Here is a 239,206-nt window from a genome sequence, read left to right as displayed (position 1 = left end):
CATATACTTTCATTGCCAATCTTAACATACAGTAGCCCTGAAGTGTATGGACACTGGATAGCCCTCTGTGTCCACGAAAGAAACAAATGTACAGGTATATCTTTTTTTCTCATTTCAAATCAAACTGCATTGTTAGTTGAGAGTTTTAACTGCAGATCTTTATTGACTTCATAAGACAAGCTGAAGTTTATAAGGAGATTTATTTCACTCTCGATTTCTCAATCTCAAACAGCACAATGGCAAGCAGAGCCAAAATGAATTTCACACTCAGATTTGAAACTATGAATGATGAAATAAGAACATTCCCTGACTAAAAAGCCTTGTATTGTTCCATACATTTCCCCTATACACCCATCCCTCAAACTTCACTGAGGTTCACTTCATGTTCAGAGAGAGTGTGACACAGAAAAGAGAATGTGCTTTCCCTTTATTCATAAGCACTCATTAAATCATCCCTTATGGCTACGCAGTCAAAACCATATCCACACCAATCGGATATTTATTGCTTTCCGAGATGCAACTATTGATCCATCGGCTAGTGGGCGCCTCACTCACCGTCTCTCTCTTTCTCTCTCTAAGGTCTTATATGTTTAATATTTCACAGGGTGGTGAACGGGAGCAGATTTATCCATGACTACGGTATTTAAAGTAGGGCAGCGAGCGGCAGGTTCATTTGAGATATAATAATGGAAGTGGAAAGCTACCAATCAAACCCTCCAGACAACAGAGCAATGAAGAAATGTCAGGAGAGCGCCTTTCAGTGTTTAGTGAGGAAGACGGGGCAGAATGCGATGAGATCAAAAACATCCCTCCTGAGGATGGATGAGAAGACAGGACAGGAGTGAGACGAGCAAAGGAGAATAAGTGATGTATTATTTCATTAATGGACAATCACGGTTTCACTGAGTAAAGTGCTTTTTAATGTGTCTTTGCTGCACCTGTGGTTAAGCGAAAATAAATCATTTTCACTCTTTTAGGGTTATAGTTCTTTGGAGAATAAAAAAACTGTTCCTTCTTTGACAGTTTTTGCAGACAGATTTTTTGAGGAACTTGAAAATAAAGGTTCCACTTATAACCAAACAATGTAGTGTGTTTGTGGTTCTTATTTACATTTTTTTTCATCAGATACAAGCCCAACCGCCCATCTTTCCACTGTGTTGAACCCACATCAATCATCGACTGTCGATGCATATAAAGGTGTAAATCTATCAGTCACAGCATGGACTGATAACTCTCTCCTCCCATCTGTGTGTCTGCAATCACTGAGTGATTCGGTCAATAAAACGCTGTAAGAAATGTTGGTATGCTTGTTTATTCTTATTAGCCCCCAGTAATAAATGAAGCAGCTCACACTAACAATTGGTCCTGTATCGGTCATAATAAATGTACCTAGTGTTGTTAGAACATGAGTAATGTTGAATATAAGATGGGTGTGATTATACTTCAGAGCCCCGGAGATGAAGAAATACATTCAGAATTATTTGCATTTGTCTCAATGGCATTCCTGATAGATTAAACAATAGATACAGACAGTAAACATCAGGGATTTTTCTGGAAGACAATCTTTTTGTTTCTTTTTTGTAATTTTTCATTTCGTTGTTGCCTGGAGATGATGTCAACAGGGAGATGTATGCAGACATCTTTACTATACTGCATTCATCTACTACACAACGCTCGCTTTCTCCCTTTCCCAATGGATTAATAAAGTTTAAGACATGGTAGCTTTCATTGATATTTTGACAATAATCTTGATTTGGTTCATTAGTTCTACCTATTTTTCCTATTGTTTTTCCTGTTTTTCTTTTTAATAAGAATCTGGTGGGTGTCAATGCTGAACCCATAATTTGAGTTATGAGCGGCTAAACCTTTTCAATTATCTGAATCCTTTAAGTGATTCACATTCATGGTTGTAAACTTCCAATAAATTGCACTTTTATTGCTAGACAAGGCACATTCCCTAAAGTTTATTGTTTAACGACTTTGCTTTGTAAATTAGAAAAGTGATATATTGTCGTACAGCTTTCCAGACCCCAGTGCTGATCAGTACAATCAATGTTTCTCTTGCAATAATTAATCACAAATCACTTGAATTTCTCAACTGTCACTTCAAGAGAGCAATGATATTAAATCGAGGGCAAACAAAGACTTTCGCTTAAAAGGATAGCTCACCCAAAAATGAAAATTCTGTGATCATTTACTCACCCTCAGATTGTTCCATACCTGCATAAATTACTTTGTTCTGCTGAACACAAAGGAAGATATTTGGAAGAAAGTCAGTAGCCAAACAGATCTCATCCCCCATTTACTGCCATAGTATGGAAAATAAATACTATGGGAATCAATAGGGGATGAGATCTGTTTGGTTACTGACATTCTTCTAAATATCTTACTTTGTGTTCAGCAGAACAAAGAAATGTATACAGGTTTGGAACAACTTGAGTAAATGAAGACAGAATTTTAAATTTTGGGTGAACTATCCCTTCAAGTGTTTTGCTTCTTTAAATTTTTCACCTAAAAATAGACCCCAGTCAAACAAATCTCCAGACCTGAAAAACATTGTCTTCTACCTTCATTGAAATTCTACTTTGATCTTTTCCACTGAGCAATGAATTAAAATGTGCAAACTGCACATTACATGTTTTATTGCAGAATCAAACTGTATGCATGACCAACAAATAACACTTATACTTATCATGGAAATAAGTGCAATGAATTTAAATAAACAAACTCAAAACAGTAAACACAGCAATAATTTATTTTGTAATAAATTCTACAATAAATGAAGCCATTTTAAAGCATTTAGTATTTCCAGTACACTTTAACACATTTTCCATTGTAGGTGCAAATTGTTTTTGCTACTATCACCATCGATTTTTCAGCAAACACACATTACTCTTATCAGCAAAAATGTGCACCCGTCACACTATCTCAGCTGTGTGCTATCAGAAGAAAATAAACAGTACCATAAATGTTGCAGTTATGTCTACAAGCAACAAAAGCTATAATTTAGCATGGCAATTGTTTAAAATGATATGTTTAACAGTATTATATCAAGCTCGGGGTTTAACCTGTATGGTTTCACAATGATTGCTACTTAATGATCTGTATATCACAGTTTCTAACAGGGGTATTCAATTAAAGTACCAAGAGGCCCAGTCTTTATATTTTCTTCTAAACGGAGGTCCAGACAGTATGATTTTTGAAAATAAATAAATATTTAATCAATTTAGCCCAGTTGGATACAAGATATGATCTTTTATCAAGCACTTTATTTTATATTTTGATATCCAGTATGTATGTATTGTAGGCTCTGTGGCTTTAGGGGAATGCCCTCTTAATGGAAGTCTAATAATTCCTATTTGTAAATAAAAAAAACTACAGACAACATGCAAACAGCAAATGTAATGTAACAATTAAAATGCTCTCATCATAAACAGAAAACAAATGTACTTACTATATTAGCCTTTCCATGCCATTCATACCAGAATTACTTCTATCTTTAAATAATTCCCCAATTAGAACGTTGTTTATTATAAAATGTGACCCTGCTTGTGAAAACCAAGCAAAAGTCTTTTAACTGTTTTCTACATAAAATCATCCTACAGAATATTCTGTTTTAATATAACAACAATATATTAAATATTGACGGAATAATGCCATTTCAAAGTTTGAATCTTAGTGAAATTAATGCTTGAAATTAATCTTTGATGCTTGTTACAGTATCTAATAATTAATTAGATTATGAGTCTATAGCTTGGTTTTTCACAGGGTCACAAATGTTGTTAGCCTACATGCTTATCAATAATGCTAATGCTAAATGTAGATAAAAACGTTATGCAGGGCTTGACATTAAGCATTGTCATGTGGTTGTCCTTCGGACAAGTAAATTTGACATTCACTTGTCCGAGTACAAAAATTACTTGTCCAAAGATAAAAAAATATTTCATTTGAATTATAATATGATCGATATAATTGTTTTGGATTTCGATTGGTCAAGTTTGCTTCTAAGCATTTTAACTAGTGTCGTCTTTGACTGCGGTCAAGCCAGCCGCGGTTTGAAAATACACGGTCAAGCCAGCCGCTGTTTAGGTTCAGATGCGCGCTTATTGAGTGGTTTACGGTACATTACGGGAACACCGCTTGTAAAGCTTTATTTAAATGTAGATGATCCGCGTCTCTTGTCAATAACATATTTCTTGTTTTACGTTTAGAATATCTCGTTTTTGTCGTAATTTATGCAGGTTTTTTTCTCCGAATGTTTGCATTATGATTGCTGTAACGTTATATTGTGAAACCAATGTCTCTGTCTGTATCTTAAATATGTATTATTTTAATGCCTTCTAGACCTTTGTCCTGCTAATAAAACTGTTTATGCAGTTTGCAATTACAGTACCCATGGATTTGAACAGATTTAATTACAGTATGTTTTTTGAAAGCATTTTGTTTGAAAAATATTATTCCAATATAATTGACTATACAAACATTATTTCTCATAAGTAGAAAAATAGATGGTGGGTTTCTAGTAGGGGCCATACCCACACTATATGCACACAATATGGATTTATTTTACTGTAGACGTTTTGGAGAAATACAATTTTTCTACTTAAAATGCCTATAGAAACTTATTTCTAATAAGTAGAAAAAAACTGATGGTGGGTTTCTATAGGGGCCATCCCACCTATATGCACACCATATATGGACTTATTTTACTGTACGTTTTGGAGAAATACACATTTTTCCACTTCAAATGCCTATAGAAACATATATTTCTAATAAGTAGAAAAAACTGATGGTGGGTTTCTTAAGGGGCCATCCACACTATATGCACACCATATATGGACTTATTTTACTGTAGCGTTTTTGGAGAAATACCACAGTTTCCACCTCAATTGCCTATATGAAACATTATTTCTAATAAGTAGAAAAAACTGATGGTGGGATTTCTGTAGGGGCCATCCCACACTATATGCACACCATATATGGACTTATTTTACTGTAGCTTTTGGAGAAATACACATTTTTCCACTTCAAATGCCTATAGAAACATTATTTCTAATAAGTAGAAAAAACTGATGATGGATTTCTGTAGGGGCCATCCCACACTATATGCACACCATAATGGACTTATTTTACTGTAGCGTTTTGGAGAAATACACATTTTTCCACTTCAAATGCCTATAGAAACATTATTTCTAATAAGTAGAAAAAACTGATGATGGATTTCTGTAGGGGCCATCCCACACTATATGCACACCATATATGGACTTATTTTACTGTAGCGTTTTGGAGAAATACACATTTTTCCACTTCAAATGCCTATAGAAACATTATTTCTAATAAGTAGAAAAAACTGATGATGGATTTCTGTAGGGGCCATCCCACACTATATGCACACCATATATGGACTTATTTTACTGTAGCGTTTTGGAGAAATACACATTTTTCCACTTCAAATGCCTATAGAAACATTATTTCTAATAAGTAGAAAAAACTGATGTGGATTTCTGTAGGGGCCATCCCACACTATATGCACACCATATATGGACTTATTTTACTGTAGCGTTTTGGAGAAATACACATTTCTCCACTTCAAATGCCTATAGAAACATTATTTCTAATAAGTAGAAAAAACTGATGGTGGATTTCTGTAGGGGCCATCCCACACTATATGCACACCATATATGGACTTATTTTACTGTAGCGTTTTGGAGAAATACACATTTTTCAATCTTTGAAAGCCTATAGAAACATTATTTCTAATAAGTAGAAAAAACTGATGGTGGAGTTTCTGATAGGGGCCATCCTACACTATATGCACACCATATATGGACTTATTTTACTGTAGGCAGTTTTGGAGAAATACAATATTTTCTACTTCAAATGCCTATATGAAACTATATTTCTCAATAAGTACTATAAAATATGATGGTGGGTTTTAGATAGGAGTCCATACACTATATGCACACAATATGGATATATTTCACTGTAACATTTTGGAGAAATACAATATTTTCCACTTCAAATGCCTATTGAAAACTATATTTCTAATAAGTAGAAAAAACTGATGATGATTTTTGATAGGGGCCATCCCACTCTATATGCACACCATATATGGACTTATTTTACTGTAGCGTTTTTGGAGAAATACACATTTTTTCCACTTCAAATGCCTATAGAAACATTATTTCTAATAAGTAGAAAAAACTGATGATGGGATTTCTGTAGGGGCCATCCCACACTATATGCACACCATATATGGACTTATTTTACTGTAGCGTTTTGGAGAAATACACATTTTTCCACTTCAAATGCCTATAGAAACATTATTTCTAATAAGTAGAAAAAACTGATGATGGATTTCTGTAGGGGCCATCCCACACTATATGCACACCATATATGGACTTATTTTACTGTAGCGTTTTGGAGAAATACACATTTTTCCACTTCAAATGCCTATAGAAACATTATTTCTAATAAGTAGAAAAAACTGATGATGGATTTCTGTAGGGGCCATTCCCACACTATATGCACACCATATAATGGAATTATTTTACTGTAGCGTTTTGGAGAAATACACATTTCTCCACTTCAAATGCCTATAGAAACATTATTTCTAATAAGTAGAAAAAACTGATGATGGATTTCTGTGGGGGCCATCCCACACTATATGCACACCATATATGGACTTATTTTACTGTAGCGTTTTGGAGAAATACACATTTTTTCCACTTCAAATGCCTATAGAAACATTATTTCTAATAAGTAGAAAAAACGGATGTGGTTTCTGTAGGGGCCATCCCACACTATATGCACACCATATATGGACTTATTTTACTGTAGCATTTTGGAGAAATACACATTTCTCCACTTCAAATGCCTATAGAAACATTATTTCTAATAAGTAGAAAAACTGATGGTGGATTTCTGTAGGGGCCATCCCACACTATATGCACACCATATATGGACTTATTTTACTGTAGCGTTTTGGAGAAATACACATTTTCACTTCAATTTGATATAGAAACATTATTTCTAATAAGTAGAAAAAACTGATGGTGGGATTTCTGTAGGGGCCATCCCACACTATATGCACACCATATATGGACTTATTTTACTGTAGCATTTTGGAGAAATACACATTTCTCCACTTCAAATGCCTATAGAAATTATTTCTCATAAGTAGAAAAAACTGATGATGGAATGGGTTTAAGTAGGAGACCATACCCACACTATATGCACACGAGATATGAGATATATTTCGACTGTAACGTTTTGGAGAAATACAATATTTTCTACTTCCAAATGCCTATTGAAAGACTATATTTCTAATAAGTAGAAAAAACTGATGGTGGGTTTCTATAGGGGCCATCCCACTCTATATGCACACCATATATGGACTTATTTTACTGTAGCATTTTGGAGAAATACACATTTTTCCACTTCAAATGCCTATAGAAACATTATTTCTAATAAGTAGAAAAAACTGATGATGGATTTCTGTAGGGGCCATCCCACACTATATGCACACCATATATGGACTTATTTTACTGTAGCGTTTTGGAGAAATACACATTTTTCCACTTCAAATGCCTATAGAAACATTATTTCTAATAAGTAGAAAAAACTGATGATGGATTTCTGTAGGGGCCATCCCACACTATATGCACACCATATATGGACTTATTTTACTGTAGCGTTTTGGAGAAATACACATTTTTCCACTTCAAATGCCTATAGAAACATTATTTCTAATAAGTAGAAAAAACTGATGATGGATTTCTGTAGGGGCCATCCCACACTATATGCACACCATATATGGACTTATTTTACTGTAGCGTTTTGGAGAAATACACATTTTTCCACTTCAAATGCCTATAGAAACATTATTTCTAATAAGTAGAAAAAACTGATGATGGATTTCTGTAGGGGCCATCCCACACTATATGCACACCATATATGGACTTATTTTACTGTAGCGTTTTGGAGAAATACACATTTTTCCACTTCAAATGCCTATAGAAACATTATTTCTAATAAGTAGAAAAAACTGATGATGGATTTCTGTAGGGGCCATCCCACACTATATGCACACCATATATGGACTTATTTTACTGTAGCGTTTTGGAGAAATACACATTTTTCCACTTCAAATGCCTATAGAAACATTATTTCTAATAAGTAGAAAAAACTGATGTATGGATTTCTGTAGGGGCCATCCCACACTATATGCACACCATATATGGACTTATTTTACTGTAGCCGTTTTGGAGAAATACACATTTTCCACTTCAAATGCCTATAGAAACATTATTTCTAATAAGTAGAAAAAACTGATGGTGGATTTCTGTAGGGGCCATCCCACACTATATGCACACCATATATGGACTTATTTTACTGTAGCGTTTTGGAGAAATACACATTTTCATTTGAAATGCCTGTAGAAACATTATTTCTAATAAGTAGAAAAAACTGATGTCGGATTTCTGTAGGGACAATGCACCCATAAGACCCTTACATTTGGAAACCATATATCTACAAGCGTATACTAATTCTATAGAAGCGATGATTATGGGGACCATTATTGCACACCTATATGACTTATTCGTAGCATTTTGGAGAAATACACATTTCTTCCACTTCAAATGCCTATAGAAACATTATTTCTAATAAGTAGAAAAAACTGATGGTGGGATTTCATGTAGGGGCCATCCCACACTATATGCACACCATATATGGACTTATTTTACTGTAGCATTTTGGAGAAATACACATTTTTCCACTTCAAATGCCTATAGAAACTTTATTTCTAATAAGTAGAAAAAAGCTGATGATGGATTTCTGTAGGGGCCATCCCACACTATATGCACACCATATATGGACTTATTTTACTGTAGCGTTTTGGAGAAATACACATTTTTCCACTTCAAATGCCTATAGAAACATTATTTCTAATAAGTAGAAAAAACTGATGGTGGGTTTCTATAGGGGCCATCCCACACTATATGCACACCATATATGGACTTATTTTACTGTAGCGTTTTGGAGAAATACACATTTCTTCCACTTCAAATGCCTATAGAAACATTATTTCTAATAAGTAGAAAAAACTGATGATGGATTTCTGTGAGGGGCCATCCCACACTATATGCACACCATATATGGACTTATTTTACTGTAGCGTTTTGGAGAAATACACATTTCTTCCACTTCAAATGCCTATAGAAACATTATTTCTAATAAGTAGAAAAAACTGATGATGGATTTCTGTAGGGGCGGATCATCTACATTTAAATAAAGCTTTACAAGCGGTGTTCCCGTAATGTACCGTAAACCACTCAATAAGCGCGCATCTGAACCTAAACAGCGGCTGGCTTGACCGTGTATTTTCAAACCGCGGCTGGCTTGACCGCAGTCAAACACTGTCTAAGAAAAAATGCAGAGACAGACAAATGTCTATAAATCACGTTCTTTATAGACCTACCGTCAATATATCACAAACTAAATAAAACATATAAGTTTTATGGTTCACTATATTAATATTGTTTCCTCACAACATAAACACACAAGTGTTGGTAAACAAGGGTTGTGATCTTTGTCCCGAGTTTATCTCAATCGCCGTTTGTTTATCTGGCGCGAGCCGCTTTGACTAAAGACAAAGGTCAACAAAGAACAACACCGTTATGTAAAGCGTTATGTAAACGAAATCATGACGATATTAATGAACTTACCAAATGTTAAATGCTGATATTTGGTGATGAATTTTGCCACGTACCAGACACACCGCTCACAGTTTCCATGTTAAAGCGGAAACAGCTGAAGCGACTAAGCGGAAGCGGAACTAATGCACTCGGAACTCGTGTTCAGCGCTCGTTTCCAAGGGACTGGTTATGTGTTCGGACGCGCATCAGCTCTAAGAACAGTGAGATATTATAAAATATTTTCTTTTTAAACCATGTTCTTACTCTTAAATGTATCACATTTACGACACATCATTAAAACCATTCATATTTAGACGTTTCGCTGAACTTTAATCGTTAGTTCTAATCAATTTTATTGTTGTATTTTCCTGCGTGTTTTTGCAGCAACACTCGGATAGCCTAAATATGTATGCGATTCATATAGCTAGGCAGATGCATAGATTGATCCCCAGTATTTCTTCTAAATGTGAGTTTGTGTTTATGTGTTGATCTCAGGTCTGTGAGCAGGTGTAATGGGAGTTCATGGACTGTGGAAGCTCGTGGAGACCACTGGAAAACCCATCAACCCTGAAACCCTGGAGGGGAAGATTTTAGCTGTCGGTATCCTGACCTGTACACCATCTGCCGTTTCATCTCACTTAGCTGAATAAAAAAAAACATTTTTCATGAGACCTGGGGTAAATACCATGGTATTTGCCTAAATATGGTATGGTGTATGTAAGTGTGGCCAGTGGTCATGAAAGATTATATTTGTATGAATTGTTTTAGTTGTATTCAGTCGTGTCTGGTCTGTTTAGATCCATAACTGAGCCATCACAGATATCAGTATCTGGCTGAATCAGGCCATCAAAGGTGTTCGGGATCGAGATGGAAACAGCGTTCAGAACGCTCATCTCCTCACACTCTTCCATCGCCTCTGTAAGCTGCTGTTCTTCCGGATCAAACCAATCTTCGTGTATGATGGAGATGCTCCGCTGCTTAAGAAACAGACGCTGGTGAGTTCAGAAACAGAGAGCTGTGATAGTTGATATGTGCGTGACGTCAAACATGAGATCGGAGAATGTGGCTTCTGAGAGATTTTTTAATGTGTTCTTTAGGCGCTGAGGAGACAGCGGAGGGAGGACATGACACGTGAGTCCAGGCAGACCAATGAAAAACTGTTCAGGACGTTTTTGAAGAGACAGGCCATCAAAGCTGCTTTAGGGGATTCAAGGTAAAACGCACATGCATAATATTTCGTCAAACAGAATGATGTGAGCATCACGATTCATCTGGATTATTATGCTTCAACATTTTGGTTGTGTGTTTTATAACTGCAGTCAAGAGGCGATACCCAGCCTCTCCTCGGTGAGACGGGATGAGGCAGATGACATGTATGTCCTGCCTGCTCTTCCCGTCCATGAGGAGAAAGAACAGAGCAGGTGAGAATAAGAAAAGCATGTAATAATGATGATGACAGAAACAAATTTTCATTCGTATTTTCATAATTTTCTTGACCATTTCTTGGACCTCACAAACTGCTGCTTTAGTTCAGAAGAGGAGATGGAGAGAGATGAAGATGAATCCGTGCAGCCCAACAGCAGATTTCAGGTTGGTCACCAGTCACATCGGAGCTCACAGAATGAGTTACAAATCACACGAGCCGCACGTATTAACTTTGTTTGTATTCAACAGGAGATCTATGAAAACCCTGACGCTGTCGACATCAATTCAGAGGAGTTTTCACTCATGCCGCCGGAGGTGAAACATGAAATCTTGAAAGAAATGAAGGAGTTCAGCAAGAGACGACGCACGCTGTATCACAAACCTCCAGAAGTACGGCTGCTTAAACGGAGAGAAAACATAACTGTATATTTGCTGATGTTATTTTTTACTCTCTTCTCTCTGGTCTGCAGTGCTCAAGTGAGTTCTCGCAGTATCAGCTGGCCGGCCTCCTGCATAGAAACAATCTCAACCAACGTTTGGAGGGCGTAGAGCAGGAAATGAGTCATCACAGCTCTGGGGGGGTGGAGCAGCAGTACGGAAAGGGGAAACAGCAGGACGTGGAAGTGCGACGTCTCGTCTCGGAGGATTCTTCTCATTACATCCTGATTAAAGGTCTTAATAAAGCCATTTTATGTGTTGTAGGACATGTTTGATGCATAAAACAATGATATTGTTCTGATGTTCTTCAGGTTCTCAGAAGCGCGCCGATGCCGCAGACAGCCAGCCGACTCCTGCACTATGGTCCAGTACTCCGTGGGCGAGGAAGGAGAGACCGAAAGGCAAGCCTGAGCCACTTTGGAAACCCATCGCAGATGATGAGAACAATCCTTCCTCATCATCAGAACAGACTGAGAGTCAGCAGCCGTCAGAAGGAGCTCCGCCATCTCCACGCACCCTACAGGCCATCCAGAGTGCCATGATGGACTCCAGCTCTGATGATGATGATAGTGAAGCAGTCACAGTGAGATCTCATGACAGACACGAAACAACAGGAACGGAAGATAAGGATGGAAGTGCTTCACCTCGAACTTTACACGCCATCCAGAGCGCCATGATGGACGACGCGGAACGTCACAAAAACAGGAAATATATGATGTTGAGCAGCTCGGAGGATGAGGAGAAGCGGATTGTTGCTGACGATAGACGGATCGCTGGAGATGGAGGTGTATCACCCAGGACTTTGTTGGGCATTCGGGAAGCTTTAGGAGATCGTGGAAATGAGGAACAGAAAAGCATCTCTGAGAGAGAGACAACCGAAATCGAGAGCGCGGCTCTCCAAAGCAACGATCACAGGAAAGATATCTCCTTTCTAACTCCAGATGTTTCCTCGCGGACAGTGTCAAGCACACCTCATGTTCTCGCTTCACGCTCTCAGCCCAAAAGCCCAGCAGAGCCAGAAGGGGTTTCAGAAGATGAAAAAAAACAAAGTGCCTCCTCTGATCAAAAACCTGTAAATGTTAATGAAGAGGTTAAAGAGAACAGAGAAATTGTCGCGAAGACTGAAGAAGAATCCAGCAGCTCAGAAGGTACAAACGCACAACACAACCACCCAAAACACCCTAGCAACACTTGAGTCTCATACATCTTGTGTGTTTGTTTGGTGTTTGACAGAGAGTTTTATCGAGGTGTATGATGTAGAAGAACCTCACGCCAAAGCAGAAGAGCAATCAGCCAATCAGAGCACGTCAGATGACGTGGATGTGAAGGAGGCAGAGGAAGAAAAAGAGGAAGATCTCAGTGCTGGAAACATCAGTCAGATGAAGGCGTCAGAAAATGAACCTGCTGTTGAAGAATGGAATCAGATTGATGTGGTAAATATGCACGTGAGCTGAAGCTGTTAGTGCTGGAGTGTAGAGTTGAGATGAATGCTTGATTTCCTGCAGGAGGAGCTTGAGCAGTTAGAGAGAGATCTAGAGGAAGAACAGACCAGCCTGAAGCAACAACAGCAGCAGCAGGAGAGAACCAGCTCCACGGTGACGGGACAGATGTGTCAGGAGAGTCAGGTGAGCACGCTTATGTTAACGCAACACAAATCATTCATGTAGACTCAACTTGAATGGATTAAGTTAGAGTACTGAACATGAGAAAATTGTGTTGCATTAACTTGTTAAAATGAAGTAAATTGGACAAGTAACACATTTTCTTTTCATTGTGTGAGCGTGCACATGTGTACAAGTTTATGCTTTTGAGAGTGCACGTGTGATCAATGTACAGCGTGCTGTGTGTATACTGTAAATGTCCCCTTACGAAACAAAAATGTGTGAAATAATAGAAAATTAAGAGACAAAATTATTTTCCATTTTTCTGAAGTTACTATTTTTGGCATAAGGGTAGGTCGTCTGCAGAGTCTGAGGACACCGAAAGTTGACACCTTGCTTAGTATACATCCTACAGAAATAGTCTAAGTAGTATGGTAGAATGCTTCCCGCCCGAGCCTGTGCCTTATAAAGAACGTGCATTTATCTGATATTTAATCAAAGCTGCTCTCTGAATGGCTCTCAGGAGCTGTTGCGATTATTCGGTGTGCCCTTCATTGTCGCACCCACGGAGGCCGAAGCCCAATGTGCCACGCTAGACCACCTGGACCAAACGCACGGCACCATCACAGACGACAGCGACATCTGGCTCTTCGGCGGCCGCCAAGTCTACAAGAACTTTTTCAACCAGAACAAGTATGTGGAGCATTACCAGTGCACAGACATGCAGAATCAACTGGGTGAGAATCTTCGACGCTCAAGGCCGAGTTTAAAGTCCGAACTCATATGAAGGAGAAAGTAACGCAAGCGATGTTTTAATGTAGGTTTGGATCGGACCAAGCTGATAAATCTGGCCTATCTGCTGGGCAGTGACTACACGGAGGGCATCTCAGGTGTGGGTTACGTCACAGGAATGGAGATACTGAATGAATTTCCTGGTACCGGCCTACAGCCTCTCTACGATTTCAGGTAAGAAAAACTTCAACGTTGTTTCAAATAAAACACATCTGGTACAGACGACAGATTTCTGATCTTCTGATGTAGTAACTGGTGGTCTGAGGCTCAGGAGAAGAAGAAAGTGACTGCCAATCCCAAAGACACAAAAGTCAAGAAGAAGCTCCGAGATCTTCAGCTTCATCCTGGTTTTCCGAACCCTGTTGTGGCTCAGGCGTACCTCCATCCCACTGTGGACCAATCAGACGCCTCCTTCAGCTGGGGCCGCCCACAGCTGGACCTCCTTCAAGAATATCCTTGTGTTTTACTTGCATGTCAGTATCTTTTCACAGTGCTATATTTTATTTGACTATTTTTCTTAACGCATCTTAAGTTCTGTGCAAGCCGATTTGGTTGGAACAGCAAAAAAACGGACGAGATTTTACAGCCGGTGTTAAAACAATTTAACGCTCAACAGGTGAAATACATTCATTCATTTACTAGATGGCATACGGACATTTATTCAATTCAACATGGACATATATTTATCGAGCTGTTCGTACTAAACGTAAATGGATTAAAATCGTACAAATTTATATGAATTAGCCTCCTGTGTTTGCACATAACAGTTGGACTTTTTTTATCTTCATTTTTTTAATCCTAATGTCTTGCAGACTCAGCTGCGCATCGATTCCTTCTTCCGCCTGGAGCAGCAGGAGAGGCAGTGCATACGCAGTCAGCGTCTGCGCAGAGCCGTCACCTGCCTCAAGAGAAAAGAAAGAGAGGAGGAAGACGATGAAGAGCCGTCTCCATCTAAAGCGGGCAAGGATGAGAGTGGCATACAGCGAGCCCCCTTATCAGGAGGGTTTATGGGCTCATCTACTGACGTGCCGGAGGAGACAACGTGGGACGGGAAAGCCAGTGGAGTTACTCGGGACAGGAAGCAGGTGATGATGCGAGCGGCGTGCAGCAGCTCCAGCTCAGAGGATGAGGCGGAGCGCGGGAGGGGTGTCGCTATGGTTATAGCGCGCTCTGTGTTCTTCGAGGGCAAGACGAGAGGAAGAGGAAAGCGCACTGGAGGGAGAGGAAGGGGCAAAAATAAGTCATGACAGCGTATTTGAGATTGACTGAATATGAAGCGTAATCATGAAGTGTTTTGAGTTTCAATTAGCATGTTGTGTAAATTATTAAATGCGTATTTGAATATGTATTGTGATGTAATTGAGGTCTGATCATTTATGCTTGTTTCAGTATAAAAGCATCTTACAGTTTATCAGGATCTAAAATGAAAAAAAGAGATGAGATGAAAATGCCAACACAATCTCATCGCACTGTTTTACTAAATTGCTCATTCGTATAATTTTGTACGGTCTGTTTTTTCGCCCAGTGACATTAGATTTAGTGGTGGGGGAATGATACGTTTTTGTCCTATTCACATTGTACGAATTTATATGAAATTGACACTTCCTAAAAAAAAGTCTGTGATCCGAATTGTAATTAAAGCATTTTTTACAATAATGGCCATATCGTGTAAAGTCATCAAAATGTTACTTCCCAGGCATAAAATGTTGATGTTTTTGGTAAATAACCATTTAAAATACTATAAAATAAATAATTCTTCTGCAGAACACAAATGAAGAAATTTTAAAGAACGCCGGTAACCGAAGAAAAATGGACCCCATTGACTTTCATTGTATGAACACAAAACCACTGAGACATTTCTCAAAATATCTTCTTTTGTGGTCCACAGAAGGTTTTAGCTGACATCAGAGTAAATAAATTAAGAATTTTTATTTTGGGGTGAACTATCCCTTTAAATGATGGCATGCAAAAGAACAAAAAGTTCTTTATGGAACCACACACCAAAAAATAAAAAATCTTAGTTTTAACATTGTAGCCTTCAGAATTTAGGTACAAGTTTTCATTTTGGTCCCCTTCTACAAAACATTGGCATTTTATTATTTAAGTATATCTGTTCTTCACAGGAAGAGTGATCGAAATCAGTATTTTTAGCCGAGGGCCTCTGGATGACCCCAAGCCTTAATAGATGAGTGAAACGCAACGGCTTCAAAGATTTGGATACCTTGAAATCTACTGGAAAACACCACAACAGTTCACTGTAAAGGTCAAAGGAGCTCAGCTGTTACAGGTTGAAGAGTTATAATAAGCTTCTCCAAAACACAATCTGCATTCCTGTTTCCAAGCCAAAGCATGACTTGATCATCCCTCAGTTATGATAACTCGTGATCGTGCCAATATGTGTGTTTACTGCTACTCTATGCTGTATTATGCTGCAAAAGGGTTCCCTTTCTCCCCCTCTGACCTCCATTCACAGCACCTGCTTCTGTCAGTCAAACGTCATTGAGAGTAACCTACAGAGACCAATGAGAGGGAGCCGGACGCCTCGACTTCAGATCAACTTATAAGGAATTATCGAAGAGAAGAAGAGAGAAATGGAGCAGAATGGAACCAGTGTCGAGGGTGGGTGTAAATATATTGTTTTCTATACATGACAGATAAATAAACATTCTCTGCCAGTGTGAATGTATGCGCTGAAGTTGTCTTAACACAGCAGACATAAGTAAAACTTTTCTATCTGGTTTACTGTCAGACCCTGTCTAGACTGGACGATAAATGACTAAAGAACACACATGTGGTGTTAAATCATACACCTGCTCATAATGAATCATAAAACAGCACCTGTGTGTCTCTTATATAACATTACTTCCGTCTGATGAACACCTGCGCAAAACAAATCACTGGAGACTCGATGTGTTTACAATCATAGTTACGTTCATTCTCTTTTCTCATGCAGTTTTCTGTTTCATGAGGTTACAGGATCTGTTATCTTAACAAAAGGTCTGTGAAAAGGGTCGCAAAGGGGAGGAAAATTTCCAGTCAATTTTTGGAAACTTTTTTATATCGTTTATCAGGATTTTGCTAAAAGATGTTTTTTTCAACTACGTTTAGGTTCCATAGACTAACCTGCAATTTTGCTAATTCCCAGTGATTTCCTATACATTTTCCCTATATATTCCCCTTTAATCCAACGAACTTTAAAAACTCTTTGAAAATGTTGTTTAAAATCCACTTGAGGAAGTCAAACTGGCGGTTTCTGACAGAAGTCTTAAACTAAAATTGATTGATTTTGATTTCTAAAAATGAATATTTTGTATAACAGCAATGTACTATACAGTAAATATCACTTTAAAGTGTATACAATTTGACAAAACAGAATGAGAATATTTAACATTTTTCTCAACTGCTGTCAACAGGATTCAGATGATGTCACTTCCTGTGAGTCACAATGTAACAGAATGTTCAATGTGTTTTAAGGAGATAATTCAGACAGCAACGGGGTCGCATGCAGAATTTGAGACAGAAATATTGTTTTCTTCAATAAATGATCAATTTAACAGAAACAACGACTTCCGTATGATAAAATAACATTTTTTTTACTGACAAAAATTAAAATATGCCCCTACTGTTCTTGTCAACCCAGATAAGTTAAGATAACTCAAAATATTTGTGGAAACTTATTACCTCAAAACTTAAACTCAATTCTTTTGAGTAAAGAGCACTAAACACATTAGAACAGCAAACTCAAAATGATTAATTTGGAATACAATTCTTTTTTCATTACTCCATTTTACATTTACTTGAGTTTCACTTTGAACAAAATGATCAGTGTTATCATGAAGGAACAATAGCCATTACCAATGTAATGCCTTCAGATCAAACAGGTAAGATTTGAAACGAGTCTGTTTTCCTCATAAGCAAACGCTCTACTCGTCTGCACAATGGTAACCTCTTAAAATCACTAATGTTACAAAACTCTTTAAATAACAGAATACTAAACATTTAGAAGCCTCCTCCGTTGTAATCTTGATATAAATACACTCTAAAAATATATATAAAAAATAGGGTACAATATACTGTATTAATATGAAGGAATTTTCCGTATTCATTTTTACAGTTGTTTTACCTGTATTTTACATTTTGCACTGCATTAACTTACATTTTAGCATTAACGGAAATGTCCGTAAAATAAAGGAAAATGTACTGGTAATTTTCTGCGAGTAGCCTACTTTATGCGTTTTTTAACGGGATTTTTTTACAGTGTACATAAAAGAACGCTTTATTTTAAGATTTACCTCCATTATCCAGTCCACACAAAGCATGCTGGGAATCGCTCTGACGTCAATGGAAGATTAAATTAAGATTTTTCAGTTAAGTGACAGTGACTTCCTATTTGTTTTAACTCAAAATATCGAAAACGTTAAACACACTTAAAAGTCTTAAGATAAATGAACCTTTTCACAGTTTTGAGTATATTTCGCTCATTTTTAATACTGTTCGTGAATACATTATATTTCAAAAGTACACTGTAAAAAAATGCTGTTTCTTCATAAAATGACATGTTTTTCCTGTTTAAAATTGCAGTCTTCTTCTGTAATTTGATAGTTTTTGATAGTACAGTAAAATGACAGTTTTTGGACATTATACGTGAAAAAATCTGTAAAAAAAACCAACAGTAAAATAAGTAAGTTTTCTTTTTTATAAGGTTACACTATACATTAAACTATGGTTACTATAGCAAAACCATGTTGAATAAGTGGTTACCTTGGTTAACTGTAGTAGTCATATTTTGGGGTTTATTTGTAGAAAAGCATGCAAATCAAGGTTAAGGTTTTTCCTGTGGCTCAGTGGTTGGAGGCGAGGTCATGGGTTCGATCCCAGGTGATTTCACGTAGTCAGAAACAAAATGTATAATACAATGCAATGTAAGTCGCACTGGATAAAAGCGTCTGCTAAATGTAAATGTTATTTTTACGAGTAACATTCTACCATTATGCAGCAGGTGTTTTCTTTTTGTCACTTCAGAAGCGTCGGCGGACGTCGAGCTGGCCGCAGAAATAATGAAGAGACATTTCCGTCCATCGCTGATCAAAATACAAGCGTGGGAAGGTTACATCTTCGCAGACATGGAGATTAAAATCTCAGAGTCTACAGACTGCTACGGGGCTGTGCTCTGGCCTTCTGTACGTATCACTGCAGTGTGCTTATCAGTCAGCATTCATGTTAACTACGAAGGGAAAAGTGGTTAAGATAACACCTGTGACGTCCTCTTTTAAGGCCATGGTGTTGTGCCATTTCCTCGACACTCACCGTGACGAATACAACCTCATGGATAAGAACATCATTGAACTGGGAGCCGGGACGGGACTGGTTACCATAGTAACCAGCCTTTTAGGTAAGAGACCAGATATGGTCCGTATGGTGTTGTTAATAAACACAATAATACCGTTCTTTCTGTCCAGGTGCAAAGGTGACCTCTACGGACCTGCCGGATGTTCTGGGTAACCTGAGGCACAACATTCTACACAACACCCGAGGACGCTGTCGCCACGAGCCGCACGTGACCGAGCTCAGCTGGGGCCAACAGCTGGAAGAACGCTTCCCACGGGCGTCGGCTCAATACGACTACATCATGGCTGCAGATGTGGTTTATTCACATCCATACCTGGACGAGCTGATGGAGACCTTCATGCACCTGTGTTCTGATAACACCGTCATCTTATGGGCCATGAGGTTTCGTCTGGATCCAGAGAACAGCTTCGTGGACAGATTTGAGAAACTCTTTCACCTCCAGGAGCTCTACGATCTGCCCAGTCTTAGTATAAAGTTGTACAGCGCACGGAAAAGACACGGAGACGCGGCGTAGACTGGAGTTAAACAAATCACAGCATTGGATTGATGTATGACTTTCTTTGTTTACTTTCTAAAGTTAACATGAAATCAAAATTGATTCGGTTTACTTTCTTCATACACGTTCCTAGCACATCATGCCATGACATTGACACAAAGTTTGTCATCAGAATTATTATTTCTTATAAAAGTAAAATGATTAGCTGTTTATGTCGACTTTAAGAGCCAGAAACTCTACAGTCCGTGTAAACGTGTTTGTTTATTAGGTTGAAATATGTGGTGACACTAGTTAATAGATCATTCTTGATAATAAATGGTTAATTTTTAAACTAAAACTATTTTTTTATAAAATTTTGTTTAAAAAAATGAGAAACGTTAGATTAGAAATAAGGTTTAAGTTGAGGCATTACATGAAATAAAATTATTAATAAATAAATAATAATTAAAAAATCTGAAATTTATATATACTGTATATATATATGTATATATATATATAATATTAAATCATTTAGCAATAAAAAGCAATTTAATAACAATTAAAAATATCAAGTGAAATAAATACAAATACAAAAAAATAACATTACAAAATTGGCATGAAAATTAACACAAATATTATATTAAACATTACCTTTTATATTTTATTTGGATGTGGACCATATTTTCATCACATCACAAAGATCTTTAAGGCTTTTATAAAAAATGGAGTATTTGGCGAAAAACATTTTGATAAAAATATATCAGTCCCGATGAATATCTTCACATGTTTTTCCAGCGGTGTAAGATTTCATCAAACCGCTAAACTTCAATTAAACCACAATCACTTCTGTTCTCACAGCTTCTCTTTACTTCATCTCATAGAAACAAAAACATTATGCACACTTGAGCTAAAAAAATCTCTCTGGCATCAGATGTCTGTCTTAGGAATGTACGGACCAGATGTTTGTGTGATGACTAGCGGCACATAGAGACGAACGATTAAAAACAGGGTTCCCACGGGTCACCAAATTTCTGGAATATCCTGGAATTTTAAAAGATCTATTCCAGACATTGAAAGTCATGGAATTTTATATATTTTTTTGTCGAAGTCATGGAATATAATAAATTTTAGTTTCCATTTATCAAAATGTAATTTTTCTATACTGTATTTTTTAATTGTGTTTTTTCACACATTTGTGCGTATTGTTATGGTTATCTTCAGTACCGTTTATTCCCTTCCTGCTTGTCACTTGGCAATCACTTAAGTCAAATGCAGTCACCTGTAGCTCTTAACTAAGGCAAAATGCCAGGAAAAATGTACATTTTAAGAGCTTTGGCTAAAAAACTATCACTTCAAAGACTGAGTTTCATTCACTATAGTTCTTGGAAATTTTACTTTTTAGTCAGTGAAAGTCAGGGAAAAGTCAGGGAATTTGACATTTGGCTTAGAGCGTAAAAACATCTGGCCAGAAGCCCATCTGGACACATCCACCGGTGATTTACTGAGATATCTGATATCTCCATCATGCGCTTTCAGCCTGGCAGCATCATAACATGAAGCAAACTTGTTTATTGAAACAAAATCACCCCCGGAGGGAAATTTTATTGCATCGTCTCAGATGTTTCTTCTAAAATTGCTTAGGAGAAATAATTGAAATCGAAAAAAGAGTGTTGAAATCCATGAAGAGCATGGAGGTGTAAAATGAATGAATGTAGATTGTAGAGGTAAAATATTTTGGATTTGGATTGAGTTCATAGTGTGGTCTTCAATAATATTTACTTTTGAAAATCTGAGCTCGAGGCATTGTTGACATCTCTTCTAAAACTCTTACTTTGTGACATTTGTGTGATTTCTGGCTCATTTTATGCAAAGCAATATCTGAGATGCAGATGAGACTTAAGCAAGTTTCCATCCAGTCCATCCAACATCTGAGATATTACCAAGATCTGATATGTGATTTTTCTTTATTTGTACCTCTACATCTTTGGATTACTAATAAAATCTGTTTATTCCACTCCCACAAGAGCCAAATCTACTACCAGCACCATGATGTGCCGAATGGTGTAAATGTGTCCGAATGATGTCACAGTGCCCGCGCGGCAGCATATCGAGCCCTACAAGGGGAGAATCTGATGGCCCCTAAATTTCCAGGGGGTTTGACAATCACACATGAAACAGGAGAAGATCCAGAGAGAATTTAGAGCAGGTTGGATATGGTTAACCAGCTCCGGTGAAGTCATGCACACTCGAGAGACGTGTGTTGGGTTTCCCTTCTGCAGAATCCATTTAGCACATACCAGCCGCCTGGACTCGTTCAGAAGAATGTGGGATGGAAATGAAGAACAAACAGTTAAAGGGAATTCGACATGTCTAGATCGTGTTTCACTCCAGGAATAAAAGCTATAAAGAATGTAAATGGTGCATAAACAAATGAAACCTAATTTAAGCATCATTTCAATGTTTTGCACGGTGACATTATTTTTGGTTATACGTTGAAGGTAAACCTGTGTGATTTTCTCTTTTGTCCTGCAGAACACAAAAGAAGATATTTTGAAGAATGCAAGTAACCAACATTGAACCCCATTGACTTCCATTGTATAAACACAAAACCACAAACACATTTCTCCAAATATTTTCTTTTGTGTTCCACAGAAAAAAAGGCTCATATACAGATTTTAAACAATATAAGGGTAAATGAACGATGACGATATTTTTGGGTGAACTATTTCATTAATGTTATCAACCCATGGTTAGGTAAAAGTATGAACAAATCCAAATTAACCTTGAAAACGTCCATATTTGTAGTTTTAGTGTAGTTTTTGGGTTTTAAACAACAAAATGAGTCTGACATGACTGGTTTCTTACTTCGCATTAAAATTAGGGCTGTCAAACGATTAATCGCGATTAATCACATCCAGAATAAAAGTTTGTGTTTACATAATATATGTCTGTGTACTGTGCATAATTTTTTTTATTTATAAACGCATTTACATACATGTATATATTTTAGAAAAATATTAAGTAAAAAAATGATAAACATTTAGATACAATTTAATTATTGGTAAATATAAATAAATATATGTTAATAATTCCTAATACGTGTTTGGGTATGCGTTTCTAAATACAAAATTATTATGCACAGTACACAGACATACAGTATATTATGTAAACACAAACTTTTATTCTGGATGCGATTAATCGCGATTAATCGTTTGACAGCCCTAATTAAAATAAAATGAATTTAATAAAGTCTCGGTTGGAAATGTTACCTTGTATTATGATCATTAAACATTATGCATAATCCGTTGAAAGTAGTTACAGATGATTTCACCACAAATGTGAGACATAACATGAGACAGAGAGAGCTCCCATCAATCAAACTAACTACAGTAAATACCCTTTACATACCACATAACTGTTTACTGCATAACAGAAGTCAACATGATCGCCAGCATTCTGATTATCTTCTATCATGGCTTCATCGTTCATCTCATTGTGCCAACAAAAGCTTTACAGCGCTTCCTTAAATAGCTGCTCATCTTCCGGATCGAGGGGTTTGTGAGGATGTCTATAAGAGTTTCTCCGGCTTTTTTTAGACTCATGTCAGCAGGACACTACGGCGGGATGCTAGATGCAGTTTCTCAGCGGATCTCTCTGCAGAAAACACAGTAACTCATCAGGTTGAATCTTCTGTGCTGCCATCTGAGAGGACAGAGACTACTACAGTAAAGAAAAAAGACGTGGAGCAACTGGGCGACAAAAGTAATATCTTAAAGTCCTGATGTATTGTTGTCCTATTTTCAAAATATCATTACCATGTTTTTATAGTTTTTCTATTTTGTTCATTGTTTTATTAAGATGCATAATAAGAGAACACGTTAAGAAAATGTGATTAAATCAGTTTTTTGTGTTGTTTTGATGGGCAGATATTTGCATGGATTGTGAACAATGTGAAAGTGTCACAGTGGTCACAGAAGAGACCCTGAAAACAAAAGACAACGAAAAACAAGATGGTTAGTAACAGTTTTGTTGAATAATGTCATAAAAGAGAAGCTTCCCAGAGATAAATGTCATTGCTCCGAGGTTGCTGAGTTTTTAGTTGGGATTTATTTTAAATAAAATTGCTTATAAAAAAATGAGACTTTCATTTTTCAAATCCATGAAGATTATGGAGGTGAAAAATGAACGTAGATTTTAGAGGTAAAATAATCTGGATTTGGGTCCATTTGACAAGAAATGTTTGAGTTCATGTTGAGATCTTCGATGATATTGACTTTTCATTGCAGACTTGCCAAATCTGAGCTCAGGTTGTCACATTTTTGAGATCTCTTGGAAGCTCTGATGGAGACATTTGTGAGATTTCTGTCTCTTATTCTCACTAGAAATATGTAAGAAACAGACGAGACTCAAGTGTCCATTTGCTCTCCATTTAAGCATCTCACTGAGGTCTAGAAGCTAGAATCATTGAGCTCTCATCTGAGGTTTGAGCGATGACTACATTGATTTTCATTTGTAATATCCAACAGAAACTGAAGTCATCCAGTGTAAGACAGTCTGGACGCCCAGTGTGCTGTCCAGCATTGGAAAGGACATTTACTATTTCGCCGGTCATGAGATCAACATCTGGGAATCTCTCGATTCGTTCGGTTCCATCATCTGGCCGGCAGTAAGATTGCACACAAATTCAATATCTGAAAATCTGATGCGTGTCATTTTTCCAATGTTATACTTCAAAAATATCTGCTTGACCTAACTTCTGACCTAGAGTATTAATTTGGGGCACAAGAGACAGACGAAGTATTTTGGGAAACTCTCTTAATTGTTTGTGCGCTATTATTTGATGACTTGATCTGTGCAAACACTTCAAGAATTTGTACGCTTACAGATGTCGCTAACAGATGTCAATCGTCATGACCGATGATTTTTTAAAATGGTTCTTCAGGCTCTGGCTCTGTGTCGCTACCTCGAGTCTAATCGAGAGACCGTGGATCTTCATGACAAGGCGGTGCTGGAGATCGGCGCTGGAACTGGTCTTGTGTCCATTGTGTCCAGTCTATTGGGTCAGTACCAACGTTTTCTCCCCTGAGTATCAGATCTGGTCATATCGTGTTTTTTCATACGTGTTCATCAACACCAGGTGCATGGGTGACAGCGACTGACCTGCCCGAGGTCCTCGGGAACTTGAGAAGCAACTTGTCTCGGAACACAAGAGGCCGTTCCAGATACACGCCACAAGCGGCCGAGCTCTCTTGGGGTTGTAAGCTCGACAAGACCTTTCCTCACTCAGTCTACAAGTACGATTATGTCCTGGCAGCCGATGTGGTTTATCATCACGACTTCCTGGCAGAATTACTGGTCACCATGAGGCACTTCTGCCAGCCGGGCACGACCCTCATCTGGGCCAATAAGGTGCGCTTCCAATCCGACCTGGTGTTTACGGAGAACTTCAGGAACACATTCAACACCAGCCTGCTGGAGGATAATGGAGAGGTAAAGATTTATTCTGCCACTGTGAAAGAAGAACGTGGAGAAGTGATGGAGGAGGGTGTGAAGATGGAGAATGAGACGGGCGCAGAAGAGTCAAAGAATATAAAAGAATTGAAATGGGAATCAAACGTTGTGGAATTACAGCAGCGGAAATTATTGACGGATGCAGCGCTTGTTGAAGAGATGAAAGAGGTGGAAAGAAAAGCAGAACTTCAGGATGAAAATCAAGAGGATACAGAAGACGATGAGACGGAGAGACTTGAAGATGTAAATAAGGAAACCTTTGAAATGGAGGAACAACCTGTGGAAATTGGAGATGAAGATGCTGAAAGAAACTCAGAATCCGATTCAACAGGTAAAGCGTTAACATGGTGCAAATCTTGTTAGATGACTTCATAAGAGCTAAAGTCTGATTAATCTGATCTCTTTTAGAGAATGACAAACAGCAGGACTATCTGAGACCATGGGCACCCACTATTTACTACATACCGGGGAAAGAAATTTACCATTTCTTAGGACAGAAAATCATAATCCAGGAGTCCCTTGATTATTTTGGAGCTACAATCTGGCCAGCGGTGAGTTCAAGGGGTCATATGGCGCGAACACGTGTTTTTCTGTGTCTTTGGTGTGTTATAAGTTGCACATGCATGTATTAGACACGTACGATTTCAAAAATGAAAGTGTGGGAACATAAGCTGCATTCTATCTAAAAGCGAATGCTCACCCAGACCTGCCTGAAACGCCTCGTGTAACCACACCCCCACAAATCTACGTCAGTTGGTGGTCTGATTTGACTAAGACCACCGAAATCTATACGCAAGTAAGGCGGGCGTTCTTGTAAATCTCATTGTATCGTCGCACCACAGCCATGTCGTGGAGACGCTGTGTGTTTCGTTGCGAAAAGAAAGCCTCTTTGTTTGCTCTTCCAAAAGATGAGACAACTAAAAAGGAATGGTTACATTTTAGTTACAACACTGTTCCAGAACAGTACAATCCGAATATTCAAGTGTGTGCAGCGCGTTTCACAGATGATGTCAATGATTGCTTCATGAACCTGGGAAAGATCAAGGCCGGCTGTGCACGAAAGCTTTTGTTAAAAAGTGGGGCAATTCCAACCATTACAACTTCACAAGGACAGTCTGGTGCTTCAGATTCGCAGCCTGTAAGTATATTTCCATTGTAAAAGACTTTGTTACGGACCAACGCGAGTTGAGTTTGTCGTGTGTTTGTAGTGCATGTTGTTTCTTTGTGTGATCTGCAAATGCAGACGCGCGCAATGTGAAAAAGACAACATAAGTCCTAATAATCATTAATTATGTTCCAACTAGAGGCAACAAATGTCGTGTTTACAATGGGGTTTATTGTCTTTGTTGAGTCGCGACGAGACATGGCGTAATACTGGTTGATCACTAACGGCAAATCTTTATAACGTCGTATATGAAAGGTAAAACAGTTAGCTATAGTTTTTAACTATTTAACATAATATTAAAAAAAACGTACCAATCCTTTACATCCTGCTCAAGTCGCGCTGGCAAAGTTGATGCATTGGCTTGATCAACTTCATTTTCCGGATCAGATTCGGGCTCGAATTGACATAAGGAAGTACCGATGACATTTTATCACCTGTCAGTACAATTGCTTTGGAACCTGATGTTCCGAATATGGTAAGAGGCGTTACATTTCCGTCACACGCTTGCAGTATTCCACCAATCACTACGCACTGGTTAACTCGCCAATCATAGCACACCTCGCTTTTCAGAGCCATGAGCTTTGTAAAAAATCCACGCGTTTCAGAGAGGCGGGGCAAAGAGGAGATACAAACATGCACGGTATGTGGAAAATACAGCCTTTTAAAACCTTAAATCGTGTAAACACATTGCATTACATCTAAAACAAATAATAAAATTCGTTTTAGCCGTGTCATATGACCCCTTTAAGAGTAGAAATGCTTAAAAATGTTGTTCTCAATAAGTAACGTCAAAAGTTACCTAAAACGTAATTTTTTTTACCTAAGCATTTTTAAAGTGCAAAAATCAATACGATTTTACACATAATTATCCTACATAAAGCTGATCCGGTTGTCATAGATACATATACATAGATGCCACATTTTTGCCATATCATGTGGTCCTTCTGATGTCTTAAATCAAGAAATGACTCCAAAAAATGAAACTGTTTATATAATTGTAATGTGTCTGTTTATACAGGCACTTGCACTCTGTAACCTCTTAGACACGGCGGAGGGTCAACAACAAATACATTTATGTGACAAATCTGTTCTTGAGCTTGGAGCTGGAACTGGTCTTCTGTCAGCCGTAGTCACGCTGTTGGGTGAGTCATGTGTTTCATCCAAAGATTACATCTTTACATGACACAATTTTAAACTAAAAATGGAAAACGTTTTGGCTTTTTATTTAAACAGCAATGACGTTTTGGAAACAAAAAATGCAAAGTGCAAGTTTATGAAAGCAATACTGTTTGACATACAAATGTGTGAATTGGTGAAAACGTTGTCACGTGCATGCAACAAAACTTTTCAAAAAATGTTATTCCATTTTTAGTACATTGCTGTGTAAACATACCCTTAGGCTGGATCTGTCAGTCTTCCCAAATGGCGAAAAAAGAAATAATAATATAAAAACTAGGGCTGTCAAACGATTAATCCCATCCAGAATAAAGGTTGGTGTTTACATTATATTAGTCTGTGTACTGTGCGTAATAATTTTGTATTGATAAACACGTTCATGTACATGCATATATTTAATAAAAATAAAATTTTAAAATCAATAAACATGTATATATAAATTAAATTGTTGGTAAATATAAATAAATACATGTAAATCTTTCCTTAATATACTGTATATATACACATGTATGTGTATGAGTATTATAACACCAACTTTAATTCTGGATGCGATTAATTACGATTAATCGTTTGACAGCTCTAATAAAACATCAATATAGATACAAACTATCAATACAAACATCTTCTGAAAAGTAGTAACTATGGGATTGATTACCATTTGTATAACATTAGTAGTTACTACTTTTCTACTGTAATAAAACCATGGTTAATTTTCGCTAAGGGTAATCCTATGTGTTTATTTTATATCACACAAGAAAATCACTGAAAACTCCTCCATAGGTGCCAAACTCACAGCCACGGATTTACCCGAGATTCTGGGTAACCTGACATGCAACCTCAACCGGAACACCAGAGGCCGTCGGCGACATGAGCCCCTGGTAGCTGAACTATTTTGGGGTCACAAGCTAGAAGAGACCTTCCCCAGATCCACACATCATTACGATTACGTGCTGGCCACTGATGTGGTGTATCACCATGACTACCTGCCCGAGCTACTGCTCACCATGCGTCACTTCTGCCAGCCGGGAACCACGCTGGTCTGGGCCAATAAGGTTCGGTACGCCAGAGATCTGGGCTTCATAGACGACTTCCAGAAATGTTTTAACAGCACACTGCTGGCAGAGAGGGATGAGGTGAGGATTTACGTGGCCACCAGCAGGGAGACGGAAGATGCGCGTGAGGAGAAGGCGGCGGACACAGAGGAGAGTCATAATGGTGACGTCTGGGAGGATGTTCAGGATTATGACCATCCTGATTTAAGAATGAGAGACTCAGAGAAAAACAGCAAGAACGACGAGGTTGAAAGCTCACAAAGCAGTTTAGAGGAGAAATGTGAAGAGCTACAAGACTGTAAAGCATCCCAAGATGATAAGGAAGAGTCAGGTTGGCATTTCAAACATGAACGTTTAATATCTTAAAGGCGTATCACCCCAACATAAAATTCTCTTATCGTTTATTCACAACTCATGTTGTTTGAAACCTGTTTATGACTCTTTCTTCTGTGGAACACAAAAGAAGATATTTTGAGAAATGTCTCATCGGTTTCGTGTTCATATAATGGAAGTCAATGGGGTCAAAGTTGTTTGGTTTTCTTCAGAATATCTTCACTGTAAAAAAATCTGTAAAAAAGGGAAATTTTCTGTAAACTGGTAAAACAAAAATAACAGAAATATACCGTAAAATATGTTTTCCCTGTAAAACGATAGGATATAAGAATATATATTAAATTGTTTTCCCCATTTTTCTTGTAAATTTGTTGTCTTTTTCTGTAATTTTATTGTTTTTGACCGTATTTCAAAAATAAACTGTAAAAAAAGAAATCTTGTTAAAAAACGGAGCTGGCGCCAGAAATAAACTGTAAAATAACATTTTTTTCACTGTAAAATTTCATTTCCCCCTGTTTTTCTTGTAAATTTGCTGTCTTTTTCTGTCATTTTACGTTTTTTTACTGTATTAAAAAAATTACATAAAAATCTGTAAAAATTCTGTTTTTTTATTTCACGTGGAAATCTGTAAAAAAAAAACAATAACAGAAAAAATCTTTTTTACAGTGTTCTTTTGTGTTCTGCAGAAGTTGTTTTTGTCTTATCATCAGAACCAGACGAGACCCATCAGAAGTTTTGGGCTCCCACTGTTTACTACAAACCTGGCAAAGAGATTTACAATTTTCTGGGTCATGAAATCCGAATCCAAGAATCCATTGATTCTTATGGTGGCATGATATGGCCGGCAGTGAGTATTGAAAAAACATTTGCATGTGCATGTTCTCACAGAATATACGAGTCTACCAACACTTTCTGGGTTTGGGTGTTGTAGGCTTTGGCCCTCTGCCGATTCCTGGACACCCCGGCAGGCCGACAGCAGATCGATCTACTGGATAAATCTACCCTGGAGCTCGGAGCAGGAACGGGTCTCGTCTCAATAGTCGCTACTCTGTTGGGTAAAAAAACTGATATTCAACACGAAAAATCAAAAAAAGAATTTGTCTAATCATCTTTCCCATCTGTAGGTTCTAAACTCGCTCAGACAGATCTTCCAGAGATTCTGGGTAATTTGAGGTGTAACTTAAAACAAAAACACCAGGTCCTACCGGAGACACGAGCCGAAGGTTTTCGCGTTATCTTGGGGACACGAACTGGAGATGTTTCCGCGCTCGGCTCACCGCTACGACTACGTTTTGGCAGCCGACATCATCTATCACCATGATTTCCTACCCGAGCTTCTCGCCACCATGCGTCACTTCTGTCAAAGAGGAACAACTCTGATTTGGGCGAACAAGATCCGCTATCAGTCTGACTTGGTGTTTATCGAGAACTTTCAGAAAGCTTTTAACAGTACGTTATTGACGGAGATGGACGAGGTACGGATTTACTAGGCCACCGCCAGAGGATGTGATGAACATGAAGATAGATGAGCGAGAGTAGAGCATCGAGGATACAGACAAGAGGGGATTCAATGAGGATCAATGACGTACAGGGACGAGGGTGACGGACCACTGAAAAGGAAATATGGGTCATTCTCAAAAAACAGTGACTTTCTGACTTCAAAAAATGTAATTCAGTTTTCATGCCTAAAATTTGATGATTAGTATTCACCGGCATGATTACATTGTTACCAATAATACAGGGCAACTTGAAACTTGTTCCTTATTTATTTTATTTGACTTATTATTTGCAAAGAGTTTTCTGTCATTGTTGGTGAAACACCAGTGACAATTTCCCATGAAAGGCTAATTTTCCAAAATGATGGCTAAGTCACCTCAAAACTAGCATGAGGAGGCACACTAAAATCTATACATTGTACCAATAAACATGTTTTTCATACCGACACAAACCAAAGCAACACCAATGACGCTTTTAAAGAACCACACCAAAACCCGACATTTTAAATAAAATGTCTAACTTATATTAAGGCAAGGGACACTCACCATGCGTGTGCTTGAACAGAGTGTCTTCTTTGTTGACCTTTGACCTTGCAAGTACTTGCATATTTTTATTCTTTCAAAATAATAGTTTGTGTCACCAATGACACAAAATCAAAGGACAGATTTTTTTTAATTATTTGTATTAATAATTATTTTGGTTTGCATTTTTATGCATTTATTAGGCCCTATACTTGTGTTTAATTGGTTAACTTAATTTAAAAAATAAATGAAAAGGAAATGTTTGTACGCCATACAAAAGAGTTAAACATAGGGAGAGGGACATGTGTTTTTTAAAAGTACAAATGAAATTCAAATTAATTTATTAAAAAAAAAATGTACAAAACTATAAAGACTTAAATAACAATCATCATTATAAAACGGCGCAGAGTTGCATGTTAATGGCTAAATCAGGTGGATTTTTTTCATTTGGAAGCTTTTTACATGCCTGTAAAGTGTAGAGACCGGTTTGTGACCATATTTTGAAAATGACCCTTATGATGGAGGAAGAAATGAAAAAGGTAGAGACGAGGAAGACATCAAAAGCAGAAAGAAAAGAGGGAAAAAATAGACTTGTGATAGAAATTGTGTTGGCTAATGAAGACACCAGAGAACCAAAAGCAGGCCAACAAAGGTACGGTATAACATCCCAATTGAATCTAATCTAGCGGGACACATTCAAATGAAAAGTTTTTCTTTAGGAACCTGAAAATTTCTGTCTCCATCTGTTCTAAGAAAGTGATGTTGTCACGTTCCTCCATGATGTCGTACTGGTGGCTTATCTTGTAGCAAAAAATTGCTTTACAAATGCTCTTCAAACTGCGTACAACACCAAAAAACTGGGAGCGTTATACAGTTATACAGACAGAAACAATTACCATTACGTATCAAACAAATGTCATGGGAAACCATAAACCTAAAACAAGTGACGTTTGCTACAGTGTTTTTTTACTTTGCTATAAAAAAGTAATTTCTGTTGTTGTCAATAAATCTCTCAAAATGAGAAAAAACATTTATCGGTTCCAGATCATTTTATTCATCATCTTCGTCAATGAACATTATTCAGGTCATTTACAGTGATACCAAAATAACCAGCTGTGACTTCTGAAATGAGGAGTAATGGATATAAAACAACAACATATTCTCTCAATGAAATTAAAATGACTTTAAAATGATAGCATTGGCTAGTTTTCAGTTTATACTTTATAAACACGAGACATTCATAAATATATCTAAAGATATGTTAGATACAGAATGTGGTACGCAGCTTCCTGAAGAAACTCAGTTTGGGACGGGATTAAAGATTTAAGGCAATTATTGAAGAACGTGTCGCTGGAAAAGCCCTGAACATCAAACCGGAACAGAAGGTGAAAATCAACACATTCAAAAAACAAAGCAAAAGTCCACTGCTGAGAAACAGGATGTGACATCACGTCAGGAGGTATTTGTTCCTTTGACACGGTGTGTATTATTAAACATAAAATGAGTTGCTGGCTTTCCTCGCTTAAAAACGCCACCCATGAGGCGAGATGATATTACAAACCTTCAAACTTTCACCAGAAGTGTAAAGGATGTGTCGGGACACGCAAGATAAGCGCACAATTGAACACGCCAACGTGATCTTTCCGTCACAAACGCACACCAAAATAATACAATTAAAAATGAATCTTGTCTGAACTCGCACAAAAAAGCAAAACCCTACTTTAAGCAGATCACAAGACTTACGGCTATGAAACATAACCCTCGTCTTCAAAAAACATGCATACATTTGATTGATATAAAACTCTAGAGCAATGTCAATGTCTGTACATTTCACCTCAAAATTAAAAGAAAAAAGGTGTTAAAAAATAAAAAATAAAGCCTGTTTTGATGACCATGAAAGATTACAAATATTGTGAACAAAGAAACTGTGAAGTCTATTTGTAATGTTGAATGGCAAGAGAGCTGTACTATAATATTACAGCAATATGTTTTGGCATTAATGAAAACATCTTAAATAAAATCTTAAACAAACTTCGTCTTTCTTTTGATTTTACGGTCAAATATGAGCCGGGTGTGAGATTTGACCACAGAAAAAGCTACAACGTTTACATCATATTGCCTTTAAGTTATAATCGTGTTTTACAATGAAGCATTTATTTGTACACGTGTCCTTTTCAAAGAACAATATATGTGATTATAGAAGAGGAAAGTTTATCCCTTGATGAGAAAACAAACACTGAAACTTATGAAACTGAGAGATGTGCGTTAGGAAAAATCTCATTAAACTTGATGTGAGCTGAACATCCGAGATCAGCACAAAGCGTGGCATTATGGGATTGGTGAAAAGCTGTGTCATACAACGGTTTCCAAAAGGCGTCTTCCTGGTTAAAAACATACAAACGTCTGCATTCGAAGGCTTTTGTCCTGTGTTGAGGGTGTCTGGGTGGTATAAAGGATTATTACCACAGTACAGATTTAAAATGGGATGTAGTCAGACGGGTACATGATGGGAAGCCCGTTCTCGGCGTATGAGGCCCAGTGGGTCCAGCCCAGAGACTTCATCAACTGTAGGTAGAAGACGGACAAACATTAAACCGTCTGTACTAAGAACTGGACTACACTGAATGTGTGGATAAAAAGAGTAAAATGGTTTAAACATTTTATGCTTGTATTAAAAAGCATAATATTCCAGTATTATAACAACAAACAAGCAAAGAATAATATAAATAATTGTTGAAGTCCAACCTGTATTTGTAAATATTTCACGAGGTGGATCATTCGTATGAATTCGTACAATGTGAATCATACAAAAAAATTATAATTAGAAAGAGATGAACGATAAAGCCCCGCCCGTAACGTGCACAAAAGCAGATTGTTCTTGAAATTGTACGAATTCAGGATTTGGCCACCTCCAAAAATGGTTACGATTTGGCATGAGATTGTGTTGTGTTGTCTTACCTGCATGCAATTTCTCCAGTTTTCTTTGCTGGGTTTGTCCTCCACGATTTTTGTTGCATATTTCAAGGCTCTTCCGTACATTTTATTTGCTAGCGCGTGTTTGTAAGAAAATGTTAAAACCTAAAAAGAAAAAGCAAGTGTTCCGCTAAATATAAAAGGTTAAATTATTATCTGTAAACATTGACTGGTAAAGTACTGTACCTTGGAGTCTGTGAGCTCCGCCCACTTCTGCACCTCCCAGAAGGTGTCCGTCAGAGCTTTGGCCACGCACTGGGGGTCTTCTTCCGAGCTGCCCACCTCGCTGGAGCTAGCGCCGTCCAGCGCTGCAGACTGCATGAGCTGATCGGACAGTGCGCAGCCTTTTCGGCAGAGAGCGTCTAACAGCGCCGACTTCTGCTTCTCCATATCACTGCACAAACAAGCAACACATTCACATGTGCAAGCTTGTATCTGTAAACTCTGTTTTAGGTGTGTGACGATATCAAATTTTCACAACAATTGCTGGACCTTTGGCTCTATATGGTGAATTATCATGGTTTTACTTTTATTTAAACAGAGTTGCTTTTAATAACTATTAATAAAGATTTTCAATTATTTAATCAATCAGCATGCTGCAGTGCATTCTGGGATTGTTGAACACACATGACGTGCTCTGCACCTCTTAATGGAGGCTGCGTCCGGCCTGGGGTCCGTCTTCATGGTGAGATAGACCGCCAACGCCGTCTGGTCAATGTGTGACATCACAACATCAGCAGCCGCTATGATGTCACCCAATCGTTTCAAACGTTCCTGTAAGAAAAACGCCACATTACTACAACTCATTTCATCACAAACTTGGAAGAATAAACTAAACCAAGCCTGTAATCTGTGAAACCAGTGAATTGCATTTACTAAGCATGCGTACATTGCTTGTGTAAAAGCTCTTACATAAAGGTCACACAAATCTTGAATTACCAAAAACGTTTGTACTAAAATGTATTCTTACACCGTGTCCACACCGGATGTGGCGCAGCGCGATGTGACGCGACAAAAGAAAATAGAACACCTTATAATTTAGAATTTTGTCTACACTGGATGCGGTGTGGCTCGACAATCCCATTAAAACAAGCCGTGTGTCGTGTCGCGTCCAGTGTAGACACTGTGTCAACGTACACAAGAACAAATGTAAGAAACTTAAATGCAAAAACATATACATAATCTATACATAAAACGTCACAATGCAAATGCAAAAACATACATAATCTATACATAAAACGTCACAATGCAAATGCAAAAACATACATAATCTATACATAAAACGTCACAATGCAAACGCAAAAACATACATAATCTATACCTAAAACGTCACAATGCAAACGCAAGAACATACATAATCTATACCTAAAACGTCACAATGCAAACGCAAGAACATACATAATCTATACATAAAACGTCACCATGCAAACGCAAAAACATACATAATCTATACATAAAACGTCACCATGCAAACGCAAAAACATACATAATCTATACATAAAACGTCACAATGCAAACGCAAAAACATACATAATCTATACATAAAACGTCACAATGCAAACGCAAAAACATACATAATCTATACATAAAACGTCACAATGCAAACGCAAAAACATACATAATCTATACATAAAACGTCACAATGCAAACGCAAAAACATACATAATCTATACATAAAACGTCACAATGCAAACGCAAAAACATACATAATCTATACATAAAACGTCACAATGCAAACGCAAAAACATACATAATCTATACATAAAACGTCACAATGCAAACGCAAAAACATACATAATCTATACATAAAACGTCACAATGCAAACGCAAAAACATACATAATCTATACATAAAACGTCACAATGCAAACGCAAAAACATACATAATCTATACATAAAACGTCACAATGCAAACGCAAAAACATACATAATCTATACATAAAACGTCACAATGCAAACGCAAAAACATACATAATCTATACATAAAACGTCACAACTCAAATGCAAAAACATACATAATCTATACATAAAACGTCACAATGCAAAAACAAAGACTTAATTGACTTCGTGAGAAAATGCATGTCTTGAGTTTTGGGGTGAAATATAATGTAATGCAGATGGTGTGCCGTGCATGACACAAACCTTCTCTGAGTCCAGTTGATGAAGTCTCTGAACATGCAGCGGCAGGTGTGTGGGAAACGTCTCCTTCAGCTCCTCATACAGGGAACCGCTATCCAACCTGAAGACGACAACAACACGATCATTCGCAACCGTTCATTCTATACCGCCAAAGAAAAGAAGCCGTCAGCGATTCCCAGACAGCGAGACTCACTTGGTCATCCACTGGATCTTCAGATCTCTGAGAGCCTCTGAGAACTCGTCCTTCACGTCACGCTCCTTCTCTTTCTCCCCCTCTTTCTCCTTCTCCTTTCCGTTCTTGGCTTTGTTGGGGGCGGGAATCAGGTGATAAACGATTGGCACGATATCCTGGAAGAAACAAAACAGAGTCAGAAGCACTTTCTCCAAGAAGCACATGAACCTCCAGACCCTGACATCCATCCGAATAAAGCTGTCTCTATAATAACACACCTGATGTTTGACATTAGAAACATGACTGATCTGTGTGCAGAGTGAATGATTAGTCTGTGGTGTGTGTGTGTGTGTGTGTGTGTGTACACTGTGTTCATATTGATTTATTCACAGATATGACTTTCACACATCATTTATTGGACCTCTGCTGTTACATTTCTCCTTCTCATGTCTTTGTAACTCCAGATGTAGCATTACGATCTAGCAGACAGTGATTCTGTTCTTATGGATCTACCCGTTCAGTACCTTTTTAAATTTTCCTTGTCGTTTGGCTGTCGCTTGACCCTGCCGATCAAAACAACACACATGAGAGAGCTACACACACACACACACAACCTGTCCTCTGCTCTCTTTACCTGCTGACTGTTTTATTGTATTACAATCATAAGAACAGGAAAGTTAGCTCATATGAGGACAAGTAAATGAAAGAATTTTCATTTTGGGGTCAAGCATCCCTTTAAACAGAATGTGAAACGGTGGAGACCAGAGTACACGGTGAGAATAAGTCAACAAGCAGTGATGGATGTGCAAGCCGCCAGCAGACAGAGAATCAGATGATATTTTTATAAACACACAAACTGTCCGAGTAATGAAACGGCGCCGCCATGAGGCCCGTCGCAGGACACCAGTGAAGCTAAACACAACACAGCAAGTACGCAAGCGTGTGTGTAAAGAGTACGGGACACTCACCGCTTTTTTGCCGAACTCACTCTTGGGCAGAACCAGAGAGCCGGTCATATATCCACCCGGACCAGCCCCTTTAGGAACCCTAAAAAACACAGACACAATTTATGTCCTCGTGTTGTGTACAGAAGATGACAAAGATGCCAGGCAGGTGTGTACTAACTTGTCGTCGGGAAGGGAGGTGATGTAAAAGGAGTGTGAAGATCCAGGGCTCAGCGTGATGGAGTTGGCTTTCTTCTTGGCCAGCAAGGCGGCGCGGTGCGTCTCGTAGACGTCCAGCGAGAGCGTGTTGGAGAGACGATGCGACACGACGAAGGGCAGATCTTTCAGACGCTCTAATTCGCTCTGTTGCTCGTGACGCACCTGCAGGCGTACAGTGTAGTCGCCCTTCTCCAGCTTCTGCGAGTACTGTGGAATACAACAATCATTTCACATCAACACATGAGACTTTGTGTCTATATGAACTATTCAATTCACATCACAGCAATCTTTTTATTTCATCAACATGTTTTAATTCTAATATGTGCTTGTGTGTACATGGTGTGGGCGTGTAGGTGTATGTTGTGTTCGTGTTGGTGTGTGTTGTGTACCTGGTGTGGGTGTATGCAGTGTGTGTTTGTGTGTAAATGTTGTGTACCTGGCGTGTGTGTTGTGTATGTGGTCCGTGTGTGTGTGTATCAAGCAACAGTTAATTGTGTTGTGTATTATCTTGTTTACCCGAGTGTGTGCTTATCGGATGTGTGTATGCTGTGTACCTGGTGCGTGTATTGTGTTGTTTACCTGATGTGTGAGTGTTGCTTACCTGATGTGTGTATGTTGTGTACCTGGTGCGTGTATTGTGTTGTTTACCTGATGTGTGAGTGTTGTGTGTGTTGCTTACCTGATGTGTGTATGTTGTGTACCTGGTGAGTGTATTGTGTTCTTTACCTGATGTATGTGTGCGTGTTGTGTACTTGATATGTGTGTATTACCTTGTTTACTTGATGTGTGTGTGCACTGTGTTGCTTACCTGATGTGTGTATGTTGTGTACCTGGTGTGTGTATTGTGTTCTTTCCCTGATGTGTGTGTGTGTGCACGTGTATTATCTTGTATACCTGATGTGTGTGTGAGTATTGTGTTGCTTACCTGGGTTGCTTTTGGGAAACGCATCCCTGATAGGTGTGTATTATCTTGTTTACCTGAAGTGTGTGTGTGTGTATATCGTGTTGCTTACCTGATGTGTGTGTGTTGCGTACCAGGTTTGTTTATTGTGTTGTTTACCTGATAAGTGTGTATTGCATTGTTTACCAGAGTGTGTGTGTATTGTCTTGTGTACCTGATGTGGATAGGCGTCTCCAGATCCCATGAGTCTCTTGTTCTGGTCAAACAGGAGCCAGAGTTGACTGTCAAACTCAGACTCGTACAGTAACTCACAGAGCAGAGGACAGCTCGGCGTCACCTCTCCACTCTTAGGCTGAACAACAAAAAATCCCAGAGATGAATCCATCATCAAGAATCAACATTCAAAACTATTCAGTCTGTACTGTATACAGTAGTGCCATTATAAAACTGACCTGCAGCTAGTGTGTGTGTAAAAACTCACCTGGTGGAAACTGTAAGTAAGGATGATCTCATAAAGCTGTCTGTTGTTGGGTAGAACGTCTCTTACACCGAGAGGTTTGATTTTAGCACTTACAGGCCTGCAGAAAACACACACACATCAGAGAGAGTAACGGTAAGTGGATTACAAAGACATAAATATGTAAATGTATGCCACCTGAAGAAGCCAATGGAATAATTCATGTATTAAAGAGTACATTCCTCAATATTTTTAAGGGCTTATTTTGGTTTATGGAGTGTCCGACAACAAGTTTATGTACATACATGATGTAAAAATACTATTATTTCGTAATAATAAGCAGTTTTTATTACCTTACTTCTTGACTGACTCTCAAATGATTCGTTCCGCGATTCATCTGTGTAATCTCCGCCTTTCCGCCAGCGTAGTCTGATCTGATTGGTCAGATAGTGTAGTCTGCTGTGATTGGTCAGATGGTCTAGTCTGCTGTGATTGGTCAAATGGTCTAGTCTGCTGTGATTGGTCAAACGCGTTCAGCATGTGTCGCAAATGGACCGCCTATCATTACTGCTGTATTACGGTTTGCAGGTGGTTGGATATTAACAGTGTATAGAGAGAGATGGCGTCGATTTTACCTTACCAGTTCGAGCCCGAGTCTGACGAATCATTCTTTAATCCTTATACAGATGCCAGTAAGAAAAAGGACTGTTTTAGACACTTCTCTTGTAACAGTTAGTTATCACGGCATACAGTGTACGGTGTTCGTATCTTCAGATGTTATTATAACTATAGTACACCACGCAGTTCTTGAAATAAAGACTTTGCGAGTTAATATGGTTGAACACTTACATTAGCGCAACGAGTTTATAGCTAACGTTAGGTAAACAAACAGTAACAACCCCAAAAATAACGGTAACGTTAGCTAAACACAGACATGAGATAACGTCACACAAATTTAATTTTAAGTAAAGACAAAAATAAAGAGTCACACTTACAGGTTGTGATTCGGTGGAGCTTACAGGTCCAAATAAAGTTGGTATTGCAACATCTTTTAAGGAAAGACGTTTAATGTATCCTGCAGTAAAGGCGCCAAGATTGATGAAGCAATCTTCGGTAAAATGACGCGCGCAAAGTAAAACGTTCGGTTTATACTCCTTTGGTGTCGTTTGAAAAATAAATAGTAACCATTTTTTCCTCAGAAGTTCTTCCTTTGGTAGTGAAAATAAGACTGACTTAGTTTCACTACATAGAACACAGCTTCTCTTAGACATGATGCACACGTCACGAACGAGCTAGTACAGTGTTTGGGGAGGAGAGAGTTAAGTTTTCGCAGTCAGTAGGCGGGGATTTTTCTAGTGACGTAGGTACATTGTGGTTAAAGATTCGGACAGGTCATGGCTTGTTCGCGTGATTCAGAGTCGATTACCTTTTTTATAAGCTAATAACTTTGTTATTCGTTCACCTTCGGATTTACAACTTGGCAGATTGCTTACATTCAAACACGGCAAAATTAAACACTTCATGAAATGTATTTTTTATGATCTCGAGGAATGTACTCTTTAAAGTTCTTGTGCCAGTTGTATATCAGTATAAAGGTGGCCAGTTATTTAATATTGTCAATTATACTCTTCCCTATATGTTTGCTTTTATTAAAGAGTACATTCCTCGAGATCATAAAAAATACATTTCATGAAGTGTTTAATTTTGCCGTGTTTGAATGTAAGCAATCTGCCAAGTTGTAAATCCGAAGGTGAACGAATAACAAAGTTATTAGCTTATAAAAAAGGTAATCGACTCTGAATCACGCGAACAAGCCATGACCTGTCCGAATCTTTAACCACAATGTACCTACGTCACTAGAAAAATCCCCGCCTACTGACTGCGAAAACTTAACTCTCTCCTCCCCAAACACTGTACTAGCTCGTTCGTGACGTGTGCATCATGTCTAAGAGAAGCTGTGTTCTATGTAGTGAAACTAAGTCAGTCTTATTTTCACTACCAAAGGAAGAACTTCTGAGGAAAAAATGGTTACTATTTATTTTTCAAACGACACCAAAGGAGTATAAACCGAACGTTTTACTTTGCGCGCGTCATTTTACCGAAGATTGCTTCATCAATCTTGGCGCCTTTACTGCAGGATACATTAAACGTCTTTCCTTAAAAGATGTTGCAATACCAACTTTATTTGGACCTGTAAGCTCCACCGAATCACAACCTGTAAGTGTGACTCTTTATTTTTGTCTTTACTTAAAATTAAATTTGTGTGACGTTATCTCATGTCTGTGTTTAGCTAACGTTACCGTTATTTTTGGGGTTGTTACTGTTTGTTTACCTAACGTTAGCTATAAACTCGTTGCGCTAATGTAAGTGTTCAACCATATTAACTCGCAAAGTCTTTATTTCAAGAACTGCGTGGTGTACTATAGTTATAATAACATCTGAAGATACGAACACCGTACACTGTATGCCGTGATAACTAACTGTTACAAGAGAAGTGTCTAAAACAGTCCTTTTTCTTACTGGCATCTGTATAAGGATTAAAGAATGATTCGTCAGACTCGGGCTCGAACTGGTAAGGTAAAATCGACGCCATCTCTCTCTATACACTGTTAATATCCAACCACCTGCAAACCGTAATACAGCAGTAATGATAGGCGGTCCATTTGCGACACATGCTGAACGCGTTTGACCAATCACAGCAGACTAGACCATTTGACCAATCACAGCAGACTAGACCATCTGACCAATCACAGCAGACTACACTATCTGACCAATCAGATCAGACTACGCTGGCGGAAAGGCGGAGATTACACAGATGAATCGCGGAACGAATCATTTGAGAGTCAGTCGAGAAGTAAGGTAATAAAAACTGCTTATTATTACGAAATAATAGTATTTTTACATCATGTATGTACATAAACTTGTTGTCGGACACTCCATAAACCAAAATAAGCCCTTAAAAATATTGAGGAATGTACTCTTTAAGATCTTCTGATCTGCTGAATTCCCATTAACGACATGATGATAGATTAGATGTCATATCGAGTGCGAGGCGTTCGTCCTCACCTGAGTGGCTGAACCCAGTTCTTAAGTGTGATGGTTGGGGAAACGTCTTCATATCTCAGCGGAGACGAAACCTCAAAACTCGAGATGCCTTCAGAAGCATGCTAGACACAGAAAACACAACCGATCAATACATACTGCTGACGGTTCATTACAGAAACTGCAAAGGTGATCTCTATACATCTTAATAGTGGAAAACTTGCTTATAACGAAGAACTGAACGGCTTTACTCACAATATGAAGAGGGGAGGGTGATGTCACCAAACCGTGGAAGGAAATGACATAGTCAATGGTGACATCACCAAGACTCGCCCACCACCGAGCAACACACAGTTCTAAAGTCCGTCCTGGCTGAAAACGCACAAACAAACAAACATATGATTAACACGGCAAAACAAATATATTCATATTAAAGGGGTCATATGACGCGAATACGGGTCTGAAATGTTAAAGATGGAGGAATCGCTCCCGCATATTTTCGCAGCACCGTCCGAACGAATTTCGCATGCTCAAAGACTAGTCTGACCGTGCCTCAGACACGTAAAATTGCAAAAATGAAAGTGGCGTCACATTTCCGTCACACGCTTGCAGTATTCGACCAATCAATATGCACTGGTTATCTGGCCAATCATAGCACACCTCGCTTTGCAGAGCGATGAGCTTTGTAAAAAAAATCAGCGCATTTCAGAGAGGCGGGGCAAAGAGGAGATACAAACATGCACGGTATGTGGAAAATACAGCGTTTTTGAACCTTAAATCGTGTAGACGCATTGCATTACATCTCAAACAAACCATAATATTCGGTTTAGCCGTGTCATATCACCCCTTTAAAAAAAAATTTTTTTTCAATTGAGACATTTAAAGGGATAGTTTACCTAAAATTCGTTACTCTCTTTCTTCTGCAGAACACAAAAGATATTTTGAAAAATGTTGACCCCAATTGGCTCCCATTTTATGGACACACCGAGACATGTCACAAAATATATTCTTTTGTGTTCCACAGACAAAAGAGTTAAACAGGTTTTGAACATGAGGGTGAATAAATGATAACAGAATTACATTTTTTTGGGTGAACTATCCCTTTAACAGTTCGTGTGCATCTGCTGACCCAGAATATTATCGCCAGATGGTACTCTCTGATTTGATCTATAAATAAAATAAAATAACGTGATGTACCAGCACAGGAAAAGCCTCGGTCAGAGAGCCCTTCTCCAGCAGTGAGGCGAACTTATAAAACTCATTGGCTCGATATGCTCGCTGCTTCACCAGATGAACCGTGTGCAGGACGAACTTAGACGACACGTCTCCGGTGTGAGACGTCAGTGTGATCTCTGAAAGAGACATAGAGGGAATAATGAACTATAGAAGACGACGGGAGCTAAATATTCATTGCCATTTATCTACACGTTACCTGCCCATGAAGCACCCTGAGGGACAGTAATAAAATGTCGACGAATCTGTCCCGGTCTGAAATGCACATCTGAAAACGTGACCTCCTGACTGCGGCTGTCAGACACTCTAGAAGACACAAACACACACGGTGAGGTAAGGTCATACCTGAGAGAAGCTCAGATGAACGTACCGAGTAGGGATTATAACTGTCACAGGGACTCTGAAGAGAGGACCGGTGTTGGGGGCAGTTGTGTCGTATCCGCAGACCTGAATCACAAAACCAACAGTCAATCACATGATTAAACCTCTTGATTTTGTCAGCTTCAGTGGTGTCACGATGAGTCGACATGCCTCGGTGTAGTGAAGCCCTTCTCTGAGGCCCTGAGGGTCCACGCGGACATTTACGTGCCTACACTGGTTCATCAGTTCCAGGTGCGAGGGGCAGTGAACCCATGTGGCGTTGCAGGCGAGGGCCAGATGCAGCTGCAGGGAGATGCGGGACGAGTTTTCTGCGGAGAAAAATCAGGTCGGTCAGCCACACACAAACACACGTGTCCTGAATATGATAAATGTGTGTAGCGCAAACCTGCGTTTTCAGGAAAGACAGGCTCGATGCCCACTCCGTGATCAGAGGGGGCGGCGACTTGAATGGGGTCCCTGAGGTAGATGCCTCGATGAGTTCCTACGGTGACCGTGAAGCCGAGGCTACTGGTGGGCAGCGAGGCATGCTGCATGAGGTAGTCAAAAGCACGCTCCACCTACAGCATTAGCGAGAGACGAACACTTAATACAACCTGAATTCATCTCAAAACCTGTTTGTGAATCTGTGATTCAGTACCTGAATGATGCCGTGGCCCTGTGCAAACACTTCAATGTCTTCCACTTTGAGAGCCGTGTTCTCTAGAGCTCTGCGCACAGCTGGCACCACGGGCTGCACTCCATTCTGCTTCAAACCTAATAAACATAAAACACATGGATCCTTTTTAATATTATAGTCCCACACAAGCCTTGGAACAAAACCGTGACTGGGTTTTGAACTTTTTATCAGGACAGACCCCAGGTAGTGACAGTAGGCCAGTCTACCACCAACCTCATTTCCCCGAGTACAGGAGACCCACAAGGTTGTGTTTTAAGTCCCCCACTTTATTCCCACTACACACACACCTGTGTGTCTCCGCCCACATCTCCACTTCAGAAATAAACAGGCTTTGTCAAAGATAAAACAAATGAATGTGTCTGCACCTGAGAGTACAAGAGCGATCCCTCCACAGGCGTTCGGTGAGGACATAGAGGTTCCGTTCATCAGCTGTGTGCCACGCAGCGTCCAGTTGGGCACAGAGGCGATGGCGCCTCCTGGAGCACTGATACTGACGCCCAGAGCTCCATCTGTGCTGGGCCCACGTGACGACCACGTATACTGGTTTGGGGGTAGTTTCTCTCTTAGAGAGTATTCGGCCACCATCATGTCAGGGGTGACGTAAGCACCCACACCTGCACAGAAATCAGCACAACAGACACAGTCTCGATTGAAGATGTAGCTACTGAGTATTGCCAAATACTTGATTGACAGCTGTCACTGACCAATCACACTGCTGGTAGTTCCTCCAGGGCAGCCCACAGTGGACAGACACGGCCCGTTATTCCCAGCGCTTGATACAAACAAAACATTATGCTTCTGTACAGCCTCAGTGATGACCTCACAGATTCTCCTGTAACACAAACGCACATTTAAGTTACGCTTTGATAAAAGTTAACAGCAGAACCTGCGCTGGAGGTACGACTCTCACCCTGAGTTGGGCCAGTGTGTGGCTTCCCCATAACTGTAGTTCACCAGATCACACTTATAGTTGATCACCTCGATCATCTGCAGGAAAACGCACACAAAGACTGAATTTTTATTTTTGAGTGAATTTAAGTATGCACTAACATCACAAAACTACATTTTCAATAGGGCTGTGCAATATATAGAAATTAACGAAATATCGCAAATGTGCAAATCGCAATATGCATATCTCAAAATTTTGCATTGAAAACGTGGATATACTGATATTTCTTAATGTAAGTCCTAGTTTATTTTTGTGTTATTCATATTTTATTTGATTTGGAATTTGTTTTAAAATTTCAGTTTAGTTTTGTTATTTGACATAAAAGATATGTTTGTTTTACAAAGAAATGTGCAGCATTTGAGAAATAATACAAGGGCAGTTGATCATTTCTCATTTGTCTCGACTCATTTTGTAAAAATAAACCGTGAATGAATCGCATCGGATCGTTAGCGGAGTGAATCGTTACTTCCCTAGCAAGTAACAGGACATTTTTAACCGAATCAAAATGTTAAACAAATATTTTAAATTTTCAATTATATATGATATATAGATTTAAAAATATAAAACTGAAACCGGAAGTGCTTCTGGACCCGTGTTTACATCTTGCGAAGTGGTCTATAGTCTATAAATTGATGCAGATTGCAGAGAGACTTGTGTGGAAGAAGATCAACAATCAGAAATAATGTAAAATATGTATGGTGGTTATAAAATGTTCAGTTTTTAATATATTTCACAAACTTGCAACAATATTCTATCGCACATAGCATTATTTAGCAAATTATTGATGATCACATTTCTCTTTAATATCGTGCAGCCCCAAGGTTACATAATTTTTTCAATCTACATTTTTTTAAATCAATTAAAAATGATTTTAGAAAAATAAATACCATATTGCATTATTTAGCATGCTACCGCATATCGCATTTTTCTTTAATATCGCACAGCCCTAATTTTCAACACTATATCTTTATGTTTGTCAATTAAAACAATATACACAGTGAAGTCATAATGACAGCGTTTCTCTCGTACAGCTCGTATGAGGCCGGTGCCTGTCTCCATGGTGCTGAGGCGAGTGTCTCCGATCTTTATGGCCAGGATCTGCGCTCCTGGGGCCACTCCGTTCCTCTCTGGCTCGTCCGGGAAATGACCCGCTGCGATGCTGGCCACATGTGTCCCATGAGCACCTGCACATACAAACATGCTAATAAACCGAAGTGTATTTAAAATCGTTTAGTTCGGTCTTTTACACTACTATGGGGTTTTCAATGATTGAGTGGCATATTTGGAGAGCAGGACAGCACACATAAATACAACCATTCATAATGTTTATAATTTATTGACGAAGTTGTTTTTAGAGAGGCAGGAGCGATATCAGTCCATCAAAACTGTAACTAAACAGCTGCAGGAATCACAAAAACACACAGATGCTCAACACTTCTCACCTCCACTGGTGACGATACACAGCGTGTTCCCTTCATCATAGATGTTTATGGAGTAATTGAGCATTTCGGCGTATCCCAGCGTGGAGTATTCCTGTCTCTCTCTGTAAGAGCTCAGGACAGTGCAGGATGACAAGTCTCCCGTTTCAGAGGTGTCCACCACAGCCCTAAGAAAAAAATCTTCTTACAACTAGCTCCAAAACCAGAGCTATAATTTACATCCTGGTAAACCCCAGTAAGCGGTTTAACAAACAAAAGTTCTGACCTCCACGTGACGCCATCGTGCCATGACACACAGTCATACACCGGCCCCAGGTCACTGTACTTCTTCTCCAGAGCTCCCAACAGCTCAACGTGACTCTGTAGCTCCTCCCTCTGGAGTTTCTCTGTCTGTTACACACACGATTTCATTCCATTATTATATTCGGGACATTATAGTTTGTGTCTGACTGTAGAGTTGTTTTAGTGAAATCAACGCCACTGGACGCATTACTCCATATCCCAAAATATCTCAGTAGAATGTAAGAAGAGATGAGTGTTGTGACCTGTGAAGGGTTTGAGTGGGTCTGATCGAACTCTTCTAATCTGCGACTGGCATCGGCGAGCGCCGCTCTGTGTGCTGGATCCCACTGCTTCTCCTTGCGCTCTTTCTGTTACAGCCATTATTAAACACCACACAAGTTAACTTGTGTTTCCACAAACACACAATTTATTTCAGCAGATTAGAAGTGCTACCTGTATTCTTTCTTTAAGAGCTTTAGGGAAAAAGTCATAGCCGTTCTTTATTCCAATGTGATACTTTCCAGACGGACTGACCCAGGTGGGAGGAATCTGAGAACAGAAAGAACAAATTCCATAATGTTAGCTTGTCAACATTAGAAGTATATAGTCGGCTCACCAAAGTTCCAAAAATATCAATCATTTAATAATAGATTCAAATATTAGAGATATTGATATTACAACTTTGGTGTGCCAAATAAAAAACAAAGATTGGTCCAGCACCCACTCCGACCTGATGTGCATGCTTTTGTTTTGTTTTTACACTTTGTCGACATAAAATCAGAAAATTTGTTCAATGGTGTCCCAGAACTGTGTTTTATTACAGACATTCTTCCTAATATCTTTCTTTCTGTATAGCAGAACAACAAAGTGTATAGAGGTTTAAAACACTAAATGATGACAGATTTTTTTGTTGGTGAACTATCCGTGTAATCTCGATTATGACTGGGGTCTCACCGTGAGCGTACGTCCGGATAGTCCCGTCAACGTCTCGTCATTGACTTCAACCACTGTGGACATGTTCACATCTCCGCTGCCCGTTGTGTCAATGATGTCCACGATCTTTGCTTTCCCGTCTGTTGTGATCTACATGAAATATCATACGAGCATGAGACATTTTAATACAAGCGTGGCGTCTGCCTTACATATCAGTTTACAAGAACACACGTATAGATGATACACTTAGATACATTGATATATCTGTTACAGCTCTTTTGTGCAGCTGTAAAAAAACGAAGTCCTGACAAGACCCTGTACATCACGAACCGGCAGAAGAACAGCTGACAGCCCGGTGAAGGCTCTGAACAGCTGTGTGATGGTCTTGAAGTTAAACTTCTTAACCATCATCTGTTTCTCATAGAGAATAATTCATATTGTACAGTCAGACCAGCTGGGGCTCAAGAAAAATACTCTCTAGGCTGGAAGCTCATGGGGTTTGAAAACAGAGCCAATGTCACCTCTCCTGGCCATGATCAAGTTATAGGATCATATTGTAAAATCATGGTATTCTGTTAAAAAAATTGCTATGATACTGAATTATTACTATAATTATTATGTATATTTTTATTGTTATGCCACATGCCCCCCAAAACAGGCAAGCTGGCACAGTTAAAAACTGGGATTAATATCGTACACTTCTGTCAGTCAGTCATTCATTCATGACAATGACAATGACACAGCTCATCTTTCTAACGCAGCATTTATATTGATATTTTACAGATTTATACACTCCAGATATGCTGGTGTGTTACCGTTTAAATATGACACCCGTGTTCCGGTTGGGTCCGGTGTTTCTCCCCGTTAAACCGGGAGTAAAAATCAACGCGGCCTACTCTGAGCCACCGCCGCGGGCTCGATTTACCTGCATCCCCGGCGCCCCCGGGTCCACCCCGGTGTCGAGGATCGCGATGAGCACCCCCCGGCCATCGTACTCTGGAAAGCGGGTGAGGAAGGAGGCCGCGCCGGTCTCTTTCTTGGGAAGCAGCCCGTGAAACGGGAACGGATCTTCGGAGGAATGAGCAGCCATGGCCGAACACAGACGGAATGAAAACACAAGCGAGAGCGCGACAGACGGTCCGGTACAAGCGTGCGCGAGACTAGCGGCGTTCTTAAAGGAGACGCGACACTCAAATTTACAACAAATAACCAATGGTTTACTTTTATTTACAATACTTGTACACAATAATTATACACGCAATTAAATTATTCATAATTTTACATGGCAGTACTGAATCATGTCTTTGCAGTTCTGCACTTACACTTATTATATGTATATAAAACATACGTACATTAAGTCACCAGCTAACTTACTACGGACGCTCCGTATTTTTGGTCATTTGTTTATTATAACTGTAGTATTATTTATAATATGTGACCCTGGACAACAAAACCAGTGTTATGGGTCAATTTTTTGAAATTGAGATTTTTACATAATCTGAAAGCTGAATAAATAAACTTTCTATAGATATATGAGTTGTTAGAATAGGACAATATCTGGCTGAGATACAACCGTTTAAAACTCTGGAATCTGAGAGTGCAAAAAAAACAAAATATTGAGAAAATTGCCTTTGAAGTTGTTAATCAGGGGCACTGTGGCAGACCATCCACTCACAAAAATAAAGTTTTTATATATTTAATGTAAGAAATTTACAAAATATCTTCATGGAACATGATCTTTACTTAATATCCAAATGATTTTTGGCATAAAAGAAAAATCGATAATTTTGACCCACACAATGTATTTTTGTCTTTTACTAAAAATGTTCCCGTGCTACTTAAGACTGGTTTAGTGATCCAGGGTCACATATAATATTAATTCTATTAAAACATTATCTCAGTTGTCTGGTTTAAATGTGTTCAACCACTAGACGGCGATATAGTTCCAAATATGAAACAGGAGCCCACAGGGACAGTTCACCCAAAATTAAACATTCTGTCATCTTTTATTCACCCTCATGTTGTTCAAAGACTCTTTATTCTGTAAAACACCAAATAAGATATTTAGAGAAATGTCTCGGTGGTTTTGGATCCGTACAATGGAAGTCAATTGGGAGCAATGTTGTTTGGTCACCCTTCAAAATATATTCTTGTGTGTTCTGCATAAGATAAAAAGTCGTACTCTAATTGACTGTTTATGAGGATATTATCTGTTTAATTTTTTTTTTTTAAATGTAAGTAGAATTTTCTCTTCATATCTATTGAATTTTATAGAAATCTTTATAAAATCTCTTTAAAATCAATATCTAATAACAAATAACTGGAAGTCCCAGAGATCCATGACTTAAAGGTGTGGAAACAATAAATCAAGAGTTCCCACAAGGTTCCTAATTCAGCAGATTTTTTTTTCAAGACCTTTTTTTCTGTGCTTGCAGCTGGTAGATTGAGAAAGCAAAGGTTACTGAGATAATGTCATGTGTGAGGAGATGTGAAGGGAACTGGAAACAGAGAACACCATTCAGCTGGCATCTGTATTCCACACCAGCAGCCGATTAAGAGCGCCAGGCATCTTATATCATAAAATAAAAAAATACTGAGGAAAATGTGCAGTATTGTCATTTTTTACATTACATTTGTTTTGTTTTTTGTATTTGTTTTTATATTCAAAGTTAATTTGCAAATGAATATAGTTGCACAGGAAATACTGTGACATAGACTCGTGCATCATAAAGACAAAATAAATAGCCGTAGTCATACAGGGTATATAAATCGTGCAAAATATCATTTACACAGGAAAGCACAATTACAACAATTAATTTTTATTATAAAAGGGAATTAAATAATTTATGGAATTATAATAATATTATGGTAATGATTTCTGTACAGTAATGTGGGAAAATAAATCAAAGACGTTTATACAAACATATTAAAGCAGTAGCATAGAGGCTTTATGAAAATTAATTTTGCTGCTGTGTTTTCATTTGAGTTTGTAGTATTGAGGTCTTATTCATATTCATCATTAGTCATTTCTTATGTTTGTACCCAAATGGATATATTTCTAAATCTGCATTGAATATCTGCAACATCATTTTGTTCGCTGTTTGCTACAAGACTTTACCAGCCCTGCATCAAGATGTGCCTGCTCTATAATTTTGTGCACGCACATGTGTGCATGCATGCGCTGGTGTCCAAGGCTATTTTTAGAATCTCATCTCTGTTGTCTCTTTGACTTGTGAGTGAAACTAATTCACTGGTGCACATCTCTCCATTAATCAGCGTAAAGATGGAACATGATGTGTCCACCTGTTTTTATACACAACATCAATTAAACAAACACACAAATATAGGCCTACATACTGAATGACACGTACTGTGGGTCATATAAAACAGTTATTGTCCTGAACACTGATTTGTATATATAAACATATACATGTGAGACATACAGTACATCTTTACAGTGTTCCAACTGTGTACACAATATACAGTAACAGCTATGACTTGAAACACCTGTTTCTGTTTCCAACGGCTGTACAGCACCAACAGACACCAGAAATCAAACAATTTACATGTCAAGATGCCACTATTTTTTAACGCCACTCTTTATTCAACAAACACTACGTACGTATATATAAAGCCTAATGAATTCCAAGGAATTACATGCAAATATCTGGAACTGATTCTAGTCAGTAAATTCAGCAGTCAAATATTTCTAAATTATGACAGTTTCCCATAGAAAACCTATATAATTCTATATTTTTAACAGCGTTTCTATGGGGTCTGTATTTCTATATGATGGAGTCTGTGTGGAGTTTGTATTTCTATAGAGTGAAACCAGGTCCTGTCAAGGGAATGGTCGTCATGTCTGCAAGCCCAAAGAGAGAAAACCTGCTGATGAATTCAACGTAAGGTATGATCAAATACAGTATAGCCTTACATATACCTTATGTAAAAGCACTTTTTGTTATACTCTTAATTTACAAAAGAGCTATGAGATCAGCCATGATGATAGACTTCAACCCAATATCAGTGTCAAAGAGTAACTTTTTTATGTTCAGGCTTCTGAGAGTATGTTGAGAGAAGTGAACGTTTCATCACAGATGCACCTTGGCTTAGACACACACTATACATACAATATACACGCCCCATGGTCTACCACAGGGTGTAGTCACTGCTTTTCTTACTAAAAAAACTTCAAATAGACTTTATATTGGCCACATTATACCCTAGCTGGCCCTGTGTTTCTATAAACATCCCATCAAGTCACAGTCTATGCTTTGAATTTGCATGTGGCTGGTACCTGTCAGAAAGCATTGTTTCGCTCATTCTGTTTTGTATATGCGTCATTATAACGTTTCAGAAAGTATCAAATGTAGCCATGCAGATTGTTTTAAAGGCCTCACAGTGACTTTGATGCTGACGTGTAGGATTCCTGCAGTGTAATTAGCTTTGGTGCTATTTTAAAAGAGTTAGGCACCAATTCCTGCCAGCATGGCTAATGGTAACAATAGTCTGATCTCAAGACCTTCCTCACAACTGCTGACAAACACCACCGGTAGTCCTGGGCGAATGAAGTACGCAGCACAAATTAAGGAAACGGTTCAGTGAGTTGAGTTGAACAATTTTTCACATGATAGAGCCACCGTTGAAGGTTCAGGGTCATTAAAACATCACTTTGTGTTTTGTTTCCTTTTAATATTAGCCCCAGGAAACGGTGAAGGACAAAAGTGCAGTTTGCAACTTAAATGGATGTATGTATGGCAAGATGTCTGTTTTCACAGGTTAATATTTCCCTCTCTTTACAATGCAGATGACATGTCAATGATTGTTTACAACCCAGTGAATTGAAAAGTCTTGTTTGTATTTAATGGTTTATTTTATGGTGAATGTTTCTTTATTCTGATCCATAAAACACTTTGAATGCTGTTGTTAAAAGTTAAAAGTGTTTTTTTATTATTATCAATCATGTGGCCAAAAACCTCAAAGTAATTTGTAGTATGTAATTCTATGAATAATTTATGAATAACAATGAATAATATAGTAAAAACGGTATCCTTTTGTGTAGCGTTTATCTTCTAGACGTGAACGTAATATGTGAGTGACAGTCCCCGCCTCTTCGCCATGCTATCCAATCATCACGCGAGAGGATCCGTTATGCCCCTCCCCTTCGAAAAGCGTTCACATCTGAGCAGTGCGCTCTTGCTCAGTCCGGTGAGTCACCGAGCGCGCGCGGTACTGTGGAGAGCGAGACCGCTTACGGCGGTGGAGAGTGAGCTAAAACACCGGAGAGCTCGAGCATGGCGGTCGAGGAGGAAGGACTGCGGGTTTTCCAGAGCGTCAAAATTAAAATCGGTGAGTACTGGGGCTACGCGCGAGGACGAGTGCTTACTGCGCACGAGCGCTTCTCGCATTCTGACTGGAATCGCACGCGCTCGCTCCATTGTGAGAATTTGTGCATTTAATGCCACCGTAAACGCCTGAATGTGTTAATGTGCAGCTTATTATTAATATTAGATGTGTGCAGAAATGCAATAAGCCTTTTGCGCGTTCACATAAAACAAAAAAATATTAAGATATATTTGATGAATGACACCGCAGCAGCAGCAGCTGTGTTGCGTTAGTTTGAAGTCATGATTGAAATAGCGGCACATCCAGATGTAAGAAAACACTTTCACTCGAGCTGTGTGTGAATGTATATCTACGTTTAAATACTAAACGGTGTTTTTTTCCATCCATATGCACGTATAGCGAATATAAAGTGAAGTGACGGTTTGACAGATGTGTGTTTGACTCCAGCTGCTAATGTTTTCAGACCCGGACTCATAAATGATGTTGTTGTTATTTCTGGCTGTTCAGCATCTGAAATCATTTATACAGGCAACAAATGACCTTAAATCATTTCTACAAATAAAACATGCTCATGGAATCATACTTTCCAACTGAAAAGCGGTGCCTGTGCTTTACCAAGTGAGTGTCATTGCTATTGTGGTTGACAAATGCAAACATTACTGATGCTCGATTGCAGTGTTTCATTGGCATGGCATTGATGACATTGTATTGTCAAATCATTTCTACTTCTCAGAACCAATGGTACAATAATGATATCAGACAGAACTAGTAAAGATTAACCGTATTCACATATGGTGGTGTTTGCATGGTACACCAAGGTATTGGATAATATTGCATGTGTCCATAAACCGATGCTTATACCATGCTACATTTCCCAAAATAATCACATGCCATGATGCTTACGTAATACTCCAAGGCACATTACAGAATAGCATGACTTTGTCTTCGTACATGTCCATAAGAAACCATGAAAATGCAATGACATTTCTGTGAGTTTATTTAAAATAATATGTGTTTATGTGATGTTAATTTGTTCTCTTGTATTATTCCAAATATCTATTCGGGATTATAACATGAAATCACTCCATTTGTGTGTGTCAGTTTGTTTGGGTATAAGTGTTTGTGTAGTGTGTCAGTTGTTGTCATTGAGGACTCAGATTAGAGAAGAACACACATGCAGCTCTCCACTTTTAATCTAATCTTTATACACCACAGAGTAAACATGCTACCGATGCAGGAGCGTATGTTGCCAAGCCATGTTTTTTTTAGAAGAGTAAAGCCATGTTTACTAGAGTAAAGTAAAATGTGAACCGAACTAAAATAAATTGCAATATTGTAGCGATTTACCCCCCGGTTTCGGAACAAAGCAATTGATCCACATGTGTGAAAACGCCCTTAATGTAATTGAATAAAATTAATATACAATAAAGTATTAAAATAAAATCATATGAATATAAATTAGATATGAAATAAATTGTTATATTATAACCAATCACTGACTGAAAGTTAACTTTGGGCAATTTAGGGTGACTGTAGATTATTTCTGATAACAATTAAAAGAAACCGAGAAGAACCGTTACTTGGCTAAACTTGTCTCTCCAATATTTTGAATTTAGACTCCAATACCAATCTCAACGGCTAGATGTCAATGTCCCATACGGTTTCTTTAAAGGGTACAGAACTAGGGATTTTTAAGGTCCTACTTTGGTTTATGGAGTGTCCAACAACAAGTTTATGTACATAGAAGGTGTAAAAACACTATTATTTGGTAATAATAGGCAGTTATTCTTACCTTACTTCTTGACTTACTCTCAAATGATTCGCTCCGCGATTCTTCCGCTAGCCTAGTCTGATGTGATTGGTCAGATGGTCTAGTCTGCTGTGATTGGTCTACCGCGAATGAGGCTCACGAGCTACAGTGTTTGGGGGAGAAGAGTGAAGTTTTTGCGGGCAGTCCTAGCAAAACGTAGGCGGGGACTATATGTAGTGATGTAAATTCGTGGCGGTTCACGAATCAGACTAGGGACGACTCGTTTGCGTGATTCAGAGTCAACTCTCTTTTTTCCAAGCCAATAACTTTGCTATTCATTCACCTTCGGATTTACAACTTGGCAGACTGCTTACTTTCAAACACGGCAACATCACACACTGCATGAAATGTCATAGTAATGTAATAATCTCATGTTATGTACTCTTTAAATGCGACCAAACTGCAGGACCCATTCAACAAATCGTATATTTAATACAATTATTATACAATGAAATAATAATATAAATTCATATCAACATAAATAAAATATAAATAGTTATTAGACACTAGTATTAGTATTAGACACTAGCCAAACACAAACCGGAAGTTAACTGGGGGTCAGGCGTGCGCGCATCCTATGAAACGGGTGTAAAGTTGGCATGGTAAATGTTTGGTGTAAACAGAGTTGTTGTTTGTTTTTATGTTAGTATGTAACATAGTAATGTGGTACTGAACGATTTCCACATTTCAAGAAAATTGCTGATCCTGAGTCCTGATTATAAGTTTGTTTCCTAACATCATATAAAGTCCCTCTGTGGCTGGTTTGTATATTTATCCCTGATTGCTCCACCAGCATGTCACAGAATTGCATGTTTTGGAGAAGTAATTGTTGCTGTATCTTCTTCTGGTCAATGGCTCATCAGACAGCGAGAGGAAATAAACATGATCTTTGAGTAAATTCTTTCTGTTATGGGTATCATCACACATGTAGAGAAAGACTTCTGTCCAGCTGGTTGGACAAATATAGTGAAAGTCAACTGATCTGTGCTTATAAAATGACAGCTTTGCATTTTGATCTACTCGCTGGGATACTAGTCTGGGTGGGTACAGTGAGTGAAACTGTTCTGTGGAACACAAAGGAAGATATTACGAGAAATGTCTCTCTCTTCGTATCTATACAGTTTAATTTATTGGGGGCCAGTGTTGTTTGGTTACCAATATTTTTCAAAATATCTTTTGTGTTCTGCAAAAGAAAGTCAGGTTTGGAATACAGGTTTGAAATGACAGTATGGTTAGTAAATGATGATTTGATTTTTGGGTGAACTATCCCTTAAAATCTTTTGCTATCTTTTTAAAAAGCTTCCCACTATCATGGAAAATGGCCTAAAGACGTGCTACATGAACAACATCATAAGTCATTAAAAATTCATGTAAGACTTTCTGTAGTAAAAATAGTAAATGTTTCTAGTTTTTCCATCAGCTCTGAAATATTTATTTGGATAGATATTGCTCTGTGTGTTGTGTGGGTTGAAACCTAAAATCGTTTGAGTAATTAGCATTATTTAAGTAATGGTTTTAATGCAAAAAGCTCACATGGTTCACAATGGTATTTTAATGGAAACCATTCATTTCTGTGATGGTTTCTTTTGTTTTTATCAGCAGGGTTGTTACATTTGATCTCTTGAGATCAATCCATCATATACAGCAATTTTTTGCTTCTTTATATATAATTTATATATAAATAAATATATATAAACTATATCTAACATATTTTACACATTATCTTATCTATCCATTCCTCAATGTACAGTATGGGGCGCCAGTTCTTTAAATGGGTTTACAGGGGGGCGCGACCATAAAAAGGTTGAGAACCACTGATTTAAGTCATTTGTACTAATAAGTACATGTTGACGGTCAGTAGACCAATATCAGGCTCATGTGTCGTCCTTTCCGCAAGGAAGTGGAGGCTTCCAGCTTGTTCGGCTACATAAATGGAGTTTTCTCCCGAGCTTCCTGTCGGAGCACATGTCTAGAGGAAACTGTGTCGGGCTTTTAAAAGTCAGGAGCTTCTGATAGGGGGAGCGAAGAGGAAACAGGAAGTTGCTCCAAATCACTTCCTGATTTGACTGATCTGCAAAGCTGCTTGTGTTTTCCATATTCCTGGGAAGCAGCAGGCTGAATGCAGACCGGATTGAAGCCAACTTTAAGTGCCACGACCAGACTGGCGTGACCATTCTTGTTTCAGTCACCTTGGAAAGTCAACATGACATCAGAATGGCGTCTTTTTACTTCGGTCTTACTGTAAAACGATTTGTCATGTCACACTATTGTAAAGCAGAAAATGGTTGTCTTCATAATCTTTAATCATAATTAAAAACTCTTTCCTCTAAAGAAACTTTCCTTTCCAGCTCGCATTTGTCAAGCCACACAGGCTATTGCTTATTGTTAACTTAATGAAATACATTATAAATAATACATATATAGAAATAAAGATGCAAATACAGGTATTTAAGCGTTATTTTAGGCTAGTGTACTTTAGGGATGTGGCTGTGAGGAACTTTTGCCACAATTTAGAATAACTAGTTTTGTAAACTGTTATTCAATGATACTCAGCATCTGTAGCGCATATTTTGATCTTTCGATTTGTTTTGTATGTGAGCGAGAGAAGGTGTAAGTGGGTGTTCGCGTGAGTGGATGTGAGAAAGTGTGTATTGGAGAGAGAGAGAAAGAGAGAGAGAGAATGGTTTGTGTAGTATTGAGCAGAAGTACGGTCGTGTGTCAAGCAGAGGGTCTGCGAGAAAGAAACAAGCTGAGGTGGGCTCTGTGGTTTTTCAGGACGTTCTACCATTGAGTCTCAGTGCTTTGTTTGAAGAAGGTCAAGGGTTATATTTTGAGGTTTCTTTTTCCACTTCTGACAGCGTGCCGAAAGTTTCTAACTTCTACTGAGGGTGTGACATGACCTCTCATGACACAGACGTCTTCCTCTCTAATGCTTATCTCATAGAGGAAGTAATGTCACAGACAGTATTTATCCCAAATGATGACTAAGTTGCCAGTGCAGTTTTCCAGGAAAATCCTCCTTGGAATTAACCGGGTGGTAGTTGATGGTGGATGCTTAGGAAGTACAATTCTACCTGGCATTGTGTATTGGCATTCAGTGTGATGAAGTGTCCTGTCCTAGAACAGATGCTGTAATATTGGTTCAAATGAGGGTAAAATGAAAGACCAACTTTCTTTTTTTGAGAAATGCAGCTGAATTCATATATAACAAACTATATTGTGTGTTTATTTCTTATCCAGCATACGTAACTCAAGCATGTTTATATTAAGCGTCATTTTAGTAACGAAACTGTAATCTATCATCTGTTGCGAAATGATTGTAAACGGCTCGAAATGACTCCTGCACAGTCATTTTGTGAAGTTGAGCTGAGAGGGGAAGCTTCGGTATGCCCACTGTCTGCAGTCTGTGGTCTGATGAACTGATTTGGTCTTCGCACATCTCTCTAAACCGTCTGTCTCTAAAGACACAATGTGAGCGCATTACTACTATTATCTATCCAAGAATATATTTTTACTGACTTAATGATATTAACAAGTAACAACATACACATTGCTAGTCATACATCTATTGTTTTCTAGCACATAGATTTCGGATATATAAAATAAGTACTGTAAATCCCACCATGTCCTCCCATATATTTTACCCCATTAAATGGTTAATAAGGACACTTGACTGGAATAGCATTGGCGCCAACAAATAGAGGGTATGGACGTGTCGTCACTTTACCACGTGAGCACGCCGGAGCGCGCCCCCTGGGTGGCAAAACACTCAGCAAAATGACTGCTTACAATATCACGAAACACAATTCCGTGCAACATTTCAGTGACCAGGAACACCAGATTCCTTTGTAAGTCATAGGGAAGTCGTAAGTATCACCGTCGACTCCCGCTGCTTGTCATTTCAGCAAATAATTGCGTGTTTTAGTCCCTTTTTTTTCTCCTATTCTCCTCAGCCATTTTGCTGGGTGTTTTGCCACCCAGGGTAGCGTGTCCCAGGGCGTATCCTGACGTGTTCACGTGGGAAAGTGACGTCAATGCATACCTTCTATTAACACGCAAACAGGGACGTTTATTTTAATGTGACCTTTAACTTAACCTATGCTACAACATTCATAATGCAACCGCTAACAGAATTTGAAACTTACCGCTTGTACTCTTTCAAATATATCTGGATGTTTTCTCTTTTCACCAGAAAACTCGTTTTCTCTGTGATATGGCTTAAATCTGAAGTTTTTCTGTGCGCAGCACTGCGCATCTCTTGTGGATCGGAGCTGCGCTTATCCGCTTATCCCGTGTTATTGAAAAGTTTCCGACTGACAACATGTCATACAGCGCATCAGTATCCGGTTGACCCTGTACGTTGGTGGTAGCGTACCGCCAATTATTGTATTTTTTTTTGGTACCGACTTGGACCCGAAGTACCGGGACTTTTGACAAAACTATAACCAGGCGTTCCTTGTGTCTGCTACCGGCGTCGTGATTAGGGATGCACCGAATGTTCGGCCACCGAATATATTCGGCCGAAAATAGCAAAAAACACATGTTCGGTATTCGGCCGAATATGTGAAATGGCCGAATAAATTTTACCGAACATGACTCGAGAAACGATCAACTAGCAACCAGCGCAGAGAGAGAGAGAGAGAGAGAGAGAGAGAGACGTGCGCTTTATTACTGCCGAAAACATTTTGGCAGTGTGTGTGTGGAGCATTTTAAGGTGTCAGAGAAAGACACAGCACGGGACTTGCCGCACGGAAGTAAATTTCCAAAAGAAAGCGTCTTTACCGGTCGGTAACTTTACTTCAGACGGGAGCGGGCTGTCTGACAGTAGCCCCGCCGCTCGCGACATCCTTTGACATCATACAGTGGTCGCGCGCACACAGTTCCGTGTACTAAACAACTTGTCAAAGTATGTTCTGTGCATCCCGGCCACGAGTGCACCAGAGAACAGTCAGCTTCTGTGGGCGGAGTTTGGAGGAGAGACGTGAACTGATGGTTGTCAGTCAGCATCAGTCAGAATTGCTTGCATTGGATGTTTTTTTTTCTCAAATCATTTTGCAATGTAGCCTATAATAATCCAACAGTTTTAGTTTATTCGTATTTTTAGTTTATAGGCCTAATGTGGAATGACAGTTTTTAATGAACTGTTTTGTTGTAGGGGTACAGAGTAACTTACATTACATTCTTTTACCAGTCAGTTATAGGCCTAATTAATATAGGCTATTACATTTTTTGTTTTAATGTATTTTGTTTTGCTCAATTTTATATTAAGTTGTATTGTATTTTATTGAAAAGCAAGACAAATTTTTAAAAGCAAATTTTGACTATTCAGTTTGTGCAATAGTGAAAAAAATAGCTTAATAAATAGAAGAAATGCAAAAACCATATTCGGTGTTCGGTATTATTCGGCCTTCGGCCAAGTGTTTCACATCATGTTCGGCTTCGGCCAAGAATGTTAGATTCGGTGCATCCCTAGTCGTGATCATACTCTTTTGGTTTGGTTTTGCACGGTGTGCGAAGGAAATGCCATTTGAAACTTGAGACCCACTTCCTGTTTTGTTCTGCTGGTTTGTTGACAGTAGTTCAGTGTGGCATCTCATTGGCGTGAATGTCAAGCTTTCTCTTGACATCCAGACATGAGAATTTGGCCTTCGGGGAAAATTGACAGATAGACATCTGCTGTTGGCATAAACACTCGGTCGATCAGGTGCATATTACACCTGAGCACCCGAGATGAGTCTTGAGTGCCTGTGAACCATAGACTGTATAAAATATGGACGTAGTGTCCGTGACGTCACCCGTAGGTTTTCTGATGAGCTGTTTTGAAGCTTAAATTGGGCGGAGCCGGCCGTCGCCATCTTAGTAGCGCATCACTCCTGGATAATCGAAAATGGGCATAGAGGCGGGATGTGGTTGGAGCTGAGGCGCCTGATTGGCTGAAACCACTTGTCACTCAAGTGGCCACGCACCTAATTTGCAGAATTTTAAGGCTTAATATAAGTTAAATGGGTGAGTTATAAAAAAATCCTCCTCACAGGTGTCATGAATGAATTGCATTGTCATGAATTGCAGTTTAAGTCACTTCCGTGTTGGCTTCACGTTATTTTTTTGCTTATTTATGCAAGTAGCTTTGGATCATAACATCTGCTTTATGCCTAAATATAAAATGTTTAGACAAATCCAGCAGTCCTAGTGCAACAGACTGGGACAAAGTGCCTCTTGTGTCCATCCCTGTTTGTTATGGTCGCATTAACGTCAGCATTTAATTTGCCTTTTACTTAGACTCTATTAAACTTGCCAGAGCAGTTAGCATCATCGAATTTACGGTTCTGTATCTGTCCAGCATGCTGTCATGTGTGCAAGGGCCTCTTTCTCTCCCTGCCTCTTTTTCTCTCTCTCATGTTTAGCCTTTAAACTAATTCTTGGATGCAGCCAGAATTCCATTTGTATTATGTCATTTCCTGTGGCAGCTCTCTCATGTCGCCTCTCTTTCGCTGGTTTGGGTCACTGTCTGCCCGTCAGACCAGATCAGTGTGTGTGTCTTTTCTACTTTCTGTCTGTCTCTGCGTCTGTATTAGTTGGGGTTTGTTTGCTGATGTTTTGTTCGATAGCTGTACAGGGTCAAAAGGAAGCACACAACACCCTGCATGCGTGTGTAAATGTGCAGGGTACAGTAATATCATTTACTTCTCACATTTCCTGAAAATGTAAATGTGGTTTTGTAAGTTGGTGTATGTTGCTAGGGTATTGTGGTTGGTTGCTGGTTCATTGCTGTCTTGTTGCTTTACCTAGTTGCCTAATCTAAAATGTTCTGGGTGGTTGCTAGGGTGTTGATTGTTATCTTCTCTTCCCATCATCCCCTCGCGTGTCTCTTTTTATCTGTCTGTAGCACATCACCTCACTTTCTCATCTGTTTATTTGTTCATTCTCGCTCGCTCTCTTGGGGTGCTCTGACCTCATTTCCTGTGGCTGGGATTTGCTCTTCTTAGTGTGTTTGTCAGGCGTTTGATGTGTGTTTGGCTATAATTGTGTGTTTGTGTTTAATGCACATCACTATATTTTATGCGTTTACAGTTTTTAGCATATCAGTAACCCAGCTAGCGCAGCGCACGTACATCTGTAATACGTCTGCTAGAGATCTGGAAAACAAGTGCTGTGTAAAAACATCTGCTAAACATCTTGGAGCAGTGTTACATTGATTCTAAATCATTAACATCTTACAGATGTCTATGTGACATCTGAAAGCAGACGTCTCCAAGACGTATTGCAGATGAGCAAACTATGTATTGCAGATGTCTTCCAGATGTAAATTCAGACGTCAAATAGACGTCTGCCAGATGTAGTGTGTCAACGCAAATTCAAATGTAGTTTCACTCTTTTGACTGGAACGGTGAACAGCTATCCACTTTTCCCTAGCAACCACCTAACAATGCCCTAGCAACCAGCCTCAACACTTTATCAACTACGTAGCATAGTGGCGTTGAGTTTGGCATGAGGACATTTTCTTTGATTTCTTCAGAAAGTCTATAGCTAAAAACGAGTTTTCACTTTCGTTTTCACTGTCTGCTGAGACCCTCTAAACAGGAAGAAGTTCCTGAGCGAGTCAAACCAGAGTCGCACGTGACCTCTGCGGCCGTCAGGTTGAAGCGAGCGTGTTTGAGATGATGAGCGCCCACATGTCATGTACCACCACAATGCCCTATTTGCCACCGAATTTACTTTTTGGTTTGTGTTGTCAAAGAATAACAGTAAAAAAAGCTAATTTGTATCACAATTATGCATGAAATATCAAACTGTCGACATGATACAATGCTACAAAGCCTCCTCATGTGTGCTGGGAAATGACGAGATAAAAGAATACCAAGCTGCTCAACACCTCATACACAACTTCCCAGAAAAACATTGTGTAAACTGAAACATTACACACAATGATATACACAATGACTACAGCTACTACCAGCAATAATATTACTGACAAACAATAACACAAACATGTTGTGAGTCAGTAGGAAAAACATTGTAAAGTATGACTTGCAAATGAGATGCTGGTTATTATCTTTCTGTCATATGGGGAAACAGATGCTGGCAACACTTCCTGTTTTCCTGTGGCATGAGGACTTGTTGTGTCTGGCTATAGTGGTGTGTGTGTATGTGTTTGGTCTTTCTGATTTTCTGAAGGAAATGTAAAGTGTTAGCCTGTTCAAACCCAGTAAGTCTGATCTTTTTTGATCCGAGGACCATTCGTGTGTGTGAGGAACCGTGCAGTTGCACACTGAGGGTTTAAGTTTGTTTAGCAGTACTGTTAAAGGGATACTTCACCCAAAAAAGAAAATTCAGTCATCATTTACTCACCTTCGAGTTGTTCCAAATCTGTATAAATGTCTTTGTTCTGATGAACACAGAGAAAGATATTTGGAAGAATGCTTATAACCAGACAGATTTTGCCCCCCATTTTCCTACTATGGGAGTCAATGGGGGGCACAATCTGTCCGGTTATAAGCATTCTTCCAAATATCTTTCTCTGTGTTCATCAGAACAAAGAAACTCGAAGGTGAGTAAACAATAACCAGATTTTAAATTTGGGGTGAAGTATCCCTTTAATAGTGATGCTTGACTTAAATGTCACAAATGAATCATTGCGAGGTCACTGGTCATTCCCATGAGCACTTCCTCCGGGGCTGGACTGTGACAACACACACACACAGCTCCTGTAATCCCACAATGCCGTGATCTCCAGAGTGACATGCAAACTGTGATCCAGTTAGACAGGAAATTGAGATTCCTCCAGATCTGGAATGTCATTCATGGATCGTTCACATCAACACCTGACCACATCAGATGCAGGCCGTACCTCAACACTTGTCAATCACACCATCCTCATCACCCTCGCAATATTGCATGCATGTGCAGGTGCATTGTGTTATTTTGTTGGATCTCATGTTCGTGTTTGTTGTGTGGTCATATCTATCAGTATTCTGTGGCTTCTATTAGTCATTCAACACTAAACACTTATTTCAATTGCGCAGGAACAATAGGGTTTTGTATGACACGTGCACTCGAAATCTGCGCGTTGTGCCGAGTTTTGTGGCCTGAGGTTGAACGCCTGTCGAAATGTAAGTTGGGGTGTGAGATGGGTGTGTTTGGCGGTTAGAATCGCTTCTGGGTGTGTAACCGGACACCCGTTCATTTTGAGGAAACGGACACACCACAACACACCCTAACTTCCTGCTGCAGGGCTACAGCTGTGTGTCTGCTCGAGCGTGTGCGTGCGTTAACAGATTCTTCTTCTCTGTGCTGTGTGTTGTCACACATGCGTGTAATGTGTGTGTCAGGGCTGCAGATCCCACACACAGATTTTTGAGCTGAACCCACCCTGCCCCTCCACGGCTGGAGAATATTGCTCTCTATTGTTCTGTTCTCAGCGAGCGTGTCTGAGCATACACTTCACTGAATCCAGACCAGCCCTTTAGGCCAAAAATCTATTTATATCAGCTGGTTTTATGTGTGTGTAAGCATTTAAAGGAATACCTGCCATTGCAGCACTGAAATTCATTTCAAATTGTCTATATAAAAGAATTCAGTACACGTACAGTAATTTACACTAATCTTTAAAAAGACTTATCCTGGCATGATCTTGGTTTTTATTATCGAGTATTAAAAAGAAATAACGTTTATTAATGTTATTTATCTTTCACTGTTATTTTTTTTTACATTGATATAAATATTGTTGAATTGTACAATGATCTTAGTTTTTGACATTTTTGATGCTATTATGGTGTAAAGTTGTGATATCGTGTTTGTCATGAACAGCCTTTAGTGCTGATGGTGTTAAAAATGAATCAATAAATAACACTAATGTATATAGTAATGCACAGTATGTTGTTAGTACATTTGTTAAATGGTCTAAATCTTCCTTTTGACATGGCTCTACTCGTCTTGTTGGATGATATTGTGATTATAGACAGTTTCAGCAGCAACAACATAAACGTTATATGGTCCAAACTGAACTTCCAGTAGACCTCCGCAAAGAATCAATAACTGTTATGTAGTTTTAATTTAATTTAATACAATTAATATACAATGAAATATTAATATGAATATAAATTAGTTATATTATAACCAAACACAGACCAGAAGCTAACTTGGGGCCAGCGCTTGCGTCCAATGAAACAGTCTATATCCCAACGTAAAATCTTTACTATACTTTACTGTAGTAAACTGTTGTCAATTGTAGTTTGGGGTGTAAATCGGACTGTTGATCATGATACAATACTATATAGATATTTCTCTGCCAGCGATACTTTATTTACAGATGCCTCTGAAATTTCTGCGATACTGTTACGATTCGGTTAATTTAACACTATTTTGATATTTCTTGCATAGTTTACACTTGAAGTTACATTTTTAATAATTCACAAAGGTTTAATTAAACTTAATTGGGACATTTACAACAACAAACTAACACAAAAAAAACCTTCCATACCATATCGATATATTGTTATACCCCTAAATTTTAGTACTGCATTTAAGTGTATTACTGTATGTTCTACCTATTATATTAGATCAATACCATTTATGAATGCAAACAATTGTTATGTAGTATTAGCTAGAGTGAATTGATAAACTGTAGTAAAATACTGTAGTATACTTACATAAAGCTTTATGGACATTATGCACTTCAGACATCCCTGTGTGAAGACCAAGTGACAATACCCGGGGTTTTATTTGGAAGATTAAAGAGTGGATATTGATAAGTGATCAGGGCAGTCTCATGCTAACATGTGATGTTCAAGTGTTGTGATATTGACAACGTGCGTTGAGATGATTTATGATTACCCACAAGGCTCACTTTGTGTGTTCAAGCGCTTTTATTCCTGTACACACAAACGTGAAACCTGACAAAGCACACATACGAATCATCGGCTTTATAAACAATCATGTCTGTAATGGAATTTCTCTCTGTGCAGGTGAAGCCAAGAACATTCCTCCCTATCTGGGTCCCAATAAAATGCGGGATTGTTACTGCACAGTGAACTTGGACCAGGAGGAAGTTTTCAGAACCAAAACCATAGAGAAGTCTTTATGGTAAGACAACTTATACACAAGCAAACACGCATACACACACTTTTGACCCGATTACAACAAAAGTAAACAACCCAAAATCATAACAAAACTTTGACATATCCTCATCGGCGTAATTTGCGGGTGGGATGGGTGGGACATGTCCCCACCACTTTTTGGAAGAAATTAAGAAATGCTTGCGGAAGGTTTGTATTGTTTAGGGGCCATTAATATCTAAAACGCGTGGAAAACGTAGGATGCGCCGCTTTCTCACCATCTCCCGTTGCTCACACTCGTTAGTTATATTTGCCGAAGACAGAGAGCCGCGACTTCAGAAACGCGGCCAGTATAAAAATGCGTGCATCATCCGCACTCACGGTGCTTGCTTGTGCATCCAGTGTCCAAGCACAAAAACGCGTAAACCAATCAACAAGTGACTTTTAGTCGAAGGAATAAACTGTTTTTAAGTGTAATGCACCGCAACAGCCAAGTGACCTTCCCCAAGTGACAGTTTGGGAACCACATACTGTGAAAGCTGGGGCACGTTCAAGCTCAAACCGGTGCGCAACGTTTTGCTAACGGTGTGCAACCGTGTGAAATGGGGTTTGAGATACGTTTTCTCTTGTTTGGTGTGTGTGTCAAAAATGTCAGCCCAATCAGCAGCAACATGTATATACAGTGTTGCCAACTATTTTCAATGGAAAATAGCTAAAGCCTGCCCGAAAAGTCGCTAAATGTCGCCAGATGATTTCATGAGCTAATGCGCATATCATTGACGTCATCAAGTAGTATCCGACAAGGGCTGCGTTCAGCCCCGACAAAACGTATCTCATCCACGTGTCAGTGCGGTCTGAACTGAATGTGCTGTTTCCACACTGAACAGAGTAGACACAGACTAGCTGTGTCTCGTTTCGTAAGGCTGCGTCCTTGTGTCCTCCAGAGGTATCATCCTCTAAAGGATGCGGTATACGGAGGATTCTCAACTTAGAATTAAACAAGACGTCCTTCGTAGGACATACTGGCAGAAAAGGAAACAGGAAGTACCACGTTGCTATGACAACACGTTGCACTCGCACATCTGTCAAATTAATTAAAATGATTTCTACATGATTTTAAGAGGTAAAAAGTTGGTTACGTTCTACCCTAAACAATGCCAAAAGAGTTAAACAAATGTAAAATGTATTGCCTTACTGTTTCAAAACGTTTAAAAATCACTAAACACTTGTAAACCTATTTACTACATTCAAAAAACGTGACACAAATTGTAAACTGTTCACATTTAAACACCACATATTTGATTGAATGTGCAGCTGCTGCCGTTTATTCAACACACAGACGTTGGCCGACGCAAAGAATTGTGGGTTATCTCTAACAACTAAGGATACACCTCATGTGTCCTCCGATTTCTCGTGAAAGTAGGTCGCATTTGAAGGGTGCCTCTGGAGTCCTGGTTTTATGAAACGAGAAAGCCTCGATGACGTAACAGGCTTCAAATGAGACCTCCGGAGGACGCAGCCTTCCGAAACGAGACACAGCCAGAGAGAGGCTGTGCTGCGCTGGGAAAGCAAAAACTCGCTCTCGCGGGGCAGTAGAAGTGAAGCAGAATGTTCCGCTAAGTCGCCAAGGCTTATTCAGAGAGTAGCTAGATTTGAACAGACCGCCCACTATATATGATAAATATTCCCAACCGGTTATTACAGAAACGGTTTAACAAAGTATCGTTTTTGTCATCTCTGTCCCCACCACTTTTCAAAACAAAGTTACGCCACTGCATATCCTTGAATCAGGTCAAAGACATATTGAGCAACAGTAACACAACCTCACACCCAAATCACTTTTGATTGTGATATCCGGTGCGTGTTTGAAGGTGAAAGTTTCTCTTTGATTGTAACAGCCCGTTCTACGGCGAAGACTTCTATTGTGAAATCCCGCGCAGTTTCCGACATCTGTCTTTCTACATCTTTGACAGAGATGTGTTCAGGAGGGACTCCAGTATCGGTGAGCAACACCCCTTTTTTAATATTTTGTTTTATAGTATCCATGTCACAAGTTGTCACAGGATGTTACATGATTCTGACATGTTGCGAGATGTTAGCATTTCCTGTCATATCTTTTCCCAGTAGTCACAGTTCATTGCACTGGCTGTTGATCAGATTAGCTCGGGAGCCAGCCCTTTAATTGGCTGTCACTCATGTAGAATGGAAGCTGATTGGCTGTGCCGCTTAGGGGTGGGCAGATCTCGGTTAATTTTATAGCCAAAAGAAACAGAACTGATCAGACGGTCTCAATGTGTTGAGCAGATGTGTCTGTAGCTCTCTCACTACGCAGTTGGCTAGTCCGACACTGCTTACCACATTGGAGCATATTCTCCTGTTTATGATGCAAAGTTTCACACAACAACAATTTCCCACTAAAATAATGAGCTCGTAATGTAATGACAGGACTGCTTACAGATGAAAGAGCGCCTGTGGTTGTTTTGAGAAACAATTTGAGATGCTGTGGGTTACTACATTCATGAAAGGATTTTTGTAGCAATCCTTCAGATTATTATGCCGCTGTAAACAACAGTAATAGATGCTCAGTAATGCCGAGTCACATGTCGAGATTATTTATGATGATGTCTCTTTCTTTAGGTAAAGTAGCAGTGAAGAAGGAAGACCTGCAAAAATACCACGGTAAAGACCACTGGTTCCCGCTGCACTCCGTCAGTGCTGATTCAGAAGTCCAGGTACATATTTTATGTTTGTCTCTGTGTGTTGTATACAGCCGTGGAAAAAGTTAAGAGAGCATTGCAAATTTTAATTTAATCAGCATTTCTAGATGTATTGTGGCCATTCCTGTCTAGTGTCTGTTGAAGTTCAACCAAATCAAACCTCAGGAGTGACATAAAGTCATCCAACAGCAATGTGAACGACTGACAACATCGCTGCGTCCGAAATCGCATACTATGACAGTACGTACTGATTTAAATGATCCTTAAAAATAGGGTACAGTACGCTGTATTAATATAAAGGAATTTACCGTATTCATTTTTTACAGTTGTTTTACCTGTATTTTACATTTTGGACTACATTAAATGACATTTTAGCATTAACGGAAATGTCCGTAAAATAAAGGAAAATGTACTGGTAATTTTCTGCCAGTACTTTATCCGTTTTTTACGGGATTTTTTGTGGGGGTGGGATGAATACATTTCGGACGTACTGCATCCGCCATGTTTTATTGTCATGTGACCCGTACGCTCTTTGACCTATGACGTAGTAACATCAAACTGCACCGTCGGTACAAACATAATTTATTCACGAGAAATTCATTAATCTGTACTTACATTTAAAAAAATGGACACTTGCTTTAAAGTTTTCCCCTATTTTTATTTGATTCACTTTTGAAAATTGACCGTTGCTCAGCTCCCGTGGCATCATGGGATAGAGAAGTGTCCATCTGATGCGAATGATAAAAATCCACGTTATCACATAAAAAATAACTGTTGAACTTTTCATAAATACATGTACGAATATCGCTTGTTGTATCGTTGTATCGCTTAAAAGTGAATATGAACTTGTTTTCTTTGCCGTATTTGAAGTCTGAAAAAATACAGAGCATCTTTTCTGTTAGTTTGACCTGTTTCTACAGTTTTCGTTTTCTGCAAATAAATGCAAATAGAAACAATATTTTATTTGAAATCTGGGAATAATTTTGTTAGTAGTTCACAGAATAAACCCATTTTACCTAAACACACACCAATGAATAGTAAATTGAGAAAAACCGTAAGTGGCCTTTGAAATGGTCTCTTAATTTTTTTCTGCGGCTGTGTATGGTTTGAAAGTAAAACACACAACAGCATCTGTATCTCTCAATCTGTGCGTGTGAGGAACCGTTTTGGCGCAGCGCATTTCACAACAAACATCGTGCATTGACCACAAACAGGGAGCGTGTCCGTTTCACCTTGAGCTCCTGAACGGTTTCATGACAGAATGTTACCTACAAGTGTAGTGTAACGCACATCGTTGCCACTATCTCACATCTAAGTGTACATTTACCATTTAATCGTTTACATTAATTGCAGCTGATTTGCTTCACATTTTCGTGATCGAGGCGTTTAGCTAGTTTCGTTGACCATGCCGCATAACCAACAAAGTTTAAACCTTTTAACAATTTAAAGACCGAGAACTCCGGATCCTTCGCTGCTGTCTGCGATAAATCGGGACAAATGACCAGATGTAACAAATCCGTCGTAGTAACGTATCAGATCCACAATTTCACACACACACAATCACACACTCTGTGATCAACATCTGTATGCATGTGGAGCAGATATCTTCCCTCGCAAACACAGAGGCATTCATCGAGCCGGTGAAGAGAGGAAGGATGTGTGTGATGAAGAGAGCATAGTGTCCATCCATAGAGAGCTCATTGTTGTGCTGTGTGCCAGTAAGAACAGCCCATGCTCTTTATAAGGGACATTTGCATATTGATGATGTCAGCTGAAGTTAAACAGAGCAACTTTGTTTCTTCCCACAGGATTTTATTGCTCAGAAGTTTCTCTTTCATGAGTTCATGAGACTAAATAAAGATCTCATTTACGTTTTCTTTAATACTAACTGCGTCTTAGATGTTTCTTAGGTTGTCTGAATATAATAGACATGTTCATATGAAAGATATTGGTCATATTTCAATCATTTCTCCTAGATTCCAGTGAGATTAAAGGGATCCTTCACCCAAAAATGAAAATTCTGTCATCATTTACTCACCTTCGAGTTGTTCCAAATCTGTATAAATGTCTTTGTTCTGATGAACACAGAGAAAGATATTTGGAAGAATGCTTATAACCAGACAGATTTTTCCCCCCATTGACTCCCATAGTAGGAAAATTACTTTATCGTTTTTTTGTTCAGACGAACACAGAGAAAGATATTTGGAAGAATGCTTATAAACAGACAGAGTTTGACACCCATTGACTCACATAGTAGGACAAATTACGTGATCATTTTTTTGTTCTGTTGAACACAAAAGAAGATATTTTGAAGAATGTAGGACAGCAAACAGTTCTGGGGCACTTTTGACGACCATTGTATTTTCTCCTACTATGGGAGTCAATGGGGGGCAAATTCTGTCTGGTTATAAGCATTCTTCCAAATATCTTTCTCTGTTCATCAGAACAAAGAAATTTATACAGATTTGGAACAACCTTCAACAAAATTTTCATTTTTGGGTGAAGTATCCCTTTAAATGGAGAGTTAATGGAAAATTTGCAGTTTTGAAATATTGCTGCGATCTTATGAACTTTAGAGGAGATTATACTGAGATTTCAGACGGATGCTTTGGTCATGTTCAGGTTTTAAATTGGCATCACGTCAGTGCGAATCCGCATGGTGCGAAACACACGGGTGCCTGTGACTCACCAGCAGTTCGAACACAATGCAGACCTCACGAGACCTCGCATCTATTTTCACTTGTTTCTCACGTTTTGCTCCTTTGTCTCGCTATCTTTTCGAGTGGCGGGTGTAACCATGGTAACACTGTTCTTTCCTCCGCAGGGAAAAGTTCACCTGGAACTGCGTCTCAGTGAGGTCATCACCGACAGCGGAGTCATCTGCCACAAACTGGCAACACGGTGAGGCGGCCAATCGCAGTTTTGCGGAATCACCTCAATATCGATTAAACGTATCGAGCGGAATAAGATGAGGATTTATTGATCGTTGAGATAAAATTGATCAGGAGTTTGTGCTGTTTTTTGTGGCGTTTAAGGTCAATATATTTTCAAAAACTCCATGTTAATGTTCAACTGTCATTGATAAGTCACTTCAGATTGTAAACACACTGTGCCTGTGGTACATTCAGAACATTTGTAGGGTTGTTGATCTGTAGATCATGTCCGCTTTCTAACACACATGAGCAGAATAAAGCGCGATTAACATCATCCTCAGGACTGAAAGAAGCCACGATGAACAGAAGGAAAATATTCTCAGTTGAATACATTTTCTCCTGTCTTGATTCGTGTCGGTGTCAAGCAGAGCTCAGCATCTCATCTGTCCAGACAGCAGTCACGCTGGAGAAGTAGGTCTAGTTGAGCAGATTGCATTGTGGGATACGGTAAATTGTGCGTTGCGCAGTAGATTAGTGTTTCATGCCTACATAAAATTGACACTGTTGTGTGTTTGTATGGTATTCTGAATACAGCAGTCAGGACCCTCCCACTGCACGGGAGTGTGGTAAACCGTTCCGCTCAGAGTCATGTGATCAGTGATGTCGGAGGAGTGCACAATACCAGCAACCTCTCTGTTGTTGATCGTTAGTGTTGTGTGTGAATGTTGCTGTGTTGTGGTTTGTTGTGGCACGTGACTAAACGTGTGTTAATGTGTTTTGATTGGCGCCTGAGGCTTTATTTAAAGAGACAGTGTGACTCGACGCTCAAACCAACGGTGAATAAGCAAACTGACATCTGCTGTGTCCGTGTGACCGTCAGGGTTGCAGGATGATATCAAAATTCATATCGAAATGTAAGGAAGTAGAATAGAATAACATGGCCCCGAATACTTTCATTCATATCAAATTCTTCTAAATACAGAACGTGTTCAATATTTAATTAACAATTTGTTTTGATGCAACACTTCTAAACTACATTGCAATTCAGCACATTCAAGAAATTTTAAATTCAACATCCCGTGGAGCGTGTCCTCTGATATATGTGCATACGATAAGATTTGCATGTCATGTGCAATCACGTCAAGTGCTGTCTCTGCATCAGTGGCTCTACGTCTCTGGACAGCTTCCCACACTGAAGCACTCTGGGTAATGACGGCGCTCTCATTCACAGAATCTTTCGTTTTGAGACGACAACAACAGAACATTTTTGCAATCGTTGCACAACGATTCATTCACTGCCACTCCAAAATCGATTCACTTCAGGTTTCAGACATTCTTCAGAATATCTTCTTTTGTTGACTTTCAGAAGAAAGAAATTTATGGAGATTTTAAATGACAAAAGGGTGAATAACTGCCATGGCTCTGATTGTTGAGTTTTATTTGAGAGCCCGAAAGCTTCATTTGGCACTCGCAGCAGGTTTGTCTGTTATAGTCCTGCGACGCACGTCACTGGTGCTGTTTTTATGGACGGCTGAATGACCGGGCCAAGCAGGATTAGGCTTAACACACAGGAAGTGCTCTGATGGGATCTGGTATTAGTGATGATGCTATAAACCCCCTTCATTCATTAAACGAGCAGCACACATCCACAACACTCATTCGTTTACGTATGACATTATATATCTGGTACACAAATGAGAATAAGAATCTGCTGTGAATGTGTGCGAGTTCACGTGTTCTGCTCTGGATTGAACATGTGAACTCAGCCCCCGGGAGGATGTTCTTGTAATTCCCTGCTGATGTCATTTTATGTCAGGACACGACCTGAGATGGATTCTGATTGGCCGAAAATGACATCATATAGGATGGTGTTTACTTGGAAGCTGTTTGTGGTGTGTTTGCTGTTTTGCATAGTGATAAATGTTCCAAATATATTGACTGTAAATCATGTTGTTTTATTATTATAGATATCATATAGATCTGTCCAGGGCCACCGGTGTAGTTTTAATGTGAAATGTGCTAAAATAACACCATCAATTTGAGGAATTTACTGAGGAACGTTTGATTTTTGCATGCTAACAACATCTGGTTGGTGGTGGCCAGGGTGGTCATAAATGTTTTGATTTTTACCGGTCATAAATGTGTCATTCCATATTTATGATAAATGATGATGAGTTGATGAGTCTTTTGATTTCTAGCGTTGTTTGAAGATAGTTTTCTGACATTGTCTTATGTTGATGATGATGTTTTTCTTTCACAGGGTTTTGGAGTGTCAGGATCTGCCCATAGTGAACGGTCAGTGCGACCCGTATGCTGCAGTGTCGTTACTCGGCCCTTCCAGGTAACATCAGAGCTCACGCAGAAACATCTCCGCTAATCCAATTTACACATGCCAGTTAAGCACGACTCCCACGATGCTCTGGGACATTGAGATGAAGGATTAGTGTGTGAGTCAGTTACGTTTAATGCATCGCCGTGGAAACACAATACACGTGGAAGTATCTCAGAGTACTGCTGGTTTTGAGTGGACATCATAACTGTTTGATGCATCGTCGTGCAGAGAACTTTAAAGGGGCCGGTGCTCAAAACGTAAAAGGGGCACATGAAACAAGGCTTCTTATAATACTATTTATAATAATATTATTTAAAGGGACAGTTCACCCAAAAATGAAAATTTTGTCATCATTTACACACACTCGTGTAATTTCATACCTGTGTAAATGACTTTGTTACGATGAACACAAAGAAAGATATTTGGAAGAATGTTAGTCATTTTCAGTTCCGGGACATCGTTGACTACATTAGTAGGAAGAATTAAATGGGGTGCCCGAGAACTCTTTGTTTTCCTAAATTCTTCGTATTTTTATATTTTACTTCGTACATAGTATTTTGTCCCAGAACTGAAAATTGCTAACATTCTTCCAAATATCCTTCTCTGTGTTCATTGGAACGAAAATAAATGTACACAGGTTTGAAACAACCTGAGGGCGAGTAAATGATGACAGATTTTTCATTTTTGGAACTATCCCTTTAATATTAATTAATGCTACTTATAATAATATTAATTACATCAATAAGTAAACAAGCACAGCGCTCTGCTGAAAACACCACTTACCGGCAGCCGTGAAGGGTATGTATCCTGGAAATGCGCTACACTACTACTGAAGGCGTCTGAACGTGAGGGGTCGTCCCAGATGCAGTCGTTGGGTGAAAGGTCATAACGTGGGTCATTTTATTTAGGGCTAAATGATTATTAATTAATTTTACTAATAGTTGAACAGGCCTTAACAAAAGGGCCTTTAATTACAAAAAAATATATTAAAAAATAAGTTTTTTTTGCCTTTACAAAAGGGCACTTTTGGCATTAAAGGGCTTTTTCACCGGCAAATCTAAATGTCCCCATGTTTTACTCACCCTCAAGGCATCCTGACTGATTATGGTTTTCTTCTTGAAGAATAATGCAGTCAGAGTTATAATACCACGTATTGTTTTGCTTCCAAGCGGTAGAATGAGAGTGAATGGGCGCCGACTTTTTGAAGCTCCAAAAAGTGCATCCATCGATGAAAGAACTGCTCGACACGGCTCCGTGGCCTTAAAAAAAGGACTTCTGAAGCGAATCGATGCGTTTGTTTAAGAGAAACATCCATATTGACAACGCTATCAATGTTGATCTCTAGCTTCCGGCTGCACGTGAACCTGAGGCTTGTTTTTCCGGCAAATGACAGCGAGGAAAGCCGCCGCGCAGAGATGATGGTATCCTATTAGATCAAAACGAAAAATGCTGCGTTCGTCACCGGAACTTACCGGTGGTCTGATGTCTAAAGCTAAAGTGTTTCTCTTGCTGTCTCAGATCATCAGCTCTCAATAAAAAACTCTAGAATCATTGATGTAGAATTTTTGAGACCATAATTTTACAGTTAGATATATAATGTACAAATAATATGCTTTATGACTTATACACGGTTCTAACATGTACATATTTCAATAAGGCAGCTTTGTGATGATGCAAATGAAGAACTAAAGCATTGTCACTTTGATACCCCCGTCAATTCAGACTCTAAACAGACTCTAAAGTTTTAATGCACCATTCAGATATTTTCCTCATTTCTGCATCTCTTGATGGTCGACTTCTCTCGCCTTTCGCAGGTCAGAGGCCAAGAAGACCAAAGTCAAACGTAAAAACAACAATCCTCAGTTTGATGAAACCTTCTTCTTTGAGGTAGGAACTTCAGCGAGACTCTTTACTTTGAGAAGTGAATGTTAACATGAAGCAGGAAGTGTGGTCTTTATCTTCAGCTCCTCAGTCTAATATGAAACTGTAAATCATCTTGTCTGAGGTTTCAGGTGTTTCTAGTGTCATATTATACTGATGTCTTGCGGTTTCTCACTTTCCACACCCTCCAACCATCCCACACACAAGCACACAACTGAAATGTACTTTTAACACAACAGACATTCATGGAGAACAATGCTCATGTTTGTTATATACACAGAAGTGGTAGCGGTAGCCAACACTAACTTTATTGCTAAAGAACTGACCATCAGGAGTCTGTTTGAGGTTGTAGAATTGCATCAGTATCTTGTGGTCTACCACAGTAAAGGAGAAACCTTGTGTGTGTGTGTAAATGGCTTCAGCTCAGTGAACCGTTTATTTCCCAGTAGTGCTCATTTTGTCAGTTATTTTTTATTTTAGTCTTAGTTTTAGTCCCACGACACATACTTTTTAGTTTTATCTTATTTAGTCATCCATGTCCTGTTTTTGTTTAGTCTATGCATTTTCATCTCGTTTTAGTCAATACGAACTTAGTCATATTTTCGTCATGCTGTATAATAGTTAAAATGATAAAAATAGTTATTTTGCTAAAACTTATAACCACAGTGATTGTTGTCGTTTGACAAATTTGTTTTTATATTTCATTAAAAGCTTACCAATAAGCACAAATCAATAGAATGTCAAATCATGTGCATAGTTTATTCAACTTCATCTAGCTTCATCTAAGAAGCAATCTCATATTAATCTTGAGCGCCTATACAGTAGTATTGCATACGTTGTATCTTTGAAGAGTATTTAGTTTGATCACATTTATAAAAGAGAGATACAGCTGTACCATTATTTCTGGAAAAACACGAGCGGGACTAGTGGGGAGAGTGGGATGGATCTGCAGCACGAGCAAGCAACACATCATCACATTAATCCCTTCGTGTTGTTTACATTATGCACGTACACGCCGATTGCCAACAAAACCCAGACGTATGACTTAGTTTGACTTTCCGCGTGCAGTTCATGTCTGGCATATTTTAGCGCTGGGACCGCGCCATCTATCAGTTTCAAACCATCTCCAAACCCAGCGTTATATCCACCGTTTATATAACATCCATCACTGAAATGCCGTGATCAAACAAACACACCTCAACTTCTCTCACTATCGCAAGAGTAACAAGCTGCAGCGCAGCCCATCTTGACGCAGCGCAGATAACGTTGATGGTAAGCGGGTCTCGCTCGGCGGTTGGCTCGTGGGCGGGCTATTTCTTTCACCTTGCCTTGCTTTTCCGGGAGAATGGCCAATAAAAGGAATAGGATCCCTTTGACGACACGGGGATCCAGAATTAGAAAAAACTTTCCGAAACAAGTTTGAGTGCTGGGGGAGGCTATCAAGTACAGAAATACTACGTCATACGTCCAACTCGTTTTTTAACAAGTTGACCATGTTAAGCATGAGAAGCCAGCATGTTTAACAGTGTAAAGAAGTCAGAATGCATGACATAGCATGATAGCTGATCTTTAAGTTCTCCCGCAAATTTCTAGCGTACGGACTCACGGTGGGATGTCTTTATTCAGTAACCACAATCGCAAACAAACAATGTAGTGGAGATCAACGCGGCTCAAGCAGCTCATGAGAGAACACAGACCGGCTGGAGATCGCAGAACTCTTGTTTATTAACTTAAGATCCTCAACGGCGCTTCCACAGTGAGAGCATTGGCGTATGGTTGCCAGATTGCATCAAATAAGTCACCCACTGTCAGAAAACGTATACTTTTTTAACCCTTTATCTCTGTTTGGGATCCCTGTTTTTCGTCATTATTTTCGTTAACGAAATGATCACTATTTCCCAGAAGCCCCCACAGTGGCTGTTCTAACGTTTGAAGAGACTGTTGCGCTACTCACGAGACGATAACAGTGAACGTTATTTGACTGGACAGCTGTGTTTCTATTTCCTCTATCACTCACAGTCCTGCATGTGTTTTCTAGACGGGATCGGTCTCGCTCTCAGACACGCTTTAACACGTCTCGGGGGGGCGACAGGAGACAAGTGCTTGATCGATTGCAAGACACAATCTGCTCTCTTTATGTGGCAGACTTCACAGTCTTACCCACATACAGCTTCATCATCATCATTTACAAGCCTCAGCTTGTTGTAAAACATCATTATTTTAATATAAAACTATTATTAGTGATTTATTGATGCTCCTTCATGACATATTCTGATCAAACACTCCAGTGTTATCAGACCAGCCTTGTGTCTCCATGAGCACTCATCATAATCTCACTTCTGTTTTCTCTGAAGTACAAACGCTTTCTCGCGTCTGACGTGCATGTCTGTCACCAGCTTTAAATAACGCATCACGCAAGGCTGCTGTTTATTCTGTTATTACATTATTTAAATAATATGTGAAGAAACTACATCATTCATTCTTTAAAGGGATGGAGACTCTCTCATCGTTTATTCACTCTCATGTGGTTCGAAACGTGTATGACTGTTTCTTCGGTGCAAAACACAGAAGAATATATTTTGAGAAATGTCTCAGTGGTTTTGTGTCCATACCATGTCAATGGGGTCCAATGTTGTTTGGTTACCAACATTCTTCAAAATATCTTCTTTTGCGTTCTGCAGAGGAGAGAATGTCATTGACCTCTTAGTCTTAAGATTGCTTGGGATTTACTTGAAGTTGATAGAAGTGTGTCTGATGTACTAAACTGTTTTTATAATCACTTTATTTGCCTGTAACTTCATCTTTTCCCATTTTATCTCACAGGTGACCAAACCGCTGAGCTACACAAAACGCCAGTTTGATGTGGAAGAAGATGATGTGGACAAACTGGCTCTCAAGTGAGTCTGGGTGAATGTTCTAGAAATTCAGTGTTAAGAAACATCCTGGAAACAACATTGATTTACATCGAAAGATATTGAAAGTGAAATACAGTAGTGCTAAAAGTAATGACCTTTCACGTTTGATTAAATAAAATCTCAAAACTAGGGCTGTCAAACAATTAATCGTGATTAATCGCATCCAGAATAAAAGTTTGTGTCTACACAATAGATGTACTGTGTAGTGTGCATAAAAACAGTGTATCAGGGATCATGGGTTTTATTTAAATATACTTAAAATAAAGCGAGCAGTTTAATCAATTATTAATATTTTGTTGATGCTCTCTTGACTTAAAGGGATACGTCACCCAAAAATGAAAATTTTGTCATCATTTATTCACCTTCGAGTTTGTTCTGAACACAGAGAAAGATATTTGGAAGAATGCTTGTAACCAAGCAGATTTTGCCCCCCATTGACTCCCACAGTAGAAAAAATTACTTTATCATGTTTTTTGTTCTGTTGAACACAAAAGAAGATATTTTGAAGAATGTAGGACAGCAAACAGTTCTGGGGCACTTTTGACGACCATTGTATTTTTTCCTACTATGGGAGTCAATGGGGGGCAAAATCTGTCTGGTTATAAGCATTCTTCCAAATATCTTTCTCTGTGTTCATCAGAACAAACAAATGTACAACTCGAAGGTGAGTAAAGGATGCCAGAATTTTGGGTGAAGTATCCCTTTAAATAGCTTTGCGCTTGTGCTGTGCTATTTATAATCATTTATTTAAATAGAGTAAAAATGCCCATTTTCCAAAGTTAAACATTTCGTGGGATGTTTCATTGATAATGTATCACTACACACGTACAATTGTTTAGTGAGTGTGCCGTAACCTTCGATCATTAACTTCCCCTCAGGGTGGACCTGTGGAACGCCAGCAACCTGAAGTTCGGAGATGAATTTCTGGGAGAGGTACGGGTGCCCCTGAGGGTGCTGGGACAGTTGGGCATTCACGACGCATGGTATGACCCTCACATCTCACGTTCTGTGTTTGTAATAAATTGGTGTCATGATAAGCTGACAGGGTGTTCTGCCGTCCCCAGGTACTTCCTTCAGCCCAGAGACAACAGCAACAAGTCTGTTAAAGCTGATGAGCTGGGCTCACTAAGACTCAACATCGTTTACACCGAGGACCACGTGTTCCCTACGGAGCATTATAACCCGCTCCGAGACCTGCTGCTGCACTCTGCGCACTTCGAGGTGTGTGTGTTTCTTTATACGAGTCTGTGAGGGCTTTCATGTTATTAGCTCGGTTTGACTGTGTAAACATGTGAGCGTGTGTTTGCGTCACAGCCCGTCTCCGCGTCTACCGCGCACATCTTGGGCGAGGTGTGCCGAGAGAAACAGGAAGCCGCCGTCCCTCTGGTCCGACTCTTCCTGCACTACGGGAAAATCGTGCCTTTCCTCAGTGCCATTGCCCACGCCGAGATCAACCGCACACAGTGAGCACACACACACAATGTTTATCAAACCAGCAAGTTTGTGTGTGTTTTTGAGCTAAAGTTGCTCTGTCGCTTCAGGGATCCCAACACCATTTTCAGAGGAAACTCCCTCACGTCAAAATGCATCGATGAGACCATGAAACTAGCTGGGATGCATTACCTGCAGGTCGCGCTGAAGCCCATCATAGATGAAGTGAGTCTGTTTATGGTTCTCTCACTGAACTGTTTGTTAGTGTTTACATGACGCGCCACAGTTATTTTGGGTCATATCAGACACCCTGAACCTTCAGTATTAAACCTCAGCGTGTAACTCGTCCTGCACACATGTCACGTAGAGATGTGATGTTATCTGACTTATGATTTGCATGGTTGAAACATTAGAGTCATTGGAGGAGGGTCAGAGCAATCTAGAGTCAGACTGTTAAAGAGACTCACAAGTAAAACTCTTAAAGGGACAGTTGACCCAAAAATGAAAACTCAGCATTTACTCACATTCGTGTCATTCTTAACCCATATGACATTCTTCTGCAGAACACACACAAAAAATGTTGAACGTTGGTAAGCAAACATTGGCCACACAGACATTTCTCAAAATATCTTTTGTTCCATAGAAGAAAGGGTTATAAAAATGGTTTCAAAGGACTAGTTCACCTTCAAAATCATTTACTCACCCTCTTGTCATTTCAAACCTGTATGACTTTCTTTCTTCCGCAGAACACAAAAGAAGATATTTTGAAGAATGTTGTTAACAGCCCCCCATTCACTCGCATTCTTTACAATAGAAGTGAACGGGGGGGTTGTTGGGGGGTCTGTGCTGTTCTGTTACCAACATTTTTCAAAATATCTTCTTTTGTGTTCTGCAGAAGAGAGTCATGCAGGTTTCAAATGACAAGAGGGCGTGTAAACGATGACAGAATTTTCATTTTGAAAAATTCTTTGTTTAAACAACATAAAGGTGAAAAAGTTCTGACAACATTTTATTTTTGGGTGAACACTTTCTTTAAGACATCTAAAACAATTGTGTCCAGCATTGTGGTGGTGAGTTTCTCACGGGTTAACTTAACTTCGCCGTTTCATGTCTCTGTAGATTTGCACTGACCACAAACCATGTGAGATCGACCCCGTCAAGCTAAAAGAGTCTGAGAATCTGGATACAAACAGGGTGAGTCACATTTGTGTGTTGACACAGATCTGTAAGATTGTGCAGTTTAAAGTCAAACTCAACACTTGCTTCCTAAGAAACACAAACTGCTACATGAAACTACAGAACTGCAACTTTACTGTAAACACCTGTTTTTTGCATGTCGGGTCACCTCTGCCTGATGTTTATTCTGCATGTGTCCTCCCTTAGGAAAACTTGCGGCATTACGTCGACCGCATCTTCAATGTCATCACCAGCTCGGGCGTCAGCTGCCCGACGGTCATGTGCGATATTTTCTTCTCGCTACGAGAGTCTGCAGCGACACGTTTTCAGGGTAACTGCTTACGTCACAGCATGTGCACCAACGCAGAGACATCATGAAAGACATACTCGCATTCTCACTGTTTTTATTCTTCCCTTTTCATCCAAAAAGTTTCTGTTTATTTTTCCTGGCCTGTTAAAAAGTCAGTTCACATCGCCTCCTTCAGGTCAAAGATAAGCATTGCAGCGAGGATCATTGATTTCTTACACTTGATTTTTACAGACAAAGAGATTAATAAAGATGTGTCGGTTCTCTTGCAGTTGATCCAGACGTGCGGTACACAGCTGTCAGTAGTTTCATCTTCCTCCGGTTCTTTGCACCTGCGATCTTGTCACCCAATCTTTTTCACCTGCGGCCGCATCACCCGGTGCGTATTGCATCTCTTAATTCAGAAGGGGGTTCTTGAGTATTGTTTTGAAGCAGGTTACTAAAACACCTTTCTGTCGTAGTCTGTGTGCCATTTCAGATGGGCTGACCTTTTTTTAAAGATTCCCTTTGATCAGTCAGAAACGATCAAATGAAAATGATCTACTCTTTCCTACTGTTGTCTTTAAATAGGATCCGTGCACGTCACGAACCCTCACTCTCATCTCCAAAACCATCCAGACTCTGGGGAGTCTCGCCAAGTCCAAATCTGTGAGTCTGGATATCTATAAATAGCTCCTTTGTGCTGTTTAAAGAATGACAACAAACATGTTTTTCTTCGTCTCTGACAGGCCAATTTCAAAGAGTCCTACATGGCTGCATTTTACGATTACTTCAATGAGCAAAAGTACACTGATGCTGTGAAAAACGTAAGTGAACCGTTCAAAACTTTATCACTGACTTATACCGTTTCATTGATGTATTTATAGATTTTCTTTAATCAAAGAATGGGACACGTTTGACACATAAAAATGTCTCAATGTTCTTAAAGGAGCAGTTCACTTGAAAATAAGCCCCCATTGACTTTCCATAGTAGGAATAAAAATGACTGGGGGCTTACGTATTTTGAATTGAACTACTTGAAAAGTGACTTTATATGCACTAAAAATCATTGGGTTCATGTGTTCTGTGTCTCAGTTTCTAGATCTGATATCATCGTCCGGTCACTGGGACCAGAAGAGCATTGAGACGCCCATCATGCTAAAGGAAGGGTGAGTAGCACATGTTGCATGATAACACATCAGGTGTATTTGTGTGACACTTCAGCACGTGTGTGTGTGTTTGTGTTCCTCTGCTGGACGCAGGAGCGTTCAACTCGGTATTAAGAGATTTGATGCGAAGGGCTCTGGCAGGTAAGACGCGTCTGCGCTTAGATGCCATTGTGACCTTTGACCCTAAATATGACCCTCACAGTATATGTGATCAGTTCAGATTGAAGTAAGAAACCACATAGAATAAAAGCATCCCGTAATAGAAACAGCCTGTGTCATTGTTGTGCTGTGTGTGCACAACACGGAGGAGTCACTCTTGGGGAAATTAGAAATATGGTTCATGTTGTCCTTTATGCACGAAAAGAACTGCGAATAACCACTAGTTTGTCCAGGAAAATGTTAAAACAGTCTTGAAGAATGTGCTGTTGGTTCTATGATGACATGAGGACAAGTTTGTTCATATTAGTTGTCATTGGTGTATGAATCAGATTTGACTTTCTAACCTTCGCCGGCCTCCATCTCTCCAGATTCATGATCAAACGCGCTCAGGGGCGAAACCGCTTCGGTCTGAAGAACTTCAAGAAGAGATGGTTCCGCCTCACTAACCACGAGTTCACGTACCATAAAACCAAAGGTAACTCGGCGGGTTTGTCCTTCACTCTCACTACGAGGAGCGTATCCGTCACGTTTCATGTGGAGGTCTGCGCACATACCGATATTATGAAATCAACAAAAATAAAGACGCAAACTACAATCTGAATGTTTTGTGTTGCATTTTAGTGTTTAACTGCTATGAAAAAAGAATTTAAATCACAATCAAAAGGAATGTGACTGTTGTTGTGTATGTCCAGGAGAGGGCGCTCTGTGCAGTATACCTATAGAGAACATTCTGGCTGTGGAGAGACTGGAGGAAGAATCCTTCAAAATGAAAAACGTAAGAAATACACACCTAACAGTGATAAATGAACCTTTGTTTTATTTGTTCTTTTATGGGTTTCTAATTGAATAAATGTAATAAAACAAGCTGAGACAATAAGTGTAGTGATGTTAACCGTGGTATCTTAGAATACAGGAGTGACAAGTATGTGGTTTCTCTATCTGCTGATAAACTGCAGTGGTTTTATTTCTTTATGTTTTGTGGCCGTGACTCTTTCTCTTGCACCAGATGTTCCAGGTCATCCAGCCAGAGCGGGCACTCTACATCCAGGCCAATAACTGTGTGGAGGCACGTGACTGGATCGATATCCTGACAAAAGTCAGTCAATGTAACCGGAAGAGACTGAGTACGTACCACCCGTCCGCATACCTCAACGGCCACTGGCTCTGCTGCAAGATGTCTGCAGACGCGGCGCCCGGCTGCACGCCCTGCACGGGGTGAGTCGCCTGCATGTGTTTCTGAACTTTTAGCAGAATCACATTTGCGCTGAACAAAGTAAAGTAAAAATACAGCTGTTAATCCTGTGTTAAAGATGAATGTGTAAGTAAATCTCTATATCAGTTCGGCGTTGTGTCAGTGGATAAGGATATAGATTGTGAATCTGTAAGTGAATGCGCGAATCAGTTTGGCATTGTGTCAGTGGATGAGGGTTCATATTGTGAATCTTTGAGTGAATCTGTGAATCAATTCTGTATCATGTCAGTGGATGAAGGTTCTGATTTTGAATCTGTAAGTGAATCAGCGAATCAGTTTTGTGTTGTGTCAGTGGATGAGGGTTCAAATTGTGAATCTGTAAGTGAATCTGTGAATCAGTTTAGCGTTGTGTCAGTGGATGAGGGTTCCTATTGTGAATCTCTGAGTGAATCTGTGAGTCATTTAGGCCCGATTCACATTTCGCATCTTTTCCGCGCGCATATTTGTTATTTTAAATGTAGACGCGCGGCAGGCCCGCGGAAATAGGGGGCGACACGGTCGCGACGCGCATGGGGTGCGACGCACTCTTTTTTTCAGGCGCATTGGCGCCGCATCGAGATGAAAAAATCTCAACTTTTCAGAAAGCCGCAAGCACACCGCAGGTCATGTGACAAGAACCAACCAGCCAATATAGATCACAGCATAACTAAATCTAGTAGCAGAGTTATTGCAAGGTATTTTCAGTGCATATAATCCATATATCCTTTGTTTATACCTCCTCGTCTCAACGGCTATCTTGGCCAATGGTTGCTTAGCGACGACAGACGCCAGGAGAGCGCAAAGCGCTTTGGAAAAAAAGGAGAAGGCAGTGCAGCTCGTGTTTTCCGCGCGGTTTTAGACGTGAAATGTGAATGGGGCTTTAGGTGTTGTCTGTGAACAAGGGTTCAGATTGTGAATCAGTTAGGCGTTGTGTCACTGGATGAGGGTTCATATTGCGAATCTCTGAGTGAATCTGTGAATCAATTTTGTTCTGTCAGTGTATGAGGGTTCAGATTGTGTGATTTTTGTCCCACAGTGGACTTCCTGCAAACATTCAGCTGGATGTGGATGGTGACCGAGAGACTGAGAGAATCTACTCGCTCTACAACACATACATGTCTAAACTAGTGAAGATGCAGGGTGAGTGATGGTTCTTAACTCACTCACACAATACACAAACTAAACACAACAAACACAAACATTACATGATTTATTTACCTCTATAAAAACCACGGCAGTGCTATAATACAATTATGTCATAACAAAACAGATTTCCAAAATGTCAAGATTTTATTTACAACATGCGCAGTTATTTAAATATACAGAGAAAAATGTAAATCTGGCCTTAAAGAGTACAGAACTAGGGATTTTTAAGTCGATTAAGATTCAGAGTCGACTCCCTTTTTCCAAGCCAACAACTTTGCTATTCATTCACCTTCGGATTCATTCACATTCGACATTACACGCTGCATGAAATGTCATTTTCATGATCTCATGTTATGTACTCTTTAAAAGTCTGTAAGATATGTTTTTTTATAAAATATGAAAAATGGCACACAGTAAACATGTTTAAGTGATGACATAAACAAATCATTGAATCAGACTTTTCAATCGATTCATTCTGATGAAGACTTTGAACTGAAAATGAGAAATTAAATGATTTTGTCTGTTTCTCTTTCTCGGTTTCTCTTCATGTTTTTGTCCGTCTCTCTTTCAGAGGCGTGTGGCAGTAAGTCAGTGTACGACGGGCCTGAGCAGGAGGAATACTCAACGTTTGTGATCGATGACCCGCAGGAGACGTACAAAACTTTGAGACTCATTATTTCAGCTGTTCAGACGCTGGAGCAGCAGCACATGCAATACAAACGAGACAAATTCAGGAAAACCAAGTATGGCAGCCAGTGAGTATCACCACTAAACCAGTGTCACTGAATGCTAAATGCTTGGGCTAAGCGCTGTAGAAACAAAACGAAACAAAATTCAATTCCGTTTTGTTGCCGTTCTGTCTCACTTTTTCTTAAAGGACGTTCCAACTATTTTTGTTAAGTGAAACACAACTCAACACATCATGTCTTTGTGTTTTAAGGGAGCATCCAATCGGTGACCAGAGCTTCCAGTGCTACATACGGCAGCAGTCAGAAAGCTCCACCTACTCCATCTGACGACGCATGGAGATCTCACACACGGGACAAGTTATGATTGACAGAAAGGAGCAAGAGATGTGCCTCTGCTGTTTTTAAGAAAACAAATCAACAGCTTTCCCTGTGGCAGTGGCCAAGCATGTCAAACATCACATGATCCTGTGGACGATGAAGCTCTGTCGCACGGCACATTTGAACCTTTTATGATTTTTTAAGTATAGATGTTTTTATAAACTGAGGACTGTAAGTTGTCAAGACCAAACAACAGTTCCCAGGATGCTTTGCTGTCACAGGAATTCTGTCAGCATCTCATTGGTGCACGCGCGAGACCTTTGGTGACTGATGGAGATATCAGACTTTGAGGACCTGAGATTTAATACAATATTAACTGTAACTTTTGTTATAACTCATACAGTGAGAGTGATTAATATCGTCACCTGTTCATTTTGTGAAATCTAAAGTTTTGTGTTCGTCTGCACGCTGCCCTCCGTTCAGACAGTTCAGTATTGTCCTTTTGCAAGCCCCCCATGGTTTTACATGTCAGCCAATCATCACGCCAGCTGAAGTAATGCTGCATTATGGGAAATGTAGTTTTGTGTGTTTTAAAGCTTCCGGCTTGACACGAGTTTATTTGAATGTTCTTGTTAAACAGAATCATGATTTTATTGTTATTTACCCCAGTGTAAACCCAACCTAACTACCTTTGTACAAACAAATGATCCGTACAGCTTTGTGTTTGTGTGTTTTATACGTTCTGTTGCGTGTTGCTTTCTGTAGGTTGTGCTTTTCTCTGCGTTTTTACAACATTTCTGTTCTCACGGCATGCAACATACAACGTGTGCAAAAACCTGTCAAGATGACCTTAGATCATATTTCACCCCAAAATCAAAAGAAAGAAAAAAAGAAATTTTGCATATAGAAAAAGCCACTTTAGGTTTTTGGGCATTATTGTCAAGACACTTTTATCCCATTATTCTAGTGCAAAAAAAACCCTACTTGTCATAACTGTAATGCAAAATAATATAAATATGTTATTTATGTGTTCCCAAACTAACTCTATTGGTAAAGCATAGTGCTTGCCATGACAGAATTGTGGGTTCCATTCACAGTGAACAAACTGAAAAACTAAAGTATTTATATATCATAGTAGTGTTATACTTTTTATATTGATTTTGATTTAATATTACACTATTTTTATTGTAATACAGTATTTTTACACCATGTTTTTGTTGATGTAATGAGAATTCCAAAAATATAAAGATTTCTATTGCAGGGAAAAACCTCAGAGGTAAAAAGGTCTGGACACTTGTCATCTGTAAATAATTGTCCAAATGTGGTACAGGCTTCGTTTTCTTTATGCAAATTATTGATCTTCTTACATTTATTTTTGAGTGAAATATGACCCGAATATGTTTTTAGTAGATTTTCAGCTCTTGAGTCTATACACATCTTTGATGTATTACTGTACATGTATATTAACACACAGGGATTAATTCCCTTTATGTCCTTGTTTCAGTGGTTCTCAACAGGGGGGGGCCGTGGGCCCCAGCTGACTTCCAAGGGGGCCTCAATATGACCAATATTTTTTAATTAGACAAAATTAGCATTTCAAACTGAAAAAAACTAGATATTTCTTATTATTTGGCCATTTTTATCATTTTTTTCCAGTTAATAATAAGCTCTAAAATATTTTATTGGGTAGAGATTTTGAGAGTGGGAGGGGGGCTTTGAATATTGACTACAATGGGGGGCCTTGGAGTCAAAAAGGTTGAGAACCCCTGCCTTGTTTGATGCATGTTTTATTGGTAATATGTTGTTTTAAAACAGCCCATAGTTTCTTCCTAAATTGAATAGCTATTTATTTTTATATCACAAAACGATGCTTTTGTGGAAACAACTCTGATTTCAAAACCCAAATTTAACCAGACGCACAGTATAAATGAATAATGCAATAATGTCAGTTATGAAAAACTGTTTTGTTGATTCCACTTTCATGAGGGAACTCTGATCACAGACACCTTCAGAAGGGAAACATTGTGTTTAAAGAGTATTTCTGTAGATCTGTGTACAGATTTGAAGGATTAACCCGTTGATGCAAATGAAGGCAATAGGAAATGTACATGACTGTGTTTGTTTTTTTAAAGGACACCGGAGAAGATGCATCTTCAGGATATTTTATAGAAAAAAGTTACCGAGATCAAAAATGAGTCAAGGAGAGAAAAAAACAATATATCCCAAATAAAAATATATTTGTTGTTGATTGTGTCTGTCATTTGGTCATATTGATCAACTGATGAATGAGTTTCGGTAAGTATTCATTTAGTCTCATGAAATGGCAATAAAAACAGTTAGGTGGCGATATTTTGAAGTTTTGGGGTCTTTGATTCAGAAGAAATTTATGAGAAGGAAATGACAGCAAAAGTTTGCTTTTCTTTTAGTAGTTTTGCTCTTTAGGAAAAATAAGACATTTCTCATGATGAGAGATCTCATACGTTATAAAACTCAAATTTGCTTTAGCTACTTAAAATGCATTTTATTATCCAAAGAGTAAAAGTAAACTCGCTGGAAAAATGTGTGAATAAATGTTATTAGTTATGAGTCTCACCTGTGTCATTCACGGTTTTACCTACAGTTGTCAACAGAGGGCTACTAGTTAGCCGTAGTTAACCCATGACCTGCGGTATTGTGTGTTTTCTGAAGTGGCAACAACTCAACATCAGTCCAGATCTGATTCAGCACTTCTGTCCCGATCACACGACACGCTTTCAGCAGGAGCAAAGTTTCTCAGCGCGGATCTGAAGCGGAAACTGTCCGGATCGAGTGAATCAAACAGCGGGATGATGTGTGGACGCGTCGCGGCGCTGAGCGGCTCTCTGCTCGGCCTCATCTTGCTGCTGCTGCCCGCTGAACTCTGTGCCTCTTATAGCTGTGAGTAAATTCAGCGGAAACATCGCGAGCACGGAATAATGTTTCCCTTTTGTAGACCGATATTATGTAACTATGGCATGTAATGTCCTGCTGAACAAGGTGACAAGTTTTAACGTGATCAAGATCAAACTGTTATTTCAGTTATTGGTGCTAGAGTAAAAGTGTTTTGATCATGATTTACGACGGCATTCTGGAGGAAACTAGCGTAGTTAACTTACCGTTATATACGACGTGACACGAAATATCTATATCTCAGTCATTTAAACTGAGACTTTAAAAATACATTCTGAAGTGTAAACAGCAATGTTCAGATATGTGAGTATTTCGCATTATTTACAATAATAAAATAATTGTTAAATAACAAAACGCGCTTGTTACGTTATAATGTTTACAACCGTTACACGGCGTGACGTCATCGCCAAACTATCGAACTGGTGCGTGCGGAACATTAAAGTCCCCGTGAACCGAAAGTTGCGATCGCTTTTACTTCCGTATTTTGACGCATTTCCGAGTGAAATTGAATTTCAAATGAGACAAATAATGTGCGTGGGTTTCGTCTTTCTCTGTGATTTGATTGGATGTATAAAAACAGGAACTGGAAGTTGAACTGGCAGCAGACTGACAGTTGAAGGGGAGGAGTTAACGGATGCTCCCGCCCAAGCCGTCTAACATACGTCATTTAAATTGGATAGTCATTACAGGACGGAAGTGCATTTTTAGATTTTAACTAAACGATTATAAGGGCACACAAATTTTAAAAAGAGCATCACCCACAATGATAAACTATTTACAATAAACGCTGCAATATTTCATGAAAAAATAAGCATTGTAATTTTAAATTTCACTGGGACTTTAACGCAAAAAAACCCACAATCTTCAACATACACAGACACTTCAGTGTATTGCAGAGATGTTCACAACAAAAAATAAACTCTAATAATGTATGTATGTACAGTACAATGCAATGTAAGTCGCTTTGGATAAAAAAAAATGTAAATGTAAATGTAATAAAACAACAACAAAAACAAAAAACTTTTCACTGCAAACAAACTTTAGCAGCACCACGTGGGGCAGAAAATCTGAACTGCAAAAGGAACAAGTATATTATATTATATTATATTATATTAAAGGGATAATCCACGGCTAGCGTTTTAATGCATGAGGTGGAGCCCAAGAACCACCCGACGCAAAGCGATGTTTACAGTGTAATTTTTGATCAGACGGGTGAAAATGTTATTGTCATCAGTTATTTCAAATGTTGATCAAACGGACCTGTGCATTAAATGGTTTCAATGCACACCTTCCAGCCAATCAGAATCGAGTATTTAAACAGACCATGGTATAATATATTATATTATATTTGTGTTTGGGTAAACCCCCTAAAATATAATAATATTTTTGACATTTTTTGACCTTGTAGAGAATGTTTTTAGGTCACACAAAACATCTTATAATTTAAAGTAATTGATGTTTGTAAAAAAGTCGGGATTTTTTGTGTCGAATTTAGGGGATTGAATGTCCAGTATGTACGGTACAGTATAGAAGTCCCAATGTCTATGAAAAGTTCTCATAAAACATGGAAACGTAACGTCTGCGTGTGTTTAGTTCTTTCGCAGAATAAAGCGCATCAGTTCCTTGCGCGACACAGACGTGCAAACACACTGTTTGAAGAGAGCAAGAAAGGGAATTTGGAGCGAGAGTGTATCGAGGAGCTGTGCAATAAAGAAGAGGCGCGAGAAATCTTTGAGAACGTCCCAGAAACGGTGAGTTCTCACCCATGTCTCATTAGATCAACAATCTGTGACCGGCTTCTATATACACTTGATAATAAAGTTTTATAAATCCTTATGATTTGAGGCAGGTGTGCATTGTTGCCAGTGTTGGGTGTAACTAGTAGTAATTAGTTACTGTAATTTAATTACTTTTCCCTTGGAAAAAGTAAAGTAAGGGATTACTCTTGTTTTTCTGTCATTTAATTACAGTTACTTCTGATGTAATTAAACTAAATACTTTGTGTAATATATGTGTGTGCAATAGTGGAATTGACATCAAAATTCAAAGTCTAACTTTAAAATCTGTGCTTTAATGTATAATTCTCACATTTGTAATACTTTGGTCAGTTAATAAGAGAACTTTATGTAGTTTAATATTATTTATTTGAATGTATTAAGTAAGCCGTTTCATGTCTATCCTTCAATCACTTAACTAATCAAGGTTGATATAGGATATAGAAAGTAATTAGTAATAAGTAACTAAATACTTTTTGGAGAGAGTAATTTGTACAGTAATCTAATTACACTATTGAATATGTAATTAGTAACTAGTAATTGATTACTTTTTCAGAGTAACTTACCCAACACTGATTGTTGCTCAACGAATGATCTGATAATGATTGTTATTTATTTTCCAGGAATATTTCTATCCCAAGTATGTCGGTAAGTCGTTGTCATTATTTTTGTTACAGTAACAACAGAAACTGTGCAGAAATCTGAATTTTTCTGGGTAATGTTGTTATGTCATTGCGCTGCTCATACGGGGAGGGTACGGTTGCGTCAGATGGTCTCTGGGAAAACATGCATGAGTTTGTGCTTTAGTGCCCGTCAGGCTTTAATCTGATTGTGAAACTTTCTGTGACTGAAGCCTGTTTGGGCTCAAAGCCAACCATTAGCCAGCCAAGCCAACAACAGGCACTTCTCACAAACAGCACATGCTGCCTTTATAGGAAGAAAACAATCTCATTCTCATTTCTTTTGACACACATTGCTCAAACTTTAAGGTGGCTTGACAACGCCTGACCTAAACGTTTTAAAAAAGTTAGGAATGCTTTAGGTTTGACATTTTCATGTCAATATGTTTGATTATCTTGTATGATGTTAAAGTCCCCGTGAACCGGAAGTTGCGATCATTTTTACTTTCGTATTTTGACGCATTTCCGAGTGAAATGGAATTTCTAATGAGAAAAATAGTGGGCGTGGCTTTCGTCTTTTTCTGCGATTTGATTGGATGTATAAAAACAGCCGTTGCATTTTGAAATGGAACTGGCAGCAGACTCATAGCTATTGAGGGAGAGAGTTGCGTCAACTCCGCTGACTTCAATGGAACAGTTTTTTTCACATCAATGGCGGTTCATGGAGGCTCTCAATAGTTCCCGGAAGTTACTAGTAATGCACGAAGCTGCGGCTAAACAGACCAACTGAGGTAAACTCTTATGCCATTTAAAAACGTAAGTCATTTAAGGAATAAATAAATGAAGGAAATAAATCATTAAAAGAGAATGACTTCCTGGAACTATCAGAAGGCTCCATGAATTATGTGACACGCGAATATTTTGAACATCCGTTGGCGCAACTCTCTCTCTCAATGGCTCTGAGCAGACTGACTAACAGACATACGTCAGTTAATATGGATAGTCATTACAGGAAGGAAGTGCATTTTCAGATTTTAACTAAAGATTATGAGGGCACACAAATTTTAAAAAGAGAATGACCCACATTGATTTTCATTAAATATTTCATGAAAAAATGGTCATTGTAATTTTTATTTTCACTGGGACTTTAACATGCAAGATTTTTACATATTTAAAAGATAAGTTTAAAAGATCTAACATGCAGTTTCAAAATGGTAACACGTTTAAACATAAAGCTAGCATGTTTTAACACAATGTTCCCATGTTTTAACATGAAGCTAGCACGTTTTAGCATGAATTTGGCATGTAGCTAGCACATTTTACCTCAATGCTAGCATGTTTAGCTCGAAACTAGCATGTACGTATAGCTTGAAAGCTAGAAGTGAAGTTGTAGGCGAAAAAGTGATGTCTCTGAATACAAAATAATAATAACAATAAGCTTAACTACAGTAATAAAAACAAATACGATCGTGATGGTCAAAGCAAAAAAAATTTAAGGGGAAATATTTGTATTTACGAAAATTAACCACGGTTTAAACCCTGGTTTTACTACAGTCGAAACCGGAAAAAAACATAATGTAGTAAAACTGTGGCTACCTCAAAATAACCATGGTTTAGCAAATAGTAGGCTAATGCACCAAAAAACCATGGTTGCTACACTTTTACCTAAAGAAACATGGTTCATTTTCGTGATATTCAGTCGAATCACTTCATCACAGTCCTGATGTTCTCCACATTAAAATCCTGAGTGTGTTGTTTGTAGTGTGTCTGGGGTCTCATCGAGTGGGGATCAATAATCCAAACTCAGGAATCCCTCAGAACCTGCGGATCTGCGTTCGAGGTGATCCAACAAACTCCGCACAAAATGATATTCAGTAGTATTGATATTTTGTTAGGTTGATGGGCTTGTTTGTAATGTTCTGTTTTGTTTTCAGAGATCAGTAACCAGTGTCTACCTCTGCCGTGTTATAAGGAGGGTTACGTGCGCTGCGTGGATGGTCAGGGCGTTTACACCTGCCTGTGTAAACCCGGCTGGACGGGTCCGCGCTGTGAGCAGGGTGAGTCAATGACACAAACACACGCTGTATGTGAGGTCAGTGTTACACATCGCTTGAAATGTGTCCAGCTGTAAGTTGGCCTTAAATTGTCCAGAAATGTTTAAAGAGTAACTATTACAATGTCGTTAAAATTAAATTTCATGCCATGTGTAATGTTGCTGTGTGTGAAAGTAAGCAGTCGGCCAAGTTGTAACGCCGAAAGTGAACGAATAACAAAGTTATTGGCTTGGGGAAAAAAGGAGTCGACTCTGAATCGCGCGAACGAGTCGTCTGTCGTTCTAATTTCAGTTCGGGTCAGATTCGCGTCACTCCGTGTAATGCCCGCCTACGTTCTAACACTGCACGCGGTAGACCAATCACAGCAGACTAGACCATCTGACCAATCAGATCAGAGTGGGCTGACAGAAAGGAGGGGATTAGACAGATGAATCGCCGAATTGGGAGTCAGTTAAGAAGTGAGGTAATAATAACTGCCTATTATTAGAAAATGAAAGTGTTTTTACACCGTGTATGCACGTAAACTTGTTGTTGGACACTCCATAAACCAAAGTAGGACCTTAAAAATCACAAAATATTTACTCTTTAAAACTTCGATGAAATGAAAATGGTGTAAAAGACGTGACCGTTAGACTTAGCAGCGTATAGACCCAAACGGTAGATGTTGTGAAAGTTGGCACACTGATTGATGTTATTTTTGTTTGGGCTTTGAGTTTGTGTTTCGAGTTCAGTCACCCCGTTATGTTGAAATGAAACTTTGCTTTGAGGTTACTGGCACCAAGTTTGATGACGTCGCCACTAACTGGCCATGAGCCATCATACATTTGCAATAACTTTAAACATTAGACTAATTGTAAATGCATGCATGTCCTGCGAAATGCTTTTTCTTTGTTCATTTTCTCCTATTAAATAGTTTAATAACTGCATGTCTTCACCCTGTTTCTTTACAGATATTAATGAATGCGAGGATGCAAATTTCCCTGCGGGTTGCAGACAGACCTGCAACAATCTCCCAGGCAGCTTCACCTGCAGCTGCGAGAAAGGCTTTTACATGCACGACAAAACCAACTGCATCGGTGAGCAGAGACGCGCATTCCCGCGAGACGTGAACCGCCACCGGTGTTGTGCTGGAGCGTTTGGTTGCGATCCAACTTCAGTAGATTTTCCTCTTCTGCCAGATGAGTTTGAGCTCCAACAGCTGTTCCAGGAATTCTGTGATTTTCCTGTAAAAGGGAAACATGATTCCCGTTCATCTGTGTGGTCCCGTGTAAAACTGAGACCGCAGAAATCTTGTGCTGAGGAAAACACGAACATCTTTTTCATATTAATTCACACGCACTCGGACACACACAACATGGTAACATTGACAGTCAGGAGGTTTGTTGTGTAACATTGTTTTCAAATTCGTGGCCACTTGTTTCCAGGCGTCTCATCCTCTCAGAACTTCTAGATTCAGTCGGTTTTTAAAAAGGCTTTACATTGCGGCTTTAAATATACACACATGCACGTTCACACATGCATGTTCAGACATGGTTAGCTTATGTGTCCCATGTTGTGTGTTTCATTGCAGACATCAATGAGTGTATCCTGTATCCCAGTATATGTGCAGAACCTTCCAGATGCATGAACGCACCGGGCACGTTTGAGTGTCGCTGCCCGACAGGATTCAAGTACAACTCGACAACACGCGAGTGTTTGGGTGAGAAAACATCACACACACACACACACACACACACAGTACGGGTAATAAAATTGCTTGGGAGAAATGAAAACAGAAACAAATGCGACAACTGTTTAAAAACAAAGTGTATGACAGGTGTAAAATGAATGTAGATTGTAGAGGTAAAATAATCTGGAGAATTTCAATAATATTGACATTTGATTGCAGACTTGACGAATCTGAGCTTTCTAGTTTACTCAAATTAAAACTTGGAAAACGTTCCTGTTCATTGAAATCAAATCAAATATCAACCTAAAAATTATTGGAAAAACTTAACTCAAGGAAAAATTGAAATGTTGCCTCAAAAATAAACTGAAGTAAGTTTAAAGCAGTAAAATTATAACAATAAACAATTACTAAAGTTATTATAGTTTTGATTTTACTTTTATTTCGTTTTATTAATATTTTAAATTAGCTTTTATTTTTAGATTTTTGTGTTCGTTTTAATTCAAGCTTTAGCAATTTTGGTATATGCTTTTGTCATTTTATGATTTATAGGTTTTTGTCATTTTATGATTTATAGGTTTATTTTTAATGTTGCTATATAAGATTAAAAATGAATTAATCTTATATAGCAACATTAAAAATAAACCTATAAATCATAAAATGACAAAAGCATTTACCAAAATTGCTAAAGCTTGAATTAAAATGAACACAAAAATCTAAAAATAAAAGCTAATTTAAAATATTAATAAAACGAAATAAAAGTAAAATCAAAACTATAATGACTCTCTGAATGATCTCTTCTGAAACTCTAATGAAGACATTTGTCAGATTTCGGACTCTTTTTCTTTAGGAGAACTACCTGAGACACAGAAGAGCAAAAAGTTCATTTAATCTCATTGATGTCTAGGAGAAACAACTGAAATAAAAAATCAATCTAATCTGTGATTGCAAACCATCTGGTCACTTTTTCTTTCTAGCCCTGAGATGCTTGACATAATGGAAACACAAATGATCCATTTCAACCTTCAGATTTATAGTATGTCTAATACTTGACCCATAACATGCTGTGTGTGTTTCGCGCAGATGTAGATGAGTGTCAGCAGGACGTGTGTTACGGCGAGTGTGTAAACTCAATCGGGAGTTTCTCGTGTTACTGTGACGGACGGAAGGGTGTCAAGTTGGCAGAAGACGGACGCGTCTGTGAAAAGATTCCCCAGTGTTTGGATCTACATGAATATAAACATGGGGAAATGCTTTATCTGGGAGAACAGTTCTCCGGTTTACCTGTTATATACCTGCGCTTCCGTCTGCAGCCAGACGCCAGGTATACAAACTGCGATTGTTATTAGAAATGTTGTTTACCTGTAACCAAACTGATCTTAGAAGTTTTACCATGTCGAGTCTTGTTTTTAGCTCAAGTGTCCATAAAGTTTACACTGATGTTAGAATCTTCATTCATTTCTTTTTTAATAAGCTGATCTTTGTTTCTCACCCTCATGTCATCTCAAACCGGTGTGACTTTCTTTCTTCTGAAGAACAAAAAAAGAAGATATTTTGAAAAATGTTGGTAACCAAACGACTTTGTCTACCCATTGACTTGCATTGTATAAACAGAAAAAAACAAGGACATTTTTCAAAATATTTTCTTTTGTGTTCTACAGAATAATGGTTATAAATAGATGGTTTTAAAGCAACAACATAACCATTACAAACGTTTCTGCGCATGCGTGCTTTTGTGGCCCGAACATAACTTCGCTACCATCTGCATAGAATTGAGTTCCTACGGATTATTTCCGATAACAAGCAAAAGAAACCGAGAAAAAACCTTACTTGGTTAAACTTGCCTGGCCAATATTTAGAATTTAGACTGCGATACCAAGTTCAACCACTAGATGTCAATGTCCCATACGGTTTCTTTAAATGCGACCAAACTACAGGACCCACTCAACAAATTGTTTATTTAATAAGATGAACATACAACAAAATTCTACAAATCTTTTATTTAATACAATTATTATACAATAAAATAATAATACAAATTAATATGAACATAAATTATATAATTATAAATGGTTATATTATTAGCCACTAGCCAATAAACAAACACAGACCGGAAGTTAACTTCGGGCCAGGCGCGTACGTCCGATGAAACCATAGGTTGTGAATGACATGAGGGTAAATAAATAATGACCGATTTTTATTTTTGGGCGAACTATCCCTTTAAGCATAGAAATAAAGAAAATTTTCATTTATAAAAATATTACAAATCGTTATTAAAATGTGAATGTTTCTTTCCTTTTCCAGCATTAATAACTATATTATTGCATATCCTGATTTGATATCATGGTCTGTATTTGTGACTGTGGACGCAGGTTTGCAGCTGAATTTGATTTCCGCACATTCGATCCAGAAGGCGTGATACTGTACGCCGAGTCTGGACCGGACTCGTGGTTTATGTTGGGTTTACGGAGCGGCCGTATCGAGGTCCAGTTTAAGAACGAATACTCTGTCAAAGTGACTAGCGGTGGCAAAGCTATCAATGACGGCCAATGGCACGTGGTGAGTTCAGGACAATGTTTAAAAGACATTATCTCTGATGATATCAGTTTGTTCCTGTTATATTTATGTGCCGTTGATGTGTTTGCTGTAGATCTCAGTGGAGGAGCTGTCGGGCAGCATTAGTGTGAAGATCAGTAAAGAAGCCATCATGAGTATCAACAGTCCTGAGCGGCTCTTTACTCCGCTCAATGACAAACTGGAAGCTAAAGTGTACATCGCTGGACTGCCCAGTCGCAACCAGAGTCTCGTCAAACCCGTAAATCACGTTTATAAGCAAACACGTATTACATCTAGGGCTGTGAAACGATTTAATCTAATTAATTACATGATTAATCGCAACTTAATCGCACATCACATTTGGGGCCAAAATATCATTTAAAGCCACGATAAGACAATACAGAAAGTAGCTTCAGATGTTCAGAAGCTAAAACGGTCATAATTTTGTTTTTATTATTATTATAATTAAAGACCAAAACAGTTTGGTTACGAACATTCTTAAGAAATGTCTTTTTGAATAATTACATATTCAATAGTGTAATTAGAATATTGTACAAATTACTCTCTCTAAAAAGTATTTTTTTTTATTACTTACTATATCCCATATCAACCTTGATTAGTTAAGTGATTCAAGGATAGACATGAAACGACTCTTAATTCATTCAAATAAATAATATAAAACTTAAGTTTTATTTATGTGAGAAAGATACATTAAGATTACATTAACATTAATGTCAATTCCACTATTGTATACATTACACACTATTTAGTGAAATTACATCCGAAGTAACTAATTAAATTACAGAAAAAACAAGAGTAATCCCTTACTTTACTTTTTTAAGGGAAAAGTAATTCAATTACAGTAACTAATTACTTAGTCACTAGTTACACCCAACACCGATTATATCACGCAGTAAGTTGTTGCCAGCATCATATTTGTCACCAGTCAACTGTACGAAATGTAAGATGACCTACTTATTTCTGGGGCGGGGCGGGTGCGTTAAAATGTTTAATTGTGTTAATATTCCATAACAGCCCTAATTACATCACATATATTCGCCATGACATCACACTCCCTAAAGTCTCATGACGGTCAGGAATCTTTATTTTGGTTGTGTGTTTGTGATCAGATCAACGCGAGGCTGGACGGCTGCATTCGGGGCTGGAACCTCATGAATCAGGGTGCGTCTGGAGTGAAGGAGGTGATTCAAGAGAAGGAGAGCAAGCATTGCTACGTGTACGTTGAGAAGGGCTCGTTCTTCACAGGTGGAGGTCTCGCTCAATTCCACATAGACTACAGTAAGTTTACAGCTTCTGTCTGACTAATCAAGCATTTCAGATGAAAAGAAGAACAGCATGCTGTTTATTATTACTAATACAAATCATTCTTTACAAGAAAAATCAGGTTTGCAAGTGTATCAGAAGGTTTAAAACCAAAGATATTTTCTGATGAAAAACATTCATAATTTCACTAGGCAGATCAGACAGCTGGTTAGTGGATGTTGCGATGACCATTCGCCCTTCAAGCAGTACCGGTGTTATATTTGCTCTGGTTACCAACGACACCGTCCCTCTATCTGTTGCCGTGGTGACAAAAGGACCAGAGGATGCGGTAAACTTCACACTGTAGGAACACTGTTGATGAACTCAGACAGAAGTCTGATCCGAGGCTCTTGTGTTTCTCGTCTCAGGAGCTGCAGGTGTTTCTGGCTGGCGTCTCTGTGGCCGTGCTTCAGTCGCTCATGCTGTGTTATCCAGAACGCCTGCTCGTAGAAATGAGAGTGTCGCCGGAGCGGATTCAGCTGACGGCAAACTCTTCTACGGTGTCATACAGCGATTCGGAGACTTTGAGTGCGGCCGTATCTAAACTCAACAACACCCTGCAGAACCCTGTGCAAACGTATATAGGAGGACTTCCAGGTACGGTTACTTGATCTCTTCTTTGCCGAAGGAGATAACGTATTTAAGAAAGGCATTCTGTAGAGCAGTTTGTCCGTTTAGGGCTACTGTAGAATCAACACGGTGAAGTCCATGTAAGGGGACAGTTTACTATAGTAAATACCAAAGTATACTACAGTGTTTTTCATGTGGGGAAAAATGGGAAATCATGCCGAAATCTCATTTGGTGTTTGTTAAAGGGGTCATATGACAGGGCTAAAACGAATATTATGGTTTGTTTTAGATGTAATGCAATGTGTTTAAACGATTTAAGGTTCAAAAACACTGTATTTTCCACATACCGTGCATGTTTGTGTCTCCTCTTTGCCCCGCCTCTCTGAAACGCGCAATTTTTTACAAAGCTCATGGCTCTGAAAAGTGAGGTGTGCTATGATTGGCCAGTTAACCTGTGCGTGGTGATTGGTCGAATACTGTAAGCGTGTGGCGGAAATGTGACGCCTCTTACCATATTTGGAACATCAGGTTCCTCTTCAATTGTACTGACAGGTACGCCCACCTTACTTGCGTATACATTTGGGCGGTCTTAGTCAATCATACCACCAACTGATGTAGATTTGTGGGGGTGTGGCTACACGAGGCGTTTCAGGCAGGTCTGGGTGAGCATTCGCCTTTAGATAGAATGCATCGTTTTGTTCCCACACTTTCATTTTTGCAATTTTACGTGGCTAATACATGCATGGGCAACTTATAACACACCAAAGACACAGAAAAACACGTGTTCGTGCCATATGACCCCTTTAAACTAGACAGAAAAATAGAAACATGAGCTGCCTTTCCATTTCTGTTTATTCCCTTTTTATTTGGTATATCAAATAGATAAAACTTGCATGGAACTTCACAGACACTCAAAAACTTGTGTACACAAGTTGAAACCTGATGTGATATTTGATCATATCCACCACTCACATCCATATAAATACAAAGTTGCATTGAAACGACTTTACACCCAGTGTTTTGTAAATGTGACCGAGAATAAGTGTGTATTCACTCTAGTTTTGTTATTTCACTGACTGCTGCCGTCAAGTTCAGTTTAGTTGTTGGCAGCTAAATCCACTTACCAGGGACATGAGATCAATAAATCTGTCAATGATGTGCCCTAGATCTCTCGATCTAACATCTAAACCAGCAGATTGTGTGCTTTTCATCCAGGATGAGTTTCATGCGCTAGTTCAGGTGAAGGTGATGCTATCCCTTTAAACTTCTCTCACCTGTGCCATGTTGTTTATCTGGATTCAATCAATCATTAAAATCCCTTTAATGCAGAAATAAGCTTCAAATGTCCTATTAAAGATTATTTTTTTAAAGTCGAAAATGAAATTTTGTTCAAATAAAATCAATTAAAGATATAATGATGGAGTAAATAACTTCCCGTGTCATCTGGCCAAAAGTGTGTAGAGTGCTGTATTATTGATCACTAATTGTTGAAGTGTTTTCTGGAAGAAACGAAAAATACGTTTTGAACTTTGAGGTCCATTACTGTCGCTCAAATATCCGAGAAATTTCCCCTGAAACCATGACGGTGTAAGACAGAACCAAAGAGAAAGAAAGTTCGATTTTAAGCAGTAAAGTGCGATTTAATTATTATTATTTTTGTATTAATTTATTTTATACGTTCATTATAGGCTTTGTTTATTATTTAATTTGCATTATATGCCATTTTTATTTCAGTTTTGTTTCTTTATTATTTATGTCCAGTTATTAATTTTACTGCCTCATCTAATACTCATTTCAGTTTTTTTAAATAATCTCAAATATAAACCTATATTTTATCTGGTTTTATTAACATATAAAAACGTAAAAGGATTTGAATCATTTTTGTTAGCAATAATAACTCTGAACTCAAAGAAACGCTGTCGGTTTTTCTTTGCAGATCTTCCGCTGTCCAACACTCCCATCTCAGCGTATTATCACGGCTGTTTGGAGATCAAAGTAAACGGACTGAAGCTGGACTTCGACGAGGCTGTCAGTAAACACAACAGTATTAAATCTCACTCCTGCCCTCCTGTGACATCCCCTGAACCCCCGTCTGCCCAACCCCACCCGCACTAGCCAAGAAATGACATCACGGCCAATCGCAGGGATCCGTTGCTGCAGTCGTTGTCTTCATGTGCCTTTTGTGAGTCTGATTTGAATTCCTGTGAATCATAATAGTCCTGTTTCTCCTAACCAGTGCTCTGTATGACGGATAAAGAGGGATTCTGGAATCACAGACGGACTTTATCGTGATAGTTTGACGTCTGTTTTTTTTCTCTCTCTCTCTCTCTCTCTCTCTCTTTTAAATGAATGTTTTTATTCCTTCACGTGTTAATGCACTAGTTTTTTGACTAACCTGTGAAGAATTGACCGAGCTTGAAGAACTTTTAAACATTTAAGCATTTTACACGTTCCCTCTATTTAAAGATACAGCCGATATGTGAGTTCGTATTGAAATAGAAATAAAAATGTTATAGAAATGTTTATGCTGAGTTGAAAACAGGAGAGGTTTTCTCAGACTGCAGTGTGAAGTCTCCAGTATTTGATCAGTATTGACCCTGTTGTGTGAGTGTTTTGTTTGAAGTTTTTTTGCTCTTAAACTTTACTAAGTGATCGACACACTGTATTTTTTCTTTTGCGTTTGATCATTTTAATGTGACTGTTTTAGGTGGTTTTTGACCACAAGTACAGCATTTAATTGTTATAATAAAACATGTAAAATGCAGGATGTTCTTGTCCTTGCGTGTTTTAACTATGTATCAAATTAATTGAATTTATTACAAGTAACTTACAAATGAGACAGACACAGAGCGCACTGACCGCTCAGACATGTCCAGCACCTACACATCACGTCATCCAGATAATATCCAGCTCTGGAAAATCTTGAAACATTTTGTTTTTTTATAACTTTCCAGTTGAAACTGATGGAGTTTCGCAGGAGGACAGTGGGGATGTGTGCAGGGATTCAGGAATGCGATGTTTGTGTTGAAGCTGTGCTGTGATCCGTTGTGTTTACAGATGGACACCAGTGACCTCAAATCAGATTAAGAGGAACAGAAAATGAAAACACCGGGTCAGAAAAACAAGAGAGGGAGAGAGAGAGAGAGCGAGAGAGATGGAGGTAAACATGAGGAAACAGCTGCAGGGTGAATTTAACCTCACATGTACTCTTACTTTCATTAGAAAAGTGAAGAGAGCATTAGAAGAAACAAGCTCGTTGAAAGATGTTTTAATGCACAAAAATGTTAGAAACAGACCTCTTTTAAAACACACCCAGATTTACACAATGCATATAATCTTACTCTTTACATACTTCTCTTTCCCCCATTTACTTTCATTGTATAGAAAATAAGTCAATCACATGTGTTAACCAAATTCCAAACTGACAAAACACACTATTGTATTTACTATAGTAAATTGTAGCCTAGCGTGTAGTATATTATAGTCATTACTACACATTGTTAATGTATTCTGTAGTATTAATTATATTAAATTGATAACCCAGTGAATACTGTAGTATACTTTAATACGTTTTGTTAATGTATGCTATATGTAGTATTAACTATAGTAAATTTACTGAAGTTTGCGAACAGTTTAGCATTCTTCGATATTTACTATAGTAAGGCTCAAGTATGTTCTAGTAATTAATATCCTGTAGTATTAATTATAATAAATTATTTGACTATTATTTCTGTGTTTTTCAAAACACTATAGTATCTAGCCATTTTACTTTGGTAAATAGTATACTAGAGTTATTTGTTACAGTCATTACTACTGTACACTTTGTTAATGCATACTATATAGTACTGTACAGTATTGACTTATAAAAACTGAACTGTAGTAGCCTATATGTTAATATTTATTATAGTTCGTTTAAAAACACTATCCAGGTATTTTACGGCAATGCGTACTGTAAATTGTAGTACACTACTTTATATTACTGTTTGTTTGTTTGTTAATTAGTCTTAATGTATCCTGTAGTATTAGCTATGGTAAGTAGTATGTACTTCACAACATTTTATTCGCTATAGTAAGTGAACAACAGTTTTACTGTAGTAAATACTCAAGTATACAATGTTTTCATGTGGGTTATTATGTCAAACGGATTGTAAGGGCGTGTGGCTGAGTAACGCAGTGGGTTTAAACTGCTCGTGTACCGCAGTGAGAATCCGAGTCCGATCTTAACCTGCACCTCCCTGCGCGAGCGTGCTGCAACTTTCCTCCAATGAAAGCGTCGAATCTGCCGCTCGCGTTGAGTGAGCGAGAGAGAGAGAGAGCTTGAGTTCGCTGCAGAAACGACGGAGTTCGGGTTCGGCTTTGAATGTGGAAGATTCCGGTCCGGAAAGCTCGGGTTTGACGCAGAATTGAACATGAGAGAGTTCGTGCGGAGCTGCTGCTGGATCCTGCTGCTCGTCTGCGGCTCCTCACAGTGTAAGTACGCAAGTAAACACCCGCGCAGTGCACTACAAAGTCACGGAACGACACCGATTCAGGTCGGTCGAACCGCAGTGTCTCGCGCAGGCAGAAGTCCGCACGAGGAGCTCGTCTCTCACGCCCCCTCTCCGCTTGTTTGCAGTGTCTCTGTCGCCGGAGGAGGCGAACGACTTTCTCCGCAGACACCGCAGAGCTTACCAGGTGTTTGAGGAGACCAAACAGGGTCATCTGGAGCGGGAGTGTGTGGAGGAGAGATGCTCCAAAGAGGAGGCGAGGGAGGTGTTTGAGAACGACCCCGAGACGGTGAGCAGATCCTTGTCAGTGATGCATTTATATCTACTACAAAGTGTCCGTACTGCTTTCTAACCGATACACTTATAATCGATTACCGAACGCGGGGGACAGTAATCGCGTTGTCATCCACTTGATAGTGTGCACGCGACAATACTCACGGAGTATCTGAGGTAAATCGAGTCGATTATTTCCGGCAGGGACACAAGTGTCACATGACAGCTTTTTCTCAGGTCATTTACAACTATAAAATATATGAAAATAAATCTATAGCAAAAATAATCAATATGGTTTAGTTTCTGTCTTTAGAGGTCATTGCCTATTTACATCAAGCTACTCACAAATGATCCACTTTAGTTATATTTTTATGCATATAGTCCAGAATGTGCGTGAATTTATCAACACGCCAATATTGTAACCAATAATGTGTTAATATAAATATAGTTAGGCCTATGTGTAACAAATATGCTTAATATATATGTTTAATATATGCCATTAGAAAGTACACCAGAATTAGTGTGAACTCACAGGAAGTAATTCTGTAGTGTAGTTCAGTGTTTTGTATAGTAAGTGTAGTATACAGTAGTATATTTAAGTAACGTCTACACCTTAATATATACTATACTATCTTACACTATTGACTAACTATAGTGAATTAAGTAATGTGTAGTAGATTAATATTTGCTATGTCAAAATGCGAAATCACTATAGTATATAGGAATTTTACTGTAGTAAATACAAATGCAGTATTTTGTAGGTAAATGGGTATTTTAGTCTGTTAAAGTGTGTCACATTAGTGGTTGCATTAATGGAGTACATGTAGACCTGGATAGTTAAAAATGCAAATTAATTGTAATGAAAATGTACAACTTAACATATGGATCAACCTACTGCCAAATTTATCTATGCCCTGATCGACATGGCAGGGTGATATGCAAATGAAACTGTCTGTGGCGTTTCTGATTGGCCCCTGTGGGACTGTGTCACATTGACTGACAGCCCAGCACTGGAATGTGTTTTTGATACAGAATAATGTAAACGCCACACGTCTGATGTTTTGTTTTCTGGTCTCGTGTGAAACGGTAACACGCAAATGCGCATGATCTTAAAACCTCATGAACGTGCAGATTAGATGTAAGCCTATTTGATGCGTAACGATTGGGCGTGTTTTTAATACAGCTCTCTGTGTGTGTTCACTACGAAGAAAGGTTATGACATCAGCGCTGTAATACTTACTATTATTAGCATGAACTCGAGAAGCGTGCAAGAGCACATGGCCATGCTTTTGGTCAAGTTGAAATGCATGAGATGAGAGTGAAGGTGAGGCAAGGTGATGTTGAAAGTTGTATGTCCATGAAGTTTATCAACCTGTGACTGTTTGTAGCCTTGAAGTTTGCGTGCCGCCCGTGAGGTTTGCGTGTCGCCCGTGAGGTTTGCGTGCAGCCGCCTCCTCCCCAGAGTGACAGTAACATTGGATTTCCAGTCTGGCATGCATTATTCACTGGTAGCGCGTGCGATCCGCATCTCTGACTCTGCACTTTTTTGACTGCAGTGTGTGAGTGAGTCAGCATGCCAGTTACCGGGTTACCTGCAGCCTCTGCATGCGGGAAGAATGTATGCGGCCCCGTCCACTTGGGATTATGTAATATGAATCGGGTTCTGTGGTGTCCTTAATGCAATAGTGGCCAGGTGCATTTTTATCTACAGAGGTAGATGAGTTTGACGTTGATCAGTTTATGACGGACAGCAGAACACAGAGGGCATGAGAGGTTACTGGAATTATAAAACTCATCATTTAGATTTATTAATCCTGGTTCTTCATATACTGCAGGGATACTCAAGGGGAATGTTGAGAGTCAACTGTGGAGTTTTTTTTAGCACATTCTTTAGACTGCTTAGAGGGAAAGTTATCAAAAAATCTGAAGCAATATTATCCACCCCAGTGTGAGACGCACAACTATGAGCTGAGCAAGCTGGAACACGACGCATTACAGACACGCTGCATGTGAAACATTCTCCGTTCTGGGCTTAGCAGTTCAAATGTGTTGTGTTTGTTTTAATATCTGCTTTAATTCAACATTTGAATCGGATTGATTGACGAAGGTTGATAATATAAATCTATCTTTTATATTTTACAGGAATTTTTCTACCCAAAGTATGTGGGTGAGTTTTTTTAAGCTTCTTATTTCTCTTGTGGTTTTATATAAAAGATTGTAATAAGAGGTGCGGTCATATTCTACATATCAGTTCCATCAAATTCCGTTTCCTTCAGTTTGTTTGGAGAAGTTTGGAGACTCAGAAAAGAAGAAACAAGATCTGATTACTTGTGTCCACAGTAAGTGACTATATCTGTCTGTCTCTTTGGGCCTGTCTGTCTGCATCTGTCACTCTTTGCCTGTCCGCCTGTCTGTCTGTATCTGTCTATCTGCACGTCTGACTGCACATGTCTGTCTGCGCCTGTCTATCTGTACGTCTGACTGCACCTGTCTGTCTGCGCCTTGTCTATCTGCACATGTCTGTCTGCGCTTGTCTATCTGCACCTGTCTGTCTGTATCTGTCTATCTGCACCTGTCTGTCTATTCCTTTCTGTCTGTCTGCATCTATATGTGTCTGTCTAAGCCTATTCGTGTTTCGGTCTGTCTGTCTGACTGTCTTTGCCTGTCTGCATGCCTGCATCTGTCTGTCTGTATTTATCTGCCTATGTCTGTGAATACTGCAGTGTATCTGACACGGAGATATTGTATTATCCAGGAGAGTTATTTATAACTTCATAAAGCTCACATGGAGCAAGAATCTAAACATCTTGATTCATTCTGTATCTTCCATTCACTCAGCAGCTTTGAATTAATGAGATGTATTAATGTGTGTGTGTGAGACCCTCTGTATGAATGAAGCCCCTCTGGTGTGTGACGTGACGTTGTGCTGACGTCTGCCGGAGGCTCGTCCTCTGCTGCACACTTTTGCTGAATCAGAAGGCAGGGTCGTGCCGGCTCCTCGTGCTGCGCTGTGATTGGTCGGTTTGTGTCCAGCCAGAATCCCCGAGTCAGAGAGAGCTAAGCTGTGTGTCTCTCTCCTCTAAGGCTGGACGTGCACCATCAGCAAACGCACCATAGGCCGATCGTCGCCAAACTACAGATGAGAAAGAGTCCGAAGAGCTTTTAAAGCAGACGTTCAGCTGTGAGAACAGACTCTGGAGAATAAACCTCTTATACCACCAGCCACAGTGGCTGTTGAACGCTCAGATTCACCAGACATTTTTATACTAGTCCGTTTAATAACATAAGATATCCAGCCTGATCGTGTGGGATTTTTAACGATTTTGCAAGGTGGCTAATTCGAATGAATTACAATGTGAATCATACAATTATTCGAAAAAAGCCGACACTGGTGCACAAGCAGATTTAACACATCATCCCACTATCCAATCACTTCTCATGGATAAGGCCTTCCCATTTGTTTTATTTATTGAATATCTTATTTTTCTTTGCCATGTTGTCACGTTACAGGTATAATAGGCTTCATGTTTTTGTTTTTCAGACATCCCGGATCAGTGCTCGTCCAACCCTTGTAATCCTCACGGCACGGTGCGATGCGAGGATAAGAAAGGAGAATTTCATTGTCATTGTTTCACAGGATGGGACGGTGTCAGGTGTGATGAAGGTACAGCCACACATTCACACGGTCAGGTCAATGACAAAAGCAACTGGACTCTTTCTGAATGTGTCACATAATATATCTTAATATGATTCGCATGACATGCTTTATGATGTTTAGTGCATCAGGATGATCAAAAGTAATGTTATTTTTTACTAATTGTTAAAAAACATGAATCCAGATTATATCTTTAAGAATATTGGCACGTGTCCTCTTCTGGTAACAAAGTCATCATTGATTTATTGACACGGTCAGTAACCCGCTGTGAACAAAAAGCATATTTAGATTCGGGATGTTCTTGTGGTTGGAACAGAGAGTATCTCCCATCGTCAGGACCAGACTGGAGCACGCAGAGAAAGCTGCGGTGATTTACAGTTTTCTGTCCGCTGTGTGACCCACTATTTGGCTTGTGTTACTGTAGATGATGCATTCTGGGATTGAGCTCAGCACAGGTTGTACTTATAGATCTTAGAGTTTTAACTGTGGTGAAACTCTGCAGATACGCCCATTCAACAGTGGAGGGGCTGAATCAGCAAATTCTGCAGCAAGATGACTTTACCACACGGACAGAGAGAGAAACACAATATAATATTTGCTGATGTTGTTAAGCCTACCTCAGAGGTTTCTCCTTAATAGCCCTTTGATGGAGTTCTCAGTTGTGTTTCATTTAAGTGTCAATTTAAGGGCCGGGTATACTTGACTTTCCGCGTCCGTGTCCGTCTCGCGCACAAACGCGTCCGCACAGCTTCTTGAAGCCGCAAGTATGGTCCGGCCGTCTGCGCGCCGCCCGCATAACGTAATTTTTGTCATCGGCAGGGTCCACGGTCATCCGCACACCCCATCCGTGCGCAGCACATTTTTTGAGACCGTGCGGACGTGACGTGTACAACTGTTTGGTTGTTGTTCTTGTTATCTTGCTGTTTGCTCGAATTATTTGCAATGGCGAATGACTTCCTCTATCATTAATTTTGCAGTGGGTCTGTGAATGACGCGACTCAGCGCTGCCCTCTGGCGGTCTGGTAGAGCACACATACTCGTTCGTATTGTGCATGTGTCGAACTCGGACGTTTGTGCGCGAGACGGACACGGAAAGTCGAGTATACCCGTGGCTTGAGCATACTCAATCGGGGATAAGCGAGGATAGACGACTTCGACACATGCGCAGTATGTCACCGAGTGGACTCGGCCTATTCAACCTTTTCCTGCGCAAGCGCTGTCGTACGCGCTTCATCCGCGCAGTCTCAAAAATTGGGCTGCATGCGGCGTGTGCGGATGACTGCGGACCCCCCGATGACGAAAATGACGTCATGTGGACGGCCGGACTATACTGACCCCTAGGTGCCATCCACACGGAGACACGTTTAGCTGTATACGTAAAGATTTTGTATTTTGTAACGATTGCTTCGTCCACACGGATCTGTCGTTTTGGGAGCCGAAACCGCTGTTTTTTGAAACCGGGTCCCATAGTCACTGGATAGCCCTGAAAACGCCACCCTTGCGTTTTCGTGTGTACAGCCTATCCGTATAATCCCTATATATTTTGAAATGATGATGTCATCACCCCAGCGCGTAAAGTTTATGCGCATGCTCCAAATCTCCTTCTCCGTTTTTAGTGCATCTCTGTGGCAGAATACTGATTTGGCATGTATACTACATCATTTTGAGTCGGTTTACCGGGTTAGTGTGTACACATATTTCAACGCCGTGAAAAGGAAAAAAAGAGATCGGATAGGGAAAGCTCTGGCTTCGTGTGGATGTGACAAATAAAAACAGAAACAGATGAGAATTGTAGAGGTAAAATAATCTGGATTTGGGTAAATTTGAGGAGAAAGGTTTGAGTTCATATTGACTTTTGATTGCAGACATGACAAATCTGAGCTCAGTTTGACACATTGTTGACATCTCGCACATAAGCTCACATTTGCTCTCCATGTAATGTCACTGAGGTCTATGAGAAATAACTGAGATATTAAAGAGATCAGCGATCTTTCTTTCATATTGGTATGAAAGAACATACTGTGCATACTGATTAAAACAAACCTTAAACCCGAGCAGCGAAAACATCATTCACTGTTTATGCTACAGACATTTGAATGTAAAAATGAAGTTTTATTCATCTGCACACGAACTGTGAGTCATTGAAGCAGCTCGGAGTCCAAAAGCGACCCAGCAAACACAGACTGAAGAGGCTTTGAAGAGCGGCCGAGCTCAGATGAGTCATTAATAATAGCGTTTCAACACTGAGCTTCTGTGTTGCTGCATGGCCCCGCCCACAAACGCAGCACCGTCCAATCAGAAAGCAGACATTGAATTCAGTAAGTTTTGGGATTGGTTAACAGTGTGTGTTTTTGATTGTGTTCAGATGTGAACGAGTGCAACAGAAGTAGCGGAGGATGTGAGCACGAGTGTAACAACACCAGGGGTAGTTACCACTGCTGGTGTCGCCATGGTTACAGGCTCTCGGGTCACCACGCGTGTGTGGGTAAGTGCTTTAGCACTGTATGAGAGAATGAAACTGAGATTTCTTTTTTCAGGAGACTTCAGGAAAGTTTTCATGTGCTCTGCTTTTAATCTCATTGACGTTTATGAGAAGTACAGTAAAAGAGATCTGTGATTTTTTTTTCTGATGGGAGTAAAGAAACATTAACATTACACAAACACATTTCAGGGTCACCACTGACCAATCAGAATCGAGTATTCCAGAGCGCTTCACGTGTCGATTTACAGACAAATAACAAATTTTAGTTTCCAGAATTGCTTTGGCATTTCTCAATCTGCACTTTTTCACCAAAAGCAGCTTGTGAATGTGTTGTCGTGGCAACCAGATACACTGCCAGCTGATTTGCAAAAACACGCTTTACGATGAAAGGATCTGCAGAGAAACGCAAGCAGTAAGCAGCAGGGGAGTCCGTGAGAGGCTTGGATCGTCTAGACACTGGAATTGAGTGAAACCTTCTTCATCAGCTCTTTTCTCAAACATCTCTGCTCATGTCGTCCTAATGCATCACTTATAAGCCTCAGTGGTGTCAGAAGAGGTCTTCAGCAGTCGGACTGTCTGACTGTGCTTAATTCTCTTATAAACTCAGTTTCTACTCATGATGGGACCGACCGAATACAAACTCTTGTTTTCCAGACGTCTTGAGCAAGATGTTACAGTAAATAAATGTGCACAGGTTTATTACATAATGCAAGACGTGAGATGTAATTGACAAGAGTGTGTAAACAAACTAAGACTTTGTGCTTTTCCTAACTTTTACTTTTTTCATAAATATCCGCATATCCACGTTTGCAGAAAAACAGCGGCCCCTGCTGTTCAAAACATGTACTGCGCTTTTTATAACGTCTCAACCGACTTGAATCGTTGCATATTATAATCGATTTTCAACTGGCTCACGGTGAATCGTTACATCCCTACAAATTAGCACCTTGCAACTGCTAATAATTGTTCGTTTTGTTTGTACGTTGCACTGGATATACAAGCAGTTTCCTCCAGAATGTTCATTTTTAGCATCAGTGATGTTCCAAAACGTTGTTCGGAGCTTTCTGAGTGTGTCATCTTTTTTTCCACAGACGTGGACGAGTGCGAGGAAACTCCTGGTGTTTGCGGAACAGCACGCTGTTGGAACCTCATCGGAAGCTTCGAATGCTTGTGTGAGGAGGGATACGTCTATGACAACCTCACCAAGAGCTGTGTGGGTGAGTGCAGACAGGAAGTCTGTGAGGAGATCACAGTTGTCCTACAATCACGCTCACGGGCCCTGAGAGGTATTAAAACTGATCTCAGAACAGAGGTTGAGCCTTCATATCCGTCATATGCTCCGTCTGAGCTGTTTCTGGTGTGTAGACAGCTACAGTTTTTGAACATTCTCATTGTAGTCTCAGTACAGTCCTCAGAAGTCTCAGAAAACTTTTTGTGCAGTCTTTTGTAGACATCTACAGTTTTTGAACATTCTCAGATAGGGCTGTCAAACGATTAATCGCGATTAATCGCATCCAGAATAAAAGTCTGTGTTTACATAATGTATGTCTGTGTACTGTGCATATTAATTTAGTATTTATAAACACATACATGTACACAAACGTGTATATATTTAGAAAATGTTTAAATTGATTTGTTTATGTTTTCCAATCATTTAAATTATATGTAAATGTTTATTAATATTAACATTTTATTTTTTCTTAAATAAATGTGTCTGTTTTTATAAATACAAAATTAAAATGCACAGTACACAGACATACATTATGTAAACCCAAACTTTTATTCTGGATGCGATTAATCGCGATTAATCGTTTGACAGCCCTAGGAACAATGCAGTCTTAACTCTTTCCCCGCCAGCTTTTTTTTTTACGTTGCCTTCTGAAATGAATATGGACAAACAATACATCAAATGAAAGAACAGAGTCTCTGCTTTTAAACAACATCAACCGTATTCTTCTATCTTCATGTGTTCTTTTTTATCACCTCTTAAACGTGGGTAGGTTTCTTCGGCTGAGATAATGAGCATTTTTTGTCAAAGACTCCGCCCAGATTAGACTCAACGATCAATGATTAAAAACAGATCAAATATTTACCCCCCAAAAAATATATGTTCAAGGTTCAGAGATTCTATACTTTTTCCAAAGGTGCGTAACAGCGCCACCTGCTGTACAGCAGTACAAACACCGATTGCCATAATAACTGTCTTTGGCAGGGAACTGTTGGTTTTAAAATGACGGGAAAGAGTTCAAACAGTCCTCAGAAGAGCATTCCCACCCACTTTGAAGCGGTACTAAAAAGCAAACTGAGCCGAAGTGAAGTGAGCCGTTCCGAGCCGAGTCGTACTAAACCTGATGGCACCATGCAGTGCAAAAGTGAAATTAGTACAGTCTCAGTACAGTTCGCAGTTGAAGTGTCCTTTAGCGTGTGGTAATTCTGGTGTCTCCACATGGTTTTTGGAAACATTTGTCCACCGTCTGAAGTGTTCGGGGAAAAAGTGTGTAGCTTGCATAACAGCAGTGTGCACTGTTTCTGTCTGAACAAACCCACCCCACCCAAGTTCCTGAATAACTGTTTCTTACAGCCAAAGTTCATGCATTTAATAAAAGAACAACATTAACCTTCAGCAAAGAATGTTTGCAATCTCATCTTTGCTGTAAACGATGCGCTTTCTCATCCAAAACAAGAGAATGATGATGATGTGTGTGTGTCTCGGTTTAAAATCATTTCCTGTTGACTTCAGCAGGCCACAGATCAGATCCTGAGAGGAACACGCTGTCACTCTTTATTTGTCTTAATGCTTTATAAATGCTGCATGTGAAGCGTGGTCATGAGGTCACATGTTTATAATGTTTGTAATTATTTGCTCTTTTAGAAGTGAGCAGCATTAAGAGTGAATGATGTTCGTCCTGATGGAAGTCATGAGCAAACACACACTCGTGTCTGTCTGCATGAGGGATAAAGTCCAGCATTCTCTCTTGTTTGTTTGTTTGTTTTTTTTAGATGTGGACGAGTGTGAATCGCGCGTGTGTGAGGAGGAGTGTGTGAACACGCCTGGAAGTTTCCGTTGTCACTGTGATGGGCGGCAAGGCAAGAGACTCGCGCAGGATATGATGAGCTGCGAGGTAAAACTCTCCTTTACATCACCGACTCCTAAAACACATTCTTTGTGTGCCATGTTTTTTCTAGATTTCAAGCTTATACACGCAAAAATACAAATACTTTCCTTATTTATTCATCCTCATGTCGTTCCAAACCTGTACGACTCACAAAAGAAGATATTATATTAGACAGAAAACCACCGAGACATTTCTCAAAATATTTTCTTTTGCGTTCCACCGAAGAAAGAGTCAACCTGTATGATCAGATTTGTTTTGGGGGGTGATCTTTAATTTTAGGCGTTAGAAAAGAATATTTTGTCCGGGTCGTTCGTTTCTGTGAATAATAATGTTGTGTGTTTAGGTCATTGAGGACCGGCTGCCTCTGGACATGAGGAGAAACTCTCGCTCGCTGTATCTGGGTCGCATGTTCAGCGGGATTCCCGTCGTCAGGCTGCGCTTCCGTCGCCGGGTTCAGACCGGGTGAGAAACGCTGCGTTATATTACTTGAGAACGCTTCGTTTGATATGAGCCACGCGTGTAGTGGGGCTGTCACAATAGCTTAGTGTTTCATCGTGGGTAAAATGATCAGATTGCAGCTTCCTGTTTCCTGCAGCTTCACAGCAGAGTTTGACCTCAGGACCTATGACCCGGAGGGCGTGATCTTCTTCGCCGGCGGTCACTTAAGCAGCTCTTGGATTGTTTTGGTGATGCATCGTGGGAAACTGGAGCTGCAGCTGAAATACGGAGCAGTGAGTCGGGTGACGAGCAGCGGACCGGCGGTCAACGACGGCCAGTGGCACAAGGTCAGAGGTCACTACTGACACGAAAGATTTATTGAAATAAAAGTTTCAATTCAGAAATGAAAAACATGTTTTTTTAACACGATCATCGAAGAAGAAAGTGCGTTACATCATGTCTGTATAATTTAAATGACATCATATTCAAAAGATCTCAGTGGAGGAGCAGGGGCGGAGTCTCGTCATAAAGATCGACAGGGAGGCGGTGATGAAGATTGCAGTCACTGGCGATCTGTTCACGATGAATAAAGGCATGCATGAGCTCAACCTGACCGTGGGCGGAGTTCCTTTCAAAGAGGAGGGGCTTGTCAGCAAGGTGAGAAACATCTTTAAATCAGAGTCTTTTAGATGTGCTGTGTATAGCGGCGACTCGTGATTTTGACACGGAAAGAGTAAAGCGCTGTGGGTGATTATGATGGGATCTGAGCGGGTGTTAAAGTGTGTGGTGTGTGTGTGTGAGCAGGTGAATCCTCGGTTAGACGCGTGCATGAAGGACTGGCGCTGGTTAACAGGTGAAGACACATCCATTCAGGAAACTATCCGCCACAACGAGCGCATGCAGTGCTACGCCATAGAGGACCACAGCGCCTTCTACCCCGGCCACGGGTTTGCCTTCTTCAATCACAGCCACGGTGAGTGTGTCTGACTAAGTGTGTGTGTGTAAGAAAGAGTGTGTGTGTGTGTGTGTGTGCGATTGTGTGTGTGTGTGTGCGTGTGTGTGTGTGTGTGTGTGTTCGTGTGCTTGTGTGTTTGTGTTAGGAGCGTGTAATAAAGAACAGGATGATTTTAATGGTGAAGTATTTACACATGATAATACATTTTAAAAATGTTTTTCCTGCAGGAGACAATCAGACCCTCAGGATCCAGCTGACCCTGCGTCCTGCCTCCAGTATGGGCGTCCTGTTTGCACTGGTCCACCAGGACAGAGTCCCGTTCTCCATCTCGCTCTCTGACTATCATCCTGCAACGCTCGAGTGGAAAGAGGTGTGTGTTTAATGCAACGTGTTAAAACAGTGGAAAGTTGTTTCCTAAGTTAAAGGTGCAGTGTATGAGATTTAGCGGCACCTAGCGGTGAGGTTGCAAATTGCAACCAATGGCTCACTCCACCCCTCCCCTTCGAAGCACTACGGTGGCTGACACAAAACTAAGACGTTTGCGCTTCTTTGCCGAAAGCGATAACGTATTTACGAAGCGCACTCTGTAGAGCAGTTTGTCCATTCAGGGCTACTGTAGAAACAACATGGCGAATTCCATGTAAGGGGACCCGCGGTGTATGTAGATAGAAATCGCTCATAAAAACACAACGTTCATTATGTAAGGTCTTTACACACCTCAAAACACATAGTTATGTATATTGTATTGCAATTCTGTCAATAGTTCCTTCAAAAAATGACACACTGGACCTTTAATCGTGTTGATGTTGCAGCATGTGCTGGTGGCGTTTGGTGATGTCATTGTGGCCAGCGCCGCAGTCGATCTCTGTGACTCTGAGACTCACACACTGAACGTCACTGTGACGGGAAACAGCTCCGTACTGGAGGTGGACGACCAACCCGGCCGTATGGAGTTGGTGGAGAATCTAGAAGCGATCGACCTGTCGTCATACAGCACATTTATCGGAGGAATTCCAGGTGAGATATAATCCTCAACACTTGCTCTGGTAAAAACAGACCCGCACGCTAAACGTTTTCTTTCTTCTGCAGATGTTTCTCTGGTGTCCACACCCGTCTCGGCCTTCTACACGGGCTGTATGGATGTGCGAGTTAACGGTCGACTGCTGGACGTGGACGAAGCTCAACACAAACACAACGACATTCGGTCTCACTCCTGCCCCCTAGTGAGCACTCCGCAATAACAGCTCGAACCCACTGCCGGCCGCCCCCACATCCCATTCAAGAGTGCTTCTAAACGAGGGATGTTTCATCCGGGTCCAGTAATCGTCTCCATTAAGGCCTTACAAAGCAATTTCCCTTCAACACCTCCTAGACCTAAAGCACACGCACATCACGCACACATCACGCCATGTAGACACACTGTAACGCCATAGATTATGTATTATTATTCACTGACACGTAGAGGACGCTTACGTTAGACACAACACGAGCTACTGAGATTGCGATCGCTGTAATATACTGTACGTGTAAATATGTGACTGTAAACATCCAACAACCTTAATGTCCAAAGGCCTCCAGACAGCCAAAGGCCTCGATGTAGGTGCTCAAAATCATAGCGATATCCTGTTTTTTTTTTTTTTTTTTTAAGTATTTTAGTTTGTTTTTAAGTCTCTTGTTTGTTTTGAGTTTGTGTTTTTAATCAATGTACACTGAAACGTTTTGTATTTCGTTCGTTTGTGCTCAGTTTCTAGGTAGATACAGAGACGCTCATTGTAAACAAATAAAGGCAGATGTTGGTTTTCCTCAAGTCTGGAGAGTCCATCACACATGATTAGTTACATCATCAACAAGACCGCATGATTCGATAGAACAGACAGAGCCAGGAAGTGATGTCATCACATGAGTTAACATGTATGTTGTTTATGTACTTTGTCTTTTAATTCCACATAAACTTCCGCTATGTGACTGTCAAGACCATATCGCTGATTTTTATGCATCTACACTAAATTCAGAACACTTAACATACAAAACAGAAACATACAGTTTAACACTAAATAACATCTCGTAAAAGATCCAACATCATTCAAGAATAACTGCGATCACATTTGCCACCAGATGGATCACACAATCACAGACACGAAGAATCTTAGCGGTCGGAATGAAAGGGCAGCAGGGTCACAAACCCTCAACATTCATTATCAGAGAGGTGAGTCCGAGGTTTTAACAGGCGTAGGGTGGAGGCTTCTCGAAGGGCCCTAAAGAGTGCGGGTAGAGGGTGGGTGCGTTTGGAGTCAGCATGTAGCCGCCGGTGTCCTGAGATGTGGATTGGGACGGTACCGCTGGGTTTCCGGTCTGGGCGGAAGGTTGAGGCTCGTCTGAGGATGCGGTGGAGGTCTCGGGGTTCGGCTGAGCTGGGGTCAGTGCTGGATAGTTATTCATGTGCTGAGAACGCAATCCAGAGAAAGAAAAACAAGGCACATTCTTCAGATCTGCACAGGACGGTGTCACAGTGAAATAAAGCCGCAGAAAAAGTTACAAGACCATCTCAAAATTATTTTCTGTTTTTCCTGGATTTACTACGTATGGGTGTGTGTTTAGGTGAAATGATCGTTTTTGTTTCATTGTGTGAACTGCTAACAATATTTCTGCCAAATTTCAAATATAAATATTTTTTCTGTTGGCAGAAAATGAAAACTGGAGAAACAGGTGAAAATAACAGAAAAGATGCTCGGTATCTTTTCAGAACTCAAATACGGCAAAAGAAAACAAGTTCATATTCACTTTAAGGCAATGCAACAGCAGTGTTGGGTAAGTTACTCTGGAAAAGTAATGAATTACTAGTTAGTAATTACATATTCAATAGTGTAATTAGATTATTGTACAAATTACTCTCTCCAAAAAGTATTTAATTACTTATTACTAATTACTTTCTATATCCTATATCAACCTTGATTAGTTAAGTGATTCAAGGATAGACATGAAAGGGCTGATTGAAGTATTACAAATGTGAGAAAGATACATTAACGCATGCATTTTAAAGTTAGACTTTGAATTTTAATGTCAATTCCACTATTGTATACATTACACAGTATTTAGTTCAATTACATCCGAAGTAACTAATTAAATTACAGAAAAAATAAGAGTAATCCCTTACTTTACTTTTTAAGGGAAAAGTAATTAAATTACAGTAACTAATTACTTAGTAACTAATTACACCCAACACTGTACAACAGTAATATTTCTACATGTATTCAGAAAAAGCAAAATATATTAATTTTTATGTGATGACATCAATTTCTATCCTTTTTTCATGTGTCTTGTCATGTTGTCAGTCTTTCACTTCACTGTCGGATGACTTTATGACAGACAGACACCGGACAGGAATGGTCACAATACATCTAGAAATGCTGATTTAATGAAAATTTGGAATGGTCTCTTTATATTCATGTACGAAATGAAATTGTACATATCGAACACACAGAAAGAGGGACTTAAATGTTTGAAGTTAATAAGACGCTCTCACCTGCATGGGCAGGCTGTAACTGGGGTATCCCGGTAGAGTTTGTCCAGAGGGGCAGAAGCCGCTGTATGCGATCATGTGTTGGTTGGGGTTATACATTATGTGAGGGGGTGGAGGAGGACTGGATGACATTTGACTGTGAGCGGCAGGAGTCTGAAGACAGACATACACAATCGGTTCATTTGACTAAACCGAATCACTTCCGAGGAAATCTTCAGCTGCTCACTTACCAGGCCCTTGAAGGCTCCAAGGATGGCTGCGGTGATTATGCCCAGAAACACACCTAGAACGTTGAGTGTCACACACGCCCACAGCAGCCGGTACAGATACACCACATCCCAGCAGCTCCTCACACCCATGAACTCATAATAGTGCACTTGATAATCGGAACTGAGCACACACACAAAATAACACAGTGATACACACAGTCACACAAGAAGCATCAATCAAACATCCGAACAGCTGTGAAAGTTCTGACATCATCAATGACCAATCGTCATCTTATAAATTCACCTGTCGCAGGTGAGTAAGTCACAGCAGTAACAGGTGTTGCTCCTCACTTTGAGTTTACAATGATTACCATACGACTGACAGTTTACCTGGGGAGAGAGAGAGAGAGAGAGAGAGAGAGAGAGAGAGAGAGAGAGAGAGAGAGAGAGAGAGAGAGAGAGAGAGAGAGAGAGAGAGAGAGAGAGAGAGAGAGAGAGAGAGAGAGAGAGAGAGAGAGAGAGCGAGAGAGAGAGAGAGAGAGAGAGCGAGGGAGAGAGAGAGAGAGAGAGAGGGGGGAATAAATTATTTTAAAAAAATGTAAAGACCATGTTTTTTATTGTAGATTCCAATTAATATAAATCAAACAACAGTTGGGTTGTTTTGATTAAGCACAAACAATAAAAATATGATAACATAATAGAAAATATGATTTTTGACATTTTCTTTGAAAATTTGTTTTTGCAAATAAACTCAAACAATTTTTATTTATATTTTTATTGTATTATCAAATTAATTTCACATATCATACTGGTATTTTATAAACAGTGTTAGGTGTAATGAAGTACTGAGAAACAACTGTAATTAAATTACTTTATTCCTAAAAAAGGGATTACTTTTCATTTGAAGTAATTTAATAACATAATCCATTATGCACTTGCATAATACAGTATATACTTTCAACAAATTGTATAAAACATTTAACATTTTTGGTGCGATTGCATAAAAATGAGTTAAAATGCACGGCACATCCGTTCGTTTTGTTAAAAGGCAAATGTCGAAAAGTGAAAAAATAAAATTCTGCCTGTAATATATCTTTTCAATAAAGTTAACCTTGTTAACCTCAATTCCAATTAAGTTAAATTCTATAGATTTCAAAATATTTTTTAAATGACAAGAAGTAATTAATAAATAATGCCAATTTTCAACAGAGTAATTAGTGAGTAATTTCAATACAACATCATTTGACAACAATAAGTTGAAAACATAATTAGTTATGCATTGCTGTATATTTTGATTTTGATATTGAAGTAACTTGAACTGCTTTTAATTTATAATTATGTAATTTATCCATTGGATGTGATGTTTATAATTAACCAGTAGATGGCGTCCTATAACCAGACACATGAGCCTGCGGCACTCATTCAAACACTAGTAACCTTTCTCTGTCTGCACTAAAAGAGACCATCAGAGCCCAAACAGCCTCCTGACCGAAACTAAAAGATGCCTGTCACTTATTTATAAAGCCAAAGTGTGTCATTAAGTTAAGAAAACATGTTGAAGGTGGCCAGTCAACTTGCTCTCAAAAATCGGCTTCGACTGTTAAAGTATGGAAGACGACTTACAAACAGCGACCCATAGAAACAGTTGGTAAAGTGGCATCTACAGTATATATATATATCTGAGTATAACTACAGAAAATAAACTGCTGATGGTAACGCTTCCTCTGATCCTGAAATAATGTGACACTCACCTCTGTGTAATAGTTCTCGTATCCATAACCCGAAACACTGGAGAAAAACTCACAACGGCCCTCCATGAGGGGTCTCCTGTCCTGGAACATAAACAAGACAGACGGAGTTAGTGATACGTGTTTAAAAAAGTCAAGTTTTAATATCAGTATTACACTATTGATGAGGATTGTGATGTACGTTCAGCTCCGGCCTTCAAGATGCTGAACAGCAATAATCCACACAACACTACGAGTTAAACCTCCAAAGCCGCACAAGTGATGTACAAGTGTGTTTCAAAGTAAAGAGCAATCTTATAAAGTTATTACAACTTCATTTACAACATCCAGCCCTATAAATCCTTCATCAAGGACGGCTGAGATGTCTAAAGGTTGTTTGGATTGTTATCATCACATGAATGGATGGATGTACGCAACGGCTCATTCCGAGCGTCTGATAATAAACCAAAACCTTTAAAATCTCTCAGGTATGTCTAAAATCTCGATTATGTTCTTCATTTATATTTGTGGTCTGGAAATAACAATCGTAGTTGGAAAAAACGGTTTACTGGCACAACGTGAGATTTTATAATGTTGTTAAACTGCAAGTCTCAGAACTTCTCTCTCGTACTTGTAGATTTAATAATGAAATATCTTCTGAAAGTAAAAACATAAAAATGAATGCATCATCCGTCAATAAAAGCTGAATGTAAGAGTGACAGACTCATTCATCCGCTGTGAGATAAACCTGTGCAGTCCCGTGTGTCTCACAGGAGAAGAAGATATCATCATTACCGCCGTCGTCCTCATTCGCAGCGGACACGTAAATCACGCCATTCACCTTTAACTTCACTTCTCACTGTCCTTACACAAGAACAAGAAACCTTGTCTTTATCCTCATCTGCTCTAAAAATTCTTAAAATGTAATTAACAAATCATATTAACCAGTCAGAGACATATTATTATCCAATCAAAACTCCAGTAGATCAAAATCAAGAGCTGACCTCTTAATATTTGAAACATCGTTGAGATGCAAACAACACGAGAACAGAAAATTCAGAAGCAGAACCACCAGACAGTGTGTTTGTGTGTGAGTTTAGCAAATAAAAACAAGAATGACTGCGTGTGTGTGTGTGTGTGTGTGTGTGTGTGTGTGTGTGTGTGTGTGTGTGTGTGTGTGTGTGTGTGTGTGTGTGTGTGTGTTTGTGTGCTGGAGATGATGACACTTGATTTTATGAATGCATAATTTCACCGTTGAGCAATAAAATTTAATTTTTAAATTTACATTTTTTGAGAAACCTCTGAAATAAATTTAGTTCTGAATTATTATACTTCTTGCAGAATCTGCAAAATGTTAGTAGGCTATTTAAGACTAAATAAAAGGATCATGCAAATTGCAGTTTGTTTTGTTTGAATAACCTATTTCACATAGCAGACGCTTGCATGACATCTGAATTTTAACCGAATTTACAAAAATGTTTAAGTTCTTAAAGGAGTAGTTCGCTATAAAATTTAAATTTCCATCAAGTTTGCATACACCTGACCCTTAAATGTATCGTGTTACCTTCTTGAGACAGTATTAAAGGAGTAGTTCACTGTCAAATTAAAATTTCATGATAATTACTTTTTACAAATTGAGGCTTATGAGGAAAGCTTTCCAGTGTTCTTATTCATATAATGGACTTCAACGGGGGGCTGTTGGTTAAGGTCCAATTTCAGTTTCATCGCAGCATCATAAAGGCTCTACACGACACCAGCCGACGAATAAGAGTGTCGTCTAGCGAAACGATTAGTCAATTTCCAAGAAAACTAAAAAATGATATACGTTTTAAACATAAATGTATGGCTTGCACTGCCTCACAGTGTCTCCATGTAGCGCGTCCATGACTTCACGTACTCTGTAATCACGTTGGAAAGGTCACGCAGAAGTTCCGACCCAGTGTTCACGAGTGTGGGCAAAGAAGACCATCAAAAGTTCTTGGATGTTGAATGACACGTCACATGTCTTTGTGCAAGATTATCGTTTAAAATGGTCAGTTCGTGTGCATATCAGGGATGTTGAAATCTTTTGAAATCTACGTCACGTGTGACCTTTCCAACATGATTGCGTCATACGAAAGTCGTGGACGCGCATCGCAGTGGCATTGCAAGCCGTGTATTTATGTATAAAAAGTATATCATTTTTTGAGTTTTCTTGGAAAATAACAAATCGTTTTGCTAGACAACACTCTTATTCATCGGCTGGTGTCGTGTAGAGCCTTTTGAAGCTGCGATGAAACTTGGACCTTAACCGACCTTAACCCCCCGTTTAGGTGCATTATATGTTACAATTATTTACATGTTGCCTGAAAGACACAATAATAATGAACACCTTAAAACAATATATTTTTTCAGGTTTTTTTTATTTTTAATGTATTTTTGAAATACGGTCAAAAACTGTAAAATGACAGAAAAAGACAGCAAATTTACAAGAAAATGGGGGAAACAATTTATTATACAGTATATCCTTATATCCTGTAATTTTACAGGAAAAAACGTATTTTTAATTATTTTACGGTATATAAAATTCTGGGGTTTTTTACAGAAAATGTTTTTGAGTTTGTAAATTCAGCTACTATTTTGTTGTGAATCTATCATGTGAAATAGCTTGTTCAGGGCAGTACTCTTTTCAGCTCTTTTCTTTTCTTTGCAAATATGCATAATGCAAACATGAGCAAAACTGGTAATATGCTCCTAACTGGAAGAGAGAAACAACATTCTCTCTGAAAGTGTTAGCGGGATACTCACGATGAACTCGGCCGCAATGATGCCATCGATGATCGCACAGAGAAAAGACGATATGACGCCAAGACTGATGAAAATTATTGACGCCACCAACTGTGAGAGAAAACAACAAACACGGTGTTTGAATAATTCACTTGCAGAAATGTCATATTTAAAGAAAATGAAGGCAGCGTTTAGGACCAGTCAAGAAATACCATGTTGTATAGCTGAAGTTAGGGTTTGAGATTCACAAATATTGTGCAATTTAACATTGCATTGTTTTTTAATGTACAGCAAAATATCTGCAGATACTGTAAACTCACAGCGAAAATTGGAAATATATAAATAATACTTTTCTTTCTAGTATTTAATAAATGGCAATGTCTCTCTCTCGTGATACTTCGGTGTCTGTATGCGACTGCAGTAATAAAGTAAATGTACAGCTGTAACGGCCGAGCCCGCTGGCACAATGCTTTATGGGTAATTGATTGTCCTGTGGACCACATGAAGGTTAAAGAAGCACTGTAGTGTACACACTCGGTCATTCTCATCTGATAACACACACACATTCACACAAATATATGTGTGTATATGCAGGATATATAGTGGCTCTCCATCACAGTCACGGTAAATCCTCCCACTTCCTCAAAGTGTATTAAAATGAGATTTTGACTTTGTTACTCCAATAAAAATCACGTCATGTGACCTGCAGAGCTATGAATATTCCAATAAAACTGTGAAATATTTGTCTGTGGTTGAAAAACACGTCGCTTTCTGTTACACAAATTCAACTTATTTACTCTTTAACTTTACGTGCCTTTGTGGTAGCATGAGTCTTTATGATTCAGGCTTAAAATTTGCAAAAAAAATCGAAATCCGAAAGATTATGAAAAAAATCCTATTGGCTTTTTGTTGAGGGAACCAGTGTCATGTGAACTTCCAGAAAACATCATCACTGCAGACCTCAATATTTACAATACATGTGTTTTATTCTTATGTGTGTATTACTAAAAGAAGAGCTTTCACACACAAATGACGGCAGATTCAATCTCATTTGCTCTGTGAGACGTTCAAGATGTTCCAAACAACACGACACGTTAAACATGTATGTGTATCCTCCATCTCAGGGTTCAGTAACTGAACACCGTCTCTCTGTTCACCAAACTCCACTGACGATCTGCACCCGTGAGCCAAAAGACTTCATTAACTATTAAACACACGCGCGCGCACGATATGACATCACACAAACAATGATCGCGCACATTGTTGATGATCAGACCAACAGGTTCATGTTTGTAGCTCTTGTTCTCCCGCAGTCTGAAGGTGACTAATATATTTTCTGAAACATCCCTATCTACGCGTTTCATTGACCTCTAAACTCCCTGGCGACAATGTTCCGCTCACTTCCTCTCATCCGCGAGGGGGTCAGAGGTCACTGCACTGTGTCTTGGGCGATCTGATCTCGCTGAGGCGGCAGTGATACGCGCTGGTGCACAGTAATACCTTCACCTGAGCAGAGAGATTGGGTTTACAGCGCTGTGTGTGTTGTGTGCGTGTTGTGTATGTACGTAACTACCGTGTCTACACCGGACGCTGAGCGTTTAATTTTAAAGCGTTAAAATGTAATTATTACATTTTAATTTAATAATTAAATTAAAATGACCATGGTTTTGTAGTAAATAACTAAAACAGTAAGAACGATATTTGTTTTTGTTTCCACATCCCATAGCCTCGATTATGTACGATTATATGAAGCATTTAGTGAAAAAGACAATAATGGTCATTTGAATAAAGTACTAGCGGCGACAAACATCGTAATGTAATTTTGTAAGAATTGCAATCAGGCGCTAAAAAGAGTTCCCGTTAGAAGTTGTTTTAGGCAACAGAATCACGCGGGGTCCTAAAGGGGACCGATTTTGAAAAGGGGACTCGATTTGTCACCGGCTCCTGTTTCCCCCTCTCTCTCAATCCATAATTTCCTGTCTCACTCTGTCCTAAATATAAAAAAACGTGTGTGTGTGTGTAGGGGGGTTCAGAGAGAACACACACACCTCAGACACGTTCATGAAATTTTAAAGCTGTACTGGGATCAGAGCCTAGAACACGACACAACAGAACCCTAAATTACACGCAGACGCCTCGACGGATCCGTTGCCATGGTTACAACGTGCCCCAAAAACTGCCCTCAGCCAGAATAACACTGGTGTCGCCCTTCTGTGTGACCACAAAGACTGTGAACGCGGTCCAAAAACAAGACATGACGGTAGAAGTAAATAAACCTTTAAAGTCCCAGTGAAATAAAAAATTACAATGCCTGTTTTTTCATGAAATATTGCAGCGTTTATTGTAAATAGTTTATCAATGTGGGCTATTCTCTTTTTAAAATTTGTGTGCACTCATAATATTGATCTAAAATCTGAAAATGCACTTCCTTCCTGTAATGACTATCCGTCTTAAATGTTCTGTTAACTCCTCCCCTTCAACTGTCAGTCTGCTACCAGTTCCATTTAAAAACGCAATGGCTGTTTTAATACATCCAATCAAATAGCAGAGAAAGACGAAAGCCACGCCCGTTATTTTTTCTCGTTAGAAATTCCATTTCACTCGGAATTGCGTCAAAATACGGAGGTAAAAATGATCGCAACTTCCGGTTCACGGGGACTTTCAAGTTTTCATAAATGGAAATGACACATTATGAGTTATGATATACTTATTAATAAACATGACATGAGCATCTTCATTTTTTTTAGACAGATAAAGTTTTTAAAATAAGAATAACTAAATAAACAATAACTAAATAAAGCTGCACTTATAAGGAGTAAATATAAAGTCACAATCTCTAACATTTTTGGGATAAAAAATGAACAGAAAAATGTTATTGAGCAAGTGTCCATTTCACAACAATAATCTTACAAAAATGATTTATACGTTTAGCTGTTGGGTATGATTCTGTGGAAAATTTTGATGATGTGACACGTAATGACAAGTATGCAAAATAACTCGAGGTATTGTTTAAAACAGATTGCAGCATTTTAACATAATAAAAAAAATAAAGAATGCGACAAACAATGTCAAGGCCAATAATGATGAAAATATGGTGGATTTTTATCTACTATGGGGAAAAGTTCTTATGGGGCCCTGCTTGTGTCTACAAAGGAATAGCAGATGATACGGTGATCTGTTAAATCAAGTTACATCATTATTAATACATGATCTATGGAAACATGTCAATTCTACCCTCTGCCTTTTCTCGGATTAAAAATGCGCTTACTAAATATAAGTATACTTCAAATTCATCAGATTAAGTAAACTATATTTAAGCACAAGTATTATTCAAGTATACTTTATGTTGTAGTTCTAAGTGTACTATTTCACTACTATTTGGGACCAAACCAGCACTTTTAGGTTTATAAAAGTGTACTTTTAAGCATACTTTAAGTGCAACAGTACTAAACGTTGAGTACACACTAGTATTTTTACATTAGTATTTATTCAGAGAAGTACATAAAGTAGTACACTTTTTTGTAATGGTGAACATCTCTGAACTGGATCTGAGGAACACTTAAACTTCTAAAGGAGAAAAAAACATGAAATCTCAGACCGATGGTTTAAAAGAAACTTTCCCTTCCGTTACAACGGGGGAGAAAATATTTGTAAAGAGTTGATCGTGAGAGCCGCCCGATCCATCTGCAGCCCAATAATCTTCCATCATCCAATCATCAATGGTAATCTAATTCATACCAGACTCCACCTGAGCTCTCAGCCAATCATATACGGCATTACTGACAACATGCCCAATCATATCCATCGATCTGACAGTGAAAAGGTAAACACGGGTAAGATGATCTGAAATGTATTTTATGGGGACAAAAATAAGCAGCAACTGAAATACACGCGCTATAACTCTATTGACATGTGCCAGTAAAGAGATGCTCAAAATATCCCATAGAAATGATTTTCAAGCACTACTCACCATCGGCCTGCGATTCTCCACCAGGTTCAGACCGACGACACCCAGAAACGCTCCAAAACTCAGCTGTTGTTGACAAAAAGTGTGTGATATCAACATCTGTAACGTGTCCACATTTCCACTTAATAATGAACAAATATGGATTCAGTTTTAAGCAGTGCTGTAATTTGCGATGTCATGTAAGGTGAAAGGCATGTTTTGGAGTGTAAGTGGGACGTCACTCACTATAATGCCAGGATAGTATCCAGACACGGCCACATTATCAGTCTGAGTGGCGGACAGCAGTCCGATCACAAGAGCCAGAACAGAGAGTCCAAACAGAGAAACTGAACACCACAGAGCTGTACGACGTCTCTTTAAATACTGATCTGAAGAAACACACATAAATCAAGAAAAAAACAAAAATGATGATGCAGATCTCGACACCGGACATCCCACATTTGAAATCAATATGAAACATGACGTATGTCGACGGGACAAAAATGAGACACAGCCATCAAAACACGTTGAATTAAATATCTTTCATAAAGTGATGGGAATGAATTGTACTTTAATGTTTATTTAAAGTTACTTTCCCGTATGAAGACATTGAAAAGAATACATTCATGAACAGCATCTCTAAAGAAAAATAACACATCATTCACATGGAAAAAAAAGCACATTTACACAAAAAAACCCTGTGGATTATCTCGCATAAATATAGTGTTGTACACTTTAGTATTTACTATAGTCACCTGTGGTAAAATGTAGTATAGTGTATTAAGTTATAATAATATAATATAGCTACTGTGACATCACCTACTGTATAGTAAATTGATAAACTGTAGTATATTTTAATAACTTTTACTATATTAAGGTTAAAAACGCTAGTATAATTTACTTTAGTAATTCCTATATTACCTATTCACGTGGATTATTTTAAACATAATAGTTAATACAAATAATAAACAAACAGGTGAGAAAACTTCATTCTTGTATTATGTGTTCAAGCCACAAGCTATTTGCATGAATAAACTTTCAGAAATCATAAAAGTGATAGTAGACTATCAAGTAAGAGTAGAGTAAGTTTTACAATATTTTTTTGCATTATTTAATTGTATATCATATATGAAGAGTTTGGTTCCAATATGAGATCACTACGTTTTAAAAAAAATAAAAAAAATGTTTTTTATTGTGCATTCTAATTAATATCAATCAAACTGCATTTAGTTTGTTTTGATATAATAACTAAAAAAAATACAGCAAACGAACACAATAAAAACACGATAACATAATAAAAAACATGATTTTAGAAAAATTTTAAAAACATAACGTGTTAGTTCTCATTTTGGAAGCAAACTCTTCATATGGTAACAGAGCAATATGGACTGTAAACGCACCTGCTGGATCCGCGGTGTCCGCGTGCGTCTGCGGCGCGGGCGTCTGCTGCATCGCGTCTGATGTTTAATCCGATCACTGGTAAAGTTTATTATCAAGACTTTGGGTCTGATAAACCCCGCGCAGCTTCGCTCGTCCGCGCGCGTTCACGTGAAGTGCGGAGCTGCGTGAGCGAGAACGACGCTCGACTTCATCACAAAAACTCGCGGCTGCTATTATAATGACGCATCAGCGGAGGAGCTGCGAGCGTTATAATGAACGCGTCTGTTTCTAGAGAGGCACCCACTACAGTTAAACACATCAGACTGGAGAAAAAAGCCTCAACTGGACTAGTACAGAAAAACTCATTCAGACCAAAGATCTTGATACACCGCTGTTAAATTAAAAGTCCCAGTGAAATTAAAAATGACAATTCTTATTTTTCATGAAATATTGCAGCGTTTATAGTAAATAGCTTGTCAATGTGGGTCATTTTCTTTTTAAAATCCACGTACCCTCATAATCTTCTGTTAAAATCTGAAATTGCACTTCCGCCCTGAAATGACTATCCATCTCAAATGACGTAAATTAGACGGCTTGGGCGGAGCATCCGTTAACTCCTCCCCTTACACTGTCAGTCTGCTAACCCTAACCCTAACAGCTGTTTTTACACATCCAATCAATTCGCAGTGAAAAACGCAAGTCACGCCCACTAATTTTCTCCTTTGAAATTCCTTTTCACTCGGAAATGTGTCAGAATACAGAAGTAAAAACGATCGCAACTTCCAGTTCACGGGGACTTTAAAGTGATCTGTAAAATAATTATATATTAAACTAGCTGCTGGGGTGTTTTGGGGGTAGTAGTAGGGCAGGTAACAGACATTACAATTGTTGGTTCTTAAACTGCTCGGATCAAACGAGTAAACAGCACCTTTTATGAAATTAGACATCCCAAGTTATTACCACCAACTCACCGCCATAGAAAATCATGGATGCCTCAATAAAATTAAACGTGTATTATTTCTAATAATCATTTTATTGTTCTGTGAATGTATTACTTTTATTACTTATGTAGTGAAGTTTTAGAAAATGGAATATAATCCCGCGAGTAGCCTTTTCCCGCTCGTATGTAATGCAGCAATATACACCAATTCTAGCCTAACTGTGCGTTTCACGGCTCTCACTAAATCCTTGGTGTTTCGAGTCTGACGTCATCAGATCCGTGGGCGTGGCTTGTTGGTTTTGACTAAATCCTTGGTGTTTTAAGTCTTACGAAACCTTTACCCTAACCCTAACCTTACTCTAACCATCTAAACTACATTTGATTGTTAGAATCGCCTAAAAAACAATGTTGCGCACTGTTGCGTGATGACGTCAGACTCACACCGCCAGCGACACTCACAACGAAGCGAGGCGATGTCACTGTGCGTTCAGACCACTAGCCTCTTGCTACGAGGTCATTAGAAGGCATTCCTAGCTTTGGTTGCTCTAGTAACATTTATAAACAAACTGACTGCAGTAACTGACGAGAGACGGATGACGTGAGCTCCGCTGCTTTACTTCTATTGGTAGTCACTTCCGAAAGTCGCTCAACTTTATGCAAATGATGAGCGACTTTCGGGAGCGACTACCAATAGGAGTCTATTAACAACCTTATAGCAAGAGACAAGCGACGCCTAGTAACAGAGTCACTGGCGGTGTGAACGCACAGTACCACCGTGTCTACACCGGACACGACCGGCGCGACACGATATACGGCTTGTTCTAATGGAATTGTCTTTTGTCACTTCACACCACGTCCGGTGTAGACACTGTGTAAACGATTATGCATAAACATTCCGCATTTAATAAATATTTAAAACGTCACTGTAAATATATGCATTTATATGGAATATTGCATTTGTAAATTATAATCATGTATAATTTTTGCATTTCTTGTCACGTACCAGGAGGGGGAGCTAAGCAAACCACTCTTTTAAACGCAGGGTTGCCAGGTCCATGGTTTTCTCACTGAATTAGGCTAGTTTTAAAAATAGATGTATTTTTCTTATCAGCTGTAATTCTTTAGGCAAAACAAAATTTGTATGTTTTTATAATTACTGCTATACATTTACTTAAAAGAATGTGTATCATTTAGAAGTGACCGTAAAATAGTTTAAATATGGGAGTTAGGTAGGTACATGGACTGGTTTCGTCACGCAGATCTGGCAACCGTAGATGTATCCAATAATTTGACACAGTACAACATAACAGACTTATCTCTGCCTAGTATCAATGCAACTTTGAATTTTAAGGTTTCTTTCACACAATTCTTAAAATTAACTTAATTACCACTATCTGTATCTAAAGCATTCAACACAAACCACCACAAAATGGAGTTAATACGGTTTAAAATAATGCGTTTATTTACATAAAAACCTTGACATAAAACACATCACAAAGAAAGTAAATCCAACATAAGATAAAACTGAGCACGTTTAGTTTGGCAGTGTATTCACATCGAGTTATGTTGAGCACATATGTGTACAGGAAGTGTTCACTGTGTCGGGCATCCGTTAGCGTTGCCGCTAGCACTGGGCTTGGCAGGAGAAGCGTTAGGAATTTGCCACCAGTCAGCTCCTTGAGCTCCACCTGAAGCAGCGGCCGTGCTGGAGCTACAGTCTGAAACCAAAACAGACAAACATAAAAATCCAAATATCCAACAATAAAATAAATTCCTACATTTGCAAATAAAATTTCAGACCGACCAGAGGAGCAGAACGCAGCATGAAACCTAGTGAACATATCCAGTGTAACCACGGTGCAAACACACCCAAAGAAACCTTAAAAACACCATGACCCTCTAAAAGCAATGTGAACCGTTCTGCTGTACTCGAGTGTGTCAAACACCAGAACACACAAACGTTACCCTCTTCCTTGCTGTCTGTAAACTCCTCGACAGGCTCAGTTGGCAAATACGACACCTCTAATATAAACACATTAATTATGACTGACGTCAGAGACACATGAAGTCCAAATATTCAGACTCGACGTACCTGGTACAGTCCCGAGGGCGGAGTTGTCAAAGAAGCGCGTGGGGCAGTTGAGCGAGACAGGAGTAGTAGAGCGCACTTCAAAGAGCGTTCTCTTTGGAGAGTCTTCAAACATCTTGTTTGGAGAGTTAACTTCGGTTTCCGTGAGGGGCGCCTGGCGTTTGGTCGGCGTGCACGGACCGTCTCTCTTACTCCCCTTCATTTTATAAGCTCTGCGCTTCCATTTCATGATCTCGTCCTGTTGTTTACTCACAATACTGCGGGTGAAGAGCAACAGTTAGATGTCAGGAAATTGAAGGGAAGCCACAATAATATATAAACAGATCCGTTTACCTCTCGAAATGAGCGGTTTTCTTCTGCATCTCATCAAGCATCTTTTCTTTGAGAGACGTGATGGCTCGCGTGTTATTGGCCAAATGAAGATCCGGCTCATCTCCGACCAAGACTGTAGAAGACAAGCAAGCAGTTATCGTGATGTTCGGAAGATGCCTGTGAAGACGCTCTCGCCTCTAATACTCACATGACTGCTCGTCGTCCTGTTGGATTTTCCTGAGCGTCTCTTTCAGCTTGCGAATGACCTCTGCTCGGTGCTCCAGCATGGAGCTCATTTGTCCCAGTCTAAAAACATCACAAATTCACACTCGCACATGCTCAGAAGTGTATATACAGTGTGTGTTCATGTAGACTGAACTCACTCCTTATCACGGGATGTGGTGACGGCGATGTGATCCAGCTCCATTTTAACGAGTTTGTCCTTCAAGGACTCCAGTTGGACAGCAGCAGGTGTCATGTCTTTCTTAGCGAGCGCCTGCAGGACAGAATTGGAGAGTCTTACTGCTAACACCTGACCTATAAGAAACAAACTAGGGTGGAGAATGCCGCCGCCTGTTAACAAACCTCTGCCTCTTTAAGTTTGGCTTTTAATTTCTGGATGAGGACTTCCTTCTCTTTGAGCTCGCCACTTAGTTCCTGAAGGCGTTTCTGGTTTGAGGCATCAGCCTGGCTCTTGAAATCCTTCATCTGCCTTTGAATCACCTGCCACACATATCATTTCAATAAAATGAAACGCTCAAACACACATTCGCACTCTTCAGAGATCAGGAGCTCTTACCTCCATCTCTCTCTTCGTCTGCTGCAGCTGTAGAGTCAGACGCTGATTGTCCTGCAGAAGTTCCGCCTCAGTTTTAGGCTGGATCTCATCTGGGGTTCGAAGTAGAGTTAGTGTTTCTCTCCTTTGCTCTTTCAAGCGCCGCTCAGACTCGGCCGAGTTGGATTTGAGGAGAGAGATCTCAGCGTGACATTGATCAAGCAGATCCTGTTAGAGAGAGCTGGTTAGAAAGAGCTGTAGAACTGAATGAATAGAACAGTCGCGATTTTCGCTCACCGCACGATGAGATCTCAGATGCTCGGTCGCTTTTGTGCGGAGAACAGCCCGTCTCTCGAGCAGCTGTATGATGGTGCTGGTGTCTGGAGATCCGAGGAGGCGGTTGAGCTCCTCGACACCTTGAGATCTCTCCTGGCGTTCCTCTGACACAGCCGCTATGTGTTGGGCCAAACCGTCCTCCAGAAGCTTAACAACGCTCTCCACTTTCTGAGGAAGAGCAACAGAAAAACGTCAGCAGCAGACAGAGGATCTAAAAAAACTCTAGAGCCACCTGAACCTACAGAAAAGCCGCATCATTGATCATACCTGCAGATACTGTCCACGCCTTTCCAACAGATGCGACAATCTCTGATCCCAGACCTGCTGGAAATCCCTCTGGAGCATTCTGAAAGACTGCGACGGATCCCGAGTCGTGATTACGAGCAGGTCCTGCATTCTGCCCTCCTCAAATGATGCCACATCACGCTGCATCTCCGTCTCAAAGTGAGTCTTGTAGCGCTCCGCAAGTCTCTTGAACGTCTCCTGTAAAGTTTCTCCCTCAGTTAGCAACTCTCAGATTCTCAACGATGAGCTGAAAATCAGAGCATCAAGACTTACCGCCGTCTTGAGAAGAACGTGGTTCAGTTGTGTTGTTCGCAAAGTGAGCTCGCCGTGGACGCTTCTCTGAGACTTCGGGATAAAGGCTAGCAGCTGGTAGATGACGGTCCATTCAGCACGGTTGACATCAGCTAAAGAATCAGACGGGTGGTCAACAATGTCCTGGAGCTTTCTGAAGGCCACCTTTATAGGAGGAAAAGAACGAATCTCTCGTGAGAATCAAACAATCTCGTGAGAAAGTCACAAATGTGAACATCAGCGCTCACCTGCAGCTTCTCATGAGACGCATCGATCTCAGCGATCATTTCTGCAGATCTCTGCTGGGACTGCAGGGTACTGTGATCCGTTCCGGAAGATACGCTGCAGTTCACCTCTGTGAGAGACTGAAGGAAACATGTTTTCGCTTTATAAACTTCGTAGTAAACATTCTATAAACGTAATAAGCACTGTTATAGCCACAGATGAAAGGAACAATAGCCTCTCGAACCCCTTACATCACAAATGAGAGGAGCGCACACACCTGACTCAGAGAATGAACCTCAGACTCCAGAAGAATCTTCTGTTTTTCTAGTTCTCCTGCTCGTGACTCAATGTGTGTCAGCTGTGGTAAGAACACAACATCAATTTGGCTGTCAGACCGATCCAGGATCAAACTTCTTTGACAAGGAGTGATGTTTACTACACTACAGTTTTCCTGTTACATTTTGTACCTGTTCCATCTTCTGCTCCATCTCTCGTTTCAGTTGATCTCTGTCCTCTTTGATTTCTCTCAAAGACTCGAGGGTCTGCTCGGCACGAGTCTTCTCGTTCTCCAGCTGCTCCTTCAGGTCTCCACGAGACTCCAGCTCATCAGACAGTTGTGTTCTCTGAAACAACAAACATCTTTAGCTTAAAGATGTTCTGCTGCCAGTGTGACACGCCTCGAACATTTGGAGAGGTCTAAAGCCTGTGGCATACTTCATTTTATTTATTTTTTTAAGCGTACGCATACAGCCGAACGCACAGCCTTGCAAAGAATACTACCTTCGACTCATAAACGTACACAGGTTTTGACGCATATGCATTGCAACATATTGCAAAACCCCTCCAGGCCTACAGGGGTCAAGTTTTCTTCTGCTACCTTGAATCGATGCTCCCAGGAGACTGTTGCCACCTGATGGTACTGCGTTCGCGAGGTAACAAAATTCCGGTGGTGCACGTACTATTCTGATGACGAAATTTGCGTCACATTTGCGTTCGCTGTCCCTCGCATACGCGTAACAGGGGAACTATACTTCAGCCTTAAGGTTCCTACCATCAGCTCACTCTGCTGAAGATCGCGTCTCAGCTGCTCGCTCTCCTCTCGCGCTCTCTCCAGTGTTTCCTGGAGCTCGTCCTTGTGTTTCGTGAGCGAGGTAAGCTGTGACTGGAGGTTCTGGATGTCTGTTTTGTGTTGGTCTCTTACGGTCCTCAAAGCCACAAGATCTTCATCCATCTGACTCAACTGACAGCAAACAAAAAACAGAGTTAGATTCTTAACGGTGACCTTTTAAATAAGTTGTTGAGCAAAAATAATCTTTAACCGCACTCACCTGTTGCTGGAGTCGAGACTCTTCCTCAGCGCTCCGCGCGATGACATCAGCATTCTCTTTCTGCTGTTGCTTCAATTCCTCTTTAGTAACATGAAGTAACTCCTGATATGTTTTGGACTGCAAGTAAAAACAAACAGTAGGTCAAATGAGTTCTGTGGATCTCAAATCACAGAGTGACAGCAAGAACGCTTACGATCTCGGCAGACTCCTGAAGGTCTCTCCGGAGAACCACCCTCTCGTTTCTCAAGGCCTCCATCTCTTCACTGAGAGCTTGAATCTGAGGATTCATAAGAAAACATACGTCAACATGACTTAAATGCTGTTAAATAAAATCTAATTTGTAAGTCGTGTTGGATGAATGGGAAGGAGTCTTGCACACCTGCTGGATCTGAGCTGGATTCTGTTTGTCTGCAGGACTCGACTGATCTGACACCAGATGTTTCTTCTGTTTCAGCTCCCCTTGACCCTGGATAAGCTGAGGAGATATGTCCTCGGTAAGACATACAGTGTTTTGTAAGGTCGTGTGATTTTAGTCCTTCACTGTGGTTCTTTACCTCTCGCACACCCTGCAGAATCTCCTGGAGGTCTCCTCCCTCGGATGATGACATCATACTTGAGCATGCGCTGGATGGGTCCCACTTCCGTTTCTCGGCTAGAAGTTGGTCTCTCTCAGCACACGTGGACATCACCTCCTGTCTCAGCTTCAACATCTGTGAAGGGAGTGGAGAAACATTCAGCTGACAGACCTAAACGATGATCCGAGCGATGAGCATGAACCCTCGCTTACAGTCTCGCTCTTTTCCAGTCGCTCTCTCTTCAGCTGGTCTCTCTCCTCTCGAACCCCCTGCAGCACCCGCATGAGCTGGCCTTTCTCCTCGGTAAGAGCGGAGACGTTGTCTTCGGCTGCTTTGATCTCAGATGTTTTATACTGAAGTTCTCTGCTCCTCTCGGAGAGCAGCTGCTCTTTCTCAGCACAGGTGGACTGAAGCTCCGCCACCTGAAGGCGATGATGAAAAAACATTAGTGTCTGACTGCTCCAAAGATCCTGAAACAAGAACCTGCACGAAAACTTACAAGCTCATCCTTCTCCTCCAGGTCTTTTCTCAGCAGGTTCTTCTCCTCTCTGTTGCTCTGCAGGATCTCCATGAGCTGTTCTTTCTCCTCGGTGACCGAGGCAAGACCTGTCTGCATCTCTTTTAGAGTCGTTCTCTCCAGAACGCTGTTGGTCTTCTCTGACAGGAGATGGTCTCTCTCAACAGAAGCCGCCTGGAGCTGCTCTCTTAACTCGACCAGCTGTAAAACATGTATTGTTATGTTTAACTTTGCATTTATTTAGACAGAAAACCGTACTGAAGTGAAGTCTCACCATCTGGTCTTGTTGCTGTTGGTCTCTCTTGAGCTGATCTCGTTCTTCAGTAAGTGTCTGTAGAGTCTCCAGGAGCTGATCTCTCGCCACGGTTACGGATCTCAATCGCTCCATCTCTTCCTCGTGTCTGGTCCTCTCAGATGAGAGCTCGTCTCTTTCAGCAGCAGCAGACTGAAGCTTCTCTGAGAACTGTAACATCTGTTAGGGGTCAGAGAATGAACAAAATAGTCTAGAATTGGGGGTACATTTTGTGAAAAAATAATTTTTCAAATCTGTTATTGTGAAATTGCTCTCATTTGGTTAAAAAAAAGAGAAAATTATGAAAATAAATCCATAAAATTCTGTATTTAGACATGTCATGTGCTACCTGGTGTGAGGTTAGCATACAGAGTTGCAACACAAAATAAAAAAGGTCAACTCCGTTATTGTCAACTTGTTAATTGTAAGCTTTTTTATTTTCATAGATTATTACTGTGCCTTCACAACGCCAGCAACACCTAGCGACAAAGCGACTTGATGTCATTCATTTCAATGGAGAGCCGGCGACTTCCAGGGACACGAGCGACAGTGACCGTTGGCGCCAGGAAGTGGGCGTGTCTAGCGGCGCAACAATGTTGAGAATTGCTCAACTTTATGCAAATGATGAGCGACTTTCAGGAGCGACTTCCAATAGGAGTAAAGCAGCGGCGCTCACGTCATTTGCTTGACTTTTATTTATATGATGGACATAGCCGCAGACAGACATCAGGCTGGAAATAATCTTGAATATTCAAGTAGTTCACAGTTCAACACAGCTGGACGCGGAGTAAAAAAAGTCTCTTACCATCTCTTGTTTCTCCTGCTGGTCTCTCTTCAGCTCTTCCATCTCCTCCCTGAGACCTTTCAGTATCTCCTGCAGCTGGTCTCTCTCCTCCGTTAGAGAGTTGATGTTACTCTTCATCTTCTCCACCATCTCAGACTCATCGAGTGAGCGCATATTCCTCGCGGACAGCAGATGCTCCCGCTCCGAACAAACTCTCTCCAGCTCGTCTCTCAGCTGCAACATCTGTGCCGATCCGAATCATTTCTCACAGTTACGTTTACAACACTACCTCTGAATCCAGATCAAACCACGCAACGAGCGAAACGCTGACACACTTCATGAACAACTCATGCCAATAATGTGTCAATAATGTAGCGGTGCGATACCTGCTCCTGAGGCTCATGGATCTGCTGTCCTGATGCCTGTTCAGACGTCTGGAGTTTGGACTCCAGTTCCAAGACGGTCTTCTCCAGATCCTTCACTTTCTCCAGAGCGCCTCTCAACTCATCTTGATTCTCAATCATCTGTGTTTGAATAATATTAATAAATGTATGTGCACAGATGTTGGTCTCTTCATAAAAGAAACATTTAAGGCAATCTCACCATTTCCACATTCTCCTGTATATCAGCCTTCAGCTGGTTCTTCTCCTCGATGGCAGCATCCAGCTCCTCCTTCAGCTGGTGAGAGATGAATGTCATATATGAAAACACATCTGTTTTAGGTAAGCTTAGACGCAGGTGAACATTAGATCAGACGTACCTTCATGAGTTCTTCATGTTGTGTGATGTCGGTTTGTAGCTGTGGACCTGCGTTCTCCTGCTGTACCTGCAGAAGCTGATGAATCACATCTTTTATACACACATCCTACGGTTTATTCACATCTACAAAGTCTGAATTCAGGACTTACCAGGCCATTGCTCTCCTCCACGTCACTCTTCAGCTGGTCTCTCTCTTCTCTCAAAACCTGTACTATCTCCTGCAGCTGGTCTCTCTCTTCAGTAATCGAACCGATTGCGAGACGCAGATTCTCAATCTCATCTGGATTCGTCTGAACATCCTCCGTCGTGTTAGACTGAAGGTGGTCTCTTTCAGCACAAACACCTTCGAGTTCTTCACCCAACTGGAGCGACTGAAATATGATCAAATTCGGTTGAACAAAATCTTCATACTCAAGGTTGAGATGTGGTGTGTAAACACGTAAACATACCTTCTGTGTGACTTCCTCTAGAGATCGGAGGAGCGAGCTGTTCTCCTGCTGAAGATTAGTCTGGATCGTCTGGAGCTGCTGTGACGTCTCTGTGAGCTCTTGAGTGAGCTCGTGTTCCTTCAGCTGAGCGTCCGCCAGATCGCTCTCCATCTTCAGCAGCTGCTCTTGAGCGTCCTTCAGTTTCTCATCATCTTCATTTGATCTGGACTGAAAAGACATCAAAGCTTCTTTCTCCCGTTTCAGCTCCTCTGTCAGAGCACACACCTGAACCAGAACAACAGAAAACTATTATAAGACGAGTCTCAGCGATACTAGAAGACGGACCCCAGACAGATCACAAAAGCATAAAATCCAGGTTCATTTTCCATCTGTGCTCCACCTGTTGAGATGTTTCCTGAAGGTTTAACGTCAGCTGATTTCTCTCCTCTGTCAACGTCTCAATCTCGCTCTTTAGTGTCTCGATCTGAAGAGAAAACAACATCAGGGAGATGAAACATACAAACACACAAAATCACACACAAGAGAAATAATGAAGTCATGATCACAAACCTGTTGAAGTTCAGCGACGTTCTCCTCACTGGATCCGTGCTGATGTTCCTGCGATTCATTTCAAATAGAAACTGCATTATTACTGTGAACACATTTCATGTTTATGCAGACTGACGTCAGATAAGTAAATTACCCAGAATATTCTTGTTTCATTAAAGGGATACTTCAAAAAATGACATTTCTGTCATCATTTACTCACCTACGAGTTGTGCCAAATCTGTATAAATGTCTTTGTTCTGATGAACACAGAGAAAGATATTTGGAAGAATGCTTATAACCAGACAGATTTTGCCCCCCATTGACTCCCATAGTAGGAAAAATTACTTTATTGTTTTTTTGTTCTGGTGAACACAAAAGACGACATTCGAATAATGTAGGACAGCAAACAGTTCTGGGGCACTTTTGACTACCATTGTTTTTTTTCCTACGATGGGAGTCAATGGGGGGCAAAATCTGTCTGGTTACAAGCATTCTTCCAAATACCTTTCTCTGTGTTCATCAAAACAAAGACAATTGTACAGATTTGGAACAACTCGAAAGTGAGTAAATGATGACAGAATTTTCATTTTGGGGTGAAGTATCCCTTTAAACACATGAAACATGGCTTCACTTTCACACAATGGACCAGACAGTTATAGCTTAAATTTCGAAGACTGGTAGCATCAACATTTTTGACAAGCTGCGGTGTGCATTTTATTTTTAAATACCTTGTCATATCTCAGTTTAACATTCAGAGTAACTATCAGAGTCAGTCATCTGTTGATTGACTCCATGTAAACATTTTCAATGGAAGACAAGAGAAAGGACATTGGGACTTTGGGATTTCTTACTCTCTCAGCATTCTCCTCCAGATGTTTCTTCAGCTGGATGTTGTCGTTCTCAAGCTCCTCTACTCTCTTCTGAAGCTGATCTCTCTCCTCCGTTAAAGACGTGATGTTCACCTGGATCTTTTCTAAAGCTTCATGACATTCAGACCTGTCAGACATCAGACGGTCCTCCTCACCAGCAACAGCGCTGAACCTCTCCTCCAGCTGTCTGATCTGCAGTTAAACAAACATTATCTTCAGAAAACTGTGCATCTCAACCTTACACTGGAAACATCTGATTATAATGCAGAACGTTTTTTGTTTCATTTACCAAAGATTGTTTCTATAACTTTGACTACACATACCAGCCCTACCTGATCATCATCCAGCTGTCCATCCTCACAGTTGTCCTGCTCACGTTGGTCATCCATCTGTCCGCTGGATGATTCCAGGTCGAGTATTTTCCCTTGAAGTTCTTTCACCTTCTCTTGAGTGTCTCTGAGTTCTGCTTGAGACTCGATCATCTGTAGGGAGTAAATCATAAAACGGTGTTTGTAACCGGCCACTGCGGCGTTCATGACAAACGTGGTGACGGGAATGAGCTCTCACCATCTCAACGTTCTCCTCCACGTCACTCTTCAGCTGGTCTCTCTCTTCTCTCAAAACCTGTACTATCTCCTGCAGCTGGTCTCTCTCTTCAGTAATCGAACCGATGGCCAGACGCAGATTCTCAATCTCATCTGGATTCGTCTGAACATCCTCCGTCGTGTTAGACTGAAGGTGGTCTCTTTCAGCACAAACACCTTCGAGTTCTTCACCCAACTGGAGCGACTGAAATATGATCAAATTCGGTTGAACAAAATCTTCATACTCAAGGTTGAGATGTGCTGTGTAAACACGTAAACATACCTTCTGTGTGACTTCCTCTAGAGATCGGAGGAGCGAGCTGTTCTCCTGCGTGATGTTCTGAAGATTAGTCTGGATCGTCTGGAGCTGCTGTGACGTCTCTGTGAGCTCTTGAGTGAGCTCGTGTTCCTTCAGCTGAGCGTCCACCAGATCGCTCTCCATCTTCAGCAGCTGCTCTTGAGCGTCCTTCAGTTTCTCGTCATCTTCATCTAAGTTGGATTGAACGGCTTCTTTCTCCCGTTTCACAGAGCTCAGCTCCTCTGTCAGAACACATACCTGAAACAGAACATCAGAACATCACTTAAAAGACGTCTCGGGGTCAATGTGACGCGAAGTCATGATTCGGTTTCTCTGACCTGTTTTAGTAACTCATCCACTTTAACAGGAAGTGTCTCTAACTCGTCCATCTTGGTCTGTAGACTTTTCTCCAGCTCGTGGCTCTGATCAAGCTGTAAACGCAGCTCAGAAACCGTTTTCTCTAACACAATATTATCTGTCAGATCTGTGGTGAGAAAAAACAGTAACATAACATTTACTTTCTTAACTTTCTTTAACCTTCTTGTTAAAGGGATAGTTCATCCAAAAATGAAAAATCTGTCATCATTTACTCACCCTCGGGTTGTTTCAAACCTGTATAAATGTCTTTGTTCCAATGAACACAGGGAAAGATATTTGGAAGAATGTTAGCAATTTTCAGTTCTCGGACATCATTGACTACCATGGAACAAGATAATACAATATTTCTTTTCCTACTGATGAACACATACTGAGATATTTTGAAGAATTTAGGAAAACAAAGAGTTCTCAGGCACCGTTGACTACCATTTAATTCTTCCTACTATGGTAGTCAACGATGTCCCAGGAACTGAAAATGACTAACGTTCTTCCAAATATCTTTCGTTGTGTTCATCGGAACAAAGTAATTTATACAGGTATGAAATTACATGAGCGTGAGTAAATGATGACAGCATTTTCATTTTTGGATGAACTGCCCCTTTGATGTAAAAATGTATTTCCTCAACATAAAATTGCCATTTGCCAACAGTGCAGGACCTACTTTTTGGGACCTTTCCATCCAGCACCGCCGTCAGTTTGGTGTTCTCATCGAACGCACCCATCAGTTCTTTCTGAAGATCGGTTTGCATTTTTCTGAAGCGAGCCGTCTCATGCTCCAGCTTTTCTTGCAGACTCTTCACATCCGTCTCCATCTTCTCTTGGTCTGCGGTCAGCATTGCCTGAGGTAAGCACACAGTCAGATGACACAATCTGCACGTGCATATTCTTTGCGAGATGCAGAACTATACTCACATCTCTTTCTTTAAGGGAGATGTTCTCGCTGCGCAGGAACGCCCACTCTTTCTTGGTCTCCAAACTGAGACACTCAGCATCGTCCAATGAGCGCCGCAGCTGTGTCACTTCCTTCACAAGATCCTTGTCGTTCTACAGAATCAAGCAGCAAATGAGACGCTTTAGCATTGAAATCCAATAGAAATCAAGCTAATTGAAAATCTTCTCTTTAGTTAGCATCAAACCGCAAATGTTTGTCATTAGCGGTGTATTGACATACCAAAGTCTGCAGTTCAGACGTGAGGTCTGATTTATTCTTGAGCTCTGAGGACATTTTAAGCAGATCAGCCTGAGGAAAAAGAGAGACGTTAAGGGGACAGTTCACCCAAAAATGAAAATTCTGTCATTTACTCACTCTCTAGTTGTCCCAAATCTGTATAAATTTCTTTGTTCTGATGAACAGAGAAAGATATTTGGAAGAATGCTTATAACCAGACAGCTTTTGACCCCCATTGACTCCCATAGTAGGAGAAAATCCAATGGAAGTCAAAAGTGCCCCAGAACTGTTTGCTGTCCTACATTCTTCAAAATATCTTCTTTTGTGTTCAACAGAACAAAAAACATGATAAAGTCATTTTCCTACTATGGGAGTCAATGGGGGGCAAGATCGGTTTGGTTATAAGCATTCTTCCAAATATCTTTCTCTGTGTTCATCAAAACAAAGACATTTATACAGATTTGGAACAACTCGAAGGCGAGTAAATGATGACAGAATTTCCATTTTTGGGTGAAGTATCCCTTTAAATCTTCTCCACATGCAGGACGAAGTGAATCCACATTAGAAAGTGAATGTAAACTGACCTGAAGCTTTTGGATGATGTCTTCCGATTGTTTTGAAGCTTCCTGCAGTCGGCTGATTTCTGCCTCCAACTCTCTCTGTGTGTATAGAAATAAAAATGTGAGATCACATCACCTCTGTGTACGTAAACAAGTCGCATCAGTGCGTCGTTCTCTCATCACCTCGTATTCTTTCTTGCTCTCCTGTTCCAGTTTCTCAAACTCCTCAGCGTCCCGCCTCTCCTCAATGTCCTTCTGTAGAGCGTCTTTATCTTTCTGCAGCGATTCCTTCTCTGCCTTCAGACTTTCCAGGTCTTTAGTCACGATCTCCAGCATGTGTTTTGCGAGATCGCGCTCGGCGATGACGCCATCCTTTAAAATCAACGATCATTACATGAACAGCTTTTAAAACACAACTCTGCTTGACAAGTTAAAGGTGTCATGAATTAAGACCTCACTTTTAACCCGAGCTTTTGTTTTATAAGAGGGAATCGTATTCAAGCGTACATCCTGTAAGTGTCAGAGCTGAAAACGCCCTTGTTACTGAAATTACATCTGTTATTGACACCAGGCTCAGCGAACGCCAGGTCTTGGAATGCACCTATGATAGGTTGAACACCGCCTCCACAGAAGAATATCAACGACTACTTCTCTAGCCCCGCCCACTGGATCGCGCATGACAGTACTGAAGTAACGCAAGTTGCGTGGAACCAGATAGAGCGAGCAAGCAATAAACATGCCGTTAAAGATCGCTAAATATTGTGCAGTGCCTGGTTGTGGAAGAACACAGTCGCTGCATAACCTTCCTTCGGATTCCCACATTAGTAATGCGTGGTTAAAGTTTATTTTTAAAGAGGTTCCAGCTCACGTGGGTAAAACATTACCGCGGATTCCTTTGTGAACAAGACACAGGTCGACGATGGATTTGCGGTGAGACTAAAATTAAAAAGCTGTGCTGTGCCGTCAATATTGGATCCGATAGGAATGGTGCAGCAATCTTATGTGAGTACAACATTTTTGTACTATGCGTCACTATTGCTTTGTTAGAGATCGCTTGATATGCCCCGAGTATTATTTCGGGTGCTGGGTCATATCCATAAGGGAAATAAGTCAGTAAATTTGAGTAAAATCACAGGCTTCACTTATCCCGTGCGAATGTGCCACATGAAATACAGATGCGGCGAGGTAATTTATAAATCACATGACGTCCCCAGATAATACTAATCCTGTGCGAATAGGGCGAATGTGTAACCTAACATTATGTCTCAAACCAAATTCACAGAAGGCTCCAACTAAGTTTACTACGCAAACTGCTATCCAAACATAGCAGTGGGCATTTACTTCCAAGTCTTCATGGCGGAACGCCCATTCAAACCGAGCGTTTGTCGAGCCGGCCTCAAAACCCAGGTAGAAAATAGCCTATTACTCTTTGATGTTTTTGAATGTAAAAACCACGCGAATGCCATAATTAGACCTCATACAACAGTATAAAACAATAAACAAGCCCAGTTCATCGCACCTTTAAAAGACGTTTGTTTGTCACTCACCTTTTCAAACCCTAAAGTCTCACAGAATTGAATGGCTTCCTCCAGATCTCTCTTCATCTGCACATACACAACAAACAACTCACAAACTGCTAAATTATACACAAAACCTAAAAAAGTCAAGAAAGTCGAATACCATTTGAAGCTGAAATGTACCTCAGTGCATGTCAAGGCTTCAGAAGGTTTCTCCTGCTCGGACACCTTCAGCTCCAGCGAGCAGATCTTTTCCTCGGCCGTCTGTCTCTGCTCAACCTCTGTCTGCAGGCGATGCTGCAGCTCCATCATCTGTTCCTCCAGCTCTGAGATCTTGCCTTCTGATGGCTCGGCTTGAGTTTCCAGACGGTTCTCCAGCTCGGAGATCTTGTCTCCTGATGGCTCGGCTTGAGTTTCCAGACGGTTCTCCAGCTCGGAGATCTTCAACTGAAGTTCAGCGCTTCTCTCCTCAGCTGTCAGTTTGCTCTGAGTCTCCGCCTCCAACTGACGCTCTAGTGACGCCACCTTTAACATCAATTCATTTGCTTGGGGCGAGTCAAAGAAATGACCCCTGAACAGAGGAAATGAACAATGAACAAAAAACAAAATGAACAAAAAAATATTTTTGATAAATTCCATGACAATTAAGCATATTTGAACCCTAAAAGTCTTTTTCTAGCTCCAACAACCGGAGCATAATGTGCTCTCAGTTCTCACCCCTCTGAGGAGCTGCGGACATTGATGTTGTTCGTCTCCATGTCCATGTTGTGCTCCTCCAAAGCCGTGAATTCAAACTCATCCAGATCTAAACACAAGACAATAAACTCACTGAGCGATTGCTTCTAGAAGCTTCTCGTGACTGAAGATATGTTGTGAAGATCACAGACCGTCTCCATCCTCGGGCAGAGTGCAGTCGGCTCGTCTCTTCTTGATGTACGGCTCGGCAAAGCTCATATTGCTAGATCCGTGGTCTTCTTTCACGAGATGAGCGGATCTCAGCAGTTTCCCGCCCCATGTCACTCTTCGTTTAGGGACCTTCTTACAAGTGTAAGGAAAAGCAATGAGATCCACACACCTTACCTTACCAGCCGTGAGCGCTACAGTTTAAGATTGGTGGGATCCGTTACCTTTGGGACTAGAGCAACGTTTGAAGTAACTAGCAGCTTGGTTAAGTTCCTAATCCTGTCTTCCTGCTCTCTCTGGAGCTGATCTTTCTCCTGGAGCAGCTGACACAGCGACTGGCGCTCAGTTGCTGTTGTTTGAGTGACAGAGGAAACCTGCCAGGAAGAAAACCATCATCAGAGGTGGGTCGTAACTATCACACACAATACACAGCAAGCTGTTTTTTTAAACCAACACGCATTTATGTGGCCACCGACAACTGTGACTGTGACTATGTTACAAATGATGATTTGAAGTTTTGCCTATTATGTGGATGTCAAAACCGCATTTACCTCTTGAAGGCGTCGTTTCAGGTCGACGATCTCATTGCGGTATCGTCTCAGGAGAGCTCCTTCATCAGAGACCTCCGTGACATGAGGGTCGTTCTTCATGCGTTTTGCTGCACTAGCAAACTTGAATTGTGGAAAAATCAGTTACCATCTATAAATATCATGAGACGAACTATAAACGTGCAGGAAATCTCTTTTGTTTTACCTGTAAAGTGCTTACGGTCTCATCAACAGTGACAGGGGTGATCGTGCAAATGATGACCGTTTTTGCATTTCCACCCAAAGAGTTCTGCAGGATTCGGGTGAGTTTGCTGTCTCTGTAATTCAAGAAGCCCCTTTGGGACAGAATAAAAAAAAAAAATTAATTACATTACAATATTGATACTAATCTAAGAATCAATCTAATATGTATAAGCACATGACTCACTTTTGACTCTCATCTGACAATTTCTTGATGACTTGACCCAGCGTGAACAAACTGCGGTTAATGTTACAGCCTTCTTTAAAGCGCGCTCCTAGAATCACAACACAATGAGGTTCTAAAAACAATCTCCAGTCATTTGTGTTTGAGTACCTACAATATATATCATTCTTGATGAAGTACAGCTGCACATGTCAACTTGGCCTTAATGTTTAAATTAAATAAATGAGAGGAAGTCTCACCTTCTGCTCCAGTCTGACTTGCCCGCTCCGCACCTGCCAGATCCACCAAATTCTACAAACACAAGAAAGGGAGACGTGACCACCCAATAATCTTGCTCACGTGACTATGAATCAGGCAGCACAGGTTTTTTCAACATCAACACAATGTGTATTACCAGGTGCGAGACAATGATGGCTCCATCAGCGTTTTCACCTGATGCCAGATCGCTGCTCTCTCTGCTCTCCAAGATCTAATACGGACAAAACAATAAGACGTTACGAGAGTCGAGATAATAAGATCAGATCAAAATTAAACACTCCAGCTCATCACGCTTCTTACCATGCGAAAAATTGTATGAGATCGGCTGCTGCGCTGGTTCATTTTGGTTTTTCCATAATGGCGGTTTTCTGTTTAGGTAAAGAGATCAGTATGTATAGAAAAATATAACGCTGAAGCATCAGCCAAATAATGAATGAGAATATAAGAATAGCTTTACTTTCTCCTTTGGTGATCCAGGACAGTGCCTGTTCTGGTGACGTCACTAGCTCCTCTGTGAGATCGGCTACGTACACGTTTTTCTGTTGACACATCAGCAAGTTAATGGCTGACACTTCAAACATCCACACACTTACATCCATAGACAGAAACCTTGATGAAATAGATCAACTAACATAGTTTCCTTCACGGATTTCCAGAGGTTTCCTCTTCCAGCTGTCACAGAGTAAATCAGTGACTGTTTCATTGTATATTTCCATGTAGCTCACACGCAGAAGAAACTCCTTCTTCGGACACTATACAGATGCAAAAATTGAAACTTTGCTTCATTACTTTGCTTCATTTGCAACATAGCTAACACAACTGAACTCAAGACAGAATTATTTACACAAATAGAACGTCATCATTCCAGGTAGACGCGTCATCACTTACATGTTTGATCGTTTTGAAGACGTCGGCCATGGCCAGAGGTATGACGCCAGGATTATGTTCACTGCCCATCATGGTGAAGGTCTTTCCAGAAGATGTTTGTCCATAAGCAAATATTGTACCTGAAAGAAAACGGTGCAATTAGGATTCAACTGTAGATTCATAAGGTAAGGGTTTATAATGCTTTTAGTGTAACTATGACGGTCAGACATCTAGATTAACATGTAGCAAATATCACACAACTCCAATGGATACACCACAAGCAGCTTTGAAGTAATACACTTTTATTACAACATCAAAAGCTGCATAGACACAATGTGACCACCAGCAGGTGTGACGTCATCACTGGCTCACCATTGTAACCCTGAACCGCAGAGACTACCAGAGGCTTGGCGATGTCCTGATACAGCTGAGCTGTGGATTCTTCTGCACTGAACACACGGTCTGAAAACACACGTCACGATGTTATAACGCTATACAAAACTTCTTAACACTCCGTATATGATAAACTGAAGCAGAACTGACCAAAGCTGAAGCTCTTGACTTGACTTCCGTCATCGTCCAGCTGATGGATGATCTGTTTGTCTGCTCTCCAGAACAGCTGCACGGGCTCTGAACTCTCACATTCCTCCCTGAAACCATCATTACATTATTACTCGGTCTTAAAACAGAAACGGGTCGTCGATTTTACAGGAACATAACTTAAATAAACGAGTTGGTATGGTGGCACAGCCCTATCAGACATCGAGCAACTTACATCGACACCGATTTTTAAATATTTATTTATTAAAGAAACCATATCTAGAAGTTAACTAAATATATAACATTTAACAAAAAGAAAAACTTTTGTTGTCGTGACGTCACCGGCAGTATTACCATCTAACGATATATCTGATCATTAATTCGCTTAACGTGACCCTCAGAGCTGTACATTTAAATCTTCGCTTACCTTTTAATAAGGGGTCTGACCCTAACACACACTTTTACAGCGGATTCTTCCATCATGATAGCTCCATTAAAGGCTGAACTGTCTTCCAACGAACTGACTGACTGAGCGCTCGTGAGATTTCAAATTCGAACCGACTTTCTATTGGACGAACCGTCAAGCGCATGCTCAGGGCGACGGCCGCTGTGATTGGTCGCCGTTAAAATAACAAACGCTGCTTTGAAAAGCTCCATGCACTTTATTTAATTAGCTTTATGAATATTGTACTAACGCACTACTAAAATTGCAACTATTTAGTATAATACAATAAAAGTGGATTTCACCGAATAAACCCCGTTGGTATGGTACCCGAAATATCCTGAATTTATTCCTAAACATTATTTTGTAACGTACAAACCTTTTAAAACCATATGAACATTCGTTTCAAAAAGAAGCTTATATTGTAATTCGTTGAAAAGAAACATTTTATAGTGTGCTTAAATTAGTTTGCATTTTTCATAAATGTCCTAATGGAGGCAAGTTGTCACGTTTTTAAATGATTTCATTTTAAATAAAGAACTGAAGACAAACAACAATTTTACATTTAAATATTATATACTCCACAACTCACTGTTAGGTTGACTAAACTTATATAACCTTATAAACCTATAATAAATGTTTATACACACTTTTAAAAAACTAGATGTTCTTTATTTTCTCTAGGCCTATAGTTAAAAAAGAAAAAGAGATTCACTACGGGGGCATTTATGGCAAAACGTTTATTTAAAACCATTATTGATCTATCACATCATTCAAAATGTTTTATACTCAAATTACTGCAATCTAGGCACGTACAGCTTTTTACATGAAAGAAATGTTTTTCTTCACTATAGGTCACTTTTGAAAGTGATGCACTGAAGCATGATTCTGAATGGCAACAATAGCAAGACTAGTCAAACACTCAGATTTCAATTCGGTAACATTCTGTTCATTCTACAGACCATTAGACTCCCCAAATATCTGCGAGACAATAATATTACTGGACAACCCAGTGAGGGTCACAAAACAGTATCTCAATCAATAAAGGCATTATTTAAAGCAATTAAAACAATGTACTAGTTCAGTTCAGGAAGGAATGTGTCAAAACATAAACCTCAGTTTGTGTAACGAATAAAAATGAGAAATTATCTTTTCAATGCACAGCATACTTTGAAAACTATTTCTATATTCTCTAGTATATTGAAGTCCATAGGCAATTACAAATTACATTTCTCTTTGAACTGGATCATCCTGTCATAATTTGATGTGCATTCAGAAGCAACATTATATACACATACATAGATAATACATACACGAACACTGTGACTGACATCAGGAAATAACACCAGCTCTACTTACAAATCATATTTTATATTTACTCATAATAACTCTTGACATTATTTTGTTACACAGATGGATCTTGTGTGTTGTAAACTTAGTGTTTAATAACTCACTTTACAGTTTAAAAGTTTTGTTAAAATACAAATACTGACAGCAATGCACTTCAACTCTCATATACTCTCATATAAAGGGATCCTTCACCCAAAAATGAACATTCTGTCATCGTTTACTCTCCTTCGAGTTGTTCCAAATCTGTATGAATTTCTTTGTTCTGATGAACACAGAGAAAGATATTTGGAAGAATGCTTATAACCAGACAGATTTTGCCCCCCATTGACTCCCTTGATACAGATTTGGAACAACTCGAAGGTGAGTAAACGATGACAGAATTTTCATTTTTGGGAGAAGTATCCCTTTAACTCTGAGTATAAATCAATGCAATTATTGATCTATAAACCTATCTGATGCGGATAGCCGATCGTGACCAATGATGATGATGGGAAAGTTCTGTTGTCATGTGATTATGATATGCTACACGTGGAGGACTTGGGCGGCTGCTCCAGAATGGATTCCCGTCTGAGGTCATTGGGAACGCTGCCCCCCGGACCCCATACGTTCAGCTCGCCGTAAATGCCCGTCTCGATCATCTCCTCCTGCCATGGGATGGAGATGTTTCCTGAGGCGAACTCATCGAAGAAGTTCTTGTCATTATCCTCTAGCCCGACACCCTTCACAGTGGAGAACGCTCCGACATCATCCAAATCTTTGGCATAAACAGTCTTGGAATCGGGTACAAAAGGAGGCGGTAGAATTCCTGCAGAGAAAGAGTAACAACATGATGTAAGTGCACAAAGACGAGGAAAACCAGCCTGAAGTGAAACTAGAAATAATAGATAACAAACTAAACTAAAACCTGTGAAGAAATCAAATACTGTGACACCTGCGTCAAGTTTCCTCCAGTTGATCTCGCTGAAGAACGGATGCGATTTCAGCTCGTCACACGTGCCGTTCTTGAAGCCCAACCTCTTGTTCACGTCTTTAGCCAGAAGACCTTCACAAATGGACTTGGCGTTTTCACTGAAGCTCTCCGGGTAGGTTACAGGGTCATTGAGGATTCGTTTCTTCACCTCTTTGTTCTCCACCTGCCCAGAGGAGCATTTTTATATGAAATATCAAAGCACATAAACAGTAGATACACTGTGCCTTAACTATTACAATGTCGTTAAAATGACATTTCATGCAGTGTGTGATGTCGCTGTGTGTGAAAGTAAGCAGTCTGCCAAGTTGTATAGCCGAAAGTGAACGAATAAAGTTCTTGGCTTGGGAAAAAAGGAGTCGACTCTGAATCACGCGAACGAGTCGTCTGTCGTTCTAACTTCAGTTCCGCGTCAGATTTGCGTCACTCGGTGTAATGCCCGCCTACGTTCCATTTGCGACACTGCACGCCGTAGACCAATCACAGCAGACTAGACCATCTGACCAATCAGATCAGAGTAGGCTGACAGAAAGGAGGGGATTAGACAGATGAATCATTTGAGAGTCAGTCAAGAAGTGAGGTAATAATAACTGCCTATTATTAGAAAATAAAAAAGTGCTTTTACACCGTGTATGCATGTAAACTTGTTGTCGGACACGTCATAAACCAAAGTAGGCCCTTAAAAATCACAAAACATTTACTCTTTAAAGGGAATGTTCGCTCCGAAATGAAAATTCTTCCATCATTTACTCCCAAACGTGTATGACTTTCTTTTTTCTGCAGAACACAAAAGAAGATATTTTGAAGAATGCTGACCTCGACTGAGACATCTCAAAATGTCTTCTTTTGTGTTCGGCAGAAGAAAAGTTCATACAGGTTTAATTTTTGGGTGAACTATCCCTCCTTTAAGTCTGATCCAAAGTACCGGAGCTTAACACAACTGCCATGTGAGTCAAAGTTCATTTACTCCATTTATTCAAGTAATCACCTTCTCTCCTCGAGTTCTGAAAGGTCCTTTAGCGGCGATGAACTCGTACAGCGTGACTCCCAGTGTGAAATAATCTACAGAACAATCATATTCCTCACTCCTCAGCAGTTCTGGGGCCATAAAGCCTGAATGAAAAACAAAATCACAGATATTAACCGCATGTTAAAGAAGATAAGAGAACGTTCTCTTGAACTGTAATCCAGCCCAAATTAATCGTTGTCTACGCAGATGAAACTTTTAAAAGTTTGACTACTGTAATCGAAGAAGAATTTCACCTGGAGTCCCAGCGTAACCTTTCGTTTTGTCCTGGCCGTCTGTTAGTTCAACAGCTAAACCAAGGTCAGAGATACGCACATTACCTGTGAACAAACACCGGCCGTCAAACAAACGTCACTGACCGCGTGCCTGTCCGGAGACAATAACCTCTACAGAGTTCATACATTTACAGCAAACACGCGTGATTGCCTGACATGTAATGTCACACATGTGTTCGTCACCTTCATTATCCAGCAGAACGTTCTCGGGCTTCAGGTCTCTGTAGATGATTCGTTTCTGGTGAAGATGTTCCATTCCCTGGATGATCTGAGCAGCGTAATAACAGGCTCTCGTTTCGGAGAATCCTGGATTATTCTCATCTACGTTATAGATATGATACCTGTGCAAAAACCATCATCTCATGAGATTCCCGTGCAGTTCAAATGGCTTTAAAAACAATCGGTAAAGCGTAAAATGAACATTTTTTGGTTCGCATCAGGATAACAGCCTTTAATTATACTAAGGGGCGGTTTCCCGGACAAGGCTTGAGACTAGGCCTAGAACCAAATAAATGTTAGAGCTGTCTAAACTGAAAACAGTTAGGAGTGACGTATCTTAAAATATATCAGTGGCACTGTTTTGTCTCAAAATGCACGAAAGTAAAGTTTTTTGTAATCAGAATCAGAAGAGCTTTATTGCCAAGTGTGCTTGCACACACAAGGAATTTTCTTTGGTGTTGGAAGCTTCTAGTACAGACATTCAACACAATGACAATACAATATAATACGATTCACAGTCTAAAAGATTCTAAAATATGCATATATAAAATAAAGACTATTTTACACAAAATGGGGGATAATAACATATAAGAGACATTGTACAGGGTAGTATATAGTAGAATATACATATTAACAGATTGTATGTTTGTAAAAACGACTTTAATGTCCTAATTTAACTAAGGCCTAGTCCTGGCTTAAACTAATCCCGTCTGGGAAAGTGCCCCTGAATGTTTGAAGGTTGCATTTAGGGGATAAAATATCAAGTTTAGAGAGTATAAAAGTAATTATGTCCATGAGTTTCTCCATAAAACATGTCTGTGTGTGAAGTTAACCTGAGATCTCCTCCATTCATGATAGTCATGACCAGGCAGAGCTCAGTCTTGGTCTGGAAGGCGTAAGCCAACGACACGATGAATCTACTGTGAACGCGTGCCAGAATGCGTTTCTCCACCATGGCACCCTGTGAAAACATCACATCATCGGTTTACATTTCTGTGTGGATCTTCACGTCAACTTCATGAAAGCACACACTGTCTACACCAAACATTGGCTTTCCATTGATGTGTGGTTTGTTAGGATAGGACAATATCTGGCCGAGACACAACCATTTAAAACTCTGGAATCTGAGGGTGCAAAACATCGAAATATTGATGAATAATAAATAATGACGTTGTGGAGAGTAGACGAACCCGAAAGCGGAAATTCTTAACTTTACGTAGATACCAATCTTGAGTGGGTTATTCTCAAAGAGCGAGCGAAGTTTGTACACGTGTGTCCTGCCATTTTGTTAGCAGTTTGCTGCATCCACTCACAAGATTTACTAAATATCTTCATGGAACTATCCTTATGATTTTTGGAATAAAAGAAAAATGTATAATTCTGACCATTCCATGTTTTGTTGGCTTTTGCCACGAATATTCCCGTGCTACTTATGACCGGTTTTGTGGTCCAGGGTCTTTTATTCCACTCTTTTATTGGCATCACTTTTATTGGAGTTTTACACAAAGCCTTTTCCATACTTGGATGGAGCTGACTGTATGTATGATAATTATTACATGTGATCCCATATGCTTTTGGAACATTTTTGTAAACCCATGGGAAGACGGGGGAAGATGGGATTCACCCCAAAATTCTTTTCTGTAAGAGAAGGGTTGTTAGTTAACCATCTGTAAACCATCAAACATAGTTCATCTTCAAATTTAACACACATTTGCAATATTTTCTGCATCTTCTAACATTTTTCATAGCGAGGACACGTGGATCTTAATATCGTCTTATACCGTTCATATCTGCAGGGTTCCTAGTATTCCGGATTTCAGTGCTGTAGTACTCGAGACATTTTTCTGTAGTCTCGCACTTCGTTGGACTTGGTCATTGGTCTCGCCAAATGCTCTAGTTGGTCTCGACCGAGTCTGATGATTTTTTTTCTCCTTTCAAACAAAACCATTGATGAAGCATGCTTGTTGTGATCTGAAAACGGGTGATCCGAAAACTGTTGCAACCGATTCTCGACTCGAGAACGAGAGCTGCTCGTGCTCATCAGTTTCCTCCAAATGAAACCAAAAGTTTTCCTGACACACTTAGACATCAACACTCATCATACAAACCTCATCAACAGTGAGCATCATCAAACAAATTCAGATTAACAGATCAACGGCAGTGCATGCTGGGAATCACGAACGAGTTTTGATGTTATGATGTATGAATTGCAGCATGAAGCTTTATTTTGTTGATCGTAACCACTGTTGAGTCCCATACACTGATTCTTGATGTCTGATTGATTCAGCAATTGAAAGTTTTTTTGTGTGCGCTTTTTGATCATTACAAATAAAGCATGTGATCTTGAAGAGGATTCTTTTCACTGTCTCGGTCTTGACCGTCTCATTTGGACTCGGCCTTGACTCTGTCTCGACTAGTCCTGGTCTTGGACTTGACTACAGCCCTGCCAGATTTCCAGATCAAATCTGTTCCATATTTAAACGTGTCGAGGCTGCAATACAAGCTGAGCTGCTCTGCCAAAGCACTAAAGCTTCTAACCTCTAATACGGCTGGATAATAAATATACTGTACGTACACGGTACAATAAGAGGATGCTCCGAGGAAAATGCTATTGCTCAAAGCTCAGGAGATTTGATGGAGTTCTCAGTTGTGTTTCGTATAAGTATAAACATAGGATGTTCTCTTAAATTTGCTTATACTGTAGGAGAAATAAAGACAGAAACAAATGAAACAATTGTTAAATTCCATAAGGAGTATGGAGGTGTACTATGAATCAGAGTTACTTAGTTTTGATTAGCTTTTATTTTAAGATTTTTAGATTTTGTGTTCATTTTAGTTAAAGTTTTAGCAATTTTGGTATATGCTTTTGTCATTTTAATGTTGCTATATAAGATTAATTCGTTTTATTTTAGTTTTTGTTTATTGTTATAATTTTACTGCTTTATTTTTAAGGCAACATTTCGATATTTCCCCGAGTTAAGTTTTTCCAATCATTTTTAGGTCAATATTTGATTTGATTTCAATGAACAGGAACATTTTCAAAGTTTTAATTTTAGTAAACCAAAATAACCTTGCTATGCACGTAGATTGTAGACGTAAAACACTGTAAATTTGATGAGAAATGTTTGAGTTCCTATTGAATAATATTGACTTTTGATTGCACAGTTTGTGACATTGTAGAGATCTCTACTGAAACTCTAATGACAGAGACATTTGTGAGATTTCTGACTCTTTTGTTTTCATGAGAAACATCTGAGAAGATGTAAGCAAAGGTTTTCATTTGCACTCCATTTGATCTCATAGATGTCTAGGAAAATAACTCCGATAATAGATCTCCTCTGTCATTAAAATCATTACACTTTTCATTTTTAGAAACTATCATCTGGACCTGGAGCTGCTTTTAGGAACAATAAACCAACAGCTGAAGCATGTAAACCCCAAATAAATCCCTCACCTTTATCTTCAATGTCACATCTGAGCGGCTTAATGCCATAAGACCAGATATCCTGTTATCAAAGTGTTATCTCTCCTCACTCTTTTATAAAATATCAGTTATTAAACCTGTCCACCATTCCAACACATACCATTGTAATTTGTAAATGTTTTATGAGGTGGCTAATTCACCAGAATTCGTATGATCTCATTCGTATGTTTTAATATGATCTGCTTTAGTACCTGTGACGATGAGGTTCAGGGATGAAGTTAGAACTTTGATTCATTTCAGATTTGAATATCTCTTCTGAAAATCCTCCCTCCCATTATCAGACATTCAATCAACACAACTCAACATTGATGTCTAAACAGCAAATTTGTAAAAGGTGCAGAATCGCATGACGTTTCTTTATCAAGACCAGTGATGGACCGTCCAGGGTGTTTCCCCGACATAGCTGGATAGACTCCAGCACACCCTGTGACCCCAATATTGATCGGCGGTAGAGAACGGACGGACGGATGGATGGACTGAGGTCTCTATCAAATCATATTTGTGCCCACCTGTGACATTGAACAATATTTCTGGTTGTAACATTATAAGGTCAATAAGATAATATAACAACAATCACAATCAATATTATTTGCAATCAATGCATATTAGTGTAATAAAACTCTGACACAGGCTGTTCGTGTTCTCAGATATGATTTCAGAGAGATCCGAGCATTTGTAAAGGGGTAAAAGGGCCACACAAAAACTGATTTTTTTTAGAAAATGCTTAAAGGGATGGCTCACCCAAAAATTCTGTCATCATTTACTCACCAAACCTGTATAAATGACTTTGTTCTGCTGAACGCAAAGAAAGATATTTGGAAGAATGTTAGCCATTTTCAGTTTGGTATTTCATTGACTACCATAGAAGGAAAGATTAAAATGGAAGTCAAAGGTGCCCTACAGCGGTTTGCTTTCCTAAATTCTTCAAAATATTTCATTTTGTGTTCAATAAAACTGAATAGATATTTTTTCTACTATGGTAACGAATGATGTCCCAGAACAGAAAATTGCTAACATTTTTCCTAATATCTTTCTTTGTGGTCAACAGAACAGAGTAATTTATACAGGTTTTGGCGGTGTTTGATTTAACCCATGTTTAAATTAAACATCGAAAAAAAATCTAACTATACAGCTATTGGACAAAATTATTTAAGATTTTGTGTTTCTCCTGTTTTGGCCAAAGACTAGCGCTTAAAACCCAAGGAAGCCGGAGAGAGCAACTGTAATCATTACGGCTCTTAAGGCAAAATGTTAAACGGGTGAAATACTATTTACGATATTATCGCAATTATTGTCGTACCGGTTTATTGTGGCACCCCTACGATAAACCAAATTAAGAGTCGGATTGGATGAAGTTGGCCGGTAACAAGCGCATCACAAACCAACCGTCCTACCTCATAGCCTTTCCTCTTCTTCAACCTCTTCTTGTTGAGCTTCTTACAGGCGTACAGCTTTCCCGTGCCCTTCATCTGACAGGCGGACACCTCTCCAAATCCACCTTTTCCCAAAACGCGAAAGTCCAGGAACCAGTCCTCCCCCACCGGCTGCATCTCCAGCCACTTCCACTGCAGAAAGCGTTTGAAGTACATGTTCTCCAGATAGAACGTGAAGGGAACCTCCTTGAGGAAGTCGAACACGCTGCTCAGGATCTCGTCAAACAGGTTGTCCGCCGCCTCCTGGTGCCGCTCCTTCACCTTGGTAATGTCATTCTCGGGTAGAAACGGACAGAAGAGCTTTGCCGAGGGCTCCATGTATCGCTGGAGGATTTTACCGGCCTTGTGGGTGCGATCTTTATCCTCGGCGGTGTCGTACTCCTCGATGTCCTTCCAGAGGCGACACGGCCCCTTGTACTCATTGGTGGTCTCCAGGAACTCCTGAAACAGGCGTTTGCCGATGGGCTGCTCCACACAGATGCTCTTGAACTGCAGATCTAGAGTCTCGCTCAGACCTTCGCACACCGTTATGTGGGGCAGTTTCAGTTTGGCACGGTATTTCTTGTCTCGGTTGGCCGCCGGGTTGCCCGTGCCGTCGAAACTGCCGCAGGCCGAGATGTACGCCGAATTGGCCACCACGGTGGTGAGGCCGCCAATGTCCATGGCGAGGAGAACGTGGATCTAGGGATTGCGAGACAGGAGAAGCCTAAAGGAGTCAGAGCAAGAACATCGAAGCTCTTCTCTCTAAAGACATGAGATACGGACTGAGAAAAAAGAGAATGACCAAATCACACAACTTGTGTGGGGTTACTCTGCATGAGAGTAGGGGTCCTGGAAAACTTTAGGGGTCTGGATGTCCCTGGGAAGTGCTCAGACGGATGCTTGTGGCTGATGGGAAAGTGAAGATTAAACCCCGTACACACACATACACACACAGAACTACCTGACTCAACATCTTTCAGAAGGCTTTATCTCCCTAACTCCATAATACCTTAACCCTTTGACACACCACACACTTCTGCAGCTCAGAGTTTATCAACTTGTTGAAAAGGAGTTGTCATTTTCTATAAAACACTTTCAGGAAGATGCTTTGGTCAAGCTTGGACACTAAAACGTTTTATTCATTACAACCTGATTATTTGCGAAGGCTTACTGCTGGCTTACATCACTTACTGAAGGCTTGACGGGTTTACGTGACTTATTTTAATCGACCCAGGTAAAAAAGTACACTCCAAAGTCCCAGCGAAATAAAAAATTACAATGCCTATTTTTTCATGAAATATTGCAGCGTTTATTGTAAATAGTTGATCAATGTGGGTCATTCTCTTTTTAAAAACCGTGTGCCCTTATAATCTTTAGTTAAAATCTGAAAATGTACTTCCTTCCTGTAATGACTATCCATCTTAGATGACATATGTTAGACGGCTTGGGCGGAGCATCCTTTAACTCCTCCCCTTTAACTGTCAGTCTGCTGCCAGTTCCATTTCAAAATGCAACAGCTGTTTTTATACAGCCAATCAAATCGCAGAAAAAGACGAAAGCAACGCCCACTGTTTTTCACATTCAAAATCACTCGGAAATGCGTCAAAATACAGAAGTAAAAACGATCGCGACTTCCGGTTCACGGGGACTTTAAGTACACTTCCATAATGTACTGACAGTGCTTTATTGTCGCACATTTTGTACTTAACATACTAAAAATATACTTTTTTGTACTTCTATTAATAGCGTTTCAAAATAGCAAAACATTGAGTACACAGAGATCTTCCTAAGTTTATCGTTTTTAGTTTTTAGAACAAAATTAGTGTGTGAAAATAGAGCACTTTAAGTACATTTGGGTAGTTGACGAATAAATCATACATGTGTGTGACAGCGAAATTTAGAAAACAAACTGTTAATATTATATCGTTTTATACTATTTATATTTGTCATATAAAATAGCAAAGGAGAGATTTGTCTTCATTGTTAGTTTTTTAGTCATTTTTTTTGCCGTCAAACCATAGGACAAATTTGCATGTTAGTCTGTCAACTTAAGTGTATTATTTATAGTGCACTTTTCATCTGTTTTAATTCAACCATATCGGTTGGATTCAATTGAATGTGAATAACAGGTACCGGTAGACCGGTATCAAAAAATACATTTTGATGCGTTCAAAAGGTCAAGGTTGGTGAATTCTGTCTGGCGAATTCATGTCATCATCAGATTATCTATACGCCACAGTGTGACCTTTTTAATTGGAGGAAATGCTAGTAATAACCAAATCTGGGTACCATACAGCTTTAAAATAACGTAAACAACACCAAAAACCAAGCAAATACAGCAGAATTCAATGTTTTTTTACTTTTTATGTTTCCTGCAAAATCGCACCCAGTATTATAAATCAATATAAGTTTACTGCTGTTGAGTTAAAGGGATACTTCACTCAAAAATTAAATTCTGTCATCATTTACTCAACTTCGGGTTGTTTCAAATCTGTATACATGTCTTTGTTCTGATGAACACAGAGAAAGATATTTGGAAGAATGCTTATAACCAGACAGATTTTGCCCCCCATTGACCCCCAAAGTAGGAAAAAATACAATGGTTGTCAAAAGTGCCCCAGAACCGTTTGCTGTCCTACATTCTTCAAAATATCTTCTTTTGTGTTCACAGAACAAAAAAATGATCAAGTAATTTTCCTACTATGGGAGTCAATGGGGGGCAAGATCTGTCTGGTTATAAGCATTCTTCCAAATATCTTTCTCTGTGTTCATCAGAAAAAAGAAATGTAAACAGATTTGGAACAATTCGAAGGCGAGTAAACGATGACAGAATTTTCATTTTTGGGTGAAGTGTCACTTTAATTAGGCAGCTTTATGTACTGTTTATTTTAAAACAAAGTCATGATTTGCTGCTTTAATATCAGCTATTAACTTAAATCGCAATATAATAGATCTACAGCTGATTTAATCTGTCATTTATTTATATTCATAACATCATTTACATTAAAATCAGCCAATATGTATTCAATGAAATACAAAGTGTATCATAACAGGGTGAAAGACAGCATCCGAATTTGCACATAACTACCTTAACCAACACAGCCCTTACTATTTGTAATATGAAAAAAAAGCTTTTCTCTGTGGTCTGAATGTGAAAGTGACTTAAGTCTTTCTCTCACCTCGGCTGGATGTTGATTTTTCTTCAAGGTCACAGCAGGAGTCCCGTCACACCTGTACCTGTGTGCTGGAGCGACTGTACACACAGAGCCTTATCATGCCAAATAAAAAGGACACACACACATAATACAGCAACACAGATCAGGATTTTCTCTTCTCAATACATCGGACATGGCAACTCTAAAGGAAAAGAGAACTTGTGCTCAACGGTGTGAAGATTTCGGTCACTTTGTGTGGAACTCTGACAACGGGACATTATTCGGCAGGACGCTGATCAAATGGGGTGTGTAGGAACATCACTTCTTTTTGGATCCATCCATTTACGGCAAGAACGTTTATTGCTGTGATGCGGTAAAAGTTCTGTTTGGTTGATGATCTTCTACTCAAGCAGGTGTAGTTAAAGGGACAGTTCACCCAAAAATGAAAATTCGGTCATCATTTACTCGCCCTCTTGTCATTTCAAACTTCTATGACTTTCTTTCTTCGGCAGAACACAAAAGAAGATATTTTGAAGAAAGTTGGTAACTGAGTAAATGATGACAGAATTTTCATTTTTGGGTGAACTGTCACTTTAAGAAGGAAATCTGCAGATTATGGGTTAATACCAGGAAAGCATACAAGCCTTCAGTCATCATTATGCAGCAAAAGTGTGTTTGCGTCAGAAGCGTCGTCTCTTATTACTGCAAATGGCAATTGTGATTTTATGATCTGCTTAATGGCAAAAAACAATCATTCTAGCTAACAGGGAACATTCCCAGAACTTCTCTCAAAACATCTCGCAGTAAAGTTTTAGTAAGATCGTTTTACATCTCATTGCTAAACATTGGAAAGGTTTTGCCATTAAAACAACACGAATGTAGTTCGAACATATTTTTGGGACAGGACCAAACAATTTTGCACTCACATTTGTGAGGCTGTTCTGAGCACAACTGAACGCAACTCAAGAAATTGATGAAAAAATACACCACGGAATGAAACTGAATTACGCACATTTAACCAGAACTTACTTTCGTAAAACAAACTAAACACACCTATAAAGTCAGGGTTTAGTACTAGGATAGTAGACATCTGTATGTTTGATATGACATTGTCTTTGACATTGTCGTTGTTCGAGTGTTTAAGCATTCATTGTGTTTAGATAACACCACTTTATAGATAACACACGTCCTGTCTACTTTTCTCAATGACATAATCCTTTAAACGACATTGAAAAATCAACGTGGCATTGTTCGTAAAAATCATTCTTATGTCAATAATCAAACTTAAAGGGATAGTTCACCGCATAATGAAAATTCTGTCATCATTTATGTACCCTCATGTCATTCCAAATCAGTATGACTTTATTTCTTCTGCAGAACACAAAAGAAGATATTTTGAAGAACGTTGGTAACCAAACAACATTGACGCCTTTGACTTCCATTGTATGGACACGAAAGCACTCAGACATTTCTCGAAATATCTTCTGCTGTGCTCCACAGAAGAAACACTCTTCAATGTCATAATAAATGCATATTTTTTCTTTCAGTAGTTTAATAATCACACTGTCTCCATCTATCCCCAGTGTACATCAGTCTGTATTATGTGGTGTTCTACATAGTGATGTCGGCTCTGTTCTCTCTCGCCATCTATGTGCTCATGTACACGTTGGATCCGTATGCGCCTGACTATCAGGACCGATTATCATCGCCGGGTAAGAAAACTGTAACCGACTCTGAAACACGAGTGAAACCGCAGTCACTTATGACTTGATGTTGATGTTTTAGGGGTGATGGTTTGGCCGGACACGTATGACGACGAGAAGGTCGTGATCGCTTATAACACATCAAACAAGATGAGCTGGATGAAGATGGTCAACAGTATCCGCACACTTATTCATCGTACGTGTCTAAAACTCGAGCCGATAAAGATGGCTGATAAATTTTATTATATGTATTTATACGATCCTCTCTTGTGATTGTTTTTCAGCCTATAATGACACTCTACAGGAGCACCATAATCCGCACAACTGCACCGCTGAAAGGTATTTTCTTCAAAACAGTTTCAACGGACCCAACCACACAAAGTGGGCGTGTGCGTTCTACCAAAGCACGCTGGGTGATTGCTCAGGAATTGATGACCCCACTTTCGGCTACACAACTTCACAACCATGTGTGATCATTAAAATGAACAGGGTACGTTTGACAATCAATGGAACGTGTACTGTACGTGCCCTAAATACTATTGTGAGTTTTTGTTTGTTAGATGTTAGAGGATCATGTCTGTAGTGAAAGTGATACGTCACCCAAAAATGAAAATTCTGTCATCGTTTACTCACCCTCTTGTCATTTCAAACCTTTATGACTTTCTTTCTTCAGCAGAACACAAGAGAAGATATTTTGAAGAACAGCACCGGCCCCCATTCGCTTCTATTGTATGGACACAAAACCAATGCAAGTGAATGGGGGCCAGCTAACAACGTTCTTCAAAATATCTTCTTTTGTGTTCTGCGGAAGAAAGAAAGCCATACAGGTTTGAAACGACAAGAGGGAGAGTAAATGATGACCAAATTTTCCTTTTTGGGTGAACTGTCACTTTAAATCTGCAACCTGTAACTTTTGCCTCTATATCGCCATCTCTGTTTGAACATAAAACTGCAGGTTGCTCTACACACGTTTCTTTAGCATTTGTAAGCACACATTTGTTTTGACATTTGACATCTGTCTCTTTTCAGATTATCGGCTTCTTACCAAACAACGGAACCGGATTGGCTCCACGTCTGAACTGCACCGTCCTGGTAAAAAGACCAAGTGTGTAAGATGCGTTCACTGTATCAATGCTGTTTAAAACGCTCATCAGTGTTTGATGTCTCAACAGGAAGGTGGTGAGAATGTGAGTGGTTATGAATACCACCCATATAATGGAACATTCGACCTCTCCTACTTTCCTTACTATGGTAAACTCGCTCAGGTAAGACAAAATATCCCATTATCATTATTCATATTAAATTGAATTCATTACAAGTAACTTTCATGTCATCTTGTGTTTTAAAGCCAAATTATGTGAATCCTCTGGTCGCTGTCAAATTCAACCTCATCAAGCAGAAAACGGCAAAGATCGAGTGTAGGGTGGTGGCAAAAAACATTGCTTATGAGAACTACTACGACCCCTTTGAGGGCAAAGTCATCTTCAATCTCACGACCATGAGCTAATAACCAGACAAACTGAAATTTCGAGAGCAAAGGCAGACAAAATGAGAGTTAAAAGATCACAAAGACTATCACAATAGTCTTAACAGTTTCTTTATAAATGTCTCCACTGATCTGATGGGTTTGATATGTTGTTGTTTTCATCGGCTCTTGAATATCTTGAACGTTGTTTGACAGCATTATGAAACAAGTTCTAAAAATTCCAATACATGCACTTCATAGATATTACATTAATGGGCCAATTTATAGACCATGTTTAAATACTTTTTTAATATCTGATTTTTTGTGTAATTATATTTTTGCCGTGATATATCTCATGTGACGCGTGTCGTAGTTATGCATCTGACATCTGTTAAATTCTATTGGTTGAACTGCCAATATGTGACCTGCATCAACATAATTATGTTTAGAGATGCACCGATATATCGGCCAATAATCGGTATCGGTCGATAAAAGCAATTTTTCACACTATCGGCCAAAGTTTCAATATTTTATTTTGTGCTTTTACCAATTAAAAAAATTCTCTCGTACTTTACTAATTCTTCATTTTAAGTTCAAATTAATTTTTATTTTATAGTGGCAGACCTATTAAATGTTTAATAATTTTCATAAATAAATTTCAATTAAACATTTAATTAAATAAAACAAGTTGTATTCATGACAAAAATATTATTGGAAATTGTAAAATTGTAAAGCTGTTTCAGTTTTTTATTTGCGTTTAAAATATTGTGATACTATGGTATCATTGACCCAATATCATGCATCGTTTCAGATTGTGAGCTGACTGGGGGTATCAATACACCCACAGCATTTTATCTAAAAGACATATTATTGTAGATGGACTTTATGATCTTTAAAGACTTAAACACCTTTGATGGCGTGTATTTATAAATGACACAAGATAATTATTTACATAAGCAATAAAACATCTAATGACACTTTGATCACACAAACACACAATGAATCACACGACCATATAAAACCCTTTTAGTTTAATTTCTTTACATGGATAAGAAAAGTAGATTTTCTTTAGTATTTGTTACAAGTTGCAAAAAAGGCTGCAAATGTGTAATTTGTTTGTGTTGATTTTACTAGCGCTCAGTGTTTGTCTGTGAATAAAGTTTGAAACAGGACAGAGCTTCATCTCATATGCCAAGGGTCCGGTATATCAAAAATATCTGCCTGTGAGAGCAAATCACAGCAGAATAAGATACAAAATTCAGCTCGTATTAAAAATCCTCCTTTATCAAACAACAAACATTAAGACGTCATCATTTCTCAGCACGAAGAAGGCACCATTCTTCAGAAGAAGCCCTGAAGTGACGCTACACAACAGCAGAGTAGGAAGAATTACGGGAAGAATTTGTGGAAATCCAATGACAGCAGGACAGGAATATATTTCATACAAAAGAAAAACAGTACGTGCATATCATCCCAGCGACACCTTGTCCTTCAAAACACTGCCGATCCTTCTCAAGTAAGCTCGAGGATCGCAAGAGCTGCCGCTTACACAAACCTTCTGGAGGTCAAAACCTGCACCTGAACATCACCCGAGGCAGGGCTGGCTAATCTTCATCATCATTCTCATCAAAGTCCTCCTCCTCCTCCTCTTCATCCTCCACGTAGGACGAAGGAGTTTCCACCCTGGAGCTGCTGATGTGAGATCCGTTCGAGCTCGACGCGGCGCGGTCGCTAAACGATCAGAGATCAACGTGTTATAAAACGTAAAACAAACACAACGGCTCTCATCCGATAAAGATCATGCGATACTCACACTGCCACAAATGAAAGTCCTCCCGTCGGCTGGTTTATTGCTCCTTGTGCCATTTCTACAACACAAGACGAATGAGTCACAGAAATATAAACGTGAGCAGAGAGAAAATGAACGTTTAAGGAATCTGACCGGTCACATATGGCTGCAGGGCTTTAGGCACGAAAGACCTGGCAATCTTCAGCTGCTCTGGAGTGCAGCGGCCCGACTCCAGGCCGAATGCCAGACCCATGCGCTTCAGAACCTCCACATCATCGTGGATCTCAAACAAGTTGTCGAAATTAAAGAGATACTCGAACCTGCAGAGAATGAGAAAGGCGGATGAGCGGCTAAGGCTTTTTTTGAAAAGACAAAGACAGTGTAACGGAATTCTATTTGAATTATAAACAGAGAGCGTCAGAGAGCGTTCTCACTAGAAATGCAATTCGGGAGTTTCGGCCGCAATTTAATTTTTTCGAGCTTGAGCCTTCTCAACTAATCGCATTCCTCGCATGTTATGGAAAAGACAGGTCTCTGTCATTGGATAGCTGTGAAAAAGGTGCTTGACGTGGGGCGTTTTTTTTTTTCAGAAAAGTTGAACTATTTTCAACCTCAAAAGACGCTCTGAGCTGCAGAAAAGACGCAGTGTGAACATGGCCTAAGACAGGTAAAGGATGAGACTGCTAAAAAAACGCTCCCGTACTTGTCGTTGGAGATGCTGCAGTCGATGATGGTTTTCTTGCTGGTGTTCACTATGATGAAGGGCAGGTGGATGACGGTGTTCGGAGGTGGGGGTCTGTTGTTCTTCTCCTCCAGTTGTCGGTTTCTCTGCACTAAATTCTTAAAGGCTATTTGCTGTGAAGCAGGAGACGTGTTTGAGATTTACGAACCTAATAACTAATTCTGTAACCTCTAAAAGACGTGATTTACCTGCAGTATAAGCTCCTGCAGCTGAGCCTGTTTCTGCTTAATTCTCTCCAGTCGTCTCAGACGCTCCGTCTATCAGGAGACACAAATCAATTCACATTAATGAATGAAGAACAAACCACACATGAGAATAAATCGCAAGTCAGCTGACCTCCAGGTCCCGGCATTCCTGCGCCGAGTTGGTGGGGAACCCGATCCATTTGATCTCTTTCTTATCTTTGGAGATTATGTTCATGGCCATCAGAACGTTCAGAGCGTCGTAAACCCGCCGCCTGATGTTCTTCTGATCGTACACTTGCTACAGAGAAGAGACATGTGAGAAAAGATCTGATGCATCTGTGCTGCGTAACAGGAAAAGTGACTGACCGCGTCGTTCGGTGAGATGCCCACATCTGCCGAACTGAATTCTGTCACCAGCTCATCTGCCACTTCATTATACGACGTGACCCCCTTCTTCTGCACCTTCTCGCACACTTTCATGGAGAAATGCCTCAGGCCCTTGCCGTTCTTATCGCCCTTTCTGCCGCGCCTGCAGTGGTCAGAATAAAAGAAATGTTGGGTGCAAAAGAAATGTATGAAATCCATGTATAAAGTCGATGAAGCTTTTACTAAGACAGATTTACACGGTTTCTTATAGTAACACTGAAAACAGAATGTTTGAGTTTTGCTGAATATAGTCAATGCAACAAAATTTATAAAAACGAGGAAATAGATGAGATTATGTTCTTGTCCTCCAGCCGGCTGTTGACTGGATCAAAATGTCACGATATTTTTTTATTTCATACAAATTATTAAAATATACTTGATAGAATTATGTTCCTGTTTTTAACAAAAAATTTGTTCAAATAATTTTGGGAATAAAATCTACTAATTTTGGTTGTTAAGATTTTAATGAATTGTTTGAGTAATTTTAATTGAACAAATTATTAAGTAAATCCAACTCAACTTTCTTATGTTAAACCCATTTAAATTGGTAAATTAAGTTTACCAATTTATTTTGTGTTGAGACTACATAAATCATTTTTGTAGATATAACTACATTGGCAGTTGATCTGTAGTTCCCAGCATGCTTTGCATCTGACTGCATTAGGATAATAATTTTCCAGATTAGCATCATTTTAAGTGTTTTTCAGTAAAAAGAAAGACTTGTTCGTGTTTTGTGTTGATTTATCTTTGAGATTTAAGAGAGTTTTGGTATTATTTTAAGTGGTTACCGTTGTTCACCGTTGTGCTTGTGCCTAGGCTGAGAGAGGCACAATATTAGTCATTAAGTCTCTTCTCACTTGACCATCTTATGTTGTAAAAAAATTGTACATTTCAATATGAAAGTGAACCGTGAAATTGAGTTAGACACATGTTTTTGTTCAACGTTTACTTTATTCTGCTTACTAAATTGCACTTCAATTATAGCAGCACAATTTACTTAATAAAATCCTCGTAACAATTTGCACAGATATTTTTTAAGTAAATTCTACCAGTTATTTTTTTGGGTGTAGCAGGAAAAACGATGGGAATCCAGACACTGTATAAATCTCATTCAAGTCCATGATCCACAGAGTAAAAAGCTTTACTGAAGAGTCATGTGAAATACAAAAGTGCACAAACAAAAAAGTGTGTGTGCACAAAACAAGACAAGTAACAAGTTAAGTTACAAGTAAATAATACAGTAAATGTTTCAGACCATCTTAAACTATCTTCAGGACAATTTATATGATTATTTATATGATTGACGTCGTTTTTCATGAATGAGTTTCTTTGATATGACAGGAATCTACACACCTCTGAAAATATATAAAGTACACAGTTCGGCACAGGCCATCCTTCACATTTTAAATAAATAGTAACAAGGTTTTATGCAAATGTAGGACACAACTCCATTGTGTTTTTATAACGGGAAGAGGTGCAGGTGTTTAATGGGTTTTAAATGACTCAAATATTCATTTCAATTTCACATTAGCTGACAGTGTATCTAACGTTACTCGAAGTCAGATGAAAATGTCTATTTGTGCCTTTATTGGTCTATTTTAAAAAAGTGCCAGATATAGTGACAAGTGTGGCCTTCCGCTTAATACCCAATGAGTAGCATCGTTGAACCTAATGGAGATCTGTCGAGGGTCAGTAATGTGAAAAAGACATTTAGTTTTTATTCCTCTGATACGGATGTGCTATTGTTAGAAGCGGGCATTTTGTGCTGATTCAGGACGTCTGGGCTTTAAGGAACACTGTGACATCTGAAGGCAGATGTGGGACACTGATTTATGATCCAGACAGACGCATGTGGCTCAACTAACCCAGTGGACCATGGTGAAGAGTCCTGCGGCTGGGTCTGTGGGGTCTGGAACTGTGCAGTGGGCGTGCATGGACTAGTTAACAGGTTACCGGGTGGGGCGCTGGCCCTTTGAGGAGTGCTGATGACCTGCAGGCAGAGAGAGAGAGAGAGAGAGAGAGAGAGAGAGAGAGAGAGAGAGAGAGAGAGAGAGAGAATCATTAGAACACTCAACCACATGCATCGCTCTTCTTTCAAGTGGACTGGTCACTTCGTCTGTATCCACACCTGATCACATCTACCTGTCTCTCTCCTTACACTGTTTGTGTTATAATAGGATGATAATAAAGGATCTAATACCGCTGACGACATGGTTCTCTGATCCGATTAGACAGACTCTCCCAGGTCACCTCACACAATGTTAATGGGCGGCTTTATTGCCATGGAGACCTCCACACCTGAGATGGAGGAGTCTGATATCGGGTTCTGTGCCAGTCTGGGCCGTCTGTCAACTTAAGTCGTTAAAACGAAACCGTTTAAACAGTATACAGCTGCCCTGAACTCAATGAACTTTGCTGTATGTGTAAGCGTGAAACATACGTGAGACTCTTACCACATGAGGCACGACAGCATGGCCTGTAGCAGAGAGTGTTTTGGGCAGAATCTGTTTGACTGCAGCGACAGACGCGGGGTGAAACGTCAGGAGGGAATACACACCTCCGGCTACGGCACAAAACAAGACACACATCACCGTCATAAACAGCATTCATCACATTTCTAATGTTATCTGTCAGTCTGGAGTCTTGCAGCGTCCAGTGGATCTGAATGTGTGTGAGTTACACTGCCCCCTGGAGGTGAGACGGTAACAATCACCAGACATCAATACTAAACCATGACATCTCCATTATTCTTCTAAAAAGCTTATGAAATCAATAAGAATGCCATTCCACGAGCTCTGTTTAAAGCTGGATTGAATCACAATAGACGGTTTCATCTTAACAACATAAACAAGCGTTACTGCGCATGCGCACTTTTGTGACCCCAACTGAACTTGCGGTACACATTCACAAACAATAGAGCACCTGTAGATTATTTCTGATAACAAGCAAAAAAACGAGAAGAACTGTTACTTGGCTAAACTTGTCTCTCCAATATTTTGAATTTAGACTGCGATACCAAGCTCAACCACTATATGTCAACGTAGCATACGGTTTCTTTAAATGCGACCAAACTACAGGACCCATTCAACAAATTGTTTATTTAATAAAATGAACATACAACAAAATTCAACAAATAATGTATTTAATACAATTATTATACAGTAAAATAATAATACAAATTAATTACCATAAATTAAATTACATATAGTTATATTATTAGACACTAGCCTAACACAAACCGGAAGTTAACTGGGGGTCAGGCGTGCGTCCCATGAAACGGTCTATACACATGTATAATATCAACACAGAAGATAAAGATGATTCATCACTTACGTTTGCCAGGACTTAAGTTTTGGTTGACAAACACCTTAATCTCACTACTGGCTTCTTTCAGACCACCCTAAAGATCAGGACGAGAGAAAGAGAGAGAAAAACAGAAAAAGACAGAGTATGAATGGACATGTACAGACTTCGACTACACAACACTAACAAAGGCAAAGTAGATATGCAAAATATCTGCGATGTCTACACAAGGCCTACAATAAGTAGGCCCAACAGGTGATATTTAAGTGAAGCCCATCACACTTACATCTTTAGCCATGATATCTGTGCAGATGACCCGAGTGTGTATTCAGGACAGAGTCTTTGGTCTGTGAATGCAGTTCACCTGAAAGTAAAGGTCAGAGAACCGAATCAGGCCTGAAACTCGGCTTCTGTACTCTGTATGCATAAGATGTTATTTACCTCCTGTTATACCAAAACCTATTTAAACACATAAAGGAGTTGGGTTATGTCAGTGCTGTCATTTAATAACATGAAAATCATTGTCTCATCTGAAGTCTACAAGTTGTGATTTGAACACACAGACAACACTAAACACGGCTGGACAACCTGAACACAGAGTGACCTGTAAAATTCATCAGCCTGCAATTTTCTTTCCGACAGACACAGAAAATCAGGAGGACAGGCGTTTCAAAGCACTTTTTAACAAAATATCACCAAGTCTTTGGAGCACACAGAGGCAGGTCTATGGACTGATTTTGAAGTTTTGTTAGGGCTGGACGATAATGTGTAAAATGATAATCATTTATATATATATATTATTGATTTTTTTACAGTCAATTAAAACATGTTACAATCTGCTGCTGTCAAACTTCTGTGACACCTTAGTGTCAAACTATGCTATTATCTGTACAATCCGGCTCACAAAAAATACGATTTGTGGCTTAGAGTACATAATCATGTAGAGAAATCCAAATTTGGCGATATCTAGTGGTGAGGTTCTGAACTGCAACCAACGGCTCACTCCACCGCTCATTTGCGAAGCACCACGGTGGCTGCCACAGGACTAAGATGTCGTCACGTTCTTGCTTCTTTGCCGAAGGAGATAACGTATTTACGAAATGCGCTCTGTAGAGCAGTTGGTCTGTTTACGGCTACTGTAGAAACAACATGGTGAATTCCATGTAAGCGGACCCGCGGTTTATGTACTGTAGAAATTATGGCTGCACGATAATTTATCGCGATACCACTAAATCCTATTGAAATCAAGCTGGCTGCGATATGCAATGTGTCGATATTTTTTTTAATGAGTAGCTTGTCTGTGAAGCACGTCTCTGGGATCAGTAGGAAATGCTGCTCGATCTAAAAGCAGTGCGAGTTTGAGTCGCTTATAATGTGCATTCGAAAAAGCAACACCCGTCAAACACGATCATTATAAATATACTTTATTATCATAAAAATACCTGATGAGGCTTGAGTAAAAGTGATAAAACAATGTCCATAGGCATTTCCTAGATTCTAGAACATGTTATTGTCTTCTTCTGCAGTGCGTATTTGGAGTTTCCACACGAGAGCGCCCTCTGGCTTTCGGATGCAGCAGAATTTTCCCATACTTCACTCAAAAGCTGTGCATAAATCACGTGATATTTATAGTCTGTTTATCGCGACAGCCCTAATAGTTATAGCTCTAAGGTCATAAAAACATAACGCTTCATTATGTAAGGTCTTTTTATACACCTCTGAACACATAGTTATGTATATTATATTGCATTTCTGTCAATAGATCCTCCAAAAAATTACACACTGGACCTTTAAAGAAATAGTTCACCCAAATATGAAAAGTATTTGCTCACATACATCCACCATTAAAATAATCCAAATGATTGCAGTGGGTCAATAAGTATCTCCTGAAGTAAAACAATATGTTTGTGAAAGAATATGATTATTGTTTTAATATTTAGCGATAGATATGTTGTGTATCCATGGAAACATGCATTAGCGTGGCGAGTTCAGCTATGGCGGTACATTTTTAACATCGAATCTCATAGACCAATTTGTGACGTAACCGTCACGGTTGCGTCACTGCCAGCTGCGCGCGCATACTGATTGCAGAAAAACAGAAACAAAGCAGTAATGAGTGAAACGGAGGAGACAATTCCTTCAAAAACGTGTTTTTGTATTGTTGAATGTCAGAATAGGAATGGCAAAAATTATGGTATTATTTCCTATGGAATACCGTCGTTGAATATACCATTTTAAGCTAAACAAGTCATTAAACGAACAGGCTGGACTAACGAAATCATCCGGATCTGTGTTTATTTTATTTCAGGTAAGGTTTTCTATAATCTTTCTAAGTCTAACTATTTTGTATACCGTATCCGTGTAATTCTCTAGTCGTTATAAAGGCTATCTCTTCCGGGTTTTTCTGCAACCAAGATGCGCGCGCGCGCATCCCGAACGTTTACAAACTTATAATTAGCCAATTGGTTCTTGTACGTTTCGTGACGAATCACGCATATGACAAGTAGTCACAAAACATGCGAGATTTGACAGTATTGACAGCACTGATCTTTAATGTTTCCATGGATGTGTGACATCATAGAATCAATATTTTATGTTATTTTTTTATTTGATATTTTTTCTCTCACAAATATATGGTTTTGCTACAAAAGACATTTATTACCAACTGTAATTTGGATTACTTTAATGATGGAAAAAAATCTTTTTGGAACATAAAAGACAACATTAAGAGTATTTCAATATAAAATGATTCATTTGTGTTCAACTAAAGAAAGTAAGCCATATAAATCTGGGATGACGTGAGGTTGAGTCAATTTTAAGTGAATGTTCCTATTTGGCTGAACTGTCCCTTTAAATGCCGCAAGAATTATCAAAGTTTTATTTTCAGACATTAGTGTGACTCTGAACACATCTGACAGATGCCCCTACAACAACCCAAACACTAAACAAAAATTACTGATCAATAATATCACGAACAAATTGTAAAAAAAAACCTAAACGTGCGATATGCATTTAAGCTTCCATTTCAAACGTATAAAGTTAACTCATAAACTTTAATCTATAACAGGCACGAACACATTTATGCAATATCAATATGAGCCTTGACCCTAGCGTGAATTTACATTTAGAAGAATAAATGAAGATTAAAGCGAGTTTATACTAAACGAGGAATGCACCGCGACGCGACCACAACGGTTTTGCATAACGCGACGCGCTAGAACAACTCACCCAGCTTTGTTGCTGTAAAGGGAGCGTTGTAGTTTTGTCGCGCAGAGTACCTCGCAGCGTCGACACGTAGTTAGTAATTCATTAAGTGAGATAATCGCGTTAGCCCGACGCTGCTACAGCTAAGCTAAGCTAGCGAGCTAACACTTTTACTTACATTACACTCGTATACGACACAAAAACTGTATAAGTGTCCCACCTACCGTAACCATCGGCTCACATCCACGGCATTACTGCTGATGATATTTACACAGAGTGAAATACTGGTCTGTATTTTTCGCATCAGATTGTGAGCGTCTGTCGCGAGCTGCGCCTGCTGCTACAGCAGTCAAACTGAGCTTGGCGGTGTCCTGTGAACACGCGCTCTGATTGGATGCGCGCTGAATGTCGTCATCGCGCATTCAGACCTCGTCAACACGCGCTGCCTCGGAACCATGTCATTCAAAACCGACTATTATGATACTTTCCCCTATGTATGATCTGTTTTTAATCATTTGGATGCTTAAAAATATTGAAGTGTTTTATTTAGTGTATTTATTTTTGTTTGTATTTTTTTTTACTTATTATTATCTTTCTAAGCCCCGTTTAAAAGTGATATTTTTCAATGTAAATTGTATGCCAACTTGTTTTATGTTTTTTTAAATCTTTTGTTATATTTAAAAAAGCAATCAAACCGACACTTTATAAGACACTTTCTTCTGTGGAACACAAAATGAGAAAAAATCGCTGTGATTTTGTGTCCAGTTTCTGTCGTTTGGTTATCAATGTTCTTTACGAAAAAAATATAATAATAACATGACATGAGTAAAAGTTTAGAATTTTCATTTTTTTTTTCATTTTCATTAAATAATATGCATGTTAAAGTGCGTCAGCAACAGTGAGGTCATGGGTTTATTCCCAGAGAACACATATACTGATAACATTTTATCAGCATCAACATTTAATTAAAACCCCGAAGGTACAGTAGACTTTCGACCTGATTTTTTTATCACAATTTTACACACACAATCCAGAGAAATTATTAGTTACATTTAAAAATAATTCGATTTTGTTCTAAATAATGTAAAAGCTGTCCTGTTCATTAATCAAGTCATTGCTTACTGCCTTACATTTTAACAGCTACATTATTTGGTTTGTATGTTGACAGCTCAAGGCACATACAGTATAATATAGTAATAAATAACATTTTGGTCATATATTATACCTAAACATTATAAAAGTCCTTTCTGCGCACCATGCACTTTATCATTATTCAGAAATATTTGCATCGATTGAACTTCGGGAAGTTCTTTCGGATTCTGTGATTATCATCAATATGATGCATTAAAGAGAGACACGAGGGAGAACATTAACCCCAAAGGGTTTGACGTGAACATCTCCTGTCCATCAGTCTTTCTGTTCTCTAGGAAAGAAAGCAAACCACGAGCCTCTGGTTCTGACAGCTCATCGGTCAGGTGAACAGTTTTCTCTCCATGCGGGGAATGTACTTCAGCGTGGCGGCTCTCCACAACACGGGCGCGAGGAGAAGACTTAACGTGGTGACGCTGAGAACCAACAGGTACACCTGCATGAGGAAGAAGAGAAGAAGATCGGCCATTGCTTTGTGTGTAATAATCATGAATATGTCTATAAATGAAATCCTGATAGTGATAATTATGGCAGAAGTTTAACAGGATGTTCACTGACCTCTCGAGAGATGATACCCGTCCGTCGGGCTCGACTGCCCAGAACGAAGGAAAACTCGCTGACCTGCGCCAGTCCGGCAGACACCACCCAGCGTATGTGTTGCGAGCTCGAGGGGAGAATGCTGGACAACACAAGCACAGCCATTATGAACTGAAAGAGAAGATTGATTTTTATGTTTAACATTTGAAATAAATAAAAAATGAGTGAGATGGAATTAAAACTGAATTACCTTCATAATCACCACAGTGAAGGTGAGGACTAACAGGATGGTTAACTCATACAGGACAAAGGTTGGGAAAACATGCAATCCTGCGAACATCAACGTTTATCTATCATTCAAAGTATCTAAACATTTAAACGCACAAGAACATTCTGATATGGTTACATAGATAATAACGTGCATGAGGAGATGCTAATTTAAAAAGCAAAAATGTGCTGTTTCCTTCTTCTCACCAATAGATGCGAAGAAGATGATGGCTAGAAAATCTCTGATAGGTTCAGCACAGCTCATGACCTCAGCAGTGACCATATGACCTTGTGAGGAGAGAAGTGCACCTGCCAGGAAGCAGCCCAGTTCCATAGACACGTCCATCCATTCTGTAACCTGCGCATGTACAAACATCATGACGTTCAACAAGCAACAGCTCTTTAAACATCGCAGATACTTTCCATTCAGAAACCGTAACGGAGCAAAGCACACTGATCTTACGGTCAGCATCAGGAAGACAAACGCTGTGGTGCCCAGCACCAGGATCTCTTTGTTTCCTTTACTCTCCGCATGCAGCTTTCTGTAGAACGGGCCAACCAGATGAGACTTGATCAGCCAACACAACATCAGCACCACCGCTAGTGACGCCACGACCCGAGCCAGAAGAAATAGAACATGCAGCGTGGCCATCACAACGCTGAAACAGATGACAACAACCATTGTGATTAAGAATCAGATCAGAAAAACTTCTCAACATAATATACAATGTGTGTGATATAATGCTGTCAAACGATTAATAGCATCCAGAAAAAAAGTTTGCCTTTACATAATATTTGTCCGTGTACCGTTCATATTAAATTTGTATTTATAAACACATACACATACATGTATACATATTTAGGAAATATATTGATTTTGTATTTACTTCTATTTACCAATAATTTAGTACGTATTTAATTCTATTTACCAATAATTAAAATGAAATATAAAAGTGTATTAATTTTCTTAAATATATGGATGTATTTGTATGTTTTTATAAACACAAAATTAATATGCACAATACACAAACTTTAATTCTGGATGCGATTAATCGTTTGACAGCCATAATGTGATATAATAAGAACATCATAATGGCAACATCATCTTCACAAATCAGTTTTTTGTAGTTTACATAGAGACGATAATGGTACAGTTTTTTTAAAAGTTGAACTATAAAACCCTCTTTTAAAAGTGTGCATTTTCTTGCCCACAAAACGCTGTTGTTGTGAAAAATTGTGCCATATAAACACTATAAAAGGGATAACCTTTTACAGGTGAGAATTTGTTAATTTTATATTTGTGTAAATATTATTTAGAAATGATTATTTCAAAACTATATTAATTTTTAACTAAAACTTTTAATGTTATGTAATGCTTATAATGTAATGATGAACAACTTGCGCATACCAATGTTTCCTTTTTCTTAATAAATATTCTGTGACTCTCAAAAGAATGTTCAGAAAGCAAAACCTTTTCAATCTTATATCTATGGAAATAAAGGTGGAAGTTTGTGCTAATATGTAGCCAAGACGTCTGAAATATAAAAATGAATGTCACCTGTCCGTGTCTTCAGTGTCTCCTTGAATCAAGGTGGGCATGACGGCTATCAACAACCCCATCTGAACATCCTGCATGACCAGCATGCCCAGTAAAACACTGCTGTAATCCAGCTCACCTGTAAACACACACGCATACGTCACTACAGATGTAATGTGCTTGGATAAATGCTTCTTTAGACATCACTTCACCATCTTTTGATTCCCCTCTGGATCCTCCTGCGAGAAAGCGAGACACCAGCGGGGTGCTGGATAGAGACAGACAGCTGGAGATGAAGACGGTTTGCGTCGGGGGAAGAGCGAGCAGCTGACCCCAAAAAAGCCCGGCGGCCACCATCAGAAGACTTAAATATCCAGAACCCTGGACGGAGATTTTCCACACCTAAAGAACACAAATGCGAACTCAGACATCCGTCAACAACCAACCCAAACACTACAAAGGAGCAACATCTTTGCTTTTATTTACCTTGTGGAGTCGTTCAGGGGAAAAGTCCAGACCAACCACAAAAAGAGTGAAAAACACACCCAGCTCTCCTAACGTCTGCACCTGAACCACCGACTGCACCGAGATGAAACAATTAGTGTCCTGCAGATGTGATGACGTGACTCTGAAGATGTGCTTCACTCACTTTAATGCTGTTGAGTCCGGACGGCCCGAGCAGAACTCCACAGATGATATAACCAAACATGGGCGGCAGACCCAGCATTGTGCAGAACCATCCACACGGCAAAGACAACATCACCACATACACCAGATCCTGTAGAACCAAACACACTTATCACTAAATATTATTATAGTAAACTGTAGTTAAATTCCTAGATGCTACAGTGTTTTGAACCGTACCATAGTAAATGTTATGGTATAATACAGTATTTTCTACAGTTTATCAATTCACTATTGTAGTGTATGGAGTGTTCAGGAAACTCTGGAATTGTTAATAACTATAGTTAATAAACTATAGTTAGTACTACTGAAAACGTTTATAAAATCTATATGAAGAGTTTGGTTCCAAAATGAGATAACTCCATTAAAAAAAAAAATCATGTTTTTTATTATGTTATCGTGTTTTTATTGTGTTAGTTAGCTGAGTTATTATGGATTAAATCAAAACAAACCAACTGAAGTTTAATTGATTAATTGGAAAGCACAATAAAAAAACATGATTTTTGAACATTTTTAAAAACGGAGTTATCTCATTTTGGAACCAAACTCTTCATATACTGTATAGCTATAAAATGTAACGGCACCTTACAATTTACTACAGTTTACTAGTGTAAAAACCAAAGTAAGAGTATCCAGAAAATAACAATAACAGGGATTACTTACGCAGGGCACAACATCCAATGCAAATAGCATCACTGATTAAAGTGGGTTCTCTGCTTTTCTCGCGTCTCGCGTGCAGTGTAAACACTTTATACTGAGGGCGAGTTAAAGGCGGGGTAACCGATTTCTGAATTACGTTTTAGACAACTGAATCGGGCCGAGTACCAAAACAACCTTGTAGCCAATCAGCAGTAAGGTGCACAGTGCACAGGACGGACGTTAGCCGAGCCGAGCACTGACGAAAGCGAAAGATGGGGGTAGGGGTGTGTTTGTTTTGGTGATTTGAACATCAACAACCCCGCCTTTAAGCTCATCGTTTCCACTGTTGCGGTGAATTTGTAAATTCAGTCTATACTTCTAAACTTGTATTCAAACTTCGTAATGTTTCGTACCGGGGTTCTGCGAGTAAAAGATTCTCTGTGAAACGGTTGAGAATTGTCCAATCACATGAGGTCAAACACGTAAAAATGAATATTGATACGCTATCAGCAACAGTTGGAGGGTCTGGGGCGCACAGAGCTGCGCGTGGCGACGTTCTGACGCGAGCCAATTAGAGAGCAGCCTCAGGTCACCTGCCAAAAGTTTGTGGACCTACATAAACACTCATTTGTCTGGCGCCCCGCACGTACAATATACAGTATATGTATTGTCAACATTAACCAAATACAATTTTAAATAATACTTTTAATGAATGCGAACACAACTACCAGGCGAATGTAGTTTGAATAAATCTGTTTATTTCGCAATTTATAATATACGCTGAATTTATGTTTAACAGTCTTCTTCTATGGATATTTGGTGGGGCGGCGCTCCAGCGCCTCCTATTGACCAGCCGCCACTGTTAGAGAAAATTGTGTTAAATAGTAAATAATTTGTGATTTTTAAGGTCCTACTTTGGTTTATGGAGTGTCCGACAACAAGTTTACGTGCATACACAGTGTAAAAACACTTTCATTTTCTAATAATAGGCAGTTATTATTACCTCACTTCTTGACTGACTACCAAAAGATTCGTTCGTCGATTCATCTGTCTAATCCCCTCCTTTCTGTCAGCCCACTCTGATCTGATTGGTCAGATGGTCTAGTCTGCTGTGATTGGTCTACCGCGTGCAGTGTCGCAAATGGAACGTAGGCGGGCATTACATGCAGTGACGCAAATCTGACCCGGAACTGAAATTAGAACGACAGACGACTCGTTCGCGTGATTCAGAGTCGACTCCTTTTTTTCCCAAGCCAATAACTTTGTTATTCGTTCACTTTCGGCTTTACAACTTGGCAGACTGCTTACTTTCACACACAGCAACATTACACATGGCATGACATGTCGTTTTAAGGAGATTGTAACAGTTTACTCTTTAAAGGTGCTGTGCGTCGTTTTTTGGAGAATCTATTGACAAAAATGCAATATAATATACATAACTATGTGTTCACAGGTGCATAAAGACCTTACACAATGAAGCGTTATGTTTTTATTATCTTAGAATGAGCTACGTGGGTCCTCTTAATTGGAATTCGCCATGTTGTTTCTACAGTAGCCCTAAACGGACAAACTGCTCTTAAGAGCACTGACCTTGATGAAGTGATGGTCAGCATGGGGAATGGTGGAGTCACGCGGTTTGGTCAGCACATACTGGTTATTCTGGGAGTCTATCAGCATGCTGAGCCCCAGATTGCCCTTGTGCATCTGTCTGGACGCGTTCTTCCTCTTACTGTCGTCTTCATCCTCCTCCACTCTCAGAACGGCCTCCACGTTCACCCCCTTCATCTGACCACAAACAGAGCAGTCACACATGTTACCAAATCAGGCTTTCACAGAGAATCAAAATGTGTCTTTTCATTTGTCTGAAAGCAGTCACCTGTTTGTTGTTGTCGAAGGCGTGATCTTCGATCTCCTCCTCCAGTCGGTCCGCAGCCTTCCGAACGTCCTCCAGGATCTCATCCAACATAGAGAGGGTTTTATTAATGTCCCGCGCCTCCCTCAGCACCTCCTGCTGGTGTTTCTCAGCTGCCACCAACTCCATGTACTCCTGCTCTTCCTGCACAGACCATGTCCAACGATCACATCACATTAGGCATGAAAGAAAATGCGAGTTTTGTGTTTTCTAGTACGCAACATCTTTTAGCTTACTGCTCGAATATAAGCAAGTGTACTCCTTGTAAAAACGGACTAAAAGTACCGATGACATCATACTTTGATGGCGGCTTCTCTGAGGGCGTCCAGTCTCTGCCTGCTGCTCTCCTTCATGTTGACCACGTCTCTGAAGTTTCCCTTCAACACTCTCTGGAGCCCGTCCACGGCCTGGAAGAGCGAGTGCTCGCTCTCGTTCAGCTCCCTCTGAAAGATCTCCAGCGTGTGCACACGGAACAGCTTCTCTCCTTGCGACAGCGTCTTGTCCCGCTCCACCATCGCCGCGGCCGAACCTAGTTTCCGTATGGCTGAGCTCTTTTGCTTCAGGAGGTTGGAGAGCCGGCGGCAGTTCTCCGTCACCCACTGGTGTCCATGGATCTTGGTTGCTGGCGGGCCTTGCTCAGCCAACTTTTGCTTTAACGGGAGCGCCCCCACCAGGCCGAAGCACAGCAGCGCACACAGACCTCGCATCTGGCCCTCTGTAGATTTAGCTGAAAAGACTCAACCGATAAATCAGTGCATTTTGGAAACCGGTCTGGTAACATGTCTTTGATTTTGGACATGAATTATGGCAAGATCTATCTATTTTAAATAGTATATAGAATGACAGTCCAAAAAAAAGAAAACGCATCTTTTCCCAAAGTTTGCATGCCTGTTACTCAAGAAGTATTAAAGATAACTTGTCTTTTGGAATCTACAATAATAAGGCCCTTTATGGTACAATCCCAGAGATATGGGAATCTCCACTGTACCCGTTTTCCATGCTTGACAAGCAAGTGTGGGTCACTGAATACTTTTTTGATACTTCAATTTTTTTCCTGAGGACCTTTGGTTGAGTTGACACTGAATGACATTCAATAAACAATTCATGTTATTAATTTATAAAACTATTCTTGGCATTATTTTGAAAACATTCTGACTTCACTGCATTTTTTACAAGTTTCACCAAACGTTTGCACAGTAAATAATACAGTATTTAAAAATGTACTTACCAAATATATGAACGCCGAGTTGTTGTGAATCTTACAGCGTGGCACTCCTTAACCAGCAGATATGACAGAATGAGCTCAAACAGGTGTGTCACCACATGACGCGTTTACCTGCTCCGTCACACCTACATCCTGCAGCAACAAACACACATTGACATTTAAAGGAAAATGACTGTAAATATGATAAAGATTTGTTTGACACTGTTAAATAGATCTGGATAGTATTAGCTGATGTGTATGAATGCTAATGATATGTGACGTATAGTAACTGAGTAAAGCAACGGTTCTCCTGCGATTTATATTAAAAATGTGATTTCCCTGTTGAAAAAACCAGCATATACTGGTTTGTTATGTTTTGATGCTGGTTTAAGCTGGTCACGTGCTGGTCCATAGCTGGTCAAACCAGCATCAAAACATACCTAACCCAGCATATGCTGTTTTTTTCAACAGGGTTGACATACAGAACATCTGCTGCTTCTGAAAAAGAATCAATTGCATTAAAAAAGTTTAACAAAAAATGATTTAACAGATTTCACGAAAAAGGGTAAAAACAGAATGTAATACTACTTGATTTAAATATTTATAAAAATATGATAAGTTATTTCCATTGTGTGTAAAAGTAGGATATACCCAGGACAGAGAAACAGAATGTTTATTTAACTCTTGAACAACCAGCTGTTAATATTCAATAATCATCAGGCGAATAAATACATCAATACAAACGACAACATGACTGTGAGTCGCTGTATTATTAATATATACTGAAAATATAAGGAAGCTAACGTTAATCAGCATGTCCATGAGGTTACTTGTTAAATTTAACGATAAAACCATCTATCCACATCTACTGTAAGCTATGACGTTTAGAAACATGGTGTGCATGTCATTCTATGAGCACTAGTAAAGAGAAAGCGAGTACAACTCTTACCTGGTTATCGCAGTACAGTGGACTGACTGGTTGAACTGACATCCAAAGAGAAACAATCGCACTCTTGTGACGCCACATGTCGCGAGACAGCGCAGCGCGCGCGTGCGCGCGCACGGAGTCGCGGACACACGCGCGTTTCTGCAGCCAGGTGTACTTGGCTGAATTCAAGGGCTCGACTGTCGGACTCGGTCGGACCTGCTCAGGTTATGTTCCAGGGTTAGTTCATTTAAGGAAATGTTACTAAGCTTCGGGGGTTGTCTGCGCATGTGTGCGTTTTTGATGAGCGTCACGTGGGCATTAAAGCACAGATTACGTATAATATATTATAATTTTACAGCAATATTACAATTACATTTCCAATCTCACCCGTCGCAATTCAGCATTCACAATTAATTAATAAAGCGATTAATAATCGCTGCTTGCAGCAATATTTATCATTATTCTTAGAGTATTTCACCCTTTTTTAAAGAGGGTGTAACATGTATGACAGACTCACTTTTATCTGGTTTGACATACAGAACAATAAAGGGACATTTAATCTTATCAATGCCCGTCCTTTTAATTGCAAATTACAGATGACAGTGTTTTGCATACGTCTGTAAAATGTCTGCTAAAGATCTGGAGATCTGGAAAACATCTGCTGTGTAAAAACATCCAATTAACCTCTTAGAAAAAGCAGTTTTATACACATTCTAAATCATAAACATTTTACAGATATCTTCTAGATGTCTACATGACAATGGACAAGAAACGTCTATACGAGACGTATTGCAAAAGAGTAAACAATAAAAAATACATCTTGCAGATGGCAATGCAGACATATAGACATCTCCCAGATGTAGGCCTTTGTGTGCAGCTGTATAAATAACAGAGTCTGTTCCTCATTATTTGTGCAATTGTGTTCATGTTTCCATTGCTCTGAACGCAGGGATGCACTTTTTCCTCACTTCCTTGTAATAATCTGTCTTTATATCTGTTCTGACTTAATTCGCGATATACTTGGATTTAACAACAATAAGTCAAACGTTAAATTAATTGATACAAGTGTAGACAGAGCTGCGTCGAGTTGTTCTTTGATCGATGGATGCGCTTTTTGGAGCTTCAAAAAATTCCCTATTCACCCGCTTGGAAGAAAAACGATACGTGGTATTATAACTCTGACTGCATTATTCCTCAAGAAGAAAGTCATATTCAATCAGGATGCCTTGTGTGTGAGTAAAACATGGGGAAATTTTGTTTTGCCTGTGAAATATCCCTTTAATCTTGCAGGTATTTTCTGTTGCATCTATTCAAATGCATCAATCCAGAAACAAATTACATTGAAAAATAAATGTTCCACCGTTTCAACATCAACTTTACATATTTGACAAACATTAGAGTCTCCGACCTTAAATTTGAATCTTAAGAATTCTCTTGCAGGATATATGATTCCAAATTTTAAGTGAACCTCTTTACATTTAGGGGTAACAGGAAAATAAAGAAAATTACACCTAATCTGTCTAATGTTTTTTTTTTCAAAATGCATAAACACATAATTTCTCTTTACAGGACTTGGGAAGTCAAACACTTTCGTAACATTTTTTTCTTTCTGCAAATTCCAAATTTTCAATCATTAGATCACATATTTTAGAATATTTTAAATGTTATTTTATTAAACTAATCATTTGAATGGGAATTTTCTTAATAATTTTACTATAAGTAGTTAAAGAGCAATGTAAATTATGTTTATCTCAAAAATTATTGTGACTCAAAATATTGCCAAAATGATCTAAAGTGCCTTGAGAAAGAGCAACTGAACTATTAATATCTCTGTATAACATACTATTAACATTTATACATTTTGGACCAAAACCAAAGTATTTAAGTGTTTGCAAAATAAAAGTGTGTTCTACTATGTCAAATGCCTTAAAAAAATCCCGAAATAGAATGAACCCATCATCATTCATAATATGATTACACTCAATCCTATCTAAAACTAATCTGATATTGTTATGAATGAATTGACCTATCTTTAAAAAACCCCGATTGTGAATCACTATTACTAATGATTTGGACTATTCCCAATTTTAATCTAGAAGCTAATGCCTTAGTGAGTAATTTATCATCTGTATTGAGGAGTGTAATGGGGCGTTGATTATCTAACAAACTTTTATCTTTACCTGGTTTTGGTAAAAAAAATATAATCCAAGAATGATCACAGTTGGGACTTTACATTTGTCGGGTGCCCCGTTCATGCGTGCTTGCGTCTCACGCAACCTTACGACGTCATCGCGCTTAGCGCGAAATTCAGAGCGTCGCGTTTAGAAACAAAACAAGCAGCTGTTCTTCCCGCCTCACATCACATTCACGGTAAACTCGAGACGAGAGATCAGACATGTCGGACGCGGGTTGCTATTCTCCCAGCTTTAAGAAGCCGTCCGATGTTCTGCGGATGAGAAAGAAACGCGCGCGGAGCGAAACGTTCGGCGGTAAAGTGTCGAGTCCGGTGGTGTCGGTGGACGGGGTCCGTCCGTTCTCACCGGGGCCGCTGCTGAGCGCGCAGTGCCGGGCGGGCGGCGCGGGCGTAAAGCGCAGAAACCCGTTCGCGAACATTGAAAACACGTACAACGAAAACACGTACAACAGCCCGAAGAAAAGAGCTTTATCACACACCGTCTGCGGTATCGGCGCTCCGGACGTTAAAACCACGGCAGCTGCGGGTCTGGATGGGAAATTACTACATGAACGAGTAAATGCGGGAACTTCATTGAGAGAAGAGCTTTTACAACAACAACATCAGGTAAAGTCGAAAAAGTTACTGTAGTAACGTTACATATGCTGTGGTACAGCAATCAAAGGTAATAAAAACAAGGTAATACCATGGTAAGTTTATTTTAATGGTCTGTGTCCAGTACAAAGCCATTGAGATAAGGGTCTCCACTGAAAGTGCATTAAAACATAATTTGTAATAATCAAAGGTGTAAGTACATAATAACATGATAATATTATGTGTAAGTTTATAATAGTCTATATGATCATATATGCAAGTGCATCATAATATACATGTTCACGTGTGTAGTTGTATTAAATATGTGATATTTCATAATGAATGATATATTAGTATGATGTGCAAATGTATTAAAATGTATCTTTATGTAAATGCATTATAATATATGATAGAATAGGCTAATGTGTAGTATATCATTTATTATTATGTAATGGGCAAGTCCATTATATAATATATATTTTGGGCTGTCACACATTAATCGCGACTAATCGTTTACAAAATAAAAGTTTTGTTTACATAAAATATGTGTGTACTGTATATATAATAATTATGTATATATTATAAATACACACACATCCATGTAGTTTAAGAAAAAATATATATGTGTATATTAAATATTTATGTTTATATACAATATAAATTATATATAAATATAAGAATGTATATACATGTGTAAATATTTCTTAAATATATACATGTATGTGCATGTATTTATATATTCATAATTATTATATACAGTACACACACATATTTTATGTAAACAAAAACGTTTATTTTGCAAACGATTAGTCACGATTAATCGTGTGACAGCCCACTCATTTTGTCATTGTGTTGTTTTATCAGCTGCAGAAGCCGGCGGCGTCTATCTCTGGAGACGAGTCTTTGTTTGAAGAGGATCTGTTTGAACCCGTCAGGTCCGATCCAGTATTAAAGGTGCGTGATGGAGATAGTCTGATGTTTTCTGTGGTTTTTCTGCGGATTCGTGATCTTCACTGACTGCTGGTTGTCTTTAGAATCCAGACGGCGGTGCGGTTTGTGACGCAGGTGTGTCTGATCCGTGCCTGGAGTTCCCGGCCGATTGGTCCTTGAAAACCCGTCTGCTGTTCACCTCTCCTCAGTTGTTCAGCTGGGCGGAGCAACTGAAGGCTCAGGAGGAGGCGCAGGGCCTGACCGCTCACTGCAGGGCTGCGTATGCCAGCTTACCCGCTAACATACAAGTAAGAACACCATACAGAAGAGTTTATACAATAATCAATCGAAAGTTGGACATAAAATGTGTAATAGAATTGACAACATTGAAGGTTTCATTGAACCCTTTATGTCGAAAACATTTCTCAAAGCCCCAAATATGAGTGTAAATAAAATATTTGATGTTTAATTCTGCTGGCATTTATATTTCTGTACTCTGTAAGTCACATGTGATGTGTTGCAGGAGCCCCGGGGCTGTGCGGAGCTGCGCTGTGGTTTTCAGCAGTGTCTGCAGTACTGGCAGCATCCCTCTTTCTCCTGGCTCTCTCTCTTCCCACGGATCGGTGCCGAGCGCAAATTCTCGGGCAAGATCACACCGTGGGCGCAAGACGACAACCTGCAGCAGAGTCTGATGAGCGACTGGTGAGAGATTTCAGTTTGTGATGCTGGATCAATGTGATGAGAAATTTGTGCTTCCATCATTAAAACTTCAATGTTTGAGTAATAAAAATATAGACAAATGTTTTACAACCGGGACGTTATGACTTATAACATAATTTATGTAAATTACTTTGCAGGAAGCAATATACAACCGTGGGAAAAATTGAGAGACCATTTGGAATTATTTTCAGTTTTTCTGAATTTATTATTTTAGGTAAAACGATCATTTTTGAGCTACTAAAAATATTTCTCCCAAATTTCAAATACAAATATTGTTTCTATTTGCGTTTATTTGCAGAAAGTGCAGTAGAAACCGGTGAAAATACTGCAAAGAAAACAATTTCATATTCTCTTTTAAGCAACACAACACTTATATTTCTAATAATAATTGTATGTGATAACCTGGATTTGTATCACAGTTTTCATGTGTCTTGTCATGCTTTCAGTCTTTCACATTGCTGTTGGATGACTTTATGTCACTCCTGAGGTTTGATTTAGTTGACACTCAACAGACAGACACCGGACTGAAATGGCCACGATACATCTAGAAATTATGCTTAAATGAAAATTTCGAACGGCCTCTTATTTTTTCAGCAGCTGTATAGTATTATGTCAGCCAGTCCTAATTTCACAGCTATATCTGATTAACAAGATGATTTAATAATTGAAACAAAATTGTAAGTTGTGCAAAAACAACCAATGCCCATGTTGAGAAAATAGTTATGTTAAAATTACCATGGTGAGGTTTGGCCTTTTTTCTGACATCACTTAATGGCCCTGTGAACCGGAAGTTGCGATTGTTTTTACTTCCGTATTTTGACGCATTTCCGAGTGAAATGAAATTTCTTATGAGAAAATCTCGTCTTTTCTGCGATTTGATTGGATGTATAAAAACAGCTTGCAACCGCAGCGTTTATTGTAAATAGTTTATCAACGTGGGCCATTCTCTTTTTAAAATTTGTGTGCCCCCAAAATCTTTAGTTAAAATATGAAAATGCACTTCCTTCCTGAAATGACAATCCATCTTAAATGCGTGATGTGTGTTAGACGGCTTGGGCGGAGCATCCGTTAACTCCTCCCCTTCAACTGTCAGTCTGCTGCCAGTTCCATTTAAAAATGCGTTAATTTTGTGTAAATATTTTGTGAAATCCATGTTTACTTTTAGCAAGAAAATCATTAAAATACTTAAAATATTGTGTATATCAGCATTATATCAGCCATCCTGCTCCTCACAGATTCATCAGATTCGCATCAGGTTTATGTTGAGCACTGCATGCGGAAGTCTTGATAATGTGTTATTGCGTTGTGTGTTCTGTAGGTCTGTGAGTCTGACGTCTCTGTACAGTTTGCTGAAGGCCAGACTGTGTCCGTACTTTTACCTGTGCTCGCATCAGTTCACTGTTCTCTTCAGAGCTGCTGGTCTGAATGGTGCGAAAAGCATCAGCGCACTGCTCACTCCAACCACCAGAGGGCTGCGTGAGGCCATGAAAGCTGAGGGTACGAATCGCCGCACTGCTTCAGACTGTCACCATTTGATGAAACGTCCAACAGGTTTAACTCGGTGTGTGTCTTGTGATTAGGAATAGAGTTCACGCTCCCGCTGCTGGAAGACAAGAAGAAGAGCAGAGACGCATCTGAGGTCGAGAGCTCTCGGCAGGCTGACGGAGAAGATCCGGCCAAGAGCGGTGAAGATGTGTGAGTACAGAAACACAACAGCAGCTTATAAAATGTCCACACTGCTGGAAATAATCATCATGCCGTATGTTTCTACAGGAAGAGTGAACACAGTGAAAATGAGGTTGATGATGACGACGAGGATGATGATGATGGGTTTTCGTGGTTGCAGGAGATGGGCGTCCAGGACAAGATTAAGAAACCTGATGCTATTTCTATTAAACTGTATCCTTTTTGTTCGGCTCTGGGCTGTCTCGGATTAAAACTGACACTGGGTTACTATTTTCTTGTTTTAAAATGGTATAATAAGACTAGATATGAATGATGTTCTTCCTTAAATCGTGTATCAGTCGTAAGGAACACAGAGAGGTTCGGTTAGATCACAGACCGGAGTCGGTGGTGCTGGTCGAGGGTTCGAACACGTTCACTCTGCTGAACTTCCTCTTTAACTGTAAGAGTCTGGTCGCTGGAGCCGGATCTCAGGCGGGACTTCCTCCAACACTTCTGGCCCCTACAGCCTTCAGAGGAGCCTCGCTGCACACGCTCAAGGTTTGAGGACTTGCGTGTGTTTTTTTCATCGAAGCATGAAAAGATTTCTTTGGTTTTGTTCTGTGGTTGTTTATTGATTTGCTTGATGTATTTGCATCATTTGCTATGTTTACTACAGTATATTTACATGATATAATAATATGTAAGTAAATGTATCTGCTATAAAAACAGCTCATAGATATTGTCTTCCCTTCCCATCATTTATCCATAAGTAAGGCTGATTATACAATCTTATATGAATAGATCAACTAGATTCCTTAAAGGGATGCTCCACCCAAAAATGAAAATTCTGTCATCATTTACTCACCTTCGAGTTGTTCCAAATCTGTATAAATGTCTTTGTTCTGATGAACACAGAGAAAGATATTTGGAAGAATGCTTGTAACCAGACAGATTTTGCCCCCCATTGACTCCCATAGGAGGAAAAATGACAATGGTCGTCAAAAGTGCCCCAGAACTGTTTGCTGTCCGACATTCTTCAAAATATCTTCTTTTGTGTTCAACAGAACAAAAAAATGAAGTATTTTTTCCTACTATGGGAGTCAATGGGGGGCGAAATCTGTCTGGTTCCCTTTAACCAGTGCAATTCAATTTTTTGCATTCATATTCTCAAAGTTTGTCTAATCTGTCTTGAGTTCACTACTGTTTTATAATGCGATTATACAATTTGTCATAATATTTATTAAGTATCATAAATAATATATTAAATGCCATGCATGTGCTGTGTATTTTAAGGATGGTAATTAATACACAATGATTTTTGGTCATAATGTTGCAGTATTATGAACGCAAACGTCTGTTTTAAACGTGTCCGCAGGCCCGTACAGTGAACGTGAAGACTCGGATCCGAACGGGCTATCAGGACGTGTGCAGTCTGGAGGTGACGGGACCCATCATGCCTCACACGCTGCACGCGCTGACCCAGCTGCTGAAACCCGCTCAGAAGGGTGAATTCTCTGTGGGTCTGTACACACATGAGCCCACTGCTGTCCTCAATGTCCCCATCTGCCAAACATCTGAACCGGACACACTGGTATGTGGTTCGACAGACATTCGCATTTAGCAGACGCTTTTATCCAAAGCGACTTGCATAGAAAGACCTATTAATGTAATTCATGAACGCTAATGAAGCATTTATTACATTATTCGCAGGACGATGTGGTGCAAGACTTGGGCAGGTGCGGTCTACAGCAGAGCACAGTTCAGCAGCTGGCCGCACCCACCACGCTGGGCAGATCCGCCCTCAGACAGCTGCACGTGAGAGGACATTCATACAGCTGGAGGTCTTGAGATCCGTCCCGTCCCGCTGTGACAGCATGTGAAGAGCCCACGACAGGCCACGTCTATTAATATCCTCTGCAACATGAATCTGCCTGTGACGCTGTGGTTTACTGTACCATCTGACTCGAGTGACTTTATATCTGTGCTAGTTGATGTATATACTGTAGTGTGACTATTGACTTACAGCCTGTAGCTTTTAATGTGCACTGCCTCGCGTCATTTTTAGGTTTTTTTGTTTCTGTCGGTTTTCAAAGATGGTAATGCGTTTAAGATTTTAAAGGATCGTTTTATCATGAACAGTTTTAAGTACGTGCCGAATGCAGCTAACTGTGATGCTTCTGATCGGGAATATTTATCACATCTGAATGAATTTGTAATATTAAATGGAATATTTGCAATATGTTTTGCTTTGCAACTTGCGTGTCGGCATCAGATTGATGAGTATATGAACTCAGTAGTAGATGAGAATACAATGGTACTAAATGATTATCGAGATATAAAATATGGCAGACCAAGGTACTTAAAAGAATATTATGTTACCACCATGTTACAATTTTGTAAATATCATGGTATTAACAAACTTTTTAAATGGAAAATAACAGGAATTTTCTATATCACCATTGTAGCAATGTCTGGAAAAGTTGACTAAAAAGTCCTACAGTAAATATACTAGTAAAGCTCTGTTTATTTAAATTGTGTATTTGTAAATATATTTTTTTACTAACAATACTTGAATTATTGACAGTTTATCAATGACATTAGTTTATGAGGGAAAGTATGTATCATTCATGTAACTTTTAACTTTTTAATCTTTTATTTTGACAAAAACGTAAGTTCCCATTGGCTTTGTGTCAATCTGTAATGGGTTTGTTAAAGAAATAAGCAAAAATCAGCAAGGTTTTTATAGTTCACCAAAACTAACGATTAAAACCTGAAATCAAATCAAATAATGGCCCGATTTTTTTTTGAAAATTCAATGAAAGTTAGAATGGTTGACTTGGCAATAAACTGAAACAAGTTTGAGGCACTAAAATTATTAACTGAAAATAAATAAAAATTAAATGCAACTACAAAAAAAATCTTATATAGGCTAGCAAGATTAAAACACAAACTAAAATTAAAATAAAAAAAACAATAAATATAAAACTCTGGAATTTAGTTATTACACAAATATATAAAAAGTCAGTGTTGAAAATTAAATAACTTTTTTTGTAGAAAATTAAGTTAATAAAATTAAAAGAAAATTAAGATACTAAATTTGAGCTGGTGTGTCTGAATTTGTGAAAAATGACACGTGCATAAGGTAACCTGCAACCTTATGTTTCAAACAGAGATTGCTGTTAGTTTATATATATATATATATATATTACAGTGTATCAGCTCACAAGCCTAAGATGTGTGTAATAGTGTAACAGCGGAGTGTAAATACTTGTGAGGGTTCAAACCAAGGATTCCTTCATTGAGAAAATGACTCCAGTGCTCGTGTGGCAGTGACCCGTCTAAAGTTTCACATCCAGCCAGTCCTTCAACATTCTCTGCATAAAAAATAAAAAACACTTGTAGATACGAGCAAAAAGCATCTAATACAAGGCACGCAGATATAACACTGAAGTTATTTTTCAATGCTGTGTACTGTCGTTGTAATATTGCACGTGTTATGTTTGGGCATCAGGTCATATTTTAACACCCGTGTCACCTCGAACCCTAAACATAAAATTGCATCTGCGTGCACAAGCATGTAAAGATACACGGATGGACTTTCTCTCCTTTCAGCAGCTCCGTCCTTCGTAGAAACTAAGACTGAATGAAATCACACCAGCTCTTCTAATGATAATATTATAAACGGATATTCGGTAAGTTCACGTTTGAGGGTTCTCATGTTGAGAGCAAACAAATCACACATTTTTAAAGAACAGAAAAGTTGTTGCAGTAAGAATAAAAAAAAAAAGAAAATGTCTGAGCTCTGCTATTGTGTTTTGTCTTCAAATGCAACCTTTTTGTATTGCATACAGATGCATGATTTTGAGATTTCGTGTAAAGTTAAACAGCGTTCAATGTAGAGATGTTTTTCTTTTTTTATTCTCATGTATAAATGTGACAACACCTGTCATGTCTAATATTGGCCATGAGTCTGCAGTGGCTCTTTAATGTCATGTCATGTCAGTATGGCTGACGGGATCCATGAAGAACCTTTAAAGTTCTTTGTAGGAAAAATATTCTTAAAACAACTTTTGAGTAAAGGGTTCTTTATTGAACCAAAAATGAAATGCTTCTTCAATGTCACTGCTGTGAAGAATCTTTTAGCACAAGTGGTATTATTGTGTATTTGACAATGTTTATAGTTTTACAGATAATTGTTTATTTCAAGTATTATTATTTTTTCATTTTTCATTTCTCTCTGTTAGGTATTCTGAGGAAAAATGAATATTCTTGGCACGGCTTTTATTTCGATTGTAGCCCTAAATGGTACGTGATAAATATGTTATTAAGCTTATTTTGCAAAGGTAACTTCAATGAATAACATTATGAAGTCAACATTACAAAGCATTTAAAATACATAATTAGATGATGGTAAATAAAATCTATCACCTGAATATTTCTTGTGTCAAAGAAATAAAGTAAAAACAGATTAAAAGTATGATGGGCAGACAATTTCAATGGCACATACAAAGCAGCTTTATACAAGCAACTTTTATAAATTGTTTTAATAAACTTTTAAAAATATATACAAAGCAACTTTTATACACTGCAAAAAATGTTTGTTGTTGGTTCAACTTAAAAAGGGTTACCTTCAAATTCTAAGTTAATTCAACTTAAAAATATTAGTTAACTTAATTAATTTCTCTTTGAGTTGACTAATATTTGTAAGTTGAATTAACTCAAAATTTTAAAGCAACCAGGTAACTTATTTTTTTTAAAGTTTTTAAACAATTTTTTACAGTGTAAATGGTCTAACATAACATTTTCCATTTGGCTAGACTTTCTCTAAAGAAAGCTGTTGATGCAGTAATATGTTTGGTGTGATTGACTCCCGAGAGGATTTGTGGTGTAATCTAAAACAATAGATTGTGCACCATACATCTATAAGAACAAGTTTAAGACCATTCTGATTTCCTCCTGACTGTAAAATGTTATTGAAGCTCTAAATTGTGGAATAAAACTGCATTTTAAAATCTGCATCCACTCTTTATCTGTTCCAGCTTGTCTAGCGTTCTATCTTCAGGTGAATAAGGTTGAGGTGTTTCCAGGAGAAAGCGTCTTGTTGCCGTGTAATAGTTCAGGGTTTCCCACAGATGAGCTGCATTGGGAGGCGATGGGCAAACATGTGGCCGTTCTCCGTGAAGGCCACATCACCGCGGGACAGGGTTATGAGGACCGAGTGTTCCTCGAGGACCCAACAGCATCTGATGATTTCTCCCTCGTGTTAAGAGACGTCGTGTTTAGTGATGGAGGAATATATGAATGTCTGTGGAGGGGCCAGAAACCGGTTTGCTCTGTGTTTGTAGATGTGTTGGGTAAGTACAGTCACCAAAACGACATACTTTTACTGAAAAGAAGTTTATTCAAGTGTGCTATTAGTATAGTTCTTTTCAACTAAAAATGAAAAAGTATACTTTCAGTCCATTTTCTATACTTCTCAGAAGTATACCAATACATTTATAAATAATACATTTTACCTATACCGTAAGAAAAGTCTACAATTATATTTGATCTATACTGTACTAAATCTTTTTGTTGTCGTGTTTACTCGAGTTTATATAGTAACCATAGAATAGAAACAATAAACTATAAGCATGTTAAGATTACTCACTTAACTTACAAGTAAAGTTGTAGTATAAAAACCACTAAACTACTTTACTGAGAGTGTAGTGTACTTTCATACACTGAAAATGTGCAACAAGTATTGAACTAGTACACAGTATACCGATACGTTTACCTGTAGTATAGTAGCAATAAAAACAAAAAACGTAGTTTTAACTAGTTGTGTACTCAACGTTATATTGTTATACTTAAAGTGTGCATAACAGTATACTTTTATACACTGAAAAGTCTGCTTACTATAGTAGTGAAATTTACAAGTTATACTATTAGTACATTGCTATTAGTACTCAATAAATAGACTAAAGCATACTTAAAATATATTTGAACCTTTCTTAAGTGTCTTTGAGAAAATGGAAAGGGCAAGCTCAATATTCAAAATATATGTACTTTGTAAATCCGTCTCTATTTTGTTTTTAAAGAATCCTTAAATTTTCCTGTTTTGGCTGCGGTGGGTGAAGATGTCACTTTGCATTGTTTCGGCAACGTCCCCTCAAATAACCCCTGGGAAGATATTGACATCCATTGGCTTAAAGATGAGCGTGAAGTTCTGCGGTTCACGTCTGGAAAGATTGATGTTAATGTTGATAACAGTCATATGTCATTGCCCGTCAGAGAGGAGATGTCTCGAGGGATCTTCTCATTGAATATCAGATCTATAAGAGCTCAGGATCAGGGAGTTTATCAGTGCCGCTACAAGAGCACCGATCACGAGGATCTACAGAACGGATTACCAGAAACACGAAAACTCATTCTTCTGGGTATGAATCCAGCATTGTTTCGTTATTTTACAGAATGTGTTCAGGTTGCTTTAAATCTGAGTGTCAAAAGTAGCGAACGTAACACATTCGTCAAAGCTTAATTTTAGGCTCATTAATGGGGAATGAAAGATTTTAAAAGATCAATTGTCTTGCCAGTCCAAGATGTTAAGTAACTCTCTTTCTCTATATTTAGATGTGTCTTCTGATGTTCCATCCACCTCAGAGTCCATCCTCAGCACCAGCAGCGGCTCTTATACTCAAACCAGCACATCTGTACCAACATGGACGTCTGTTGCGAGCACTGAATGGTCCACTGAAATCAGCACGTCTGCGCAGACGTCTGCAGATACAGTTGAAGGTATCTGAGATTCTGCAGGGCTGTTGTCTGTAAGATATATAACATTTTAATATTAAACGTTTAGAAGATGTTAAAGTCTGTATCATCTATGGTCTACCTTTTGCCCAAAAAACTTGCTAAGTTTAGATAGCTTTCCTGTAAAAATGTCTTATTCTTAAAAGATTTTATTCAGAGAATATACAGTCACGTTCACGGTGATGTCCAGGTTTGGTCATGTGGCGTCTTTTTATTCAAAAATAAGATTGTTCAAAAACTTTGTATTTTGGTCGCACAGTTGTAATGGTATAAACTAAATGAACATGACAAATGTTGCCTCATAAATAAACTAAAATAAGCTTAAATTGAGGCACTAAAAGGATTAACTGAAAATAAATCTAAACTGAAATCAAATCAAGTGATCTTATATAGCAACTTTAAAATAAACAAAGAAATAATAAAATGACTTAGTGTAACTAAAATAAACATAAAAAGAAAAAAATATCAAAATAAAAGATAATTTAAAATATTACATAACTCTGAATAACACAGAATTGTTTTTCTAGCAAGATTTTTGTTTTTTCATGTTTTTTTTAGTTTTGTATATAGGGGTAAATACACATATTTCCTGCTGTAGTTTGCTTTTTGCCAAATATTTCTTATGAAATTATTAAATAAAATAATATTATCTTGTATCGCTGGCAGATTCGTATTGGTTGTAAAATTGTGTTTATGTTTAATAATGAAAAAAGGCAAAAACATAAAATGTCTTCTCAAGTGCAGATTTATCTTTTTCTCATATTCTTTACAGGTTTCGTCAAATGTACATGCCTAAATTATTCTTGTAGTCAAGTAATCTCTCTCTCTCTAGTTGTGTCTTCTAGGATGTCATCCACCGTTGAGTCGGTCCCCAACACCAGCAACACCTCTTACACTCAAACCAGCACATCTGTGCCAACACGGACGGATGTTACAAGCACTGAACGGTCCAGTCCTGTATCAACACACTCATATGTCGAGCGAACAGACATTGAAGACAGCAGCACAGCGTCTGCGCAGACGTCCGCAGATACAGTTGAAGGTACTGTGGAATGCCCAATCAACACATTATTCTTTACAGGTTTCATCATTATCCAAGTAGTTGAGTAATCTCTCTCTCTCTCTCTCTCTCTAGTTGTGTCTTCTAGGATGTCATCCACCGTTGAGTCGGTCCCCAACGCCAGCAACACCTCTTACACTCAAACCAGCACATCTGTGCCAACACGGACGGATGTTACAAGCACTGAACGGTCCAGTCCTGTATCAACACACTCATATGTGGAGCGAACACACACTGAAGACAGCAGCACAGCGTCTGCGCAGACGTCCGGTACTGTGAAATGCCCAATCAACACATTATTCTTTACAGGTTTCGTCATTATCCAAGTAGTTGAGTAATCTCTCTCTCTCTCTCTCTCTCTCTCTCTCTCTCTCTCTAGTTGTGTCTTTCGAGATGTCATCCACCGTTGAGTCGGTCCCCAACGCCAGCAGCAGCTCTTGGACGCATGTTGCAAGCATTGAATCGTTCAGCCCTGTATCACATGTGGAGAGAAGTGAAACTGGAGACATCAGCACAACGTCTGCGCAGACGTCTGCAGGCACTGCTGAAGGCTATTTGCTTATGATTAAGATGGAAAATTCTAGCGTGTTTATAGTGGATGTTTTATCTCATTTATGTTTCTCTTTTAGAGATCACAGATGTGTCGCCCGTCCTTGAGGCCGGAACCTCTTCTGGTTAGTCCAAGCTTCTTTCCACAGATGATAAAACTATTGAAGTTCTGGTTTATATTTTCTTGTTTAATTCTCCAGTTGTATTAAAAAGATTAATTCGCCTTCCTTGCTTCAAATTAGATGGTTTACATGAATTGGATGTTTTGTTTGCATAAATTCTTTATGATTTGGACGTCATGTTTTCTCTCAGGTCAGTATGGTTCTCTTGAGCTCCTGTCGGATGAGAAGATTCCCTGGATTCTCATTGGCCTCATCAGTGGAGTTCTGCTCATCACGGCTGGAGTTTTAACTTTACTGATGCTCTTCGCAAGAAACCGATTTTTATTGAGAAAAACAGAAAGCAGCTGAACTTATATAAAGATATTTATATATGCTTTGTCTGCGTAATTACTGTTAATTTACTGTACCATTTAGTATAGAAAAAAGTCAAACCTTATTCATTCATTCAAAAACCATAAATCCAAAAGAGCAATGTTTGGAACATGGGTCTTGGGTTGAGGTTAAATTGCATTTTTATTTTTAACCTCCCAAAAAAAGGTCCTAGCTTTACAATTTTCAAATTATGATTGATTTTAAATAATGTAATTAATAATAAATTAATAAAAAAAAATAGTACAAACACAGCACATATGAGTGTTCTCTCAGATTTTCCATTTATTGCGTTTCAACACAAAAACAAACAGAACACATGCTTTCCTAACTAGATGTCATGAGCTTCGGCTGGTCCGACTGTAAACAAAACAAATTAAAATGTGAGGAATTAATGCGCCATTATTAAATTAAAAACATTTACAAGAAAAGACACAGCAGAAACAAAAACATCCACACAGTCTAAAACAACTGAGTTTAGAGTTCAGTCAAATATCCAAATATGACACATCTGGAATCCAAACGACATTTTCTTATTACTGATGTACATGCTCATCTCAACTGGCATGCAGAAGCCTTCACAGTGTACTGAAACTTTTAAAAACCCTAAAGATATGATTGACTAAGATGATACTGTGTTTACCACCAATGTGGGAAATGAAAACTGTATTTTCAGTCTATGAGCCCATGTTGTGATCTGGCATCAGACGTTCGTAGCTGCAGTAAACACGGGTCCTGTGTGAACGCCCTCACCAGCGACCTCTCCCATGGCCTGCAGGGCGACAGTGGCGGCCATCGCCTTGGCATGTTTTTTATTAGGACTGGCAGTCTGTGGCTGATAATCGTTCCCATTAACTACCACCTGTGTACAGTCAGAGAAAAACATCTTGAATCACAACATACACATCGTAAGTTAACCCAATTATGCCTCAATACATAACTATAGAGAGCGACGACTTTTTGATGATCAAGTAAATTAAATACATTACAAATCAGATTTCCTTTCAACATTTTTGATCACTTATCAGACAGGTAATTCAGTCTCTACTAACTACCCGATAAACTGAATCAGCAGTGTTGGATGAATCAGATTACTTGGACTTAAATAAATCGGCTGTGTCGGATAAATCAGGTGCGTTAAACGAATTAGCTGTGTTGGATGAATCAAAAGTGTTAAATGAATTAGCTATATTGGATGACTAGTATGTGTTGCATGAATCAGATATGAGCAATGAATCAGGTGTTAAATGAATCAGGCGTGTTAAAGGGGTCACATGACACGGCTGAAACGAATATTATCATTTGTTTTAGATGTAATGCAATGTGTTTACACTATTTCAGGTTCAAAAACACTGTATTTTCCACACACCATGCATGTTTGTATCTCCTCTTTGCCCCGCCTCTTTGAAACGCGCTGATTTTGTACGAAGCTCATTGCTCTGAAAAGTGAGGTGTGCTATGATTGGCCAGTTAACCAGTGCGTAGTGATTGGTCGAATACTGCAAGCGTATGACAGAAATGTAACGCCTCTTACCATATTTGGAACAACAGGTTCCAAAGCAATTGTACTGACAGGTACGCCCACCTTACTTGCGTATACATTTGGGCGGTCTCAGTCAACTCATACCACGAACTGACGTAGATTTGTGGTGGTGTGGTTACACGAGGCGTTTCAGGCAGGTCTGGGTGAGCATTCGCCTTTAGATAGAATGCATCTTTTGTTCCCACACTTTAATTTGTGCAATTTTACGTGTCGAATACATGCATGGGCAACTTATAACACACCAAAGACACAGAAAAACACGTATTCGCGCCATATGACCCCTTTAACGCTCATACACACCGAGACGATAATCGCACGCGCTTATCGCCAGCGTTTCTCGAGACATTTTCTGCGTTCATACCCAAACGATTTTCACTGCTGATGAGTTGAGTGAACGTGCAAATTCACTCCCTGACATAGAAGGCGCTTCAAGAAAAACAGATATACCCCGGTACAGAAGGTGGCGCTGCGCAACTTTATGCTTCTGACACTCGCTTGTCACACAGAAGACGAAATCATCTTGCTTCCTCTTCGTCAATGCGTGCTCGGCAAGACCATTTTGTGCTTGAGCGCCACCAAGTCTTGTTTTACTGTAACTTCAGCAGCTCCAGGTGCGTGAACAGAAGCGCCAATCTCATTGGTCGGCCAGTTTTTAACCGCGTCAAACCAAAAAGATGAGCCCGAGGCGCTTAAAAAAAGACGCTTTTACGCCTGCCGTTTTGCGCATCGGTGTGCACAAGTCACGACGTGTTAAACGTCGACGATAAACTTGCGTGATTATCGTCCCAGTGTGGACAAGCATTTAGATGAATCAGGGTGTTGGATGAATCAAGTGTTGGATGAATCAGGTGTGTTGGATGAATCAGGCATGTTCAGTGAGAGAGGTTTGCAGTGTTGGGGACCTCAGGACAGGGTTGGGAAACACTACAGTAGACCAGAGGTGTCCTAAATGAGTCCTGGAGGGCTGGTGTCCTGCAGAGTTTAGCTCCAACTTGGCTTAACACACCTGCCTGGAAGTTTCTAGTCTGCCTAGTGAGACCTTGAATAAATGGTTCAGATGTGTTTGATTGGGGTTGAAGCCAACCTCTGCAGGACAATGGGCCCCAAGGACTGACTTTGGACACCCCTTGTGTTGACAATGCGATGAATCCGAGCACAAACCTTAAAGAGAAAGTTCTTGCGATGGTCGGGTCCACTGTGGTGCACCATGATAAACTCTGGCTGTGCCCACTTCTTCTTATTGCACATCTCCATTAAAGCAGACACTGGATGCTTTCCTACGGGTGTTTGGATCGGTTAGGGCGGTACATCATGAAGGTTATTCATCGTGAGAAATGGGTGGGTATCTAAACATTGTTTCCCACAGTACGTCCTGCTAGGGTACACGTTTTGAAAGGCTCACCTAGAAGATCCTTCATCACCACAAGGTTACCGGACTTCTGAGTTTTTTCTCCTTCTGCTACAAGACCTGCATGAACAAGAATGCAGAACATTAGAACTAAAATCCCAGCGATACTAGGAACAATCTATGACTTCTGCAAGGACTGTCCTTACCCTTGCGGTCTGTTTTGAAATCTATGATGATGGGCTCCACCGTGCCTTCCCTGTGCTTCCCCAAACCTTCCCCGGCACGCCATCCCATCTTCCTCATGAGAAGCTCGCCCATCCCGCCTGAGACGGGTGCTGCCCGCAGGAACTGATCCTGAATGCAGCCGGATAGACAGAAGCACATAGACAAAAAGAGGAGGGAGCAAACGAAGAGAAGGAGAAAACAGTAAGAGATCAGTTTATCGTTGAACCCGTCACTTTAACTGGAACTGCATTTCAAGTGAAAACAAATCTTTATATACTAAATTACAGAATTAAGAAGCCTTCAAAATGTGACAAATTGCTTTTCCATTCTCACCTAAAGCAGACTAAAGGACTGACAAGTATTATACATTTTAGGCCTTCAATACCGTCCTGACGAGAACTCAGGTTCTGAGTCGGTTCAGTCGAAACAAACAGGAGCACATAGCAGAAATCATCAGTTCACACAAATCCACATGAATTGAAGGAAGGGTGCTGGATGACGTACGTACCTAGGCCCCCATCATCGGCCCCCGAGGATCTGACGTGAATAGAAGGGGCCTGACTGTGACCATGGCAACAAGGCAGCTACAAGGACTGACCCTGCAACAAGTTTCCATACAGAGGGGTGAGAGTTCACAGGTCAGACTGTGAGCCCCCGCCCCTCTTCCATCCGTGACCCAACCCCATCAACCCCTCCGGCTCCAAGGCCAGAGAGACAAGCTTGAGGTTTGGAACCTTGTAGCCACTGGCAATGGATGCCCCACTGAATCTTTGATCCTGATTGAAGCCAACCTTGTTTTGTTTGCAGTCAAATATAGGTTGGGTAGTCAAAAGTCACATATCATTTTTGGACAGTAAACTGGGACTTACTTGATCACGTTTAAGTGCATCAAGCAAGTCACAGTAGTATTACAGAATTTGAACCATTTTAAACCCATCCCTCGAGTTAAGAAGAAACTCTTAAAGTATCCCACGTTGAGGCATCATGTCTAACTTTATCTTTCTGTTGTTCTAAAAGTACTGTACGCTGTATCTATGCAAAGCAGGTCATTTTGGATACGCTGGAAACTGTTTTTGGTTTCGTGGACCCCATAGACTCCCTCAACACAGCTCACGGTATTTTAGCACCATTGAATTTGGATCAAAAGGTTTATATAAAGACGCGGGATTATCTGGTCTGTATGTAAGGATCAGGTTTGCATTACACAGTGGTCAGCATCCAAAGCCTTCGGGACAATTCGTTTCTTGACTAAAATAGAGAGACCCATCAGAAACACGTACACACATCTGGTTGGAAGGTCATGAAAGGCCATGTATTGCAGTGATTTTGCTAAAGGGTTGTTGCAAGGAGAACCACGCCAAAAACAAAAATCACTGTAATGCACAACCTGCACCAAATATAAACGCCAACGTTCAAAAGATTATGACAGGTGCTTTGAAAGGGCTCATCCAATCAGATTTGAGAGTCTAGCACTTTTTTCAGGTCAAAGACTTACTTCACACGCTCCTTCCGCCTCTCATTCCATGTTACTCTCTCAAAAGACACTTTACTGATGAGAACAGTGAGGTGCCCATCCAAAAAAGCATCTGCTACAACAGAATTTAAAATTGAAAACATCTGCGTGACATGCGCAAGTGGTGTACCCGCTCGACTGATGGTGCACATTTTATTTTAATCAGACACTTCAAATATTTGCATTTAAAATGAGAAGACAAAAAGATTTTCCCCCTTATGACGTCAGCAGTGTTGGGGAGTAGCTAACTACAAGTAGCGACGCTACTAACTTAACTACATTTTTAGTAGCTTGGCGGTAGCTCAAATACTTTTAAAACAGTGTAGCTTTTCCAGTAATTAATTACTTTTTTAATTAAGTAGCGGTGTAGCGTGACCAAAGCTACATTCTGTTCTGTGTTCAGACCAGTGCTGTGTCACGTCGTTTTATTACTATATCACAAACTGAAGTCATTCATTATCGCCACCTACTGCAGTAACTATGTATTGCGGCTTTACGCTTTACTGAGAAGAGATCGTAAAGGACATACATGAGTGGGTAAACATTTAAAGTTCGAAACACCCATCCTATTAAGTATTAAATATGAATATTATGTAATGAAAATAATAAATAAACAATACCATGATAATGGTATTGTATTAAATTGTTTTAAACTTCTATATTTATTTAAAACATTAGTCAATAACACATGTGTATCACATCACATAAAAAAAAGTAGCTTCCCCAACACTGGACGTCAGTAACCACTGAGCTCTGAGCCATCTTTTGACAAAAAGGTTTCCATGGAAACTCTGACCTCATCCTTACTGACCGATCGATGCTTATTACATCGTGCCTCGTGTGACTGGATGTTGGTCTGATCAACAACTCGGAATGATTTTAATTGTGAAGTGGGTACACCAATTGGCAAGTATGACACAGATGACAATTCCTAAATCTTAAATCTTTTAAGACTTTATAAATACAGATAGGAGGGGACGGATATTTGAGCAAGATGGTGTTATATTAAGATCTACCTTGGTCTCTTCGGGCAGGTTGGTTTTCAGAAGTTAAAATGTAAAGAGAAGAGAATAAATCTAAATTTAGCCCAAAGGAAATTAAAAAAAGAAAGAATTCTACATATGCTTGTGTTGTCTGACTGTACTAGGCCAACCTGCATTTCGGCTTAAGAGTTTTGGCAGATTTTAAGCACATATAGGCCCGGTTTCATAGACAAGGCTTAGCCTAAGCCAGGACTATGCCTTAGTTAATTTAGGCTATTTAAGTCGCTTTTATTAAAATGCCTTCAAAAAAAAAACATTACTGGTGTGTATCTTGAGACAAAACAATGGCACTGACGTATTTTAAGATATGCCAGGGCAATGTATTTTCAGTTGAGACAGCTCAAAATTCATTTTAGTCTGGGACTAGTCTTAAACCTTGTCTGTGAAACCGGGGCATAATGCAAAGCACAAACCGTCAGAGACATTATTTTAAGAGTGGTGGCGCTGACTCGTGGCTTTACCTTCTTGATCCAAGCCTGTAGGCCGCTGTTAGACAGCTCTTCAGATGACAGCACCTGAGCACCTGTTGAGCCTGTGAAGAGGCCTGGAATTGTGTTGGACTGGGCCCATGCGTCCACCTGGGAAAGTCATATATACATGATAAACACATATAATGTACGAAACCTGTGGAACACGTTATATGCCGTTATAACATTTTTAAACATACTTGCTCCTGAGCCCGGTTGAGCATACACATAGCATTGATGTCGAAAGGATTCTCTGCCAGCCTCTTCTGAGCAACTGCACGGTCGCTGACAGCCAACGTGATGTCCACCGGCTGCAGGCGGGAGACGAACAGAACGCAAAGGTTAAAACATGAAGCTAATTTCAGGACGATTTAATATTTTAAACACTCAAGTCTTACTTGAGAAGGTGCTTCAGGAAAGACGCTATCATTCTCCTTGCTGGATTCCTCAGTCCCAGCTGAACCCGAGGCAGATGGCTTTTCCGTCTTCTTTTTTTCGACCGGCACCCATTCCCCGTAAGCACCATCGGCCTCCTTCTTCCTGTGCTGGGAGCCTGAGGACACTGGAAACTCCTTAGCAAATGTGGCTTCGGTTCGGACGCCTGGTTTCACCGAGGTATTCTGGAAAAAAAAGCAGGACCCGTATAAACAGAGAAAATGGTGTAGGGGTTTTTCAAAACCATTAACCAAACGTATAAGCACTAATAAAAAACCTACTTACACCAATACTGAAAGCAATGCCCTTAGTCTCCTTAAGTGCTCCTGCCCCAAACGTCTGCTCATCGTCTTCATCATCGGACACGTGGGGTTTCGCAATGGCCATCTCCTCCTTACTCTCAGTGATCTTCTTGCATCTCTGAATGATCAGATAGAGTTTAATTTAGGGCTGATTAAAAAAAACACAGACAGAACAAAAAACAAAGTTAAAGTCAATCCGTGTGCACAACCCTCACCTCTGTTAGCTCTTTAATGCTAAAGTTGTTAGCCTGCTTTGTTACTTTCCTTTTTGCCTCCTCAATACTGGCTAGGTTGGATGTGGATGAAGAGGGGGGCTTGTTGACGATTGTCGGTAACGGGGCTAACTGTGGCATGGACGCCAGTGCCCCAATACTGGACAAAGCAGCAGTCATGGTGGCCGCAGTCATGCTAGCCATGGCAACGTTCATCGTCATTAAAGGGACCCCCAAAGCGAGGGAACCAGACAAAGCTAAAGTAGAATTTGGGTTTGACAAAGGTAGTTGGAGAATATTTTTAGGTCTGAGGCTCTCTGGGATGGGCACCCCTGCCTTGGCACACATAGCTGCCGCATTAGCCTTGGCGATTTCTAACAGCTGTTCCTTATCTGTGGATGAGAATGAAAATTAAAAATCACAAAGTACAGAAAAGAGCAAAGTTAAGAATGTGAAGGTCTTGTGGTACCGAGCTCTGTAAGCCGCGGCGGTGTCTTGCTGGTGCTACGCCGAGTTCTTGATGTTGATCTTTTCTTCCGGAGAATGAGAACCGGAGAGCGGCTGGGTTCTCGTTTCCATCTGTCCCTCTGATTTAGCGATCGACTCCCGAAACCTCTCCTCCAGCGCGAGCCAGACCGAGACCTCCTCTTTGAACGCGAGCGTGACCTCCGCCTCGATTTGGACCGTCTGCTTCTGTCCGGAGTTCTGGACCTCCTCCGTCGGCCAGGCGATCGAGACCGGGACCTTCTCTTTTTAGGCGATTTAGATTTTGAACGTTTGTGCTTTGCTTTGGACTTGTATTTCTTTTTTTCTGAGGGTGATCTAGACTTTGACTTCATGTCATCGTTCCGTGAGGATGACCTGGATTTTTTTAGTCTTGACTTTGATCTGGATCTTGCAGGTAATTTGGATTTCGAGGATCGTTGTTGACTGGGAGATTTGGAAGGTGACTTTGAATCAATCTCTGTGGAAGTCTGTATTTCTGGTTTTGAACTTGCAGGAGTTTCTTTCTCTTCCGGGTTTAAGACACACTCTGAATCTTTAGGTCTATCTGTTGAAGTGTCTGCAGGTTCTTTGGTCGCTTCCGAAGGTGTAATGCACTTCTGGCAAAATTGGTTCTCAGATGACTCTCCCAAGAAGGGAATGGGTCGCCAAGATCCTGTGACAACGGGCGCTTTTGGAGCAGAATTTACAACAGTCTCAGGCAGCTTGGTGTCTAAGTTCACAGCCACTGTTGGACTTTTCACATTCTCAGTTGTTTTTTGAGTAACATCTGTTTGCATTGCAGAAGTTTCACTATTATCCACTGTTTGAACTGCCTTATTCTCAGCTGGCTCAATTTCCTTCTCCTTGTCTTTAAAAACAGATTTTGATTTAGATCTTGATTTAGAACGTTTAGTTCTACTTCTAGATCTACTCCTGGAACGAGACCTAGACTTTGATGCGGACCTTCTGTTCTTTCTCGAGGTTAAACCAGACCTTGATCGACTTCGCCTAGAATGCGACCTGGATCGTGAATATCTGCGTCTTTTAACCGAGCGAGATCTGGATCGATTGTTCCATCTCCAAGAGGGTGATCTACTTTTCTCTCTCTGTAGATGAAGCCTCTTTCTATTTCTAGAGCGGGATGTTGATCGCTGATGCCGTTTGGAAGATCTGGATCTTGATCTGTGTCTTGACTTCTGTCTGGGTGATCTTGATCTGGTTCGTCTTCCTTTAGAGCTCTCCTCTCTTTTGGATGACCTGCTGGAGCTTCTTTTCTTGTCTTTGGCACTGGTGTGGACCAAATTCTCCATCACGGGAATAATGTCAGGTAATGGAGATGTACCAAGACCAGCTGCACTCTTGAGCTCTGACTTGGAGGTCTTATCTGCTGATGAAAACTTTGCATTTTTACTGGAAGGTTTTGATTCAGACACAGATTCTGACCCAGATGCAGAAGAGCTTGATCGTGAGCCAGACCGTTTCGCTTTATCAGCCTCTTTGGATTTTTTCTTTTTCTTTCTCTTCTTCTTTTTCTTTCCACTGGAAAATACACACAAGACAAGAAACATTTAGAGTGATACAATTTGACGGCATTTATCATATTTTATACTCATCTGTTCGAAGAAAATCCATAAACATAAACAAACAAATGGATTACAAATTGCAACTATGAACAATGTTTTAAGTACAAATGTTCAATTAGATGCAAGACCCTTTTTTAAGGTCCCAACCTAGCACAATTGTCTGATTCGCACCTGTCTTGAGTCTCTTTGTCGGACTGCGCCTCTGTGCTGCATTCTTTTTCTTCCTTGCGTTTTTTCTTCTTTTTACTTTTGTGTTTTTTGTGCTTCTTGTTTTTTTTGTGTTTGGTGCTGTTGGCCTCTATACCGCAGTCATCCTGGAGGTCATTGCACGTGTCTTTATCTGCAGCTAAGAGAGAACGACAGAAAATAATATAAACTGAAAGAATATCTGATCACTCTTTTCTCAACTTTAAGAGTTGAGAGTTGTGTCACGAAGTATCAACTGTCAACACAAAGAATATACAGTATGGAGTCAATAGACGGCTAACCTGTTGGTGTTTTCAATTGTTCTGTTTCAAGTCCATCCTGTCTGGACTCTGCGGCAGGTTCGGAATGAGGCTCATCTATCCGACTGAATAAACACATTTTATTATAGCTGACATTGCTCTTCTGTTGGGTTAAATTATCATGGAACTGTGATTTTCTGTACCATGTGCAATTAAACATAATTCACGGCCCCGTTATTCCTAGAAACATCAAGAATAAATTCACCAAAACTTGTTTATTGTGTTCCAAGACCAGAATGCTTTTATTCAAAAAACACATAAATCATTTATCCATTAGACATTAACAAAAACAAAATGGTTTATACAAATACACAATTGATACATTATAATGCAACATTTCAGCGACAGGAGCATCCAGTGTGGACAAAATCTAAAATTATAATGGGTTGTAATGCGTTTCTAATGTCTTTTGTTGTGTCGCGTCGAACCGGTCGCGTCTGGTGTAGACACGGTGTTACGTCACTAGTTCACATGTAATGTCAATATTTAATGTCAACAGCTCAACAATTGTTGACATTTTTAAAAAGGACAAACTGCAAAATATTTTAAAAGAAATGTCAATCAACTATAAAAATATTTTGTGATCAGTTGTTTATTTTGAAATGTGTTGTTTTGTGCACAGTTACAGTAACTGACAAGAACACCATCGTACAGTCATGCTATTGGGAAATGATACCATAGTAATACCATAGACAGTATTATTTTAAAACAACGTATTTAAAACATCGATGTTACAGTACCACGTAAATACCATGGTACACGAGTAACAGTAATCATTACTGATAACGTTACGTCTTGATACCATCACTGTAACGTTAGCTGAACTACAGTTGCAGTATTGACTGCATAGCAACGCACACATGCCAACAAACAGTGCGTGATAAAATCGAAAATACGTTATTCAGCCAAACCAATAACATCATCATTACCATCCGATGTTTCCTTTACTGTGAACAGTGTGTGTGTTGTTGTGGTACAATTTGTAAGTTAACGTTACACAGTGACCATGAGCTAATGTTTGGCTAGCCGGCTAATACATAGCAACACGCTTCTATACACATCTTTCGGGTACTCTCACGACGTCTGACAGAAGTAAAAGCAATCGCATAATTCACCTGTTATCTTCAGTTTCATCTGCGATTTCTTTCATTTTATTCACGACGAAATCCCTGAAAATCTGCTCGATGTTGGTCGCCATCACAGACTGTTGAATGAGTCCGCCAGTATCCCAGAATGCCCCAGCAGCGCTTAGCACGACGCCATATGAGACGCACAAAAGCGGCACATTTATAATGTAATACGAATAAATTAAAACCATAACGTTATTTTTATTTGATTGAAATTGTATTAATTTACTTTTAGTTTTATAAATGATTGTATATTCACGTCCTCGCTGAATGATAGTCTTTACAAACTTGGAAGCTGATGTGCATTGAAATTGTTTTGATCGGGAAAATATAATATTCCTTTTTTTTACAACAAACGGAGTAGGATTTTAAACACTACTGCAACAAAACGAAGTGCAAAAATGCTCTTTAGCCTCGCTTCCGCCTGAGTGGTTCAGTAAGCGGTTCGAATCTTGCCGCGACATTATTCTGTTAATAATTGCAGTTTTTACAAAGCTATATGATAATTATTATTTTGTTTTATTTTGTTTTGAAATGCTTGTTTGATGTATATTTCGACATTTGCTCTTTTGTGCCAGGCCACTTTTGTTTGTAAAATTTCTAATTTTCTAATTCAGTTAATAATATTTTTTTTTGACATTTTGACAGCTATATAAACCAAGTACCACAAGCACATTCACTGCCCTCTGCCCAGTGAAACCAGACACTTTCCAGTTTTAGAATAATAATATTGCCCCTTCTGTCTATTATGACCAAATAATTGATTTACACAAATTTACTTCAAGCCAATACGTTAATTACAGTTATGTTATACAATAATTATATTATATACCACCAGAAAATACACATTATATTCATATAATTAGATTAGTCTATGTGGAAATTGATTTTTTTTCTTCACCGTTATTTCTAAGCCTTAACTGGCGCAAAATACAGCGTATCACAGACCACATCAGGCACATCTGTAATGTATCTGCTTGTTTTACCCTCTTTGGCCACCAGATGGTATTGTGAGCAAATGAAGCCTCGAGAAATGAACCCTTTTGTGAACCACCTGGATAAAAAGCTTCAAAGCTTCATGAGGCTTCATCTCGCCACCCCTACATTTTAGTCAAGATTAATTCTATTCTTTATTAATAACCACGCTGCTTATTTGTTTTCGCTATCTTTGATAGACACTCCCATAGCTCGGCACCATTTTAAGAAAATCCCGCGTGCTCTTCTACTTCAACCCGGAAGTAACGTCTGGATTTAGTAACATTAAAAGTATTTAGTTACATTAAAACATTAATGTAACTAATGATTTAACAGCATTAAAACATTACAAGTATCTGCTAACATTTAAAGAGCACCGTTCCATAAATTATTTCCGGGTTGAAGTGCGAATTATGAAGGCAGCTAAATTTCCGCTCATAAACTCAACGTCACGTCGTGCGCTGCAAGTCGCAACAACCATTTACCTAACCCAGAGCACTTTACGAACTTAATCACATTTACTTTATTTACCATCTCTTTATCTTGTTTATATGATAGAATGAATAAATAATTATGTTGAATTCAGGCTGACTGAAGAGAGTTATGAAAGCTAGGCATGACAGTCACCATGGTAAATTACCACGGTTATTTACCACCGCTAGTAGCTTGTGTGTGAAATTACAATGCACCAATATCACCGTGTAAGTACTGTGTATGCATCTTTCATTTACGTTTTGTGTGATTTTGTGTTTAATTGTCAGGAGTAAAGAACGCCAGACTAGTCTAAAGGTATCATTGTAGTTTTTTGTGGTTGCATAAGATATAACCAGCGATTAAAACTCCACACTAACAAGTTATTTTTGCAATGCTTTTATTTTGTATACAGTGTTATACTGTTTCCTGAGAGAGAATTCCACATACCATGTTTATTCTATTAAACTTTAATATTTATCTGTACGGTTTACTAGAAGATTCCATTACTAGAAGGATTAATCATGTTAAAATCAATGAAAAGCTTTTGATGTCCAGCAGATCATAAGCTCCTCATGCAGTCATCGGGTAAGAACAGATGAACGCTCTCCTTTGACCGCAGTCAACTGCTGTCCACCAGGTCTCATCTGGAATAAATGTTTAAGATTAATTTAATATCTCAAAGATGTTAAAAATGATTATCCAAAATTAGTTATGTCCTATTATCTCACCATGATCACAGATAAAGTATGTTTATTGATCTAAAAAATGTGAAGTGCTTTAAATTTTACCAAATCTGAACATCTCAAGGCAGGACAGCTTGTGTTTCTGGGGGTGACCAGGCATCCAGTCGCTGTATCCCCAAGAGGAACCATCTATCCAGCGGAACTGGTTTTCCTGTTGTGTTCAAGAATACATATTTCGTCTTGCACTCACTATTTGTGATATTAGTGTCATATCTTATTTATACCTTATATTTACTTTTTTGCATTTATGTCTCATCTGTAGTTTTGTATTCGTGTCATATTATGTCCTTGTTTTATTTTTGAGGGCTGCTAAATGTTTTTTTGGCATTGTTTTTTGAAGCAAAAAATAATTCTATTCTATTTTTTCAACATTTTCTTTTGTTTTTATTTAAACTCCCCTCCCTTGTTTTATTAAGTTAACCAAATTATAGGCCGGATAACATGGAAATGACATAAAATGTCTGTTAGGTCACTATAGCTAATGTGTTGTCATAATAATAGGTATTTATATTTTGCAAGTTTTTATATCTGTTAGTTCTTTATAGCAGAGTTATTATAGTTTTGATTTTAGTTTTACTCTATTTTTTATGTTAATTTTACTTTAAGTTTTAGCAATTTTGGTCATGCTTTTGTCATTGTATAATTCATTTTTTATGTTGCTATGTAAGATTAATTCATTTGTATTTTAGTTTTTGTTTATTATTATAATTTTAGTGCTTTAAACTTATTTCAGTTTATTTTTGAGGCAAATTTTCCTTTAGTTCAGTTTTTCCAATAATTTTTAGGCCAATATTTAATTCAATTTCAATGAACAGAAACGTTTTAATTTTAGTAAACTAAAATAACCTTGCTTTATAGTTTCATGATCTTTCTCTCTCTCACTCTGATTTGCAATTGTTGGGGTAGAATGCACCGTCACCTTCTGAATTCCGCCAAGCCACGTCAAAATGGGATGATTCTTTGCTTTGGTCACCATCGCCACAAGCTGTTTATGTACATCTGCGTTCGCCGCTGACGCCACGTGTCCTTCCGGAGACAGTGTTTTACAGGACACCTATGAAAATATTGATATTTAATAACAATGCTAAACCAATGTGTTAAATAAGCAACGTTTATTTTTTGTTTTTGACAGGGTTAACCTCAGCTTCATTGAATGTCTGTGGAGTCGGATTGAAACTGTAGCACCTCCCTTGAATGATCTCACCGTGGCAGACAGCTCCAGCCTCTCCTGTCAAACACACAAATTACTGTTGAATCAGCTTTAAGCCAAATACAGGAATTTTATATTTGTTGGAAGTTCTTGACAGTTGATCGTTAGGTCAATTAAGTTGTTTCTAGAAGATTTAGTATCTTGTCTAAACATCTCATGTCTCTCACCAGCATCTTTCAGGATGTACGGCCTGGACTCCTTCACTGTAGATGAAACATGACAACAACAGGTAATAAAGAGATTTCTTTAAACTTAAAAGTGAAATGGTTTATAACCACTTACGTGGGTCTGCTCTCCTCTGCATCTCTGATAGTGGATACAGCACCTGACCGGTTCTGAGATCCACAAGAGAGGCCCGAGAGTTCTGAGTTCCCTGTCTCACCTCATGCGCTGAAGGATTGTAAACTGTGAGAGGAAAAACCCTCAGTTAAAGGTGCACAGAATCATCTCTGTGGATTGTAATTGTTAAGGCCTTATGTAAATCCCTGCACAGAAAAGTCTTAGCTGGTGGTGTTTTACAGTCCCTTTAAAACCAGCTCCAGTTTGGATGACTCTCTGACCACCTTATGCTGGGTTCACACCAAACGCGAATTACATTTACATTTACGCATTTGGCAGACGCTTTTATCCAAAGCGACTTACATAGCATTATACTATACATTTGATTCTGAGTACGTGCAATCCCTGGGACCTTGCGTTGCTAGCACCATGCTCTAACCACTGAGCTACAGGAAAGAATTAAGCGCTTTGCGCGAGTAAATTACATACAAAGTCAATGCAAAGACACGTATAGACGCGAACTCGCGGCAGGCGATGCTAATGACGCGAATTGTGCGGCACGATTGTGGTTCTCACTAAATCCTGGTGTTTCGAGTCAGATCCGTAGGCGTGGCTTGTTGGTTTTGACTAAATCCTTGGTGTTTCAAGTCTTATGAAACCTTTGCCCTAACCCACACCATAAACTATCTCTAACCATCTAAACTACCTATGGTTGTTAAACTTGCCAAAAAACACGGGTGCGTGATGACGTCAGCTTCGAAACACCAAGGATTTAGTGAGAGCCGTGCAATTGTCGCAAACACGCGTCAGTCTCGTCTTCCGCGAAGGTTGAAAATATTTGTCAGATAGCTTCACCCCACCCATGCGAAAATAACGAACTTTTCCCGCGAGTGGGTTCACACCAAACGCAAATTAAGCGTTTTGCGCGAGTAAATTACACAAAGTCAATGCAAAGACACGTACAGACGCGAATCGGGCGGCTTCCGCGAAGGTTGAAAATATTTGTCATTTCGCGTCACTCACGCGAAAATAACGAACTTTTCCCGCGAGTGGGTTCACACCAAATGAGAATTAAGCGTTTTGCACGAGTAAATTACACACAAAGTCAATGCAAACACACGTAAAGACGTGAATCGGGCGGCTTCCGCAAAGGTTGAAAATATTTGAATAATATCACGAACTTTTCCCGCGAGTAATAAAGAGCGTGGAACGCGATTGTTCACGTTTGGTGTGAACCCAGCATAATAAAGAGTGCGGAACACGAACCCAGCATGAGCTGTTTACTTTGGACAGTGTTCTCAGACTTACAGCCGGCGACCCTTCTGTTCATTTCTCCAACGTTCTCATTGAGCATGCCGGTGTTCAGATCCATCAGGAAACGTCGGGATGGTTCTGTTCCCTGCCTGCGGAGCTCAACAGGAACTGGTTTGTGGTTGTCATGTCCTGAAGAGTGCTGACTTTTCTTTTCCTCATGCGCAGGGCCGGACTTCACTTCCCATGTATCTGCTAATGAAAATCACAGTAAACAGGCGTGCAGTGTACTGTCTGAACTCCTCCGCTGTTTTTTAGCCTGAAACGTGAGCGGTAACATTTGAGATGTTTTGAAACCCTCACGTGGGTCTGCTCTCCTCTGCATCTCTGATAGTGGATACAGCACCTGACCGGTTCTGAGATCCACAAGAGAGGCCCGAGAGTTCTGAGTTCCCTGTCTCACCTCATGCGGTGAAGGATTGTAAACTGAGAGAGAAAAAAACCCAGTTAAAGGTGCACAAAATCTTCTTGGTGGATCATAATTGTTTTAGAGAAAACACTTTGCAGACTTACAGCCGGCGACCCTTCTGTTCATTTCTCCAACGTTCTCCTTGAGCATGCCGGTGTCCAGATCCATCAGGAAACGTCGGGATGGTTCTGTTCCCTGCCTGCGGAACTCCACAGCATCTGAGTTGTGGTTCTCCTCGTGTCTAGAAGTGTCTGGTCTTTGATCAGGACCAGAAACCACTTCCCATTTAGCTGTTAGTGGAGATCAGAGAGACATTAGTGGAGACAGACCAGCTCTGAGGTTTTCTTTAAAACCTGACATGCTCTCTCAAAGGAGTAGTTCACTTTAAAATGAAAATGTCATGATAATTCGCACACCCACATGTCATACAAGCCGTCCGTGTGTTTATTTCTTCGGTCGAAAACAAATTCAGGCTTCAGTCCACGACTTTCGTATGACGCAATCACGCTGGAAAGGTCACACGTGACGTAGATTTCAAAAGACTTCAACATCCCTGATATGCACACGAACTGACCATTTTAAACGATAATCTTGCACAAAGACATGTGACGTGTCATTCAGCATCCAAGAACTTTTAATGGTCTTCTTTGCCCACACTCGTGAACACTGGGTCGGAACTTCTGCGTGACCTTTCCAACGTGATTACAGAGTACGTGAAGTCGTAGACGCGCTACATGGAGGCACTGTGAGGCAGTGCAAGCCATACATTTATGTTTAAAACGTATATCATTTTTTAGTTTTCTTGGAAATTGACTAATCGTTTCGCTAGACGACACTCTTATTCGTCGGCTGGTGTCGTTTAGAGCCTTTATGAAGCTGCGATGAAACTGAAATTGGACCTTAACCAACAGCCCCCCGTTGAAGTCCATTATATGAATAAGAACACTGGAAAGCTTTCCTCAAAAGCCTCAATTTGTAAAAAGTAAACACACGGACGGCTTGTATGACATGTGGGTGCGTGAATTATCATGACATTTTCATTTGACAGTGAAGTATTCCTTGAAAAAACAGCTCTTAAAAATAAGGTTCATTGTCAGGTTGCATGGTTTTCTTAATTTTTTTGTGGTTTCATAAAGCCTCTTTGAAGAACCAAACACTGTTTTGTGGCATTACTGTGAAGAACCCTTTTAGCAGCTTTATTTTAAAGTGTATCACACTTACAACCTGTTGCTTTACTGTCCATTTTATTTCTGTGTTCTTTGAGTTGACCGGCGTTCAAGTCCATCAGGTTTCTAGAAGGTTCTGTTTCTTGTCTGTGCAGCTCGGTGGAGCCCTCATGTGCCGCCGCGCTCCTCTGCATCTCTGATAGTGGATGCAGCACCTGACCGGTTCTGACATCCACCAGAGAGGCCCGAGAGTTCTGAGTTCCCTGTCTCACCTCATGCGCCGAAGGATTGTAAACTGAGAGAGAAAAACAATCACAAAATCTTCTTTTTAAAGTTTTATTTGACTTCAGCAGTGTTTCTCAGACTTACAGCCGGCGACTCTTCTGTTCATTTCTCCAACGTTCTCCTTGAGCATTCCGGTGTCCAGATCCATCAGGAAACGTCGGGATGGTTCTGTTCCCTGCCTGCGGAGCTCCACCGGAATTGATTTGTGGCGCTCGTGTTTTACACCAGTGTTCAAGCTCATCGGTCTAGAATGACGTGAATGTTCTCTGGTGATCCAGCGGACCGAGTCTTCCTTGTGTTCATCTTGAACCAGCTGTGGACCCTTGGTTTCCCAGCCACTCTTTCTGATTCCAGTGGCATCTTGCAGCGGTCTTGCATGGAGACCTGCACATTCATCCTTAACATCAAACCCGCACCTTGCTTGCACTACCATGCAAAAGTTGGGTCACCTCACTAAAAGGTTTCTCATGATCTTTTTGATAATTGTGCAAACACAGTTTCTTTCATTATGAAGCAAATATTTAATTGAATAGAAATGCCAGAATGATATCTCAGGGTGAGACTTCAAGAAGCTGTAAATTCTACACAAACACTGACAAATTATAACACCGTGTCTACACCGGAAGCGACCGGCGCGCCACATCCAGTGTTTACAACATTTTAAATTATGATGTGTCTTTTGTCGCACGTTGTAACAGTTTTAAATAATTCGATTTTTTTGTCGCAACATTATTTCTAAAGTTACATTTGTGTTATTCAATAATTTTAATGAATTTACTGTTATTATAAAATGTGGAAAAAATAAATAGTGACACTTTACTTTTGAATGGTAGTTTATTTAACTTCTATAGTTAATGTTGAAATATGTGTTATTTATATTGCCTTAACATAAAGGGAAATAATTACATCCTTTATCTAACGGATAAAATGTGGCAATGTCTCATAATATTTACAAAGTAACATGTTGTGATATGATAACAAGATTCATGAGGTCAAAGGTAAGCTTGTAAAATGTTTTTTCATTAAGACGCTGAAACGTGAAGAAGCTTCTAAAGGATTATTACACTCGCACATGATTTTATTCTGATTATAATTTGATGTTACAGTAACTTTAGTTCTGGAAACTTTGTTCACAAGAGTAACATTTCATTAGATAATATTTATTTTAGTTACTATGTTTCCTTTTGGCGTCATCTTGATAATTTTACATTTTTTAAATGCTTGTATTCTAGAATCTCTCTTATAAAATGCACGAAAATTTCAAGTATATTATTTTCATTTCAAGAAATGTAAGAAGTCATTGAGAAGTCTTACCAACTACAGCCAACAGGAGCAAAACAGCCCTTAGCATTCTGTGGAAAATAAAACAAATACAGTTTTATTAGGTAGTTTGATATTATTGATTATTAGCTGCAGAAAGTTTCTGTTAAACTCTACCTGTGATGTTTCTTCTGTAGATTCGTCGACTGCGTGACTGATGGGAAGAAGTTTGTGCTCCGGGTTCTTCAGACGGATGATAACCTGCTTCAAAAGTTTACATGTATGTGTTATCCCGTCTGTTTTAATCTTTTCATCTGTCTTTGTCTCTATGAAGCTGATAATCTGCTCTTTGATCCCAGGTATTCTGACACGTGACATAGTTCAGCTGATATTAACACATTCAGTCTTTGACCCGAGTGACTGTAATGCCAAGAAATAATTGTTCACATCACACAGTTATCGCTTACTGGAGAAGGCATAAAGCACTCACTATGTTTGAAATGGGATTTTATACTTTTTCATTGTAAGGCCCCCTTTGTGTAGTGTGCACCGCTTTGCGCTCCCCCCAAATAAAGACTTATTATCATCTTAAACTTCGAATTTTAATTAAGCCAAAAACATATTCATTTAAACAATCCGGGAACGTCTATTCTTTTGATTGGTGATCATATTTTTCTGATGTTTGATTGCATAAAATGTATGATACATTTCTAGTTTTCAAAATCTGTTGCCCCCTGGATCCATCTTGGGGACCCCCAGGCGGCCACGGGCCCTAGTTTGAGAACCACTTCTCCAAGGAGAGAAATCTCCTTAAAAAAGCACCTCCATTGAATCTCATTGCTGTCAATGATAAATAATTGAGATGAGAATGAAAAAGATATTTCAGAATATACAGTTAATAAGTTAAATCTACAGACGTTTTTTGGTAAAACATGATTTGGCCAGTACAGGTAGTAAACAGATGGTGTTTGATCCAGGCGTTCCCTGTACTTTGTTCTTTATGACAGTACAGTCAGCCAGTTACTGATATCAACCATATCAAAAAGAGAGCATAGCTAATATTCATTTTCCTTGAGGAGATCTATAAGATCATTTATCTTAAAGACCCTTCAATCATTTCATATCAGATAGAAGAGATCGTAAGCGTAAGGAAATGTTATTGAATAACCTTTTGAGTCTGATATGTCCTATTATTGACAAGTTAACACTTGTTTTTATGGCAAGTAATGCAAAATTATTTTTCCGTTGTTGTTTAGCAACATCTGGCAACGACGTGGTTGCCAGAATGTTGCTGTGTTGTTGTTAGGGTGTTGATACAGTTTTTCTGGGTGTTTTTTTTATTCATACCAAGTGTCTAAATATGACTCTAAATATGACTTTACATGATGTTAAATTATCTCTCATATAAATGTTGAAATTTCATCTCATCCCGAGGTCGGTTATTATCATTAACTTATAAAACATTTCTGTTATTTTCTGTTATTTGAGACTTAAGATAAACTGCAATAAGATTCGAGGCACTAAAATGTTTAACTGGAAACTAAAACAATTATATTACCAAAGTTAATATATTAATACTTGATGAGAATAAATTGATGAAAATAAATAAATAAAATTCCAAAAGCACTTAACATAACGGAATTTATTTTAATGACAAATTTACTAAATAAAAATGTAATAAAACAAACAAAAAAAGTAAAATAACTGGTTGGACGAGCATAAAGGAGTTAAGCACACTACACGCTTCTCAAGTGTCACATTGTTTCTTTTGACTCTGGAGTAAAATATCACATTGACTGTTGTCTTGAACGTATACATAATAAATGTATTCTCCCGTCGTAACAGATGGGTTTCCCAGCGTGTGTACTTTGATTCACGGCCAGTGTTGGGTGTAACTAGTTACTAAGTAATTAGTTACTGTAATTTAATTACTTTTCCCTTGAAAAAGTAAAGTAAGGGATTACTCTTATTTTTTCTGTAATTTAATTAGTTACTTTTGATGTAATTAAACTAAATACTAAATGTGTAATATATGTGTGTGCAATAGTGGAATTAACATCAAAATTCAAAGTCTCACTTTAAAATGAATGCTTTAATGTATAATTCTCACATTTGTAAAACTTTGGTCAGTAAATAAGAGTACTTCATATAGTTTATATTATGTATTTGAATGAATTAAAAGAGCCCTTTCATGTCTATCCTTCAATCACTTAACTAATCAAGGTTGATGTAGGATATAGAAAGTAATTAGTAATAAGTAACTAAATACTTTTTGGAGAGAGTAATTTGTACAGTAATCTAATTACACTATTGAATATGTAATTAGTAACTAGTAATTAATTACTTTTTCAGAGTAACTTACCCAACACTGTTCACGGCGAACTGAAAGGCAAAACACTTCAGTCCTTCACTTTAATGAACCCGAGTGTGTCTCTGCATAGACCTGCCTGTTCTCTTCTGAGGCGACAGGGCCACACAGACAGCAGCCCAACATCTTCCCTGCTCACCCTCCCGTCACACCGGGAGACTGAGACGACTCGCCAGGAGCCGCGCGAGGTGTGTTGGGATTTGTAATACACCTGATTCTGCCACAGAGCATCCATCATGTCATGACAGGTTTCAGCAGCGCATCTCAATTGGCAGTTTGTGGTCGTGTAGTTGTGAGCTGTCACCACCAGAGGGCAGTCTTTCACTTTCACACGAGCGCTTAAAGATGATTACTGGTTTTCAACATTTGCTCAACGTATTCATGTGTTATCTGTTCTTGTAGGATGGTTTCAGGCGACATGGCACATGCTTATTGTTTTAATTGGTTTCAGTAGTTCTTTTTGCTGGCAATTTGCTAAATGCATTTAAGGTACAATTACGTTTGTTATGCACAAAGGTCAGTTTCTGTGTATGTTGTTCTTCAATAGTCACATTTGGAAGGTTGTTTGGCTTCGCAAACAATTTAGGTTGTTTTTGTGTTCTCTAAATGAGGTCCTGTGAACATATGCTGAAGAAAACAGCCTACAGTGATTCCCCGCTCTCCCAGTCTGGAAAAGCTGTCAAGAGCCCAAATCTCTTCTGAAACCATCAAAACAGACGGAGCTTGACAAGGAGCTGGGAGACCAGCTAACCACCACACATTGGTCTAAACTAGGTTTTTGAGACTTCTGACAAAAAAACATCAATGTTGTAAAGCAGAATTCTCCATCATTCATGAATAACATTGTGTCAATCTCCACTGAGTTCTCTGATTCCATCTTTTCTGTGCATTTATAACATTTTAGCTGCTTTAAAGACAAGACATAAACATAGTATCTCTTATATCTGTTATATTTTACAGACCGTGGCATGCTTGGACCCTGACCTAGATGCCCTGAGGCTGACGGATGCAGATGTTATCTGGTGACCCTCACTGATGAATTCTGAGTTATGCGGACACATCACTGCTAAATTCACTCCTGTTGAAGTTTATGTCATGCCTCTGTTACTATGGTACCGACATGTGGACTATGTTCCCTCCAGCAAGTGTATGGTTTCACGGCTGAATCTGTAAGTTAAGAATAGTTTAAGCACTTCTAAGCATGCTGAATAAAAAGAGACTAAGGAGAATAGTTAAGTTCAGCCACCAGATTCAATGTGTGAAAGATGCTTTTCCGGGCAAAATTCACAGTGGTGGTTGCTATGGCGAAGATAGGCAGTTGCGAGGTGGACCTTTGCAGGGTGTTGCTAGGTTGGTCTATGGGTCGTTCTATAATTGCGGGTACAACTTATGTCCATGGGATGTATTTTTAATACATAGTCATCAATAGAAATCATCAGTACATATGTTTAAAGTACAAACTTTTCCCCAAAACACACCATTACATGGTGAAAAAGGCATATGTTTAGTTCAAAAAGAAGGTTTATATCACATAAAAGCTGTTCGATTTCGTAAAGTTGCTCATTCTACTCTGTATTTAAGCAAAACCTCAATACATTTATTTGATAGTTTAGCCTTCAGTTAGATTAGATAAGCAAGTCATTTGGGTGTTTTTCAAAAATACACAGTTTTCATTTATATTTCTTGTTGTATGCGAATCCGAGAAACGACTGTCAACTCTGTTACCCGCTAGGGAAACCTCTCTCAAAAAGGAATGGATTGTCCCAATCTCATATTAATTTGCATATTGTGATGTCATAGAAGAGTGTGAATGAAAGACTTGGAGGCATGTCCTATCTCTTTTCCCAAATATTGGTTAAAATAGAAAAAAATCGTCAAGAGTGGATTAACTGTCGACAACACTGTTACTCAAATATTATTGTTGCAAATTTACATTTTTCAAAGAAACTTTAAGTTAAACTTGTGTATGAAAATGGAGTTCTAATCATACCATGTGCTCTGCAGTTCTTGGCTTCCGTGTTGAGTATGTTTTATTAATGTCAACTATGTTACTGTCCACTCTGTTACTCAGTAGGGTAAAAATATAAGGTAAAGGTAAAAAATCTAGAACCAGGTAACCCTGAGATTGTTTAACGGAATAAGTATTTGAGTATAAATTGTATGTACGGTAATGCTTGTTTTTTTAGGAACAAAAACTTCACATTTTCTTCGTATGCCAGATATACCCGCGTGTATAGAATGCACAGCTGCAGGCCCACAGCGCAGCCACTTTTGATAAGCGGGTCTTCCTATCGCTCGGCGGTTGGCGCATGGGCGGGTTTTTTCTTTCGCCTTGCCGTGGGCGAGCTTAAAAAGTGTAAAAGACTTTCCGAAACAAGTTGGAGTGCCGGGGGAGTGTATCAAGCACAGAAATACTACGTCATACGTCCAACTCGTTTTTTAACAAGTTGACCATGTTAAGCATGAGAAGCCAGCACGTTCAACAGTGTAAAGAACTCAGAATGCATGAAATTGCATTAAAGTTACCCCATCTTTAATGTTCTGGGTGTTTTCTAAAGTGTTACTTACCGGCTCAAGCCAAAAGGGAGACCGTCATGAGTCTCTGATCTTAAAGGCAAAGTTGACTCAGAAACGATTTGATCGTTTACTCATCCTCATGCCATTCACACAAAACACAAAAGAAGATAGTCTGTAACCAAACAACATTGACCCCCATTGACTTTACGTTAACAACAGAAACAGTAAGCACGAGTGTTATTTGTTGTTTTCCTGGCACAGACACCAAGTCATCGCCTCACATAACACCTGTGCACGATACAGAGGAATAACAGTGTAACGCTGTGAGATTATGGAAGCATATGTTCACACGTGGTCTTTCAAATGAAAGTAGAGGGCGGGTTGGTAAATGACTCCATAGAAGCTTCGATAAGGACTCGATTATAAAAACCGTCAGTGATGTGAGAACATAAGATATAAACGATGGGAGCAGCGTCATCTGTCTGATGAGCATTATAAACACTCTCGAGGTCGAGCTTTGTGTTTCTGTATGCGAGGAGAAGCACAGTTTTATTATTTGTGACATCTGTCATCGAGTCCATTCAGCTGATATCGTTATGAATCATTTGGAGTGTTACACACGCTCATGATTTCCGGCTATGAGCTCGTCCATCTGCACAGTGAATTGGCGAATGCTCTTTTACTAAATGTGTAATGATGACACAAACCTTGTTTCTTCTGTATGGCTTTTGGATTTTCAGAAGTCGCTTGGTGTTTGGAAATGCCGCGTGGTGTGTTTGTCAGGCGGTTTCCAACTTGTCAAAGCAAATTCACCACCGAATCTCGTTCATACTCGTCCCTTCTTATTGTAAGTATGTGAGATCTCAATCACGTTTTCTCACACTTGTGCCCTTGTTTAAAAGCTCTTAACCCGGAATATCACCAGGGACTTTCTGTCTGGATTAAACATGTCACCTGAATGCTAATTTCACTTCCTGCACGTTTCATACCTTGATCATTTGTGTATTTGACCTCACAGGTTGGGTAAGTGGTGGGAATGTGAGACAGACTAATGCAAATCCTGCCGAATTCATTTTTTCTTTTCATTTATTTGAGGTGTACAGCGCCTGTGAAAGCTTTATCAGACGCTTTTTAATGTTGTTTTGCTTCACAGCAGGAAGTGTGATGTGTTTACCGGAACATTTTCTTCACATATCGACAGTGAAAATTTTATGTCTTCAAAGGAAGGAATACTGGCATTTAAACATCTAAAGTTTAATGCGTTCCGAAAGTGGATTTTTGTGTTTCTCTCAAGCTTCACTAACCTCCATTATGAATAGAAATCTTGTGTCACGCCCCAGTTGCAGGTTGAGTTAAGGTTTGGGTTTGACTTACTTGATTCACAGTATCAAATGTTCACTTTTTGTACGCGAACAGGCTCCAAAATAAACGTATTGCTTTTCTTAATAGTGGTTGAGCTAAGAAAAATATTGTGTACAAATATTTTTTGTCTGATCTGACAGGAATTCGTAAAATATGGCTAATTTGTATAAATTCTTACAATGTGAATCATATAAAAACGGATGTTTAGAAAAAAAGCAATAATGAAGTCCAAAAGAATGAGATCATACAAATTCAAGGTTAAAAAATTTGACAAATCTGGAGTATAATTTACATTACATTTAAAGTACTTTAGGTATTTGTTCTAGTGTTGTACATTAACACTATATGTACATTTAAATATTCTACATGATTGTATTCCTATGAGAGATTAAAATAAACACAAAACAGAAAAAAAAACACTTCATATGAGATTTTGTACAAATATGCATCAAATTACCATTACAAATTTAATGTTACAAATTGCCATTTGATAATGTTAGGTTATTTTTCTGCCATTATTCTGGTGTCTGTCTATTTGATATATAAACATGTTTGTGTATTTTGTTTCTTAATATAAATATCTTTTTTTTCAGCTTTTGTCGTTGTTTTCAGCAAAGCGAATATATATATATTTTAAAGGAGTAGTTCACTTTAAAAGTAAAATGTCATAATTCGCTCACCCACATGTCATACAAACCGTCCGTGTGTTTATTTCTTCGGTTGAAAACAAATTGAGGCTTTCGAGGAAAGCTTTCCAGGGTTCTTCTCCATATAATGCACTTAAACAGGGGGCTGTCAGTTAAGGTCCAGTATATAAGTGCATTATATGGAGAAGAACCCTGGAAAGCTTTCCTCGAAAGCCTCAATTTGTTTTCGACCGAAGAAATAAATACACGGACGGTTTTATGACATGTGGGTGAGCGAATTATCATGACATTTTCATTGTAAAGTGAACTACTCCATTTATTGGACTTGGGCTCATAGTCAAGTCCATATAGAATTATTGTTTAAGAAATAAAAGCAAAAAACTTCAGTTCACTATTTGATAGATCAAACACCACCAATAAACTATTTCATCTCTTTATAAGTGGAGATGACTGAGCTTTTAGCTCAACATTCGTTGACTTATTTTTTAATTTTGACCTACATACTTTGACCAGTATTTTAGACTCTCTCATTTCAGCCGGACCCTGTCGTCCCCTCATGATTTTCGTTTCCTCTGGCTTCACCCACCCCGCAAGACATCTCGTACCTCCAACTCTCCACATCCACCCCGTCGAACTCTCTCGGTTTCCCACCAGCACACTTGATGCTCTGCCCGTCACCTCTTAGTGCCGAAGCTAATGAGCCGAAGCCTGCGCTCGCTATCTGGAGCTTGTCAACTGTGAGCGTAATGTACCGGCACCTGCTGATTTAGGACCCGCTTTCACTTCCCACAGTTTCGCCTTAGCCATTATATGAGGAACTTTTCAACTGATCTCAGAACAGAAAGAGAGGACGGGCTTCCTCTCCGCTGCCAGGAAAGTGACAGCCACCTTGCTGTGCCAATCATCTGTGGGAAACCTGGAAACTAGGACATTGTGTGAAGGTCTGGAAACTTTGACATTATTTTCCCATTCGTAGAAGTGAAACCCAAGAGCATATCACCAAATGGAGACTTTTATTACTTTTTAATGATTTGTTGATTGTGAAAACGCCACGAGCTTTGAGATGAACACTGAGTGCTTTTAAAAATGCAAAAGCTAAACATGTGAATCAAGCGCAGTGGCAGCGTTATCTTCTGACGTTTGATGTACACTAGACTAGAGATGCTGTAACTCTTTCTTTAGTGGAACACAAAAGATATTTTGAGAAATGTCTCATTGGTTTTGCGTTCAAACAATGGAAGTCAATAGAGGCCAATGTTGTTTGGTTACTACCGTTCTTCAAAATATCTTCTTTTGTGCTCTGCAAAAGCCAAATTTTGACATTTTAATTAAATGGACTCTAGCGTTAAATCGAACGACTCCTTAAAGTTTTTTTACGGTAATCCAGTAGCTCAGATCCCAACAGACTCAACTTCAACTTGCAACATGCAACTTCTCAGCCAGTCTGAAATAGTATTTCTTTGATTCCCTGCGGACTCTTAACTCGGGGATGAGAGTCTGTAGTTTCTCCATTCAGAGGTTTCTGGCATGCCAGTCAATTTTCCATCTCTCAGTTTGGACTCCACGGCCCCTTCAGATGTGCATCAGTAAGGGAGTCGCACCGACCGGCCAACGCTTCAGTTCTGAAGCGAAAGAGAGCAAGATTGGTATCTCACCTTCAAGGGCCCCGGGGGAAAATTACATTTAAATTCGAGATTGGTGACCTATTCTCCTTCAGAGCATTGTGGAAATGAAATTAATGGCCCATGGGTACGACTCCAGGGTCTGAGAGGAGACCAAAGAGAGATGAAACGAGAAAAGGAAGATGCTTCTGCCGGGAAGGAAACGTATAGGTGACTTTGTGAGAATATAGAGGGTTTGAAGGGCGAGACTTTCAGAAGCGTCGTAGCGGGAGTAATGGAGATGAAGGAGAAGATGGAGCAGAGAGCAGGAGGGAAGGAGGCGTCTGGATAGTTGCTCATTTTCGTCTCCCTCCAGCTGTAATTAACACTGGCTGGCTCACTCCATAAATCAACAGCTGCGCGACTTTCACCGCGGGTTCACCGCTGTTTCCCTCGAGGACGAACAGAACCAGACCTACACTTGAGCGGGTGGAGACTACCTTTAAACGAGCTTCGGTGGAGTCCAAATTATTTTTCACTAGGGGTGTGTCACAATATAACTGATTATATATACGGTATATTGTGTTGATGCTACTGGCGTTTGTCAATAACCGCAATATTAAACACCGCGAATATTGATATCGTGTTGACATCTGCAGTGTTATCATGCGTGTAGTAAATCAGCACTCATTTAAAGTTTCGCCTTCAAAGCCGCAATGGTTTCAAACGTTCTCTCTTTGCCTCCCTACACTTGTATTTTGAGTGTGATTCATCGGTCAGAATAAGAGAAAACGAACGAAATTAAAGAAGAATTGACTGATAGCATTATTTATTTCTTTAAAAACACTCCAATGGATATCACGATAATATTTAGCATTACCACGGTTTCTGGCCGTGATGATCGTGTGGTGGAAAATGGAATGTTGTGACAGCTCTATATGCTTATTATGTAAAAAAGACAAAACATCAACTCAATTGAAGATTAATTTGACGGACAGCATCATTTATTTCTTTGAAAGCATTCTAATAGATACCGTGATAATAGCGACACAACAAATGTTTTGGCCATGGTTACCGTACAGGGAAAATATGATATTGTTACAGCCGTAGATGATACTTAAGGGCTTTGCACATACACTCAGAAATTTTCGTATGCGTTTTTTTCGTATTTGGCGCTCGTTTGTACGGTGTCTCTGAATTGTTAAAAAAGGCCTCTCAAAATGCTTGCTACGTATGCGAAAAACGCAGAAAATCGAACCCAGTCAATATCGGAGGCAGTGTGTAAATGTGATTGACACGACGTGAGGTCGTATTTATTTTTTAACGTGCGGAAATTTCTGACGCAAATATCGGACTCAATGCGCAATGGGCTTTATTGTCAAAACAAGATGACACACAAAAGAAACAATTGAAGATGAATTTGACTGATAGCTTTATTAGAAATCATTCCAATACCAAGTAATTTGGTCATGATAACCAGGTAACGAAAATCTAATATTGTGACATATAGTTGATACTTATTGTTTAAAAAAAGTGCAATGAATTTGACTTGTAGTATTATTTATTTCAACTTTAGTTGATATTGCGATAATATTGTTAGGTCGCAAACGAAAATCAAATGCTGTGATTTCCATAATTCTTACAAAGCCAGGAATTTGACTAACAAATAACATTGTGAATGTTTTTCTTTCCTTCTCCATAGTCATGACAGTGTGAACATTCCTTTCAAATAGATTTTTTTGTATTTCACAGACAGAATAACAGCACGCAACAATGCAACGATAAGAGGGTGAGTAAAGAATTACAGTTTTTTTGTGTGAGCTATCCTATAAGGTAAACTGTCATGTGACGCTCTTGGTGTTGACAGGTCTTTATCCTCGATGTCAGCGGCTTCCCAGAGAGATACTGTATGCCAAGCGTGTTGCATCAAAGATGTCGTCGTTCTCAGCTGCGGCCTGCGTGACTCTTGCCTCCGGAGATTATGATAGATCACCTGCCCTCTCTGTCCAGATAAGCCCTAAATACCATCAATCAAAAGCTACTTTAAACCATATTTTGGCTGTCGCTCTAGCCCCATCGATCGCGCTCTGAAGCCATGCTTCCTGCGGCCACTCTGAGAGGCGATGTTTGGTGTGTGATGGGACTTGACAGGCCTGTCTTTTACTCACGTTCACAAGCATTGATTAGTGAAGATCTCTCGCTGCTCGCTGTCAATCTCGAGCCCTTGCGGTGTGGAAATCTGAAGTCTGTGGAGAGACAGGATGCTCTTGAGAGGAAATGGGCTGAAAGTGATTCTTCACTGGCTGAAACGCAAGACGTACAAACCTTTGAGCAACACTTGTTGTTTGAGCAAGAAGTCCGGTGGAAGGTACAAACTAAGTTTCTTGAAAATTAAACAACCACTTCGCAAGATATAAACACTGTTCCAGAAGCACTTCTGCTTTCATTTATTTTTGTAACATTAAAGTTTTACATATACAGTATAATTACAAAATATTTGTTTTGATTTGGTTATAAATGTTCTGTTGGTTGTATCCAAAAAATCTGAAATGGGAAGTTCTTCTGGACCAGCGCTGTTTACGTTTTCCGAAGTGTTCTATAGACCATTTCATTGGACGCGCACGCCTGTGTTTGTGTTTAATAATATAACTATTTATATTTTATTTAATTGATGTTAATATTAATTTATACTATTTTATTGTATAATAATTGTAGGCCTATTAAATAAAAGATTTGATGAATTTTGTTGTATGTTAATTTTATTAAATAAACAATTTGTTGAAAGGGACCTGTAGTTTTGTCGCATTTAAAGAAACCGTACGAGACATGACTTCTAGTGGTTGAGCTTGGTATCGCAGTCTAAATTCAAAATATAGGAGAGACAAGTTTAGTCAAGTAACAGTTCTTCTCGGTTTCTTTTGCTTGTTATCATAAATAATTACAGGCACTCTATTGTTTTGATTTTATTTCATATAAATGCGTATTTCATTTTGTTAAAATTAATATGTAAAATGTTGAAAAATGTAATGTTGAGTGATTTCAAGATGTGATTTTGATGTTAATTCGACGTTATTTGACAAGTAATCTGCAATTTTGTTTCAAACAGAGATGGCGATAGATGTAAAACTCGAATGCAATCTTTAACTTTTGCCTCAAGATTTATAGCCGGTTTCAGCGGCAACAACATCCACAAAATGTTATATGGGACAAACGTAACTTCCGGTATAGACCTCTGCAAAGAATCGATAACTGTTGAGTAGTTTTAATTTAATTGACTACAATTAATATACAAAAAAAATGAAAGTAAAATGAATATTAATATAAATGAAATATACATTTTTTTATATTATAACTAAAAACTTTGGGCCAGGCACGTGTGCCCAATGAGACTGTCTATACGGAATCTAAGAGTAATGAGTACTTGAGTGCCTAATTTAAATACAGTTTTGACAGTGTAATTAAAAAAAAGAAAACTATTTTGGTTTGAAGTAGGCCTAAATTACCGGTGCTGGTAACACTAATACATCTCAATGTTCCATTGAAAACAATCTATTTTTAATCTTTGCATTTCCAGTCATGAGCACTAAGCGCTTACTCAAAAGCACTAAGCTAGTAACCTATAAACACCACTGAGACTAGTTGTTACTTGTAGTTAGTTACTTATCACCCTGACAACCCGAAGCAGAGCTGCACTGAGGTTGGCAGAACAGACAGAGAGCGCGTGTGCAGAGGTGGAGAGCAGTCTGTGTCTATTGTTGATGTTGATGTTGTTGTTGCGACGGTGCGGTCACAGGATGGAGTCCTTGTGGAGCTGTAGCGGCAGGCAATAAATCATCTGTCTGCGGATGACAGTTCTAAACGAGCGCTCTCATTGGACGAGACAAGTACATCACTTTGCGTGTTAGATACTTGAGGCTTTGCCACGCCATCTGCGCGCGTGAATTTCATTAGCGGGTGCGTGCGTGCGTGTGCATTTGTTGTATGTTTGTATGTTCCTGACAGGCAGAGAATGTGACTTTATGGCATTATTAGAGAAATGTCTCTTTATCTGTGGATGATCAATCTTTGAGTGCTCGTTTTTACATTTTATGCAAAATTTGGTGTTCTGTTGAAAGGACATGGGTTCTTATAAAATGTCCCTTAAATGCTAAGCAGTGTTGGGTAAGTTACTCTGAAAAAGTAATTAATTACTAGTTACTAATTACATATTCAATAGTGTAATTAGATTACTGTACAAATTTCTCTTTCCAAAAAGTATTTAATTACTTATTAGGCTACTAATTACTTTCTATATCCTATATCAACCTTGATTAGTTAAGTGATTTAAGGATAGACATGAAAGGGCTCTTTTAATTCATTCAAATAAATAATATTAAACTACATAAAGTAGTATTATTAACTGACCAAAGTAATACAAATGTGAGAATTATACATTAAAGTGCGCATTTCAAAGTTAGACTTTCAATTTTGATGTAATTTCCACTATTGCGCACACATACAGTATATTACACACAGTATTTAGTTTAATTACATCAGAAGTAACTGTAATTAACGAACAGAAAAAGAGTAATCCCTTACTTTACTTTTTCAAGGGAAAAGTAATTAAATTACAGTAACTAATGACTTAGTAACTAGTTACACCCAACACTGATGCTAAGTCACTTTGCATAAATGCCTCTGTCTAATGCGTAGATGTAAAATGTAAATGAAAATGTATTTCCTTTATCATTTTTATTTAGGCTATATCTTGTAATTTTGGGGAAACACGAATGTAGTTGCCAGTTTTCTGCACAGTGTACATATACTATAAATGAATGCACGTTAGTCTTAATCTGAACATTTTGAGTCTCTCTCGCTCTCTCTCTTTTCCGACTCATTCAGGTGGTCTGTGGCAGATGAATTCATATGTCATGCTTGGGCAGGTTTTCACTCTAAATGGAGGCTGGCAAAGGCGAGGCACCAGGTTTTGGGGACATGCTGTGTGCGTGCACGTGCATGCGTGTGCACAGTTTAAGTCATTCGGTGACATAAAAAAAGATTGTTTGTGTCACACACTTATTTTCATGGCATTGTCGATGCCATTTCTTATAAATAGACTAAAGCTATTATTTCTGTCATTATTTTTCTTTTTCATGAAAAATAATATTTTCTTTGGTCACAAAACTAAACGAGTTGTGGATCTTTGCCAGTGTTCTGCTGAGCTTCTGAGTGATTTTCAGCACACATCGCTTGGGGTGGTTGCTTCCTGGGCCAAGTTAATAAGAATGTAGAAGCAATAAATTGTTTTCTGATCTCGCGATATGGCTTGGGTTATATTTGTAGTATTCACAAGCTTAGTGATGTGCTAATGATGGATAACGGCATGTTCATTTAACATCTTTTAAAGACAGACAGGTGCTATATCGGTGTAGTGACATTTGATAATAATGTCATGAGCTATTATAATTGACTGTTAAATAAGGGAATTTGAGAATTGTATTACGAACATCAAGGGTCAGTCCTTAGAGAATCAGGTGATTGAAGTGCTTGCAGTTATCTGTGTAGCCTATAGAGGCCACACTACACACACACTAGATCTGTGGACCTCTTTGACGTCAAGCCCCCTGACCCCCACCCTTGTCCATAACAATATTTGACATGCACCACTTACAGTTTCTTAGAAATATTCATCTAATAAAATATTCTAGAAAGATGTTATATAAATAACCAAGCACTAAGAAACATCTCTAGTTTTATTTGTATTATTTTATTCATTTGTACTTATTTTATTGCTTTTGTCTTCGAGCCAACCTGGTTGAGAAACACTGCAATATCGGCTAGAGCAGAGGTTCTGCTCCAGGACTGAGTTTGAACATCGAGTGGTGACGCAACATGAATGAAAATGTTGATCATATAAACGTAAATGTCCTTACAAATCAAACATTGAAATTAATTTGAATTATCTGCAAAAGACTGCAAAGGCACAGCAATGACATTTCAAGATTCACATTTATTTCTGACCTTGTTGGCCACGAATCACCACTTGATCGCCTTGCATATAAAGATTACAAAGTTACAAACTTAATTTTACATTCTGCATCCATGAAATCACCCTACCATAGCTGGCTATATGTTCTTGAAGGCAAAGCTACAAATAACACATTTCGTCAAATTTCTTCGTAAAATAGTGAGATTGGTCTAGTTGTGAATTTACGGAGGAATTGTTTAAGCGTTTGTGTCAGATGCATCGGGTGCTTAAATTGTTGACAAAATAGTAATAAAAACACCCATGTGAGGATCTATTTCTATAACAGGACAGAAAGTCAACATTACATTCACCACAAAGACAGCGAGCCACTCAAGGTTAATGCATTATCAAACTGGATTGTCCTTATCTAAAAAAAAACCGTTCAGGTGGCCAGATCTTGATTACAATAACAATGATGCTTTTCAGATATTCTGGTTTCTGAGATCTTTCTGCTTAGAAATATTCAACATCTAATTGTATTTTTTATATTTAGGAGCCGTAACCAGAATATCACAGAGGTTTAGGGGTACACTGTAAAAAACCCTGTAATTTTACAGAATTTTACTGTTTTTTACAGATTTTATGTACTTTTATGTAAAATTACAGAAAAGACCGCAAATTTAAAAGAAAAACAGGGGGAAAATGTAATAAAAAAAACATTATTTTACAGTTTATTTCTGACACCCCTGTGCCCCAACTGCCAGAAAATTCCAGTTTTTTAAAGAGATTTCTTTTTTTACAGTTTATTTTTTAAAATACGTTCAAAAACTATAAAAATACACAAAAAGACAACAAATTTACGAGAAAATCTGGAAAAAAGTGTAATATATATCCTTAATATATTGATCTAAAAATATTTTGTGGTATTTTTCTGTTTTTCCAAGTTTACAGAACTGTAAACTTGTTTTTTTTTTACAGTGATAGAGCTCTTTTGGCTTGAGCTGGTAAGAGGCAACCTAGCAACACCCTAGCAACCACAAGGCGTCGCAACAATAACTTAGAACACAAAACCTTTGACATTCTGTCAGTGATTATGCTGACATTATTATACAATTCTGGGAATAGTTTTACAGTTCCGTCTTTGTGAAGTTCTGCGAGACACAACGAGAAGTAAAATCTAAAGATGAAGTCTTTGTTCAACAGCCACCAAAGGCCACGCTGTATTGTGAGAACACGAAAGACAGCCGTCAGATGCCAGCTGGAGTGCTGGGTCAGGACAACACGATCCGCTTCAGGTCAGACACAAAGATACTGTTCAGCTGAGTACAGGAGAGATACGAGTCTTTCATGAGCGTCCATTCAAACAAAATACACGGTGACATGGTACGAAAGGCAAAGCATAAAAACACTCCAAAATAATATTTCTTCAAAAAATCTGAATGTCCAGATTTATTTTCTTGCTGTGCAGTTTCTAGAGTGTTTTTTGAACAAAAAAGAATAATCACAGATGGGATCTCATCAGATGCAGATACTGTATGTTAAGTGATAAAATAGACAAAATAATAAAAAAAACTTTTGACTGTTCTTTTTCGCTACTTTTCTCTGTCTGCTTGCTTATATCATCTTAACGTTATACCCAAAACTGTATTACTGGCACTTCTTGTTTGTGTTACGTAGACGAATCGCTTGTAGTTTTCCTCAACTGTAAGTCGCTTTGGATAAAAGCGTCTGCCAAATGAATAAATAGAAATGTTTGCGAAGTTATATCCATAAACATAACTTATCGGAAGAAAGAAAATAAATTCAATTTGGTTGCTTTGTCTGATTTCCGTAATAATATTAAAATGATTCGATCTGTACCGGAAGAAAATGTTCGTAGACTTCCAAAAGTAAGATCTAAAAGAGAAGATTAACGCACATGTAACGAACCATTTTGATGCTTAAAATATACATGATACTTTCATTACGTTTGATAAATGATCAAAGCAGGCTTTTCTCATCTAACATCACTTCTGACATGTATTATGACTTTAAAGCAGCTGTTGTCAAGTTGGTGTTATTTTAGTGTCGGTTTGAAGTCAGTTCGCCTTAAATCCACACAGATGTGTTAGCAGAAACATACTGTATGTAATTCATTGCTTTAACATTCACTGACAACCACAAAAAACGTTTATTTTTATTTCTGTTTCTACTCTATTAAGCTAACAAAGATATACTTTTAGGAACATGTTTTGCTTGAAAATATGAACGCAAAAAGCATTTTTGTTGCGTGATGCAATGCTGTTTAGGCTTTAAATGAATAATTCTCTCATGTCATTCCAAACCTGCTTGTCTTTCTTTCTTCTGCAGAACACAAAAGAAAATGTTTTGAAGAGCGTTGATAACCAAACATCACCGGACGCCATTGGCTTCCATTGTATATGGACACAAAACCGCGGAGACATTTCTCAAAATATCTTCTTTTGTGTTCCACTGAAGAAAGTGTCATACACAGTTTATGGACCACATGAGGGTGTATAAATGATGACAGATTTGATTATTTTTCTGTGAACGATCCCTTTAAGTGTGCCCAAATACTTTTTCCATTGATGAAAAAAATGCCAATTTATTTTGTGATCATTTTTCTTTCTGATGCTAGGAATATTTGCGCTTGTGTTATTTGTTCAGAAGGTCTCCACCCTCAGGTCTGATATTTTGACTTCGTCAAGTATGAAATTCATTTTCTTCATTTTACCATCCTTCAGGTCACAGTCATTCATCTGCTAACTCTTCTCCACACTTCAGTGCTTTGGGTTGTCTTTTATTTCTGATTTGTGTTTAATTCTCACGGTTTGCTGTTTGTTTAACCCACTAATCCTCTGCATAAGCAACAGAAACGGAGACGCTTGTCTTACCAAACGCAACAAACAATCTTTCCTCCATATACAGTATACAGTATAATATAGTTTATTATCCCGTAGGCTGTTTATGTTCACCCAGCAACTTGGCACATTAACAAAATTTACTTGGGTCTGAAAAATGAAAGCCGCCCACCTCCAGCAGTAAACAAATGCACTCGACGGGTCAAGTAGGTTTGTGACATTTATTGCTTTCTGAAAGGCCTTCATACGGCATCTCAGCCCGTCGTATTTGCCCGGCGATTAATCAGTCGCCTTCTGATAGCATCAGGACCTTCACAGCGATATTCATTTCCCCGTCTCACAAACAGAGCGACCTGAGATGTGTAAATACAGTTCATTAAGCAAACCCAATAGTGTCGGCACAGGAAGGGCACGGCGCGGGCGGTGTAACATTTCCCATCTCCGCCATAATTTGAGCACTTAAGAAAATCAGACGCGCAATTAGCCGCTTTGCGTGGCCAGATCCGTTACCAGTATCGCTGGCCGTGCGGGGGTATTAAATGGGCTTCGGGAGAAAACGCAATCACTTTTTCGCACCGCAAATGAATCAAAGGTGACGTGGCCCGACATCATTATCCTGAAGAAAGACGCATGCGATCGGCCGAGGGTGTAAAGATCACCGCATCCTCGATTGCAGGCATCTCATTTCTAACGCTCGAGGCTCTGCCGTGTGTCCGAAGTGAGAAATCGCATCGCTTTCTTTGGAACGTAGGTGGTGGATAATGAGGGGTTTGGGGAAACAGATGACAACATTCAACACATTGCTCAGACTCGCTTCTAGAAATAGAGTTCTTTAGAGCTTGTGTGGGCACTTCTATACTGGATCGTCCTGATAGCAGTCGATAACTAAATTGCATTCGGTCTAAAACATACATCAGATGTTCTTAACTGGATTAGGTGACTCTTTGCTTTTTAGATTAAACAACCCAGAGGAAAATGTTATTGCTCAGATGTTGCTCTTTCACTATTAGCTTTCTTAGAAGAATAAGTACAATTGCTGAAGGTGTGCAATGAATGTAGATTGTGGTGTAAAATAATCTGGATTTGGGTAAATTTGATGAGAAGTGTTTGAGTTCATATTGAGATCTTCAATAATATTGACTTTTGATTGCAGACCTGACCAATCTGAGCTCAGTTTGAGACGTTGTTGACATCTCTTCTGAAAATCATGACGGAGACATTTGTGAGATTTCCGTCTGTTTTTCTCAGAAGACATATCTGAGACGCAGATCTTTCCATTTGATCTTTTTTATGTCTAGGATAAATAATTGAGATATTAAAAAATAAATTTGATTATAGCAGGGGTTTTTCAAACTTTTTATGCCAAGGACCCCCAAATATGTTTAACCTTTCACGAGGGACCCCCTTTCTGAAACACATATCCATTTTTTGTATAAAGAAGCATTTCAACTGTTAGACAAATAGTGAGGGTGATATTATAAAGACAACATAATGTTTGAAAAAGTTAAACTGGAATAATCTTCAGTACAGTTTTACAACTTTTAGTTTCTCAAAAAAATTCTGGGGACCCCTTAAACCATTCTGAAGGCCCCTATACGCCTGTATTATAGATTTGAAGCATCATTGTTTGTCTGGTTATATCCAATGTCTTATGTGATCGTTGTAATCGTTCTTCACCATCAATTTCACTTCTTTCCCTCAAAAATAATTGCTGTCGGCGGTAAGCCGTTCGCCGGGCTACTCTGACCCAGTTGGAAGGTGTTGGGCAATTTTCTTGAAGAAGCCCCGTTGATAACAGTGTCCTTTCTTGATCCTGCTGTGAGATGGTCAGCTTTCTGCCCTATTTCATTTCGCAGCAGCTCTCCTCCAACATCTTACTGGGTTCCTGTGACCTGCCAAGCTGGTATAAAAAAATCAATTCAATTTGATCTGTATATCACTTTTCACAATGTATATTGTTCTAAAGCTGCTTTGTAAAGAGCTTAAAGGGATCCTTCACCCAAAAATAAAAATTCTGTCATCATTTACTCTCCTTCGAGTTGTTCCAAATCTGAATAAATGTCTTTGTTCTGATGAACACAGAGAAAGATATTTGGAAGAATGCATATAACCAGACAGATTTTGACTCCCATAGTAGGAAAAAATACAAGGGCAGTCAAAAGTGCCCCAGAACTGTTTGCTAACCGACATTCTTCAAAATGTCTTCTTTCGCGTTCAACAGAACAAAAAAATGATAGTCATTTAAAAAAAAAGCATTCTTCCAAATTTTTATCAGAACAAAGACATTTATACAGATTTGGAACGACTCAAGGTGAGTAAATGATGACAGACTTTTCATTTTTGGGGGAAGGATCCCTTTAATAGATTAGAAGGGCAAATCACCCTAAAAATCTTCATTAAAAACCTGCACGACGTTTTTGCTTCAAAAGAAGATATTTTGAAGAAAGTTGATAGACAAACAACCTTGACCCTCATTGACTTTCATTGTATGAACACAAAACCACAGAAGCATGTCTCAAAATATCTTCTTTTATGTTCAGAAGAAAGAGTCATACAGGTTTTAAGGGTGAATAAAGGATGGCAGAATTTTTATTTTCGGGTGAACTAATGGTTGTAGAAGAGAACGAAGTACGCACATCCAAAGTGGTTTAGTCAGGTGATAGACCAAAAAGTACATCTGATAATGAAATAGATTTTTTAAAATTAAATTTTTTTGTAAATAAAGGGAGAATTACAGTGTGCAGATCTTCTCTTTTATTATCGGATGAACTAATGTAGACAGTATTGTCTTTAGACTTTAAAGGCAGCTTTGTACACATCATATTTGAGGTCTGGGTCACTAAACAATTATTTCTGGAGGTCACAGACAGTTGAAACAGGCTTTGGGAAATAAAAGCTCCCGTAATCCGTTAATTGCCGCCAGGTTGCAGCTAAAGTGCCGTCAGAGAGGATTCCTAAAAAACAGCCGCTGTATTCAGTGACTGCGGTTCCAAAAGATGCTGCATCTCCCTTAGAGCTCATCGCTGGAGACCATTGAGTTTTTAACTCCAAAACAAAAATTACCATATTTCAAAGAGCAAAACGCAGCCTGAAACGCGACGCAGTCGTGCATTCACATGATTATTTTCTCGTCTAGGATCCATTGACTTGTAAAATATCAGACTGCGGAGAGAAAACAAACCTCGCTCTCCAACTGTGAGCAAAGTTAAGCTCTTTCTGTTTGTTTACCCCCTCAGAACTCTCTCTCCAGGCTTTGAGGTGTAAATGCAGAAGTTAAAACATCTCGCGCATACGCTCCTCATTCGTAATTGGATGTTGTCAAAACAAGTCATTTGAAAACGCTCAGCTCCGCCTCGCGCGGCTGCACGTGCCGCTCGACTCTCCGGTCTGAAATGAATTATTGCTTTGTTTTCTTTATTTCATCTTTATCGCGCAAACACTTCACACGTTTGCACGGGACGCCTCGCGTGTCACTTCTGAGTGAAATATTCATGGAATCGTCCAGAGTTAAGCCATAACCAGTCATTGTTTTCTAGATTTATGAAAGACGTAAACTTGAGGAAGATAGCGTACAGATGATTTGGAGGTGTTGCTGGTGGTTGCTAAGGAATTGATGCGGTTGCTAAGGCATTGTGATAAAGTTTCTATAGCATGTTGCTACAGGACAGTTTGTGGTTATTATGGTGTGCTTGTTGTGTGTTGCTATTCTCTTATAAGGTTTTTTTTGTATGGTTGCTATGAAGTTGCTATGGTCCTGTGGTTGGTTAATATGATCTATTAGCTGTGATTTCCTAATATTTATCAGAGAAAATAAAAATGGACAAAGATAAGACACAAATGAAACTCAAGTAATTGACTTATCAATAACTTTTGATGGCTTTGATTTTTTAAGCAAATTTGAGTGAAGAATTGTAATGTTGTGTGATATGTTTCTCCTGAGAAAGAGCTTGAAAAGCAAATTTAAATTTTAAAATCTCTGATTGCTCTCAATGTAATCTCATTGCTATATGGGGGAAATATTTGAGATTCATCTAGTAATTTGTCATTTTCTGACAGATTTTTTTTACTTTTTTATCAAGTAATAAGATTTCAAAAGTATTTAGAAATCATAATTCAAATAATACATACAAGAAATGAAGATTTATTACTTTACAATGCTAAATGCATTTAACATTAGCTAACAATGAACAATTACATTTTTAATGTTAGTCAATGTCAATACAATTATTCATGTTAGTTCATGGTGCATTAACTAATGTGAACAGTTACAACATTTGATTTTATAAATGTAACTGTTGAAATTAACATGAATTAATATTAATAAAGTCTGTAGAAGTATTGTTCATTGTTAGTTTCTGTTAGCTAATGCATTAACTAATTGTTAAGAAATAGCACCTTATTGTAAAGTGTTACCGAGTATCCATTTAAAAAAAATGTTGTAAAATGTTGTTTTTTATTGTGTTATGCTTTTACTGTCTGTTTTTAGGGCTGTTCAACAATAAATCACGATTAATCACATCCAGAATAAAAGTTTGTGTTTACATAATACTGTATATGCCTGTGCACTGTGCATATTAATTATTGATTTTGATATACATACGTATATTTAGGAAATATTTACATGTATATAATATATATAATTTAAATTATATATAATATATATATACACACAATACATCAATTTTTATATTTCTCTTAAATATATACATGTATGTGTATGTGTTTATAAATACAAAATTAATATACACAGTAAACAGACATATATTATGTTAACACAAACTTTTATTCTGGACACGATTAATCACGATTAATCATTAAAAAGCCCTTAGCTGTATTTTTGAGTTATTATTTTTACTTAATCAAATCAACCCAACTGCAGTTTGATTGATATTACTTGGAATGCATGAAAAATCTGATTTTTGAATAAAAAAAAAAACGTAACTATGAACTCTTCAAATATTCTTTCCATTTTGATTTACTTGGTGGTGAGGGTTATTATACATCTATGAATCGCTTATTTAAAGCAGGATGATTATATACACTTATGCATGAATGCATCTGTGAGTTTTGACTTGATGAATGATATTAAATTAGATCCGTAATAATAATGCGAACAAACACTGTAAAAAAAGTGAGAGAGCGATTGGCTTTGAGACATAAGAAAACCTACACTGCATTTCGTTTCTATGTTGGTTTGTTTCTAACTTTATTGATTCAAATGTTGTTTTGTCTATGAGTGACCCTATACTATATACAGTATGTAAATATTTAGATTTCTAAAGTCTAAATTCTTTAAGAGAGACAGAGAGCTCTTCGGTCTGCTACTGTTATTTGATTCTTTCGTCCAAATATTATGAGAAGCCAGTCATGGACAGACCAGATGCATGTAATTGTTTTTTTGGAGATATTTCTGTTTTAAGTCAACACAAAATCAAAACCGATGCTTGTGAAGCGTTTTTTAAATTAGTTTTATCTGTCAGATTAAATAAAAACGAGACTTTACGGCTTTCAATATACATATTCACCATGCAAACACTTTAATAATGTACAGATTTTCTGGAGAGAATGTTTTATGAAAGTATCATAAAACACCAAACATAAATCCACAAAGGAAGGAGATTTGAAATATATGAGAACAAAGTCACGAACACGCACGCACGTGCACGCACACACACACACACACACACCACACCACACCACACACACACACACACACCAACACACACACACACACACACACACCACGCACAGGCACGCACACACACACACACACACACGCACACACACACACACACACACACCACACACACACACACACACACACCACGCACCACACACGCAAACACACACACACACACACACGCACGCG

At 39.2% G+C, this 239,206-nt stretch overlaps 19 protein-coding genes across 36 annotated transcripts in view; 10 read left to right on the top strand and 9 right to left on the bottom strand.

Moving 5' to 3' along the window:
- The window catches only part of blzf1 (basic leucine zipper nuclear factor 1), a 15,239-nt gene extending 5,396 nt beyond the window's left edge, over window positions 1–9,843 (bottom strand). Inside the window, exon 1 of the mRNA XM_057331714.1 lies at window positions 9,729–9,843. The gene's annotated coding sequence lies outside the window, so the exon portion shown is untranslated. The remainder of the gene's footprint in view (window positions 1–9,728) is intronic.
- ercc5 (excision repair cross-complementation group 5) lies at window positions 9,844–15,682 on the top strand. Of its 4 annotated transcripts, none has more exons than XM_057331708.1 (16): window positions 9,844–9,919; window positions 10,194–10,298; window positions 10,518–10,693; window positions 10,796–10,911; window positions 11,018–11,119; window positions 11,228–11,288; window positions 11,373–11,513; window positions 11,594–11,795; window positions 11,873–12,709; window positions 12,795–12,994; window positions 13,067–13,186; window positions 13,686–13,899; window positions 13,984–14,128; window positions 14,204–14,404; window positions 14,486–14,570; window positions 14,767–15,682. In XM_057331708.1, the coding sequence occupies exons 2-16, from the start codon at window positions 10,211–10,213 to the stop codon at window positions 15,199–15,201; spliced, it is 3,123 nt and encodes a 1,040-aa protein (XP_057187691.1). In that variant the 5' UTR covers window positions 9,844–9,919; window positions 10,194–10,210; the 3' UTR covers window positions 15,202–15,682. The 4 variants fall into 4 exon arrangements, with proteins under 4 accessions (XP_057187691.1, XP_057187694.1, XP_057187693.1 ...); XM_057331711.1 differs by having other exon boundaries at window positions 9,901–9,919; window positions 10,194–10,375; window positions 10,496–10,693; window positions 14,767–15,681; XM_057331710.1 differs by having other exon boundaries at window positions 9,901–9,919; window positions 10,194–10,404; window positions 10,496–10,693; window positions 14,767–15,681.
- A 740-nt stretch (window positions 15,683–16,422) lies between these two features.
- mettl21e (methyltransferase like 21e) lies at window positions 16,423–20,198 on the top strand. Its single transcript, XM_057332436.1, has 4 exons — window positions 16,423–16,573; window positions 18,977–19,134; window positions 19,229–19,346; window positions 19,414–20,198. The coding sequence occupies exons 1-4, from the start codon at window positions 16,546–16,548 to the stop codon at window positions 19,815–19,817; spliced, it is 708 nt and encodes a 235-aa protein (XP_057188419.1). The 5' UTR covers window positions 16,423–16,545; the 3' UTR covers window positions 19,818–20,198.
- Window positions 20,199–23,346: 3,148 nt separating this feature from the next.
- LOC130552970 (uncharacterized) lies at window positions 23,347–32,313 on the top strand. Its single transcript, XM_057331678.1, is given in 12 exon segments — window positions 23,347–23,540; window positions 23,705–23,791; window positions 24,305–24,444; window positions 24,721–24,838; window positions 24,916–25,620; window positions 25,698–25,840; window positions 27,473–27,596; window positions 28,411–29,013; window positions 29,702–29,862; window positions 29,947–30,070; window positions 30,140–30,201; window positions 30,203–32,313. Coding segments are annotated over 11 exon segments (2,562 nt in total). The 5' UTR covers window positions 23,347–23,540; window positions 23,705–23,712; the 3' UTR covers window positions 30,506–32,313.
- On the bottom strand, window positions 32,068–48,938 carry tpp2 (tripeptidyl peptidase 2). Of its 2 annotated transcripts, XM_057331676.1 has the most exons (29): window positions 48,698–48,938; window positions 47,794–47,922; window positions 47,293–47,388; window positions 47,103–47,207; window positions 46,823–46,947; window positions 46,561–46,724; window positions 46,148–46,302; window positions 45,080–45,156; window positions 44,874–45,001; window positions 44,535–44,783; window positions 44,131–44,246; window positions 43,879–44,050; window positions 43,644–43,801; window positions 43,483–43,559; window positions 43,312–43,418; window positions 43,077–43,231; window positions 42,135–42,251; window positions 41,904–42,004; window positions 38,862–38,958; window positions 38,595–38,732; window positions 37,442–37,686; window positions 37,285–37,363; window positions 36,841–36,879; window positions 36,338–36,492; window positions 36,148–36,244; window positions 34,650–34,780; window positions 34,193–34,400; window positions 33,992–34,111; window positions 32,068–33,598 (listed from the first exon to the last, which is right to left on the bottom strand). In XM_057331676.1, exons 1-29 carry the CDS (start codon window positions 48,860–48,862, stop codon window positions 33,509–33,511), a joined length of 3,795 nt encoding a protein of 1,264 aa, XP_057187659.1. In that variant the 5' UTR covers window positions 48,863–48,938; the 3' UTR covers window positions 32,068–33,508. The 2 variants fall into 2 exon arrangements, with proteins under 2 accessions (XP_057187659.1, XP_057187660.1); XM_057331677.1 differs by lacking the exon at window positions 36,841–36,879 and having other exon boundaries at window positions 32,069–33,598.
- A 4,016-nt stretch (window positions 48,939–52,954) lies between these two features.
- Window positions 52,955–88,553, top strand: rasa3 (RAS p21 protein activator 3). Its single transcript, XM_057331343.1, has 24 exons — window positions 52,955–53,121; window positions 65,893–66,010; window positions 67,881–67,984; window positions 68,620–68,714; window positions 71,524–71,600; window positions 73,833–73,913; window positions 75,719–75,791; window positions 78,609–78,682; window positions 79,579–79,683; window positions 79,765–79,921; window positions 80,015–80,163; window positions 80,242–80,356; window positions 81,251–81,325; window positions 81,515–81,638; window positions 81,887–81,993; window positions 82,185–82,262; window positions 82,343–82,420; window positions 82,689–82,762; window positions 83,290–83,396; window positions 83,614–83,696; window positions 83,928–84,136; window positions 85,189–85,292; window positions 85,870–86,053; window positions 86,239–88,553. The coding sequence occupies exons 1-24, from the start codon at window positions 53,067–53,069 to the stop codon at window positions 86,312–86,314; spliced, it is 2,502 nt and encodes an 833-aa protein (XP_057187326.1). The 5' UTR covers window positions 52,955–53,066; the 3' UTR covers window positions 86,315–88,553.
- Window positions 88,554–88,644: 91 nt separating this feature from the next.
- Window positions 88,645–102,556, top strand: pros1 (protein S). The gene is made up of 14 exons (XM_057331344.1): window positions 88,645–89,221; window positions 90,827–90,984; window positions 91,632–91,656; window positions 93,391–93,468; window positions 93,563–93,685; window positions 94,633–94,758; window positions 95,253–95,381; window positions 96,432–96,672; window positions 97,721–97,907; window positions 97,999–98,163; window positions 99,035–99,203; window positions 99,380–99,516; window positions 99,596–99,824; window positions 101,734–102,556. Exons 1-14 carry the CDS (start codon window positions 89,131–89,133, stop codon window positions 101,910–101,912), a joined length of 2,037 nt encoding a protein of 678 aa, XP_057187327.1. The 5' UTR covers window positions 88,645–89,130; the 3' UTR covers window positions 101,913–102,556.
- A 1,420-nt stretch (window positions 102,557–103,976) lies between these two features.
- On the top strand, window positions 103,977–117,011 carry gas6 (growth arrest-specific 6). The gene is made up of 15 exons (XM_057332409.1): window positions 103,977–104,267; window positions 104,413–104,573; window positions 106,700–106,724; window positions 106,834–106,896; window positions 108,099–108,221; window positions 110,578–110,697; window positions 111,786–111,911; window positions 113,695–113,816; window positions 114,154–114,272; window positions 114,406–114,595; window positions 114,741–114,905; window positions 115,053–115,221; window positions 115,431–115,573; window positions 116,016–116,220; window positions 116,293–117,011. Exons 1-15 carry the CDS (start codon window positions 104,207–104,209, stop codon window positions 116,442–116,444), a joined length of 1,944 nt encoding a protein of 647 aa, XP_057188392.1. The 5' UTR covers window positions 103,977–104,206; the 3' UTR covers window positions 116,445–117,011.
- A 297-nt stretch (window positions 117,012–117,308) lies between these two features.
- LOC130553442 (transmembrane protein 255B) lies at window positions 117,309–129,062 on the bottom strand. The gene is made up of 9 exons (XM_057332410.1): window positions 128,772–129,062; window positions 127,618–127,760; window positions 127,396–127,458; window positions 123,447–123,536; window positions 120,684–120,764; window positions 119,237–119,322; window positions 118,954–119,113; window positions 118,727–118,876; window positions 117,309–117,645 (listed from the first exon to the last, which is right to left on the bottom strand). The coding sequence occupies exons 1-9, from the start codon at window positions 128,821–128,823 to the stop codon at window positions 117,424–117,426; spliced, it is 1,047 nt and encodes a 348-aa protein (XP_057188393.1). The 5' UTR covers window positions 128,824–129,062; the 3' UTR covers window positions 117,309–117,423.
- Window positions 129,063–131,136: 2,074 nt separating this feature from the next.
- On the bottom strand, window positions 131,137–148,684 carry cenpe (centromere protein E). Of its 5 annotated transcripts, none has more exons than XM_057332785.1 (56): window positions 148,578–148,684; window positions 148,154–148,260; window positions 147,983–148,072; window positions 147,632–147,750; window positions 147,376–147,495; window positions 147,201–147,282; window positions 147,044–147,111; window positions 146,880–146,954; window positions 146,725–146,776; window positions 146,489–146,576; window positions 146,267–146,396; window positions 146,065–146,184; window positions 145,738–145,887; window positions 145,498–145,648; window positions 145,328–145,415; window positions 144,794–145,181; window positions 144,641–144,697; window positions 143,277–143,465; window positions 143,118–143,192; window positions 142,537–142,605; window positions 142,278–142,409; window positions 142,027–142,204; window positions 141,326–141,471; window positions 140,973–141,245; window positions 140,673–140,894; window positions 140,429–140,587; window positions 140,088–140,297; window positions 139,258–139,305; window positions 139,088–139,171; window positions 138,709–138,972; window positions 138,409–138,630; window positions 138,261–138,335; window positions 138,104–138,178; window positions 137,887–138,024; window positions 137,522–137,743; window positions 136,699–136,896; window positions 136,407–136,625; window positions 136,120–136,329; window positions 135,887–136,042; window positions 135,712–135,807; window positions 135,526–135,609; window positions 135,333–135,449; window positions 135,056–135,244; window positions 134,463–134,627; window positions 134,282–134,362; window positions 134,028–134,144; window positions 133,762–133,944; window positions 133,471–133,686; window positions 133,165–133,371; window positions 132,892–133,095; window positions 132,678–132,815; window positions 132,476–132,588; window positions 132,301–132,398; window positions 132,114–132,225; window positions 131,784–132,037; window positions 131,137–131,409 (listed from the first exon to the last, which is right to left on the bottom strand). In XM_057332785.1, exons 1-56 carry the CDS (start codon window positions 148,631–148,633, stop codon window positions 131,285–131,287), a joined length of 8,004 nt encoding a protein of 2,667 aa, XP_057188768.1. In that variant the 5' UTR covers window positions 148,634–148,684; the 3' UTR covers window positions 131,137–131,284. The 5 variants fall into 5 exon arrangements, with proteins under 5 accessions (XP_057188768.1, XP_057188770.1, XP_057188772.1 ...); XM_057332787.1 differs by having other exon boundaries at window positions 134,472–134,627; XM_057332789.1 differs by having other exon boundaries at window positions 140,438–140,587.
- Window positions 148,685–149,323: 639 nt separating this feature from the next.
- grk1a (G protein-coupled receptor kinase 1 a) lies at window positions 149,324–159,803 on the bottom strand. Its single transcript, XM_057332748.1, has 7 exons — window positions 157,309–159,803; window positions 153,264–153,391; window positions 152,395–152,552; window positions 152,173–152,256; window positions 151,898–152,022; window positions 150,874–151,075; window positions 149,324–150,747 (listed from the first exon to the last, which is right to left on the bottom strand). Exons 1-7 carry the CDS (start codon window positions 158,008–158,010, stop codon window positions 150,455–150,457), a joined length of 1,692 nt encoding a protein of 563 aa, XP_057188731.1. The 5' UTR covers window positions 158,011–159,803; the 3' UTR covers window positions 149,324–150,454.
- Window positions 159,804–160,179: 376 nt separating this feature from the next.
- On the top strand, window positions 160,180–163,826 carry LOC130553427 (potassium-transporting ATPase subunit beta-like). Its single transcript, XM_057332380.1, has 7 exons — window positions 160,180–160,789; window positions 162,068–162,196; window positions 162,270–162,383; window positions 162,472–162,677; window positions 163,217–163,279; window positions 163,360–163,452; window positions 163,536–163,826. The coding sequence occupies exons 1-7, from the start codon at window positions 160,678–160,680 to the stop codon at window positions 163,692–163,694; spliced, it is 876 nt and encodes a 291-aa protein (XP_057188363.1). The 5' UTR covers window positions 160,180–160,677; the 3' UTR covers window positions 163,695–163,826.
- A 573-nt stretch (window positions 163,827–164,399) lies between these two features.
- tfdp1b (transcription factor Dp-1, b) lies at window positions 164,400–173,668 on the bottom strand. 2 transcript variants are annotated; one of them, XM_057332725.1, is made up of 12 exons: window positions 173,526–173,668; window positions 170,384–170,461; window positions 170,128–170,194; window positions 169,248–169,357; window positions 168,660–168,784; window positions 166,735–166,897; window positions 166,520–166,666; window positions 166,372–166,440; window positions 166,145–166,296; window positions 165,595–165,761; window positions 165,466–165,520; window positions 164,404–165,383 (listed from the first exon to the last, which is right to left on the bottom strand). In XM_057332725.1, the coding sequence occupies exons 2-12, from the start codon at window positions 170,393–170,395 to the stop codon at window positions 165,257–165,259; spliced, it is 1,194 nt and encodes a 397-aa protein (XP_057188708.1). In that variant the 5' UTR covers window positions 170,396–170,461; window positions 173,526–173,668; the 3' UTR covers window positions 164,404–165,256. The 2 variants fall into 2 exon arrangements, with proteins under 2 accessions (XP_057188709.1, XP_057188708.1); XM_057332726.1 differs by lacking the exons at window positions 169,248–169,357; window positions 170,128–170,194; window positions 170,384–170,461; window positions 173,526–173,668 and adding an exon at window positions 168,995–169,237 and having other exon boundaries at window positions 164,400–165,383.
- Window positions 173,669–174,151: 483 nt separating this feature from the next.
- Window positions 174,152–182,404, bottom strand: tmco3 (transmembrane and coiled-coil domains 3). 3 transcript variants are annotated; one of them, XM_057332703.1, is made up of 14 exons: window positions 182,180–182,404; window positions 181,255–181,383; window positions 180,326–180,762; window positions 179,991–180,170; window positions 179,705–179,899; window positions 177,441–177,569; window positions 177,278–177,370; window positions 177,004–177,193; window positions 176,813–176,930; window positions 175,718–175,913; window positions 175,462–175,612; window positions 175,238–175,317; window positions 175,009–175,129; window positions 174,152–174,886 (listed from the first exon to the last, which is right to left on the bottom strand). In XM_057332703.1, the coding sequence occupies exons 3-14, from the start codon at window positions 180,731–180,733 to the stop codon at window positions 174,633–174,635; spliced, it is 2,115 nt and encodes a 704-aa protein (XP_057188686.1). In that variant the 5' UTR covers window positions 180,734–180,762; window positions 181,255–181,383; window positions 182,180–182,404; the 3' UTR covers window positions 174,152–174,632. The 3 variants fall into 3 exon arrangements, with proteins under 3 accessions (XP_057188686.1, XP_057188685.1, XP_057188687.1); XM_057332702.1 differs by having other exon boundaries at window positions 174,153–174,886; window positions 180,326–180,753; XM_057332704.1 differs by having other exon boundaries at window positions 174,653–174,886; window positions 175,009–175,158; window positions 180,326–180,753; window positions 182,180–182,403.
- A 2,081-nt stretch (window positions 182,405–184,485) lies between these two features.
- Window positions 184,486–190,935, top strand: LOC130553347 (protein downstream neighbor of son homolog). Its single transcript, XM_057332257.1, has 10 exons — window positions 184,486–184,958; window positions 185,790–185,879; window positions 185,960–186,163; window positions 186,379–186,557; window positions 187,894–188,072; window positions 188,156–188,270; window positions 188,349–188,474; window positions 188,600–188,798; window positions 189,616–189,831; window positions 189,951–190,935. Exons 1-10 carry the CDS (start codon window positions 184,554–184,556, stop codon window positions 190,086–190,088), a joined length of 1,851 nt encoding a protein of 616 aa, XP_057188240.1. The 5' UTR covers window positions 184,486–184,553; the 3' UTR covers window positions 190,089–190,935.
- A 2,457-nt stretch (window positions 190,936–193,392) lies between these two features.
- LOC130552508 (uncharacterized) lies at window positions 193,393–195,025 on the top strand. Its single transcript, XM_057330842.1, has 3 exons — window positions 193,393–193,594; window positions 194,321–194,659; window positions 194,853–195,025. Exons 1-3 carry the CDS (start codon window positions 193,393–193,395, stop codon window positions 195,023–195,025), a joined length of 714 nt encoding a protein of 237 aa, XP_057186825.1.
- A 753-nt stretch (window positions 195,026–195,778) lies between these two features.
- LOC130552507 (mucin-21-like) lies at window positions 195,779–196,687 on the top strand. The gene is made up of 4 exons (XM_057330841.1): window positions 195,779–196,074; window positions 196,168–196,362; window positions 196,472–196,630; window positions 196,677–196,687. The coding sequence occupies exons 1-4, from the start codon at window positions 195,879–195,881 to the stop codon at window positions 196,685–196,687; spliced, it is 561 nt and encodes a 186-aa protein (XP_057186824.1). The 5' UTR covers window positions 195,779–195,878.
- Window positions 196,688–197,406: 719 nt separating this feature from the next.
- LOC130552952 (protein SON) lies at window positions 197,407–208,046 on the bottom strand. Of its 7 annotated transcripts, XM_057331647.1 has the most exons (13): window positions 207,911–208,046; window positions 206,778–206,860; window positions 206,461–206,635; window positions 204,690–206,245; window positions 204,224–204,612; window positions 203,992–204,126; window positions 203,670–203,891; window positions 203,472–203,582; window positions 203,266–203,382; window positions 200,230–200,377; window positions 200,078–200,143; window positions 199,837–199,952; window positions 197,407–197,994 (listed from the first exon to the last, which is right to left on the bottom strand). In XM_057331647.1, exons 1-13 carry the CDS (start codon window positions 207,991–207,993, stop codon window positions 197,836–197,838), a joined length of 3,360 nt encoding a protein of 1,119 aa, XP_057187630.1. In that variant the 5' UTR covers window positions 207,994–208,046; the 3' UTR covers window positions 197,407–197,835. The 7 variants fall into 7 exon arrangements, 2 of the variants coding, with proteins under 2 accessions (XP_057187630.1, XP_057187632.1); XR_008962802.1 differs by lacking the exons at window positions 197,407–197,994; window positions 199,837–199,952; window positions 200,078–200,143 and adding an exon at window positions 200,757–200,847 and having other exon boundaries at window positions 200,260–200,655; XR_008962803.1 differs by lacking the exons at window positions 197,407–197,994; window positions 199,837–199,952; window positions 200,078–200,143 and adding an exon at window positions 200,757–200,847 and having other exon boundaries at window positions 200,263–200,377.
- A 1,879-nt stretch (window positions 208,047–209,925) lies between these two features.
- Window positions 209,926–216,275, bottom strand: wu:fa56d06 (uncharacterized protein LOC795664 homolog). Its single transcript, XM_057330840.1, has 13 exons — window positions 216,212–216,275; window positions 216,089–216,126; window positions 214,859–215,158; window positions 214,545–214,784; window positions 213,428–213,613; window positions 213,218–213,340; window positions 212,912–213,109; window positions 211,607–211,729; window positions 211,492–211,527; window positions 211,254–211,342; window positions 211,034–211,168; window positions 210,160–210,265; window positions 209,926–210,015 (listed from the first exon to the last, which is right to left on the bottom strand). Exons 2-13 carry the CDS (start codon window positions 216,123–216,125, stop codon window positions 209,942–209,944), a joined length of 1,647 nt encoding a protein of 548 aa, XP_057186823.1. The 5' UTR covers window position 216,126; window positions 216,212–216,275; the 3' UTR covers window positions 209,926–209,941.
- Window positions 216,276–239,206: the final 22,931 nt, after the last annotated feature.

This window comes from Triplophysa rosa, linkage group LG4 (genome assembly GCF_024868665.1).
Source record: "Triplophysa rosa linkage group LG4, Trosa_1v2, whole genome shotgun sequence".
Taxonomy (NCBI): Eukaryota; Metazoa; Chordata; class Actinopteri; order Cypriniformes; family Nemacheilidae; genus Triplophysa; species Triplophysa rosa.
The sequence above is the reverse complement of the archived record's forward strand: the minus strand, read 5'-3'. Positions and strand labels throughout refer to the sequence as shown.

What these genes read in the sequence shown, in the direction of transcription:
- tpp2 (XM_057331676.1), bottom strand. Translation starts at nt 48,862, where the DNA reads ATGGCTGCTCATTCCTCCGAAGATCCGTTCCCGTTTCACGGGCTGCTT. An exon ending in CACGATGGCGTCACGTGGAG is followed by an intron (nt 46,725 to 46,822) that starts GTCAGAACTTTT and finishes TTTTTTTCTTAG; the next exon opens with GGCTGTGGTGGACACCTCTG. An exon ending in GATCGCTCTTGTACTCTCAG is followed by an intron (nt 44,247 to 44,534) that starts GTGCAGACACAT and finishes TATGTTTATTAG; the next exon opens with GTTTGAAGCAGAATGGAGTG.
- wu:fa56d06 (XM_057330840.1), bottom strand. Translation starts at nt 216,125, where the DNA reads ATGCTAAGGGCTGTTTTGCTCCTGTTGGCTGTAGTTG. An exon ending in GCTCCTGTTGGCTGTAGTTG is followed by an intron (nt 215,159 to 216,088) that starts GTAAGACTTCTC and finishes ATGAATGTGCAG; the next exon opens with GTCTCCATGCAAGACCGCTG. An exon ending in GAACAGAAGGGTCGCCGGCT is followed by an intron (nt 211,730 to 212,911) that starts GTAAGTCTGAGA and finishes TTCCTCTCACAG; the next exon opens with TTTACAATCCTTCAGCGCAT.
- LOC130553347 (XM_057332257.1), top strand. Translation starts at nt 184,554, where the DNA reads ATGTCGGACGCGGGTTGCTATTCTCCCAGCTTTAAGAAGCCGTCCGAT. An exon ending in GGTCCGATCCAGTATTAAAG is followed by an intron (nt 185,880 to 185,959) that starts GTGCGTGATGGA and finishes GGTTGTCTTTAG; the next exon opens with AATCCAGACGGCGGTGCGGT. An exon ending in CATCTGAACCGGACACACTG is followed by an intron (nt 189,832 to 189,950) that starts GTATGTGGTTCG and finishes CATTATTCGCAG; the next exon opens with GACGATGTGGTGCAAGACTT.
- LOC130552952 (XM_057331647.1), bottom strand. Translation starts at nt 207,993, where the DNA reads ATGGCGACCAACATCGAGCAGATTTTCAGGGATTTCGTCGTGAATAAA. An exon ending in GACAAAGAGACTCAAGACAG is followed by an intron (nt 206,246 to 206,460) that starts GTGCGAATCAGA and finishes TGTATTTTCCAG; the next exon opens with TGGAAAGAAAAAGAAGAAGA. An exon ending in GCAAGAACTTTCTCTTTAAG is followed by an intron (nt 197,995 to 199,836) that starts GTTTGTGCTCGG and finishes GACTGTACACAG; the next exon opens with GTGGTAGTTAATGGGAACGA.
- cenpe (XM_057332785.1), bottom strand. Translation starts at nt 148,633, where the DNA reads ATGATGGAAGAATCCGCTGTAAAAGTGTGTGTTAGGGTCAGACCCCTT. An exon ending in AGCAGGAGAAACAAGAGATG is followed by an intron (nt 136,897 to 137,521) that starts GTAAGAGACTTT and finishes GACCCCTAACAG; the next exon opens with ATGTTACAGTTCTCAGAGAA. An exon ending in AGACGAAGAGAGAGATGGAG is followed by an intron (nt 132,816 to 132,891) that starts GTAAGAGCTCCT and finishes TATGTGTGGCAG; the next exon opens with GTGATTCAAAGGCAGATGAA.
- rasa3 (XM_057331343.1), top strand. Translation starts at nt 53,067, where the DNA reads ATGGCGGTCGAGGAGGAAGGACTGCGGGTTTTCCAGAGCGTCAAAATT. An exon ending in CAGGAGGGACTCCAGTATCG is followed by an intron (nt 67,985 to 68,619) that starts GTGAGCAACACC and finishes CTCTTTCTTTAG; the next exon opens with GTAAAGTAGCAGTGAAGAAG. An exon ending in GTGCTGATTCAGAAGTCCAG is followed by an intron (nt 68,715 to 71,523) that starts GTACATATTTTA and finishes TTTCCTCCGCAG; the next exon opens with GGAAAAGTTCACCTGGAACT.
- mettl21e (XM_057332436.1), top strand. Translation starts at nt 16,546, where the DNA reads ATGGAGCAGAATGGAACCAGTGTCGAGG. An exon ending in GAATGGAACCAGTGTCGAGG is followed by an intron (nt 16,574 to 18,976) that starts GTGGGTGTAAAT and finishes TTGTCACTTCAG; the next exon opens with AAGCGTCGGCGGACGTCGAG. An exon ending in GGGCTGTGCTCTGGCCTTCT is followed by an intron (nt 19,135 to 19,228) that starts GTACGTATCACT and finishes TCCTCTTTTAAG; the next exon opens with GCCATGGTGTTGTGCCATTT.
- LOC130553427 (XM_057332380.1), top strand. Translation starts at nt 160,678, where the DNA reads ATGGCAACTCTAAAGGAAAAGAGAACTTGTGCTCAACGGTGTGAAGAT. An exon ending in GGACCGATTATCATCGCCGG is followed by an intron (nt 162,197 to 162,269) that starts GTAAGAAAACTG and finishes TTGATGTTTTAG; the next exon opens with GGGTGATGGTTTGGCCGGAC. An exon ending in GTCTGAACTGCACCGTCCTG is followed by an intron (nt 163,280 to 163,359) that starts GTAAAAAGACCA and finishes ATGTCTCAACAG; the next exon opens with GAAGGTGGTGAGAATGTGAG.
- LOC130553442 (XM_057332410.1), bottom strand. Translation starts at nt 128,823, where the DNA reads ATGCAGCAGACGCCCGCGCCGCAGACGCACGCGGACACCGCGGATCCA. An exon ending in TGGAGAATCGCAGGCCGATG is followed by an intron (nt 123,537 to 127,395) that starts GTGAGTAGTGCT and finishes TTTCTCTCACAG; the next exon opens with TTGGTGGCGTCAATAATTTT. An exon ending in ACGAGAACTATTACACAGAG is followed by an intron (nt 119,323 to 120,683) that starts GTGAGTGTCACA and finishes CTCTCTCCCCAG; the next exon opens with GTAAACTGTCAGTCGTATGG.
- LOC130552508 (XM_057330842.1), top strand. Translation starts at nt 193,393, where the DNA reads ATGGGCAAACATGTGGCCGTTCTCCGTGAAGGCCACATCACCGCGGGA. An exon ending in TGTGTTTGTAGATGTGTTGG is followed by an intron (nt 193,595 to 194,320) that starts GTAAGTACAGTC and finishes TTGTTTTTAAAG; the next exon opens with AATCCTTAAATTTTCCTGTT. An exon ending in ACGAAAACTCATTCTTCTGG is followed by an intron (nt 194,660 to 194,852) that starts GTATGAATCCAG and finishes CTCTATATTTAG; the next exon opens with ATGTGTCTTCTGATGTTCCA.
- pros1 (XM_057331344.1), top strand. Translation starts at nt 89,131, where the DNA reads ATGATGTGTGGACGCGTCGCGGCGCTGAGCGGCTCTCTGCTCGGCCTC. An exon ending in CGTCTGCAGCCAGACGCCAG is followed by an intron (nt 96,673 to 97,720) that starts GTATACAAACTG and finishes CTGTGGACGCAG; the next exon opens with GTTTGCAGCTGAATTTGATT. An exon ending in TCAATTCCACATAGACTACA is followed by an intron (nt 99,204 to 99,379) that starts GTAAGTTTACAG and finishes TAATTTCACTAG; the next exon opens with GCAGATCAGACAGCTGGTTA.
- tfdp1b (XM_057332725.1), bottom strand. An exon ending in GCATCTCACCGAACGACGCG is followed by an intron (nt 166,667 to 166,734) that starts GTCAGTCACTTT and finishes TCTTCTCTGTAG; the next exon opens with CAAGTGTACGATCAGAAGAA. An exon ending in AGGAATGCCGGGACCTGGAG is followed by an intron (nt 166,441 to 166,519) that starts GTCAGCTGACTT and finishes GTCTCCTGATAG; the next exon opens with ACGGAGCGTCTGAGACGACT.
- ercc5 (XM_057331708.1), top strand. Translation starts at nt 10,211, where the DNA reads ATGGGAGTTCATGGACTGTGGAAGCTCGTGGAGACCACTGGAAAACCC. An exon ending in AGCCCAACAGCAGATTTCAG is followed by an intron (nt 11,289 to 11,372) that starts GTTGGTCACCAG and finishes TGTATTCAACAG; the next exon opens with GAGATCTATGAAAACCCTGA. An exon ending in CAGCCTCTCTACGATTTCAG is followed by an intron (nt 14,129 to 14,203) that starts GTAAGAAAAACT and finishes CTTCTGATGTAG; the next exon opens with TAACTGGTGGTCTGAGGCTC.
- gas6 (XM_057332409.1), top strand. Translation starts at nt 104,207, where the DNA reads ATGAGAGAGTTCGTGCGGAGCTGCTGCTGGATCCTGCTGCTCGTCTGC. An exon ending in AGGAGGGGCTTGTCAGCAAG is followed by an intron (nt 114,906 to 115,052) that starts GTGAGAAACATC and finishes GTGTGTGAGCAG; the next exon opens with GTGAATCCTCGGTTAGACGC. An exon ending in CTTCTTCAATCACAGCCACG is followed by an intron (nt 115,222 to 115,430) that starts GTGAGTGTGTCT and finishes TTTTTCCTGCAG; the next exon opens with GAGACAATCAGACCCTCAGG.
- tmco3 (XM_057332703.1), bottom strand. Translation starts at nt 180,733, where the DNA reads ATGCGAGGTCTGTGTGCGCTGCTGTGCTTCGGCCTGGTGGGGGCGCTC. An exon ending in TTGTCTTCCTGATGCTGACC is followed by an intron (nt 175,613 to 175,717) that starts GTAAGATCAGTG and finishes GTACATGCGCAG; the next exon opens with GTTACAGAATGGATGGACGT. An exon ending in CGGGTATCATCTCTCGAGAG is followed by an intron (nt 174,887 to 175,008) that starts GTCAGTGAACAT and finishes TTCCTCATGCAG; the next exon opens with GTGTACCTGTTGGTTCTCAG.
- grk1a (XM_057332748.1), bottom strand. Translation starts at nt 158,010, where the DNA reads ATGGACATTGGCGGCCTCACCACCGTGGTGGCCAATTCGGCGTACATC. An exon ending in ATGAATGGAGGAGATCTCAG is followed by an intron (nt 152,553 to 153,263) that starts GTTAACTTCACA and finishes GTTTTTGCACAG; the next exon opens with GTATCATATCTATAACGTAG. An exon ending in CTGGAGGAAACTTGACGCAG is followed by an intron (nt 150,748 to 150,873) that starts GTGTCACAGTAT and finishes CTTTCTCTGCAG; the next exon opens with GAATTCTACCGCCTCCTTTT.
- LOC130552507 (XM_057330841.1), top strand. Translation starts at nt 195,879, where the DNA reads ATGTCATCCACCGTTGAGTCGGTCCCCAACACCAGCAACACCTCTTAC. An exon ending in GTCCGCAGATACAGTTGAAG is followed by an intron (nt 196,075 to 196,167) that starts GTACTGTGGAAT and finishes CTCTCTCTCTAG; the next exon opens with TTGTGTCTTCTAGGATGTCA. An exon ending in AGCGTCTGCGCAGACGTCCG is followed by an intron (nt 196,363 to 196,471) that starts GTACTGTGAAAT and finishes CTCTCTCTCTAG; the next exon opens with TTGTGTCTTTCGAGATGTCA.